The 285,844-nt window shown below is 40.1% G+C and overlaps 16 protein-coding genes and 1 long non-coding RNA gene across 54 annotated transcripts in view; 9 read left to right on the top strand and 8 right to left on the bottom strand.

The window, feature by feature from the left end:
* ltbp3 (latent transforming growth factor beta binding protein 3) overlaps positions 1 to 4,196 on the top strand; it is a 28,970-nt gene extending 24,774 nt beyond the window's left edge. For 2 of the 3 annotated variants that reach the window (XM_026328372.1, XM_026328370.1), the window contains 5 exons: positions 585 to 713; positions 2,269 to 2,430; positions 2,523 to 2,612; positions 2,715 to 2,843; positions 3,048 to 4,196. In XM_026328372.1, the coding sequence (XP_026184157.1) occupies positions 585 to 713; positions 2,269 to 2,430; positions 2,523 to 2,612; positions 2,715 to 2,843; positions 3,048 to 3,199 (662 nt within the window). In that variant the 3' untranslated portion in view covers positions 3,200 to 4,196. The remainder of the gene's footprint in view (positions 1 to 584; positions 714 to 2,268; positions 2,431 to 2,522; positions 2,613 to 2,714; positions 2,844 to 3,047) is intronic. The other variant, XM_026328371.1, reaches the window with a different exon arrangement.
* A 20,186-nt stretch (positions 4,197 to 24,382) lies between these two features.
* On the top strand, positions 24,383 to 53,857 carry sptbn2 (spectrin, beta, non-erythrocytic 2). Of its 2 annotated transcripts, XM_026329255.2 has the most exons (39): positions 24,383 to 25,034; positions 33,845 to 33,996; positions 34,284 to 34,457; positions 34,817 to 34,908; positions 35,049 to 35,129; positions 36,116 to 36,231; positions 36,915 to 37,027; positions 37,179 to 37,366; positions 37,474 to 37,591; positions 37,827 to 37,985; positions 38,073 to 38,375; positions 39,095 to 39,248; positions 39,352 to 39,746; positions 39,891 to 40,154; positions 40,232 to 40,443; positions 40,707 to 40,844; positions 40,953 to 41,172; positions 41,337 to 41,873; positions 42,043 to 42,245; positions 42,340 to 42,430; positions 42,626 to 42,772; positions 43,042 to 43,305; positions 43,541 to 43,765; positions 43,881 to 43,970; positions 44,206 to 44,484; positions 44,576 to 44,706; positions 44,823 to 45,027; positions 45,158 to 45,532; positions 45,625 to 45,869; positions 45,952 to 46,090; positions 46,228 to 46,312; positions 46,814 to 47,010; positions 47,164 to 47,288; positions 47,383 to 47,458; positions 48,289 to 48,363; positions 49,340 to 49,518; positions 49,696 to 49,869; positions 49,983 to 50,025; positions 50,130 to 53,857. In XM_026329255.2, the coding sequence occupies exons 1-39, from the start codon at positions 24,929 to 24,931 to the stop codon at positions 50,340 to 50,342; spliced, it is 7,083 nt and encodes a 2,360-aa protein (XP_026185040.1). In that variant the 5' UTR covers positions 24,383 to 24,928; the 3' UTR covers positions 50,343 to 53,857. The 2 variants fall into 2 exon arrangements, with proteins under 2 accessions (XP_026185040.1, XP_026185041.1); XM_026329256.1 differs by lacking the exon at positions 48,289 to 48,363 and having other exon boundaries at positions 24,384 to 25,034.
* Positions 53,858 to 55,609: 1,752 nt separating this feature from the next.
* Positions 55,610 to 65,122, top strand: dpf2 (double PHD fingers 2). 3 transcript variants are annotated; one of them, XM_026327792.2, is made up of 12 exons: positions 55,610 to 55,726; positions 57,447 to 57,607; positions 57,946 to 58,053; positions 58,202 to 58,380; positions 58,474 to 58,566; positions 58,661 to 58,739; positions 59,245 to 59,286; positions 60,950 to 61,087; positions 61,203 to 61,334; positions 61,460 to 61,572; positions 61,981 to 62,062; positions 62,568 to 65,122. In XM_026327792.2, the coding sequence occupies exons 1-12, from the start codon at positions 55,695 to 55,697 to the stop codon at positions 62,648 to 62,650; spliced, it is 1,242 nt and encodes a 413-aa protein (XP_026183577.1). In that variant the 5' UTR covers positions 55,610 to 55,694; the 3' UTR covers positions 62,651 to 65,122. The 3 variants fall into 3 exon arrangements, with proteins under 3 accessions (XP_026183577.1, XP_026183579.1, XP_026183578.1); XM_026327793.1 differs by lacking the exon at positions 55,610 to 55,726 and adding an exon at positions 55,779 to 55,916; XM_026327794.2 differs by lacking the exon at positions 59,245 to 59,286.
* Positions 58,374 to 86,075, bottom strand: LOC113142671 (sodium/potassium/calcium exchanger 3). Of its 4 annotated transcripts, XR_003296974.2 has the most exons (19): positions 85,840 to 86,075; positions 80,438 to 80,551; positions 73,995 to 74,071; positions 73,741 to 73,815; positions 73,561 to 73,645; positions 72,854 to 72,957; positions 72,689 to 72,763; positions 72,577 to 72,602; positions 71,496 to 71,549; positions 71,249 to 71,391; positions 70,945 to 71,111; positions 70,633 to 70,870; positions 70,197 to 70,363; positions 69,886 to 70,000; positions 69,667 to 69,779; positions 69,436 to 69,501; positions 68,565 to 68,686; positions 65,379 to 65,478; positions 58,374 to 58,537 (listed from the first exon to the last, which is right to left on the bottom strand). XR_003296974.2 is itself a non-coding variant. In XM_026327790.1 (17 exons), the coding sequence occupies exons 1-17, from the start codon at positions 85,940 to 85,942 to the stop codon at positions 68,576 to 68,578; spliced, it is 1,833 nt and encodes a 610-aa protein (XP_026183575.1). In that variant the 5' UTR covers positions 85,943 to 86,075; the 3' UTR covers positions 68,510 to 68,575. The 4 variants fall into 4 exon arrangements, 2 of the variants coding, with proteins under 2 accessions (XP_026183575.1, XP_026183576.1); XM_026327790.1 differs by lacking the exons at positions 58,374 to 58,537; positions 65,379 to 65,478 and having other exon boundaries at positions 68,510 to 68,686; XM_026327791.1 differs by lacking the exons at positions 58,374 to 58,537; positions 65,379 to 65,478 and having other exon boundaries at positions 68,510 to 68,686; positions 80,438 to 80,548.
* An 8,135-nt stretch (positions 86,076 to 94,210) lies between these two features.
* sipa1 (signal-induced proliferation-associated 1) lies at positions 94,211 to 124,035 on the bottom strand. Of its 6 annotated transcripts, XM_026327815.1 has the most exons (17): positions 123,824 to 124,035; positions 123,251 to 123,481; positions 106,337 to 107,976; positions 105,646 to 105,770; positions 105,361 to 105,549; positions 104,464 to 104,638; positions 103,941 to 104,044; positions 102,844 to 103,001; positions 101,814 to 102,420; positions 101,451 to 101,725; positions 100,298 to 100,690; positions 99,766 to 99,892; positions 99,532 to 99,664; positions 98,291 to 98,389; positions 97,408 to 97,480; positions 96,074 to 96,152; positions 94,211 to 94,837 (listed from the first exon to the last, which is right to left on the bottom strand). In XM_026327815.1, exons 3-17 carry the CDS (start codon positions 107,448 to 107,450, stop codon positions 94,694 to 94,696), a joined length of 3,795 nt encoding a protein of 1,264 aa, XP_026183600.1. In that variant the 5' UTR covers positions 107,451 to 107,976; positions 123,251 to 123,481; positions 123,824 to 124,035; the 3' UTR covers positions 94,211 to 94,693. The 6 variants fall into 6 exon arrangements, with proteins under 6 accessions (XP_026183600.1, XP_026183603.1, XP_026183599.1 ...); XM_026327818.2 differs by lacking the exons at positions 123,251 to 123,481; positions 123,824 to 124,035 and adding an exon at positions 122,271 to 122,566 and having other exon boundaries at positions 99,787 to 99,892; XM_026327814.2 differs by lacking the exons at positions 123,251 to 123,481; positions 123,824 to 124,035 and adding an exon at positions 122,271 to 122,565.
* Positions 124,036 to 125,448: 1,413 nt separating this feature from the next.
* LOC113143260 (histone acetyltransferase KAT5) lies at positions 125,449 to 134,636 on the bottom strand. Of its 3 annotated transcripts, none has more exons than XM_026328783.1 (16): positions 134,551 to 134,636; positions 134,404 to 134,470; positions 133,483 to 133,551; positions 133,226 to 133,362; positions 132,346 to 132,414; positions 131,319 to 131,489; positions 131,160 to 131,234; positions 129,797 to 129,853; positions 129,620 to 129,682; positions 129,094 to 129,342; positions 128,911 to 129,000; positions 128,684 to 128,824; positions 128,496 to 128,589; positions 128,222 to 128,381; positions 127,993 to 128,074; positions 125,449 to 126,874 (listed from the first exon to the last, which is right to left on the bottom strand). In XM_026328783.1, exons 1-16 carry the CDS (start codon positions 134,578 to 134,580, stop codon positions 126,740 to 126,742), a joined length of 1,689 nt encoding a protein of 562 aa, XP_026184568.1. In that variant the 5' UTR covers positions 134,581 to 134,636; the 3' UTR covers positions 125,449 to 126,739. The 3 variants fall into 3 exon arrangements, with proteins under 3 accessions (XP_026184568.1, XP_026184569.1, XP_026184570.1); XM_026328784.1 differs by having other exon boundaries at positions 129,797 to 129,850; XM_026328785.1 differs by lacking the exon at positions 129,797 to 129,853.
* A 6,375-nt stretch (positions 134,637 to 141,011) lies between these two features.
* On the bottom strand, positions 141,012 to 149,775 carry abcg4a (ATP-binding cassette, sub-family G (WHITE), member 4a). Its single transcript, XM_026328673.1, has 14 exons — positions 149,547 to 149,775; positions 145,165 to 145,282; positions 144,891 to 145,023; positions 144,761 to 144,811; positions 143,899 to 144,044; positions 143,656 to 143,779; positions 143,341 to 143,455; positions 143,125 to 143,264; positions 142,344 to 142,442; positions 142,028 to 142,196; positions 141,828 to 141,928; positions 141,581 to 141,739; positions 141,372 to 141,490; positions 141,012 to 141,237 (listed from the first exon to the last, which is right to left on the bottom strand). The coding sequence occupies exons 1-14, from the start codon at positions 149,773 to 149,775 to the stop codon at positions 141,012 to 141,014; spliced, it is 1,929 nt and encodes a 642-aa protein (XP_026184458.1).
* A 7,451-nt stretch (positions 149,776 to 157,226) lies between these two features.
* Positions 157,227 to 158,415, bottom strand: LOC113143065 (sushi, von Willebrand factor type A, EGF and pentraxin domain-containing protein 1). The gene is made up of 5 exons (XM_026328526.1): positions 158,403 to 158,415; positions 158,120 to 158,284; positions 157,855 to 158,022; positions 157,571 to 157,771; positions 157,227 to 157,401 (listed from the first exon to the last, which is right to left on the bottom strand). Exons 1-5 carry the CDS (start codon positions 158,413 to 158,415, stop codon positions 157,388 to 157,390), a joined length of 561 nt encoding a protein of 186 aa, XP_026184311.1. The 3' UTR covers positions 157,227 to 157,387.
* Positions 158,416 to 159,050: 635 nt separating this feature from the next.
* Positions 159,051 to 163,045, bottom strand: hinfp (histone H4 transcription factor). Of its 2 annotated transcripts, XM_026328325.1 has the most exons (10): positions 162,940 to 163,045; positions 162,560 to 162,864; positions 161,966 to 162,192; positions 161,751 to 161,862; positions 161,489 to 161,641; positions 161,317 to 161,394; positions 160,704 to 160,824; positions 160,473 to 160,611; positions 160,269 to 160,393; positions 159,051 to 160,180 (listed from the first exon to the last, which is right to left on the bottom strand). In XM_026328325.1, exons 2-10 carry the CDS (start codon positions 162,720 to 162,722, stop codon positions 159,847 to 159,849), a joined length of 1,452 nt encoding a protein of 483 aa, XP_026184110.1. In that variant the 5' UTR covers positions 162,723 to 162,864; positions 162,940 to 163,045; the 3' UTR covers positions 159,051 to 159,846. The 2 variants fall into 2 exon arrangements, with proteins under 2 accessions (XP_026184110.1, XP_026184111.1); XM_026328326.1 differs by lacking the exon at positions 162,940 to 163,045 and having other exon boundaries at positions 162,560 to 162,930.
* A 219-nt stretch (positions 163,046 to 163,264) lies between these two features.
* On the bottom strand, positions 163,265 to 168,518 carry dpagt1 (dolichyl-phosphate (UDP-N-acetylglucosamine) N-acetylglucosaminephosphotransferase 1 (GlcNAc-1-P transferase)). The gene is made up of 9 exons (XM_026329408.1): positions 168,092 to 168,518; positions 167,844 to 167,964; positions 167,562 to 167,775; positions 167,129 to 167,275; positions 166,767 to 166,851; positions 166,466 to 166,654; positions 166,260 to 166,347; positions 164,457 to 164,612; positions 163,265 to 164,354 (listed from the first exon to the last, which is right to left on the bottom strand). Exons 1-9 carry the CDS (start codon positions 168,256 to 168,258, stop codon positions 164,289 to 164,291), a joined length of 1,233 nt encoding a protein of 410 aa, XP_026185193.1. The 5' UTR covers positions 168,259 to 168,518; the 3' UTR covers positions 163,265 to 164,288.
* A 908-nt stretch (positions 168,519 to 169,426) lies between these two features.
* On the top strand, positions 169,427 to 184,211 carry c2cd2l (c2cd2 like). 3 transcript variants are annotated; one of them, XM_026328114.1, is made up of 15 exons: positions 169,427 to 169,608; positions 169,997 to 170,421; positions 177,471 to 177,566; positions 177,810 to 177,929; positions 178,468 to 178,578; positions 179,262 to 179,375; positions 179,460 to 179,559; positions 179,649 to 179,781; positions 179,931 to 179,995; positions 180,236 to 180,357; positions 180,782 to 180,953; positions 181,053 to 181,151; positions 181,584 to 181,717; positions 182,354 to 182,567; positions 183,078 to 184,211. In XM_026328114.1, the coding sequence occupies exons 2-15, from the start codon at positions 170,071 to 170,073 to the stop codon at positions 183,326 to 183,328; spliced, it is 2,082 nt and encodes a 693-aa protein (XP_026183899.1). In that variant the 5' UTR covers positions 169,427 to 169,608; positions 169,997 to 170,070; the 3' UTR covers positions 183,329 to 184,211. The 3 variants fall into 3 exon arrangements, with proteins under 3 accessions (XP_026183899.1, XP_026183902.1, XP_026183901.1); XM_026328117.1 differs by having other exon boundaries at positions 169,969 to 170,421; positions 183,078 to 183,328; XM_026328116.1 differs by having other exon boundaries at positions 169,427 to 169,715; positions 183,078 to 183,328.
* A 512-nt stretch (positions 184,212 to 184,723) lies between these two features.
* h2ax (H2A.X variant histone) lies at positions 184,724 to 185,400 on the top strand. The gene has a single exon (XM_026328118.2). It carries the CDS (start codon positions 184,829 to 184,831, stop codon positions 185,255 to 185,257), a length of 429 nt encoding a protein of 142 aa, XP_026183903.1. The 5' UTR covers positions 184,724 to 184,828; the 3' UTR covers positions 185,258 to 185,400.
* A 2,231-nt stretch (positions 185,401 to 187,631) lies between these two features.
* Positions 187,632 to 213,239, top strand: phldb1a (pleckstrin homology-like domain, family B, member 1a). Of its 14 annotated transcripts, none has more exons than XM_026329272.1 (27): positions 187,632 to 187,961; positions 188,170 to 188,218; positions 188,945 to 190,937; positions 192,656 to 192,754; positions 193,205 to 193,328; positions 194,329 to 194,499; positions 195,668 to 195,793; positions 197,049 to 198,130; positions 200,245 to 200,481; positions 200,577 to 200,708; positions 200,823 to 200,960; positions 201,537 to 201,665; positions 202,892 to 203,047; positions 203,133 to 203,243; positions 203,354 to 203,443; positions 203,543 to 203,674; positions 204,038 to 204,160; positions 204,324 to 204,482; positions 204,669 to 204,809; positions 205,703 to 205,822; positions 205,906 to 205,978; positions 206,202 to 206,346; positions 206,687 to 206,777; positions 207,945 to 208,091; positions 208,779 to 208,998; positions 211,670 to 211,755; positions 212,345 to 213,239. In XM_026329272.1, the coding sequence occupies exons 4-27, from the start codon at positions 192,695 to 192,697 to the stop codon at positions 212,483 to 212,485; spliced, it is 4,134 nt and encodes a 1,377-aa protein (XP_026185057.1). In that variant the 5' UTR covers positions 187,632 to 187,961; positions 188,170 to 188,218; positions 188,945 to 190,937; positions 192,656 to 192,694; the 3' UTR covers positions 212,486 to 213,239. The 14 variants fall into 14 exon arrangements, with proteins under 14 accessions (XP_026185057.1, XP_026185055.1, XP_026185060.1 ...); XM_026329270.1 differs by adding an exon at positions 188,695 to 188,753 and having other exon boundaries at positions 187,632 to 188,218; XM_026329275.1 differs by lacking the exon at positions 188,945 to 190,937.
* On the bottom strand, positions 209,252 to 281,164 carry stk36 (serine/threonine kinase 36 (fused homolog, Drosophila)). Of its 7 annotated transcripts, XM_026329286.2 has the most exons (21): positions 230,486 to 230,765; positions 230,261 to 230,401; positions 230,073 to 230,150; positions 229,851 to 229,981; positions 229,514 to 229,763; positions 229,144 to 229,237; positions 228,831 to 229,018; positions 228,581 to 228,747; positions 228,393 to 228,498; positions 228,128 to 228,259; positions 227,870 to 228,046; positions 227,690 to 227,781; positions 227,513 to 227,576; positions 227,273 to 227,383; positions 227,093 to 227,206; positions 226,855 to 226,966; positions 226,643 to 226,769; positions 226,354 to 226,534; positions 225,226 to 226,143; positions 224,844 to 224,930; positions 209,252 to 210,285 (listed from the first exon to the last, which is right to left on the bottom strand). In XM_026329286.2, the coding sequence occupies exons 1-20, from the start codon at positions 230,567 to 230,569 to the stop codon at positions 224,844 to 224,846; spliced, it is 3,354 nt and encodes a 1,117-aa protein (XP_026185071.1). In that variant the 5' UTR covers positions 230,570 to 230,765; the 3' UTR covers positions 209,252 to 210,285. The 7 variants fall into 7 exon arrangements, with proteins under 7 accessions (XP_026185071.1, XP_026185077.1, XP_026185076.1 ...); XM_026329292.1 differs by lacking the exons at positions 209,252 to 210,285; positions 230,486 to 230,765 and adding an exon at positions 281,127 to 281,164 and having other exon boundaries at positions 224,819 to 224,930; XM_026329291.1 differs by lacking the exons at positions 209,252 to 210,285; positions 230,486 to 230,765 and adding an exon at positions 280,832 to 280,997 and having other exon boundaries at positions 224,819 to 224,930.
* On the top strand, positions 219,100 to 222,603 carry atf5a (activating transcription factor 5a). Its single transcript, XM_026329294.1, has 4 exons — positions 219,100 to 219,307; positions 220,197 to 220,445; positions 220,756 to 221,941; positions 222,033 to 222,603. The coding sequence occupies exons 2-4, from the start codon at positions 220,304 to 220,306 to the stop codon at positions 222,217 to 222,219; spliced, it is 1,515 nt and encodes a 504-aa protein (XP_026185079.1). The 5' UTR covers positions 219,100 to 219,307; positions 220,197 to 220,303; the 3' UTR covers positions 222,220 to 222,603.
* Positions 232,167 to 242,952, top strand: LOC113143566 (A disintegrin and metalloproteinase with thrombospondin motifs 15-like). Its single transcript, XM_026329293.2, has 8 exons — positions 232,167 to 233,102; positions 236,640 to 236,772; positions 236,913 to 237,080; positions 238,962 to 239,245; positions 239,350 to 239,527; positions 239,616 to 239,788; positions 240,509 to 240,684; positions 240,825 to 242,952. Exons 1-8 carry the CDS (start codon positions 232,167 to 232,169, stop codon positions 241,615 to 241,617), a joined length of 2,841 nt encoding a protein of 946 aa, XP_026185078.1. The 3' UTR covers positions 241,618 to 242,952.
* Positions 266,163 to 267,078, top strand: LOC113143568 (uncharacterized). Its single transcript, XR_003297045.1, has 3 exons — positions 266,163 to 266,395; positions 266,587 to 266,695; positions 266,842 to 267,078. It is a non-coding gene; the product is annotated as an uncharacterized LOC113143568 (long non-coding RNA).
* Positions 281,165 to 285,844: the final 4,680 nt, after the last annotated feature.

Below are 285,844 nucleotides of genomic sequence, written 5' to 3'. Positions count from 1 at the left end.
TGCCTGCAAACATTTTGATAAATTAAAGATTCCTCATTTGACATGTTGCTGCAACCAAGCCTCCTGTTTTACCCTGCAGCCTTGTTGCAGTGTGGTTGCATGTTATCTGTCTGTCATGTTATCAGCTGCAGTACTATGCATGACTAAAGTTTCTCATTAGGTGAAGGAATTAAGTTGCATGCAGCATTTATGGTAAAATAGTAAACATTAATATTTAAATCAACACAGTATCAGTGCAGTAAATGCTGCACCTGAGGCTTAAACTGTTCACTTTGTGTTGAGACTGTGTCAGTGGTTTTCATCCAACTTTCTGCTGCTTTTTAAGACTCGCTCATTCAGTGTAAAACTACACACCACAGAATACAGCCTCAGAACTTACCACGGAGTTGAATCAACACCTCTCTGATGCAGTCTCAGCCAAAACCGAACACTGGAAACTTCACAAAGTATTTATTTCAGGGCTGTTGTACCGAACTTCACAAAATTGCACAGGTGCTTTTGTTACCTTGTCCACCACCTGTCAATACGAGCCGGCCCCAAGCAGAAGTTCATACTGTAACCAGTGTCTGTGGTGCCCTTTGCAGATGTGAATGAGTGCCAGGACCCCTCGTACTGTAAGAATGGGAGGTGTGAGAACACGCCCGGCTCCTTTCACTGTTTTTGCGACCCTCCCCTCACCTTCAGTGCAGCGCTGAAACAGTGCGTCTATGACGGTGGGTAAAATCAGCGACAGCTCCCCTGAGCCAGACTGATCAAAATGAGTTATGGCCTTACCTTCACATCTGCCACTCACGTTGCTCTTTGCAGTTCCTCCCAATTTGTATCCCAAACAATGGCCCGTACTAGCTTTATCTTACACCATTTCCCCTCTTACCGACTTTAGAGGCTGTCTCTATAGAGACAGTTGCCAATTTTTGGAGAGATACAAATTTGTGTAGTTATTTTAAATACACAAATATATCAGCAAAATTACGAGTATGTACAGTGTGAGGAAAGGTGATTACTTATAGCATTACCTCTGCATGCCTGTTGTTCCAAAATTTATTTGTGTCTCTTTTGTGTGTGTTACTGTAGATAAAACGGGTTTGTTCTGGTAGCGAATAACAGACTCAGCATTTGAAAACACTTTATTTCATTTAGAATGGCCTGAACTCAGTAGTGATAAATAAACATGCTAAGATAGATCATCCACAGTTCCTGATGCCAGTTCAAATGTCATGAAAATGTCTGGTTTCATACTGATCCACAAGCACTTGAGCTGTAACAGTAAGCTGTTTGCCTAATGAGAGAAAACTGTCAGCATGCTTTGGTCATGTGTGCAACATATGCATCCACTGTTATACTTTAATGTCAACCACACAATACTGCAAGCTGCACCTGTGTGTTATGAGTAAGCACATGAAGCAGTAAGGAAACTCAGATTTGCTTATTCTACATACATATGCTATAAAATAAACTCTAGACATGGTGGCAACTTGAAGTATAATAGCAATGTAAAATTGGTCCTCATTTGACATTGTTAGTTAAATAAGCTAACACTGAGGCTTGTAGATTCCAGGAGTTATGCATAATAGTTATAGGTAAATAACTTAGTACATTAAAGCGTATTAACTTCCATGTGCCGTGACCAGATCTCCATTGTGTACAAACCAAAAGGTTGGTTTAGTTTTTACTATATTATGTATCTCTTATTTACAAAGGGATTATACTGTATTGCCCATGTTATTATGGGCTAGACAAATTTCCACACTTTTGCTAATGCAAGCTTGGAAAGGTTCCTGATCTCTGTTAATCTAACCATGAAAATCATGTACAATACAGAGAATAAATGGGTACATCAAACCTGCTATTTGTTCTATATATTTTTCTACCGAAGCATATTCCAGTGGCTTGCGCAAACTTTACATATATTCTAACTTGTGACTAACATTCACCATCTAAAAATAGATGTTAACTGATTTCCTCTAAACCAAAACTGTGTGTTATGAGGCTTTATTATTATGATTACCAGTATGACTTTTATCCTTAAAGTTAGAAATTTACATACAGAAAAAGCTTTTGTGTGATCATCTTCTGCTGGCTTTCACTACTGCATTTGCTTAGAAAATGTGATTTTCATGTTCTGAATTGCTTCCTGTGCTATGTATTGTGATGCAAATGGAAATAACTTGACTTGAGTCTGATAGTGCTTGAATTTTTACATTTGAACTTTTTAACTAAAGTTAGCAATTCATGTTTGTTTTCCATCCTTTTTCTTTTTTAACCAAGATCGCACTGCAGCCCACAAGGATGTGTGTTTCCTGCAGGTTGATGAGGGTCTGATCTGCAGTGAGCCGAGAAACGGCATGGTGGTGACTTACTCAGAGTGCTGCTGTCACTACGGTCGTGGCTGGGGACCTGAGTGCAACACCTGTCCTTCCAGAAATTCAGGTGATCAAACTTGAAGAACCCACTGAACTACCGATTACCACTTTTGTGTTTGTTTGTTTTGAACTAAAAACATGTTTGATTCTTGTATTCAGAGATGTTCAGTCGCCTGTGTGAGATGCATCTGGAGACTGAGTCTGATGGGGAGCAGGATTTCCTTGCAGCTTTCGCCAACTACAACCCAGGTGGAACCGTACACCAATATATGCAATTCAATGTCAGAAATAATGATGTATGATTTTCTGGCTCACATTTTCACTTTTTCCTTGACTATTTGCCTATAAAAGGGGACAGTTCAGAAGAGGATTCAGACGAATGTAGCTGTACAAATGGCCGCTGTGTCCGCTCCTACCTGGGAACCATGTGTGAATGTAACACAGGCTTTAGGCTGGACCACTCCCGCACCCGCTGTATAGGTTTGTATTTGCTAGTTTTACAAAAAAGTTTTTCATTAATTACAAATTGTATTTCCAGAAATACACAGTAACCAGTAGTTACATCCACAGAATTCATTGTCTGTATATATCAACTTTGCATTTAGCATTGTTTAGGAATATTTCATATCCTGTTTTGTAGCATAGACGTTTTGATAAGTCCTTGTGTTTATTTTTTTTTTACAGACATTGATGAGTGTGCAGAACCAGGAGCTCATGCCAGTCCGTGCAAGAATTCTCGCTGTGTGAACACTGCTGGTTCATACAAGTGCTTCTGCAAACATGGCTTTGTGCCTGCACGCAGGCAAAACATATGTGTCCGTCGCAGAATGCGGTAACCTCTGTGTGTCACTCTATTTATCATTATCTACAGTATGCAGCACACACAGGCAGCCCGCACATGCTGTGCATGCACGTCCTGTACCAAATTGGCACCGTGGGTATACACAGTGAACCTAAAAACGTGTTCTCATCTGGAGACAAATCAGAGCAATGGCTGATAGAAAATGTACAAAATAGTTCATCTTTCACTCCCCGTTTCATATTTAAAGAAATAATCAATACAGACAAGGAGTATGTTTGTGCTTTTTTTTTAGGCAATTTTGTAATTGTTTTTTTTTTTAAATGTTTTCTTTAAATTTAAATTGTGCATTTTTGTGATCTTTTTTTTTTTTAATTTGATTTGTCAGTTTGAATCTCCGATCTCATGCCCCCAGTTGGTTTAATAATGAAATGTGTTTCAAAGATCTGTCTGCTATTCCTATTGTCTATTGCAGCCCATTCAGTATTTGCATACTGTAGGAGTGCCACTTGAACTTTTAAATTTTATGGCATTTCCTTTCACATTCCCACAAATCCTAAATTGACATCCTCTGAATTGTATTTTCTACCTGATTTTGTGTTATTGTACAGTTTGACTGAGGGATTACCAGTTTGTGTAAGAACTGTCCTCCTCTACCCTTTTTTCTGTTGATGTAAAATATAAGAAAAGTGAAGCCTTTCTATAATTTGACATGCACACCTACGTGGACTTTAAGCTAGAAACAAAAGGTCATGCACTTAGCTACGGATATAGTGGGAATAGTTGCTAAATGGAGCTTATTCCAGAAAACGAAGAGGAAGTTTGGCCTCTTTTGAGACTATTGCTGCATCGTATTTAGAAAGCCAAAGACGCTGTTGAGATAGAATTTAATTAAAAAAAGAAGATGTTAACCAGTCATGCATTTGTTTTTCTTGTGTTTGGGTGTATTGTGTTTTGATCAGACGTGTAAAATGAAGCTAAAAAAATTAATATATTACTCATCTGTTTTACACATATAATAAAACAGATGTGTATTCTCCTTGACTGACTGAAAACAGAAACATTTATTTTTATACAAATTACTGCTTAAAAAACAGTGGTGTCTTCTTACTCCACTCTGAACCTTGATTCTTATCATAGATAGAATTTACAATATTTGGGATCAATAAATTATCTCTAAACTCAATTTAATAAATAAATGTGTCTGTTGATAACAAGATGTATAGGGTGTCTCTCCCCCTCAGCCCTGCCCTGAACCTGAGGTGGAGGACAACGCAGGAGAAATCAGATGAGGCTGAACTCCTGCTGCCACAGACCATGAGTCAAAACACTCCCTGAGTGATCTTTTAATTTTGCTTTCGTTCTCTTTTTTATTGTCGCGCACTTTTGGATAATTGTGTAGCTCGTTGTAAGATCATCCATTTTGACGTCATTCATAAAACAAAAAAGCATGAAATGCTTAAATTGCCTGTTCTGGCAGCCTGTTAGTGCATAACTGAGATTAGAGGGACATTCTCAGTGAGGATGCTTCAGATACTTGTAGTGAGCCTGTTCACTATTTCTTAAATGCACAAGCTATGATTTAACTTAATTTTTATATTTCAAACTAGGAAAAGGTAATCGAAGGGCATTGATGAGGAAGATGACGATGATCAAAGAGGCTTTATTGCTTTGAGATGATGTTTGCTAACAGTCAAATGTCTAAATGCATCTGTTACACATAATAGTATCTGTTCATTGATTCTTTTTTACATCCACCTTGGATTTGGCATGTTAAAAACAGATAGATTAAAAAATGGGACAAAAATAAGATCTTCCACTAGAGGGAGCTGGCTGTACATATGTGCAGCACTTTGTATGCTTTCCATTAATCTAACTGGGTCTTTAATATAATCGTCTCTGCAGACTCCAGCTCTGTGGCAGAATGGAAACGGTTATATTTCTGAGGTAGATATATAAAGAGGGGTATGTGTGTTGTTATACAGAATCCCATTGTCCCTGCAAAGAAGTAAATGTAAATTTGTTTTCATTTTTCTTTCTTTGTTTATCAGCATAGTGTTTCAGGAGACGAACTGGATATGCTTTATTCATGAAAGAATAAATTAGGATTAATCTGCTTTTACAGAATGAATGTACACTGCTTATGTTCTTTTTCTCGAGAAGAGCCCTGATGGATGAAACTGTTTATGGACCATAACATTTTAACAGTTTGCCTGTAGAGTTATTTTTAAACATGTACAGACTAATCCAAATGGCCATAGTATACAAACTACACCATTATATATAAACAATTCAAACTGTGCTGTTAATCTGCAACAAAGGGAAAAAACATGGCTACTTCAATTTATTAGCACTGTTGCCTCATAGCAGAAAGGTTCTGGGTTTGAATCCCGTTTGAACCTGAAAGAAGTCAAAAGAATCTATCATTATATGAGATGAGTACTGTCTTTTACTCCTTCTTTTGTGAATATCCCAGTTGTGGGACAAATAAAGGTTCATTTTATACACCTGTTGTGTTTTCAAAACCACACAGAAATAGACCAAAGCAACATATGAATGAAACCACAACGTTATCATGTGATTCAGAAACGTTAACTCCATGTAAATCATCTCTCTTGCTGATTTGCACATCAAGTAATGGCTGTCATAACTCACAGAGCGCCTGTCTCCCTCTGAGGAAATGTTTTGCACAGACCTGTAGCTGGACCTCATCCTGTGAGCTTGGTGAGTCACGTTGCGCTATAGTGGCACCACAGCTCTTCACTGTCCTGGTTTCATTCTGTCTAATTATTATATAATTTTGAACTGGAACAGCAGGGTGACCTGCAGCAACTAGTTTAGGGAGTTAGAGAAATAGGAAAAATGATGGAAGAGATAGAGAATGAGCAGGAACCAAAACAGAAATAGAATAGCTGTCCTTGAGAGATGACTTAAAAAAAAGTAGTGTGGGAGCTATAAATATCTTTTAGTAGGTCGCATTGACCGGACTATAAGACATTAGGTACTAGTGGCTGTGGACCGCAGCTACAAAACTTTCTTTTCAGTTGGTCAAACACAGCAACAGCAGGCTTTGGAAGCTGGCGAACAAACATGACATAACACAGGAAGATAATGATGTTGTGTAATGACTTGCATGTTTTACAGCCTTCATTTAGCGAATCCAAACAAAGATAATCTGTTGTTTTATGACATTCAGAGAGCAGTCTCATAAAGGTTGAATTGAGTCTACAGTTGAAATAGTTGCTGCATCTATGAATGATTTAGACAGTCACTTCAGAACAGATCAGTCATCAATGTCAGGACGAAACAATATTGCATGCAGAAAAGTATTTTAAGATTTATCATTCATCATAACATGTCACAAATAATTTGACCTATATCGCTTTTTTCAGACAAATAAAGTCAGTGAAACTTTGCATTAGCAAAGAAAGGCCAAATTTGGAAGAAGAATTGCTATCACAGTATCAGAGATGTTGCTAATAGGGAATGAAACCCAGCAGGCAGCCTTATACGGAGGAAGTACGTGAGCTAAATGAAATAGCATTTAAGGAGGAATTATGCCCTTTGAAAAAGAGTTTAAATCTTAAATAATTTACTCAGTGTAATGAGTAAATCTTTGAGCACAGTAAACTTTTAACTAAGGAGCAGCAACTGTAAAGGGTAGAGAAGGAACTATTGTATATAGATTACTGTGATTAGTATGTGAATGTGCTTCTTCTTAGAAGCCCTTAACTTTTTGTGTTATATGGGAGAGGTTTGCATTAGGTAGGAAATATGTAATGTAATGCTGCAAACCAGTTTGACATACTGTATCTGTAGTAAACTCTGTGCTTCTTGCCTCAAACACCTTATTAAAGGGTAGCACAGAGACTCTCCTCCATGATCCAGGATTGGAGTCATATGATTCAGCTTAAAGTTTGGGAGTATCAGTCGCTCACAGGTTCTGGTGGGAAAAAAGAATAGAGATCATGTCCACTTGGCTGGCTGTGAAGCCGTACAGTCACGAACACAAGCCAGCCGACTCCACCCTGGCCACTGCACACTCTAATGATGACCCCACCTGCTACGGTCCCTGTCTATAGCGAGCAGACAGAGAGGGGTTTAGCACAAACTGCTGCAATCTGCAGAAAACACTGTGTTGGACACACTCTGGGAGCCAGTGGCAGCCTCATATCCTGCACTCAGCTTTTTCCCTTTGTCATGGTGGAATGTGGATGAGCTCCCTGCTGGGGTGTGAGGTCTGTGAGCATGGGTGAGGACTGGGGCGTAAACAGGTTGTGTGTATGTGTGTCTGTGTTTGTGCCATCAATGCTGACCTGCAAGTGTACAGCTCAGATAAGTGGGTTTATGAGGCCATGGGGCTTTTTTCAGCATTAAATACTAGAAATCATGCAGTGTTTCACACTTTAACTTCTGTGACTCTAAATTTAAATCCCAGCGAAGCTTTTCAGGCCAAATAAATCGAAGCTATTTTACACTTTTGTTTTACGTACACGTTTTCTTTACATGGCTCAGCTAACAATAACTGCAATGGCAATTTTATTTATTTATTTTTATATAACTATGCTGTAGAGGTTGACAATATTTTAAAATAACACAATGAAACTCAAAATAAAATTTGATATAAAATTAGCTTCACTAAACAGTAAATTACTTAAATACAAGATTATAATATGACTAAAATATATAAAAATCTCTAGCTTGATGAGTACCACTCATTCACTGAAATATATAGACCTAAAAGTGGATGAATTCAAATCAAAATCAGTGGGGTTCTGTGCAAATATTTTTTTACCAATTGAAAACTTTTTTTTTTATATATGGTAGCTAAAAGCTGATTTTTTTTTCATAAGATGTATATTTTTCCATTTCTTCCTTTTAAGAGTAATACTCCAATTTCCCATGGCTTCAGCTAACAGACTCTCTAAATCAGCCCCGCTGAAGTCTGTTACATCAGGTGCTTAATCTGAAACAGGTATTTGACCAGTGACAATTGTTTTTCAAATATGCTGCTACTGCAAACCAACTGTGGCCATATAGCTGCAGTTGAAAAAAGCCCACTGACCTGGAAAGCTTTAGGTACAATAACACATTCACAGCAAAAAGGCAAAGTACTGGGACCAACCTAACAACACATCAGAACTTTTTCATTACCACTAACTGCTTATAATGAGTAGTATGTTATTTTCAAAAGTGCTCAGCCCATCATCCCATAAAGCTCTCACCACTACCACTACTTGTTGGTTCAGCTACACCCATACTCACAGATACACACCCTATAGGGAGAGACGCACATGATGCAGACAGAAAACACTAAGACACAAAAATAATTTAGGTATTGGCGTATGGGTGAATTTCTAAGTGCTTGTCTTCAGCTCATCAGCAGGAATGAAAATCTCTGCCGTCTGGATTTTGAACCCAAATGCAATAACCATTAAAGTGCTGCTCATGCAGAAGGGAAAAACCTGGTCTTGGGGATCTCTTACAATAGGATCTTCCAGGGCTGAATGAATAACCCAGATCTTGATTACTTGCTTAATCTCACACACCAATCAGATACTGCCTAGTGTCTAATTTAGTGCATACATAAATAAATAAATAAATAATGTGATTCAATAAAGAGTACTGATATGGGTAAGATTTTTTTTAAAGTCACTGTACTGTAAATGTATGTGTTGTTAATGACACTAATGTAGTGAATCCAAGGAAGAGACATAATCATGTGCTGACTCCATTTTTAATAAATCAGCCCTTGAAAACTGAATCTTTGAGGACCAATGAAATACAACCTGCAACACTTTTTTCTCTCCTAGGATGTCCTCATGAAATTCACTACCTACCGATACAGATCCTTTTCAAAAAGCCGTATTGAAATAACAGAAGCAGGCTGATGTGTGAAAGCCTTTCGTTTTAGCACCAGGGACAGCACCAAACAGGCACAGAGCCGCTTCTCCTCTCAATACTGAAAATCTGCACGGCGGTTCCCATGTGACGATGAAGGGTCAGCAACCCACCCACACACCCCCGCACCCACCCACCTACCCCCGCACCCACCCCCACACCACCCATAACCACCACCACGTCCACTTTTTTTACTTCTTCTCCCAGCTGAACGGGAGCACAGGGAGCGGGAGTGAGTGAGGTGCGGGCGGCCCTTCGGATGCTCTGCCGCGGGGGAAGAAGAAGAAGAAGAAGCGGGAGAAGAAGCTGCTGCTGCTGCGGATATCCGTCTCATACCTGCCTCCACACAAAAAAGGGGGTTTCTTCTCGTCGTCAATTTTGTTTCCCCCAGCTGACCGTTTTGTATGAAAGCTAGATAAGACGAAGAAGATAAAAAGCCCGGTGCACCCTCTGGGAGGGAGAGACATTTTTCGAGGATGCAGATTTAACGGAAACACCGGGGCACCTGGGATTTTTAACCGTTAACGTTTCGGGTTAGCTTAGTCGTCGGTAGCAGAGGAAGATATTGTCCATGTCTGGTGAAATATCCCTCCTAGAGACGTGGTAGAAATAATATCGACAGCCTCCTTACCAGAAGACAAAATAAGGGGTAAGCGTGATTTATTTATTTATTTTGTGTGTGCGCCTTTTTGTTCTCCACCAGCTGCCCACTAATAACAAAGCTAATGCCTGGTATTCAGGTGACTGCTGCTAGCTTGCCTCTGCTGTTAGCTTTCCCAAACCAGCTGATAACGTTATTGTTACTGCAGCCGAAACTCTGAAAGAGATGCTGGTTAAAATAAGCCCAGATGTAATTCTGGCATGTTCGCTGCCTGGTTGAGAGATGTATGTGACCGCAGCGCTTTGGGTTGGTTACTGGAAACCATCTCTCTATATGTCTGCCTCCTCTTGTCCTGCCTTTGTTTGCATCGATGTCAAACGCAGCCACATTTTTTCCCCTGCGAGTGGATCGGGGATTTAACATCTGCTATGTTCAACCAGCCAGGCGGGTTGGTAGCTGACCGGGCTGTTATTTGTATAACACCAAGATGTGTTACGATGCTTGTGTTGTAAAGCTGCAGTTCTTGTTTTCGACATTGTGGGCTGTGTGGTTATGTTGTGATAGGACTGAGATTTATGCGGCGTGCCTGGCCTAGACTGTGAGTCATAGCAACAATACATCAGGTAGAAGTGTAGTGAGATGTGGGCTTACTTTCAAAGGGTCAGTTTAGAAGTTGTTTTGAAAAAGTGTGTGTTTGTGACATTACCGTCCAGCGTTTGAAGACAATACTTCTCATGAAGCTGATATTGAGAGCTGGGATTCACTTGCAGCCACGTGTAGAACCAGGGGCATCAGCCCATTGAAAAAAACAGTTGTTATGACAGAAACACATGGGTGTGCATAACAATGAAGTGAACTTTTAAATCATCATTCTTAATGAGCTGTACACATATTAGGTTTTTGTGTTGCACAAATGGAGGTAACATATAATAGAGAGTGGTGGTTATTGGTGATGAAGGGATATATTTTAGGGTTGATCATTTTCTTAAGTCTAGAAGTTGAAATAGAGAACAAAGGAAGACGCACTGTAGGACAGCACTGTATAGTAGTTCACAAGTTCACCCTGGCAATATTAAGGTGCAGTTTTAAACTGACAGTTTTGTGGAACCGGACTAATAGTCATGTATGGGGATGGTCATACTATCAGATGTCAGTGGCTGTCAATATAAGGTGTCACTGGTTTATGGCTTACTGTTTTTTTTAATTGACCGATTAACACACTGATTGCAAGCTGAGTGCAACAAACTGCAATTATCTGGAGAGTTGGATCGAAAGCCCTTGGTTCAGTCTATTGCATTTAAAATGCCTTGTCCTTTTCCCCCACCTCCTTCTCTTGTTTGTGGACTGAAAGATAGGTTATATTAAAGGCTTGATTTGACAATAATATATCACTTAACATTGCTACATCACAAATGATACATCACTGCCAACTGATTGTTTTTTTTTTTTTTTTTTTTTTTTTTTTGCCTAGCACTAGCAATACTGGACACATGCATTTCTGCCATGAAACGATGAACAGTTGAGCAGTTTGATACTAGCTCTTCCCACAGATACCCTTTTGCAGACTGGTAAAAGTTATGCAGTTTACATTAGGTCATTGCTTTTCCCTGCTTCACTGTCTGATGGTTTTAGTCTCAATCTAATGGAGTAACCAGCCTTAATCCTAATATTGTAGAAAATAAATTAAGCCGCTTAAAAGTCTCCTAGGAAGATTTGTCCAACTAAATGCATGAGTATCCCACAAGTAATTATTTTTTAATTTTATTCTTTCAGCATCCCAACATCCAATCAAAAGTTTAACTTTACTACTAACATCTATTTATTTATGCAACATAGCTCTCCATTGAAGGGGAGTAAGACAACATGAATAAAAAAAAAAACAAGTAAATGAGCTGCAAATTTCATATTCTTGAAAATCATTACAGTAAAAAGTAACCTACAATCTACAGGGAGATGTGTGGAAGGAGTATCAACACTGATATGAAACAGCATAGTATTTAATACTCTTTATACTTTTTTCTGGTATTAAATCCTGCATAGATAAAAAGTGACAGGGCAAGTTTGAATTAAGAAAATGACCACCTCTACCTTTGTGGTTATCATATCCATATGCTACATGTTTTCTTAGAAACTATATCCTATATACTTGTATATCTGAAGAAACGTACATTAAAATATTGTCACACCAATACAGAGTTACTGCATGCATTTATTTTGAAATACAGTAGATGGCGGGACAAAAAAAATGGCATAACAAAATTTTAAAGTATTTTATCCAATGAATAGGTCAGTTGTTAATCATGTATAAAACATATTTATGTAACTTGAAGAATACAAAGTTAACTAATGTGATTACTTTTAAGGTGACCAATAAGTCTTTTGTTAAACAAATTTGTAAAATTTGCATCAAATCACGAAGGGGCTTTGTTTTAGTAAGTTTAAAATGGCACCACTAGAGGGTGACATGAGGACCTTTTTTACTGGTCATTCTGTTGAAATTATGCTCATAATGTAAAGAAAAATAACTCATTGTGCGTTACAAGTTCGTAGTGAAATAATTTATCAGCCACTGTGCAGATCTTGTGTTTCTTCATGGTTTAACCAGGGTTCCATTTTAAACGTCAGCCACATTGGACAAAATGCCACATACACAACCATGAAAATCAATCTGCCTATAAGAAATCATATTACTAGTGCCTGTATTTTATAAACATGTAGAGAATGTTTGCAGATATATCAAACATATATACATATTAGGAGAGTATGTTCTTATCAACAGTGTTGTTATGTTAAATGTGTATGGTGATCAGTGTTGATAAATATTTTATACAAGGTGAGCATGTAATTTTAAGATGTAATACACAATACTGTGTATTGCTGTGAATACTTCTATTAGCACTGTAGTGTTCTTAGGGAAAACATACACCAAAACAAACTGGATAAAATTCAGTAATAACCTTTTACTAGATTGTATATAGTATGTTTGATACTTATTGCTTTTACTACTACCACTGCCACTAATAATAATAATAATAATTCTAATTATAAATAATGAAAATATATCTTGTTATTGTGTTCATGGCCACAGATTGAAATAATGGTAAAGACTTTTGAATGGCAAGACAGATTGGGCTGTGCTGAAAGATGGGTGAGAAGAGGCTGTTAGCTGGCTGGATGGCTGACTAGATGAACAGCATTCAACAATGGAATGACACTGTGAATGTGGGCCCCCCATAGTGCTGATTCTCAAAATCCCTCTCTGACAGCTTTTTTCAGTTCCTGTTATACACACTTTCATTGTGCTGCAGTGAACCATATCACTAACACAGCATGCTTTGTGTAACTAGTGCATTTGTGTTATAAGTAAAATATTCAAAGTTGTTGGCATGTGTGCACTGTTTTGTGAAAGCCAGAGAGTGACAAACATTTGGCAAACCTAATCCGCTGCTATGAAATAGTTGAAGCCATGGTTAACTGTGTGAAAGCTTTAGAAAAACAAAACAAATTCACATAGGTTTGTCAGCATAGGACAAGTGTTTTAACGTCCTGAAACATTAAGGTTTTTACTCACTGGAACATACAAGTTTATTTAAAAGTTTATTTATTTTAAAAGTGGGTCATCAGCATGAATATTATAGCCTCTTTAAAACAGAGCAATGTAGCATGGGAACCAGTAAAACTCTTCATAAAAACATAACTTATTTTGTGTAGTATAACATTTATGTACTCAAGCTGAGGCTAGGTAAACTGAAAATGTGTCCTGAGCAGCTGTGTCATGTGCTTAAAATATGCATTTAGTCTTTAGAAGTGCCGTGTCATTAAATGGCAAATTATCTTGGATCTATAATTAAAGAGTAGTCACACAGTAGAGTTGATCAAAAGGCATTTTATTGCTTTAGGAAATTACACAAGATAAACATAGTTGGCATACACTTCTGTCTATACTGTAGGCTTTACATCACTTATGTGTGGCTTTTTATGGTAATTTTCCTAACCTCTGTATAGGTTGTATTTTATAGACTACTGTTGAAATGGTTACCACTAACCTCAAATTGCATTTCTCTTTGTCTTTACTGACCTGAACAATATATGATAAATATATTCACATTGCTGTTAAAAACAATTCCATTGTTGTACTAGATAAAAGACATTTGTTGATGTTCCTTTGTTAATATTATCAAATAAATAGCTATATCTGGTATAGACCTGAACCCAGTAACGCTAAACCTGGAGCATTGTGGCTCAGTCTTGCAGAGTGCAGAAATATGAGAGCTATAGTATGATAACTGTAGTGCAGTGTGCAGAAGTTGGAATCACAAACACAGCTAAATGCTCAGTAGTTCAGGGAGAGAGGGCAGTCCACTCATCTCCTCTGTAATCATGCCAGAGAAGCTGAGAGGGAGAAAGAATAGGGGCTTCACAGGGCCATGCATGACAGCAGCCCTGAGCAGGACATAGCCAGACGACCATCTGGAAAGTTTGCCTGTTTTTTTTAGAACTCTTGTTTATTACATATTTTTGTATTTTTAGCACTGCATGTACTACTGAAGCTGTACTTACAGTATGTTCTTAATGAAAAAACCCATGTTTAGTGCCTCTTGTGGGGGCAGACTTTTCATGCAGAGGCAGAAATTCTGAACAGTTTTTGCACCAGTGCTTCACAGGGTTACCAAATATTGCACACCCCCTCACGAATCTAAAAGTATAATATCTCACTGCCAGTTCAAGTCAGAGCTACGTCCTGCAACATCTTGATCTTGGCAACATGTCATTATTTGGATACTTATGAAAAAGCAGTTGTTTAATTTATCTTTAGTTTCTTTGAAACACAATGAACATCATTAATTGCGTTCAGATTGTCAGTCTGTGCTCTTTTAGAGTTCACACTAACCACAGTTACTAGTTTTGTGCTGCAAGACTGCCTTTTGATAAATGTGAACATACAGTACTTTTACATAAGCTTGCAATTTGCTAAATGAAGGCTCACTATTAAAACTACTTTAATTACCAGTTGTTACGTGCAACCACTGTAGAGAATATTAAGCTAGTAACTTAAATGTGGATGAATGCTATCTTCTACTGTAGCCCGAGCTTTGTTCTGTTACCACATTAACATTTCTCATCAGATTGTCATATGATTGTCATAATCATTTAGTTAAACTGTATCGGACACTGGCACTATGAAGCTAAAGGAAAATAAAAGTATTTCACATTGAACCTTTTTAAGGTCTAGAAAAATGAAATTAAAGTGAAATTGCAAATATTAAGCACCCATGATGGCTAATGTGGACTAATGAGGTTGTACTTCAGGATTTTATGCAGGTGTCTATTCATGCTTTTATTGGATGGTCTTGTTTTTGTGAGGTATTTAAATAGTCCATGAAGTGGTAAAGTGATGGGGTTTTTTTTTCTCATGATCCAGGTTACTTCCCGAATAAATGCCATACTAAGTATAGAGACCCAAACTTTTTCTCCAGTAAAGTCAGCTGAGTGTATCTCGTTTGAATCCTATAGCCACATGTAGCAGCATTACATCACATACTCTGTGAGATGCCAGAGCAGACCTGTAGACATTCTGACACGCAGTCTTATGTTAATGTCAAGAACCAGTCCACACTGGATTACCCTGGTGTCCATTACCATTTCATTCATTGATGTTTTTTGATTTGGATTTCTGGCAGTCCTGAAGAATGATGCTGCTAGTGTGACTTCCAGCCAAATGTACTGAGGACGCAGGCCAAGGTCAGGATTCATTCAGCTACAGAAGCAGGAAAGGAGCAGTAACCGCTATAAACAAGTAAGCAATGAAAGTAGTATCAGGTGCATTATCTCAGATTCCCTTTAAAGCACTGATACATTTTCTTAAACTTGAGTAATATACATTATTCATATCAGTGGGAAAATTACAGATTATTTTTCATAAAATACTTCAGGTGTAAAACAAATTATTCATTGCTGTTTGCTCATCACCCTTATTGACAGATAAGCAACTTAAGCAGATCTCAAACACGTGTGGTTTGACAATGCCACACTGCATTGTGGGCGAGCATGACTGTGAAACTAAATGATTTAGGGGCAAAAGGCTGTATTATTTTTTAAATTATGCAGTATAGTGCTTATTTGAATATGAGATGTAAGATAGACAATGACTGTAAACCCATTAAATTTTTTCAATTCATGAAATATATGAAAAAATAAAATAAATAATTCCTTCTTAAATACAGTTTTTTTTATGTGCCATTGTGCTGTATTTAGTGTTGTTGTCTTGAACTAAAGTAACGTGTGTGCGTGCGTGTGTGTGTGTGTCTGTCATACTGACCAATTGGGCCTGTGATGAATGTGATGCTACAGGTCAACAAAGGACCTCTGCTGTCCTATTCAGCAGGGCATTCAGGCCAGGATCAGCAGTCTGTGTAAGGGCCTCTAATGCATGTGTGCCTCTGGCTGCCTCATCACTGCAAACAGGAAAGGCTGGACTCAATTCTCTGCTGACTCCTCTTTTGTAGGGGCTAGTTTGGCGGGACAGGCTTTGTGTGCTGCATTTGGGATCTGTCTACCCATCCTTCAGGCTTTTCAGGGTAGCACAAACAGGCTCATTTGGGGTAATACAGTTTTGCCACCACTTAATTCAAAGCCTAACATTTATATGTTCTCAGAAAAGTATTTAAAATTAATATTGGTATTTTGAATACCAGTATCATAATGTGGCTTTTGATGAGAGTCGTATGGCAAGGCTTATAGCTCCCTTTGTTTGTCATTACAGGGAGTGATTGTGTGTGTCTATCCTAATTCCCCTGGTGCATGGTGGTTGTGTGTCTGGCTAATGTGTACAGGCCTAATTCCCTACAGGAGACTGATTGTGGGCTCTGTTTCGTTTTTCATCTCTCACTGATTAACCGGTGCAGTGACAAACAGACCAGCTGGGTGAAAAGCAGCAGCTCTGGAAGGGGAGGAAGGATGATGGACAGTGAGACAGAAAAGAGGAGGTGGCATTGCTTATCATGCCCCTGGCTCTGCCCTGCTTTCTTAGCTGGTGTCAGTCTGCTGTGAATGCTGGTTTGATGTGTGTTTACCCGGTAAGAAGCTAGGGTTTTAGCCTTGAGGCATTCCTTGCTGACCTGATTTCACTTTTCCCTCTTTCAGAGGCATTATTCTTCCAAAACATCCATCCGCCCTGACTATTATTTTTTTTTCTAATGTGAGCAGTATTTTTGGAAGATGAATTGTAGTAGCTTGGGGGCTCACAGCTTACAGTCTTCTGAAGATTTGTACATGATAAAATGGACAAAAAAGGCTCCTTTATACATTTTAACTTTAAGAGCAATTTTACAGTTTAGGGGTTCTTTCCTGACTCTGATATAGCTTCCAAACGTAACATGATAAACTCTATGTTGATTGGGTGGATTTGTATGTGTGGCTTTTGTAAGAAATTTGTGTGTGTGTGTGTGTATATATGTCTAATGTAAGTCAATGTGAAGTCCCACACAAGAAAACAATTGTGTGTATGTAAGAGAGAGTGAGAGAAGGTTTGAGGGGGCAGGGGCTGTGGGTCAGCTCATTTTGCATCTGTGGTTTTGTGCCACATTAGTGGAAGCATAGGATGAGTACAGTAAGTTGTATCATTGTAGGTCAGGGGATTGTTTGTCTGATCCATTGAGGAGTGAGACGCTGAGCCTCTTCCAAACCTCAACATGGGGAGGATTGACCTCCATTTGCCACTGCCTCACTGGTCCTTCTCCTCCTCCAGCCCCCACCCTGGTCCAATCGCACAAACAGATTGTCATGGGTTTCATTGCTGCTAGGCCTGTCCTGGATAGTGTGCTCTCTTTGTGGCTCTTGCTTCCATGCTGTGACATTTAGGTTATTTAAGCTGCATTAAAAGGCTTACCACTTAACTCTTTGTCAGCAGCACATTGATCGGCTCGTGTTGGACTGCCTGCACCATAATTTGACATGGTTGTGTTTATGAGGACCTGGAGTGAAAAGCCGTGTGCACTTACTCTGTGATTATGTTGTGTTTTAGAGAATGTCCAACCTAGAAATGAGAGACTCAAAGACACATACTCATTGCCTTCTTGCACTCACAGACACGCATGTTTGTTTTTCCATCTTAGGACACTTATTGACATAATACATTCCTTAGCCCCTCACCCTAATCACAACTGTCACAGCTAAATATCTAGTCCTAACACCTACACTAAACCCAATTCTAACCTTAACCCTAAAAGTCTAAGCCCTTGGAAACTGTGAGGAACACAGCCCACAACTATTGTTTTCAGATATTATTTGTCCACACAACCATAGAAAGACAGAAAGACATGCACACGTACGCACACTTTGTTGAAAGCACTAACCAAGTCCTGGGGTGCCAGTGAATGGGGAGGTGACAGGTCAGGGGGCCAGTGTTGAGTCGTTGGTCTAATGGATGAACAGCATACCACATAATTATGACATCCCTAGTTCAATTGTGGCTATGGACTTTTGTTGCATCTCTTCCCCTTCTTTCTCTCATGTTGTCTGCCTCTATCTGCACTGTGAACTATCCAGCGAATGCAAAAACTGCCCAAAAATGATCAGAAAAAAGAAGAAACACCATGAAGGCTTCTGTAATAATGTGGCTCAGCTGCACATTAAGTCGCCCCCATACAGCTGCAGATAATTAGTGCGTGGACTCTCTCTCTCTTTGCACGTTTAAGACTGAACACTAACACATGGGTATAAAATGACATTTGCGTTTTTAGTGCTGAACATTTTATAATAGTGGTACAGCGGATCATAAAACTCACAGTTTGGATCACATTTTGAATCATGGATCAGACCATTTTTCGGATCAGCAAAAAAGGGGGAGACGAATGTAATTTGCTTTCCATTTGTTACAAGCACAGTATAGCAAGGAACTTTTGGTTTTAACAAAAATAGCCTATAGAACCTATGATTTTAACAAAAATAAATTCAGTGTAATTAATTATATAAAAAGCAATATCAGCAGATACTGTGATCGATTACATTTAGGATTAATCTACAAGTTTAAAAAAATGAGTTATTAATCTGCAGGTCATGTGCATGCCAAACCGTTGGACGCCTATTTTATAATAAAGTTCAGCAGTTCAGCGATTCTATTGCCTGTCCATTATATTTTTTTGCACTTGCACAGAATATATGCAGGTTTAATTTATAGGATGCATTGACTTCGCATGACCTGAGTAGTCCAAGACTGACCCTAGCAGACACATTAAAGTTAAAATGTGAGCACTGGATTTATGAAAATTAATGAACTGAACCTTGATCCAAAGGACAGGACTACCTAGGAATAGCCTGTCTCATCCTACACTCCAGTGTTTTTCGGAGTATGAATGAACTCCAGCTGCTAGACACAACAAAAGATAAACTAACAGGTATTACCAAACTGACTACTCAACCCCATTTATTAATCTGTTCAATGCTCTTAAACAAATGGCCTCAGTTAGTTAATGGCCTCTCTGGTGGGGGGTCTAATCTTTATGTTGAGACCCCGTTGGATATCTGTGCATAATACTCTGAAGGTCTGTCTAGTCATACTCAGTGTTGTATGTTGATGTGTAGCAGATCTGTTTGGATTGTATATTTTAAGCAAATTATCAGACTTCTTCATGGCTGTTAACAGCTGAACTGATTTAACGTCACATATTGGTCACATACAGGTCCCATACTATTTAAGGAGAGATTTAAAGTAGCAACTGTATGTGACATTGTTTTGTTACTAGGGAATGGGCACTAAAACATCTAATTTATGATTCTGCCACCCAGGCCTAATGCAGTATGAGTGTATTTGTGTGATTGTATAGTGGTTCTGCTTCTTGAGTTTCACATACAGTAATTTTGGTGTGTGTATTCAGTTATATACAATTGCTTAATGGCTAACTTCATGGCAGTTGCTGAATGTTTTTATCTCATTACATAATGTGGCAGTTGTACTGTTCAAGCTTCCATTTGCATATGATTATCATTTGAGAATATAAAACTGCAGTCCAACTGTGAGGATGTGTGGAGAATGTGGGTGATGTATGTTACAGTACATAAGCTGAGACCTGTTGAAATAGAATTACGTGCTCAGTTTTTAACCTGAATCTTACGAAGTATCTGATATCTTGACACTTCCTGTCCTTTTTTTGTATGAACTGATTTTGATGCTTTTGTGTTTCTTTGTCTGAATTGTAGGTTGAATGTGTTTTTCTCCAGACTAGAGACCATGAGTACCATCTCGCCGACGGACTTTGACAGCTTGGAGATCCAGCAGCAGTATAATGACATCAACAATCGCTGGGACCTAGCAGCAGAGACCGACTGGGATAATGAGAACAGTTCGGCGCGCCTCTTTGAACGCTCACGCATCAAGGCTCTCGCAGGTATGCCACACTTCAGTCCCCACTAGTATACATGTATATATGCAGCCAACATGCATGTGATGATTCATTTTTTTTGTCAGTTTGGAAGATGAGAACCTTATAGGTGCCTTACTCACCCATTTGCAATGTGCAATAATGTAATCTAACTTTACAGAAGTGTAATATTTAAAACACTGACTTACCAGTATATTTGGAGATAACCTGTAAAATTCAATGCAATAGTCAAAAAAACTACCTATTTTACTGTTTAGTTTTTAATGATGTCTTGTTAGAGAAGTGTTGACTCAGCTCAGCTCTGTGATAATTTTTGAGGCTGCAGTGTTTTTCGTTGGATTCGGCCGTCATAAAGGTGCTTCTAACATTGCAGCTTCTGATCAAGAGCCCTTTTGTAAAACACACAAGGGAAGTTATCAGTTGTGAGTCCATGAGAGGGTGATCTCAGACATTATGCAAATTCTGAGCTAGTTTATTTTCTAGTTTTTCTAATTAATATAATGACATGTGTATCAGTCTCCACAGCAAAGTTACCATGACCTGTAAAAGGGCAGGAGAGAAACAATCTAAATATCTAATCATTGGCTATAATTGATGGAAAAATTGTGCTGGATCTATTAAATCTTGTTGAGCTGAACAGTGTGATGTAAATGATGTTATGATAACTTAATACATGCAACGCTTGAAGCACAGTATCAAATGCAAGCCAATGAAACATTTTACAAAAGTCAGTAATTAACATTATTGTTGACATTAAAACAAGTTTGCATTGTGCAGTTGAATTTATTAATGATGCCTGATTAGAAAGGGTTCTGATTGAATTTTGCGGATTTTTGAAAAGTGTATAAAGCTTTGTAGATTAAAGGTTTAAAGGTGAGCAGTGTTTTTTTGGCAGACGTGGCAGTCTTTGACAGGCATTTTTTGGAGGCTTTCTCTTTCTCTGGCCCTTGTTTTTTTGTCAATCAGTCAGGAGAGGCTAGAAACAGTGCATAACATGACCTTTACACAATGACATGGTCCTTTTGTAACAGAATAGATACTATTCACATAACATAAAGAGGGCATCACTGGTTGTGGACTGTCTGGTCCCTAAAATATAATGTGGCTGATTATCAATTTTTTTTTTTTACATTACCATTTTTAAATATGTGACAGATGTTTGAAAAATAGACAATATTTAGAGATAATGTTATAGACCAAATGTAATCTGCCCAAATCTAATTAGGCTCTCTAGACTCCCAAAAGACACAGTTCTCTTTTTATAGGGCAAGACAGAAATACTTCCAAAAGGAGGACAAAGCAATTCACCAAAGAGCAATAAGCAGTGATGGAATGAGGTGGTGGGACTAGACTTTAGAGCTAGGTGTGATAAAAGTCAACGTGGCGATACTTAGAAAACAATGTTGTGATTTTTTAAAGAAATGAAAAAGATGGCTTACAGTGTGCATCCAACTAAGATGTCCCAGTTGTAAATCCTCATGGCTCTTGTTTTAGTACATCCTATTTGTGTGTGTGTGTGTGTGTGTGTGTGTGTGTGTGTGTGTGTGTGTGTGTGTGTGTGTGTGTGTGTGTGTGTGTGTGTGTGTGTGTGTGTGTGTGTGTGTGTGTGTGTGTGTGTGTGTGTCAGTGCACATTTGTGTTTATTTAACTACCGTTTACCTCCTTGGTTTTATGTTCTGCAGATAAAATCCCTATTAAGTCAAAACAAGTTGTAGTGTCATAGAGAACCCAGCAGAGGGGAGCAACATGCAGGCAGGACTAAGACAGTGAGACAGAAGCACACACGCACGCACACACGCACACACACACAGGCACACACACCACCCCATATATACACAAGCAGTAGAAACCGCATGCTCTAATGATCTGTGAGTCCTGCTGTAGTCAAAGTATTTCTGAAAGATAAACCTCATTTCACTTACAAATACGGTCCAACACATCTTCTAATGCCAGCAGAAAACACACTTGGGTTAGACCTGTATTCTAGTTGTATATACAGTGTACTATATTTAAAGATAATATATATTGCTGTCATATACTTAAGCTAATCAGTAACCAGAGTACAATGTGTGTGTATGTGTGTGCCCCCGCCAGTGTGAATACCTGATACCATCTCTGTTTGACAAGTGTGGGCTTGATGTGCACATTCTTCGACATGTTGTAGCAGCTATTTCCCCCTAAGCCCAACTCCTGCCCACCTTTTACAATCTATCCCCAGATGTCAAGACCTTCTGCACTGTGTAAGCTGCTGCTTCTCTCTTAATTAAACTCTCGCTTTGTTTCCACTTAGTATTTTTTCCTGGCTCATACATTTGAAACTCTTACAGCTTTTACAGAATCCTTTTGCTTTTTGGATATCAGCAATAGCAGCACTTATTACAGAGTAGAGGCCTTCTCCTGTGTTAAGAACATTGTAATTTGCATAAATAACCACTTACCTCTTTTCCTGTCTTGTGTGGGAAGCAAGACAAGCTGCAACACCCTGCTTCACACTTAGTTACATGTACTTACTTGTGAAAATTTCCATAGTAGGATAGAGCAAGTCTTCTGCATTTTAAAAATCATCTATACTCCTTTTTTAAACAGGGTTAGTGCCAATTAATTTATACAGTCCATATTTGATGTGACTGTACTATATATATCACAAACTAAGAACACACACAAAAGCATGAATAAGAGATTTTCCAATTCACCATCTCCCATTCAGCCACATTTGAGCTCAACCCCACTTGCTCTAGGGGGATTCCCCTTCAGATCAGGTATTTATTATGTTATAGAGTATGGCCCAGCCTTCTGACCTCCCTTGGGTCTTTTGAAAGGGTTGTGCTGTACTGTCAGTAAAATTTACATGCTCAGCAATAGATCTCTCCTTTCTTTCTTTGGGCCAGATCCTCTGGCAATATTTACTCCCCCAGTAGCTTCTATCCTATCCTCCTTCTTGGTTGGGTCCATTTAACACACCAGACCATCATAAATTACCATTAATTCCACTTTGCTAACTGCACATCCCCTTTTGGCATTAAGTAAATGACTCTTAATCCTACTAAATATGTTTATTTAAGAGTTTATCAAATGACTGAGGGGTTTTATAGGTGGGGGACACTGCCTTAATGTAATATTTTAACAGGTCAGACACACAAACTTGCCATCACATCAGCTTTAATTGGGACTGTGATAATATATGCCCAATGGGGGCAAACTCTGGTTTACCGGGTTACAAGAATGCTCTTCATTTTTCACTGTACCAACCATATCATAGCCTCTGTTCCTCAGAGGGGAGGGTGTTCTCTCATTAATCCAGTCCTCCACCATAAACACCCAGTCACTGAAGGCCTAGAGCATTTGGTCCTCTAATAAGACGCATCCAGATATCTGTAGCTCATCAGAACCAACCCAGATAAAGAACGGTCAGACCTTTTTACCAATGCCCCTGGACCAGACTAAAATCCCTTTCACTAATAAGAAAGGCTGTGACCTTAGTCCTGACTCTGTTTACAGTGTTGTGTAATTTTTTGCAATCCCACATCTGTAACTTTACTTTACTGCTTACTATTGCCTTTAAAGAGTGATACATAGCAGCTGGGATAAAGAAAAGTTATTCAACTTATAAAAATATTTTGTTTTAAATAAATGCAGCTTTTTTGATGTTCCATTGTGAAGCCCAGAAATTCAAATTCAATTCTTTTTCAACTTTTGCAGGTCCATTTTCTTCCAGTGTTTGCAAACAATCACTTGATAACTTGACAGTAGAAAAAAGCAGCATCTATTTTGTATCCTTAGCAATGGGGGTGAAGTATAATTTCTATAGATGACCTTAATCTAGCAAGGCATGAAATGTGTTAATATAGTATAGCTCCATAATTGTTTTAGACAGGTGCTGTAATGACTCACTTCCACCTCCACCCCTGCATAACCATCTGCCTGACACACACGTTTACAGTTTCAAATCTTGCTCAGGCAGGAAAGAGCTTGTCAGGTTACTGAGACTTTTTCAACAACTTCCTTCCTGCCTTACCACCTTATCCTATAGCAGAAACTGCAAATATAAAAGGGGAGATCAAATGTTGTCTTAGAGAGTGAAAGAAACAAGAAAGGAACCACACAATGAGACAACAGGATAAGATGGGGACTTTTGTGATGTACCTTCTTGTCAGGACACACCCCAGTGCTCCATGGAATTAAGGTGGAGTTTATTAAGCCGCCTCAAGCTACACTGAGCAAAGAACTCTTAATGGTTTAGTCCAACACTACACTTCCTCCTTGCCTCATTCTTCCACCATGTTCTTATTTTACGCTCCTCCCTCGAACACACCTTATGCAAATGACACAATTTCAGACGGCACAGCAGGCTTTGTTTACACAGCTATCCGACTGTGAGCAGTTAGCCATCTCGGCTGTACTCTGCTCCAGCGAGTGCTGTTCAGAGCTAGGAGAGAAAGAACAGCCTGTTTTTCTTTGCTAGGACCATGAGGGAGTGCAAACAAAAGTTTTAAGTTTGCTCAAGTGTGGTGAAATTCTTCACAGGAGGAAGAGAATAGTTTGTTCTTCAGTTTTCTTTCAAATGAGTCTTTGAAAAAAAATTCTCCACCCTTGCACTCACTGCTGGGTTTTTATTGGAGGAGGTCAGACATGTAGCAGAAGAAGAGAAGAACAAGCGGCAATTTTTTTTTTTTTAGCTTTTGCTGTGGTTTATTGAGGAGTAGTGCTGAGGAAATCTAGAAGAGGAGAACATACCAAAGCATTTTGGATATACAAAACTTTCATCTTCTTCTAAACTATTTGATACAGTTTAGTGGGAAAGGTTGGTTCTGCTGTGCTATGCAGGAGAACTCTCATCTACTCTGTACCTGAGAGGAATATTCAACAAAGATCCAGAAAAAAGGCCATGGAGTGGGAACACAGGGACAGAGAGCCCTGCTTGTCCCCAGCAGCATTTGTTAATCAAGGGCAATATTCTAACATCATGGAAGGAAGGTTTAAACAGCTGCAAGGTAAGAGTCATACTGACCTGTCCATTTGGTTGAAAGGGAAATTCTGTTCCATTCTGGAAAATAGCTTCTCTCTCAGTTTGGTACTGCTTCAAAGCATAATGTGCAGCGAATTGAGGAGAGCCGTAGACACAGTAGGCTTCATCTCAACTCTAAAGCAGGCAGGCAGCCTGGCACTTGATCACTGGGCCACCTGTCCTTTCTTATCTTATTACAATGCATGGCTCTGTCTCTGGCCAAAGCCTGTTAAGGTCTGTGAGGTCCTGCACACAGAAATCACTGTGGCCACTGATTGTGACATTGAACTTAAGAAATTAGCTGGTAGCTAAAGTGCTGATATGTACTTGATCATAGCCCTAACACCATAACACCCTTAAAACTCAGACTAAAACTTAGTTGATTAATTTTAAGGGAATCTTGTAATTTCCAAAGGTATGTTAGCTTCGTAACTAAAATGTAAGGTAAATGCTTGTGATTAAAAGAAAAAATTGTAAGAAAAGTAATTTGTGGTATTACTTGTAGATTTAAAATTTTTTTTTTAAACTGTATGAAGAGCTATTCATCATGTTGCGCACGTGTGAGAATTCTTGTATTATCATGTAGCCATTTAGTTTTTTAGATTTGACCCCTTACTCACAGGCCACAAGGTAAAATGTTTGTGGTACTTGAGTGTGTATGTGGAATGCTGTATCAAACTGTCATATTAGCAGTTCGTGAGAAGATTAGCATTTTGCTGGCTTCAAGTCCCTACTGTGTGGAATGAAGAGAGTTTACCTGAAGTACAAGTCTACTCTCTTGTTTGAGCTTCTTGTAGTGGACCGACAGTGTTTCACCTCTCGTAATAAGTAATATATTGATTGCCACTGAAGGCTGCTTTAGTCTGCTGAAGAATGTGTACATTTGTAAAGTGATGTCTGAATAAAACGAAAACGTCTTTGCCTCCACAGTAATGACAGTAAGAGACACACAAGAAATTGTATCTTTAACGTCAAAGAAAGTACAATATTCTTAACACTGTCGGTGTCAGCCTTGTAATCTTATGTACAGAGAAGCATTGGTTATATACCTATACATCTTTTCAACCTGTCAGGCATGAAACCTCTCTGTGTAATTTGGGGTGTTAAAGGTCAGTCACCAAATTTGTGCTGGCATTATTTATTCAGACTTCGTTGCAACAAGACTGCTATGACATGGGGTTTTTCAGGAACTCTGTTTATAGATACAGTATTTATGGGTAGATTGATGTATGATGCACATGTTTTACTCATTACGTTCTTTGTTTGCCATCTCTGTGAATGGATATATTCTGAACGGTGTTTGCCCTAAATATTTTTACACATAGACATACTCAGGCACATAAACACATTTTGGCAACACCCACTTGTATTTCCAGTTTGACTGCCCTTGAGGTTCATTCTTTGTCACTCCCTCCCTCCTTCCTTGTGTTGAACTATGATAGCTACTAGAGTAAGAAGTAGACATGTACATACATAGTGTATGGTTATACCATGATTTTTGACATATGAAAGCATTCACAAAATAGTCTTTTATGCATGCAGCATGGTCACACTCATTTTAAATACTACTTTAAAAATACTTCAGCTTTTTAACAAACTACATTGATTTCAAGGAGAGATTTAACAAAGAGATTTGTGGAGATATCTTTGATGCCAATATTTTATTGGCATCAAATAAATATATTAACTATATAACTGCAGCCAAAGGAGACATCATTAATGAAACACTACGGCACATGGTTAAATTAGGAGAGGGGGGAAAAAAATCATTTTGTGCCATGGCCCAGCCTTTATTAACAGATGAGAGATAAGTGAGAGTTGCTGCTTTTTTTTAATAGGTTTTATTTTTTTCCTTAACCAAACTGGCTTACTTAATATGTAATACACCAATAAAATTATTAGTTACCTCTAAAGAGAATACACAGGTTTATTTCAAGTCTGCATTTCCTTATAGCTCAAAATAAAATCACACTATGTACATGGTATTATGCAGTCTTGCTGTCTATTGCATTTAATATGCAATCGAGAGTTACTGTGTGAAAGTGCATATTGCCTTATTCTTCCTGTTTTTGCTGTTGGCGCCAAGAAAAAGACTTTGGATTGAAGTTTTACTTCATGAATAAATACAATGCGAGTTAGGTTAGTCCTGGTTCAAAGGGTCACTGTCCTAGCTACCTGCACACTGAGTCAACTGTGGTGGACTTTAGTTTGCACTGTCACTCAGAAGGCTTTAGCAGAACAGCTTTATTTAAATAGTACTGTGCTGTGGATAGAGCCCCCCCCCCCACCCTATTGAGCAAACTGAAAAAAAAGTGACTGATTTCACTGTCCAGTCTAGCTGTGCACTGCCAGTCTGCCAGGTCATTCACTGCAAACTTTTTGGAAGTGATCAAAACTTTTTTTTTTTTTTTTTTTTTTTTTTTTTAAACCAAATACTGAACTGTTTTGGTCTGAAGCTGTCCTTACACTTTATTCAAGGATTTGCATTAATACTAGAAAAGATCAATGTCATGTTTTGTGTCAACTTTTAAATCAACATGGATAATATGAATTGAATGTTGTAACTTAATATTTCTAACACTCCTAGTCAAAAGCCTGACTGTATTGGCCTTCAGCTCTAACTTATAATACCATGGTGACAGTTTGCTGCCCGCGCACACACACCCACACCCCATACACTTCTTTTTGTTTAACTAGTTTAACTAATATTGACAGTTTACTACTTGGAAGGGTAACAAAAACATGCCGTCATTGACGTTTCAAACAATTTTTTGTGTCCAGATGTTATGGCTGAGAAGTGCCTGTTTTTGTCTCTTTTCTCATGGGTTTGGCCTTGGCCAGTCCTCTCCTCTCCTATCGGCTGCAGTTACAGGTGGCACATAGAGGCATGAAGAGATCTAAAGGGCATGATCAGTACCTTCACTCCCCTCAGAAATAGAAAGAGGACAGTATTTTTAAAGAGGGTTTTATGTCAGTTTTTGTCATTGTAGAATACAGTTAGGCAAAACACACTTTGTTTCTATACTTGTGACCTCTAACTGTTAAAAGTGTAAAAATATGTCATGCCACATGTGGCAAGGCAGCGGTTTTACCACAGGCCTGCTTTCAAAGTCACTAGTAACGGAAGGGCAGTTCCGCTTTTATAGGGAAAGAAATGTCAAAGCATGTGCATTTGCTCACTTTGTTTTGCACATGCATTACTTGGGCAGAGTTTGATTTGGATATAATATCTAATAATAATTGGTCTGATGGTATGCACAAATGCCTACTACAACTATGTAAACATGTATTATTGTTGGGTAACACTAAGTATAAATGTTCAGTTTCCTGCAGAAATATATAAAGTAACCACAAAGCTTCTAAGCTGCTATTCACTTTTTTCCCCTTCTCTTTACTGTGCGAAACAAGAAGCCCATTTTATGAAGACAAACTCAATTTACAATGACTTCTTCTTTGAGATTTTTTTGTAATCTCACACCTTTAGGAATCTGATGGATATACTACTAATGGAAGTCTTCTCTGTATACAGTAGGTTCTTATGTACCATCAACCCATATTGTATTTTTTGTATTTTCTGGGCATCATTGACCAGGGATACATTAAAGGTAATTTTGAAGTCAGATTACTATTTTGTGCATTTAAAAGTATGTTTTTATTCACATTCAAACATATGATCATATTTACATTTTTATAGTCTTTGTGAGTGTCAGATGTCTGCACCAGATTTACCTTCCAGATTTGCCTAAACAGATTGTCAAAAATATATTGTTTTTAACCATTTCCTCACCTAAGTAAGCTGAGAGCTATAAGCGAGAAAGATGAGTGCCACTGGCATAATACTATAATCTTGTCTGTGTAGGAATGTCCAAGAGAAGGTCATTAAACCAGATTAAAGCCGACCAATTGATGGAAGTAGTTTTAATCATTCTTTCTGAGCACAGGTTGACCAAAAAGGCATTCATTATACAAGCCCAGAGTGGAACAGGATGTCAAAAGTATATAGAGTCAAGGGCATTTCAGCCCTGCAGCTTACATTTGTTGGTATTCTGTGAAATGCGTACAGAGGCAAGCTGTTCATGGATGGATTTATACTTTGTCTTTCTTTTCTCTTTTTTTTGTATATTATATTTTAAAGTGATGCCACAGGGAACCCAAAATGCAGCACGTCATACAGCACAGCAGAGGGATGCAGGATTTAGATGACAAACATGCCATACTTCATACTTGGCTTTCGTGAGGAGAATCAGAAAGAGCTTTCAGTCTGTGTGTTATGGTTATCTTTTCCTTTGTGGTGAACAAAAAGCCGATTTAATGTGGCAGTGCATGGCCACTAGGTAAAAGAGCAGTGGTCATATCTGTACTGGTTCAGTATCTGCTGTGCATACAAACATTTCTGCAAATGAGTCCAGTGGCGATTCAGTGAAATATGAGCATTGCAAATGCTTAACATAATGGACAAAATCTTCACTTAGTGATGATCAGTGAAGTTTAGAGTCAATGAGTCTGTGATGAGTCCTGGTCTCCATCCACCTTTTGGATTTTGACCATTCTCTGTTTTTGAGCCTTAAGAAAGTCCTAGTCCACAATGAAGACACCTGGTCCACATGTTTTGCATGCTGGTAGCAAGATAAAGAATGTGACCTGACAAATATGGGGTGATATCTTGTTGGCTGAAGGACACAACCTTGTCTTAAGTTAATTACACTTTGTGCTAGCAGGACACCTTCAGCTTAAACAGGATTCTGCCAAGGTATTTTCCATGTGTAGTGTTCTTCTTTTTAAATGTGTAAAACAGTTTACAACAGTTTCTAAGGACTGTTTAACAGTTCAGAGTTGTGATCAAAGTCACATTTATTTATGTAATTTATATTTCTATCAATGCCTGTTCAGGCATGAATGATAGATTAGGGTTGCTTAGGGTTGGAGAGTGGTCTTGTGGTGGTACCCCTCTTTAGGCCACATGATAGGTCTAGAATCTATAGATACGGAGCTTCAACAGCAGTGCTCACTGATTCTTTAGCACTTTTCAAAGTGTATACTGCTGACAGACTTTGTCTTAGACTGTACACTGTAGATGTTATCTTATTTTCCTTTAAAGACATAAGTGAGATTCATTCTGCTGCATCTGTCGCTGTGTTATCATCACACATAATCTTAGCCACTACGTGGCATACAAATGGGATTAAGTCTGACTGCATATTTGCTGAGATTACTTTTAGATAATCATCATTATCAACAGTAGCTGAGTTTGTTTAGAGGTTAAATATGAAAGCAGCAGCAAGCTATACCTGAGTACCTTAGCAGAACCGCCACCCTACTCCATGCCCTGACATATACTTGAAGCTTGCTACCAAAGACAAACATGTTCAAAGTGACTACACATGTCCAAATATGCTTTTGAAACATTCAGTAATCCCTCTAACCACTGGTTCTGATCTGCCATTAGAAAACAATAGAGAAAAACATGAGAAAAGGTTCATTGCTTGTTTTTCCACAGAGAGGCTCAAGAAGAAGAGGTAGAGTAGAGCTCTAGGATAGTCAGAGGAATTTTAAAAAAGTTTTCAATGTTTCTGTGAAACTTAAATAAGAATACCATTAAATCTAGTCCCAAGTGATGTCACACAGTACTGTAAAGTAATTTAGTTATAATCCACTTTAACATGTATTTATGTAATTATCTCTCTATGGACACTTAGTGCATACTTGCTTAGATTCATGCAATATTCAGAGAAGCTAGTATTTTTTGCTGGTATGTCAATATACCACATCTTGCAGCCCCTGGCTTCAGATTGTACTATGGATTGTGTAAAAAGTAATTTTTTGTCTTTTTTTTTTTTTTGTCAGAGGGAAACATGCAATTATACAGGGTTTAGACTAACTAGTAATTATGAGGCTTGCTTTCAAACGCTCATATTTTCTCACTCTTCTCCCCCTGTGTTGTGTAATTGTAATTGGCTGGCTTTATAGGTATTTTACATGACGTGAGATGTCTGACAGCACGGGGTAGCCATAGTTCTGGTTTCATTATCTTTTCTCACACATCTTTTCTCTTACAGCGGTCACGTTATTCTCTCCTAAAAATAAGTCTTCTCATACGGACTCTTCAGTATTCTTAACATCATATCATAACATAATAAAACATTTAGTATGTGCAAACATTATAGTTGACATATATACTCCCATGTAATAACAACATTACACAAACGGCACATTGTTGGAGGAAACAGCTGCACCCGGTTTGCCCTTGTCTACCATAAAAGCAGCTGATGAAAAGTTTGTTTGCTATAATGAGCAAACATGTCAGAGATGTCTGTGTTTGTCTGTTATTGTACTTGCTCAGTAACCTTGTTATTAGGAACACAGCACCAGCAGGATAGCAGCATTTCTTCTTTATGGCCTCTGCCCGCTACCACTCTGCTGTCTTCTCAGTACTGGGTGCTGTTACAACATGACCAAGCTTCAGGAGGAATGTAGACTCCTCCAGTGGACTCCACCTGCCACAGTAATACCTCTGCTGGCTCATCGGAGAGCTTCAAATCCATTTGTGCTTGTTTTTTAATTAAATAATAGGTTAGTGTACATGAGGAATGTAGAAAGAGAAATTTGTCAAGTTTAGTTGGAGTCAATTCATCCTAATTTAGAAGGAAGAAAAAATTGGTAGATCCCAAAGTTCAAACAACGAGCATACACCACTACATTATGTAGAGAACCAAACAGGGCTATAATAAATTAGGGCTGTTTGACCCAGAGTAGCTGTTTGAGTGCAGTGCCATATCATTCTCTTGTTTGTTTGATATCCTTGAGTTTGGGTGAACCAGGAAAAAGCACGCGTATCCAGGAGACAAGAGGACTGATAGCTGGGATAGCAGAGAAAAGACTGTTTGAGCTCCAGCCAAATGTTACATTTCTGTAATAAATACTGAAGTTATATATATATATATATAACTATATATATAACTCTCTCTCTATATATATATATCTATGTATAATCTGCATAGGTACCGTAGTCTGATCTAATCTCTAAGAAAAACATATCAGTCTTATTGTATTGTGTGTGAGTTCGACATAAAGGTTTATCAGCTTTTGAACTCTGTCTCTACTGCATGTGCCCTCTTCATTTGTTCCTAAGCCTTCAAGCGGGAACAGAGAGAGGTTAGTATGGGGTGAGATATAATCAGTAGGTAATACAGAAGCTGCACAGATTGAACAGACTTCATGCTGTTTGCACTTGGACAGATGGGGCTGTCAATGCAGTGGCAATTTATTACAGAGTTAGGCTGACAAAAAGCACTTTTTGACAGTGTCACAAAGATTTTTAGGGGGTTTCATTTCAAGGTAGTGAGATGGCCACAAAACTTTTGCATCTTTGCAAGCCTATATGTATGAACTATGTAACATTAAATGACATAATACAGAAATATGCTCTTAAAATATTAATGTATAGATTCAACAATGTAAAAAAAAAAAAAAAAAACTCAAGGAACTTAAAATTTGCTTTAATGAGAATCTTGACTTTTGTTTTAGCTAAGTAGTGCCAGTTTGCTTTATGTTGACTGTTACTTTCTGTATTACATATTTCAAAGAGACATTCTCTAGAGTATAGATACAGAGGAAGCACCTTTAGCTTGCATATCGAGTGTTATGTCCTTTGGTATTACTCCACCCAAGAGGACTCGTGTCTAATTTCAAAATCTGTTCTTTTTTGCTGTCAGTTAGTTGATTGCACAACATCTTTGGTCAATGCAAATTGATCACCTCACACTGAACCTCTTTTTTGCAACAACTAGGTATCTGTGTATTAATTAAATGTTAACTAACCAAACACAGCATTAACTAAGTCATTGGTCACTGATAGCTTTCACTTTCAGTGCAAACAAATTTTGTGTTTGTGGGCTTCTTAATGATTTTCATTCTGCAAGCACTGCTGTTACTGTACTGACCTTGTGATTTAATCTCATGGATCTCTTTTGACTATGATTATATTCACCTGACCTTCACAATATTCCACTGTTGCAAGAGCTTAGATATCTGGGCCCTGCCTTTCTGCTGGAAGTCTCAGTTTTCAGTTGTCTTGTATTTGAAACCTACAGTAGCCTTAGCTTCTGCATGAGTCTAAAGTAAATCAATGTGTACAGGTTTTAGAAACAGAAACTGTTAAGGTGTTCTGTGTGGGCTTGTGTCCGATGCAGTGCATTAAGTACACTGTTAGAACAGTGTTTTTAAAAAAGCAGGCTGAGCCTGTGTCCTAGAAATAAGGTCACCTTGTTAGGTGGTGGAGCAGGATTAGCGTCTTACTTCCTTGGTCCATATGTCTTAGCTGCTGTTACAGCTTAATTTACAGTGATTCTTTTTTTCAGTCCACATCTAGTAAAGTAATAATGCTCACTAAATGGCATTGCTTGTGCATATACTTTTGTATAGTCGTCTTTGTCTTCTACACTTGCGTATTATAGTAATTACAGTACAATGTATACATGAGAAGAGCTGTCAGTAAGCCTTTGGTCTGAAATGTGATCACTGATCTTTCAATATAGAGACTTAGTGGTATAACTTTTCTGAGGCATAAACTGCTCAGATTGAAGGCTTAAGTCCTTGTGATTTGCTATCACTTATCTGTGTTACAGGTAAACAAAGTTGTAGATTACATTGAATTTGTTTAGAACACAATGAATTACTTGTAAATCTTTGTTTTGCTGACAGTATTAATAATGAAGCCAGTGTTATCAGTCAGTAGAGTGAGTTATGACCCTGATATAATGTCACTTCAGTCGTCTCTTTTTTTTTTTTTTTTTGTAGATGAGCGTGAAGCAGTACAGAAGAAGACCTTCACCAAATGGGTGAACTCTCACTTAGGCCGAGTGACTTGTCGCATTGGTGACTTGTATACTGACTTGCGCGATGGGCGCATGCTAATCCGCCTTTTGGAAGTGCTCTCAGGAGAACAGCTGGTCAGTATCACACAGAAACCATCCTTCTCTGTCTTCTCTGTCTTCTCTGTCTTAGCCCTGACCCCGGCCCTCAGCATGATCCTCACCCTGTACCACAAGTGAGGAGAACAGAGGAATCATGCGATTCGTTTCTTCTTTCTTTTAGTGTGACTTAGTTCTCTTCCTGCTTGTGTTGTTTTTTTTTTTTTTTTAATTTTCCACCCACCTTTCTTCTTCATGTATCGTCTCATCAGTTTGTTCCTCAGTGTCAACCTAGGTCTTCATTCTTTTTCTTATGATCCTTGCAGCCAAAACCCACAAAGGGACGCATGCGTATTCACTGCCTGGAGAATGTTGATAAAGCCCTGCAGTTTCTCAAGGAGCAAAAAGTTCATCTAGAAAACATGGGCTCACATGACATTGTGGATGGGAATCACCGTCTCACCCTGGGTCTCATCTGGACTATCATCCTTCGTTTTCAGGTATCATTTAAAGTACTTGTGTAAAGCTCATTCCCTTTCCAACCCAGCTGCCACATTGCTTAATCAGCAAGTTTGCCTTTGTGACATCAGGCCTCTGCATGTAGCCTAGTCCATCCTCAGGCAAACTCACAAAAATGGTGACAGAGATTGATGCTGCTACAATTTGATCTATAAGACAGCTCTTCCTGTTATTATTTTATGAGTCACTGTCATTACTTGTGAACTTTTTCAGTGGTTTCTTAAATTTGGTATAATGTACCAACAGATAATAAACTACATCAGTAATATTAAAAGTGTACTTATCTAGAAATTGGGTAAAATAACGTGGGCACACTCTTAAATTAATGCTCTGTTGACAGATCCAGGACATCAGTGTGGAAACGGAAGACAACAAAGAGAAAAAATCAGCTAAAGATGCCCTGCTGCTGTGGTGCCAAATGAAAACTGCTGGGTGAGACAACAGGGTGCTTAATGACACAGGATAAATCCTCTTAAAATGTTGAAGATATTTGTCCATTTATGCCATTCATCACTCATTCAGCTTACTGTGTTGAGTTAATGATTTGATGACTTCTGATCTGGTGTCTGCAGATATCCCAATGTCAACATCCACAACTTCACCACCAGCTGGAGAGATGGTCTGGCGTTCAATGCCATTGTGCACAAACACAGGTCATTGACTTCTTCCTGTACTTGATGTTACTGACTACATTATCATGTGGAATGCAACTGCCCCCCTTTAGCCATAGACTTGGATATAATTGATATTAACAGGACTTTTTAAAAAATCTAGCATTTTTCCCTGGAAATCAAAATAGGCTTCCAGGTTCTTAACCCCCCCGCACCCCTTTATTTTATTTATATATATATATATATATATATATATATATATATATATAATTTATTTATTTATTTATTTATTTTTGCCTGTCACAGTGCCATCACACTGGGGTGTTTTCTATTTAGGTCTCACTCTTCTCTTGCCATACTTCAAAGTCTGCGGTATTGCTAAAAGAAAGGAAATAAAATAAGCAGCAAGATGACCTAGATCACAGAAATAATAACCCACTTACTGCATTTTCTATGAAGTCATGCATGGTAACTCACTTGTACACCCTACTGGTAATAGCTTGTGTTAAAATGAATCTGTGAATTGAAAGCCAAAGGTGTAACCTTAACTCCTGGTGAAACAGACACAAGCATTGTTCATTATAATGAATGCCCAAGGTGATACTTGATACATGTAACCTAACATTGCTTTTACTGGAGTTACTGAAACATGAGATATTCATATAAATCATGATTCTTCTATTACGCCATAATCAAACTGCAAAATAGTCACCAAATCAATGAATTACTGTAGGCACAGTGTTTATATTTTGTACATTATTGATAGTATTTGCAACATAGTTTGTCAGAGACAAACTGACTGTTGAACAGCTTGCTTAATCCACAGATGAAAAGGCTGCATGCAGATGACTTTACTGTCCAGTAGAATATTTTATGTGTCCTGGTCTGTAAACAGAGATATTTTTTTCACTATACTACTAAAAGTGAATGTTATATTTCAGCCTGACTGCTATCTCCATTTACTTGCACCCTATTCTCCTGTGCAGTCTGGTCCTATTAAAACCATAATTGTTCACTTGCCTCTGCAGACCTGACCTGATTGAGTTTGGCAACCTGAAGAGGTCCAATGCTCACTACAATCTCCAAAATGCTTTCAATGTAGCTGAGAAGGAACTGGGGCTTACCAAGCTCCTTGACCCAGAAGGTTAGTAGAATACTGTTCTCCAAAACAGGCGATGGGTGTCAGGCTATCAAGGTTTAGTGAAATCAATTTTATCTTAGATATCACTAAATCAGGGCAGCATGGTGGCTGAGTGGTTAGCACTGTTGCCTCACAGCAAGAAGGTGGGTGGGTTCGCATCCCGGCCTTTCTGTGTGGAGTTTGCATGTTCTCCCTGTGCTTGCGTGGGTTTACTCCGGGTACTCCGGTTTCCTCCCACAGTCCAAAAAACATGCATGTTAGGTTGATTGGTGACTCTAAAATTGCCCGTAGGAGTGAGTGTGAGTGTGTGAGGTTGTCTGTCTTTGTGTGTCTATATGTGGCCCTGCGACAGACTGGTGACCTGTCCAGGGTGTACCCCTGCCTTCCACCCGAGAGAGAGCTGGGATAGGCTCCAGCAGATCCCCGTGACCCTGAACCAGGAAAAAGCGGGTATAGAAGATGGATGGATGGATGGATATCACTAAATCACATGTCAGCTACACTGACATCATAAAAAGCATGTCTAAAGACAGTAACATTTAGGTAGATACTAATGTCTTATTCAGGCTCTTTTGAGAGCCAGATTTCACAATGTAGTTTGTGCATGTTGAAGTTTGTCAGTAGTTTAAACAAAGGTGCAGTTTAAACAAAGTTCAAGCGCAGATAGACCGTGATCTCTTTTTCAGATGTTAATGTCGATCAACCTGATGAAAAGTCCATCATTACCTATGTGGCGACCTACTACCATTACTTCTCTAAGATGAAAGCCCTGGCAGTTGAGGGCAAGCGAATTGGCAAGGTGAGTTTTTTGTGTGCGTGCGTGTGTGTGTGTGTGTGTGTGTGTGTGTGTACACATTTGTGTGATGTGTGTAACTAAAGCACTGAATTTATGTGGATTGAGTATTTTCCCACAGGTTACTTGGATTCTCACAGATCTCGCTTTGTTGCAGGTACTGGACTATGCCATTGAAGCTGACCAGCTGATAGAGAAGTATGAGACCCTGGCCTCAGAGCTGCTGCAATGGATTGAGCAGACCATAGTCACGCTCAATGATCGGCAGCTAGCTAACTCATTGAGTGCTGTACAGAATCAGCTCCAGGCTTTCAACTCTTACCGGACAGTGGAGAAACCCCCCAAGTGAGTAACATAAAACTTTAATATTACTAAAAGCCAGTGAATGACTCAGCACCTTTTGGCTCCCTAAGGAGCAACGCATTGAACAAAGGTGGTTTCTGTCTCGGCAGATTTACAGAGAAAGGAAACCTGGAGGTTCTCCTCTTTACTATCCAGAGTAAGATGAGAGCAAACAATCAGAAAGTCTACATGCCAAGAGAGGGCAAACTTATTTCTGACATCAATAAGGTATAGTCACTTTTGAACAGGCTAGAATATGTTGACCAGATTTCAGAATATGATGTTATTGATGTGTAAACAGCTTTTTGCTTGCTTTTGAGGATGCTGTTCAAGTTAAGATTTTCTTAGATCACAAGAGTATCATCAGTGATAGTTAACATTTATGCAGTTTTACAAAATAAGCATCATCATATTTGCAGTAGTATTTGGTGGATGATACCAACTCCGTGTGTTTTTGTGACAGGCTTGGGAACGACTGGAAAAGGCAGAGCATGAACGCGAACTGGCACTGAGAAATGAGCTAATTCGCCAGGAGAAACTGGAGATGCTTGCCGCTCGTTTTGACCGCAAAGCTGCCATGCGGGAGACATGGCTGAGCGAGAACCAGAGGCTGGTGTCTCAGGTAGATCAAGAAATGTTACAGATGCATTTTCATTTTCTGACTTGTTTATAGTTGTACTGTGATGAGCTCATTTTCCTTTGCATTTAGGACAATTTTGGAACAGACTTGGGAGCAGTTGAAGCTGCCACTCGTAAGCATGAGGCAATTGAGACAGACATTGGGGCATATTGGGAGCGTGTGGCTGCTGTGGAGGCTGTTGCCAAAGAGCTGGAAGCAGAGGCATACCATGACGTGCGGCGTATACTTGCACGAAGGGATAATGTACTTCGACTGTGGGAGTACCTGAAAGAGCTTCTGGCTGCACGCAGAGAGCGGTTGAATGCTCACCGTGACCTACAGAGACTGTTTCAAGAGATGCGCTACATTATGGACTGGATGGCAGACATGAAGGTACTGATCCAGTCAGCAAAACAAATGCTCAAACTATTTTTACACATTATTTTAACTTTCGCTGAGCTGCTTCTTCCCTTGCTGCATTCTACAGGTGCTGTTTTTAATCAACAAAAATTTGGTGTCTCTGTTTGCTGACTGAGTTAGAATGTCATAACTGCATGGTATCACTGTGAAGACTTGGCCTCTTCAGCCACCCACCATTTTTAAGCAAATATAGCACAATTTTCATATTTTTAACTTTAATCTGTTAGTATTTGATGATCTGAAGCAGTACATGTCTGTGCTTGTCTGTCTGTGATGGAATTTAAGGGAGCAATACATAATAAACCTACAAAAATTACATTTTTAGTGGTAGCTGGAATCAAGCTGTTAACATCTGAGTGATTCAGATACCTATTACCATATAATTAAAATGATCGCATGCAGTGTATTTGATTGACTTTCTTATTGTGTTATAATGCAGCAGCCTGTTGACATTTAATGGTCTTCTGCTCTAATGACTTAGATTAGAGGAATTTATCATTTGAGAATCGAGATTTTGGCTCCTGTTTTGGTGAGGTTAATGGTCTGAAGCTGTCCTGTTGTCCCTCAGCAGGACAGCTTCCCAGTTGAAAGAGCTTCCTAGGTTTCCTACCATGCGGGTGCAGTGGCAAACAAGTTTTTAAAATATGAAATAATCACATATTCTGCTGGTGTGTCTTTTCTGACTGTTTTAGGGTCGTCTGCAGTCTCCAGACAGTGGGAAACATTTGCATGATGTGTTAGACCTACTTCAGAAACATACTCTGGTAGAGGCTGACATTTCAGCTCAGGCAGAGAGGATCAAGGCAGTTCAAGGAGCTGCACAACGTTTCACTTCTTATGAACAGGGTGAGACTTGATTTTGATCATTTTCTGTATAAAGCATTCAGTTTTAGCCTGGCCTATTTGTGCTCAATATCTAAGTGCCACAAATTCCTTTTCTAATTTCCAGCCTACAAACCATGTGAGCCAGGACTAGTTAGTGAGAAAGTTGACCTTCTAGGTCAAGCCTATGAGGAGCTTGGCCAGCTTGCTGTGAATCGCAGAGAGCGCCTAGAGGACTCACGCCGCCTGTGGCAGTTTCTGTGGGATCTTGGAGAGGAAGCAGCTTGGATTCGAGAGCAGGAGCAGATCCTGGCCAGTGGGGACTGTGGCCGTGACCTCACTTCTGCCCTTCACCTGCTCAGTAAACATGAGGCTTTTAGGGATGAGATGGCAGCCCGCTATGGGCCCCTGAGCAATAGCATTGCTGCTGGGGAAGCTCTGGTCATGGAGGGACACTTCGGAGCCCCAGAGGTCACAGAGAGGATTCAAGACATCCGTGCACAGTGGACACATTTAGAGGAGGTGGGTGGCAAAAGTTTTCTTTGCCTTTTAAAATAAAATTTTTTTTTTTTTTTAGACCCTTAGTCACAGTAAAATTACTTGTTCCATAGTGTAATGCTATTTGGTTCATATGATTTCAATTTTCTTGTTTTACCTGGTCCCCAGACAACAAAACTGAGAGAGCAAAGGCTGAAGGAAGCAGTAGCCCTGCACCAGTTTCAAACAGATGCTAATGACATGGAGGCATGGATCATGGAAACATTTAGACAGGTGTCTAGTCAGGAGGTGGGCCATGATGAGTTCTCCACCCAAACTCTAGCTCGCAAGCAGAGGGAAATAGAAGAGGAGATCCAGAGCCACCGCCCCCTCATTGACTCCCTGCATGAGCAGGTCCAAGCACTGCCACAGGCATATTTACATATCCCTCAGGTATGTGTGCAGATATTTGTTCTTCTTTGGCAACAATATTCCAGTTACAGTGGTAAATAATTTATTGTTTCCTGTAGGTGGATGGCCGCCTACCTGCTATTGAGCAGCGCTATGAAGAACTGGAGTCTCTGTCGGCAGCTCGGCGTCAGGCTCTGGAAGGTGCGCTGGCTCTCTACCGCATGTTTAGTGAAGCTGATGCCTGCCAGCTCTGGGTGGAAGAAAAGGAACAGTGGTTAGATGGCATGGAGATCCCTACCAAACTGGAGGACTTGGAGGTGGTGCAGCAGAGGTGAGTGTAGGAGCACTGAAAGAATAATTATATATAATATCATGGTAATGGCAGAATTCTTATGCCATTCTAAATATTAAAGTTAGAGACAATAAAGCTAAGGCTTACAGATATGAATTCATAAAAAAATCAGTGACTGTTGCTTCAATCTTATCCTTAAAAACATACACATTGATTTATCTCACAAATAGATTTATTTATTACAGAAATATGTATTGTATTACTGGAATTGAATTGAGGCTGTTTTTCATTTGTGGTTGCAGATTTGAGACATTGGAACCTGAGATGAACAACTTAAGCACTCGTGTCACTGATGTGAACCAGGTGGCAGAACAACTGCTGATCTCTGATAATTGTAACAAAGATCAAATCCACCAGACCCGAGACCAACTGAACAACAGGTCAGAGCTATTTCATAAGCCACCTATTTTTCAGAATGTATATTTGCACTTGGTTGATTCTGTAGTTATTTTGTTTTTCCTAAATGTTGCATTTTGTGTGATTTCCAGGTGGAAGGAGTTTGAACAACTTGCTGGTCAAAAGAAACAAGCCCTGGAGTCAGCCCTTAACATCCAGAATTACCACTTGGAGTGTAATGAAATCCAATCTTGGATGAAGGAAAAGACCAAAGTGATTGAATCCACTCAGAGCCTGGGCAATGACCTGGCTGGAGTAATGGCGTTACAACGCAAACTGACTGGCATGGAGAGAGACCTGGAGGCCATTGAGGTATGGAGAGGTCACATGCTGTGACTTATGGGTTAGGCATGTGAATTGAGAAAAACTGTGCAATAAATAATAAAAATAAATAAGGTAAATTAATGGCTGGATAGTTTTGGGTTTCATGCTGATTAATATTGTCATCATTCCTGTATTTCATCATGTATTTCCAGGGTAAATTGGATGACCTGAGAAATGAAGCAGAAAAGCTGGCCAAGGAACATCCAGATCAGGCTGGGGAGATCCAAGGACGCCTAACAGAGATTCAGGAGGTGTGGGATGAGTTGAACGCCACCATGAAGCGACGTGAGGAGTCACTGGGTGAAGCCAGCAAGCTGCAGGGTTTCCTTAGGGATCTGGATGACTTCCAATCCTGGCTGTCCCGCACCCAGACAGCTGTGGCCTCAGAGGACATCCCCACGACTCTGCCTGAGGCTGAGAGTTTGCTAACCCAGCACGAGAATATCAAGAATGAGGTGGATAACTATAAGGAGGATTATGAGAAGATGCGAGCCGTTGGTGAGGAGGTGACCCAGGGTCAGACAGATGCCCAGCACATGTTCTTGGCCCAGAGGCTCCAGGCACTGGATACTGGCTGGCATGAGTTGCGTCAGATGTGGGAGAATCGCCACAGTCTCTTGGCTCAAGCCTATGACTTCCAGACTTTCTTGAGAGATGCAAAGCAGGCAGAGGCTTTCCTCAACAGCCAGGTTAGAAAAAAACACTATGGAATTTAAGCCTGTACCAAAGAGCAATGGTCCCACTGAAACAAAAACTATGTAACTAAATGCATCCCTTACATAAAGCTGCCAGACTGCAAAAACTTAGGAAGAAACAGTGGATTAAAAACAATTTAAACATTCTTTTTTCTCTGTTTAGGAGTATGTACTGTCCCACACAGAGATGCCCACGAGCCTTCAGGGAGCAGAGGAGGCCATTAAGAAACATGAGGATTTTCTCACCACCACAGAGGCCAGTGAGGAGAAGATAACTGGTGTGGTGGAGGCTGGACGGCGCCTCATTAATGACTCTAATGCAAATGCTGATAAGATCCAGGAAAAAGTAGATTCCATCCAGGAAAGGTTAAAGCAAAACTTAACACCCTGTCAAAAAATACTCTTTTCATTTAGTTGTTATAAGACCATTCTCATTAGCTTTCTCTGTAATTTTCTGCAGGCATCTTAAGAATAAAGAAGCTGCAAATGAACTTCTGACAAAGCTTAAGGATAACCGTGAACTTCAGCACTTCCTCCAAGATGGACAAGAGGTAAAAACAATGAATAAATATATAAATGCTTAACAGGTGATGTTAATTCTTATTAATACACATTTATTCTTTAATCATAAGAAACAAGCAATCAAATTTGTGTTTATCACTTCTATATCTATATACTAATATTATATTAACACTGCTCGCAATATAATAATGCCTTTTCTGTAATGTGATCCTCGGTTTCCATAGCTCACATTGTGGATCAATGAGAAGATGCTGACGGCACAGGACATGTCTTATGACGAAGCCAGAAACCTTCACAGCAAGTGGCAGAAACACCAAGCGTTCATGGCAGAGCTGGCCTCCAACAAAGACTGGCTAGACAAAATCGATAAGGTGTGACCATTTTATATGAATAGATAATAAGGGAAAGGCTAACTTCTAAAAACCAGGTTTTCTCCTGGGCCTATGGCATAAATGTGCTATATGGGCAGTTGTTATTTTTATGTAATTGTAAGAGGTAATTATTCTATTTAGCTGATTACTAAAGGTACATATCATTTCATTATTTTATTTGTATGTACAGTGGGGGCAATCTGCATATCCTGATGTTGCCCAAGCAGTCTGATTATTGTAAGTAGAAACTTGTTTCCCATCTTTAAAAGGAGGGACAGGCACTGGTGGCAGAGAAGCCCGAGCTGAAACCTGTTGTCCAGCAGACCTTGGAGGACTTACAGCGTCAGTGGGAGGAGCTGGAAAACACCACCCGCACCAAAGCCCAGTGCTTGTTTGATGCTAACAGGGCAGAGCTTTTTACCCAGAGCTGCTCTGCTCTAGATGTGTGGCTGAAAAACCTCGAGAGTCAGCTGCAGAGTGACGACTATGGAAAAGATTTGACCAGTGTCAACATCCTGCTCAAGAAGCACCAGGTAGGCCACACTGTGCAGGCATGGCACAATCTGAACAAGTTTAACTCTTGTTTTAAGTGTACTGAAAACACTGCATGATAATTACAGAATGTAATCTCTACTTATTGTTGAGCATATTTTATAGAATATAAACTTGCTGAGTTTAGCTGAGCATGTCATAGAACTGGCCAGATCTGTTAAGTGAAGATAGCCAACGTCATACTTTCTTGTCTCACATTTTTTGTGATCTGTATAGATGCTGGAGCACCAGATGGAGATCAGAGAGAAGGAAGTGCAGTCCCTTCAGGCTCAGGCTCTGGCCCTGTCCCAGGAGGATGCTGGACTGGCTGAGGTAGACGGCCAGCAAAGACGTGTCACCGACAACTTCTCCAACCTTAAGGATCCTCTCCAACAAAGGAGACAGCAGCTACTTGCCTCCAAAGAAGCACATCAGTTCAACAGAGATCTGGAGGATGAAATTGTGAGTTGGATTAGCTGACTGACCACATAAATTAGATATATGGAGTAATTAAGTTCTTCTAGTGTATCCTGTTTTGTCTGATGCTCATATTTTATTCATTCTGTTTTTCTCTCAGCTATGGGTGAAGGAGAGAATGCCCCTGGCGACCTCCACAGACCATGGAAAAGACTTACCCACTGTACAGCTACTAATCAAGAAGAACCAGGTACAGCAATGACGAAAAATATTTTTTATCATGCAATGGCAAAACGGGTAATACTAGAAATGCCTTTAAAATGCATTAAATGCTCTGTAATTTAAAAGAAGATAAACATGACTTACACTCATTGTCATCTTTAAATAATTAAACACTAAATCTTTAGTGTGTATAAACTTCTGGAAAATGTGAAGGGTGGAAATTGCCAGGCAACCAATAAAATGTTTTTTTGTTCCTGAATCAGACTCTGCAGAAAGAAATCCAGGGCCACCAGCCTCGCATCGATGACATCCACAGGCGAGGCAAAACTCAGAGCCAAGTAGATGGAGAGAGGCAGTGTGTCCTAGATGAGCGCCTTGTTGAGCTGAGGGACCTCTGGGACCAGCTGATTGCCGAGACAGACAAGCGCCATACCCGTCTAATAGAGGCTAATCGTGCGCAGCAGTTCTATGCTGATGCAGCTGAGGCAGAGGCCTGGATGGGAGAGCAGGAGCTACATATGATGTCAGAAGAAAAAGCCAAGGTAAAATACAACATAGAATTTCTTAGTGCAGCTCTTTCATAAGCTTGTGTCTTAACAAATCTTGATAATCCCTTGATTTTTTTTCTTTCAGGATGAGCAAAGCGCTGTAGTAATGGTTAAGAAGCACCAGATCCTGGAACAGGCACTAGAGGACTACGCCCAGACCATTCATCAGCTAGCTAACAGCAGCCGTCTCATGGTCACCAATGAGCATCCAGAGAGGTGAGAGAGCACATGTAGATCTGAATGTCGTGTCGCCTGTAACGCACACCGTCTTGAAAACAAAAGTTCTACACAGACACCACTGACCTTTTGTGCTGTCATTGTTAATTTAACAGCGAGAGAATCACCTTACGACAAGCCCAAGTTGACAAGCTGTATGCGGGGTTGAAGGACCTTGCCGAGGAACGCCGTGGGCGTCTCCAGGAGAGATTGCGGCTGACCCAGCTGAAACGAGAGGTGGATGACCTGGAACAGTGGATTGCTGAGAGGGAGGTGGTTGCTGGGTCCCATGAACTGGGACAGGACTATGAACATGTCACCGTGAGTTTTTTTTTTTGTTTTTGTTTTTGTTTTTTGTTTTCCACTGATATGCTTTAGAGACATTAAAGCTCAGGGAATTTTAGTTGAATAAATGATGTTCTCCACTATGCCCTGTTTTTTCTTTCAAAAGATGCTGAGGGACAAGTTCCGGGAGTTTGCGCGTGACACTAGCACCATTGGCCAAGAACGTGTAGATGGTGTAAATGGCCTGGCAGATGACCTGATTGAGTCGGGACATCCTGAGAACGCCAGCGTGGCTGAGTGGAAGGACGGATTAAACGAAGCCTGGGCTGATCTGCTAGAGCTGATTGACACACGCACCCAAATGTTAGCAGCCTCCTATGAGTTGCACCGCTTCCATCAGGATGCCATGGAGGTGCTTGGACGTGTTAAGGAGAAGAGGGAGGCATTACCTTCTGACCTTGGCCGTGATCTAAACACTGTTCAGCATCTGCACAGACAACACAATGCTTTTGAACATGACATCCAGGCCCTCAGTGGACAGGTCAGATATTGATGAAGTGATGTCATGTGTGGTTTTACGTGATCCATGTGAATAGAACACTGAATGTCTCCTCTTCCTCTTCGACCTCCTAGGTGAACCAGGTGCAAGATGATGCGGCACGGTTGCAGAAGGCTTATGCTGGAGAGAAAGCTGATGACATTCACAGGAGTGAACATGCAGTAACGTCTGCCTGGGAGGATCTGCTCGAGGCTGGTCAAGCCCGTAGGCTCCTCCTGCTGGACACTGTGGAGAAGTTTCGCTTCTTCAACATGGTGCGAGACCTCATGCTTTGGATGGATGGTGTCAACCTGCAGATTGATGCCCATGACAGCCCCAGGTAAATGTCATTTTATGCTTAATTCTGCCGTGAATCTAATGAATGTGACAGTCAGTGTTTCTCTCCTTTCTGATTTTTCCAGAGATGTGTCTTCTGCAGGATTGGTCATTGCAAATCATCAGGATATCAAAGCAGAGATTGAGACCAGGGCAGACAGCTTTACAGCCTGTATTGAGATGGGAAATACTCTAATCAATAAAAATCACTATGCAGCTGATGAGGTATTATGCATTGTGACACTTTCAATGTCATCTGCAGTCTGTCCATGCATGTATATTTACAAGAAACAGTTTTATAGTTGAAAAGGAACACTGTTATTGTTAGTTCTCTTAGTTACTAACTATTCTTCAATTCACAGATCCGTGAGAAACTGACTCAACTGCAGGAAAAGAGAGACAGGATAAACAAAAAGTGGCAAGACAAAATGGACCACTTACAAATAGGTAAGTGGCATGTTTAACCAGTTTTAGAGTCTACATAAGGGTACATTCAGTGTCATAGTGTCAGGGCAAAACAGCAAACTGAAAAAAGCCAGGGACATGCTGGTGTGGGGAGATTGCTACAGGGTACAACCAGTAGATAAGATTCAAACAGATACATGCAGGTTGAAAACCTGTTAGACACAAAGACACCACACACCACCTTATACTGCATGGAAATAAGGTTGTACAGTACAATTGGAAATGCTTATTTTGGCTGCCATATTTTTCTCTTAAAAAGATCAGCATTATAAGGTACATACTACCTAGTGTATGTATTTGATAAAGATAAGATAAATTAAGATAAGATAAAATAAACTTTATTCATCCCTGAAAGGAAATTCAGGTGTGTGACTGGTGTGGATTGTACAGCCACAACTACACATTTTTGTACCTTACTACATAATAGTTTCTATTTTTTTTTTTTTTGGTTTAGTTTTTACCTGTCTTATGTTTCCATCTCAGTCCTGGAGGTGCTGCAGTTTGGACGCGATGCCTATGTGGCAGAGTCTTGGTTAGCAGGGCAAGAACCTCTGGTGCGAGCAGCAGAACTGGGCTCAAATGTGGATGAGGTAGAGAGCCTCATCAAGCGCCATGAAGCTTTTGAGAAACTTGCTGCAGCCTGGGAAGACCGCTTTGTGCTGCTGGAGAAACTTACCACAGTAAGTTGTGAGATGATTTTTAAATTGCAAAACAAAAATGTTTGATTTATTTGAGAATGACTTTGTTTGTTCTGGGCTCATCCGATCCAGGATATAAGCCACTCATGTATGATATAGGGCTTTAGATTTTTACAATAGAGTTTCCATTTTTAGCTGGAGGAGCAGGAGATCCAGAGGAGGCGAGAGGAAGAGGAGCGGGCACGACGACCCCCTACTCCACCCCCAGCAGAAGTGGTGCAGTCTGAGACAGAAAGTCAAGTACATGACTCTGCAGCCAGGTAAACCAATGGGGTCTTCTGGTTTTGCACAGTAGTGTTTGTGTACAGTAGCAGATATTTTTTTTTTAACATGCTTTCCCTCTCTCTGAAACAGAACAAGCCTGGACCAGACTACACTCAATCAGTCGGTGTCGGTGAATGGAGTACACAGTGACAATGACACATCTCAGGTGAGACAAGTTTTATAGATTCACACACTATTACAGTGTCTCTGCTCTGCTGCACAACAGAATCATTTTACCCAGTTTTCAATATAATTGAAAATAATAATGTGCTGTAACATCTTTGCCTTGTTGTGTTTTCACACAATCTGTAATATGACATCGATTTGTACAGATTATTTCCACTGTATCTGTATTTTAAAAGTGAGAGGAAAGAATAGACATAGATATTGGTAATTGACGTGTTGCTATCATGTGCTAACATGCAAGTTTAGAACACGGTTGTTATAAAAGGTGTCCAAACATGTAAGTATGTCATACATATAAAACATAGTGTAACTGTACGTGAGTGTGTGTCCCTGTCTTTGTGTGTTGAAGTCAAAACAACAGTGTTGTTTCATTGCCTGTCATGTCAAAGATAACATTAATTGTTGTTATCCAGTTAGGTTTTATTATTTGAAATGGAACTGTTGTGAAAGCGAAAGAGCACATCAATCAATAAATTTTGATTTATTGTTGAAGCAAAATACACTCACTCATCACCTGAGGGACCCTAGTTCAATTGGACAGGGCACCGGTGGGGAGAGGGGGTTGGCATCAGGGTAGGATAAAGTAAACTGTTATGCAAAAATTACAATGGAGAATATAACGGTCTACACTGGCTGTTTATGGAGAGCACTGTAAGTCTACTGAAGCTGATTCTGCAGCGAAGGATCAGTCAACGGGAGTCATTTCTGTATGAACAACAAAGTTCTGGACATGAAAGCCATATCCATATAATAAGTGTTTCTACCATCAAAAATCTTCTTAACAATTTCTTATTGCGTTTTTACCAGCAGTCATTATCGCTATCGTTGTCAGTGGGAAAGAAATCAGAGGCTAAACGTGTGTGTAAGCCAAAGCAGCAGGAGCGTGTGAGTACCAAGCCATGGTCAGCTTTGTAGCTTCCCCTCGCCCCCTTCACAACCTCCGCTCTGCTCCTGGTCAACTGCAGCGCCTCTTTTCTATTATTATGAAGCCATTGTTTTCCATCCCAGATGCAACCATTGCTTTATTTATTCATGAAATTTCATCAATAAACCCCATTATTCTTTAAGGGCATGATGCAGATTCATGAACACATTGTTTTCATGGAGCAAATATTTTGCACCGTTTTATGTGCTCATATTGACCAGGACAGGAGTGACTTTAAATGTGAAGCCCAGAGTTGTAAACATGGTGTTACTTGTAGATGTTCAAAGATAATTTATATGTAACTTGTTTAAGTCTTTCCCTCCATGTGTAAACTTGTTGTGGTGAGTGTGAAAGTCATTTGATGGAGTCATTGAACAGAAAAGGGGGAAACCCAGACATGTCCTTAGCTGGTAATGTTTTCTGCTACTCTCAGAATTTGTTAGAAATGTGTGTTCATGCTTGTTTTTGTCTGTTTGCATATCACAGTGGAGAGTTATTACTTATTAATTTACAGTTTGCCAATAAATTACTTGACTCAAGAGGCAAAGGTTATTCCGCATTGCAAATTTGTATCTGCCTCTGTAGCAGATAAATCTGACACAAGGTTCCCTTGGTGCATCTCAATTAAAAAAGACATCTCTGTTTAGTATAGCATGTGTCTCTCCCATATGTATGGTTATTTTTTTAATAGTTTGTCTTACTCATATGAGCGATTCGAAGCTGTTAATATCAGTGTCCTGTGTTATTATGTGGATCTTTCTAACTCACGCTCTGTTGTTACCTCAGGTAATCATACAGTCTCATCTGGCAACCGTCATCATAGCTTTTCATGTTTGGCTGTGAATGGCTGCTTTGTTATTCACTGCTTCCATCCAGTCATGATTTTTTTTTTTACACTTTCTTACTACCAATATTCCTGTCTGCTTTGAACCACAGGGCTCCGAATCTGAGTCTGTGAACGGACCAGGTAGGGACAGTGGGATGGCATCTTCTTGCCTTGAGGCGTCTGCCACGTTACCAAGCAGGGGCGGAGCCGAGTCCGAGCCAGAAGCCATGGAAGGGATGCTCTGTCGAAAACAGGAGATGGAGTCTCACAGCAAAAAGGCAGCTACCAGGTGAGTGTTGCTACAAGGTGAGTTGATTGAATTCTCTACAAGTGACTCCGGAGAGACAGTCAATCCAGACTTTTTAGGTCAAGTAATCACAGTGGAACATAAATTTTAAAGATATATGTATTTTCTATTTTTAAGTGCAACAAATGCTGCTCCTAATCTAATTTCTTTGCTCCATAGGTCCTGGCAGAATGTGTACTGTGTCCTAAGAAAAGGAAGTCTTGGTTTCTATAAAGACAGCAAGAGTGCTAGCAATGGCATTCCATACCACGGAGAGGTACCTATCAGCCTCGGAGAAGCTGTGTGTGAAGTGGCCCACGACTATAAGAAGAGGAAACATGTATTCAAGCTCAGGTGAGATGAACGATGGCCACTGAAAACCTCAGGACAAAGATTGATGATACATTACAGTGAAACTTTTTATCTTATCCCTGACTAATGGTTTATATCTTCAACCATGTCTGCAGGCTAGGGGATGGAAAAGAGTATCTGTTCCAAGCAAAGGATGAGGTGAGCTGCACAGAATGAAGTTACCCTACTAAAATACGTAATTAGACATAGATTATGTTTGAGGAAAAAAAATGAACCATAAAATAATTTCTTTCTGTCTACAGGCAGAAATGAGCTCCTGGATCCAGTCCATCCTCATCTCCATTCCAACAGGATCTAGTGACTCGCCTGGCGCTCCACGGGCCCTCAGCCGTGCCATGACGATGCCTCCCATCTCGCCCAGTGCAGGTGATGCTGGTGGTGTCACTATGCGCAACAAGGAGGGAAAAGAGAAGGATCGTGAGAAGAGGTTCAGCTTCTTTGGCAAGAAGAAGTAGAACACTTACAAAACGATGTTTTAAAACTTCAAAGAACTGCAGCAGGTAGAAAGGAAAGTCCAAACAGGTCACACAGGTCAGCGCAGGCCCCAAGGAATTTGTCGACAGCCACTATATGTGGCATACAAAGAACTTTATTGCTTTTTATTCTCTCTTGGCATTTTTCTTCTATCATTTACTCTTTCGTTCACCCAATCCATATGTCACATTTAGCTGCACCCAACGCTGAAAGCCATCATCCAACATCTCAGCCCACAGGGATCCAGGTTCAGTTCAGTTCCAATCCAGGAAATTGGCTCCTCTGCAGCATGAATTTCTCTTCAGTGAGTCTTAGGTGGCAGAGCCGTTTTGATGTGGTGTCACTAATAAAAGGATGGATGGTGGCTTTCCACTGTGGAGCACTCGGCTTTTATTTCACCACTTACAAATGTTCATTCTTTGTGAATGATCACATCAGTCTTTTTCTGTTCTTAATATTGATGTTATTAACTGATATTATTGCTATAATTATAATTATTATTTATCTTTTGTTATTTCTGGTTTGAAAAACAGTAGATAATCTGTGGAGAGAAACAAGTGGTTAAACTAGTGGAGAATATTGGGCTTGAACTTGTATGTATTATTTTTGTTTTGTTTTTTTTAGCAATGACAGTTTATGGGGTGTTTTAAAGAAAAAAAATAAAGTTCATTCAGTTTTAATAGTGTGCAGTAAGTGATCAAATGTTTCATTGGGAAATTGATATATATATTTAATAAGTGGTTTCATTTTTTATTTTAATTTTGCCTGTGATTAATTATTTTCAGTGATCTTGTGCTTGATTTTCAACTTTCTTTTTCTGTACAAAGCAGAGAAGATTAGTTTTCTAGTGTGTGTGTGTGTGTGTGTGTGTGTGTGTGTGTGTGTGTGTGTGTGTGTGTGTGTGTGTGTGTGTGTGTGTGTGTGTGTGTGTGAGTGAGTGAGTGAGTGAGTGAGAGTTGTGGTGCTGTGGATTTTGCACGTTTATGTTGTTCCTGATCAAACGTGGCCAGGTGGACGCTGCTTTTCAGTATGCAGACGAAAACCAGATTCAACCACAAAGTAACATTGCTGGACTGAATTTGTTAAATGATTTTTTTTTTTTTTTTTTCTTTGCTTTTGGTTTTTATTACATGTAAGCTGACATTACCAATGAAGTTCCTCGAGACAGTTTCGTTAATTCTATTTCAGTCTTCTAGCAACTACTTCTGTTCTCTTTCTATCTCCCGGTGTGAGGGCATGGGGGCAGTTTGTAGATAAAAAGCTGAAGCACATTTTCTGTGGCAGACTGCACGGATGTGAACAGGCCAGATGCATAGTTGATTTCAGTTCATTTCAGATCATGTGAGAGGTGTGGAAGTGAAAAGAATATGCCGTATGTGCTACGTGACGGAGAGAAGTGTACTGAGCCTTACTTGAACCCGCTACAGATATACTGAACCTCTTTTTACAAACCCAGCCTCCATTCCAACAGTCCTAAAGGAAGTTTTCCTACTATGAAGCTAAGAATGTTAAAGCTGTGCCCTGTGGCAATGATCTAATGTATGTCAGTGGATCATGCTGGTTTAATATAAATTATTATTTGCTCTGCTCACTAGTGGTAGAGAGGAGAAAGTCCTAAATTCTCTTAAATTAACTTTGTGCTCTTGCATATCTGGCATGACTTCATGTAGGTTAATACATGTCTGTGTGTCATCACTGCCATCTATTCTTTTCTGTGTTGATGTACTCATCGATACAACATGATAATATCTAATTCACGGTTGGAGAGCAGCCGATTGCATATAATTGGCATTTACAATAATCCAAAACAGCATAATGGCAATCCAGCGTAACTATCACAAAAGCAGATGGATGTAGCTGTGTCCTAAAAGTACTGTTCTTGTTGAAATGAGAGGCATATGAAGTGTATTGTAAGACTGGAGACAGTAGTGTAATTTTATATATATTACTGTGAACCATCAACTGCCAGTATAGTCAGTTACTGAAAGACAAGTATTCATTTGAGTTTTCTGATTTCCAAAATGCAACAAAAGGTTACTGCATAACAATCCTGAATTTAAGGTATCTGTGTATTAGTTTACAGTTATTTGCATATGTTCAAAGTCCCCCTTTAAAGCTGATAATTGCCAGGATGTGTATATCATCCTTTGAGAGCTGATTGATTCACAGGAATGTTACACCAAACTGTTGCACTGAGACAAACGACTGGAAAGTTGCATTTGGTTGCAGTTTAAACAGGTTGGCCTTATATTCTAGCCCCAAATGAATGTGAAACCAAATGTCAAATCAAAGAAGAGAAATATCTGAACATCCACTATGAGACTATCGTCCTGGCTTGAGATAACGGTACCTGATCCAGAGTTTGTCACACTTGTCTCCTGTCTATCAGTGGACCTTTGTATCCCAGGTGTGTGGCAGAGCTCCTAGTTTCAGTCGAATTTAAATAGCCTTTAGATAAAGGCTAACCAGGTTAATAGGGTCATTGCATACATAAGTGAGCCAAAGCAGTTAGCATACATTGTGCACAATTTTGAATAGAGGTGTTGTTCTTCCTCAGTGGATGAGCTGTTTTAGTGACTATTGCTACATTTTCTCCGCTCTGGATGTCAGGCACAGCCTCCAGATGACGTTAGGGAGTTCAAGTTTAAAGCTCACACGGTGTATTTTCTTATCCGCTCATTTGAATGTGTGATGATTCAAATTAGTTTGGCCAAATTGGTCATGTGAAGCAAAAACATTTCTCATACTTGACCTACTGTACACAGGCTCTCTTTCACATAAACACACTCTGTACTGTACATTTACTGCAGAATGAACCTGGCAACCCAGTCTTGTGGAAACTGTCCTGAGCTGGCCGTGATTCAATGTTGCATATGGCATCCTTTTTTTTAAAAAAAAAACACCTTTGTGCTTCTGGTGAGCTTCGACCAGAACGTTATGTATTATAGATGTCAAAGAGATGAGTTTTTGGTTGTGAGAGTACTTGTACCAATGGAGTACTTAATGAAGAAAAAAAAAAAAAAAAAACTTGTTGAGTATTAGATATGAGTGAAAACAGACTGGTGACAATTTGAGCTTCCTTTTTTTAGAAGAAGGCAGGGTATTTGCTGTCTAGTGGGAGCTTGTATTTTTTCATCCAGTGGTCTGTCTTGCAGCAGTTAAGCCTGTCCAACTACCTTCATTTCTCATTACTTTTTGACGAATGTCTGTTCTCTCCTCTGTGATTCAGAGTTAATACCACTACTATTATTACTTGCTATTGTTATCATTATTGCTACTGTTGTTACTATTACTACTACTGTTACTAATGCAACTTATTGCAAAAATTATAACTGCTGTCCATTTTCAGGTACGTGTCTGTAATATCAGACCCTTCCACACGATGTCAGTGTGCTGTGGAGCATTTTCATTACAAATTGGAAAAAAAAAATGTTTGTTGACTTGTGTATCTACATCTAATATTAGGAATAATAAAACATGGTTTAATCAAAAACAAGATGTTTTCTAGGGGTTTTATTTAAAGAATTTAGCTGCTGTAAAAGACTGAACCCCTTGAATCTTTGAATTAGGGTCAGTTGACACATAAAATCCTGATTTTATTTATTGTTTCATTTTTCATTTAAACTGTTGATTTAAATTGAATTATTTGTCGCAATATTTGAGTTCCATTTCACAGTAAAACATTTTGTCAAGAACTTTTCCCAGTAAATGTTATGGTGTCACTAAGACTTATTTTAAAGTGACATCTCATAATAAAATTATGAGTGGTCCCATAAAGTTAGGGGACTCACAAAGGTCAGATCAAAACAAAAACTCAGATGTCCTGAATTTTTAGTCCTCATTGTGGATCACAATCTAAAAATGCCTGAGTCTACATTTCCCATAATGCAAGTAAGAAGCATCATTAAGCCTGGTGGCATCCCCTGATATGTTTTCATGCTTTGCATAAAAAGGCTTTCATAAAAAACGCAAAGAAACTACTAGGAGCACTGAAGCTGCTCTTGCAGTGTGAGTTGAAAAGATGGCCACTGCAGTGCTGTCATTAAGAACGAATTAATGATGCAGCTGCAGCAAATGAGGTCAAGGATGATCGACTAATGACTAACATACTTTAGGTTTATGATGACTTGGGGGATGCTGGAAAAGATGCCGTCATCTATGAGCAGTGCAAGCCTTCAATGAGAGTTTTTCAGAAAAAAACAAACAAACTGTGCTTTGTTTTCATCAGTGTTCATAACTGCTGTGCTGCAGGGTGAAAAATGGGAGAGCATGAGGATGTGCAGTCAAAGAAGATGATATGTCAGTAAGATAACATTATCAGTGTATATTGAGAAAAGGCAGCGGGGGATGAGTGAACATCTCCACATATTTCAAGCAGTTAAACTCTGCAGCTTCAATGATGGATCTCCTTGGATTTCAATTTTACATTTTTCTTATTGTGATACAATATTTTATTATATTTTACTCATGGGTTCATAATTATTTAAATTTAAAGACTGAAATTTGAGGTAGGGGAGAGGGGTTGGTTGTAATAAGACCTATTCCTCCAATCATCTGACATTTGACTAAGTTTAAATTGTCCTAGCATTGTCCTGCATGCGTACATATTACAGCAGTGTGGGTGGGTAGCTGATGGATGTGGGTTTAATGTATTAAGATTTTATCTTTCTCATAAGATGAGAAACTAGGAAATGCAAACAGTGTCACAACCATCCCCACCTTCCCCTAAACGTTTACGATTCACTTCTCGCCTAATGTGATGCTTTTCAAAACAGTTTAATGGTTAAGGGTCAGAAATCTGTGCTCACAAAAGTGCTTTCTGTTGTTCAAGAGAAGTGAATGTAAATTTTAAATCAACATTGTTCTGATTAACTAGACCTCCTGTCAAGTGGAAGTTACATTAAACTCTCAACTCAGCTAAAAAAGAAAATATGAGCATTTTTCACAGCAGACAACTTAATAATAGGAAAAGCACAATAATGATGGCTGATCTAGCAACTAATTATTAATAAATAATTAACTGGCCTTCATACATGCCTGCACAGAGGTCTGAACAGGTAGCCAAGGTGAATCTTTCCTGTCTTTTGTTTTCTCACACACTCACATACATATTCCAATATTGTAATATTGCATATTACTGTCATTTTTTAAGGGCCCATCGATGAAGGATAATATATCCTGTATGAAGATGAGCTGTTGTTGTCTCAATCTGTCCATTGCACGACGCCACCAGCAGGCGGCGCCAGGCGTCACGTTCCCGCTCCGTCTGCCTACAAGTCCGGACAGAGGGCACATATTTCCCGGCAGGCACTTTCCCCGTGTATTAAAGCAAGATGGCAGCTGTTGTTGAGAATGTTGTCAAACTGTAAGTGTTGGACTTTTCTCCGGGTCTTACATCTGGCTCCTTGACACACACCGCGGTCCCCACACAGCGGCTGTTCGCTCCCACGTCCGCCGACCGCGTCGCTAGCTAGCTCAGCAACATTTCCCCTGACTTAGTCCGGTTAGCCAGCGCCGTCGCACCGTCGTGTGTGTTCACATCCTGGAATGGAAGTGTAAGTTAGCAGGCACACGGACAACGAAACCAGAAAAGCGGGTCTGTGTGTGTGTACGTGTGTCGAGTTGATTTTTAAGCGTATTTACAGGGATATTCTCGTCACTTGTGGTGTCTTTGTAGCGAAACAGCTAACCGCGGAGCTAACCGTCAGTTAAGTGCAGCAGCTAGGTGGCTAACAAGCTAAAGAGTGTAATTGAATGAAAGACTGGCCTCCAACATCGCTCGTTTCACGACGAGACCCCATGGTTAGACCTGCTGTAGCGGCCACAGTTCAGGTCCACATATAACAACTCCTCGGAAGTGTAAAGTTAAAGTTTTAAGTGACCTGTCTTTTCCATTTCCGTTGTCTTTTATTTTGCGTAGGCGTCAAGGTGGTTGGTGTTAGACATTTTACGGCAATTACAATCAACTGACGAAGACCACGGTAGCCATGGTAACATGTAAAAATAAGAAACTTACCTGGCACATTTTTGATGTTCAAGTTTCTCCTGAACTTTATTTTAACTTCTGCAATTGTTATTTATGAGTTTGTGCCAGTTCATTAGCTAAATGAAAACTATTCTGATAACACAAGCAAAAATCCATACAAGAAAAATAAATAATACAAAATTTGTTACTAGGATATAAAAGATACTTTATGTAATTTTTGGCAGCTAAATGGCTTTAAAAACAATAGGGATGTTTTACTTTTTTTAGATTTGTTAATTGTTTGTTTTTGTTTTTTTTAAATGTTGGTCAGATAAGACAGCTGAAGATGTGACCGTGGGCTCTAAGAAGCTTGAATGAATAATTTGAATTATCTTCTAACATTTTATAGACAAAGCAGTTAAGAAAAAACTTAATAAAAAATGTAATTGATATTAAAATGAACTAAGTCGATGTATGGAACATATTAAATATAACAAATTATTGTCTTTTCAAGTTATTGTAATTTCAAGTGTGTATAAAATAGCTTTTCAACATCTTATGCAAACTCCATAGTTTAAGATAAACTCTCAAATGTCTCACTGTAGCTAATGTTATTGTAGCGTCATTGGAAATGCCTTGCCCCAGGGCACCCTGCAGCCCTCAGCAACTGTACTGATGACAAGACTGTTTTCATTGTCTCTTTTCCATGTAATCCAGTGATTTGAAGAACCACTACAGAGGTCTATGTCATAAGCCTGCTTGTCACACTTAAGAGGCAATGCAGCCCATAGCTGTCCTGAAAGGGAATGCGTAAATACCACCATCTATTTGAGTATACTTCTGTTGACAACATAGCACACTCGTGACTGCTCACTGCCAAGCTGTTTGTTGTAGATGTACCAACAAAACAGCACCTGCACTCTCCCTCCTGATTTAGTCTGGAGTATGAAGACACTGAGTGAACTATTTTATTGAGATGGCAGCACAGTGGAGAAATACAGTGGTCATAGAGGTTCAAAAGTAATACTGTAAAGGTTTTGGATTTGTCATACCTGCTATGCTGTATTTTAACCATTTTAGAGCTAATAATCAGTATCTGGCCCTGGTTTTGTTCCATCAGGCTGGGAGAGCAGTACTACAGAGATGCCATGGAGCAGTGTCACAACTACAATGCCAGACTTTGTGCTGAGAGGAGTGTTCGAATGCCATTCCTCGACTCTCAGACCGGAGTGGCTCAGAGCAACTGCTATATTTGGATGGAGAAGAGACACAGGGGTCCAGGTGAGAATGTTTGCTAAGGCCAGAGTTTGCCAGAGGGGATTATTAGTCTTGAAAAGCATCTTAAAATTTGGAAAATTGTAAGACGTGGGAGGGAAGTGTTTATATCTTTAGCTGAAAGCAGAGTAAATTTCATGGTGTGAACATTGCCCATATCCCACTTTGAGAAATATTGGCCATTTTTGGAAAATATAACTTAACATGCAGAACATGTCTGCTTTTTTAAAAAAATCAAGACAACTGCGGTTACTAAAGATACTGTCTGACCACTTTCCATAAAAAGAATAGTTTGCATTTAAATATTCAGTGTTATGTAGATGGCGTTGTTCTGCTGTCCTCAGGCATGGCTCCAGGACAGCTTTACACCTACCCATCCAGGAGGTGGAGAAAGAAACGGCGAGCTCATCCTCCAGAGGACCCCCGGCTTATCTTCCCTCCTGTCAAGTCAGGTACCCTGGCAGTTTATTGTTTTGCAGTAATAGATAATAGAGAAACCTAATTAATCCCTGAAGGGAAATTCAGGAGATTCTACTGTGAAGTTTTGGTATTTGAGTTTGTTCTGCTTTTGTGCTTGTCTTATTTGTGTTATATTCACAGAGCTAGATTTAGGACTGAAGAAGGACACACTGTTGTCATCGGATGGCAGCAGCCTGGAGGCTCTGCTGAAGGGTGAGTCCTTGGACAAGCGGACGACCACAGAGCTCCGAGGGTCTGAGGAAGATTCAAACCTTAGCGACTACACCGGAGGCGTGAACCCTGCTGCCCGGATTAGAAAGGTTCTTGTTCTCAGCATAAGATGTTGCTTGTAAATCTTCTTTTCCAATAATTTGCCTCGTTTTCTCATTGTTCTTTTTATTGCCTCGACATAGAGAATCCTCGAGCCAGATGACTTCCTAGATGACCTGGATGATGAGGACTATGAGGAAGACACGCCTAAAAGAAGAGGCAAAGGGAAGGGAAAGGTAAATAACTGCCCTGGACATGAATACACTTTCTCTCAAGTCTGCATGTGTGTCCCAGGATGTCTGTTGACTGTAATAATGTCTCTGTCCTCAGGGTCGAGGAGTGGGCAGCAGCAGGAAGAAGCTGGATACAGCAGCACTGGAGGACAGAGACAAGCCGTACGCATGTGACAGTGAGTCCTGACGGGGGAGAGCACAACATGTGAACTCGGGACAGTAGAGGGTCACTGCAGATCTCAATAGCTGTAATGTTTGTAATCAAGTCAAGCGGGAATTCGCCACAGTCCTCATTCTTTTATCACCTTCCTGTGCATCTCTCCCCTTTCTCGTAATGTCCTCTTGTATTCCACCTTCTCTGTGTTAGACTTTCTAAATCTGTTTTATGAAGCTAGTCTAGGTTCAGCTGTATTTTTTTCTTTGTCATTATGATAGCAAACATTTCTTATACTTGCATTTCATGTCTTTTCATGGGGTGGGGGGTGTTTCTTCCACTTCTTTGGTGTTGTCAGATTGGGTATCTGTATTGCTTGATGTGTTTTTTTTCCTCTTTTGTGAAGCATTTTCACTTAGAGCTGCAGTCCTGCAGCACTGACTGACTGACTTATCCTCCGTCAGTCTGAGCCTGTTTCTCTGAGTCTCTGTCTGTGCTCTCTCTTCTCCTTCTCTTGTCTCTTTCAGACACTATCAAACAAAAGCATATTTCAAAACCTTCTGAAAGAGGTATATTTCTCTCATTCCTTTTTACTCCAGTCAGCCTTGTCTGTTGTCTTCACTGCCTGTTTTTATTTTATGTCTGTGTTACCAAATAGATTGGCTGTTTGTGTAGTTCACTTCATTGGGTACATGCGTTGTTCTACACCATTTAGTTAAACTTAAGTCACTTGATTTAGAAAAGGTCATGGACATGTTATTGTAGATCCCGATTAAGCTGTAGTCTGTAATCAGATATGAGCTGTCTTGGCCCATGAAGGATAAGCTATGGCCCCTGAAAGTAATTTTTTCCCCTCAATCTGGCCTTGAACTCCCCACAGATTTAGATAAGATAGGACCTGGATCCCACTGCTGTTTTTTCTTTTTTTTTTTTCCTCTCTGTGCTTTTGTCTTTTGTCTCGCTACAGTTTGCATTACAGTTTTTTCTTCTGCTTTTTCCCCCCCTTTATTCCTCCTCACCACCTCTGCATCCCATAAAGTCTCATTCCACAATCCACGTTTTAGAGTGAACCGTTGCCTCTGCTTGGCTTTTGAATCGGTTTGATGCCTGTTTGACCCTTGAAGAATACTTTTCATATCTCATATCGTCTGCAGCAGCGCTAAGATGCTCTGACAGAAAGCTCTATATGACTGATTTTGATGACAGCTGGAGAGCAGTAAACTAACTGTCTGAGGAAGTGAAAATGAGAGAAAGTATGGAAGTGAAAGAAGTACTTTTGTCTCTGGGTGTTATGACAGCGTTAACACACCCCTATAAAACCAGCAGCACAGTGGCATCTTTGTCCTCCCTAAAGACAGTAATTCCTCACACAATCCTGTGTAATTTTGAGACAGATGAAGATAGGAAACAGTAATGATTTTTATAGTTTTATTTTTGAGTAGTGTATTTAGTAATCGAAACTGCTGAGGCTGTGTGTTAGCCACTTGTACCTAACAGCCTAACCTGAAGATGTTAAAACTAGTGTCGTAATAATCGCACACCTCTGCAGTTATCTAGCGCATCACTTGCTAAGTGTAGATGTGTGGCGGTAACATTTCCTGAGATGTTTTCTTGCTGTAAATACATTACTCCCATAGAGCTCCAAGAGGATGTGATGATGCATGTCTCAAAACCTCAGAGCATGTTCCTCATATTCCTGAACTTTTTCATTATTATTCTTTTCCTCTAATTTCATTGCCAGTACATCATGTCATTGTGCCCATCTTGATATAAAAAAAAAAGGATACTACAGGAACACGTTGGGTTGTTATCTGATTTCCCCCCAGTCTCACGCATTATCACTACAGCAAAAACAGCTGGGGTGTATTTAATCGTGAAGTGAAAGTAGCTATGTTGTTTCAGAGATTGTTAAGGACATCTTAGCTTCTGCTGCCACTAAAAATACTAATATATAAGTTATGCTGCTAATTAGAATGTGACTGTTTTCCAACTATTTCCTTAAAGTATTGGTATCATTATACAACCAATCTAGATGACAAAAATTTTACAGTCATAGCAAGTGTTTCTGTTACTCTCAGTAGTAGTAATTGTATATTTTGGCAAGAAGTGAAACATACCATAATAGCACTGTAAAATAGTAGTCATCACTCCCCTCCAGTCACTTTGTAGCATAGACTTTTCTTGTGATTTCATTGTTTTCACACATGCTGTATTTTCTGGTTTTGGTGGCAGTCTGTGGGAAGCGGTACAAAAACCGTCCTGGCCTAAGCTACCATTACGCCCACTCCCACCTGGCTGAGGAGGAGGGTGAGGAGAAGGATGAGATGGAGATCAATGAGCCCGCCCTGCCGCTGCCTGAGGAGCCTAAAAGTAAGAGATTATTCACTGACGTCACAAATGGCATCATGTAGATGTTCTATGCAAGTCTGGACTTTTCAGTAACTACACTCTGATGTTCTCTTGGTGTTTTTGTTTTGTTGCTCAGCTCCCAAAAAAGGCCCAGATGGTCTTGCGTTGCCTAATAATTACTGTGATTTCTGCCTTGGAGACTCTAAAACCAATCACAAGACTGGCCAGTCAGAGGAGCTGGTGTCCTGTTCTGACTGTGGGCGCTCGGGTATGTTTCAGATGTTGGCTTAGCAACAGAAAAAAAAAACATTGTGCTTATGTAGGAATGGAAAGTTTGACATTTGAAATGCAAAGTGATGAAAAGTTATAAAACTTTTTTTTTTTGTTACACAGGCCACCCCTCCTGCCTGCAGTTCACTCCTGTAATGATGGCTGCTGTGAAGACGTACCGCTGGCAGTGCATAGAATGCAAGTGCTGCAACATGTGTGGCACCTCAGAGAATGATGTGAGTGTACCTGCATTCAGATATTACACAGTGCCTTCAGAAAGTGTTCAAACCACATCAGTTTTTGCACAATTTACTGGGATAGATTTATCTATTACGTGATAAAATTGACATTTCTGCCCACTGGCTGACACTCCAGTAACCCATGACAAAGTGAAAACATGTTTTTAGACATTCTTGCAACTTTATTAAAAGTAAACAGAAAAAAGTGAAGCCTTTCATTTATAAAGGTATCCATAGCCTTGATTCAGCTCTTTGGAGAAGCTGCTTTTGCATCTTCTTGGATTCTAAAAGACAAAGTGTGGAAAAAGTGAAGTGGCTTAACACTTTCTGAAGCCATTATATGTTAATCACTGGATTAAACAGGATTTTTGGACTGAGGTGTTTTTGTTGTCTCGTTTCTTCCAGGATCAGCTTCTGTTCTGTGACGACTGTGATAGAGGTTATCACATGTACTGTCTCAACCCACCCATGTCTGAACCTCCAGAGGGTGAGTTCACCACATGAAAGGAGGAGTAGAAAATGGTTAAATCCAAGACTGTGTAGTATGAAAAGCCAGTAATATAACAGATTTTCATTTCAGCTAAAGGAGAAAAAAATATCAGTCTTGCCCCAGTTAGCCAAGCCTGAACATATGATAAAAGCGTCGGGGCAAGCAACACTTAATCTTGTCTGTTGTGTTTTTACACAAGTTGGGTATTGTGTAAAAAGTTTGGATACTGGTGCCAATATGATCCTCAATTTTGCTACTTTTTTTTTTCATTGTAGAAATATAAACATATTTTTCTATGGGGTCCAATAGAAAATAATATTAAAGAGTAATTGATCAAAAGATGGCAAAACTCTCAAATGTTGTTTTGCCTCAACACAACCTGATTTTCAAGAACTTAAAATAAAATAGTCTTAAAGGCAGCCCTACAGGGTAAAAATCAGCCAAAGTCAGTGTTAACAGCTTCAAACATTTGCACTAATACTTGTGTTATTTTGGCACTCAGGGAGCTGGAGCTGTCATCTGTGTCTGGACCTTTTGAAAGACAAGGCCTCCATATACCAGAACCAGAACGCTCCACCATCGTGATGGCCGCCCCCATCTGCACACGCGCGCGCGCGCGCCCACACACACACACACACACAAACACTCAGCCGTCCCGCAGCAGTTTACCCTTAAAGACAGATGAACCCCTAACGAGCTGACCTCGGAGGGTGTGTGTTCAGCACACAGATATAGAGAAAAGGGAAGTATATCTTACCAGACTGGCCTCAGTTTCAGATATGACTGTTACACAGTTTCAAGCTCTGATTCAGCCCCGTAGAGTTTTATTTTTGCCACAAAGCCAATTCGAACAGTGCTGAATTTCCACAGACCTCTACAGCATAGCCAAATTATGACTTCCTGTTCAGGTTTTATACACACATATCTACACAAAATTGCTAAAACCTTGTCTCTTTCCTGCAATGTACTGATTTTATGAGCAGAAATAGAACTTGTTGGAATAAAGTAGCATGCCAATGCTTCCTCATCGTAAAAAAGAGACATTTTATAGTATTTATATATTTCTATGGTCTATAATAGTGTTAAGTATGTACAAATTGGAAAAAGAATGGTCATGTATTGGTCTCTTTATTAGTGCCCATCTCATCACCATGGAGAAATCCACAACCATGTGTTCTGCTTAAATTTGGTGAGTCATTTGGTAGAGTCAAAGGTACAGAAGAGGATTAGGGCCACTACAGAAAATTTGACTTCTGACCTATTTCTCACTAGTCTCACGTTTCATACTTCTGAGTTTAAAATCAGACGTCTGAGAAAAAGTCAGACTTCAAATAAATAATTTATAGTATCCCTATTTCTCTTCCATGAAAAAGGATCTGCACTGGTGTGCACAGAAACAGGAACTACAAATAGATACTGACATTTTTGTCAATGTGGCTCCAAATGCTGAAGGACTTCAGGGATGGCAGGTCAGACCTGAGTTTAGTTAACTCCTGTGTGCTGCTGACCCCCTGAGCTGCACAGAGCTCAGTGAACACAGGCACGAGGACGTACCTGTGGACGTTTCATTCCCACTTTGGAGCCTTTTTGACAAATCTGTCAGCTTCTCGCTCTGGCCACTATATGTGCAGATGCACAAAGCAGACTTGCTGCTGATACTTCACTGAAAAACTGTCTTCAGTCTACACCCTGACCCTCCTTTTTCACAGATGTGTTAATGTTATGATTCCAGTCACTTAAACGAATCCTACTTGCACTATCTGCCAGGTAAAGGGATAAAAAGCCTTCATTGCTGTGTTGTAGCAGTTTGCTGATCATGCATATCTGATATCTGTTGATGCTGTGACACCACTAGATTTTAATGGAATTGAGAACTGTGTGACCTTTGGAGATGGTCACTTGCTGACAGTAAAAGCAATATAAGAGCTTCTGTTGGATGCTGGGACGACAGGGACTCGTAGCAGAGTTGCTTTAGGCTCTGTTGGTAGATAATGTGCGATACTGTAAATTTTCTCAGAAAATGTTATTACAGACTAGGGACTGTGGCACCAAATATGGATGGCTCCATACTGTAGAAAAGAGATTATGTGTATATGTATAGTCCTATGGAGAGATGGCTCTTTTTGTCACTGCTATCATAGTTTTATTATGCAATGGTTTCCTTCTGTGGCAAGACTAAAAGAACAAAGTCTGGGTGAACTGCTAAAGCAGTTACTTTACCTCAAACAGAATCAGTATTTAATGGGTTAAAACATGCCGTAGATAGACGGGACAAAGGCAGAGGAATAAATAGTAATCTCAGCTGCAGTGTCTGCTTCAATAACTGCATATTCTACAGTTAAACAAGTGCATGCTCAGTAATTGTCTGCACACTCTTATGCTACGTAGTTGTCTCAGCGTTAGATCGGCAAAGGTGTTTGGGAAGTGGTGTAATATAAATTAGCCCTGCTATCATGTCATTTCAATAGCCAACTAACAATTACTAAAGCATTACACAAGTATAACTTGGTTTCTTTTCTCATCACGTTTTAACCTTACTGTTATTTAGAGACAGAAATTACTAGAATATTTTGCTGGTTGTTTTTGTATTCACCAATGACGTTTGTGTACCTGACGTGTGGAATATTTGGGACTTAAGTGGAAGTTGCTTTCTAGTTAATCCTGTGATCAAGCTCTCAACAGAGATGTTCTCTATCAAAGCTTGAAACAACAGGCAAAAACCATAATGTGATTCAGAAGCTAATTCCCAAGCTGCGCCTTCAGCACTGAATGGTTAAATAATGATGGACCAAGTATCCAACCTCAAGGCTGCTGTCAGAGGGAAGGCCATAAACATGAAGCCCTGTAGTTTTTCTATTAATATTTTTTTTAATATCAGATTATGGTTTTCTGTTTTCTAGCTTTGACAGAGAATTGTTTATAATAAATGCTTAAACCAAGATCACAGGTTTACACAGTAGGTGAATTCTCTTAGGGTGGATTTTCATTTGGTTTGTGATAAAAATGTTTTATTGTACGATGTTTGTCTTCAGGAAAATAAAATACTAGGCACTATAATCTGATGTATGTTTGTGTTTTTTTTCCTCTCTCCCTTACAAAAGTATTGCCACGATCCATTTCACTTGTTTGTAATCAAATAGGTTGAAAATGTCCAATAACTCCAAACCAGTTTGCTTTATAGACATAGAATGAGACATCTAATGGAGATGATTTGAACTGGGAAAGGTACAGCCATTAATGTACATGATAAGCAGTTAGAAAGGCTACAGTAGGAAAAACACTATTAAAGGTCTGTGTATTTTTTCTGGCTTACTCCATTAGATGGCAGTCATGGACTAAATCTCCTCTTTCTACTCATTCAGCTGCACTGAATTCCTGGAGCTGCACCCCCATCCATTCACTATCACTGCCACCTACAGAAAATGACAGGTGAAACATAAATTGTTATTGCACTTTTTTTTTTATTGCACTCATGATACAACAGTCTTCTATAATCCAATATGACCTCTAATACATTTTAATTCTAAAATATCTTCTACCTCAAAACTTCACAGCAGGATAAACAGAACATTCATTGAGTGCTGTGAAAACATGACAAGTACTGGAGTTCAACTGTTTGGTTTGGTGCTGTTGTGTCTCTGGCCGTGCCTGGCGTCATGAGATTAACTGGAATACAACAGTTTATAGCAGAGACTCCCAGAAGCTGAGTGGAACAACTTGTTACCATCTCAAACTACTGCAAGTCCCCTGAAAACACAATGAGTACTGATGGTTGAGGATGTTTAATAAGGGCTGAAAAACAGAAAATGAGCACAGAAAAGCCAATTCTGCCTCTGGAAATTAAAAAAATGAAAAAAAAAAAACAAAGTAGGAGACTAATAATTATTTCAATGAATATTCATCTAAACCAAATTTTTATTGAGCGACCAAATTTAGTCAGCAATCGTTTCAGCACTAAGAATTTTCTGTTTAATGGTGAGTTACCTGCGAGATTATTTCCCAAACCTTAAGTGCAGTTTACAGAGCGAGAGAAACGGCTTCCGACAGAAATTTATAGGATAATTATCAATTTTCTTTTTGCTCTGACATTTTAAAAGGCCATCCATCATCCTAAAACTCCATTCAGACACACTCATCTGGTATCAAGGTTCCTGACATTACATTGATGAGACAAAATGTGTTTAAATGCAACTACATTTTTACACTGTGGCTAAAAGATAAAAGTATGAATAGTGGATAAAGACATGTTTTAGATGACTAGTGGGAAAATGGATCAAGTGGTATTTCCTGTTTTAATAAGAGACAGCACTTGGTCTACACTGTACACAAATATTTTTGCATTTGAATATTCTCATATTCTAACTGTGCTTTAAATCAGTTTTTTTTTTTTAAACTAACATAACCCTGTAAACCTTTGTTATAATAAGGTTGTGCGTCAATGAATCAATACTGAAAACAAAAGTCTTAGTGCTGAAAAGATGTTACCACACAACTGCAACTGATTTCATAACAAACTGGGTGCTAGTCTAATGTTACATCCTTCATAATCCTCAAAAACTGAAAATATGCATTCATTCTGGTACAGTAATTCACATGTAGGCTGACTATGTATTTTTTTTAAAAAATATATATAAAAAAAAAAAAAAACACCACAAAACTAGCCTCTGTCAGACAGTCATCATTGTAAAACTATGTAATATATTTAACATTTACAAACAGTAAAAAGTATTCTCAAGTAGACTATGATAATTATATAGCCATTTGATAAAAAGAAAATAATTGTCCTCATCCCTTTGGTGCAACATTTAGTCTTGAACTCACAGGTTAAATAACAGTAAATACCAAAAACGGACATCATGTTGTTCTGAACAGCCTAAAAACCCTTGTATTTTAGGAATGAGTCTGGATTGTTTTGTTTTCCATAAAGACAGAAGGGCAGCTGGTATATACGAATATGGAATATGCAGCATTATTTGCAATAACACACACAAGCAGCATATGTATGTGTGATGACACAAGTACATTAGTCTGCGTCTGTCCTGATACGAGTTTGTGCTAAATGTAAAAATGTTTCACCAAAGTGAAATAATCTCAAATGATTGTCGCACCTAAACGTGAAAGCATTACAACTAACCTGCACTCGAAGTCACCGAAGTGTGAGACACTAAGAAGTACATCATATATTAGATTTCTCTAAGAATACTGTTACACCATTAATCTCTTTACGTACATTAAGCTGTACCAATACTTCCTTATTTATACGTAGTGAGGCAAAATCATCAATATTGTCACAATAATGAGCATTTTCATATCAATGTTTCTATTCTAATGGTCTGAGACATACGGGGTGTCCTTTGTAGTAGGACTGAAGTACCAGTGGCGCCTGCTACATTTGAATGCATGTAAATATTTCCACACTAATGGTAAAGTCAACTAAGGGGTACATTCAAAACATACAAAGGAATTCAAACCTATGGCCAACAATAACTCGGTTAATCTGAGGCATGACATGGCAGATTAAAGCACCATTTGTTTCATTTGTTCTTCTTTTGCCTATGGTTTAGTTTAAATGGTCACTAAATGCTTAAGGTTATTTTATTCATCTGATTAATTTGCTTCTTGATTGAATTCTGGCTTCTTGTCATACAACCTGAGGACAATTTATTGTGCAGCCCAGTCTCAATGAAACGCCTCATTTCACTTAGTAAAATCACAACTGCAGCCGTTTGCTGCCTGTGTTTATCCTGTTCATCCTGCTTATCCTGTTTAGTAGTGCTGCCATAATCTCACGAGACAATATGCAGATCTGACTTTGCTGTGTTAGTGAAATCAAGTAGCTAGTGATCCTGTAATGAACTGACTGCTTTATAAATATAAATAAATAAATTCATGAGTAGACTCAAGAAAAGAGCTGCAGCAGCAGCCCCTGGAGGGACGAGATGGTTCCTAATTATTCTGACTACATGTGATATGATCTGGTGCTGTAATGAGTATAGGATCTGGTTTTGTGAAGTAAAAGCCTAATGCCAACGTTAAAGAATGGAAACTGAAATGTTTACAGTACAGCTGTGCTACAGTCTATAATGTTAATCAACATATTTGTCTTCCACAAAACTGTGCAGCAACCTCCTGTAGCTAACAGGGACAGAACAGTTTACTAAAGTCATATTTCTTTTTTTTGGTAGAATTCACTCTCTGTTTCACATTGCTACTGAAGGCCTAGCAATCCTGCTGCTTCCATCTGCCATGTCACTCAGTTTTTTGGTATCATATTTGATACTTTAAACGACCATTTTCCAACACAGAACTGTACAATTAAGAGAAGAGAAAAGACTGTGCTATTTTTGTGTTTGTGTAGTTGCATGTGTACAGTATCACCCACACTTCTACTGAGGTGCAGAGAAACTCACAGGGAACACAACAACGCTGTCACTTTTTTTTGTTTTTTGTTTTTTTGGCTTCAGGAAGGAGGACGTGTGGTAGAAAGGTAGGTACTCAACTTTCAGGGTCTCACATGTGCCCGAAGAGGATGGAGCAGAGCAGGAAGATGGCATAGAGGAACATCAGACCCAATCCCAACCGGCGATCCAGCTTCCAGTGGTTCAGATGGACACTCATCACCTGCAAGCAGAGTGTGTGGTGAGGAAGAGCCAAAAAGACTCACCTGAAATACAAACTGTACTATTAATTATAAACCCTGCTGTGTTTAGTAAAGCATGCAGAGTTAGACCACTAACTGTTTTAGACAAACCTGGGAGTGGATTTGTCGTGGACACACTAAAGATGACACTGTTTCTGAAGTACCACACTGGAATTTCTCCATTTTAACTAAAACTTGCTGATAAAAGTGACTCCGAAATACCAGTCAGCCTCTAACATGTAAAAATATAAAACTTCTAACGGTGTACTAAGGGGTGGATTGTACAAACAGCCTAGACCCAGTTCACATTTACTGTAGTGCACACACCCCGACCCCTGCTGACCACATCTGCATATTATTTTTCATTCATGTTACACTGTTTGCGAGGCCTTTTTCATGTAGTAATTTATGCATAAAAAAAGATTACATTACTACAACCCAGCCTTGCTATTGGCAGTATCCTACAACATGACTGGCGTTCTGCTGTACCTCAGCCAAAAGTTAAGAGCAGCTGCTGAACAGGAGCAGACACACTGTTTGTGGTACTGATGCGTGGCCACGCGATACTATGTTTGCTTTAGCTGAGGTACAGCAGAACGCCACACTCACATTTCACGTCTGTTTTGATGACGTTCATATGAAGACAGAAATAGCAAAAATTAGAATGGGCACATCAGTCAACATTAAAACAACAGTGAAATGTTCCATAATGCATGAGGTGTTTACTTACCGTCAGAAAGACAGACGCCAGCAGCAGGATGACAGAATACACCAGTCCTTTATTATTTATGGAGACCTGTGGAGGAAGAAAACAGGTGTCACAATTTTATGGCCAGAAGCAAGAACCCAGAATCTTTGCTTTGACAGCTCTCACACACATGCAGACATCTGAAAACTAGGGAAATCACAGACAGTAGAAGAAAATAGACTGAAATTGTAGTGAGATAAATCATGCGCATACTGATGATCCATGGTCCACCACAAGGGTACGTAAAGCCCAGGGGAAACCCAAACCCAGTAGGATGTCAAAGATATTGCTACCTATGGAGTTGGACACTGCCATGTCCCCCATGCCTGAAAGAGATAGGAAAATGATGGAGAAATACTCAAGGACAAGCAAGAGATTTAGAGTTCGATTTTTTTTTTGAGCTTGAAGTTTTTTGTTGTTTTAATTTTTTACCTTGTCGAGCTACAATCAAACTGGCCATGCAGTCTGGCACACTGGTCCCTGCGGCCAGGAAGGTTATGCCCATGATGTAGTCTGGGATGTCTAGAGTGAAGCTGATGATGGTGACCTGAGAGTAACATGAGGACACATCAGGGACTAGAATACAACTGTAAACAGGACCGTAACATTCCCACCTTTTATTGTTATTATTGTAGTAGTGTATACTGTGGACCAACAGCAACCTCACATATCTGTGATTAATTTTTATTTTCATCACTTTATTAGCAGGAGCTCATTGTCCATCTGCACTGCTGCCTCCTTACCATCCACACCATGAGGTAGGAGAAGACAGCGATCCACAGGGTGGAGGCCACAAAGGTGACCATGAACCAGCGATGCCAGCGTGGCAGAATACAGTTAGGCACAGTGCAGTAGAGCAGGAGGCCCAGAGGCCACGTGATCACCCATTTTACACGTGCACAGCAGCCACCTACAAAGAGCAGGAAGTTAGACTCGTCAGAGGAAAACATGGTGGTTTTTACTTAAGTCAAAGTAAAGATGTTTATCAACAACATCAAAATATCTGGCACTGACATAATGTCAGAAATTATGTCAATGATTGGGGATTTAGATACCATTTACCAAAAAGAAGTCTGGTTTGAGGATGTCTAATAAGGTTTAACAAGAAATTTAACAGTACTGATCAAATCACTGCAAGGTTAATTTGACAATTTGCGGCTGTTTAAGGATCTTCCTGACCTGGTATGCGGATGGGACTGAAAATCCCATCGTCATCCTCTTCCTCCTCCTCTGGCTGGCAAACCTCGACCCCTGTCTTGTCTCCAGACTCTGTGTCTTCTATCCCAGGTTTCCCTCCTCCGTTCTCCAGACTGCAGGAGCCTGTCCTCTTCAGACTGTTGCTGGTTGAGCCCCTTCTTGACCCGGGACCAGCCTCACCATCCCGCTGCATCTTTGAAATCTGGATCAGCCTCTGTCTCTGTGAGAGAAGAGCAGGAAGTTTTGTTTGTGCAGTTTGCAGCCAGCTGTATGTCTGATTTGTGTCTCACACACCTCACTGATGAGCATGCGTCCTGCCATTGAGAGCCTGGTGCGGGGGGAGAAGTGAGGGGTGATCATGATACGCAGGCCAGCCTCAGAGAAAGAAAGTTTGTGGGGATTGAGGATGAGGAGTTCATCCACCATGATGGCTGGAGGAGACTCCTCAACATGGGCTTGGCCTGCAAAAAGTCGTGTTGGCAATCAAACACATGCCACATTTTTTTAGATCAGCTTAAGATTATGCTGAATATGCTGAGATTAAGATCATTTATGATCAAATTCCCACAGATCAGTTTGAGCAGTAAGGCCTCCTGACCTTTGTTGAGAAGCACCATGGAGGTGTTGCAAGCAGAGGCGTCCTCCCCCACCTTGTCCTCTCTGTGATCCTCTGATCCAAGGCAGCACAGCCCAATGTTCCTGAACTGATGCGTCACAAACGCCATGATTTGGGAGTTAAACCTGCAACCAAAGAGGTACTGTGTGTTTACATGCATGTATACAATAAACAGGCTGTCATCTGTCATGGTACAGGCCAGGAAAGGTGTGAATACTGATGAACTTACTTCATGATTATGATGTAGATTACATACATGGTCATGAGGAGCAAGGACTCCCACCTGCACAGCACAAAGATCACACATACATAGATAAGGTAACCTTGCTTTAACCCTGCTGTAAAACATGAGCTGATTTCTTAGTGTTAAACCTCTTAGTAAATTCTACATGTTACTTAGTGTTTCCTATATGAACTCTAACCTTTCTGGAAAAACCCAGGTGTGTTTGTGATGAACCCGTAAGCCTGAAAACCTTGGCACCGAACACCCACAACTGAACCAGGACAGAACCTACTGTAGATGAGCACTGCTGTACATGTGCAGACTCTTATCTCAGATATTCTGGGCGTGCAGTGATTTGGCAAAGTCAGCTAAAACACAAATCTGCCAAAGTGTGAGGTGTTGGGGTGAAATACTGCAGGACAGCCCTGGCTTGGCACACTGTGACTCAATAACAGTCTGCCATACATCACTGATGATCCCACTGCCACAACCAACATCAGGATCATGAATAAATCTAGTATTTCATTAAAACTACTGACACACACAAAGGCTATCAGGGTGTCGGAACAGAAAACTGAGAAGGGCCTCACAGCATTAAATGAGCCTGTTCAGAAGGAAACGCTACAGTACCTCGACCACAAAGATAAAACAAAAGTTTACAGCTGATTAGAAATTGAACTTCCCTTCCTGATTCTCCAACGAGCTGCGGCTGACTGGAAATGCATATTCAGATGTTGTGTTGTTTGTAGAGGGCAAGTCAGGAACCAAATTGATTTACACTGTTCCGCAATCAGTGATCGTCAAACTTGTTGACACCCTCATCATTATACAGCGATTTGGGGAAGAGATTGTAGCGTCAATCAGAGTCTGAGCGGACGGAGACAAATTTGTCGGGTCAAATACAGATACCTAGTGTAGGACTGCTTCTATCAGATCTGATTACATGATGAGCTCTGCTCGCTCTGTCAACAGTGAATGATATACAGAGGTGCAGTGTTGTCTCATGTTCAACAAAGAAATCAAGCAGCTGCTAGAACATTTATTTAAGACAGTATAGGACAGACATAATTTAAAACTGTGGACTCACCAGACAACCCTGGCATCGTAGATAACCTAGACAAGGAACAAAACACATGGAAGCACTGTGAAAGAGTAAAAGCTTAACAGAGAGATTACTGAGATGAAAAAGCACATCTCACCATGATGAGAGTCAGTACAGAGAGGATGTAATAAGTGGAATCTCTAAACAGGGACCACCATGTCAAAGCCACTGTCTGCAGAGAAAAGGTGTTAATGTTAGTGTTGGTTCACAGTGACGACTACATATAAGACGTTGGCAAAGGTTTCAGACGTTGTTCTTCTACCTGGCCTGCAAAGATTCCACTCAGGCCAATGATGACCAGGATGTTGAAGACAGCAGAGCCCACGATGGTGCCAACTCCAACGTCTCCTTTAGTGATGAACACACCTGAGATGCAGAGAAACAGGGGGGAGGAGAGGATGTCAGACGTGTCCATTCATTATCTGGATTTGCTTGGTTTCAGATTAAATAAAAATCCCCACAGTCTGTCGTAGTCTATTGTATCAGCTTTTCAGGATTGTTGTAAAGCCGCCTGGCACTCTTACACACACACACACATTTGTTTTCATCCCTTGTAGGGACTTTATGTTGATTTCCATTTATTTTGGAGATTTAAGTACACACATACCAATATTTTTTTCTGTCTTCATTTCCTACAAGTTTGATTTGTTTTTCTTCAGTGGCTTGAGCATTATGAAATCCGTATACAGAATATTTAGACAGAAAAACAAGTCGGAATTTTTCAATCATGTATCAACAGGAAGGGGGAATATTCTTGCACTTATAAAACATTTGAGCGTAATTGGGGCTGCAGAAGATCATTAAAATTAGATTCTGCTGACATCTCCTGGATGATTGTGGCACTGTAGAGACAAAGACAAGTTTGAATTTCTAGCATGTTTCTATGTGTAAATGTAGACAGTAGGTGAAAAGTCATTTTGACATTTTCTCAACAGCTGTTACTTGGTCTTGACTGGCTCAGCTACTGACCAATGAGAGAGGTGAAAAGCTCTGGAGCAGAGCTTCCTGCAGCCATAAACGTCGCTCCAGCCACATCCTCACTGAGCTGCAGGTTCTGAAAGATTAAAAACAATGGACCAGAATAAAATAATCTAACTCTATCACGTAATGACCTCTTACTTTAGGAAACTGACGTCTCTTATTCCTCACCTCAGATATTTTCTCTAGAGAGGGAACAAAGTAGTCGTCACAGACTATGGCCAGAGCGTAGAACATGTAGATGGCCTGGAAAATAAAGATGAGCACAAATAAGAGAATGAAGACAAAAATACTCCCTTTAAATTAATTTATTTTATAAGCTATGGTTTGGAACATATTTTGACTCCAGCTTATAATTATATCATTATGATATTCACGGGCGTACAGAAAGAGAAATCCATGTTGATACTGCGGGAAATACTTACACAGAGAGCATGCAGCGACACAGCTCCCTTCTTCCTCTGCTCCTTGGTAAAGATGTCCTCTGGAAACTCGTGGATGGCTGTGGGGTGGAGGCAGACATGGTGATCAGTGGACATCCAGCTAAACATTTCAAACTCTGTGAGCTTTTAAATGTCTGTTGCTGTGTTTTACAACCTGCAAGCAAAATGACTAAAAACAGCTAAATCAAATTTACTGAAACAATTGCGCAGTAAATAAAGAAATTAATCTACAAGTCTAAGACTAAAATCCCACAGTCTGAGATATTTGATGACAATAAATCCAGAGAATAAATTTTTGAATTCAAAGCATCATCTCTCATTATATCTAATCCCTGTAAAATGAACTCAAGGATATAAAACAGAAGATCATTTTTGCTCTCATGCTGTATGACACAGACATGATACAACCCACAACGCCCAGAAGACACTGTTTGTCTTGCACTGAAGAGTGAGACAGGAAGTGAGGTGGAAGTGAAAGTGGCAGCTGCTTCCTGTCATTCCTTGAGTGTAAACGAAAAAAAAAACTGTTAATGACAGCTTTGGCGTCCCTCTGTTCCCTAAGAGAGGCTCAGGAGTGTGGTACAGCTCCAATTTACCACTCCGGGCCAAGCTGGATGTATTTAAAGGACTGTGCAGCATGGAGCTATTTATAGCTTCGCTGCTGTGTGAGACAACAGTGGGTCCACAAGCACAATAAGCATGGTGAGACTGTCACAATGCACACTGCACCATGGCTGCAAGGCAACTGCACAGCAGACTGCATGGATTAAGCGAGGGTCCCTCCGAGTATGGAAGATAAGAGATTTGGTTTTTGGAGGCGGCCATATGGTCCTGGGGAGGGGACAGTAATTTGGCCATGTTCAGTTAGAAAATGTAAATGTTTGTGCAATACTGTTTACACATTTGTGACTACCAGAGAGCAGCGCTGCTTTCCTGCATGCTTATTGTGCCATAAACCGCTTCTTGTGCATCATTAACAAGGCCTAGAGTTGAAGTGAGTTTCTGAAGGTTGGCAGGGCTCTTTGTCTCTGGTCCACGCTCTCTTAGACCACTGATGAAAACCGCTATTTTCTGTGTGCCAGCTGTTATTGCAGGGCAGGGCTCATGTACTAAATCATCAAGGCTTAGCATGTGAACTTTCTGTTATCTTATTACACAAAAGAGGGATTCTGAGTGTGAAGCTGCATTGTATGTATCTTCTCAAGCAGCCTGTCAAGCTGATCAGCTGCTGGACATCTGTGCACTTTCTGTGCCTTTGTTCCCTTCACCTTCTTTTCTTTTTTTTTTTTTTTTACTCTCTCTGTCCTATCTAAGAGCCCTGGAAGCCTTCCAGTCTCCTTTCTGCCCCTAAACATAAACTCTCAGGTTAGGCTGTCGGTGGAAACACTGGGCTGCAACATGTAGCTCAGATGGACGCTTTGAGGAGTTGCTCTGGTGAAGGCAGTTGCTATGGCGACCCTCTCCCTGGGGGCACCTTTTTTTTTTTTTTGTTTTTGATGGGTGGCACTAGGGAGCCAAAGGCAAGTCAATTGCATGAACAGTGAGAAAGGGGGAGGTGAATATATGCTTCCCATGGTTAGAGTGTACAAGAAATAAAAAAAAACAAAAACGAGAGAGAGAAGTGACAGCAGCTCTGGACTGTAATGTCTAAAAATATTTATTTTTCCTTACAAACCCTCAGGAGAGGTCTGAGAGAGTGAGGGAGGGGGAAGAACAGCACAGAGATACACAGAGACAGAAACAGTGCACTGGTTTACTGAAAGCCGCTGGACAGGAATGTGCTTTGCCAGGACATTTATGCTGTGGTTTCACAACACAAGCCCACGAAGGGAAACACCACGATAAAGATGATGGCACATCTGCAGCTTCCCACATCAGGGATTTGAGCCAGATGTGCCATCAGCTCGATAAAGTTAGTAGTTTTGTAATAACAGATTGAGCGGTGAGTTTGAGGACGATGATTTGGGCTGCAGAGCTGATGTATGATTATCTGACAGTACAAATGCTTCTGGACTCAGACGTACTATCACTTCTCTCTGCTTGGTGTCTTTTTATTGCCAGAATAAAAAATTGCTCCCACAACTCCTTCACCTCTGATCTAGTTCGGTTTGCACAGCAGCTCACATATCTACACAGGCTGAAATACTGGGAAGTGGAAATCACTTCATGTATTTCCTCAACCTTCTCACATTTACCCCACTCAAAGCCAGAGTTTCTGTTAAAGCATAAAGGACATGATTTCCATGAAAATGTGAACTCAATCAATAATTATCTTTCATTCAGACAGTAGGTGAGTCAAAGAAGATCTAACCTTTTGGCTTTAATGTGAGTTATTAGTGCTGTGTTACGATCCTAAGTGTCATCTAGTCAGCTCTGAGGCTTCATTTCAGTGACAAACAGTGTCAGTGCAGATTGAGGAAGCCCTAAACCAAAGGATAACCATACAACAACAATACAACAGTTTTGGGAATTTAAATGTTTCTAGCATCTTTTAAATCATATTTTTAAAATCAGTTTTGGTGTCCTATTAAAAGATGGAGCCACAAGCTGAGGGAGTGTAATCGCATCAGAAAGATTAGCTAATAAAACCCAGTAGCAATTAATCTTGAAAAAGCAATAATGGTGAGCTAGATGTGATTAACAAACTAGAGTTTCACTGCAACAAGGTATTAACCAGTTGCCTGTTTATTTTGATACCTATAACAATGACAGGCAATATTTTAAGTTGAAAATGTACTTTACCAAAAGGGCAGTTTTGTACATTTATACATGGTTATGGTTGCTGGGTGTTGCACAGAACACAAAAGCCAGATTCTTTCTTATAAATGCATTTTATGTGGGTCCAGATCAATAAAGCCTATACAGAATATTGGTCAATCCCAATCAGAGCACATGAGAAGTGAAATCTCCAGCCAGAGCTGATGCGAGGAGCCGAGCTCTCTCTGAGCCGCTGTGCTGCAGGAGGCTTCAGTGCTGCCCGATGACAGGCAGCAGGCGGCACTGAATAACGTCAGCAAGCTGACAGTCTACAGGGCGTCCTGGAGTCAAGCTACGGTATCGACTGGCACATCGAGTAAAGTCTTATCATGTACTAACCAAACTGGTACACACACACACACACACACACACACACACACACACACACACACACACACACACAGACCAGGTGTGTGATATAAATTCAATTATGCACTTGCTCTTTGATGTGCTTTCCTTTGAGGCAGTTTGAATAAAAGGTTGATGAAATGGCAGCGGGGCTTCAAACTACACCAACCACCTCGCCCATCAATAAAAACACTAAAAATCATGTTACACTATTGTGGCAGAACAAAACAAAAACTGCTGGGGGTGTGTAGCTTTACATCACTGCCTGATCAGACAACACCAACCATCATCAGCGTGGTGGGTGAGGAAATAAAACGTAAAGTCAGAGGAAATTACAAAACATCCTCTCTTTAATGACAACAAAAAAATGACAACAACTATGCTACAACCATATCTGCCTCGAATTTCCCCAAACTTCACTCCACTACAAGTAAAAGTCACATTAATTTAAATTTTTTTATTTTTTTTGTGTGGCATCCATAATGTGACTGCTCTGATAAAAAGTCCAAGACCATTTAAAGACAATTTGCCTTAGATTATCTGCCAGCTTCTTTCTCAACGCTTTCCCCCATCAAAAAGATGAAAAAAAAAAAAATGAAAACACGGCTGTGGAAAAATACTATTCTCAGCTGACTGTCGCTTGCCAAAATAAACAACATAACAATCCTCAGCAACACACGCAGTATGAGCAATTTACTTCATTTACATTATTTGGATTCATTTGCCCCCACCTTCATCTCCTCATGGCCTATTTTTAGTTCTTAGCTTTGCACTTTTAGTGCTTGAAAGACAGAATTGTCTGGGCTTCAAAATTTAGCATTCAGTTGCTTAGCAACAGTGGTCTCCGAGGCTTGTCAGCTGAAGGCGGATCACGCCGTCTCCATCTTGTTAAGCAGTGGAGAGATAAAAAGAGAGAAGGAGAGTCTGGGGCTGGACGTTACTGTGCAATCCCCAAGATAATATCCCTGGAGGTCCAGGGCAGGCTTTTTAATCACACTCCAGATTATGCAATCACAGTCAGATGGGCTGCTGAGTAGCAACCTGAGTCTGGAGCTGCACTCACTACTGTGTCATGCTACCTGTCCAGCCTTTTGTTCGCCAGGTTGGACCCAGTGCATTACCACAGCGAAGCATCTACTCGCGGTACACTTGTGTCTGTGTAAGTGATAATGAGGGAGAGCTGTTTGCAATCAGGATCTCAATAAAAGTTAAGTGTGTTATAGCAAAACACAAATGGCTGCAGAGGGCAGATGGAGCACTGGTGGAGAGATACACGGAGTCTTGTTATTTTTGCTCTCCAATGTGGAAAAAAAAGGGACACTGGTAATATCTCAGACAGAGAGCGGGACAGTGGGTGCCAGGAAGGTGTGAGTTTACTGCAAGTGCCAGATCACTTATCCCTGATGAGTCCGTGTTCACACACCTTTCAAAAATAACCTCTCCAAAAATACAACCAAGAATTATTTGTAATAACGCTACAATATTAATAGTAATAACTAGAATGGTTATTTAAGTTAAAAATAGCTTAAAGGTTCAAGCAGAGAAGCCGGGGATGGATGCACATTATGTAAACCTTATACCAGTACATTAGGATGCACTGACATAATCTTCATCTTTACTGTGAAGTAAAGATACATTTGGGAAGTGTTGGGAAGGATTTAAGACTGGCTGATGTTTTGCTGCCTCATGCAAACATCCTTGTATGCAGGAGATGCCTGAACAACATGTTTCAGTCAATTATATAAAAAAACATTCCATTTTTGGTTGTATACACACACACACACACACACACACACACACACACACACACACACACACACACACACACACACACACACACACACACACACACACACACACACACACACACACACACACACACACACACACACACACACACACACACACACACACTTCCCTCAGCAGGCAGAGGATAATTTAGGTAGTATTTGGGAGTGTGGCCTGAACAGTCTATTTGCACAGTGTATTATTAGCATAAGATGATTTAAATACACTTCTGTAAGAATAACCCTCAAATTTTATATTGAGGCTTCAACAACAACCCTGCAATTTGCATACAATACAGCAGTATGAGTGGCAGCCTAATATTAGCGCAGTCAGAATAAATGCAAATGATCCGAAGACCCAGAATCATATTCTGTCAGAAAAGCTAAAGGTTTTCATTGTGTGGCTGTGTTAAGTTATCGACACTGTGCTATTCTCTGCACACAACAGTAAAGAGATTTCTCCTCAGATCTCAATTTTTTATAATAAAACTGTCAGCTGTGATGAATGAAGCTCATGTCAGCCAGCCAGCTAATCAGCCTGGGAACCAGAGACACAGAGCTCTGATTATGGCTGTCGATTGGCTGCACGTCTCAGTGAAAATTTCATCAAGAGCAGTTTGACTCTGTCCAAACTACTCAGGATGCACCCAGGACACAAAGTACCCTGGTTTCTGTTGCTTTTTTTTTTTTTTTTTTTAAAAAAAGACTACCTTAGAAAATCTAATCTGACTTTCACTCCACCAGTCTCCTCTTAGGTGCCTGTCTGTCTTTTCAAGCATTTCAGTGCACAAGCTTGACACTGAGCACACACTCCTGACAACACTGTGCTTTGTCCGCATGACCTTTCAGCTCACCTGCGGAGGAGAGGTGGAAATCTGTGGTACATCCTGCCTTCACTGTTCACCTGCACATGCCGCACACATACACATATAAACACAAGGCACTATACCACTCCTGACTCCTTACATCTTCTATATACTCACAATGCCACATGAGCCGCACACCGATAATATGACAATATACAATAAATTGCTAATCTGATTTTTAAAACAGAGAAAATCCTGTAATGTGCTGGTTTAACAGCGTGACCATGTAGTCTGTGCTGCTGTTGAACTGTTTCTGTTACTGAACCCTAGCCTCACTGATATAATCGAGATGAACAAAACATTAAGTGCACCTATTAAACCTGCAACTGAGACACGATGGCTGTAACATCTGGTTGTATTAGAGTGAATTAACATCATTGTTGTTATTTAAGTCATCCAATAAATAAATTTTTTAAAAAAACTTGGCATTTATATCTGGTTTTCACTGTTTCAAAAATTGCAAAACATCACAATCTATGTTGACATGTAATATTACAGATTATAAAATGATATTATAGTTTAGTACATTATAGGTTTATACGAGATGTCCATATCTACCACTCCTACACTGAATGATTAAAACAGTGTTGCAGACAGTCTAAGAAGGATTTCAGGTCTGACCTGGACCGACAGACGGTATTTATTCTGAGGAAGCACAGTGACTCACCTGCTCGGGGCTGATCCAGGCTCTGGTTGTCTGACTTCTCCTGCATCAGTCTGCGAGTCCATCGCAGCATCCCATCGTTCACGCCTGGCCAGAACCCTGAAGACTCAGCCTCTGCTACAAAACAGCAACAGAGAATAAAGTTAAGAGAATAAGAATCATTTTTGTTTCCTTACACAAGGATTATTTTTCTGTTTAAAACTGTGATTCATTGATTAGTGGATCAATGTCAACTATTGTAAGAATTATTTCAGTCATTATTCAAACAGAAGTGATGCCTTCAAATGGCTTGTTTTATTTTATGACCAACTGAGTCAAACCCAGACATTCACCTGAGAAAAAAAAAAAAACAAGAAGAAGTAGAAAATGTGACCATGTGTGGACAGACAGCTTTATTAGCATCTTTGACAAAGTCATCTCTGTGTGGGTTCCAGTATTTACAGCTGTACTAGGGTGACTGAGGAACTCCTCCACAGATAGATCTGTCTCATCGTCTCTCTCTTTCGGGGAATAAAAATACAGATACGTTCACCGCCACCCACAGAGATCTTTCCACCGAGGGTTGGGAAGATAGCGAGGCAGTTAATACGCTCTTCACTACACACTGTCCTTTTTGTTTACTATGCAGACTGGTTGTCTGTGTCTAATGCATTTCGTGATTGCCAGGCACTGTAGTGTCCCTTTGTACCTTACAGCTCAATGAGCTGATTTCACGAGGGTCGTGGCTGAGAGGAGACGTGAAGGCTTTCATGTTGAGGCATCAAGAGGAGCTCGACTTGTATGAAATTCAAATGGGTTTCTGCCACAGATGGCTCTGCACCGATTTCACACTTCTAACTGGGAGAAGTCTCCAACACCAAACACGCCTTGCCTCATTAGAAAACAGAGACAAACACAAAAAATGTGGTGCTTATTCTATTTTCGCCGATTTAGATTAAATCAACTCAGGACAGCATGTGGATAACACTGCCTTGTGCTGAAACCACTCATAGAAAACGAATCTAAACTTGCTGAATCGCACTACATATTTTTCTTTCTGCTTCAGATTCTAAACAACTCGCTGTTTATTTTCTTTCCTATTCTGTTTCACTGTAAATGAAATGAACAATTAGCTTCTAATTTTGGACTACTGGTTGGACAACAGAAAATCTACACATAGAGCTCTAGGAACTCAAGCAGTTTTACTACTTTCTTGCAATAAATGTATTCAACCTAAAATAAATAAAATATTCACCTTAAGTTTAAACAATCCTTGGTTGCATTCCTAGTAGTAAAAAGCCTCAGGAATAAATTGCAACATAAATTACTCACACAAAAGTAAAACACTGTTCAAGAGGGCAATTAATTTACACATAACCCTAGGCTTATCTGATAGTAATGACAAGAATTCATTTAAATATAAACACAGTACTTAAATAATACTTTGGAAAGTCGGCTACATGGAATAAATGTCTTCCAGCAGTTGTTTTCCTTCCAGGCCATTTTATCTTCCGGTAACTTCGAGGGTTCTGGCGTTGCTGACACTAAACAGTGTTTCGCTTCAAGGAAGAAACCACCCAGATCTTGGCGCCTCTCGAGATAACAACCTAAACAACAGCCACACTCACTACGTACATGGCATCTGCCCTGTCGAATAGCCCGTTTGCCATTTCCTTCACGTTCAGCTTCATAAAAGTGTAATGATCTTTATGTGAGGCAGGGCCGCCCACCTCCCTCGTAAAAAGAAAAGTTCCAAAAAGCTACTTCAAAGTGGGCATAAAAGGTCACGACCTCCTGTCCTTTCCATGCACTTCAATAACACCCCTACCCTGACCTTTGACCCTAAAGGTTGCTTATAATTTTACTGATCCACTGAGTGTTCTTCTACATCACACTGTCGACTAAAGGTCTGAAATTTAAATATAAAGAGGTTAAAGAACGATCAGTCATGAAAGCTGTAAAATGTGGTGTTTTCATGGAAATATCCTAATCCTGTTGCCACATTCCTCAACATAAATGAATGCGAAAGGTTAACTGTAAATACCATAATGTTAGGTGTTATTAATGCAAATCATAATTCATCTCACCTTTATACACAGTAGCAAGAACGATATAGACTGGTGGGAACCTCTAAGCTGATGCTGAGTTTCCCAGACAGCCAGATGCTTAGGGTGGGACATGTTCTCATGACATTTTAAGTCAAGAACTCCCAATAATTAATCTTAAAGTACTTCATACAGAAGATAGACTGCAGCATATCATTACACTGCTCCAAGGCCTTAAAGAAAAAAATGATTAAAAAACAATTAATTTTAATTTTAAACACAAAAGTCTAAAGCCACACACACGATCCTCTGTTCCCTTCTAAAAAGACAAACCACTATTGGCTCCTTCTGTAGAAGTAACAAGACATTTGATCCCATCAATCACATCAAGTGCACAGAGCAGCTTCCTCTGGTTTTATATCAAACAGGTTCACTGCCTCCACGTATTCAAGCGCAACAGTCTGAGATCCATTGTACTCCAGAAATCCAGTGCTCAGACTCAGACATTCACACTGAACATTTACTAAGTCATGTTGCAGTAAAAGTTCTGCCGCTTTAAGTGACTCCTGCTGCCATTTCTTAGCTTGAACGGCTCAACTGCAACAATTTTCCATTTTGGGAATTGTTATGTTTTATTTTCCCATATACAAACAATAACACCACAACATTCAGTGCCAGTCAAAAGAGATACATTTTTTTTTTTTCCTCTCCAAAGCCAAACTTTGTGCAAAACCTTGATGTGCTGGCAACGTTTTTCCACTTATTGAGATGGCATGATACGGTGCCATCTCCCCGGGTGGATCCCCCGCTGGAGGGCACCAAACTCGGAAATGCACAAATTTTACAATAGTGACTTTAAGGCATTTCTTATGTTAACAATGGGTCACATGACTTGATGTTTGTGAAAAGCCTTACTTCCAGGGATTAGCCCACAGAGGATTATTAGCAACTCTTCAGCTCCCCTTAGCTCTGACAGAGATTTTCAGTATAGCAGCTTGTTTACACTGTCCCTGCATGGCCAAAATATCTATCTTATGAAAAACTAGTGGTACAAACGTATGTATTCCCAATTTGCTGTTGTCTTGTCAGTGTTGTCCAGTAAAATGCCAAACCATATCTTCTCAATGTTCAGTCTGTAAACACTGTGCTGTTAGACATAATGGCACTGGACTCTCTCACACACACACACACGCAAGACCTTTACGTGTCGGCTGCTGGACTAACTGCTGCTGTTTTAAATCCATGGGACAGCCATCTTGGAGAGTCAGTATTGGTTAGTGATGTTTGCAGTGTTCAGTTAAGCACTGGAAGTCTGTGGTAAAAAAAATCATGGAAACAGCTGGTTCTCCAGCAAAATGAATTCAACAGATTTCTTCATTATCAGCTTTGCCTCATCGCTGATGGGAGGGAGTTTTCTCATATTTACTTTGCTTCAGAGGTCGTTTCTTCTCAGCGGCCCTCCTGCAAGGTTTTCGTAAAGAATGTGATTTTCAAGTGTGCTCGTCTAAAGTTTGGATTGTCACTTATTTTTCTAGTGTCTAAAACAATTTTATTTTTGCCAGAATCACACCAATACTGATACCAAGCACGGGATCAGCATAGCCATAAATGGTAACAACAAGCAGTGGTACTCACGGATGCTACAGTTTGTGTAATATTTTCCAAGTACTGTGAGAGTAACCTGCCTGTCATCACTACAAAGAGCACAGCACATGCTTTGCCCTGTGCTTTTATAAGGTTTAAGTTGAGCGGCCTTGGTCTAAGTATTATAACAATAATAACAAAAAAACATATATTCTGGTTCTAAATGTTAATGACACGGCTCATTTGCCAAGGGACACTTCAGCAAAGGGCGGCGTGCGACGCTACGATCAATCCTGAATATAAATCAAACACTCCTGACAGAACAAAAAGTTCAAATCTTTAGAAAGTGCACAGGATTACAAAGGAAATGCTGTCGGTGCTTAAGCAGCTGAAGGGTGTGTGTGACAGTGTGTGACCACATCAGCGAAGGTGACGAGAAGATAATAAGCTGGAGGGAAGGAAACTGGGCGGTGGGGGGTGTGTGTTGCCTTTAGGTACAGTACACTGGTGCTAGATGAGACTGGGACTAGTGTGTAATGTTATAGAGGTTGTTGATTTTGAAGCAAAGGGAGGGTACTAAAGGAGAGGTGGGGTTATACACATGGATTGTAATGAAACCCAATGATTTATATGAGATCCACTACACTACATGTCCTTTTATAGATGTACCATAGTCACTGTGTCAAAATGATTTTACCCTGGGGACTGATGAGGAATCAGTGGGGAAATCAGGATTATGTCAATCACATGTTGTGTATGTGACCGTGTCATATTGTATCATGAATGGAATGACAGTTACTGTAAACAATGCAGGATAAATGTAATTATTTATCTACATTTAACAAATTTTTAGTCAAATGGAAAAACGCAGTCTTAGCTACAGTGGCAGTCTGGGAAAAGGCAGAAAATAAAAAGGCACAGTCTATTTGGGGACAATGCAAATCCATCCACAAACATGCCCGGGCATATTCAGCGTTTCTTCTCAGATGAAGATTGAATATCCAGGCAAAAGCCTGGTGAATCTGCACTAACCTATAACTGAACTTATCCCCACTGATTGGATTTAGACATGACACAATTTGTCTGCTTTATGTAATCGACAAACGGACACGTTACTGCAGTATGAACAGGACAACACAATCTGAGATTTGCTGTCATGTTTTTGGGGTTTTAATATTTAAACTGTGCTTCAGCTGCTTAACGTGCTGACAGCAAAGCTTTTCTTAAAATAATGGCACACTGCTGGAGATAATTAGACTTAATTCATTTCAATTCTATCATTACATTTAATTGGAGAACGTGTGTATATATATATATATATATATATATGTGTGTATATATGAAGACAAGACACTAAATGTTCTTCTCTTCATACATACAATATGTAGTTTAACATGTTTTTTTAAAGAAAGACTCTTTGTAACACAGTGTACTGGTGAAGTATTTCTGTTGCTTTTTTTTTTTTTTTTTAACAATGTCCTTTTCCATAATTCTTCTTTCTTTTCTTGGCACCACACACTGATAATTAATGATCATGGCCTGGATATTCTTATTCTTCTTATCATGATTATTATTATTATTATTATTCTTATTAATAAAAATTATAGTTATTGGATCCAATCACCTGCATTTCTCCTTCTGCAGGGCAAACACACGTCAAATGTCTATAAATCCATGTCAATTCTAATAGTGATTCGTGCACATGATGTGCAAGTGTGTCCAGTTTGGGACGTTCATTTTCCTGTGGATGTACGCAGGCAGGTAGGCGCAGCATGGATGTCTATACTAAGGTCTCACCTGGAGCCTGGATGACCTGTGTGAGCCAAATGACGGCGACCAGTCCGACTCCACAGCAGCAGAACCGCTGGAAGGGCCGCCGGTGCCTCGCCGCTGCCTTCATGCCTCAGCCGGCCGCATATCCACCAAAAACATCTGTTGCTCTCTCCCTCACACTTGTTTCACACTTTACTGGCGAACAGCTCCGAGCGGACCAGCTCCAGCAGAAGCAAAACAGCAGCGAGCGACTTCACCAAGTTGTGTCCTAAAAAAAAAAAAAAACAATTCCCGCAGACAAGCCTGGTTTCTTTCCCTCACCCTCCCACCCCCCCTTTCGGACTCAGAACCGACGCCGTGCCGCTTCTCTCCGCCAAACCTCCGGGTCGCACATAGCGAGCAAACGCGTGAAAAAGCTTTCCACGTTCATGAGTAGAGTCTGAAAGGTCGAGAGCGGATCCCACAGTGAGGCGCAGCAACAGGAGGCGACATGCTCTGAGATCTGTGCGTCCTGGCTCTCTCTATTTCTCCCCCTCCGCTTCCTCCTGTGCGGCCACCAGGCGGCGACAAACCCGGGACTCCCTGTTCGGAAGAAAAGGACATATGTGTGTGACACCTCCACTTTCCCAGGCCTGTGGGCTCCCTGCTGCTCCGCTTTCAGCGTATTGGCTCCCAGCCTTTACAACATGCAGCACAAAAGACAGCCACGTTAAAAACAGCCCCTCGTCTCTGGCGTCTCCTGCAGGGCCCCAAACACAGCACCATGTTTCCCTCCACCCTGCACACACACACCTGCTCAGGTCCTGATTGGCTGAACACACCTGGTCCAGCTAATTAAGCATGATTACAGCGGGAAAACAGCCAGTTACATTATTACAAATACCCAGAAGTCCTTAAAGTGGCACTCCCCTGGTTTTGTATGTGCCTTGAATATAAGTATCTTCTACAAGAAGCCAAGATGTCTGACTTTTAATCCCTACAAGTTAATTGTTGAAAACATTTTCTACAACACTACACATAAATCACAGCCTTTAGATACTGAACTGATGATAACAAGCTGCCACAAGAGATGCTGGTCTGACCCTGTGAGCCATAAAGGAGCATCTCCCTTAAAGATACTTAGGCATGTGGAGAACCACCAGCTCTACAACTGGTTCTCATCTTTAGACCTTTGATGACAACCCAGATTACAAAACAAGGACTATAATAATCTCACAGACTGAATATAATGCTGCTCATTGAGTAAATGTTTACATTTAATGTTTCTTGGCAGATTGCATTTTCAAAAAAAAAAAAAACTTGGCTGCATGTCTTTCTACATGAAACATGTGCAACGTAGTTTTTTCTATTTTAAATAGCTTTCATCTATGTTTATTTGCTTTGCTGTTAACTGCTCATCAGTGGAATAACACATGTATCCCGCTGCCTGAATGCTCACACATCCTTGTGTGCAGGCACAATACAAACAAACATATGGCTGACATACATTCCTGCTTCTGAGTGCTGTCAGGCGTGCAGCTGCTCCAGCTCCACCATCACTATCATTTGCTGAACCCTCTTTTTTGGCAGCCACTCATCTTCACTTGGACTCAGGGAATTTCCTCCACTGTCTTAGAGGCCTCACTTTCCTGTTCTGCACAGTGCTCTACAGTGTTAAAGATGCACAAACATTGTTTCAGCAGCAATTTCTGCAAGGATAGCATACCAAAAAAGGTTACTAGAAACAAAGAATTTTCAAGACAATAGCAACGGACAAGAGTCTTAGATAAAACATGCATCGTGACCAATTTAGTCAACACATAGTTGAAATCCACTCCTTATATGAAGTCGAGCCTTGATAAGAAAAAAAAAACCTAATATATCATTCCTCAGATATTACTTTATCTAAGGACGTTATGATAAGGGGAGGAGCTACAGGGAGTCAAGGGGGGTCAGCTGTGCCAAAAAAAAAAAAAATTACTAGATCTGCATCTGGTTATCGTGTTTCTTTTACCTGCTGGAATCGTCGAGAATAGAAGCGATAATATATTCTTGTCCTGCAAACTTGTGTCCGTCGACCGTCTTGAAAGGCCGGTTGAAAGGAATTCTGGCTGTAGTTGCAGCAGCTGGCCACAGGGTTACAGCCTATGGAGCAAATTGTAGGTGGTTATGCACAGTCATATAATTGGAACCTGCATATGTATGAGAAAATGTCTATAATAGCTGTCCACTGTAGTGACTATCACCTGTGAAAGGGTTAAATCTCAGATAAAACATGAAAACATCATAACATAAAACACCTAAAGTGTATGCAGGTCCATAAAAATGTGTTGAGTTTGTCCTACTACAACAAACATACTTTTACACACATGTAGAAAATAGCAATATATAATATTGCAAAGTTCCCATGCATATGTGAGAGCTGGGAGAGTGTAAGGTGTTCAGCAGCCCAGCAGCCTGGGGAAGACACTGCTGTTCATTCTGCTGTTGTTTATTGACTATGGCATCTCCATCAACATGGCGGAGGGTCAAAGAGTCAGTGAGAGGGGTAGAAATAGTCCTTTTTGATGTTGGAGGCCTTTTGCAAATGTACTCACTAGATGTCCTGGGGACGGGGACCCCAATGATTCTCCCAGCTGTCCTTGCTGTAATATCTTAATAGTCTGATTCAGTTTTCTTTCCAGATAATGTTACAACTGGCCACGACATTTCCACACTGCCTAGATATATGGCAACGAGGGTGATAAGTAAGAGCCATACAAATTATATATTTTAGAGAATGTGTAGAAATGATTTTTTTTTTACCTCTCCATTATGTTTTTTGTTTGTTTGTGGTCGCATTAGCTGTTATTTAATGCTTTAAATTTCATTCTATTGTGCAGGTGTTGCTTTTCTTGTGTCCACCCTCTGCAGGCTGCACCCAGCAGGAGGAGATTTTGAAGCTTCCCTACCCCTGTGAGCTCCCACTCACAGAAAAGGTCCTGACAACTCACTGAATTCACTATTAACGTAAACAAGTGAACAATCTGCCCGGCAAAATAACTTGAACGCAAGTGACATTCAGTAACGTTATTAACTTCAAACTTTGGATTAATTATTTACTTGTACTGAGTTAAGGAAAAGGAGATTTGAAGCAATGGGGGGAATAAAAGGACAAAATGTACATGCTTGGCCACTGACGCGCTACATGCTAGTTTTTCTCGTTCCCAAGCTTTGCATTAATACTAAATAAAAATGCTAAAAGTGAGGGGGCTGCCCTGTGTCTGTTTAGGGAAACAAAGACTACTTGTCACATGGAGACCTTCCAGAAACAGGGTGAAGATTAAGTAACAGGGCTGTAGTGCTGTCTGCCAATAATCCACCCTGCCAGTTTCCAAGAAAGTATGAAAGTACACAAACCCTTTTTGCGTAAAAGTGCATGTACTGCACAGTAGAAGTTGTCTGGTTAATGTCTTATATTAAATATTCAGGCTTTTAGACCCATTTTTACTTTGGTAAGATGAAATGAGAAGAGGTGAAAGTGGCTTCATGCAGCACCAATACTCCTGTAGAGTCCTGGTGTTTTTCATTCTTTAATGTTTAACTCTAAAGTTTATGACATGGGGCCAGGACGCTCTGGTTCGTTTATCATTGACTTTCATGGCCCGTTGTATGAGGTGCACCACTCAACAGGTCGGATGCTTCAGAAAACAGTTATATTTTTCAGAGAAAAAGTTAAAGGTGCATTAGTTTACTGTAGAACAATAGAAGCCTTCTCGTTTAAAGGTTTAAGCGTTTCAACAGTTTGCTTAAAGGTCTGTCAGTACTGATTTTCTTCAAAATGCACTGAAACAAAACTTCTAGTATTATCCCAAACTTTGAAATCCCCAATGCAAATCCATGTTAGGCTAGATAAAACAAATGGCTGGGCGTATTTCTAACCTTTAAAAGACCTCATGGATAATAAAAAATATCAGGTTTTTGTCTCTGTAGCTGTGTAAAATATCACAAATCTATGAAACCTCATATCAGCCATCAGTCTCATTTATGGCAGGAACACAGCAATGATGTTGCAGACAAACTTGCATTAGGCCTCATCCACCTATATATGGGAGAACATAAGCCTGGTGATTTAAAATAAAACATACACCTCCATTCCTTTGACTTACACCATAACCACTGCTTGGCTAACCCTAACGCTTACACTAACCTTAACCTAACCCCAACCTTTCACTAACATTACATCAAGTCATCACCATAAAACTGTGATTTACATAGAGGACACCAGCACCTGGTCCCCATGAGGAAGGCTGAGCCCCACAGTGTGAGTGTGTAAGCAGGTTTTGGTTCCCACAATGTGAGTAATACCAGGTGCGTGCACACACACACACACACACCATCACCAGCACACAGCCTCTGTATTTACAGAACAGGGATGAGTCAAACTGGCGTTAAGCCCTTGAGCTGTGTGTGACACATAGCCCCTAGTGAAGACTCCGTCCTGTGCTTCAACCCCAAATAAAGACATAGGCCAGCGCATTGTTGTCATCAGTTCTCCTCCTGGTGTCAGGGCGGGGAAGATAAAGTGTTTTTCGGGGGCCGGTGTTTAGGAAATCCTTCCAGAGGACAGAGTCCTGGGAAATGTTTGTATGATGTTGTCGTGCTATATTATGACCATGGAACACGCTTTGGAAAGTGTATTTGTCTTAGCTCATGCTGTATCATTTCAGGGAGATAGGAATGTGTATCCAGTCAGGATTTCAAACTGTGTTATCTAACTCTAAATCTCCACATGGGGTTATGTGAAGGCAGGATGGTTTTATTTTTATATTTTGGCAAGTAATCGTAATAAAATATGTTGCATTTGATTGAAGACGTGTTTGGCATATGTAGCTGACAAAGTTGAGCATGACACTGAAGTAGCTGAAGAAGCAGGTGAAATTAAGGAGCATATGTTAGCAGCACGGCTCTTTTAGGGTTGGCAATAGCATTTTAGACCTAACTAAAATATCTTTACAATTAGGGTCCAGTTACATTTTGACATAAAAATAATACATTTGAATAACAAGATGAATAAGGACTAATGAAAATACCAACCACTGTATTTTCTTAAATTTGGAATGAGCCTTTTAAATCTACATAGGGTGGTGGGTCCCTTTTAACTGAGGCAGCCATGTTGCACCAGCATGTTTGTACAGTAGCTCAGAACGGACAAGCCAAACACTGGCTCTAAACAAGGAATCACATTTTGCTTTAAAGGTGACAGTCACCTTACCCTCCCTCCCTCTAAGAATCAGAGCAGTGGGGTATGAGGAGCACTTAGAAGATTGCATTCTGCAATCTCACCACTAGTTGCCGCTAAATCTTTCACATTTTACACACTGCACCTTTAGGCAACATTTACATCTTATACTGCGCAGCATCTATACTGCTTTGCAGGTCAGTGGAGTTAACAGAGCTGTATTTCCCTCAAGAACCAATTTAAACAGTTCTAGTTTCTTTTCAAACAAAGATCCTGTTTTGTGGACCCCCAGGCCTTTATTGGTGCTGTTATGTTGGTGAGTAAATGCTAAAAGATTTCAGCTTTTTTTCTTTTCTCCAAACTAAAAAAAGAATATTCCATCAGATCCTGAAAACAGCTGCACAAATAGCTCAGCACTATTTGCCTCTGAGCTATTTGTCACTGTGTTGGCAAAGCCTTTGTATCATTTTTGCTTAGGAGCACATAAGGTTTAGATTGCTGCTTCGTTACATGTGGTGGCCAAATTACTGCAGTTTTTTCAGCCTGTCATGTCTCTTTGAGGTCATTCAGCAACATCCAGCTTTTTGGATACTCTTGGCTTTTCTGAGACAGTTTTATTTTTTTTTAAATATTTAAATACCAAAATAATCCTCCCTTCGGGGAAGCATACACGATTCAACACATTCATTTCAATTTAAACGTGATTTCAGTGCATCATCAGTCATTTTAAGCACCTTTTTCCTTTTAATTCATTTTTAAAAATCATATATTTGTTGGTTCTTTTAACAATCGGTGGTACTCATAGAGCTGTAAACCTTCAGTGATGCTTCACACAAACAACACACATCTATTATTATCTGTTCTTGAGGGTCGTGTGTCACCCAGTGACGTTTCCGCGCACAGCGGATGAAAGACCAGATGTTGTGACGGTCTCTTAGAAAATCCTTCATCTGCCACAAAACAAAAAAAACCCTCCGCAAGTGCAACCAAAGACAAAGAAATTAGATCAGTAAATTGGGTTAACATACATTACATTTTCAGGTAGGCACAAAGTCAGAGAAATAAGCCTTCACATAACACCAGTATGACCGCTTTCCACCACCCACTGTGAAAGAGTTTCACTCGTTAAGGCGTACCTAATGGTGTTTTAAGACCTTATTAAATGTGTAATAACTATAGCTGAAAAAGCTCAATGCTAGAATGATAATAAGAATCACAGTCCCATTAAGCAAGAGTTGCAGATAGTATTTTGTCATGTTGTATCATGGTTGTTGGCTTTCTACAAAAGAAACTAAAATGTATACCCCATCCCACCTTTCCTTTCTGCCCTGTTTCACTTTTTTTTTTTTTCACGACTTCCCTCCAGTTTAAACAGCTACAAGAGAATCCACATTTGCATGATTAATAAGTTACATTTTATACATACACACATACAGATGGGAGCTTGGAAGTTGCTTGGCACATTCTCATGCTAGACCAACCTCCTACAATCTAAATAACTATACAAGACACAGTAAAACAGGTCTTCTCACACTGACCTCTCCCTGTTCAATCATGAGGCTTCAGCATGTACAGGAGAAGAAACAGGAGCCCGCATGGCCACAATTAACACTTGTCTGCATAATCATCCTGCAAAAGGAGGGCATACACAACCCAATGCACTAAGTAACATGGAACATTTCAGCTGTACATACAGTATTTTCACATATTGATAAAGTTTAGATTCATAATTTAATCTGTATATACTGTATCTTATTATGCTGGTACCAGGTATTCACAGTGACTCTAAAATAAAATTACAAGAGGAAGTTTGTACAAGAAACAAGAGTCTGAGTGACTGGCGAGAGTTTGGCATCCCTTTATGTCGCAGGTCAGAGTTTGCAGTGGGAGTTTAGTTTGTGGTTGAGTCAGTTCTGTTTGATTTTGGTGGGATTCAGGAGAGCTGCCTGGGCTTTTCGTTGGCACTGAGGAGAAGCAGTCCTACTCCTCTGAACGCGCGTTTAATAATGGCGCCGTCAGCAGCGAATACATACATACATACATACATACACACGTACACACACACACACACACACACACAAAAAAGGTGAGGTAAGGTGGTGTCAGGGATGATGAGATCTTATCCACCTTCTTTTATGTTGAACAAGATACCCGGGCAGGATAAATAAAGTACAGTATGTGCCCTGTCCAGTGCTGATTTTACAAAAAAAAGTGCAAGAACGACACAGAAACACACACAAACACACATCAGGGTGGAATGGTAAGATTTCACCTATTGTCCTTACCGCTACCACTCAATAGCCATACTAAGGAATTACCCTAAATAGTCACTGTAGACATCTGCCAAACACAAAACACATTTAGATACAATATTCTGTATTTAACTATCAGTTCAAGGTGTTTTATTCAGACACCTAAAGCTATTTTGCCAGCTGAAAGAAAAGCTGCCTTTTGGCATTTTGTGGTTCAGGCCAGCAGGCGATCTTCTACAGTATGGCTGCTACAATAGTGAGGTTAGAAGAAAACAGCTACAGGCAATCGTGGAAGGAAGCCGAAGCAGTTCTTTCCTGCCATCATCTGTGTCTTCAGGAGCGGTATAACCCTTTCCAGTATCCCCTTAATACTGTTTTCATATACACGTCCAGAAGGAACAAGCATGCTCAGTTGATTTTTTTTTTTTTTTTTTTTTTTGACATTTCCAGTTTATGTCCCCTCAATTTATGGGTCTAATCGTCTCTCTCTAAAAACTCTAGGATTTTATAAATACAGTACTACGGAGAAGTGAAGAGGGCAGAGAATGATGTCCTTATGTAACAGACCTTGCTCTGAGGCGAGTCACTTAGCATCATTACATCTCTGAAGTAGAAGGCTGCCTACAGGCGTGTCATTGTCATCTTCCCTTTTTTTTTTGTTTTACTTCAAGGCCTTCCACACTAGCAGCGCCACACTCAAACATTGCAACTACACATCTGGCAGAGAGAATAGCAATACTACTGTTCACATATATTATTGGTTTTATGTGTATACACATATATATATATATATATATAAATATATATATATACACACACACACTACCAGTCAAAAGTTTGGACACACTTAACCATTGAATTGAATGAGAAAGTGTGTCCAAAATTTATATATATATATATATATATATATATATATATATAAATATACATATATATTTATATTACACACACTTTTGGTCATTTCAGATAAGACACCACCAAACATGCTATACAGTGTCTGTCTGTCTTAATTGCCACTTCTATGCAAGTGCTATTCAGCCCAGCATGTCAAGTATTTGAAGCAAGGTACAGTAAGAGATGCACACACACACACACATACACATGTGTGCCACACATCCACACCCATATTGAGTCATACACACACTCTGGCATATCATACCAACACGTTGGTCAGTCCATGAAGGTCATGGGATGTTGAAAATGTCTTTTTGTTTTCTTTTTTATGAGTTGATTTGCATACTCTCTCACCAAGAGGCAGGTCCAGGAGTCAGGACGGAGACTGTGGTAATACACAGGTTGAAGAGGATAGGTGTGTGTATTTGCTTTTGCAAATATGCATGAACAAAGGACTGTGCTGAGTGTAAAAGGACGTTGTACAGTTTGCACCTTTCTGTTGATTTGTGTTTTTGTACATGGTGTGGTGAAGTTAGCAGGGCTTGTTGACATTGCACAGCAACTCTGTGACTTTGATGAGGCGGGCCACTGTGCTCTGCGACTCCTCCTGCAGCCGCTGGTTGTTCTGCCTGAGGCTCTGCACCTCGGCCTGCAGCACTGCCTTGTCCTCTTTCTCCTAAAAGACACAGGCACACAAGAAAACAAAATCCCTCGCTCAGATCGCTGTGGCAGGAACGGGAGGAGAGCGACAGGTACAGCAGTGGCGTTAAGGAAACTAGTGGGCACACAAACACAGAGCTTGAAAATAAAACTCCAGCAGTGTAGATAAGCACATCACACCGCAGTGAGGAAGAACAAACCCACAATCATAAACGATGCAGAAACAATTAGTCACTGAAGTGATCATTTGTTTGACAGTTTGATTTTTCTTTTATTTTACTCACTTAAAAACACTGAACATTTGCTCACTTTTCACTGTTTCATCTAATTGATCAAAATCAGTGCCTTAAGGGCTGCTGGTCAGACTAAGTAGGCAACTAATTACTTACAGTAGGTAAAGGGCTTCAACTAATGGTTATTTTCATGATTGAATAATCTGATAATTATTTTTCTTCAGTGAATTGTCACTAATAAAATCTCAAGCGAAGTGGAAAATCTCATTTACAACGACCAAGGCTTTTTTCATCCAACAATCAAAAGGCATTCAGTTTACAGGCATATAAAAAAGAGAAAAGCAGCAAATCCGCACATCTGACAAGTATCAAAACTGTTGTTGATGGAACTACAACTTGGTAAGCAACTAATCAGGTAGCTGCTTCAGCAAAAAATCTGTTGTCGATATTCATGAGAGTTCATAGACTAGATAATTGACTGATTAGAAAATATCCATTATGTAAATCAACAATAAAAATAAATACAGTCCTGATCAAGGACTAAAAAATAGAAAAACACATGGTATTGGGAGGAATATTACTCTTTGTACAAACGTACATACAAAAAAAAAAAAAAACACTCAGCATAAGGTCCACTTAGGTCTGTATTTTACTGAGGAGTTGCATCCACCAAGGAAGACCATGACATGTAATTGGCAGCTTTGGAAGTAAAAGTGGACTTTGTGCTAAGAATAATTATTGAGAATAAGAATGGAAAAATAAACATAATGTTCAGTAGTGCTGAGGTATTAAAAATATGAATTGATAACAGCATTAAAGGAGCTGTAAATAAATAAAAATATTAAAAATATTCCAAACATCAGAAAATATCGCTGTTAAAACAGAAGTCTGAATAAATAAATGGCTCATAAATGGCAGAAACTACAACAAATCAAATGTGTTTTCCTACCTGCTGACTTTCCAGTGAAGCTCACTGAAAATATTATTACAGGGATAAACATTTAAGAAAGTCAAAGCACCTTTTGCAGGTCATCCTGCAGCTTCTTCAGCATGGCCTCCAGCTGAGATACCTTCTCTTCTAGGTGGCCTGGGGAGTCACTGCAACAAAGAGAAGCAGTGACACTTCGTCAAAACAATTACAGCATTTGAAGGTTTTGTAACTGGAAAACACATGAAAGGAAACCGAAGTGTCAATATGTTTCCAAACCACCAAAGTGCATGTCTTCAATAGAATAAGGTGAAGTTTAAAGTTTTGTTTTTTTTTGTTTGTTTTTTTTTTGTTGCACTTCTTTTGTAAGCAAGAGTCTCATCTAATAAACCTTCATCTCATAAACTGTGAACTTTTCAATTTGCTTGATGGGCTGTGGAGCAGTCTGTCACTCTCAGAGGCATCGTCTCTGTTATCTTTGATGAAACCAATAATAATCAGGATCAAATTACAATCATCGCTCTGGCTGACAAGCAGAGCCGTTCTGAGTGAGGATAGTCATCCCATGGTACATTTCATACAGCTGCAGTTATACATAATGACTCTGCAAACCGTTTGCAGTTTTAAAAGCAGAAAAATGTTTTTTAAAAGAAAGAAATTCATTGGACACATCTAGGACTGTTTTCTATTTACTTTATGGCAAATGATATAACTACATAGTTAGCTTTCTGGTTGGATCAAAACTAATTTGTGCAAGTTAGCTGTATTTGAGGACAACATTTCCTTGAAAGAGGGTGGCAGTTCGCTTTTTCATGAAAAAAAAAATCTGAATTTCTTGCTGCAAAATCTGGAAAAAAAGGAATATGTTTTGCTATATATTAAAATTTGCAGGTGGTTCAAGTTCTCAAAAAGAAGTGGTGATGAAATATCATAATCACCAATGCTGACCTCTACTGTAAGTTGATATACATAAACTGGGCCTGTAAATACTAGAAGCTAGGAGTGGACAAAAGGTTTATGTTGGTGTTTTACTGTTGAACAGCACTTCTGTGGACTGAGAAAAGTATGAAAACACAATCAAATAGATTGTGGTAGGAGTTATAATAAAGGATGACGACTGTGTGAGTCATGCATGCTCTGAGTCTGTGTGCATCACTGAGTCAGCAAGTGGCCTCTCTTTATTGGAGAGAGATCCCATCACATTGACTCAGACTGGTATCTGGGTATATATATATATATATATATATATATATATACAGTATATATGTCCATGAGTTAAAAATTGTCGAAGACAATAGGCTGTTTTCATCCAGTGACCCATAAGTAGATTGGTGTTATATAAACATGCTCATTAGCACTAGGTAAAGTTATTCTACTATTTTGTCAGTGCTATTCATTTCTAATCCAGTGAATTTAGCAACCCACCTCTCCTTTGAGTCTTTCAGCTTGCCTTCAGCCTGATCAGCTCCTGCTTGGGAGGGGTCCCCAGCTTTGCGATCTGTCGCAGGGAACATTACGCTCATTATTTAAAACAACCATTTATAAAAGTGAAATCAAAGATAAAGATGAGGGAAGATGATGGGATAGAAATCAGAACCATGTATGCATTTCTTAAAGTTCTCTTCATGAAGACTGTATATCTATTTTACTCATATAGAAAATAATTAGATGGCCAAAAGTATGTGGACATATGTGATTGCTGAACATCTTATTCAAAGGAAGCTAATCTGCTGTCTTCTGGGATAACCTTGGATAGGATTTTAGAACCAGCCTCCAGGGTTTTGTTCCCATTCAGTCACAAGAGCGTGAGTGAGTTGTGTGATAAGGCCTGGCTCACAGCCGTAATCCCAAAGGTTTTGGACGAGACTAAAAGTCTGGGTTGTGCAGGCCCACACCAAACTGGAAAAACCATCTCTTTACATAGAACAATTGGATTTTGCACAATGGTACATGCTGAATCAAATGAGGGTCTTCCGTAAACCTGGATGAGTATAACTGTGAAATGTCACTGCATATTTCAAATTAAGGCACCCAAACCATGAAAAGCATCCTCAGATAGACAGCGGGAGCTGTCTCCATACTTTTGGCCATACTGTATAATGATCATACAGTTAATTACATTGTACAAATTTAGAGTCTAACTAGTAACTAGAATCTTTAAACTGTAGAAGAAAACTCATGATGAGATAAGCACAGGGAGAACCCAAAATCCACGTTTCTCTTTACAGCCTTATGACTAATCACCAGCAGAGTTTGCTGCATTATTTTCTATAGTTACTATTGTCTACGTTTATTAATAGTTCCCCACCCTCTCGTGACAAAGCGTCCAGGATGTTTCGGCAGGCTGTGGCCAGGTCGGCGATGGACTGCCACTCCTCTTCAGTTGAATCAGTTGTCTCTGAGAGAACTGAGAGAATGAAAGTGAGACGTGTCATGACTTTAATTGTGAAAGTACCTCAGTATAAATAATGAGTGCAAAGCAGCTGGGAAAATACAGCAGATCAGTTAGACTGTAACATTTCTAGGCAGCTGGATTGACTTTGTTTCTACAGTAAATTAAAGTCACCACTGGAGGGTGCTGCTGTGTTAACGCTGGTCAGATTCATGGGCAGGTGTCAAAAAGGAAGAAACATTATGACGTATATAATGCACCTGCAGGTTTTACTGAAATATGTTATAACTTTCTAAAAATATAAGACTGAGTTCAATATCATGCTGAAAACAAGGTCTTTGTAAATCTTTATATGGAAATTGCCATTCACAATGCTCTACTTGTACCTTTCTAAGTCGTATTAACTTGCTCAAACACACCAAAAAATGTATCGAGTTTAAAAAGCTGTGATGTTTTTTTTAATGACTTGCAGACTTCCTGTGAAAAAACCTAACATAAAGCAATCAGAGGCTTCAGAAGTGACGACACCCCCCCCCCCCCCTCCTCCAACAATCAGAAGAATTTGATGAGAGGATGCACAAGTGTGCTCTTGTGGCAGTAAAACGCAGTCTTATATTCTCGGTGGAGGCAGAACAGATGGTGTAAGAGGGGATCCTTGATATGGGGCTGCCTAAAACTCCACCCCTCCCACTCCCCATCTGTCCCCCTTTTATCCCAGCCCTGGCAGGGGGTGGCAGCGGAGCAGGGGTGATATTAGATTAGCGGAACAGGGGGCAGCGTGGATGAAAGAGGAGGGACAAAGGGGCTGCAGAGGGGAGCAGAGAGAGGATAATGAAGAGAGGGGTTTAAGGCAGAAAAAATGTGGAAAAAAGGAATTTGAGACTCAAATCAGGCAGAGATGATTTGGAAACATGTGTAATTGTTCCATTTTGGCATCAGTGGAGCAGTTGTGTCAGCTGTTTGAGAAAGGGGCGTTGTTTTGAGTCCAGGATCAGGACTCTGTATGGTCTTTGTCTCCTACATCATTTTCACACACTTATGTTTTCGTTTTTAATGCTGCTAACAGTCTAGTGGTTAACAAACGCAACATATGCATTAGTACTGATACTCACGTGAATATACGTGTATGTATAATTTACCACGTCGTCAGTACTTACTCTTTGTGATGGAGTTATGAAGACTCAGTGCCCGTGAATTTCTTTCAGCTCTGTCTACAGACGACAACCGGGAAGACGAGAGAAAGGAGTCACTCGCCGAAGCTTTGTCACCGTCAAACTCGGCCCCCATGAGCTGAAGACAAGATAAAGATGAAAGGGGAAATGCCACTGTCAGAGAGGAGATGGAGCATCGGAGAGAAACCGCTCAGATATCCTTTCGTCTCAGCCTGTCACCTGTTCATCCTCCGGGGGTACCTTAGGTTTGACAGCCAGGATCAGATCAGGTGTGGCGTCTCTCAGCTCCCCGATGTTTTCGTAGATGTGTCGTTCCATCTTCAGCCCCATGTTGTCGTACACGTGTCTGTCCGCCGGGCAGGGAGGGAGAGGTGTGATGATGTAGGGGGGAGAAACACAAAGCAAATCTGCTGTTGATGTTTTGTGACAATTTTTTAAAAACCAAATCTAATCCAGAGGTCAAAACAGAAACTGGAGCACGCAGACAAATAATCACTAAGGAAGTGTGAATTTAGGCCTGACTGACACTAACCATTCTGCAGTCAAATCTAACTATTAAAAACATCATGATTCAGTCAAATAAATATTAGTGATACTATTACTAATATCATTCTCATTAATATTTCATGTTGCTGCAAGATTTCCTGCTTAAGTTGAAGTGTTTTTATGGAGATTTCTTTTCCTCTGTGCTTCTCTAACACTCACATGCACACCTTGAATCATTAGTGACACTGGCTTTAGTAACACTCACTCATCACATGTATCCTTGCAGGACAGCTGTCTCTCCAAAGAGTAGCTACGTGTGAGCTGTGAAGTGCTGCCCTCCAGGCTTTGAGTGGCTGGTTGGTCCTGCAGAGAAGTGGCCCGTAACAGAGGCAGGCTGGGCGGCATGAGGAGCAAGCCATGACTTCTCTCATTTTGCCCTTTATCACACGACTGCTCTCCGCCTTGATCGGCCTCCACCTGCACCTCCATTACGTCGGCTTCACCGACCCCACCCGCCTTCAGCTCGTCCTCTTTCGCCTCCTCCTCTTCCTCCTCGTCTTCTTCCCTCTCGTCGAGCACCCAGGCCTCTCCAGACTGATCCTCGCCAGGCTTACACTCCACATCTTTGATGGCCTTCTGGTACAGCTCAGAGAAACTTCTGCAAAACACACAACAGCAGCGTCGTCAAAAAGAACAAACCCATCACGCCTCTCTTTTCCATTCAGCTGCTCGCTGCATCACTGAGTCATAAATTAATGCAGAAGACAAAAAGAAAATAGAAAAAAAGCTCTATATTTATCTGAGCTTCTATTATATTCCTTTGAAAAAACAGAGGACATCTAATTCCTATCATGAATTATGACATCCTTATGACAATTCGTGCTTTGTTGTCACAGAACAAGCATTTCAGTGTTGAAATATAAATAAACCGGGGTGGGGGGGTTCTCTGAGGATATTTCTGCTGCCAGCTTTCAAACAGTGTTTAAGATAACTGTGAGCTGCAGCAGTGTCCAATTTAATATTGGATTTATTTACTGTAACAATTCTGTCCACAGTTGTTTCTGCTCTCTCTGTGACTTCAGCTGAAAGGAGTGTGTGCTTTGTGATGGTGGGACATCCTGGGCAAGGTGATTAAAGTCATTAGAAGGACTGATTGGTTGTTAGTCAGATGACACTGCCTGCAGGCTTAACTCAGAACAGCAGAGTGACCCCAAAGTGACACATCTTTTGTTTTTCTTTCTAAAATAACCACTAACTTGTTGTTAACCTCCCTCTCACCACTCTGGGATTATTCTTCAATGTCTGCAGCTTCCTTTATACCCATTAGCCCTTTCTCCACTCTCACTCTGAGTCTTTTGACCCAAACGTGCCCTCGTTAGTGTTCTGACCCTCTAACTCCTGTCTGCAGCCTCACCCACCTGCGAGGCTTTCCGTTCTCATCCGGTGGGATGACAGTGATGTGGATCTTGTGCGCGGTGCGGAGCAGCCTGGTTCTCTCCTCAGGGCTAAGGTGAACCAGCGAGTGTCCGCACAGCCGCACCACACGAGCTGACAGCTGCAGGCCTCCGCTCTCAGCATAGCAGAACCGCTGCAGCTCTGTCACAAAACCCTCCTCGTTCATCAGGAAGCCGGGCTGCCCAACACCGTCACGCAAGGGGGTGACCTCCAGAGCCTCACAGCCCCGTGTAACCAGCTGGAAATGAGCAGAAAAGGATAAACAAAATTGCTGAATGAAAAGTACAAACCCACTGTAAAATTTCAAATCTGGCCACATCACTCACCTCGAGCCTCTGCACCACCTCTCGTATGTCCTCTGCCTGGTTCTCCATCATACTGATTGACACAGATTCCCCACGCTCATAGAAGATATCCAAGCAGGGACCCCCCTCCTTAGTCTCTGTCACCGCCTTCCAGCCAATGACGTCCCGGCAGGAGCAGTTAAACACCACCCTGCGTGTGCACCTCTCAATGAGCACCACTGATTCGGCCGACACCCCGAGCAGACAGGGCAGCTTGTGCTCTCCAGCCTCACCCTCATTTCCACTGTTGACCATCACTGCCCACACCAGTGCCCCGGCACTGTGCAGCTCGGCCCCTTTGGCCCCTTTCAGTTTGTCTTTGCGCTTACCTCCCAGAGAGAGCAGGGGGAACTTGGTGGAGGAGTCGATGGGTGTTGTTGTCACATAGTTTTCAGCTAGGTCCTTCAGGTATTCCTGCCGTGTGCGGGTGGCCATGGAGCGGAACTTCTCGGACTTCTCCGCAGCGTTTTCGGCATTCACTGCCTTAGCCAGAAGGAAGTCTCTGAAGGCAGGTGAGCGAGGGAATCGTGCACCCTTAGGGAACAGTGGGCCAAATAATGGGATATCTTTAGAGCGTGTCACAGCCACCCTAAGGGAGAGAGAGAAAAACAGGAGCTACAGCATTAGAGAGAGGATACAGTGGCAATATTTGATCGATGTCTTTTCAGTTCTGTGTTGAGTTTTGTGTGATACTCTCCAGAATTACAAGCATTTACACTGACTCTGCTGCACAGACCTGTTTTCCCTGAGATGCTCCAATATTACTATGAAGATATACATGTGCACATAGAAAAGCTGCTCTTAACATTGATTCGCATGTATATTATAAATGAAATGTTAAGCAAAATCTATTTTGGTCTGAGAATCTGAGATTTGCTCATGAATTTTTTTAGGTCACAAGGTCACAAAGACTTATCCTGACTTCAATAGCTCAACAGATTTCAGTCTGTGTATAAGAAAGTAATTCCTGACTATCAGTACTGGTATTGTAACAAATAGGTTAAAATCCCACCTGTAATAGGTGTTGTCAGTACAGGGCTCGTGAACCTGAACGATAATGAAGACATGCTGGAAATGGGAGCGAATGGACTTTGGAGTGAAGGGCAGTGCGCCTGGCTCCTGGAACACGATCGTCACGATGTCGTTACCGATGTGCCGCTTCCTCAGCAACTAACGGGGCAAAACAAACGAAATTCATTATACGAACAGACCAGAGTCATCATGGTTTAATCAAAGGAAGAGAACGAGCCTCATCTCACTGAAACAGTTTGACAGGCCTGCAAGATAAATAAACCACAATCGTTTTTCTTTCATTTCTTATAATTTGGATGTTTAAAAGGACTGAGATTATTTTCTTTTAATGTTAAGAGTAAAGTGATTACATGTATTTTCTATTGACATAGACCCAAGGTGATGGTAAATATATGTATATATATATATATATATATATATAATATAATATATATAAAGGTAGATAAAAATATTTTTAAAAAGCTGTAATCTCCCAAAATGTGCCAACATCTGTTTGGGAGATTACAGATTACTGTAACCTCATGATGACTGAGAAAACAGAAAACTTTTTATGAGTTATAAATATTCTTTGAAGATCAATAAATGTAGAACTGAAAGTAGATAAAACAGAAATCTGACTATACAATATGCAAATAAAAATCCAAACACAACAAATCAGACAGGTTAAAGAGGAACCTAAGACTTTGACACTAAGGATTTTTTAAATCTATATTTTTATGTCACATCCAGTTTCGTTTTGAAAAATAAAAGTAACAGGATTAAATCATGGACTGCACAAAAATAAATGACATTCAGCTGAACAGGAAGGCTGCCTGTGGGAGAACAGTGAATGCAGCACATTTGTGGTGGGACTGAACACTGGGGGGCAGGATTTTTAAGTCACCCTTATTCCAGAGTACAAGAAGTTTAAAGCATTTACTGAGGCATGACAGTCTGAACAGACTGATTTATTTTTTTTTTTTATTTGTTTGTTTTTTTTTTTAGAATAGAGGTGAAATAACTCCAGCTTGGTTTTGGAAAAAAATACTTTTACAAATACTACAATAATACAAATACTAATCTTTGCATGTATTTTACCTGTTGTGTGTTGTTGGCTGTGTAGGGCAGCATAGTAGACACGTGAAACATAATCTCATAGTCTTGGTAGCGGGTGTAGAGGGAATGTGTCCCAGTTGAGTCCGCTGCACAAGCACACACAGAAACACACACACACACATACATACACACACACACACACACACACACATGCATGCACGCACACACACACACACACACACACACACACACACACACACACACACACACACAAAGAGACAGACAGGTAGAGATTTTTCAGTCAACGTCTCTGAATGAAAGCTCAAAGTGTCAGTCAGGGTGAAATCTCCCCCATTTGCTGTTCTCTGAACACTGAGGGGAAAACTGCTCGCAGATAATCAGCAATGACTATGCCATTTTGCAGGCATTACTCAGATTACATGTGGCTAGATAGGAGTTATCAGGCTTTCAGTGGTGCACTGATGCCCTTTGGATAATGGAGCCGTGACAAGGTGAGAGGCAGCCGATAGATCTGGATGAGGTGTGGTGCATGTTTTCAGCTTACTCTTGTTGTCCAGCTGAGCTCGGTATTTCTCCCAGCCCTTCAGCCGCACTCGCTCCCCGAGCAGATCCAGAAACTCCTCGAACGCCGGCCCAGAGCTCTCGTTGTTGTACATGTCTTCCTCAGAGCTCTGCCCGGCGCGGCAGTACATCACCCCAACCTTTCGCTGGAAATTCAGCTGCATCAGAAAGAAGAGGCAAAAAGATTTTTTTGCATTATTCTCAACACACTGTCAAATGTGTATATTTAAAGACTCTACAGTATTTGTTAGACCTTTCAGCCAAAGGTATATTACACACCTACACAATACATATCGCATCATCGATTCTTTCAATCATATTCTGCATTTATGTCAGAGACAAAACAACAAGTGGGTAAGTGAGTTTAAATGTTCTGCAGTCTCTGCAGCACAATCTAAAGTGTCATGAAATAAAACTAAAACAATTAGGCAAAAGCATCAAAAAAAGAAAAAATAATTCAGCGTGATTTTGCTCAGTTTCTCAAGATTTACTTTTTTTTGTTGTTGTTTTGTTGTTTATAGTTTTTGAGAGTTCTAGAGACTAAATGAACCACTTGAGGATAGCACTTACTTTGAGCTTTGAAAGCATTTGACAGGCAATTTAAGAGTATTAGCTGAAAAAGTTATTTCAGTCTGTAAAATCTAAATCACTCCTAACAACACAGTACAGTAGAAAACAACAAAGCTTAAAGGTTTCCTGCAGACAGAAAGTGTAGGCTGAGGCCCTTCCGACAGCGCACAAACAATATGAAGCAAAAAAGTAAAAGGTCTTAAGAATCTAAATACTATATCTGACTTCTGAAAAACTATTTTCTGATGCTTATCTGTCTGTCCTGAAAAGCTTCGTGTTGGACACATGCAGCAGGCACAACCCAACTCACCCCCTGTTCGTCCAGCTTCAGCAGGGTGTCCCGGACCTTAGGGGAGTTTGAGGCCAAGCGGAGGCAGTGCAGGTTCAGTTCAGGGATGATGAACTCCAGCAACTTCTTGGGAGACAAGCCTCTAGGGGTCGTGTGACGAGCGGCAGATGGTACTGACTCCTCGAAGATGGACCCTCGCAGCGTCTTCATCTGTGGACAGCGTTCAGATTCAATGCACCCGGTCAGATTAAGTCTAGGCACAGGGAGCAAGAGGACAGCTTTGAGGAGAAAGAAGTGCTGGTTTACCTCTGTGGTGCGGAAGATGATTCTGTAGTTGTACTGAGCTCCGCTGGACCCTTCCTTCTCCTCTCGACGGAAACTGATGGCTACTGGCCCGAGGCGATCATCCATGCCGAAAAAATTCTGGTGTTCTGTGACGACAGCATAATTACATAAACACATTTGTGAAGAAGTCCTGAACAGGGTCAAAAAAACAACGCTATTTATATTAAATAATATACTGACAATAAACCACTTTACAAAAATGATCTGAGGTGGTAATATTGGCGACAATATTGTATTTAATTTCATAAAAAGTCTACATGATGTTATATTTTCAGCAAATGGTTGGACTGGGAACAAGATGCTGATTCTGATAAGAAAACAAAGCTCTAGTACAGAGACAGAACTATTGTCCTGTGCATATGGCCATAAAGCAACTTTATTATCTGTGGTGCACATTAAGGCTTCTCTGCTCTACCAAAAAAATCAGACTACCATCCCTTCAGTAGAAAGAAATGTTTCCAGACCTTCTCCTCTTAAATAATAATTTTATAATAATTTAGTCATTTTTACACCATCCCTAATTGATGAGATAAAGCATGTGACAAACTTTACCCTGAAGAGTTGACCAAAAAAAAAGCGTCCCTGCGTAGTAAGTTGGACGTTAACGGATTTTTATCATTGCAATAGTAAAGTTGATGTCTACTACACTTACCTTTCATGTAGAAATATTTGCGATAGTAATGGGCTCCCAGATCTGCATGTTCTATAAAGTAGTTGCTCTTGCCCTGTTGTTGGATGTGACTCTCTCTGGGCTCCTCCAGGACCGACACTGCGTCATTGGGGGTCCGCAGGCTCGACCCGAGTCCCCGTCTGCCCTGGGATTGACCCAGACCCACCTGCTCTTCTCCTCCTGTCTCGTTGCGGAAGTGGGGGCAGCTGAGCAGGAGTTCATTATCGTTGCCGTCCCCTTCGTCGAGCAGCAGCGACTGCTCGGGGTCATCAGCATTCCCGCTGTTGCCTCCCCCACCCTGTGCAGGTGAGGATGGGGTGGCCTGGGAGACAGGGCGCAGCTGGGAGGCAGCTGAAGCCCCTGAGGTGATATTCTTTTTCCTCCCGATGCTGTCTCTGTTAGTGGCCGCCTCGGTGAGGTCAAACAAGATGCTCTGAACATCGTAGTGGGCAAAGTTCCTTACCCAAGCTCCACCACCAATGTTGTCGTTTGGACCTGGTTGAGGGATGTGAGGGGGCACAGGTTTGGTCTTCTTACTTAGACCCTCAGGCTTCGGTGGCTTTGCAGGCTTTGGGGAGTCTCCTGTGGAAAGAGACAGACCCTGAAAGAAGCCATCAGGCTCTGGAGGATTGCCATGAAGTCCTAAAAGCAGGAAAGGGTCTTTGAAGCGGAGGGCATTCGGACTCAGGGGCCCCTGGTCATCGGCGCCCCGTTCCTGGACTTGAGTCTGTCTTTCCAGTGAGGACAGGCTGCCATATTCCCTGTGTAGCAACAACCCTGAGTCCCCCTGAGCCCCCGCACCAACCTTCTCACCAACTGCCCGAGCTGCTTTCCCCCCTGCTTTCCCAGAGGAGTCCAGGTCCCCTAAGGTCACATCACTATTACTTCTCTGCATGATGTGGCCCCGACCCACAGACCTCAGGTTTAGCCCCACAAGACTTGGTGTTAGGCTGTCGCCATCAACTCCCTCACTGTCTCTCCTGGGGGGCCACTCCACTACACCTGCTTCCCGTTTGGGGTCAAAGTTGACAGTGGCGACAGGTGGCCGCATGTTCTGACGGCGAAACTTGCGGATGAAGAGGTCATCTGACTGCATGGTGCCTAAGAAACTGACTCCAGCACAACAATCTTTTTTCCCCTTTGCTTCAGGGCTTTCTGCTCTCCCAGTCAAATACGTGTCCCAGTCTCTGTGGTGCTGGTGTGAGACAGGAGCGATGTGTACGAAGAAGAAAACTCCCTGTGAGTGAAAGTCACAAATACAGTCCTCATTCACACCAATTAGGTTGGTTGAACCTTCTCAACCTTTGGGTTCTCATATATGTCTCTGTGAGGTGCCACACTTTGTTTTCACATGTCAACAAGTCCTTAAGTGTAAATAATGAAGACTGAGGGGAATATTCAGCTGGTTTTTGTTGCTGGTGTCCTTCCAGGGGTGCAGATGTGTGTTGAGGTGGTACTCCAGTTGCGGGGTGCTCCTTCCTGTGGAGTGAGGATGAGAGGATCATCACTGGAGCCCGACTCTGCGTCCTCTTTGTAGAAGAGGCTCGGTCTGTATCAACCCTTCTAACATGGCGTCCATTTGTCTGCACCTTTCAGTGCCTGCAGTCTCATCCACTGGCCACCTGTAGAAAAACAGAAAGAAATGGCTTTTTCTAAATCTTTACTATCATTCACTCACTCACACTGACACACACACACACGTATTTAGCTTAATCGACAGCTTCAAATTCAACCCAGAGCAGCTCATCATTGTGTACACACACACGAATGACTTTGATCAACAAGCACTGAAGTTCAACAATAAAGCAGCAAGCAGGTCTGACGTGTTTTACTGTATAGTGATGCATTGTATCTATGTTTTCTTTCATTATTATTCTTTCCTTTACACACTTTCCGCTTCAGAGTTTCCCTAAATAGTTTCATAGCAGACGTAAAGCTGACAATAGACAGTACTAACACAGAGGGAGGGGGCCTTCCTGGCTTACCGACCGTGTGCCAACATGCAAGATGGAGAAGTATCAACTGTCTCTCACCCTCGCACATATTACACACAGACACAGTTTTGTGGTGTGCAAAGATTATTTTCAATATCATATAACTAACAATGAAAAACATCATTCATGACTATCAGTATAGTGTTTTGAAGCAGCAAATAAGACTGTTGCATGTATTTTAAAAGCAAGAGTTTTGTGCTAAAGAGCATGAACCAGTGTGCTTCCCTTTTTTAAGTCCAAATACAGTTCAATCATTTTCAAGTTCTGAAGTGAAACTTACCATTAACGTAGATTTTGCGTAAGTGTTGGATCAGATTTCTGTCATCGTTTCTCACTGAGACCCTGTTTTTGACCAAACTGACCTCAGTCAAATCAGACTGAAGACTTCTGTCGCTCTCAATAAGGTATGAGGCTTCTTCCTGTCTAGCTTTTTTTTTTATGCATCTCCTCTCTCATGAGTGCAGCCTAAAGAGCAGGTGCAGTGGTGCACAGCTGCTACCAGAAAAGCCAGTAGCACACACACAGTGCACTTCCTAGACACCTACCCTAACCTTTACCATTACTATTAAACACCTACAGAACCCTAATCCTGATCTGTACTCCAAATTTGTGGTTACATTTCCTTTTAGCAATCGGCATAAGCAAAATTTTGTACACACAAACAGAGAAAGACGTGCACACATACATACGATACAAAGAAAATGGTAATGAGTAAAGTGAGGAAGTGACGGAAAAAAAAAATCTTTGTTTCCCTTTCTCAGCTGCTCTCACACACTCTGAACGCTGTATATCAGGACACGTTTGTGTTTTTTTTTTTTTTTACAGGTAAAAGCCTTTAAACAGCTGGAAACAAAATATGAAAGTGGTGTAAGTGTTTCACAATCAGAGGTTATCAGGAGTTTCAATGGAGTGTCCCAATATGCTAATGTGTTACATGCATTTACATTATCTGGAAGACCTTTTGGTGCCACTCGGAGGTGCACTCTGTTAGCAGGAAATGTTGTTGAATGCAGATTTAACCCATTTCTCTCAAAGGGCTTTGTTAATACTGAAGTGAATTATGTCTGCTCTTCAAAAAGAAAACATGGCTCAGGCTTGGTAACACCCCTTTTATATTGTTTAATGCAGCGTTTGATCACTTTTGGCATTGTCTTCCACACTGGTTTTCTGGTTATAGTCAATAAGAGTGTTGCTGGACACATGGTAGATGGCACATTTTAGTTCTGGGGAAAAAACAAAGTTATTATATTTGATCTGAAGCCCTAACATTTGACTTTTTTTTTTGCCTGAGCAGTGTGCCACAGTAATTACACAAAACAGCAGCGAATATCCAGAAAACAGACAAACATGACACGGTGCTGATTTACTTCCTAACATCCAGTGCTCTCTTTCCACAGTCATGATGTGTTTACCATCAAACCATCAACAATGATATGTATTCAAGTTGGTGGTGTAATGCACCAAAACAATCTACAACAAATCATCCCTGAGCTGCAAAAAGCCTGAGTATATTGAGCATGTCTGATTATATATGAAATACTAACTATTAAGTTATATTTTTTGTAATGTAGCCTTAACACTTTCTCTACAGTGCCAGTAACTCTGGACCTCTATAACTATTTTATTATTTTATTATATCATCCAAGAAAAATTCAAGAATTCTGACAATGGATTAGTGAATACAGACCAAATGAGTGCCAGCTGTTGACTGTACTGTATATAGGTGGCTAGTATTGAATATAGGTCATATACAACTTAATATGTGAAACATCAAGCTATAAATAAACATGCATGTCTGCATGAGCTCCTGTGAGGCTCAACAGTAGGCTATGCTATGTAGATATAGGGAAGCTGCAGAAGTGGACAGTTGAACACATTTCCACCCATGTGCGTTTTCCCACTGGTCCACACAGAGCAGCCTCTGTGCACCATCTATATGTCTATTGTGAGCTGACATTAAAACTCTGCTCATGTTACTTTCTGGGAACTCTCAAACAATCCTAAACATCGGTACAAATGTGAGCACAGCTGATGCTCAGTCCATGCATATCTGCAATTATTAGGTACAGCATCATTTCACAGTGCTTTAAAAAATTATGAGCAATCAGTTTTCTCTGCTGTCTCAAAGTGGGAGGGTAGATCATTGGCAGCAGGTTCCTTTAAAAAAAAGAAATAAATAAAAATCACAGATTGCCTTCATGTTGTTCCAACAACAAACTGAACTTCCAGGGTCAGCCAGAAACATTCTTGCTCTCCACCAACACAGCGAGAGCTGAACTTCCACTTGCTGCCTTTGTACAAATCACATATTCCTGATCTTCCCAATACCCCCCAACCCATGAATCAGTCCCTGTTTCCATAGCAACCTGCCCTCTACCACCCACTCTTGATGTGGCTTCCAGTCCACCAGTGCTTTACAATAACCCTGTTTGCTCTAATCGGACGATGAAATGGTTCCACTTTTGTCAATTTAGCCCAAGACTGATGATGTTTGCGTCACTGACCTTGGGTGCTCCCTAGTCTTCAGCAAATTACTATAAACAACAAGGACAAAAATATCCTGACATAACTTTACTGCTTGTTTTTAAAACACGGCCTAGTGATAGCTGACTGAATCATTTTAAGTTGATTCATATTTCAGATCTTGAATACCGAATACAGATTCTATAAAAAAAAAAAAAAAATGTTGTAAGCACAGATATAAAAATATCTAATGCTTACAGGAAGAAGGTGGTTAGCAACTCTAGCAACTCAATCTGTTCAGGGTGAGAATACAATGGTACTTCCCACAAACTGGATTGGTGACGTTAGCAAGTGGCTGTGCCAAAGTACAGAGCGGAGCTACCAGTAAACTTTGAAATATGAACACACACCAAATTCATCTTTTCAATTTAATGCACTATCTTGACTTAGGCCAGTTAATTGACTGCCTTAAAATCTCATATTTAATTTGAAATTTGTAATGTGCTAAAGATATTTTTAGCTCCTTGTCAATGAGACATATTACGCTTCAGTGCTAATCAAAATATAAAGCCAAAATGTTCTTAATTAGTCAGGACTGAATTTTTCACCGACTTTGAAGAGGAATCGCACAGAACCTGGATCACCAAGTGCTTTGCATGATTCACATCTACATAATCTGTCTGATGATTTAGCGTCTATTCAGTGCTATTCATTTATTTTTCATCTGTGTTTACCACTGTGTGATGGCAATAAACACATCCCCTATAAATCAGACTCAAGGACAGGAACACAAAATGATACTAAAAGCAAGACGATTATTTTCTTACCATTTCTGATGGTGTGTGATGTCTCTGATTACATTTTCTCATGCTGGTGTGAAGGAGCACCAAAGTGACCTCCCTGTAAATTGAAATTGTCCAATGTGTGTTACCACTATAGAGAAGTGTGTGATATACTTACGTAGAAGTACAACCTGAAGAGGAACTGAATGCCACCCCCCGCCCCCCAAGTTTCTGCTCTATTTATTTGAATACCAATTGTATATTTTGTGCTGCACGCATGAGCCTGACAATTTAAATGTTGTTGTACATCCTCTCAGCACAGGATCAATGAAGCTTATTCATCTAAAAAAAAAAAAAAAAAAAACTATCCCTTTATCCAAAAAATGCCTCCCTGTGAAATAAAAAAAATAACAAAAAAAACACATGAATTACTGATAACCAGTTCAATATTTTCCCAGGATATTTCTAGCTGAGCAATCCTACAAGCATAAACCAAACCCTAATACAACTGTAAATGGATCATACTGTAACAGCAGGACTGACTGAGTGGCAATAAAAAAGAAATGAAGGATATTATGAAGGCTTGAGACAATAAACAGCAATGGGAAGCTGTTTCTTTTTTAAAAAGCTTTCACTACAGCTTACTGTAAACGTGCATGGTTTTGGTCTGATGCTATAGCTTGCCAGTTAAAAAGCTATTTTCAGAACAGGACCAAAAAAATAAAATAAAGAAAAACTTTTCCATTCTCAATCTTGAATTTTGTGTCATGAACACGCTCACAATCATGCACTAAAAATAAAGCCGCAGACTAAAGGAGATTAGCACTGAGATGGTACCGACACTGTGCATGGTTCCATCGCTTTCTAACATAAATACATAAAGCCAAAGCACAAAACAGCAGATCTCTGTCTACACAGACATCGCTGCCACTGAAAGTCTTTAAAGCCGATAATAAGTGGCAGCACCCATCAATTATTCTTCCTCTCTTTACAAGGAGCAAATTCTCCATACAGTTTCAGTTGCAGGCGCTCGCCCACATTCATTCTGCTCCATGTCAGTTGATGGAAACCATGCATGACCCCTGATGCTCCCTGAGCCACATCTCCACCACCACATCAACAGAAACTTGACCCCTCACTGGGCTGGTTAGCAGAACCACTTTAATACTTTGTATTAAATGGTTTTGAGGAGGAAGTGCACAGAATTTGATTTGCTGCAGTTTGGGGGTGATTTATACCTCCATGACATATGGCTGTATATGTGCCATATAGGCCTCACTCATATTTCCATACGTTATCTGTGTATAAACACTCTAAAACCCTAGGCACTCTCCTGCTAGTCACCCAAATTGACTATAATTGATTCACCACATGAATCCAATGATCACAACTTCAGTGTGTACTCAGACGGTCAGACTATTTTTTTAATAAGAACAGCTATATGCTCAATAGTTTGCACTGTCCTCTGTGCAGCGCTATTCAAGTATTGCAGCAATTAAAAATAATGAGCAGAATAAAAGTTTCTCTGTTCCTCTCTTGCACCACAGGATCAGTCTAGCTGATAATCTTTTTAGAAATTTGGATCATCTACTAAAACCACTGGGAGGATGGTGCCCTCCGCAGAGCCGCACATGGTAACAGAGCCTGTCTCATTCCAGAGAAACTCAATAATGCATGCAGACAGCAGTGTTTAATCCGGCATCTCAGAGCAAAACTCAGTCAGTGGACAGTAATGGTCCCAGCACTGTGCCCATATTCACAGATAAACTAGATTTTATTTTGGCTCATCTTTGTGTGCCGAACTCTTGTGCACAGTATATCAGAAGTAACTGACACTGTCGGGTTCTTAATGTTGCCTCATCAACAAAAGTTAAAACTCTGCTTGAAACAGAGCACAAGAGGAAATGATCAAATTTGACCATCAGCATAATTTTATCTGCTAGTAAAGGTTATATATATTTCTTTATTCTTCTTGAATCAGATTCACTTTGATGTGATGCTTGGTTTTAGTGACATCAATAAATAAGGTGCACTTCCATGTTTAATGTGAGACAAGGTTAATGGGCCTCTGGTGTACTATGTGAGAACACAGACTGAAGTCAGAGGAGAGATGAATTAGCCATACGCTGTTTTTGGGGAAGTCATGGCCGCTTGATTTCTTTTACACCCACTCATGCAAGTGTGCGTCCTGTGAAACAGGAAGAGATGAATGACTTTTGAACCCTGAGAGGATGGGTGTCGTCATCGTTTCGACTCAACACTTCCACACCGATATCAGACCGCCACATTGCAGCAAGAATGAGTAGCTTTTGTTTTCTGCCAATAACATAAGTCAATTTAATTTGAATTTAACTGTAGTTTTAATGTTAAAGAAAGACGGCGTCCCGCTATAGATGACTGAGATTTGATCTGTGCTGCCTTCAGGTGAAGCTGCAGAAATCAGCTTAACAGCTTAGCAGCAATTAGATGTGATCTTCCAGCAGCCTTATCAACTCTATCACATCAAGCTGCAGCGACTGTTTCAACCTGCGGCTCTGTGTCCTGTTTATTGTCTTCATGTGAAAACTGAAGATGAAGGTTGTGAAATACACTGCATCCCTCAACATATTAGGAAAGCAGTGTTTCAAAGCAGCAGTTTTGTAATGACACTTTAAAATTATACATTAAGATGGAGAAAGCAGCATATACACCAAGATCTGGCAACATGCATGTTCCCGCACTTAGATGTGTATGTAACAAGGCAAGTAAATGTGTTTTCAGCTCAGATACACACTTTGAAATCTTGCTTAAGTCCAGCTTTACAGTGTGGAGGTCAGTTGCTCGAGTGTCAGTGTCTATCCTCATAGGTTAGTTAAAAGCTGCCTTGCTGCTTCTTACCCACAAGGTCTAAATCAAGTCCTAATAGTGATTGATTTAGGGAAATTTAAAGCCAAATTCAGTCTCACTCATTATTGATCCAAAGTGAGCCTGCTACATGTGAGATCAGGTTTCATGCTTTCCTGCTGAATATGTGACCCTGAACTGACCTGGTTACAGTGCTTTTAAGTAAGTAAATGTATATTAATGTGGCTGGATCAGATTCAGAAAATGAGTTCATTCTAAAGGCCAACACTTGCTCTAGGCATCCTCAATCCCCCCCCCCAAAAAAAAAAACACACATACACACACACACACACACACACACACAATCAAAACCCCCTGCACTTTACCACACTGCGGACTGTGAACTGGGCCACGTCCAGAGGCTGCTAAGTGGATGGCACTGCAGCACTCTCTTTTTTGGTAATGTGTTTTATCTCTCTTTCTCATTGAAACAGTTTGCAAACATCAATCTGAGCTATTGGTCCCCAAAGACACAAAACCCTGAATCCCAGGCACCTTGTGCTCAATGGGCCGTTTTAAACAAAAGAGCACAGCTGCCAAGGTGTCAGGAAGAAGAGCAGGTTTTTCAATAATCTCAGAAAAAAAAATCCTACTTTCAAATGTTTTCAATGACAGAGAACAGCAACATCCTGTTATTGATAATCATTCATTTATGTGCTATGCAAGACATCCTCCATACATTTTTATGGCTAATGATGTTTTCACAGCACTTCAAGGAGATGCTGACAGATAACAGAGGAGCAGTTACATAATTTTAAGAAGGTGCTGGTTATTATTTCCTTCATATACTGTATTATTACTGAAGCAACACAACATAGAAAAAGTAAGCAATCGCTAGACCCGTCTTCTTTCATTTGTCTTGTGTCAGTTATGTCACAGCATATTGATGGTAATTCGATCTTCTAGGGATACAGTAACAACAGGTTCCCCCCTTTACACTGTCAGAAAAAACGTCACATTGGTATTTAGTTATTAGTTTAAAAAAAAAAAGGCATCATAGGCTCAAAAAAGTCTGGTGGGGAACAAATTCAGCTATTAGAAATGTTAAATGTAGGACCAATCAACAAAAAGCTAGTAAAACGCTGTCTTTGTCTGCACCAGCTCTGCTGTATGGCACAGTTGTTATGGATGTATGTGGAGGTCAAACCCCCCTCTGGGCTCTAAAACTCTCACATCAAATACCTTTAATTACAAGGAGGTCTGGCCTTTTTTAAATGTGCCTACCAAAAATTAAAACTAACTTTTCTGCCTGTTAGACTATTAATGAAGCAGAGGAGCGAGGGTTAACGGGGATGTTAATTATTCATTGGTTCGTTCCTCCATTGTCCACTCTTGAACCATCGGCAACGTGCAGACGCAGACATTGATTTGTTATGATTTATACCTCATTCTATGCCTGAGTTCTGGACACACATATGTCTCATGTCTTACAGTGAACAAGCATGGTTACAGTCATGTAACACGTGACCTCAGTGGTGGCTGGTCCAGTTTCAGTTCTTTCTTCGTCAACTGCTGTCAGTGGGGATCAGAGCTGCAAATCAGTATATGTGGACGTGTATGTTGATTAATAAGTGAACCCCCACCTTCTGTAAATGCAATGAGGAAGTATGCTCAGAAAAGTTTCTTCTATATTATTTTCCACATTTAAGTCTAACTTCCTCTTATAATATAATACAACTAAAAACCAATGCACTCGTAAATACAATTTCAAGAGCTTTTGTTTCCGACACAACCTAAAGTACATGTTGTTGTGCAACAGCAAACGAAAGTCCCGAGCTCACACTATTGTTTCACATGTTTTTTGCCATGGCATCAACACTGAATGCTGGCAGAGCACTGCCACTTCCTGTGTATCTGAAAATACACCTTGTAGAAAGCCACGTGTGTGATGGGGGGACGAGCTGAGAAATTTGAGAGAGGGGGTTGCAAATGCACGCACGTCTTTGTGCACCTTTGCAGACTCAAGAAAACAGTTTCCGAGCCTTAAAGATGTGTCACTCTGTCCACGCGGTGACAGGAAGAGCAGCTGTCTCTCTGCGACTGCCCTGTATGTGTGTGGGCGTGTGTGACAGGGAGAGGAACTGACCCTCAGCTTGATGACTGTATCTATTATGTGGAGCTCAACAGTTCACTGTTACCCCCTCCGTCATCTGCGCAAGCAGCTCTGAGGCAGAGGAAAAGAGACTGCCCAATATTGCTTTAATAGCACTGTGAATTGTTACCCTACCTTGTCTACTTTCAGAGGAAGAGACACTGACCTTCTCTGCTTCCTCAACTGTCCCTATTGTCCTCTGAAATGTAGCCAAATACCAGTGAAATGGCTGCGGTGTCAACAATCCCAGAACATATCTCCCATTTCTCAGCTGAAAATCTTTGTTTATGGGCGTATATCACCAAAAGGTGTCTACAGTTACTCTCTGCTTACGACCTGAGGATAAAACAGTGGGAAAAGGCCACCTCTAAATGGTTGCCATCAAATTTACAAGCTACACTTGTTCCATCTGTGTCCATTATGTTCCTAGTGGACACAAATTGCTATCGTTATTTGCAGAAAAAGACTATCGTCTCTTGCAGACTTCCACAGCGCAGACATCAGTACAGTCAGCAATCAAGTTTTTCTATTTTCTGCAAGTCCACACACCTTTGACACAGAAACCGAGGTCAGTCCCAGTCGAAGAAGGAATTACAGTGACTTCTTACATAAGAGGGGGAGTGTCTGTATGTGGTGACTGTTTTGTCATTTTTCTCTTCCCTGACAATTAATAACTTTGTTCACAGTAAGTTTGCTCAAATTATGAAGATCATTACATGTAAACAAGCAGATGGGCAGCAATAGTGAAGTGTTTTGATCTAATGAAACTCACAGTTTTGCATGGAAGCCTGCCTCTACCTCAAAGTTAGTGTGGCTTTCCATACACCTGCACATTGCAGGCAAGCACTTTCTGCATTTTGCATCCTCCCTCCTGCCAGGCAGCCTCGTGACATTTACACCAGCAGCTCTGCACCTTCTGACCTACATAATAAACAACAGCAACTCATGCACGAATATGCTAACTAAGGTGACGCAGATAGCAGCTGATTTACTGTATCTTTTCCATCATCTTATGCCCGTATGTTACAGCCGGCTTTACATGTCACAGTCTGTCACCAGGAAACTGCTTTGTATTCTGTGAATTAACGGTGTGATGATTCTGAGATATTACAGAGCAAACCTCCACATTTGTAAAGTTTATCAAGTTATGCCTGGAACCAACATTATTTCTGCTGTTATTTTATTTTTTTGTCACTGAGGTATAAAATTGTCACATATTTATGTCACATTAATAAAAATGACCATGAATAAAGGGAGAGTGTGGTAGAAGTTCATTTCGAAGCAAACGTCAGACACCCCCCTCTCTCCTCACCCCTCTGGCCTTCTTCATATTTCAGTCACATCTCTCAGTCAGCTTCCTGTGTGAGGTCGCTGTTTGCCCCCGTAGGGCTACAGGCAGCGCAGCACTGAAAGGTACATTGTAAAACCTCATTCTCCTCTAACTTCTTCATTAGCTGTCCTTTTTACATGTAAATGAAACAGTTGAGGTTGCAACTTCCTCCTCATAGTTTAGTCAGAACAAAGCGGCCCTTCTGACCAAAATAAATACGTCCATATCTTCTTATATTTCGTGCATCAGCCTGAGAATAGAATATGCCTCACAAAGGTATTTTTACTGTTCTCTCGGTGTAGGATTTTTTTTTTTGATGTCTATCTCCAAAGTATGGCAGCAAAGTGATGTGATTGGTTTTGGTCTGCTTTCAGTGGCTCTAAATACCCTAGAGTGCACTTGCCCTGTAAAAGCAATGAGAACAATGAGATGGAGCCAGTGCAGCGATTAATGCTTTAATGTATGTATGACATAACTGGGAGGGCCACTGTGATTAAGGACAATAAGCTTCAACATTTGTCTAAAAGAGGGCATTTTACATCATGTGAACATGGTATAACTACAGGGATTTTTATTGTCTGAATACAGTGGAGGTACTCACAGCAGATGCTTACATAAATATGTCTCATGAAGAAAGCAGCATCCACAAATTTTAGGACTATTACATCAGGGTTTTGTTGTTAGATATGCCTCGCTCAATATTTTATTCTGTCTTTTTCTCTCCATAGAAGGTACAGTGATTATCAAAACTACTAACTTCTATTTATCTAAATAGGTCTAAAACATCATTCACTAAGAGTGATTATGGCTTTTCTCCTTGAAGAACCTATTTCTTCCTTCATCCTTGACTCCGCACTTGAACACTCAATTTTGTGAGGGGTTTCATATGGGATATTAATGACTGCTATTCTCTTGTGTAATTTGGAAACTCTAACAAAACAGTTTTGTGCAGAAAGTGGGTGTTGTAAATTATGCAGGAACATTACAAAAGCCGGACTTTAAAGACAACAGAGACTCAGTAGCTAGTAAGAAGCGAATCTCACTGAATATTTGTCATACTAACTCAGCTCAACTGTGCAGTCCTGCTTTGTCCAAACACTCTGAATGACTCATTCTTTTACATTTTAAAAAAAATTCTACTCCTGCTTAATTGTGCAAAGCACTACTGGACAGTGAAGCCTGATCTTCCACCACCTTCTAACAGCAGCCAGGTGACAACAAAGCATGAACTAAGAGGATCCACCCAGCGGCTTACGCTGCCGGCATTCTGCCATCCGATGAGGGGAAGGCTCCGCCTGTCCAACTGCCTTCCTTGCTGAGCCCCCACAGGGAGCCTGCTGGGGTGTAGCCATGCAAAATGGCTCCAAATGAGAGGAATGATATGATGCTGACTCAGAGCAGAACAAAATCTGCCTGGTAACCTCACAACATGTTCATGTAAAGCTCAATGACTGAGTGCAAACAGATCAAACTCACTTTGCCCATATCTCTGCAAGACCTCTGACAGCTTGTATACAAGAAGACGGGCCTGCTTGTATTGTGCAGCACAAACTAATGTCAGAAATGACATTTTCCTAACCTGCATTTTCTTTTTTTTTATCAGATGAGACAGCTGATCGTGGACTGTTGTCAGCTATTTTCTGACCTCTGTGAATGTGGAGTCATTTTAAGAGTCACGGCATCATTTTGTGCCGAAACAGGACAAACAACAGAACTGAAGTTTGAAGCCTGGCAGCTTGAGAAGACATTTGCCTGATTCTACTGCCCCTGACAATGACTCAGACTCGTGATGCTGCTAACAAACTATCACCATCATTATTCAGGCTAAAACACACAGAGGTTAATCACTTCCCCACCTGCATCCACAGAGGGCAAACAATGACACCATAGCTCTCCTCTGTACAGATGTTTGTATCTCTTTTTGTTCACACAGTGATGATGCTGATTATTTCTGATGTCAGAGTTCGGCATAAACAGGGGCAGAGATGGTCTATAGGAATATTTTAATGCCACTGCCCACCAGATGAGAAGACAACTAAATCTGGACCGACAACATGACACACACATGTATACAGTCAAGCTCTCTCTGCTCTTGTTTGGTGCAGGAAATAAAAGTAGGCCGATCGATTCAAGTCTCCTCTGACTCTGCTCCCCTCCTACTCAACCTGGATCAGTACGAGCCCCACAGAGGAGGCCGCTCGCAAGAAAAGATACCCAGAGGTTGCAAATGACTGCACTAAACAAACAGAACCCTTATGCATACCATCTTTTTTTGGGGGGGGTTGTGGACATGTTTTATTTAATTTACACAAATATCTTTAGAGTCACACATATAAACGTGGAATAAGTGTTTGAAAATTTCATCTTGTTAACTTTCCAGTACTCGACATGCTACATAATCAATCCATTAACACATTAATCAATAATGAAAATAACTGTTAGTTGCGGCCCCAATTCCAAACTTCTCTCGTCATCGCTCACATACAAAGCTGTAACTGTTTTGTAAAAACAGGCAGATATTTAATTTGCAAACACGTGTTTATGGAAAATATGAAAACCAAAAAGCACTAATTACTGAACCACTACCAACTCTACCAAATAAAATATATTTAATAAGAAGTTGGGTTTTTTTTTTTTTGCCTTTTGTTAGCTCTAGTCATGACCATAGACTAGATAATAGATTTCACTGTTTGAATGTGCGGTGCAGTGGATGCCAGCAGAACAAAAGTCGACAGCAGCTGGGCTGAGGATGAAAAGGTTGCTTACTGTTATCGCTGTTATGTTAGTGCACTTCATGCAGACATATCATTTTCCACAAAGAAGAACTGCGGGTAGGAGCGAAACAAGGTAGACTGTCACACACACATGCATTTGGCTTTCTATAGTTGTGAGGACCCAAACTGACGGTACTCATTAGCCCCTTCCCCTAACCAAGACCACCCCATCTAAATGCCCAACCTTTACTCTAACCTAATTCTGACCTCAACCCTGGAACCTCTGAAGTTGTGAAAATGACCTCATGAAGTAAAAATGTCCTCACATCAGTTAAAATTTGTCCACACAAACACAGAAATTTACACACACCTAACAACCCTGCATTCAAAGCTGACCCCGATGAAAAACATCACACCCTCCTGCCAGTCTAGCCAGGAATACAAACACAATACCATCAAGTCACATGACATTTTCACACATCCTTCCTTCCATCATGTCAGATCGAACTGCATTTTAGCATTCAAAATGCTAATGTCAACCACAGAGAACGTTGCATGAGGAAACATGCAGCTCATTGTAAATTAAATGGCCCATCTTTTGAGGCACTGGCTTATGTAAGCTGCTGCTGTTTGTCAACCCCCACCCCCCCAACTCTCCATCCCTGCCTTTCTTTCCCCTCAGCAGCCTCATCTAGTCCCTGAAACCCAAACGTCTCGTGAAGGGCCATCCCAAATTAGAGAGTGCAGAAGGTGGTGAGGAGGATGAGGAGGGGAGGGGAGTCTGACTCCCGCATCCCTCATTTTCTCTGCCACCTTGAAAACAACACCCCAGTTCTGGTTGTGGTTCTCCATTCCATCATTGTCTGTGCACATCACATGCAGTAGTGCTACAATCCTCTTTATCCACACAAATCCCCTGCACACCCCTGGCTGAATGCTTTTTTTGTCTTTGAAAATATGTACCAGGAATATTTCCTGCTCCTCTTTTTGTTCTAGTATCTTTTTTTTCCTCCCTCTGCCTCTTTCATTCTCTCAGTGTCCCTCCATCCATCCATCCATCCATCCCTTCCCCTCCTCCCTCCACCTTACCCTCATCTCTGAGTCCTGCAGCCACCAGAGCTCTACATCAAGGTTTCGCAGTGGCTTCTTTGCAATGTCATAACACTGTTCTTAAGACAAACCTGCCTCATTGGAGAGTGCACAATGGAGAGAGACAGGAAAGATGATGGGGGGGGGGGGGGGGGGGGGGTTAGTGTCGGGAGAGAAGGAGGGGAGGCCGGGGATGAAATGCGACAAAGGTTGAGCTGGATTCAAACCTACAATGTCGTGTGTGAACGTTATGTACAGGGCACCTTAGCTCACAGACTAAAATGCCTTTTTAAAGAGCTGACAACAACACACTGGTCAGGGAGGCATAAGGACGGCAGGCTGGATGATGATATGTTATGCTAAGCCATTATTTCACATCCTCTATGGCTCTCATACATTGTCTCTGGTTGGATTGTGTGAGTATACGAGCATATGCATGCCTATACAGGGGTTTGTGCCATACACGGTGTGCAGATCAATCCTTCTGAATTGATTATAATGAGAAAGAAAACACGAGGAGGCTGGAATGCGATTTCTCTGTAATCTTAACACAGAAAGAAAAAGCTTACCTCCACATTTCAGCCCTGCACGACCCTGCCTTGTTTCATCCTGTTCCTCTCTGCCGACAGCCTCCCCTTCTCTCCCCATGACAGCATTTTTCTGCTATCTATCTCCACGGTGAGGCTCTTTCTCCTCCTCCTTCAGTTCCTCCTGTCTGCTGTTCTCTTCCTCTCTCCAAAAATAAAATAAACCAACACAACACACACACACACACACACTTCCCAGTCTCTGTCTACCAGCTCCTCTATGCTGTTGTTAAAGTCAAGAGGCAGGTTGATTTCTGCTGTCCTCCTCCCTCTTTCTCTCCCTTGCGCTGATTCTATTCCATTCACATCACACTAAAGCCAACCCCTTCTTTCTCCTCCTCCCCTCTTTCTCTCTCACAGACACACACACACACACACACACACAGTTTAACCAAGCCTCTCTCTCCTCCCCCCTCCTCATCTCCTTGTCAGAGAGGCTGAGGCAGCGGCAGAGAGCAGCGGCCAAGCTCTGTGTCTTAAACTGAAATTTAAAAGTCTTTGCTGGCAAAAGTGTGAATTTCAAAAATGTGTTGAAATCAAATACTTAATATCCTGATATAACACTATGAATCGCACTACAAGAAATGTGGAGGATTGGACACTGCAGCAACACCGTATCAAGATAATCACCTCCAATTACTTCTAGTTTTATCTATTTCTAGTTTTTACTAACAAACTGACAGAAAGAGGTATTCATAGTATCAAAAATAAATTCTGTGCCAAAACTTTAATTTCTGCACAAGAGCGGTAAAGGTTCAAAAAGCAAACTAAGGGGCAAAGGTGAAAATGGTGTTTGTGTTTGCATGTGACTGTGTGTTTATTTGTAGAGGCATCTGTGTACTCCCCAAACGTAGTCAAGTGTGGGTTGAGACCCTAACCCAAAAATCAACCATTTCAAAGAACAATGTGAGTGTAGGAGGATAACTACCAGCACGCCTTACCCTTGCTTTAAAAACACATACCTGTGAATCTGGATAAACCATTTATCGATGCTTGGGAGAGGAGGAGGAGGTGAGCCATGCTGCTGAACCTCCACTGCAGCAGAGCCAAGTGTCCGGCACCATCCCCCTAATTACTGCATGGAGTCTCGTCCTGGCACCATATGGCTGTGTGTGTGTTACCAGGTCAGCAGCTCCGGTCAGCGGTTGGGGGCGGGGAGGAGGAGACGCCTGCGTTGCTACTGGTGTGTGTGTCTTCAAGAGATAAGAAATATAAAAACAGAGGTGCTACGTGATAGTGGTTAAACAGTTTTCCTAAAAACAGGCATAATTTGGTCTTAAGGTGTTTTTAGAGGTTTAGTTTGGGAAACAATTACAAGAATACAAAAACAAGTCAATACAAATACTTAGCTATTGATTACTTCCTTTATAAGGGAGCTAGAAAGTTCAGATATTAAAACCAAGTGAGATATCACCTAAAAGTTCCATGTGACAACGTGACCTAGATAATTAAAATGCAAAGCAAATATTAATATTATGGATTTTCAGATTGATCCAGTGTGATACCACTAAAACAACAACCTGCCTTTTTCTTACCTGTATGTAAAGTCATGTATGTATAGTTTTCAGCACTGGAACATGATTTGTGATGGTGTTGAATGGTGCTTTCCAAACGGTTAGTGACACTCGAGGTCATTTCAGACAGGAAGCAGCCCGACAATGATCAGTGCCACAGTGACCCCATGTGGGAAGTTTCACTATGACCACAGAGACTGCTGCAGGTCCCACAGATTTGTTTTCCTAAATATCTATGGCATTTTACATATCCTGAGAGCTATAACAGGTTACCTGGTTACCTGCAGTTTGAAACAGTGACAGAAAATGAACCAAGATTTAGAAAGTGAAATATAAACAGATTGTTTTTTAGTTGTTATTCCTTCATTTTTACTAAGTTATAGAATAGACCATGTTTTATCCTTTGCGACAGCTATTAATGTCTAAGCCAATATAGTGTACAATGACAACAAAATAACTACGCTGAACGTTAAGGTTACAGATAACATCATTTTCTTCACTAATCAATAAACTGTGTGCTAGATAGATCTCTAGATGAGACCTTTCCCAGGTCCAGTGATATGTGATATGAAAAACCACATTATTATTTGAGTCAGGAGAAAATCATCACAGAAGAATTTTTCTAAAAATTTATCAAAATACTTGCTAAACGGTTTTTTCCCCCATTTATCTGTTTGTAGCTGTAGGCCCTAATACAAAAAACAGAAATACAACATGGGATCTGAGAAATCTACATGACACAGAATCTGCCAGCAGTCAGGAATCAGGATGAGGCAAGACTTCCCTGATGAGCAATGAGGCGAGGATATTAGATTAGTGTGAAATCCTGTGTCCTCATGGGGAACTTGTGTGGCTCTGCCAGGTGGCTAAAGAAAAATAGATGTTATGTGCTGTTGAGGAGGCTTTGCCAGTACCTCAGCAAGAGCTGGGACTTTCAAAAATAAAATTGCATCAGGCCTGGGCACTTCCAACCCTCAGACTTGTTTTAAACAGGTCAGAGTTATATGGTGCAACAAATTTAAAAACTGTAAAAAATAGTTTCTAGATGCTGACAGATTTTATGCCTCAAACTATAACTCATGTGACAGTGTCCACAGACTGCTTGCCCAGTTCCTTTGGCAGCTTGAGTTACCAAATTTGATCTGCTGCAGGTGTCCATTTGTTCAGATTTACTCAGTCCTGTAACTCAATCACAATGGCCCGGTTGCACTATTGTGTTTTGCTTTAAACAAGCCTCTCATGTCTAATTTTAGCCTGTGGTTTGAACTTTGATAATGCAATTTTGCAGTGCAGGAAATTCAAAGTCCGCCCCCTGGTGGACAAACATTGCACAAATCTAATGACATAAGTGTTTCAAATTCAGCATTTATGACTGGCTACATTTGGTTTGGAACTGGAATGGACTGAGCTGAACATAAACACATTTCAGACACTAAGCTGTCTCTGCACATTTGTCAATTACTAATCCCAGAGAATGAATTCAGTAGCTTGTGAGTAACCCCAGGCTACTGTCAGTGACACCCATCAAGGTTCACCAGTGCTTGAACAACAGTTGGTGTAAACAGCTGAACCTGGTCCTCAGGCCTCTTAAACTGACGTCGACTGCAGGGTGAAAGTCTCATGTTTAAAGTCACACACTGGACACGTTTAAGATTTCTAAGATGCCTTTTTTGTAACCAATTCACAAGTTTTCCATATCAAACAGCTCAACCTATATGCTCAAGTGTGGTTCACATAGATATACTAAATATAAATAGGGTAAATTCACCATTATTTGTGACATGTAAACATAAAACACGAGCTGAAAGATATCACTTTAACACCTTTTCTGGTTAATATTGTGCAGCCTGATAGTTTATATTAAGTACAAAAAAAAAAAAGACAACTGTACATAAAATTTACATTCCTCTAACAGTTCAACATGGCTTCTGCCTTCAGAGCAGATTTTACAATCAGGTTCAGTATGTACAATTACAGGCAACATATGTTTAACTTGGGGATGATATAAAACACTGTGCGCAGATGATGAAGACACTGGATTATTTAAAAAAAAAAATTATTCACCTGAATGATCACACTGAGCATAAATACTCCCAACTAATTCAAATATAGGGAAATGAAAAGCAGTGTTGGTAATGATCCTGAATGGAAAATGTTTGGTCTAGATGTCAGTCTTGATTGTTTTTCTATCCACATCAAAACTGCTGTCTATTTGACCATATATATATTTTAACAAGTCAGTCTTATTTAATTTCTTAGTTGACACCCAAAAAAACAGTAGTCACAACAAAATTAAAATGATGCGTTGAAATGAGAATTTCAACACGTATTTCCTTCCGTAAAGATAAATAGATTTTTTTTGTGCTTTTTCTCCACATACACATCCAGAATACACACGATTGAGCCACAAAAATTGGTGTCAGTCTAAGTGTAACTAGTCTGTTCATCAGTGGTTATATTTGTACCTATTTTTAACCTTAACTAAGGTTTGTATGGAAAAGCTAAGATAACTTTTCTGGGGTCCCACAAGGAATTCTGCTGGGATTTCTGGGATACATAAATCTGACAATACTTTAATTTCCTTGTGTGGTAGATACAAAAAATGTAGACAAAAACACGGCGATGAACTCACTTTACCTCGCTATTTCAGTCATAAACAGGATCTTTTACACAGTAACGTGAGTGTTGTATTTTATGGCGTGTTACTGTCAACCAGTCTGTCTTTTGTTCCAAATCTATAATAACTATTCACAATAAAAGCTTACAGGTCTTAGCTGACAGTTGATGTTGCTGACTGTTTCTTATCTGAAGAAGAATCCTGTGTTCAAAAAGGACAGGTTCTTGATGAGACAGCTTGATGAAATCTTTATTTGATCCACTGTTTGGCTCAAGTCTGATCTGGTGGTTGGGGAGGGTTTTCAGTGAACCAGAGTGTGACTACCATTTGCCTCTCTTGCTCCAGTCCTTAGGCGTGAAGTGAAGGCATTTGGGATCTATGCGCAAGTGTCTCTTCTGCATGGCTCTTTCATGTCCATCCACAATGTCCTCTGAAAGAGTCAGGATGTACTGACCCTGGATTCCAATGACAAGACAAAGTCATTTCACATTTCCTACAGAGCGCTGCATATACTTTAGTGAGTTATTCACTGATGACAGTTTTGAAATGGCATTTTCATCATCAGTTTTCACACTACCATCAGCCAAACATCAAAGTATCCTCCTCATTGGGAAGTCTAAATCTTCACTTTGACAGAAATATTGTCTCTTATAACCAGGACCTGGATCATATTTTGAAATGTAATGTATTCAAAACAGTATGTTTTGTAAACCAGCTACATTTTACAGTGGATGGCACTGTAGAATCAAAAAACTGTCTTTAGTAAAAATTCTTGAGTTTGTCTACTTGATAATGATAATATGAAATTCAGTTAAACTCCAGGTACTCTTGTTTCCTCCCACAGTCCAAAAACATGTATGTCAGGTTGATTGGTGACTCTAAATTGCCCATAGGAGTGAGTGTGAGTGTATGAGGTTGTTTGTCTCTATGTGGCCCTGAGATGGACTGGTGACCTGTCCAGGGTGGACCCCTGCCTTTCACCCAAAGAGAGCTGGGATAGGCTCCAGCAGATCAGTCCAGTTAGGGATGGAGTTGATAAGATTTTATTGAAACCATTACCGATTCCGTAATTGTTCGATTATTTATCGATTCCTGATCAGTGTTCTAGACCTACACAGGTTTTAACCTTCAATACAGCTTATACATCATCTCTGATTCTGAACACACAATTCCACAGAATTTGACTAAAATAGATAAATACATGAAGTAAATACAATTAAAACACAATCGATCATTTGTTGTATCAGTCCAAATGAACTTACACTTCTTTTAAAGTGTGTATTTTTTATTTGTTCATTAGTTTTACCATAGATTTCATGATGCAATACTGCACAAGAAAAAAAACAACTTTTCAGTCATTTCAAGCTTAACAGCCATCCCCTCACCTATTCCTATTTATGTAGTGTATAATCAGAGTTCAGAGTAAGGCTGGGAGTTAGTTAATTCTGTTTTCTGTAGCAACCACCTTTTGTTATCTGTTTATCCAGTTTCGATTTAAGATACTTGGAAGATCAGCTCAGACATTTTGAGTCAGAGAAGGACTGGTAAACAGTCAATTTGCACAGTCTCTCACCTTGTAATAGTTGATTAGGTTGAGGTACTGAAGTGTTGAAATGACGTCTTCTTTCTTTACACTTGTGATCTCGCTGATCTCACTGTGGGTACAAGAAAAAAAAAATTTAAAAATGAAGATGCAAAAAAAAAACAAAAAAAAAAACGGTAAGAACAAATGATTAAACTGCTGTTCTTAAAATGACTGTTAGGAGACAATTAAAGGTTGAGACAAAATGTCAGTCACATACTTGATGGTGATCTGCGGCCTCTCTCCATTGTCAGGTTTAAGGTCCATGAGAATTTCCAAGATAGTCTGGGACCAGTAGGAGCGATAGGACAAGAGGCCGAGGTCAGAAAGTGGCTTCTCAGGAGTCCCTGTCTTGCCTTCTACTTTTGATAGCTCATAACCTGATGGATACATACAGAGCAGAGTGTAGCATTGGTGAGGCCAGCACCTGAAATAATTTGAATGTACCAGTATTTTAGTGAACATGCCACCACTGCTTCAGACACTAGACTTACTGAACTCAATGAGCAGTTTGCCGTAGCCTCTCCGCTGGTAGGGAGGCAAAGTCAAGATGCAGGCAACGTTATAATCTTCAGTCGACTCTTTTTCCTGCACACAGAAATTTAAAATTTCATATAGCGCCGTGAATCCCTGATGAGAGAGAGAGGTCTGTAGTTCAAAATTCTTTTCATAAATCCCATACCTTTGAGAAGTAGCCCACTATGTGGAAGCCTTTGGAGTCATACTCCGTCATTACGTAAAAAAGGAAGGGGTCTGTGTCATAATACAGGGTTTTGTGGTCCAGGAAACATTTAGCAAGTAAACACAGGTTCTGGGAATAAGTCTGAAAAAACACACCAGACAGAATATCAATCAAAAGCAAACCAGGAAGTGCTGGAAGCAGTATTGAGGATAAAGAGAGACACCAACTTTGTTCTTCCTGCCGTCAATCTCAAAGAATGAGATGGTGCCTTTGCGGTAGATCTCGTTGCCTGGAGGATGTCTCAGATTACATTTTGTCTGTCAACAATGACAAGAAAATGACAGCAATGCTCAACACTCTCAACAGAAAGACATGGAACAGCCTAAGATGGTGACACTGATTATTCTTACCAAATGCCTCTGGAGACACTTGAGACTTTTGAGGTACTTGAGGCAGAATTCACAGAGGTAGAGGATGGGCAACGCGGTGAGTTCTTGCGGGTAAGGTGAGAAGTACCAGGGCTTCAGTCTGTGACGTCCTAGCTCTATACATTCTATGTTTTTCATCCGGGTGACAATGTCGTCATGGCTGCGGTCGGACACCAGACTTCCTGTCATGCGTGGTGCAGTCGGGATGCCATCCGAACTGTCCTGGGAATCCTGGTGATAAACAACGTGGACATTAGACTGCTGTTCACATTAAATAGTGAAAAACTGTGTTCCAACAAAAATATGCTTGATCAGAGTGCGCTTATGTATTAAGAGTTTTACACAATCAGATTTCTTCAAGTATAATCACAGTGTTTGAACGTTTTATTGAAAGGACTAAACTGGGTCAGAGGTAAGTAGCACCTCTGTTTTATTGGACCCACTAAGGCACAGCTGAATTTGGACAGCAACACACAATCAACGGGCAATAAGAGAAAATAAAACAGACCTCTGGTGGTGGTAGAAAGACACTGGCACTTTGAGGGTTGTTATACTGCAAAACCTTTATCATCTAGCAGAAAAAGACACAAAAACACGGGCTTTGGAAACTAAAGAGGGGAATAAAATGATTTTTAAATTGCACTGAACAGTTTGGTTAGGGGTCAGATTGAAAGGAATACTGAACTTCATTTGTAGTTTTACATTCAGGGATGGGTTCATCAGCAGCCAGGCAGCAATACTGCTAATTACAGGTAATGACAGAGGTTAGACAATTAATGAAGAGTAGGGAAAAGAGTAAACATAAATATTAGACCAATTACATACTACTCTATAGATTACTTTGGTAACTCAACAGAGATGATGTGAGAACATAAGATGCCAGCCGCATCATTTTCTACAGGTGAGTCACTCATGTATGAGCAGCTTAACAGAGTATGAAGAAACTCCTCTCTGCAAGATTTGGCCATTTTCGACCTCTTTTACTGACATTAGCTCATTTGTCGGCATGTTAATATGCCTTGTTATTGGCATATAATAAAAAAAAACAAAAACAAAAAACTGGTTACATTCAGCTCTTATGCTTTATGCCCACAAACTCTTAAAAAGAAAGAACACACATTTTAAATTATTTAGATAAAAGACTTGACCTGACCGATGTAAACAAGCTCTCCTCATTCTACTGGTGTAACAATGACTTTGAATGTCAACATGCAGCAAAATAAACAGCCTATATAAAAATCAATAAAACCTCACATGGTAATTAAACACATTAGACTGAAAGTCTTCAGGGAGTAAACATTTAAAAATGAAAATGTATTAAAGCACAATATTGACCCTTCAATAATTTGCTGGCATATTTCATCATGTTTATTCATGTTAATTTGAAACTCATGATTCATTGATCAAACAACAATAAAACTAAGGCTAGTTATAAAGAAACAGAGGCTGAGCTCAGAAACACAGAACCAAACAAAGGTTAGAACCTGTAACATCCTGCTTTATGTGCCTTTACAAAGTTAGCCTACAAACACACTTATAAAATAAAGACTTTAAAAGAATTGCAAAATATTTGTGTCAACACACATTCACAAACTTGTGGCTTCTATGATAATTATGTAAATATGAGCATGGTGGAAAATGTAAGGGAAAACCTCTCTTTTAAGTGATTAAAGAAAGTAAAGAAGTGATGCCATTTACATGAAAACATACTTTTTAATTTTCTTATTTGATTTTTGTTTTCTCACAAATACTTCTGCAAAACCATGTATTAAACTTCAGGACTACCAACATTCATTAGGCAGTATTTCTTTTTGCCTTTTAATACTGATACAAGTGAAGATAAATAAAACTAGTGAAGCATCTATGCACCACTTTAGAATGATCGTCACCGGCTGAATTGGTGAACTCAACCATAAATCCATATATGTGTATGCTGATATGAGAATAAAATCAGGCAACTGCGACACTAGAATGATCAAGACAAAGTGTACATGTGAACTGTGGAAATTAAGTTGAGTGTGAAGATGAAATAAACTGAAGTTACATACTTCGTCAGTTCCTCCGCAGTTAGCCTTCCTCTTCCTTCCAGGCTGTGAGGGGATGAGTCGTCGAGCGGTGCCGTTCTATTGCCGTACAGAAATCACAAGTTACGCTTCAGCCACGGACAAAAGATGTCAACTAAAATATTTAGGAAAGAAGGTATTTACTGTTGTGAGCGAGGAGAGCTGTTCGTGGTCTTCACGGGACTTGAAGGTGTTGGTCTCCCTTACAGCAGGAAAAACAGATGCCTGAGAGGCTTCAGCTGAACTTGGCAGGGAGGGCACAGGGGTGGCCGGAGACACCTGAGTTGCCAAGGGGACGGTCTCTACTTTCCTCTTCTGCAGCAAACAAATGTTGTTAGACACTGAGCTTAACATGAGCATAGACAGACCAAAAACTGAACTGCATTAACATTTTACAAACATTTTTTTTAAAATCCAGGCACATATTCAGGTTCTCAAAATACAGACCAGTGTAACATTTAAAAGCTTGTTACTCCATTTTTATTTCATGAAGGAGTGCCATGCTAATATCAGTGGTGTATTAGCATGTGTTCAGACAGATTTAAGACTGTCAGTGTGTGTTTAATAGCCACAGCATGTCAAATTAAGCAGGATTACCAATGTCTGCTAATGTCCAGGTTAAACTAGTCCAATGTAAATTACACCCTATTTAAACCTGGTATTAAGATGCAACAGACACAGTTCTTTACCTGTACTGGGTTGCACCACAGCTAAAATGGAGAAGTGTTTTCCCCCTCGCCTATTGGCACAGATCAACAACTTTTTTCTCTTTTCTTTGCTCTTTGATGTTAGCTGTTTCAATACAAACTGTTTTTGTATGATTTAATGTCTGCAGATAATTAATCCTCATGGAATAATTGATCTTCAGCACTATTAAAAGAAATTACAACACATAAAAGCAAAGCATAAAAAGCATACAAAGCATTAACAGATTTATAACAGACAAGTCCACTGAGTACATCTGACAAATATTTTTGGGTTCACTCTGTGTTAAACCACATTCAGATTTGGCTGATTCATCAACTCCCTTTAATGTGTCATGGCTGTTTGTTTCTGGATTTCCATGCAGTTCAGCATGACCCAACAGCTGTATGGTCACACAAGATGCATGTAAACACCAGGTTTAGACAAGGTCTCAGGCATTTCTAGAATGGGTAAATTCAAGTTGTACCGGTGTGGGGAGTGTTTTGCCTCTGGAAGGAGCTGTGGCAGATTGTAGGTTGAGCTCTAGACTCTTCCTCTGAATTGAACAGAAAGGAAGAGAAGGAAATGGGTTAACTCACATTCATGTTAACCCTCGGGTTGATAACCAGGTATTCAATGTAAACAAATTAAGACATAATTCAACAGTTTCTGTAGGAGTCATTTGAATCAAAATGAGATCCAATTAAGTTTGAATAGAAAAATAAAATCTGTGGATATTAAAAAAAGAAATGAAGATTTTTCAGCGACATGCACTCCTTGAATGTTTTGCAGAGATTCATTTTAAGTCTCAAGGCTGAGCTGAATGTAAAAAACACTGCATATTTCTGCACCCACACACCTAGCACACACCTCATCCTCTAGATTTTAACACTGGTGTTCAAGCAACCTGCAACATATTGTAGATTATTAGTAAAGTGGCCATGAAAACGTCTGTTGGAATCTTACACTTTTAAGTTTTCTGCTGAGCAAGACAACCACCAGTGAAAACTCTTTAGGTTTAGTTATCAAGTTATTACAGATTCTAATCTACACCATATAGGTTACATCTCCTTAGTAATATCTTTAACCAATAATTGAGACTGACAAAAACTAACTTGCGTATCCTGAGGCAGTACAAAAGGCCTCTTACTCTGAAACAAGACTAGTCTCACTTGTCTTCATCCAATGGAAATACTTTTGGTTACATTTTTTTTAAACCACTCACTCACTGTTACAACTGGAAAACACACTCTAAACTCATATCTTATAAACTAGTTTTCAATAGTAAAATGATGCCACCAAAACTGGGTGTGCTGTGGAATATTGAGGGTATGAGATAAACAACAGCTAGTGCAGTACAAGTTTACCACTTCTCTCTCCGGAGAACTGGGTCGGGAGCCCGGAAGACCATTCTTGGTTGGTGTTTTAGCTTCTTTCTTGGGAAACTGAAGTTTCTTCATGTCAAGCCTGTCCGCTGTGACCCATTCATCCAGACGCTTGTTGACTTGTAATACAAACAACAACACATTAGCTCTGATGATTTGACGCAATTTAATGAAGCCTACAAAATTTACACAGTTTATCTGCCAAAGAAAAACATAAGGGGGACACAAATTACACTCACAGTCGATGTAGTGAACATAGTAGAGCTTTCTCCCAGAGACCTCCTTCACACTTAGAATTTCTGCCAAAGCTGTAAAAAAAACAAAAAAAACAGACAAGTCAAATTAAAATCCATGAAAGGGCTGCAAAGTCAGTGCCATTTGAATCAATTTATGAAATAAAATATTTATAAATACTGTCTGCAAGGCTTGTCACAAGATTATTCTTAGGTGTTATAAAACAACAACAAAAACATTCCAACTCTACATAATTATGTTCTTTTATGTGTCTTTAGAGTTAATAAAGCACAAGAGTTAATAGTTGTACCTGCTCAAACAACTACAGGTGAATTAAATAAGAAAACTTTGGTGCCCTACTAGGCATGTGAGGAGCACTAAACCATTACGGCTTTGATTTACAAGCACAAAAATAAAGGAAAAGGTTTGGGAATCACCTCCCAAAAAAACTCACTTGGATGTGGGTTTAAAATAAATGTGTGCATTCACGCTGACACATCGTTGTGATATCTGTGAAACGTTACAGTAACATTTTAACAGAGGAAGTGTCACAGAGCTCTGTAGTTTACTGGGGCTCTTACTTTTTTCATCCACCAACCTGCCAAGCGAAACAGTCTACATGGCATGTAAATTAGTTTGCATTCACACAAATGACCAATGTAAACAAACAATTGTATCTGGTGTGAACAGGCGTCCTTTCCACTAATGTGTATCTTAACCGTAAACGTTGACTACACAGCCTGTTGTGGAGGGTAACAGTGGCGATATTAACATTCAAACTAGACTCACTCGGTAGATTTAAGTGAGTGTAACGTTAGTGTTGACGGTGCTTTAACGGGAGGCCGTGGCGACAACGGCTTCGCTGGTTAGCATTAGCATTAGCGTTAGCTAGCTTAGCACTGGAAACACAACCGTAAAATACTTACGCCATTCGTCCTCGTGTTCTTGGTTTTTACGAAGAACGGGGAGGCGACAGCCCTCTGTAATCTCAACCTGCCGAAAACAATGCGTTAATTTCCACTCTCCAATGGATCAGTGTCTCTAAAATAAAATTATAGCTTTCGTCCACTTACCGAAGATCCACTGTCCGCCATTTTCGTCATCTGCGAGAGCAAGAGCAGGGAGTTGTGGGAAAATGCCGGTCCACATCAAAGATGAAATAAACAGCAAGATATGCATCTACAGACGTCGGAAGTCGTCAAATCAACCCGGAAAATTTCCAGGAAGGACACAACAAAGCAACTGTACACTTTGAATTTTGCTGAACGTATTAATTCGTGTCCAGGACGCATGTTTATTGTGTGGATAACAACATATATCCAGTTACTCTTAGATCTTAGGGAATATTTAGATTTTAGGTAATAGAAAAATATTTAAAAAACATTTATTCCTCAACAAAGTCTAAAATGATTATTAAAAAGTCTTACTATGGTCTAAGTCCCTACTACTGTTGTTAAAGATGTTTGATGTAACATAAAAAGTAGTTACAATTTGTATTCTTAATTGATTAGTCCATTAACCAATTCTCTGCTTCTTACCCAGGTCTAGGTTTAGTTTCATTTATTATATTATCAGGAATCATTGTTAGATACTGCTGGGAAGTACTGACAAATTATATACCCTAAATATTATCCTATTAAATTCATGCACTTGTTGATTTTAATTACATAAATTTATCAAAACCACTAGTGGTTTTCAGTGATATTTCACTCAATTTAGGTCAATTTCAATTATTTATTTAGATTTACTGTATGTCTTTGCACTATGGTAGGAAACCTGTAGCTTGGCCAGCCATACCCACTCCTTTCTTAGTGAAAGAATATATAGAATAGAGAAAGGCCTACTCTGGGTGGTCAGGCTAGGAAACGGGGGCACTCGGACCAATGACTCAGACCCATGGCCCATGCAGGCACAGGGAGAACATGCAAACTCCACAAAGAAAAGCTCTAGGTTTGAACGTGATTCAACTTTCTGCAACTTTCTATCTGTGAAGCAACAGTGCTAACCACCGTGCCACCCTAGTTATTCAGATAGACACATATTATAGAGAAAAAATACATGGAGGAGTGAAGAGAAGAAAAAAGACCGGACAGCTTTCAACCTAAACCGCTGAGATGTGATGCCAACATATCACTTTCAGCTTCCCAGGGCTCTAAGTAAAACGGTTAATCTCTTGCATAGCTCTGTCTAGGTCTTGATTTTCTCATCTGATTTCATGTTCTTCCTTCTCCATCGCCCCACACCTCTTCTTCAAATGGTTTTGCTGGTCCAGTTTTTTGTGAAGTTTCTGAATTTCTTTTAGAAGAGCAGCATTCTGCTATCTGAAGGCTTTTTTTCTCTTCTTTCAGGGGATCAAGTGGGGCTTTCCGAGTCTTTTCATCTTGCATGGTATCATAAAGTGCCTCAATCCCATCATGGCAAGTACATTCATTCACACTTAGGACTTTAATCTCTTCACTTAAAGCAGTATTCTTCTCTTTCCTACTTAGTGATTTTGATCAGGAAGTGTCTTTTTCTCTTGCTCAAACAATTTATGTTGTCCCAATCGTCAAGATTTAAAAGCTTCTGTTTCAAAATCTGAATTCTCTGCTGCAGAATGTAATTTTTATTTTTCAGCTCAGCTCATGATTTTTGAGTTTGACTGTATTTTGAGCGATACTACATCTCTCTCTTGTATTCATCTCTTCAGTTTTTTTCTTAATCTTTTCCTGAAGCTTAAGCATTTTGAGGTGCACACCACAAATTTCTTTGTTGATGGCCTTCATGTCCTCCATCATGGTACTTAGGTCAGATGTTTCAGTTAGTTCATTCGAGGACTGTGGCCTGGAGAGAACCAGAGGCTCTTGGGGTCAGGCCATTCTGTAGTCGGTAAAAACACTTTATCATAGAAAAACACTACCAAGGCACAGTCGTGGAACTACTGGTGTGAAGGAAACACATTGTATATATGCATAAGTGCATGGTGCCATTATATATGGCAGTGACATCTCACCATAAGGCAGTAGCTGATCCATAGCTTTCAATCATATCACCCAGACTGGGCACAGGCAGTATTTCACCATGCATTGTATGATGCAATCTATATCAGGCAAGCACATAGCTCCACTATACAGCAGACCTGTTAGGATCTGATTAAAAATAAACTAATATTAACAAATTCAGAAATCTAAGTTCAATGGGATTTTTTTAAATACCTAAAGCAGCAAATCTACATTCATGGTTTACCACGTTTTCTGAGGCACTAACCCTGAGACCTGAGCTCATCCTTGACCCTGCTGCTCAGCTGTGAGACCTGGTTTTGTTTTAGGTCTAACTAACATAGCCTGAACATGTAGGAAAAGGTTGGTTGTGTTCCTGTGGAGGAGCTCAGACTGTATCAGGGCTAATGTAACAGTAGCTGCATGTGTTGGTGCAGAGAGCTTTGTCCTCCTCCACCTCTACCTTATTAGGGTTTAACCAGCCCCTCTGATGCTTTTGCAGTACTCATAAACAGCCAGAACAGCGAGTACCCACATTTAAAAATGTTCCTCGAACAAATTAGCATAATTTAGTATCACACATTGTCAGTGTGTAGGAGCCATTTTTGTGTGTTCCCAAACAGATACAGACTGTATTAACAGTGGTATCAATGAAGAAAACAATGTTTGGCTATGACACGATATTGAAGTTTCATTTTCATACACAGTACTGCAAAGACACTGCATTATATGGAGGGACCTGCCATGCTACTGCATTCTTTCATAAGAAGTGGTATAAATGTCTTGCCAGAAGGGGTCCCTGTTGTCTGCAAACATATCTAACTTCATGGGAGAAAAATAAACAGCTTTTTCACAGAATGTGTCCACTGTCTTAATACACAGAAACATGGAGATTTAGATATTAGACCACATGGAATTAAAGTCAGAATAGCGACCATGAAGCTGTTACAAGTTGAACAGGCAAATAAGTAATATATTTGCTGATTGTTCTTTGCATTTTAAAAATAATACATTCTCCACTTACACTTAAAGCATCTCACTGAGTATGGGCAGTGGTTATAAATGATCTTTATTATAATCCTTGGAACAGCGTTCAGTATACAGAACTTGCATTTTTTTTTTGAGGTGATAAACCATAAATTAAACTAAAATGAAAGTGTAAATGATAAATTATATTTAGCAAAAAAAAAAAAAAATAAACAATCTGTGTTAAATAGCCTTTCCATTCCACTACTGAACAGACAACCACTGTTTTCTGTACAGGGATAGGCTGCATATTATTACATATCATGCATGAGTGTAATGAAGTCAGGTGGATTATTATGTCAGACCAGTGAAATAGTGACATGATAAATAAAAGTGGCGAAGTGATTTGAACATATGCTGCATCCTGCACACTCACTTCCCTGAGCCTCTTAATACTGTTACGTTTGATTAAAATTAAATCACTTAATGTCTGGAGCCATATAAAGTTTGTCAGCAGTGATTAGTTTTCTGACCTGGGGATAATGGGAAACAAATCCTATAAAAATATGACAGTTTTTGGCGGAATGAAACGTTAGAAATCAAGAAAATCAGCAGGATCTGCATGTTTTTCAGAGCACTTTCTTTGGTCAGAAAATGAATGAGATTGTTGGACTCACTGAGAAATATACCCTCTAAACATTTTGCAGCAGAGAAATGATGATTAGTTTTGTTCTTTGGTGCTACAGGTCTTTAGACCTAAGGCCAACACTCTACCAGACTGGTTAATGACTTCACCATTGCTAATTATCCTCGTTTTGTTTCTGGGTTGGAGCCATTTTCGTTATCTTTCTTCTTCTTTCTCAGTTTCTGTTTTACTATAATGAAGCCATACGCACATACAGTATCTGCTTCCAACTCGTGGCTTTCGATATTATTTAGGGACGGTTACAACACATATCTGCTGTAATGGCAGGGAAACTGACTTTATGCTTTTTTACTTGAGAACCTGTTATCTTGACCGGGTCAGACACTGAAACAAGATCTGCCCAGTGGCACTAATGTATCCAGCACTCTTCTACAGTAGAGTTTACTATTGTTATTATTCTGCCTCTGTCTCTCTAATTACATCATTACAAGGACCACCCAGTAAACCTGTGCACCAAATTAGCCTCTTTTACCAAACAGAAGCAACAAAGACACAACTAAATCGTAAAAGATGAAAAAAAATAATAATCTAATTGCAGTGTCACATTTTTCCTTCATGAAATCGTCTCATAGAGTTGAAATACCTTTGAGTGATTATTGCACATAACAAACGTAGTAACAACAAAAACACTCAAAAGAAGTTCTTAATATAAAACATATAAACAGACTGATGCCACAGCAGTGGGAGGTATAACAATTACATGTCACAATGCTGACTATTGCTATTAATGACAGAATCCACACCTCAGGTGCTGTGACTGTCGCTATGCCGTCTCCACCTGCTGACCAGTGATTGCTGATCTGCTCTCTGATCCAGCTGCTTCCTAAAGAGCCAACCAATCTTTACAGCTACATAATGATGTTGGTCGACTGTTGTTTGTCCTTTCCTTCATCCATCTGGCACATTTCTCACAATTACACATCACCTTCATACCCTCAATTATTTCTTTTTTTATCTACACCAGGGATGCGCACTTGATTCCAGGTATTCTAAAAATGTTGAGCAGAAAGCAGCATCTCCTCACACATGGCAGGGTACATACATTTGGATGAGGAAATTATAAATCATTATGTTACACTTGGAAATGTAATATTTCATAAATTTCATTCCTAAATTGAACATGCAACATTCAGTTGCTGTTTTCCCAATATACTTTCAAGCAGCGCTCATCACATAGATATATAAAAATAAAATTAAATACAAATAAATAAAAAAAGAATAACCATACATTGAAAAGTGCAAATGTACATTTGTTTACAGCATGACATATTCACTGTACAATCATTGATTATATGCTCACATTATTTTATGCATTATAATAAGGATTACTAAGAAGCATAGTTTAAGTTAAGAAATATTTCATAGCAAGTCTATTGGAAAATATTTGCATTGTCTTGTGACAAGGAGAGGCTCTTTTAAACATCGGCAAGGGTGAATGTGTCTTTGCTTGTGTTTGTGTGCAAATGTAGTCATGTATGTGTATGTATGTGTGTGTGTGTGTGTGTGCGTGCATGTGTGTGTGAGTGAACCAGCATGTATACTGATTTAAGGTGTAGTTACAAACAATTTTAGCAAACTCAAATCATTCTAGCTCAGAGGCACAAAAGAAACCGCCCAGCCTGCATTTCAAGTATCTAGCATCGATTTGGACAACACACATCGGTCAGACATCAGCAAAGCAGAGAGGAAGGGGAGCGAAAAGGATATTTCTGTTCGAAGCTCAGGGATGAGGGAGGTTAAAGAATTATACAATGATTTGATAACAAGCAGTTCAAAGGATTGTGTCAAAAGTGCGACACCAATTAGACAAAACATCACTTTTTTTTTAACCATAGAATAGGCTATTGCACGTCACCTATAACACCGTTCAGTCAACAGGCAACAGTCCACGCTTGTTTTCACATTTTGCTCCCAGTTCACAGAATGCTTCATCAGTTATAGCAGAAACAAACGTGTTATAATAAAGAGCATGTAAGGAATCAAAGGCCTGGCTGCAGGTTGAACGTAAAACACACTTGGACATCTTCACAAATATTTGTCTCAACATCCTACCAACATTCTTGGCAGGGCAGAAGGCTTGTGAAAATGATCCACACTGGATATGGAAAGTGAGGACAGTCATCCACTGGCAGTCGGCTTTTTAAGGTTGTATTCCTTAAAGAAAAGCCATCAAGTTCAGCGTCTTGGTAAGAATACCTGATAAGATGATCTCACAGGTGAGAGAGTAGTTGCACAAATGTTTACTGGCATGGAAAGTGTCCACTTTTCCTGATGGTAGCTGAAAAGTATCCATCTTAAAATCTTGTTGCTGTCCAATAAAGTATCAATAAACTGGGTCCTAATGTGGACAGTGGATTACCTTCTTAGGCATTGGACTGAAACACTACAAGTTATTGTAACACTCCAAAACCAAGATAGTTACTGTGGCCCATATGCCTTGAGCTTTACCCCATAATTTATGTGGTGCTTTCCTGGTGTGGCCAAATATGTATAAATTCAAACTTCTCAGTTTAAAGAAACATGCTTTCTGCTACTTTGTTGGGTATTCTCTTTATGCATGGTGCAGACACAATATTTTCATTTTCAGGTAATATTGATCTGAGAAATACTATTCCCTGGATGACAACTTATGGTGCACAAAGGGTAGAACAACCAGTCAGTCCCTTGTTCCTCAATAACAAACTGTTTCAAAGACAATATTGTACAGTTTGGGTGATGGTGCAGTACAGCTTTCTGATGACTTTACTGGATTTGTGTATGTCTTTGTATATATACAGTATGCAAATTAGAGACAAAGAAAGAGAGCCTATATGATTGTTTACTATCTCACACTGCCAGGATTTGTTTGAGTGTCTGAATCCATCAGTGATCACCTCTGAATGGGTTAACGCTCTGACTTCACTTTGTAGCGCAGGACCAGATAGGTAGCCAGTCTGAGGACCAGGAAGAACACCCCCAGCACCATGAAGTCCACATAGAGCTTTGCATCCTCCACATCCAGCAGCTGCAGGACCTCCTCTGGTTTTTGGAACTTACACACCAGGCCCGGGCACTCCAGTTCTGAACGGTTCATCCCATAGATAGAAAGTATCACCCCTTCAAAGCCATACCTGAGAGTGGACAAAACACAGGCTCACTTAAAGAGAATCATTCCAAGTCAGAGAAAACTTGAACACAAAGAGCAGTGGCCAAAAATCAAATAAAGGAGGTAGATATTTAACCTGTACAAAACAGCTGACTGTACCTGACATAGGAGACATAAGAGCTCCACTGTAGATATTTGGGAATGGTGTCAAAATTGACAAAGAAGCCAGAAAAGAGAAGCACAGGTATAGCTGTGACTGGTCCCACAAAGGTTGCCACCTGTGGATCAAATAAGCAGCATTCATCAAAAATGACTGGCTCAATGAAATTTCTTTTAAACCAATACTTTATGTATGCCAGTGCACATACCTGTAGAGACGTTGATGCAGCCCCTATAAGCAGACCCAGGGATTGGGCTACTAGAGCCGTGGATGTAGACAAGGCCATGAAAAGCAGATAGCGACCTGCTTCTGGAGGCTGTTCAGTCATCCAGTACACTATACTGCAGTACATGATGGGACAAAGAACCTATGAAGGAGATTTTTTTTAGTGTCATTAATTTCAATTGTACTCTATGCATGGCCAAACAACTGTGTGTCAAATAAGGAAGTATTACCTGGAATGGTACATCAGCCATGGTTTTAGCCAAGTAATAGGCCTTCAGACTATACCAATAGTTGAGATGTTCCCTTATAAAAACTGACATTTCCAGAGGAACTGTGGAACAACAGCAGCGTTAAAACACTTTCCACTTTAACTTTAAAAATATCACATGAAATCAATGTTTCCAATCTTTTGCCAGGCTTAGCATCTTACAGGTTAGGACAGTGGGCATCAGGGCAGCAAACATGAGGAAAAGCATGGAGAAAAAGAGGAAACCGGTGTTGTTGAAAACCTTGCTGGCATCATTTCCAATTTTGAGATAAAGCAATCCAATCAGTACTCCAATTGACAGATGGGACATCACCCTGAGGTGAGTCAGCACCTTGAATAAAACAAAACATACAGCATCAACACAACTGAAACACCCTTAACTGATATTAAGAATCGATGTAATCTTGTTTTTATTGTTTCTTTCTTGTCACAGCCATAAAATGTGAGCAGGAATAATTAGGTAAAATTATTATTTTACCGTGTCTCTGCATATTGTGACGAAGGTCCTTTTAAAAAGGATGCAGAACTGTGTGAATGTACTGGTGGCAAAGCTATGTTTCTCAAGGGTACCTGTGTCCTGTGGAAAAAGACATTGACAGCATGTACACACCAAATGCAAGAATACAGAACATCACAATCTCTTTGTCGGTGGTAAATTTTACTGGCTGTCGCCTACACACAAAAACCCAAAAGTAGTTTGGAATGGACAGACAATGATCAATAAAGTGATTAAATATTTAAAGGAGCAGAAGAGCAAAACTGCATCCTACATAGCATAGGAGTAAGAGACCTCTTGGCAGTTTACATAGCATTAACATTTAGCTGATTCTCTTATGGAAAGCAACGTATGGATTTAGGAAAGAGAGAGACAGGAAGCTGAGAGAGTCTGAGGAGACAGACTGATCGAGCGGAGAGGTGCAATGGTTTGGAAAAAAAAAACAGGAATAATGTGGACAGAAAAGGGTTAACAGGCTATTTTGTTTCAATGAAAGTCATTTCATGGGTATTGATTTTTTTACTGGCTGTGATAACTTCATTTTTGATGAATCTTTCATGTCAATGAGTAGATCACTTATTGCTTAATGAATGCACTTAATCCTTCAAAAGGAAACTGAGAAAGCCTTACGCGGTTTCCTGTAATTGAACAATTCCCTGGTATTACTATTTCAGTTATCTGTGGCTGTAGGGCTTACATGTTTTGTTATTGTGAGATGTGAAGTAAGTGTGTGGTGCCAGGTTAAAGGACAGGTGTAACTTACACTGTAGCACTGAGAGGGGCAGGAAGAGTCACTCTTATCTCGGGAGTTCTTCTTGCCTTCCTCAGAGCACAGGCCTCCCTGAACCGCCTCAAACAGCACTGGATTCAGGTCTCCATACTCCCCTGATGCCACCTCAATGACTTGGAACAGACAGGACATGCTAGTAAGACAAAATGTACTGATACACACACACACACAAGGAGATGTTCAACTTACTGAAATCAGCAGGATTGTGATATGTCGGGCAGTGGAGCCCCAGGTTCTTCAGATAAGGGATGAGATAAGGGACCGTGCCCTTGTATATGCACTGACCCTGACTGAGGATGTACAGCTGATGGAGGAGGAACGCACATAGAGAGTAATCAACTTAGTTTCCAACACAATGACTCCTTGAATAATATATGAACAACTGGCAAAACAACAGGCCGTGATACTGACTGCTGCGCTGCTTGTCAGCTGGAAATGAATCGTGCTAACTTGTAGTGTCCTGGTCTGAGCAGCAGCTAGACAAGACGTGTCCAGCACTGTTACCTTATCAAACATCTCAAAGAGTTTGGCACTGGGCTGATGAATGGTGCAGATAATTGTCCTGCCTCCTTGAGCCAGTGACTTCATGAGGGAAACAACCTGGAAGCAGGATGCACTGTCCAGACCACTGGGAGAGGAAACAAGGCCAGACAGAAAACCCGAGACCATACGCAGCATTTAGCTTAGATTTTATTTTATTTTTTATATCAGATTAAACAGATTCAAGCTAGATGAGTGATCCTCTACCTGGTGGGTTCATCAAAGAACATGACAGGAGGATTGTTGACCAGCTCAAGGGCGATAGCCAGTCTTTTACATTGCCCCCCAGAAAGACAGTTGGTCCGTGTCTGAGCACACTCCTGAAGACCCAGGGCAGTGAGGATCTCGTCCACCTTAGACAGAGGCACAGATGAGTGTGGGTACATGATGCATATGTGACAAAAGTTACAAAAACCTGGCACAATACATTTTTCCTTGTTTTACCAAAGGTTAATGTTTTGACATAAAGCAATCCAATCAGTACTCCAATTGACAGATGGGACATCACCCCGTCCCTGTTTAAATCAATAAATTACAATAACAATATGATTGTGATACATCGATAAAATCTGTTAATGTACATGTACAATATTGAGAGCAATATTAGGTAGAGCGACCTGGCTGCAGACACGAATGCAGACATCAACCCTGATTGCTTTTTCTTTTACTGCAGTGTGTGCTTTTTCTTAGCTGCAAGTGCAGTGATAGGCTATATTTAGAACAGGTAAAACTAAGTTCATAAAACTGCCATTCTTTGCTTTGTTCATCTGTTAATCAATATGCTCTTGTGTAAAACTGTAGCTTTGGTTACCCGGAATACTTTTGGCTCTTTACGTCATGTGACTTCCTGTATATGCACAACTATTGTACTTGATGTCCAGTATCTTGTCTGCAGCCAGACTCTCCTGTGGGGTTTGGGGAATTCTGGTTATTTGAATATAATCTATTAAATTGAATTCCTGAAAAAATAAATAGAAATGTTAGTGATATTCTATTGGCATTTAGAAGTTTCCTGCCAACTAATCCTGTATGTAGAAATGTAATATAATGTCAATATATCCAGACTTACCAGTTCTTTTTTGACCTGCATACTCTCATTTAGTTTCAGATTGGCAGAGACCTGACAGACAGAATTGAGCACGATATTATCAAAAAGTAGGATTACATTACGTGATGGGCGTGTTTTTTAATGGCCTCACCATCATGGCCTCCCTCGCAGTGAGGTGTGGTAGCAGCATGTCATCCTGCATGATGTAGCAGGACATCTTCCTAAAGGTCCTTAGGTCCCTTGGTCGGCCATTCACCAGAATCTGGCCCTTCATGCCCGTCTCCCTGTTTACGAACAAAAAACAAAATAATATTGAAGCCATTACATAAACTCTGAATTAAATGAAAAGTTTTATTTTATACAAATACATTAGAACTGTTCAGGGATCGCTACAAACTCCCATAACAAATCTCATGCTATCTCACCTGTACCCTGCCAGTATATTCATTAGCGTAGATTTTCCGGCTCCAGATGGCCCCATGATACCAATCAGCTCTCTGCTGTTGAATCTCCCCGACAGACACTTGAGGAGTGCTTTATAACCTGACAGAGGAAAAAGCTCAGTTATTTTTATTGCTGTAATCGATATGAAATTGCCTTCCAAAATTCACATAGATGTTTTTAAGCCATATATTTAGGAGTGGAAATGGTCATTAAGTTGAAACATTTTTTTATGTTTACCATTTTATCCCATTTACAGGGCATACATCTATCTATTAAAAAACGTTTCAACATTTATTTTGAAAATCCACAGGTTATCACATCCATCAACACAAATTTACGGCATTAAGTAGGCTAATAGTAATCAGACAAGAGAAAGTAAGCATTAAAGAAAACAAGATAATTAAGGTAATGTTGGAAATACAAAAAGTTTTAAAGTCAGATTTTAGAAGGTTATATTCCAGAAACCAGGATCTGTGAATGGTGGGTCTGGTTTAGGCTAATGACCTGTTTCCATGGTAGGAACCTGCTGATCTTTGCTTCACTGATTCTTCAAGTGTCTTCATGGTTGGTTGAACAAATAGAGAGCCTAATTTAACTTTAGTATGGGAGGTCGCAGACTACTAAATCTGAATACCAGGAGCCCGCCCGCTGGAGGAGCTACAGCAGCAGTACTGTCCATCATAACTGGTCAAGCAAATGTATTGTCACACATATTACTATTATCATTATTAACAAGTTACACTGACAACAGCCACAATTTAAAAATACTAGAGATACCACGGGATGTCAGAAAAAGACGTACAGGCAATCAGCAGAATTGCAGTTATGTTGGCTGTAAAGACTGAAAAAACAAAAACCAGAAGATTTCATTTACTTACAGGAGAGCTAGGCACCAGATAAGCACCACAACAGTACTGTACAAAAAATACAACAACACTACTGGGACCATGACGACACCTTCAGTGGCGACACTAGAAAAACCACTAGCATTACTTCTTTGCAGTGGCTTTAAAAATGGTTTGCGGTGTGGCCTGCTAATGAAGATGGCTCAGGTTTTTTATGACCTATTTTCTAACCTTTGCCGTTCTTAAAGCTCAGTGGAAACAGTAAAAGATCCTGTTTCAGAACTGACTTCCAGATACAGAAAATTAAAACGCGTAATAGGTATCCTGTGTTATTGTCACCCCAGTCTCCCTCACCTCACCCATCTCTTTCCTGCCTCTTCCTGTCTCGAGCTGTGTAATTAGGGTCTCAGCACAGCTTCCAGCTCCCTTAAACCATCACTCTCTGAGGAAAATAGCCTAATAGCAATACGCCCTCCTCCTTCACAGTTTTACAATATCAGACAGCTTCCACTCAGACAGCAGAGTAGTCTGCTGTCAATGAAGCAGTCAGGCTCTGGCATGTGGTGCATACTGATGATCTAACCCGGCGCTGTAGGTCGAGTATAGTAATGATCTTATCTGTGCGAGGATGCAGACACATCCTGACTGCCCAGTGTCCTGAGAGCCACAGAGTGTGTCCACTCCTGACACCACAAGGGCACACAGAGTTAACAGACAGTTATTTTCATCTGCTCTCACAGTTAATCTCAAAATAATTGTCGGACAAATTATTGTCACCAGGGTCTGTCCAGGGTGTGTCTCACCCGATGTCAGCTGGGATTGACTCCAGCCCACCCTGACCCTGAATGGATGGATTAATGAATATGAGTCATTACTGAGGTGGGGTCATCAGATGTCTCACATTGGAGCATATACAGATGACAATTCAATTCTCACCAGGAATTTGTTGTTCCCATTAACTAACATCATCAAGAAAATTAGTTTCCTCTTCTTTAGTTCCTTAAAATTAGTTTCCTCTTAATCAATGTTTGCTTCTTTAAAACAAATGTATGTAAATTCCTTAATGTCATTCTGAAAGGCAAAAGGCCTTTTAAACATATAAAATAATATGCTCCAAAACTGACTGTTATGTGTGTTACTCTCTATGAAGTTTCCCTTTATTTTATGTAAGTGGATCAATTAACTTAGTTTTGACAAATTTGGCAAGTAATGGAGAATGATAAACCACGTTAAAGAAAAACACAATTCTATTAACCTGCTGGGGACATTATTAAATTATTTTTCCAAGCTGTAACAAATTGTGTGCACAGACAATAAAGGCATGAAAGAACTAAAATTGGGCAAAGGCTCTGTTTAATATCCTTGAGTATTCTGTGGTATTTCCCCTGCCAATGGGAAATTTAGTACACAGATACACAGATACTACATAAACTGCTAAAATTATTCCCATGACAAATGCGCAGTCCATTGACTTGAGTATTATTTTACCTACGCCAGTCGACAAGACAAATAAAAAGCTCAAATACAAGTCTTTCATACATTACTGTGTGTAGCATGTACACACTTATTTTCATACTTTCCTGATTGGATTCAACCTAATTACACATTTTTCTAACCTTTCTGAAAAAAAAAGTGTTAGTAGTGAAGTAGCATTGATTACTTTGTATCACAGTAAATTTGATATATTATGTGAATGGTGATAAGTTCGGCTAGAAGCAAAGAGTATGCTAAGAATAAACTGTGATTTCATCTCTGTGAAATGACAACACTCCTTTTTCTCCTGACAAACTCAAAGCATCAGCATAGGTGCAGAGGAACAATCGCAGTAAATAAAATGCTGGGCTATAATTACCTAGAAGCACATAAACATTTTCCTGCTCTCCCTGCACTCCTGTCCTTCCCCCTTCATAGCCGGGCTAGTGTTTCACCAGTTATCTCCCTCAGGAGGAGAATACCCTCAACAGGAAAGCAGGTCACGGCAGCTTCATCCTAACATGGATAAATGGCTGCAAATGCAGACAAAGGGTAGCCCATACAATACCTATCCACCCAAAGCCCCTTTACAATAAAAGATACCACTCTACATTTACCGAAATTACAGTATCTTTCTGTGAATTCATGGAATCAAGAGTGAAATCATACCAAGCCCGCGCTTAGTAAGCTCTTTCTGTTCGTCACATGCATTTTAAGAAATGACTCATGAGTAGTGCATCAGTGACTCAAACACATTAAATTACAAATGATATCACAGATTTAAGGCTCATGGTTCATGTTGCACATCATCCTTTTATCCTCTTTATTTTCTACTCAATGTATAATTACATAAAGTATACTTCAACAGGAACAGCATAAAATAATATGTTTTTTTCTAAGCAGAAATAAATAGCCTGCAGCAACATGCTTCAGAAAAACAGCTCAGCGTGATTACACCTGCTTTGCAGCCTTGATCAGGCAGCCAGGGATCGCGGAGAATCAGCTCTGAGTGTAGCTTTTTAAATTACACACAAACACTGACAAGCCCCTCGAACCGAACTGCAGCACATGTTAAATAAAAGCCATATACTGACTACAAGGTGAGGTGTGGCTTGTTATTTTTTTATGTGCGGTGGATAAGAGTACATGGCAGGAGGTTCAGTGAGATAGGATAGAGAGTTAAAAGTCAAACAAGCTTCTTTATGAAATGCACTGGTTTAATTAGTAAAAGCTGAGACATGTGCATCAGTGTAATGCAACATGCAGCTGATTTATGGACCACAGCACCAGAATCCCTCGCTCTGCCTCCTTCTAGCCATGATCCTCCTCGTGTATACTCTACATACACTCAAGTCTCAGAGCAGAACAACAAACACTCTTCCAGGCTTTCATATCATAAGGCAAATTAATATTATGAAAGACTGAAAATGACACAAGACGATCGGCAATGCATCATGTATAGAGCCTCCCATGTGAAGAATGTAAACAAAGGATTCCTGCCCATTCTCATCCTATTAAAAAACAAGAGCAGCTAGATATAAACGTTTACAGAGGGTGGTTTAGTTGACAACAATGACCAGTGGTTGGTAACTGGTCATTAATCAGGATGGTGTGTTTAAATTCTGTCCATATTTCATGAGTGGATCAAACCGTTGGCCTGACTCACTGCCACCTCCTATCGTCAGGGCAAAGACAGGCAAGCAGTGCGCCAGCCTGCGAGCGTAAATTATTTACTATGTCTAAACTCTGCTGAGTGTAGCACAGTTTGCAGGGGCACCGGCTGCTACACCATGGTGGAAGTCTGTAAGTGTGTGTGTGTGTGTGTGTGTGTGTGTGTGTGTGTGTGTGTGTGTGAAGGCTGGGTACAACAGAGCAAGGCCAGAGAGAGAAAAACAGCCTAACACTGAAAAAAGATGTGTTTTCTAAATGTCAAGAAGGCTTTTAAATGCATCCTTTGAAGTTTCTGTGCTCCAGATATTGATCGCCATGGGTGGCGCTTGCTTGCTCATCCATCATGGTTACTGTGTAAACTGAGCTTGCAGTACCTCTCCTCCTCCACCAGGGACCCTCGCGGATGGTGTAGGAGAGCTCATTGAACTCCAGGTCCACAGCAGAGCGTCGTGGGAGGTGGGAGAAGCGCTGGGCCTCAGTGATGTGGTTTTCCACTTTCTTCAGATGGGTGAGCAGTGGTGCCTCCTGAGGTGCTCCTCCATGGAGTTTGGTCTCCTCCATAGGGATGCTGACCGAGCCCTGCTCCAGCGTCTTCTCGGCCATGCTGACGTGCTGCAAGACAGAGAGATGGGTCAGATTTTAAACAGTTCAAGTCCTTTTTAGAACCCTATATTTTCATATAGGAAGAACCTCAGGTACTCTCACCTGAAAATGTCATTAAAGAAAGGTAAATAATATTTAGAGGGATATGAAACATAATGCATATAAGATATAAGAATCAGGAGAGACACTCCAGTAATCTGAGAAAAGTTATACAAAATCCAACTAAACACTGACAAATTATAAAGAGAAACACTTCACTGACAGTGTTTGATTCAGCTGAATTGTTATTCGGCTACCTAACCCGTGGCCTCAGCAGGTGTATGGATGCAAAGACATGATTTTAGGATGATTGCAGACATCATCTTAAAAACCAGGTGCTGGCCATGATCTGATTATAGTTTATTTTATGGACTGACTTGAAGGGAATGAGAGTCTAAGTGTGAGGTGCTGGGATCTGGTTTCAGCCCTGCAGCACACTTAGACTGCTGATTCACATAAATTTCCGACTAGACAAAGAGGCCTGTCCGAAGTGCTGGTTAAACCATGCATTGCCTGCTCAGCCATTAGCTTCCCAATAATCACAAACTGAAACAATACATTGTCTTCCTGTCATCAGTATACTGAAGAGGCCTGGATGTTTGACTCCTCTTACCTTTTTTTATCCATCCATCCATCATCTATACCTGCTTATTCCTAACTAGAATCACAGGGATCTGCTGGAACCTATCCCAGCTCTCTTTGGGTGAAAGGCAGGGGTACACCCTGGACAGGTCACCTGTCCACCTTTATTTTATGGATCAGGTTAAAGATAACTATTTTTTGAAAAAATACTCCAGCACTAAATTAATAAATGCAATAAATTGAGAGCCGTGGATGTGATTCAAATTAGTTTCAAAGTGATTCAAAGGGTAATCAATTGGTCAACCTTAGATTAGTGCTCTGGCTATAAATAAAGAGCCGTATAATTATCAGTTAAAGGTTTATGGATGCTGAGTGTGTTTTACTGTGTATTGTACTCATTCCACCATCGACACAGCGAAACATAGTTAAATTGAAGGTATACTTGAAGAATATTGAACTACTGAAATGGTATCCATCCATCTATCCATCCATCCATCATCTATTCCCACTTATTCCTATTTAGGTTCACAGGGATCTGCTGGAGCCTATCCCAGCTCTCTTTGGGTGAAAGGCAGGGGTACACCCTGGACAGGTCACCAGTCCATCACAGGGCCACATAGAGACACACAACCTCACACACTCACACTCACTCCGATGGACTAATCCACTGTGCTGCCCAATTCACATGGTTTATAATATAAAATATTGAGTATTTACACATCTCATAGCAATATATTCCACAAAATTTGTTTTTCATTTTAAGAATTGGGACCAGAATATGTATAGTGTGTATATTTTACAATTCAAACATTAAACTTGTCAGTGCTTTCTGGTGAAAAAATTAATAACACATATCTTTGTTATTTCTATACTGCAAGTCTGTGTTACTTATCCATTAACTCACTTGCTAGAACTTATAAGCCAATTTCAGCCAATCTTACCGACAAAACTGCCTGTGGTACTAGTAACAAAACAACAGTTAAATATACAAAGCCTTCTGATTCTGTCTGAATAGTTAAGTCTTCATGCTCATCTGTATGTTACTACCCAAAGTACAATTTTAGGACTGTTTTGAACATTGTTAGATATTAAAAAACAGATATATGCACATAAACAGTGTCTTTTGCATCAGAAATGAATTTCTCAAGCTTCCACTTGTCCTTCAGATGACGTGTTTACTGCTCACCAGCCAACTTGAAAATAATGAATGAATGAATGGCTTATTTTTGGTTGTTCACATCCCAAGTACACATTCTCCTTCTCACATACCTTGAAAACATCAACCAAAAAAAAAGGATCAGGCTGAAGCATCTCAGCCCATCCTTTGTGACACCTGTTTTTAGAAATTTTTCAGAAACCAAGATTCTTTAGTAAACGCTGACAAATATGAAGCAGTCATTGTTGTCATCAGTGACAAGGAGATGAGACAGAGCGAAATAAACCTGAACAGCACACTTTAAATATTAAAAATCTGAACCCACAAATTTTGTAATAGGATGCATGTACACACAATCACTGTATACAAACATCCACTGTTGTCATGCAAAGCAGCACAGACTTGTAGTACTCTCTGTCTACTATCCATGACCTACTGTATATGTAATAAAATATCCTCATGTGAAGAGGACGAGTGAATAGACCATAGCTTCTATTGATCATCCTGCCATTAGTGAATTTCCATTACCAGGCTGCATATCAACGCTGTACAACACTGACAGGCTTTAATGGCCTCTCAGTCACATGAAGGCCTCCATGGTCTGTCATGTAAAGCACCAAAGTCAAGGCACACAGCCATTATAAAAGCCTCCAAAGGGATGAAATATGGTTATTGTATCTATCTGTAGACATAGGTGGAGTTTACAGGGAGGCATATGTTTCTTGTACATATAAATATTTTAAGTAATGCAATAAAATAAAAGTATTTTTATAAACAAACCTAAACTGTGTTTGATTCTGTAGCCTAATAAATTCATTTTTGTGCACGCATGTCATGTGACACTGCATGTTGTGATGTGCCTCATTAGATAAGAGGTCCGTCTCTTGTGATTCAACTAGCTCTTTCTGTTTTGAGCTATTATTGGCATTCAGCATTTTGAAACATCCAGTTTCAGGTGAAGTTGCACCAACAGTTAAACAGGCGTCACCTGAGCCCGCAGCAACAGACACAGTCTAAACACACAGACATGCAAACAACCAGGATCAGCTCCAGACTGGCCCGATATTGATTCTGATTGATCTGTGCTGCTTGGCACCGTTGTGCTACGGTATGCGCAACACGCAATGTAATAGTTGGACCCCCACCATCCCCAGCACAAACGCCAAACTCCGCCTATTTCTGAATAGCTTTGCCGTCAGTCTGTGCTCTGCGCTTATTGTCAGTGTTGATGCTCCTAGTCCTCCAAAGAGCAAAAAGCACCTGTTACCAACAAACTGATGCGGATGAAAAACGAACCGTCCTTTGAAGGATCGCGGTCAAGCTAGTCGCCGTGCAAGTGTGGTTGCGCCTTTTTCCTGCAACTACGGTACCGCCTCGGACAAAACAAATTAAAGGCTCAGGACTTGTTGCACACAGGAAAATGCAATAAATAGTCACTACTGAAATATGAGGAACATGTGTTTTATTAAAGCAGAGAATCATCAAAACATCCTGAAATGTTTCTTTAGCTACCTGTAATTCGTGATATAAAAAAACACGATTTCTCTTCCATTATGCTTGGCAGACTGATAGCATTTATTAGTTCTACAGATAAAAAAAAGGTTTAGCTAAACTTTCAGTGGACTCTTGTTCGTTGTGATGGTGACTATAACCATATCAAATTTAAAGTTATTTTTCGGTAGAGTTTTTAAGATAGCCTAATTAAAGCGAAAGTCAGTATCCTGAAGTCGGGTCTCTGATAAAAAGCTTTAGAGGTGAATTGAAACTTTTAGTGGACTCAGTGATGATGACTATAACTTTCCCTTTAATTGTCTTACAGGCTGCACAGTAAAAAGAATTGAACACTGGGATGGTAAAAGGCTTCATATCTGAACAAGCATCACTGCCAGCGCCTACAGTACCGTAGATGCAAGAAAAAATGCGCAACAAAACCTGAACGGCGACCAGTCTGACCGGGCTCTGGCGAAGGACGCGGTGAATGAAAACATGAGACACTTGGTGAAGGAGAAAGAGAACTGAGGAGACTTTTTATGAGGTAGACGAGTCATAAACGAGCCTGTACTGAGGATGTCTTTACTCTAACCTTGGCTGTACCACTCACACCTAGTGTTGCATTGTACACGCACGCACACGCACGCACGCAGGCATTGAACATACTTATTATTGTGCGTCGAAATGACCAGGTGAGCAGCTCAGCCCTGGTTCTCCTCTGTGGGTGAGAGCAATAGCGCTCAGTTGATCCCTCCAGACAAGACAACACAATCCCTCCACATCAGCAGGTCCCTCCAAGCGGTCCCTGCCAACCAAAAGCAGCAAGATGCTCACTGTGAGCCACAGTCCAGGAAAAATCAGGGTCGGTTTTGAGGCATTAAATAACCGAATTGTGTTCCCCTTATCAATATCTCCCGGGGTGCGGCGCACATCATCCCGCATCCACTACAGCAACTCCTGACATTAAAATCATGTCCGGCCTCAAACTATGACTGCATCCCAGAGAATCGTCAGGGGAGCAGGATGCCTCTCATGTTTTTCCTCGGTTGGATTATTCCCTTCGTTAAATCCATCCGTCCCCAACCCGCATCGCGATATTCACACACATACGCAGCAGTGGTGTAGATGACGGTATTCAGACCCCGGACATGTGGAAGGAAACAAAAACAGCCAAACAGTGCAGCAGATGCTTCAGCAGCATCAGCAGCAGCAGCTCGATGTAGCAGCCGCTTAACCGGTTAGTGCGTCTGTGCTGTACGCACACCGGTCTGGGATACAGGGCGTTGCTGACAGGATGATACTGGAGGGAAAAACCCAGTTTAGACTGTTTCCTCCTAATCCTCACCCTGACATCACATTTTAGGCTCAATAAAGTCTCACAGATTAAAAAAAAAAAGGGGGGGGGGGAATAAGACCATAATACATTTATTCATAACAGACACATTCTGACTCCCTTTGAGGACGTGTTAGAATATTGTGGTGGTTTAAGGCAGAAGCTATAAGATAAAAGTTTCTTTACAGTTAATTAAATGCATTCAGCTCAAACTGACCCAGGAGCTTGTGATCCATACGGTTATACAAACCTCTATTTTCTATTCTCAGCCTAATCTGGTTTCTTATCTCTGGGGAAGTGAGAGAAATGGGAATAACCCAATTAAATTAGGATAAAGTTTTTTTTTTCTTTTAATTAGCCGCACACTATTGAAACAGTCGATCTGCGTGGGCTGCAGCTGCGTGGGCCCGACGTTATGTTGCTGGTGACAGTCGATATAAACATGAGGAGGGGTTGTTTTTTATTTTTTTATTTTTGGTGAAATTTAAGTCCTTCTGTCTCTTTAAAGGCCGCACCTGCGCAGCTGCCTGGTGCTGATGCTGCAGTGCCCGGGTTATTTTCGGTAAAACAACCGGGGTTACTCGCGTTCAAGTGGAGCCTACATGCTTTACATCACTCCTGAGAGGAAATCAAATCATTTTTAGCCAGCCGCACCTGCCTCTTAATTAGACCAATTTAAAACGAGCTCTCACCTCGCCACATGAGCAACCAGTTCTGTGTGTGTGTGTCTGTGTGTGATTTTTCTATTTGCAAGTGCTATAGCCATGACCATATTCTTAGATACAGACACTGTAACTCAGGTACATCTGAATTCATTAAAGCGATGGCAGAGCAAAGAGTTAAAAATCATCACAGGTTTGCACCCTGTTTTTTCTTTTTTTTTACAACCCAGTTTTGGTCTCAGAGAAAAGTCATCATCCAAAACGCAGGCGAATGCTTTGTTTTCAGACTCTAGTAAATATGTTGCATGGCCATTTTCAAATATGAATGGACAAGACTGCTGCTACTTTAATCTACTATCTACTTCACTGGCCAGCTCCTAATAGCATGACATATTACTTGTCTTGAAAAAGAGGAAGAAGGAAAAAAAAAACGACCTCACTTAAACAATCAGCTTTTCTCATTCATACATCCTCATTAAAAAAAAAAAAAAACACAATAAATCGGATTATTCATTGGCTCAAATGTCAATAAGTCACCTCAGAGATAAGCGTTTCCCAATTCAAAACACACATTAACAAGTGAGAGTAAACACCTGATTGTGGGCATTTCAGGCCCTTACAGGGATAAATAAAAAATGACTGGGACTGGAGTGTGCTCACAAAAGAGGGTTAGGCACAGCATAAATACTACATCACCTCTGCTGGTAGACGCATCTGAGAGAGAAGATGTAACAGGATGGCGCTAAGAACAACTGCTCTACTTTCTGCTGTTAACAAGAGCACCTCTCACAAATAAGGGCGGATATATACCAGAATCCACATAACATTAAATGAGACATGTAAGTGTGAATGTAAAGTATGCATGGTCTCACTACAACCAAATATATATTATAGTGTGCAGATCCAGCAATTCTTCCTATCAGACTGTCTGTGGAGGATAACCTAACATGACTCCTGAGTCCTATTTCAGCTCTGTGGTAGATGGAGGTGTACTGCTGGGTGCCCCGAGAAGACGGCAGGAAACACAACAGGACTTCAAGTAACACCGCCCATGACATCCCTTTAATATCTCTGCATATTATCCTTTGTTCCTAAAGTGATTTCATTTGGGTGCTCTACATATTTCAAGTTATGATGAACAATTCTTCTGCTCTTAAGAAAATCCTGTAGATGTCGTTGTGTCTTTGTGTGTGGCCAGGTTCACAGTGAAGGAAGACCCAAACTTAGGTGTGGAAGGAAGTGAGCTCGGGCAAATATACTGGTAGACCAATCCTGTCAGAAAGCTCAGCGTGTGAGAGAATAAACAAAATAGCAACACCTAGTGGCTTTCAGGAGTAATGTCATTTAACAAATGCACACAAGTAAAAAGTGTGTGAGCATTTAGTTTTACAAACTCCACTCATCTGGCTTGCAAAGTGTCGAACTTACAAAAAAATAATCCCATAGTGACACTGACTTAAAAAAAAAGTAAACTTATTTATATTTTGTGAAGATTTGACCAATAGTTTGTCCTGGGGTCACATTCATAGTTAAATATAGCTGGGTGTAGTATAGCTGAGGTTTAGTTGAGATATGTGTGTGGATGCTCTGACATGTTGTGAGCTGTAGAAGATATTAAGAGATCATGTTCCATAATAAACAATTTAAATTGCATAGTACACTCCCTGCAAAACAATCACTTAGTAAGGTCTACTACACTTTTTGTGGTCACTCTGACCTCCGAGCTCCTGAAACAAAGCTCCTCCTTTTGTAACAAGATTAAGGTTTCAGCTCCTTCCAGGACAGATGGACAGAGAGGAGGAGCAAATAAGACAGAAATGCTAATCTCTGTGCTTTCACTTCCTTCTTCCTTTCTATTAGAAACCCAAACATGTTTACAGACATAAGAAAACCACAGATTGCCATGATACATAATACTGTCACATCTATAACAAGATGCCTACCCAAGAAGAGCCTCATGTTAAACACAGACATCACCATCTGGCACTTTAAGTAAAATGTTTTATTATAAGTATTTAAAACAATTATTTGACCTAACTCTGACATAATATTTTAGGCTGTTTTAAATGAGTAAAAAATTCAACTCACTTTTATCTTCTGACCCTTTTGCCATGTGTATCACACAGACTGACTAAACTTAGAGGTATAGAAATCAGGAAGAAATGGTTATTTCACTGAGCCAGAGAGATTAGATCAATGTCCTAGAACATCCAGATTCTGGGGCTCTGATTTGTCCAGAGAGTTGGATGAAGAAGCAAAACCATAGTGTAGCTCTGGGGTGAACAAGCTGTGTATTTCTTCATCATCTGATCTCTCAGTGTATGGTCAACATAGTGTTGTCTTCATGTTTTAGCCCGCAGATGCTAAAAATAAACAGACAAAAGTCTTCTTTGCATAGAATTCTTCAAGAAAAGACAGTAAATTCATGTTTAAAGCAATAATGCTCCACATTCAGAGACAACACAGCAGCATGTTCACCTTACATCAGCTCTACAGCTGGTCATTTATACCTGTAGTAAGGAAACTACTCACCGCATGATAAAGCACAATCACAAATGCAAGGGACACACTGTGCGAAGAATCGCTTCCAGCCAGTCTCCTTCTTCTTACAGTTGTCTATCCGAGTGCAGCCTTGCTTGGGTGGGCCGAAGTAGCTTTTAAATGTGCAGCTAGAGTTGCAGGTCCCGTTTAGTTCCTTCTCACTGATTTCAATGCGTCCCCGCTGACACATTCCTACAAGATGTGTGGAGTAGATCATACGATGAGCTAAAAAGGATCATAAAACCTTGGTGTCACTGTGGTCAGTCTTTACTCACTGAGGCAGGTTGGTTTCGGGGTCCAGAGGCCATTAGGCTGGCAATATCTGGTAGGATTCCCCACCAGCATGAAGCCAGAGCGACAGGTGTACCTCACCACAGAGCCCACCCACCAGTCATTACCATACACTACTCCGTTATAGTCCACATCTGGTCTCCCACAATTTACTGCCATACAAAGAAAATGCAAACAGGTTTACCAGACAGGGTGACTTCAGTTTCTAAGTGTCCGAATGTTTTACCAAATGTCAACAGAACCTCTTACCACGGCACAGGGACTTGTAGCCGAACCAGCAGCAGCTTGAGTCCCCACAGCGATCTCTCCTCAGCTCCTGGTGTTGTGCCTTACAGCCTCCCAAACAAAGTGGCGCTGACCCAGACCAGTATGTGTCATCTATGAAATCTGGCTGGGAAATCCATTCACTCTCACCTACAGTAAAACAAGTTTATCAGCTTTAAACAAAGACAGATATAAAAAATAAAAATGAATGGAATGACTTTAGAAACATGATTAAAAAATAACATTATACTGGCATTATAGGTCTTACCACTACCTTCCATTTGTTCAATCCATCCAGGCAACTGAGATATGACTCTCTGGAGGGACAATAACAATTGCAGCAGCAGCAGCAATGCATGAAGCCTCATGATACCCATCTTCTCATCAGAGTTTAAGAAAAATCTGCAGATGTAAACTGAGCAGCGACATTATACTATACATCATTATAATCCTTGCAAAGTCAACAGACATGGAGCCATTAAAAGTGGTCCCAAGAGAACAGAGTTCACTAATTGCAGACTCTGAGAGCACAGAGCAGTAACACTTAAACTAAGCTGTGTGCTGCCTAATCTCCTACACATAGCTAATGCCACCACGTACTGCAAATCACATGTGAGTCCAGCCATTGACACTATGGCATTATTGTGGCACCCTACAAAGGCAATCCCAGCTCTAGCTTGTGTCTATCTTTGACTAGTAGAATTAAATTATATAAAGTATATACAGGGCTTTCAGACAAAAAGATGTTATTTTAGGATAACAGTGGACACTGAGTAGAATAACTTGTATTTTTAAGCACATGTGTTTTGCCATTTGGGAACAAAGATTTTAAATCACATGCGTGAAAACATTTGACTACAGACATGCACTTGAGTGAATTCTACAATGGCTAATTTGAGTTTACAGTCACTTTATATCCGTTTATCAAGTTGTCAACTCACTACATATTAGATTAATAACGTGTAGAGCTCCATTTAATCACAAAGTCGAGGTGCAGTATAAGTTATGTTCAGCAGGGGGCGACATAATGCTGGTAGACGTTCCTCTCTAAATGAAAGTAATTCCACAATATAACACGCAACATTAAAGAACACATTCCACACAGTAAAATTAAAACATTTAAATTACAAAAAAATAGTTCAAACATGATTTTATCAAACATATTATGTCAATTTTATTCAAATGATAGAATTGCAAAATACAGACCCCAGAGAGCTAATGAACCCAAACCCTCTGGTGGAATCTATGCATTTTAGCCAACAATAATAATACTACTCAGGGTTGTGACTGATGTATTTCTGAATTTTGGACAGATTTCCCATTTAAAAAGAGAACTACCATCCACTGAGCAGTCCAGCATTAATGTTAATGTTCGAAAATGTTTTAGAACAAGACACACTGAATGAGTGAATATCATTTTAAATCATATTAGCATATAAGTGAACAAAACACCTAAAACTGGTTTATTACCTAATATAGGCTGATAGTCAAGATGGATCATCGAGTATGTGTTCCTTCACTTAAGAGTGCCTCACCTTCTTTTTAAAACCTACATCTCTGCATCAGCCTCCATTAATGGGTCAGTAATTTCCTAAGATTACTCATATTTACTACACATTTGTGAAACAGCACAGCTGATTACAGAATATCCTGTCATGTAAAGGTCTTGTCTGCAGTTAAACCACCTGCATTCCTTGATGTTGAGGAGCATCCTAGAGTTGCAGCATGTCTGAGTCCTCTCCTGCTTGTGACAAAGCTTCACTGAGAACATACAACATGCCCTCTTCCTGGCCAGCCTCCTCAGCACTGACTGTTGGCTTCTCAGTCCTCCGCTCTTCCAGCAGCACCCCTCTCAGTTCTACCTGCAACTCTGAAGGTGCTGCCCCCGGAGGCTCTTCTTCCATGGCTTGACCTTCAGTCTGACCACTGCTCTCAGCGTCCTCCAATTGCCTATTTTGTCTTTCCCTCATCAACTGCTCGGTTAGTTCGACACTCTCGTAGCGAATTAGCTGCAGCCGCAAGAAGCCATCCTCATGCTCTTTGTACCTGACAAAGTGATAAACAGTCCATCAGTGCTGCGATACTGCATACATCCTGAGCTCATAACAACTGCTGGATCAATGCAAAGACTTACCTGAATCTGGGGTGTCCAGAGGGCCATTTGAATTGATGCTTTTTGTGCAGATGGACAGTTAGGTTGTTGCCCCTGGTGAAGCACTGACCACACACATGGCACTTATAGCGAGCTGCAAAACCCCCCTGATAAAGAAAGCAGAGAATAATATATAAACCTGCCTAAGCACAAGTTAACAATTATTTAAAAGATTCCTTCTCTTACATCATGCTCTCTTTTGTTGTGAATTTTCATGGTGCCAAGTGTACGACAGGTGAAACAACAGCCAGGAACGTCACAGTGAAACGCCGGCTCACTGCTGTGGGTATCCAAGTGCTTGCGCAAGTCAATCAGATTCTTACAGCTACGAGCACAAAAAGACGACGACGTCACTGCAAGTGTGTGTTAACAGGTTAGTGTTGATTTGCATGGCTGCAGCTTCAGGGGATATAATACCTGTATTCGCAGTAATCGCAGCTGTATGGCTTCTCGTTACTGTGCCGGAACTTGATATGGTTGCGCAGAGAAGAGGGTGATGGGCAAGTCATGTCACACAGTGGACATTTGTAGTGGCTCACTGCACAGACAAGTAAGAGATAAACCAATGTTGACATGAAATCTGATCATACTGCAGCAATGTTTATTTTCAACAGGACATACTCCACCAAAGTGCATGGACATGGTCAACTGAAATCCTGGCGGCACTGCGTTTAGGTGGGAGATAGGTAAGGATTTATGGCAACATTGTTGGGGGTTAAAAAACATGCAAAAAATTTAACTGATGAAATAGCTAGGCCAATCGATGTTGCTTTGTTCTCGAGGTTGTTTTATTTTGTGTGGGAAAGTAGACGAGAATCTAAAACTGTAAAGCATGTTTGGGAAAAATGGTCATTCATGGCAATAAATGTGCATAATTTTTATTATTATTTCCCCTTTTTATTCTTTTTTTGCTCAAACAAAAGCACAAAACAGCAAAGGACCATTTCCTTTTTTTTAACATTTTTCAAACCAATAGAATATCTGAGATGACAGATGACCCTACTGAGTGACTAATAAAAGTGGAACTGACCGTGAGTACGCATGTGGTCTCTGAGAAGTCTCTCTGTTGCAAAACGTTTGGAACAGTGGGAACACTGGAACCTCTGACCTACCATTAATAGAGAAAGGATGTTAAACCAGAACCTAAATAAGCTGCAAATACAGTTATTAATGACTCTGTCATAATCTGGACAAGTTTCTACCTTCCATGGCGCTCTGTCGTATGATGTGGTCAAACAACTTGGTGTTGCTGGCGTACATGCCCCCACAGCCTGGACATGCCACTACCTTCTCCTGGGTGTGGCTCCGCAGATGCTCCCTCAGCTTAGGACGGCCCTTAGCGGTGGCTTCGCAGTCTGTGGAGAGAGAGACAAGTGCAGAATTTTGGTTCCCATATTCTTAGTATTAAGCAAAAAATGTATTCACCATAAATGTGTCACATGTATTGTGTGTTAAATTATTTACCTTTCCATCCACAGCGTACTGGGAATTCACAGTCTCCTGTCGGTATATCTATGCACAAGCTATGCATCTCCACATGACGGTAGAACCACTCAGGGTTTTCATATGGTGGTTGCTATGACAAAGAGAACATATAAATTCAAACGTTGAAATACATAGGATTTCAGTAAAAAAAAAAAAAAAATTCTACTTTACAATGTAAACTCGTAAGACTTTACCTCACACTCCTCCCAAAGGCAGATAAAGTTGTCTGGGATTTCAGGGATAATGTTGCGGTTGTGGTAGCCGATGGAGCAGCTGCCAATTTCTGGTTGGGCATTGAGCATCTGCTGACCCAACTGTTTCAGCTTAGTGTGGTAACAGTGAAAGAACAAGTGTCGTCGCAACTCTTCAGGACCCTCCACAGAGCAGAAACCACAGTCTCTCCAGAGACAGTTTCTCTCCTCTTGGCGCAGAAAGAATAGATTTAGCGTTAGTCAGCAACACCTTTCAGAGCCTCGCTTGTGATCTTTCATAACAGCACAGGATCACACTGTGTCACGGTGGCAAATTTGAGATATAATTTAGCAGAATTTAGTATTAATATTAGTATAGGTACACATAACGAAAAGTAATTGCAGTACTTTTATACTCTGATTTATGGCTAAACTGACACAATTACAAAGATAAATAAAGTGACTGTCTGGGTAAATATTTTTATTTCATTTCAAACCAATGTGCTGCAGCACAAGGCCTAACGTTAATATATGAGAAATGCGTCCAGGCTGTATTTGATATTATATGGTTGAGTTACACTAAAAAATACCTCCCACCTTCTGTGTCCTCTACGTCCTCTACGTCCTCGGTGCTCAGGGCCCTGAGGTGACCCTCCACATGCTGGCAGAAGTTTTCCATCAGACTGAACGACTCCTGACACGAAGCCCATTCACACTCCAGCTGAAGAGTCCTCTTCTGTGTCCGCTTGTTGGAGGGCATCTCTCTGGCTCCTCGGGGTCTAAATGTGTTGTGCTGTGTTGAAGACTGGCCGTTTCCCCGGCCTGACCATCAGCCCTCACCTGCCAGGTGTTAGCTAACGTCACCGCCGCCTCTCGCACATTCAGCAGCTCTGGCACAGCTTCTAAAACACCGCCCGGAAACACTATTATAATAAAAACATTATAAAAACGTACAATTTCTTACTTACAGTACTTACAGTAAAGTCAGCACGACAACCCGCTGTTTAAACGCATTAACGTGATGTAAATATCGAAATTGTTCAGGCCAGTCCAAAGAAATATAGGGTGTGTTCAGCGTAAATGCCTCCCGGAAACACAGTAGAGCTCAATGGTTCCGCCTCAAATCCCCCCTTTTGATTCCAGGTTTTGCGATTTATATTTGGAATAATCAGGACCGCGATGTAATTAAATGCATTTGCTCTGGGACTTTACCTAATAACATAAGTAAGCAGTTAAATAAACGCAATATATTGCATTCAGAATCATATTTACTACAGTATTGTCAACAAAATGAACAATGTGTTTATTTTTCTCAGCTTTTATTTAATAATTTGAGCTTTTCATTTCAACAGTAAACAGTTTGTTATTTAGTTACATTCCTAAACAAAATCATCCAGTGCCAGCTGACTTCACATTTATGTTTGCTGAATGAACCCTTGGGGGAACAAATGCATAGCATAAAAATACATCTCTGTATCCAATAATACCAAAAAGGTGCAAACAATCAATTCTCATTGTTTTAGTCAGGACACTCCTCACTTTTTACAGACCTTCAGTAACCTTTACAATGATTCAGACACTATAATCTCACCTCGCCTCTTCTGCTATCCACACATGCCTACACCTGTGAGATTCTTCAGACTGATGATGACTTCCTTATCCTCACACTTTTATTTCAGTCACCTTCATAAGAGCAAGTTTACAGGTAAAAATCAAACAAAAAAAATATACTAACCTTCCCACCTATGTTGCATGGATTGATAGTCATGCAGAATTAAGTGTGAGTGGATACTTTAGCCAGTTGTGCTTCAACAGCAGATTCAGGCAATGGACCATTATGTGAACATTTGTTTCATTTTGGAGCACCTACAGATCCACAGATCTGTTATCAAATGGTAACAATTAGGAGCAAGCAACCAGCCACTGCTTTTGACTGCCCCAATGACAGAGTCATCCCTACTTATTGTAATTTCCTTTAAAAAAAACTGGTACAAAAATATACTTTCAGGGTGGGCACATTAGATAATTAAGGTCCAATTACTTTTTCCTGCTTGTAATTACTGAAACCCATAGTGGAAGAAGAATAACTGACAGTACTGACGTTTAAATCAGGCCCTTAGCCTTTAATGATTATATGTGGAAATTGTCTAATATAGTTTTAAATGCTGCACTGGGTCTTTACTGTAGGTAGAATTTGGGGCAGAAATAAAATTGTGAGGTAATAAAATCTAGGAAAAGACAGATGAACCATGAGCCTGTAAAATAGTTCGAAAACAAAATCATATGTTTCAGTCATCATTCTCTCCCATGTTTTCATTAGAGTTGTCTAGACGTCGTAGAAGAGACGCACCAGATGGTAACGGATTCCAAAAGCCACTGCACTGCCCATTACCTGAGTGAGAAATGAAAATGAGCATAATGTCAAACAGCCACCTACTCCTCAGTGACTAACGATGTTTGAGTGTATGTAGACACAGCAGGTGCTTTGTTGTACCTGTATGATGAGCATGATGATTGTCAGATCCCTCTCATGGATGGGCCCAAATAATTTCAAAACTAGATTTATTATGGTCATATTGTTGCACTCAATAAAATCATCATCTTTCTCCTGGCCTCTTTGCACCTCGAGCAGCTTCAGTAACTCTGCCACCTGTTGAGGGTCAAAGACATTATTGTAATAAAACAATAAACACGTGGGAGTCTCCTGGTGGCCTTCCTCACCAGTGTGTTTATCCACGTGGACCACATCTTGCTGAATGTTGTATAGCGCACTGAGACTTATATGGTAAAATGCACTAAAATAAACTTGAAATTTAACTTCTTGTAGAAAACAGGTTTATGAAGGTACTGCATCTATAATATACTGAGAATTAGACAAATTTACTTATATAGCGTTTTATATGCACCTAAACAAACTCAGTGCACATGTTACACTATTCGCTGATTCACACACTCAGATTGATGGCGTACAACACCATCACCCACCTACTCAAACAGCGATGGCACATTTACTGGGAGTGACATCATCGGGTTCACTGACTTACCCAAGGACAATACGACAGCTGTGCGGAAGCTGCCGTATAAGAAGATGTCAAACTAGGAATATGCAGCAGCACACAGATGTTTGTGCTAATTTAAAATTTAATGCTGAGGACGTAGATGTTAGTCAAAACGCAAATGAATCCAGCTGCAGATTCACTGGCTGCCAGACTATTCCCCTCACTCTACCTTTGTCTTCTGTCTGTTACTGGGAATTCACACTGAAAACAAGGTGTAAGCAACGTGTAAAAAAGTGCTAATAAAATAACTCATTCACACTGAAGTGTTTTTAGAGCTCTGTTCAGTGTCTCTTTGGCCAGAACAGTGTCTGTCTGCCAGCCACTCCTGATGAGCGGTCTTCACCATGGTCTTCACCAGGCTGACCAACAGCATGAATGTACAGAGCAATGTAGGCTTCATGTAGGCTCATCAGGAACAAATCAGCTACATTTTTATGTAAGGATTTTGGTCATAATAGACACCAGTACAAAGTTAATTAACAGGAAAGAGCTTGTGACTCGTGTGTAATGTGTTTTGTGTGAAATGACAAATTTGATAGAATGGAGCTCAGTATATTGCATGAGATTTGTTAAGCGTGTCTAAACACATTCAGCGTGAATTGGCCTACATGTTTCAGTCACACTGAACGCTCTTCTCCCCTGCCTCTCAGGTCAAAAACAAACCTGAGAAGCAGGAGCACCTGGCAGCACATCTTCCAATATTGATAAATGACAAACAGTGCCATCTTTGTACACAGCACAGACTGTTTACTCTGATTTTTTTACTTTTACTGTCTTATCTTTCCATGTAGGTAGATGCAGGGGAAGTCTGGAGGGTTGGATCTATAACACATAGTGTATAAAAATAATAGAAATAGCCAGTAAATCCAAATATTGGGTTAAAGGTCACATGTATTTGCTGTTTGTAATTACATAACAGACCACAGTTAATGCCAAACTGTTCTGCCAACTACCGCCATGATTATATTCCAGACCTGTGGAAAACACTAAAATCCCACTGCATTTTGTTACTATACACTGACATTATGAGTGAAATAGAGCAGAAAGACTTTGAGAAAATTACAAGGCTAAAGACAGAAAATGAATAGGCAATTCTGTGCTAATTGCTTGCTCGTTCAAAGATATACGTGTTACTCTTAAATGATTAAGTTATTAATAAGAAAACATGCATAGTTTAGAAACAATGAATAAGTGAATTATAAGTAAAACAAAATAATGCACCAAAACAAGAGCTTTACCTTTAGAATAAGGTGTCCTAATTTAGAGAGGTCCTTTCTTTTGAATTTAGAATAGCTCATTTCCAGTTTACCAGTGTCTGGATTCAGTCTTCCAGTAGCAGAATAATTGGGAGAAAGAAAAATACAAACAAACAATAAGAGTAAATAATCAACATCAGTGATATTTGAAAATATATCACAGACAAATTGCATAAGCAGCAGGTTACCTGGGGAGCCGGTGTCTGGGGCAGGGGATGATGTGAAAAAGCTGAGGTAAGGAGTAGACAAAGTTCACTACTTGGGGAATGAAGAAAAGCAGCATTGTTTTGCTGAAGTGCCCCAGGATGCCAACTACAGCAAATGTCATCCCAGCAAAGTAGCAGAAAGTGTCTCCCACAAACACAGATGACGGATACCTGTGACAAAACAGGTTAAAAGTAAAGAGATTATACATTAAGGGCCCAAACATACAAAATATTCCTCTGCACTTTCAAATTTAGACAGCTGAATGCAATAGTTTTAACTTACCAGTTGTGGTAAAAAAGTGCCAATGTTGTGAAGAAAAACGGTATCATGAAGTAAAGGGAGAAAACATGGTCATCACGGTAATCTCCTGATCAATAAGATATCCAAAACACAACAAACCAAACGTCAGATTAAAAGTGTTCAGCATTTTTGCATGTCATAAGCAATTTTTTATGTTGATTAAAAAGGTGCACTGCTAAATGTCCTCAATTCTAAATTCTGCCTATGTGGTGGGATAATTTCACACTTTGACAGGGGAATTTAACTTGTTTCAGACATTTACATGTAAAAATATCCAGTAAACTCATGACTTGCAGTGCAGACACTGATCTGTAACGCTGATGAGAAAAGAAACAACCACACACCACTGAGCTCTAGCAGGTTGAAGACGATGATGGAGCCGGAAATAAAAAGGGCTTGACCAGATTCAATTCCGTTGATGCCTGCTAGGATGTTGATGGCATTTGTGCAGAATACTGCAAGCATTCCCATGTAGACATAGTAGAGAATACCTGCAAGATATTCAAATTATTACAGAGGTCACTTCCACCAGCAACTGCCACATGTGTATGGGTCAAATTCACAGTATCAGACAACATACAATGAATTTCCCTAAACCATTTGAGTAAACGATGTCTCATTTCCTAACCTTCCTGAAACTAAACCATATTTCAAAATGACACCAGTCAAAGAACAATGGCTTGGTAAAATCTTGGGATCCCTAAGGAAGAAATGGAGGATATCTAGGAAAAATATCTGGAATACCCAAATAATTCTGCTAACAATCGCACAACCCACCAAGATCCAAGTGTAGCCCAAGAAGGGCTCTGAAGGGTTTGGGCACCACTATGACCGTGTTGCCGAAGTTGGTGAAATAGACCATGAGCAGCGGCAGGGAAGCCATCGTGGGGAGCAGAAGCTTGTGTCTCCATCGTAGGTTCAGCACGTCGTCAGCAAAGCCCAGGAAGATCATGCAGCAGATGGCCAGAAGAGCACCGATCAGCTGTACAAACTGAGCAAACACAGATACATGAGCTGGGGACAGAAACAGACTGACTGACTATACGTCAATCAACACACCTCATCATGTGGGAAGCCCATGCACTGATCTCCTACAAAGCAGCTGAGGAAAGGCACTGGGATGAAGCAGAAGAGGATGATTAGGAAGACTGTCCCACTGATGACTCCTTGAGACTCTGGACTGTCGAGACCAAAAACAGAGACAAAGTGAGAATGTGGGTGGGAAAAGCCCACAGCTGACCTGCAACCTGCACACACTAATAAACACAAACTAAGGTTAAAGGTTAAGACACTGAATAGACACGTACACTTCCTTTTTGGACGTCTTGTTTAGGTCGATTCCGTACAGTCTTGCGGAGATGAAATGCTCTTTGAAAGCAGGGATGAGTTTCATCGTAGCCAAGCAGCCGAGCACAGACAGGGAGCAGCTGATCACCAGCGGCAGGACGGGCACTGGGGACATGGTTTCAGGCATTTCGGTGAGTCTGGGTCTGACGGATATAACCAGGTTTGTGGCCAACGTGACGATGAACGAGATTTAGCTGCCTCTTCACTGAGGTAAAAACATGTCAGGCCGTTATTATTTACAACAAAACTCATATCCGTAAAAATTAGTCCATGAGTCGCAGTGGTGACAAAAGAACCATCCCCACAGCGGCTTTTATTACGGCTTGTTGATGCTTTTACCTGCACACCACACCAGTCTGACCGTGAAGTCACGGCCTTTTACGAGAACATGGCATTTCCGGTCAAACTCTTCGAAATAAAGGTCAGCTTTATTATCTGGAAAGATAGACTACATGACTGTAAAAGGGTTGCATTACGGGGAAATCATATATGTTAAAATAATGTATAATATTTGTTGTTGTTTTAACGGAATATTACTGCAATTGCTCTATTTTAAGTTAACAACTTGTTTTTATTTTTGTTGCCTCGCGCAGCTGTCAACTTCCTGCCACTACACAACGGTGATGACACGGAAGTGGTCTCTTCTTCTTTGGTCCACATGTCATTAATATTTTGAACTTCTGCCATCTATTGTCGATAAACATTTCAGAGATAACATTTTGCATAAAAAATAAAAGTAGTTTACAGAATTAAACCATTTAGAAATGACCCTACTGACTTAGTATGATGCGTAAACTTCTACACATGGCGCAGTAACTTTTATTTACTTTTTTAATTCACTAAAAGCAGTCTAAATATAGGAATAAAAATATAACGTAGGCTTATAATGAGTATTCAAAATACTTCTAAAATAAAATCAGCACAATGTAGCCTCCTTAAAGTGTCAAAATACAAGTAGTGAAGTAAAAACGTTTTGCCTCTGAAATGTGGTATAGTTGGGTAATCATAACATCACTGGTACAATGATGACTAGAATACAATTGTTGGGGTAGGGCTGGGTGCAAATCTTGCTATTTGACCTTTGCATCTATAGGGGCCCAACATATTCTCATGAATATAAATCACACAGCAAACTATCGATGGCAACTTCATTATAGTTTGCTCAACTACCCCAGTTTTCTGTGTGGAAGTTAGCCTATTTATTTATTTTAATCTCTTATATTTTCTCCTTTTATTTTGAAGGCTCTTCGTTCACTTCCTTTCGCTGTCTGTTCCCTGCAGCGCCGCCTGCAGACCAATGACGCCCTGAAATCAGCGTAGTAGAGAGTCGAGAGGTTACGGAGGCAGGAGGGTGCGATCAGCGGAGACTGTAAACCCACCGGGCCCTGAAATCCGGTTCCAGAGAGGGGAGGGCTTGTTTCTGAATCGATAGATGACAGCAGAGAGACATCAGACCCGCTGCTGACTCGGACATGGGGTAAACACATTTGGTGCTTGCAGAGCTGCACATCGCCATGAAGGCAGATTCATGTTACTGATGCTTTGCTTTCGATCGCCTGCAGCTGGGACAGTCTAAGTTAGACGGTAGGCTGCAGCTACAACCCATTATCTGAGTTTATTCCGTTTACCTGCGCTGCGTCGACCTCTTTGCTAATGCATAATTCATTTTTTATAGATATCTACGCACCGTTAACACAGTTTGTAGTGCATGGTCTTCTGCTTCACACAGGCGGGTGTTTTAACGTGAAATGAAAGAAACAGGAAAAATAAAGTTGGGATATATACTCTGTTCTGAGGTGTACCACAGTTATAACCTGTAAGTACCTCTTCAGTCTAAATGACTGTCTGTCTGCTGCCTCTCACAGGCTGATCTGCTCTGACTGACAGTCCTGATATTTCCATCCGAACCCGATGATATGAGAGGCTCCAGGAGGCGGTGATGGAGGTCCAGGACTTGGGTTGGCTCTGCCTGGTGGGTCTCTTTCTAGCCTCATTGCTCATTGTGCTGCGATGGCTGTTCCAGTACTGGCAGACTGTACTGCGGGTGTGGAGAGCCAGGAAGAAAGCCAAGCAGGACAGGAGAGAAACAGCCTGGCAGCAGCCCCACCAGAGCCACGTTGGAGCTGTGTGGGGCTTCCTGATGAAGCTCCGCTCGGGCCGGGATGGAGCATCTGCATCTGAGGCTGGAGTTAAAAGCCTGTTGACTTCTCTTTTCACCTTCAAGTCCTTCAGCGAGCACTGGCAGAGAACGTGGGTCAGAGCTCTGAATGAGCAAGCATGCAGACAGGGGGTGAGTTGTGAATCTGACACCTTAATAAACAGGGGGAGGTGTAGCACAAATCATTTTGCAAAGGAACATAAACATAAGCATGACAGCAGTGTGTAAAAGACCTCTGGTTACTTCTCTAAGCAGGGGCATAAATAGTTAAGCAAGGCTGCTGTGCCCATGTGCGCTGGAAGTGTGTGTAGGCAGAGAGATGGTGTGGGAGTTGGAGTGTCTCTAATCGGTTAAGAGGATGGGGGGCAGAGCCTTGTGTAACAGCTCTGATTCAATGCACAAAGGACCAGAGAGGCAAAACCAGTCAGCGTAGTGACAGCATGAACACCCACAGCTCATAAAAATAGTCTGATACCCCTGCCTGTGTGTGTGTGGGGGGGGGGGTATGGATGTGTGCAAGCACTGAGAGAAGAGGCAATATCAGTGTTTTCAAGAGAGTTGGTTGTCTCACCTACCCTGCAGCTCATAACCCTTTTCTGATAATATTAAAGTAAAACACAACTCTGATTCACACAGCAATGGATTTACTGTGGTCAGCAGAGCGGACAGTTGGCAGTCTGGCACGTGTTAGTGGCATATCATAAGTTTCTAAAGGTCTTTCTCCTTTTAAACTGTTCCTTTGATCCATGGGAATCAAAGTCTGTCACACAGTCGGATGCCCATTTAGAAACTGTGTGAGCCGAGTGAGAGATGAGCTGGCGAGGACTTTAAAGGGGTCAGATCAATCCACACAGTGAACGGCTCCATCCAGATTCATAAGGGTCACATCACCTCAGAGGATTCAAAAGCCTCCCCGTAGATGTTGATGTTAACGCTTTGGAGAACTAGTCATTGAGTGATTGTGATTGTATTGGAAAAAATACGCTATGGGCTTAGCCTAATGATGCAATTAGTAGGTCATCCAGATTAGAGAGATGTCCAACTTGCTCACCAGTACTCAATCTCTTCACGCTGAAAACTCAAACCTTTTTGTCAAACAACTGAAACTCCATAATCTAGTCCACTAATTTAGCCGAGTGCTGTCTAGACCGATTTATGTTCACGTGGCTTCGTGTGAATTGCTTCTTGTGCCGAGGTTCTGTTTTGGTATGCAGCATTACGCCAGCAGAGCGTATATCTGATTTTAAGTGTTAAGTAGTCTTGTTTTTGTACTGGTGACCAGAGGTCTCAGTGCCTCTGCTCTCCTTTTATATGGGGTGGTAAATGGGCGTGTTCCTGCTGAGTTATCTTTGTTCCTGTCAGTTACCAAGAAACTCCACAACACTGGCATGAACCTTGACTGAACTTTTAGACTGTTTAGTGACATTTAGACTGTACTTCCTTGAAAGTAAATCACAGTACAACCTAGCTGTTTTTTCACAGCTACTCTGTTTGAGCTGGAATTAGTATTTACCTTTAAGCAGTTCTTTGGTAGCCCTAAAAACACCACTGAGCTGTGGAAATTAAATGGACTGCTTTTAATGAGATTGTTTAAGTTGCTATGAATATTTTTTGTATGTAAAAAAAACACTTATGGTTGATCTGTGTTGACTGTATCATCCTTAAGTGTATAAATTGCTTTACAAACTAAGGAGAGGAACTTCAAAGAAGTCTTTCAGCAGGTACATGGTGTTTACTCTTTAATTTAATTCATCAGACTGGATAAACACCGAGACACAGACGTCTTGTCTGTCCGTCCACGTAGTGTTTAGTTTGTGAACGGAGAGCGTGAGCCAGAGCTTCCCGAGCTCGCTCATCATAAAATATCTGCCAGTCATCCCGTCTGATCGCAGACCAATCTGTTATTCTAAATGTGTCTCGGGAATATGCAAATAACTTGTCAGTTTGTTAATGAAAGTTTTACCACAGACACAGAAATAATAAATCACAAACATGTCTTGTTAAATAGATATACACAGAGGACTTCATCTAAGAGCCAGTGTGGTCTAGTGATTGATGACACTTGTCCTTGTCACTTAAGAGTCATATACTGTATAGTGTTTTTTAAAGTCTGTCAGATGTATGTGAAAGAAAACATCTATTCATATAGTGTGCTGCAACAGCCAGTTTGCCCTGTCATTTTATTTGTACTGTTTTGACTCAGAGCTGTATTTTGGTTCTGGTTTTCTATCCCTCCTGGCTGGAAAAACCTGCTGTGGAGGTTTGAGGAGATAAGGCATTAATTGGTAAAGTACAGTAAAGTAAGCACCTACCACCTGTTAGACACGTTGCTGTGGCCACTTTGAAAACAGACACTGGAGCAACCGCCTGAACTATGGTCACCAAGACTCACATTCTCCTCTAACTTGCATTTCATTATTATGTTTCTGCATCAGGCAAACATGAGCTTCACTGTCGGAACACAGTACGATGAACATACGCCTTCAGTGTCATCAAGTGGGGATTAGTACGCAAATCCTGCATAGCATTAACCCAAGTACTTCTCCGGAATTCAAGATTGATGCTGACAGAGGTCTTTAAATAATTATGTTGAAATTTATCCAAACAAAGGCAAGTTGAATGGGCCTAACTGGAATGTCGGAGAAAAACCTTTTTCTCTGCGGGCCCCATTGTGTTTGGTCAACTGATGGAAAAACACCTTGTGAAATCTACTGTTATAAGTGTAGCAGGAAATTTGATTCCAACTGCATCCTTGTGAAATCATTTTATGTAGATAGCCGAATCAATGAGTCAGTCTACAGAAAATGAATTGGCAACTATTTTGCTATCCAATTAATTGTTGAGTAATTGACTCATTACCATTTATACTGTGAAGAGATACAAATGTCTACTTTCAGAAATGTTACCGTGCAGAGCCTGGAGCATTTCAGAAGTCTGGTTTGGCTGTGCTCATTGAGATTCTGTTCAGTACAACAGAGTGACCTAAGGCAGAAGCCCTCTAACACTCACGTGGGACAATGTAAACACTGCGAGCTTACAGAGCAGCACATGCAGTCTCACTAATTTTGAGTCAGAATGATACGTCTTTGAAGCAAAACACTGTGTCCCAAGGGACAACCTGACCCTGACGCCCAGTATTCAAAATAAGATGACACTTAAAAAATATTCAGAAGGCTGAAAACTGCCAGAAAGGCTGGGAGTTATCACAAAGATACAGTGAGCAGTAGCCACAGAATCACTGTTTGGGTTTGCAGACCTAGTGTGTACTGGGCATACTTAATAACGCTGATATAGGAAAAGAAAACAGTACAACACATGTGAAGGTAGCATGTGAGGTTAGTGGCTTTAAAGCTACTTCACTGCTGCACAGATGTCCAGCCAAGTGTGTATGAGCTCACCAAACAGAGTGTTACGTGAATGCATAAGGTTGATTCTCTGATGATTGGTTAGGGAAGACGACCGCAGCCTCTGGGTGAGAGTGGTTGAACACTGGCCATATGTGGTTGCTGGGTTCTTCACAAAGATATGTCAGGTTTACTTCTGCTCAGACACTAGTGACTCTATTGCAGCAGTGTCCTCAGAAGGGCATCCTATTTGCCGATTTCAACTTTTTCATTTTATCATGAGCATGAGAAATAAAAGACACAGGAATCTGTCTTTTTGGTCCTTCCTGCACCTTTAGACAGTAATCCTGTGATGCAGCTTTTTCATGACTCATTTGTTTATTCAAGGAAAATGTCTTGTCTGCTTAAGTATTACTGTGGATAATACTGGCTATAGTCTTACACTGGCAGAATAGACGCATATGGAGTTATTCAGATGTCTCTGGCTGGATTAGTTTTTGGAGGAGGCTTGAAAGCCTGGACGGGTTGGCCTCTCCAGACCAGCGGATCATAATGCCATCATCAGACTGCATGTGCATCTGCAGCTGACACATGATGTCAAGCTATCGTCACTGGGTTCAGTGGGTGGAAAGAGAGGACTAATAGAGCATAGGAGTGTGCATCTGCAGGAAAGGAAGCACCCCGTCCATTCAAGATCTGCAATTATAAAGAGCCTGGTGATTATGTTGAAGCCCCAGTTCACTTCTTTTCCTCTCTGACTGTGAGCTGCCAGTGGATGATTAATGCTCTATGATTATGCTCAAGTAGGCGACAGGGGGCATTAAGCACTCAGGGCTCATTTATTTTGATAGGGCAGCCTTTTTATCCCTCAGTCACAGATTTAAATTCACCAGCCACTTTTATGTTCACAGCAAAATTACTATATGCAATTTTTTAAGGATGCTCCTTTGACTCAGCATTTGAAATACAGACACACATGACTTGACATGCAAATGTTTATATACTTTATAATAATATATTATTAAGGGAAACTAGAGCAGAAATGTGGGGGTCCTTGCAGTCTTGTTTTATCAATTTTAATTTTATCAATATTATATTTTTTTTATTTTAAACTTGACAATACATTTAGCAGTTCTCAGAGCACTATAATAAATGTCAAAAAGGAGATATAAAAGCCACTTTCACCATCTTAGTTTAGTGTGTCAAGATGCTGGGAATATTAGCATGTTAATCTGTTCCCGATGGCTGAAACAACAATATATAATACGGTTTGTTTTGGCATTTCAAGTTATCAAACTAGAGTTCTGTGTATATAGATTAAAACAGCAATGATAGAGATTTTATTTTCTCCTACTAAAAACGAAAAAGAAACTGCTTTTGCTCTCTGGTGTAGCTGAAATCGCAGATACATGTGACTAATAGAAAGGAAAGGAGAGAGAGATGAGGGTCAACGAAAGCCACGGGGGTGAGTGTATTTCAAGTTAACCCACATGCTTTACAGAAGCGTTCAGTCAGTAAAACCTGGAGGGGGGGTGAAGCTGACAAACCTGAAGTGACACCATGGATGTCCTCAGGAACTGTCTCTTTCCAGAAATACCCTCCACATACACACTTTCATTTGATCAGCGGTCGCTCACAAGGACAAATCTGTAGTTATGCTGCTAGCGTTTCCCTCTTCATGGCAAAATGCACTCTGTAGCCTCTGCCAGGAGGACACACAACACCACAGTGCACCAGATGGTTACTCATGAAGCCAATGGATGTGAAATGTTTATGTAAACTACATTTGAAGGAACAGGAATCTAAAATTAGAAATTCCAGGTTTTGTCTAAAATAATAGTAAATGAACTTAGGATATTTTCTAAATGTATTTATTCAGGGACAGATCTAAAAGTGTATTGGGTATTGACAGTACCATTCTGGCCAAAACTCATGTGCATTTTCAAATATGAAACTTTTTTACAAATAATAATATAAGCACCCACTGGCAGAAAAAACAGACTAACAACATGACTGCCCAGCCCTTTCTCAGGCATGTAAGATTTTGACTGAAGCATCTTGGCAAGCCTGTTCTGCTATGTCCTAAAATAATAAAGTCAGTTTCGTTTTTAAACAGATGCATTTTTGACACTGCAAAAAAACAAAAAACAAATCTGTGCTGTTAATGCACTATGACCTGTCATAGATTGAGGGTTGGATTTAAGGGTTGATAGAACTGATACTAGGAGGTGCCTGCTGAGGTTAATTAAGTTAAGACAAGTTATCATATGAAGTTAAGACACTTATCATATAATTGCTGTTTTAGTGGTTTGATTCTGGGACCAAGGGCCTTTAATGCATGTCCAACCCCAGTCTCTGTCTCGCCTCGTATTTCATTTCTATATCTACACTCTCAGCTCACAACATTGTACTCTACTGAGCCTCATTGCAAAAATACCAGTCGTGTTTGAATGCAGTGACACGGACCTTTAGTGACACGACGAGAACCCTGTGATTAATGGGTTTTTCTAAGTCCTTACAATCTGAAACACATCACATCATATTTGTTCCACGCTTTGAATGTAATGAACGATTTGGTGACCGAGCAATTTCAGAGGCTCCAGCCAACCGAAGTAAACACAACCGATTTTACACTGAAGTCATGTGACTAAAGTGTTGGTCCAGGGAACGTACAAAAGCTTGAAGCATTGTACTTGGCTTCCTGCCCTTCAGCCTGGAATACCAACACACACACGCACCTACACACACACCACCAATGTTGTGATATTATTCTCCTACCTCTGCTCTGCCGCTACTGTTTTGCTTGATAGAAACAGAGGAGCATATGCCCTAACAATAGGGGATTTGTTTTCTTTCACTTGCATCTCCTGTGCCAGTTAAAGCCGTCCAGTGACACAAATCCTCTGGCACACACCCACAGTGATAGTAGGCCACTGGTGTTTCTATGGTTCTGCTGATTGTTTTCTTACAACTGAGATGGCACTTCCTCTTGTTGGGGGTGTATTCCAAGTCCAAGGCTCCCGCAGTAAAGGCTGTCTTGCTGTAAGCATGACTAAGCACTGACTGATGCAGTCTTGCTAATGGATGCTGCTGTGAGGTCTGAGCAGCCTGAACCACTTATAGTTTAATGAGAGGGATTCCACAACTTCTGTAGTATTACAAAAGCTCCTGTTAACTTGAATATACTCCTTGCCACCCTTTGGTCAAACATGCTGGATGTTGCGATTTCTCTTCTTTCAAGTGTCACACACAAGTGTCAGTGTCATCATGCAGATTTCCCTCGGCTTAAAATCACATTTGTGATTTGCCTTGCATTTAAAATATATAAAAAAAGGAGTCTGCTTATCCATTCATATAAACTTCAGGCTTTCTAATTTTTAAAAGTGAATCTTTGGCATGTGGAAATAATCACGCATTAATATTCCTGACTACTACAATATTTGCTTAAGGTTAACGTCTCAGTTTCTGTAAAGGTGGTGAGCATAGAAGCATAGAGACTGATGTTGTACATTTAGTGATAAGAATGTAAGTATGCCATCATTACTGCGTGCAAGTGATCATCCAGTCACAGCTAAGATCAGTTAAGTGTTTTGATGTCTGATACCCGACATGCCTAAAATTCTTCAAATGCCCCAGTTAATTTGAGTTCCAGCTTGAATGCTACAGCAGCACTAATTCACTAAGGCCCATGCAGACTATGACTAGCTGCTAACAAGCTGCATTAAAGGCAGTATCAACACAGTGCGAAACCTTTTATGGCAACCCCAAATCTCTCTTCCTCCCTCTTTCTCTTATGTAATATTTAGGATGTTTTTTCTCTCCCTCTGTCTCTCCCAGAGCTCCATCCAGATTACTTTTGACAGCAGTCTCCAGCTTACTGCTGCCTCTGCAATAGATAGTGTGACCTGCACTGACCAATCGGCACGCCAAATGGTAAGTAATTTTTGTGGTCCATGTTTATTACAGTTGTAATAAACTGCTAAAGCAGGCATCTTAAGCCAGTCACTTTTAAGTGGAGCAATACATACGGACAAGAATCACCACATTTCTGTGTCAAATCAAGTGAGACACCTTGATTTTAATGAGCAGAGAGAACTTATACTGAGTCAATCTAACATTCATGTTTTCTCCCATCCCAGCATTTCTATCCTTTGTCAACCTCTTCTTGTTTTACAGGTTTTACACTGTAAATGTTGGGTGGACACAGTGACTTTTCCTGTGACGGTCACCCAGCAGTCACCCGCTGCTGTTTCCATGGACACCTATCAGATCACAATAGCGCCTATGATGGCAAAGGTACATTGGATTTTTGCAGTTTGCACATTTGAGGGCAAGCTTTAAAAAAAAAAGAGAGAAATAGGTCAAATATGCACGTTACCCTCTGTCTTATTCCAGTTTAACGAAATTAAGAGCCTCTTTCTAATAAATCCTGCAGGTTCTTGTGTCCGTTTTTTGTTTTTGGTTACTTCACTCAAAAAAACATTCATGTTAGAAATGATTTTTCATGGGCCAGTCACTCCTTTCACCATCTAGCACTTAGTACAAAACTTATCTTTTTGCATTGGAATCAAGCATCTTAATAAAATACCATACACTTTTTCTGCTAAATGTTGCCTGGTGTTTAATAATGCAAATATGTCTTCTAGGAAAAAGACTTCGCTGTTGTTTAGGTCTTAATCAATGAGTGTAGTAGTTACAAATGAGAAAATGCTACACATAGAGTCCTTTTTATATTACTCTAGTAATCTACCACACTCTAAATGCAAGTCTCTTAATTAGATTCTTGCTTCTAATGTGTTTTCCCAACCTTGCTGCTTCTGTCTGTCTCCATCAGGTGCTGGTGTGTTTGCAGGAGGTGGAGGACGAGGGTTTGCTGGTGTCCTGGACTCTCTCCAAACAGCCATCATTTTCTCTAACCGCCTCCCCGTGCAAGCTGCAGAGACAGGTGAGAACATCTGATACTGATACCAGTAGTACAATATGTCTGCGACGTGTACTCAGCGGAGGCTACATTTCTAAAACAGTTGGGAGTTTACAAGCTAGAAGGTTGCACACATGCAAAAAAAGAAACTGCACATGATGCCATTTCTTTTCTGAGACTGTGCTCATGCTTTCTGTCAGATGTCTTCATAAATCTCAGTGAACGCGTAATGTTGAGTATGTGACTCACTTTATACCCTATTAAACGCAATATGAGTCATGAAAGAAATGCCTTTCTTAAAATGCCATTAGAAAATATAGGTTTTGTCTGAGACAGCACTGAAGAAAATAAAGTAAGGAAAAAACAGATTGTGAGCATAAGAAATTGTTTTCACTACCGAAGGCAGCTCACATAGGAACTGACTAAATCTGACAACAAGAATATTACAGTCCAGCTTTGATATTTTGTTGCCATATGTAAATATGAAATAGCTCAATCCCCCAGCAGTGCAATGCTTTTTGAACAAACAAAATGGTTTTAGATTAAAGCAACGTTAAAGAATTGCTTGTTTCTTTTGGCTATTGTTAGATGAAAGATATCAGGCATAAAACTGTACTTAAAACCCCAGTTTGTCTATACTTCTGTTTACTGACCAACAACACACATCGTATCATTAGAGAGAGTCAGCTGCTTCTTTTTCTTTGTAGGGTACTGAGGTTGAGGCAGACCTGGACACGATCAAAGGACTGGTAGAGGACACTCTGTTCAGCACTCAGCCAGCCATGGTCCTCAACCTGAAGACTTGTGCATCCAGTCCATTGGTGAGAAACTAACTAGGACCTGTTTTTGTAGAAAAAGATGATAGGTCCTGTACTTAAACTGGTTATGTTTATAAATGATCCCAGGCCCCTATGGACCATCTATCTGTGGGATTAAACTCTGTACCCCAGAGTGTCTTGGTGCGACAACTACTGCTCCGACAGCTCAGGGTGACCTTAAGTAAAGGTCAGGTATTTTTCCTCAGCATCAGATCATTTCTGTCTGGCTTCCTGCCGATTGTCGGAGGCCTCACCATTGTGGTTGCATGTTTGCAGGTCAGTGGTCTAGATCAGGGGAGCTGTGCTGTGTCCTGAGCCTGGACCAACCTCCCACAGAAAGGACAACCCGCTTCCTGCCTGTGCCCACCAACCCCAGCACCTCACTGGAATGGAGCGAAGAAATTACTCTGTAAGACGACATCTGTGGTGTCAGACTGCTGATAATGTGCTGCCATCCTGTAGATTTATGTCAGCAGTAATGGAAAATTTGTGAGAAAAGAGTCATGTTTTTGCATATCTGCTTTTCAAATTAACACTGCTGCTGTCTTTGTGTCAAAGGGAGATGGGCCCAGAAACCAAAGAGCTGAGAATAAGACTTCTGGAGCGGAACGGCAAAAGGGAACGTAAGGCATTGCTTTATAGCTATTTACTGCTGGCTGCTGTTCAGAAACAGGATCAGCAGGAATGTTTAGACTGCTTAAGCAAAATCATTGATGCACTGCTGGCTGTCCCACTGTAATGGACTTTGTTAGCATTTTGGGTTGTATAAAATGTCAGGAGATGCTCTCAGAATTACAGTATATTGTAACAGCTTATATGCTGTACATACAATTGTGTTAGACTTACTTTTTGATTCTGGGTAGAATTCCTGCCTGGTCATGCCGCCATCACATTGGACCCACGGTGCAAAGTTCCTGCTGGACAACATATACTGTCAGTAAGCCCTGGCTGTGGCCTGGCACCAAACGCCACCATCACAGCAGAGGTGAGTGACGGGACGTGGTGGGTTTCTGTAAAATTATCAACAGTTACATCGGCTTTATTATCTAATATCAAGTAAGCTGAAGGAAACTCAGATTAACCACAGTATAAGAGCTGACACATAGTCCATGCATGTAGTAGTCTCAGATCTGCAGACAACTTGTTGCATTTTTCTGTCTCATAATCTTGAGCCTGATTATCTGCTTTATGTCTGCAAAGATAAGCTGCAGGACACAACATCTCTTGTATTCTTCCTGCAACCAATTGATTAGTTAACTCAAAATGCCCAAATGTCAGTTTAGTTAGAGTCTCGAACTAATAACCTTGAACCTCTTTAATAAAGTATCATCTTTTTATTTGGAAAAATCCAACCCTCTATTAAATATGTGAGTGTTCCCCAATTTCTTTTCTTTTTTTGACTCCTCCAGCTGCTGCATGTTGAAACAGAGGAGCCACGCAGCACCCACAATGCTTTGCCACTCCGTTCCTCACTTACGCCCACCAAGAAAGTCGACGTGGACCGAACCATCATGCCAGATGGAACCATAGTCACCACTGTGACGACCGTCCAGTCTCGACTTAGACTGGACTGCAGTCCAGGTTAATTTGAATATTACATTGCGCTCGTGTTTAGTGTGGGATAAAATGTTGTGGCAGTATCAACAAGCAATCACATGAAATAATTGCAATGCCTTTCAGGTGACTCTCCTTTGTGCTCACCATCCAAAGTGGAGGTGACAGAGAAGAAACCTATCATCATATCAGATGACAGAGGCAGCAGCAGCCCCAACCCCAGCAGTGAGTACCAGACCGAAAGGCCAGGCATTGTTTTACATAACAGATGCAAAGTAGGATAAGCAGCAAGGAGCAATGTAACATGAGATAAGAGCACTGTACTTTCATGTCCTGATCGTGCACTCTCTGTGTAGGTGTGCCTGGTCAAAAACATCAAACCTTAACAATAGGGTTACATATGGGAACTAAAAGAAAGTCCAAGAAACACATCAGAAAATCTTAGACAAACTTAACAAAACATACGATTTCACATCAATATTATTTTCTAGTTTAGTAGAATTTCTGTATATATTTCCAATAAACTATCCAATTTAAAATAGACTTGCACTCCAATAAAAGCAAATCAATTCAATAATATGTTTTTTTTTTTTTAAACAGTATGTCGCAGTTTACTAGTATAGTGGTGATTTACATACTTGTGTTTTTGTTGCTCAGAGAGCAGCCGCCTCTCTAATGGCCTGGATCCTGTTGCAGAGACAGCCATTCGGCAGCTGACCGAGTCCGCCTCCAAAGTGGCACGGAAGACACCAACAAAAAGGAGCACGCTGATCATCTCGGGCGTGTCAAAGGTCAGAAGATGGAAACTGTGTCAGATGTCATGGCTTGTAGAAGTTGTGCCACCCCGACCAAAACACAAATAATGAGCCAGTCTTTCCTACTTTTTTTATTTATATAAAACAACTGTGCAAATGCAAAAATTTCAGCTTGTTTTGTAAATAAAAATAATATTTCAACTAGGTTTTGTTTGTTGGTGATTTGCCAAACTTCATTCTAAGGACATTAGCCATTAACAAAGCTACAACACTTACAGTACTTTTATGGAATCTAAAATCCAATGATATAGAGACAGGCAAAATGAGTTTGATCTAAATTTAGTCCACAGTCCCCCACTGGACAATGTAATAGCAGAATGAGAGCCTTCTGACCTGATTTTTTCCTGAAAGCCTGTAGAGATGTATTTAGTGCAGGATGATACAGTGATAGAAAATTCACTGCAATGTACAGATGCCTGATGTTGAAAGTGTAAGAATGTTTGAAAATAATAGCCTTAGTATAAATTGTTCTTAAATAGCATTTTAAGGTGGGGATTCCAGTAAGTAGCTGCACAGATCCATCACCTCTCCTGTGTCCTTTGCACCGCATCTGTAATCGTGATAACATTTTTAAAAGGACACGTTCATGATTCCCTATTTAACATTCATCAGGTTCCACTCTCAGAGGATGACTGTGCGTTATCGAGTGGCTACGCTGCAGCCATGGACGCAGCTATGCATGGAAACCATTTCGGATTGGGGCATCACAAGGACCCTGATGAAACCACACCCTCGGATGTGTCGGAGCGTCCATCTGTGGACGACGTGGAATCAGATACTGGTTCTGCTGGTGCCTTGGAAACCCGCAGCCTCAAGGATCATAAAGGTAATGCTGTCCTCACAGTGGTGTTGGTTGGTATGTGCATTCATCAGAGGTAGAGGTTCAATCTCTGTTCAGTAGTCTAATGCTAATTGTAAAGATAAAATTCAGTAATTCAAATATACTTTTTTATCATTAAGGCACATATTGTTAAACATTTTGTCAATATTAAACAACTTTTTTATTTTCATAACTCACTGTATAGTATATTACTGTTACAAATCTTAGTCTTACATAACATCAAAGCTTGAACTGAGCAGTCACTGATTTACAGGCCATGAACGTTAATGAGTGGGCCTGCTGCCCCCTGGAGGCTATACTGCAATTTACATCTAACCATAATAAAGTAGTTTTGAATGGATCAGTGTTAAAGTAAAAAAAAAGTCAAATTGAATATTAATTTGGTGAAGGAACTGTGTCATAGAATGTGTAGATTCATTAATAAAACTAGTAGTTGTGTCCCAGTGCCGTGCTTGGGGGTGTAATAAAGTGATGCGTTCTGTCTGCTTTCTGCAGTGGGCTTTCTGCAGAGTGGGACAAAGCTGTTGTTCCGCAGAAGACATCGAGAGAAGGATTCCTGCCTCAGCCAATCCCACGAAGACATCTCCAACATGGGAATTAACTTCGCTGCTGCCCCAAATAACAGTCGTAAAAAGTCTGGCAGCTTCTCTCAGCGTCTCATCAAACGCTTCTCTTTCCGCTCATCAGGCAAATCAAAAAGCAAAGGCAGTGCAACTAACGGAGGTGCGAGCTCATTCGATAACTGATTGTCAATGCTAGGGTGTTTGTTCTAAGGCCTCTAATACGATTGGAAGGACAACTAAGTCTGACAAGCTGAGCAGCCCAGGTCACCTGACTGCAGCTCATACCTGCATTTCAGTTTGCTTTTGAAGATTTCAGCCAACCAGGATCTCTAGCAGACTCTCCAAGCTGGGTGATGATTTCTGTCAATTTAACAAATATTGTGTTTCTGTGTCTCTTGTTGACTCCACTAAGACTGTGCAGCAAGATTGCTGACATATAAGCTCATAATCATAATATAATAAAACCTAAAACTTGTAATATTTATGAGAATATTTACAATGTACTGATTTTTTTATTCTCACATGAATGACAATACTAATTTAGGGGCTCTGCTGAGGCACTTGCAAGCAACAAGATTGTCAAAGTTTACGACAAGATGACGGGTGGAGTGGACATACTCAGGGCCTGAAATTAAATCATTGATGATATGAGGAAACCTAGTGTATCCTTCAAAGGCAGAACAGAACCAGTATGTAAAAAATGTACATAGATTTTTGGCCATTTGTGTTTTGTCAGAGAAAATGAAAAATCTTTTACCTTACTGCATAACTTATGAGACTTTAGAACAACCAAATTAAATTATTTTGATTTCATGTTTGTTTGCATCAATAAGAGGACTACTATTAAAAAAAGAGATCGTAGACATGGAGCCAATGCTGTGGGAAGGACACTAATGGACGTGCACAGTGTGTTTGTACTATCATCAAATCAAAATGCTGAAGAAATGAACAAAGGCATTTTATTGTCTAAAGGCACATTAATTGAAGATATATATATATGTATGTATTTCTGTTGTTATATATTTAAAGTTTAATTTATTTCAAATAAATTATTTTTGAAGCGTCACTTTTTCTGTACCTGTCTCTGAATTATATTTAGTTATTTTATTGTAGGAGGTATCATGTAGTTGTTTTAAAACCATACATGCAAAATCTAAAATCTAAGTTACTTTTACCAATTCAGTATCTGCTATTAATCTGCTCATGAGAATATCCTTTTAGTATGGCTCTTTGCAGGCTTTTATTATCTCTAAAGTCGGTCGCTCTACAACTAAACTTATCTGCACTTTAGAAATCCTGCATTTGCTTCCTTTTCCTCTCACAATTTACAAACGCGCCAAAACTTTGAAGCTGGAGGGAAGATCCCGGATTGGTTCTCTTTGTGCACGTCTCTTTACGTGTGAGCCAATCACAACGAGCCCACACAACAACAGCCAATCGCCTTTGTTTCTTCTGTAGGGTCCGTCGTGATTGGGTTGAAGGCGGAACAGTTTACACCAATAATCATTCACTTCCTGTTGTCTTTGCCAATTATAGTTGGGTGTTTTCACCCCAGGCGCCAATCGGATCTTAGGGCGGGACAAAGCGAGGGGTTTATATCCAGGTTGTGTGGTTGTTTCTCTCTCATTTTTTACAAACCTACCTTCGTGGTGTTGTGAACGAACAGCGTCTCGACAACCGACCATGTCTGGAAGAGGCAAAACCGGAGCAAAAGCCCGCGCTAAGGCAAAGACCCGCAGCTCCCGCGCCGGGTTGCAGTTCCCAGTCGGCCGTGTCCACCGTCTCCTCCGCAAGGGTAACTACGCTGAGAGAGTGGGCGCCGGGGCCCCGGTGTACCTGGCCGCCGTGCTGGAGTACCTCACCGCTGAGATCCTGGAGTTGGCCGGCAACGCCGCCAGGGACAACAAGAAGACCCGCATCATCCCCCGCCACTTGCAGCTGGCTGTCCGCAATGACGAGGAGCTGAACAAACTGCTCGGCGGGGTCACCATCGCTCAGGGCGGTGTCCTGCCCAACATCCAGGCCGTCCTGCTGCCCAAGAAGACCGGCCAGTCTGCACCGAGCTCCGGCAAGGCGGGCAAGAAGGCCTCCTCTCAGTCTCAGGAGTATTAGCCTTCCGGCTAACAACACTCTCCCCAAAGGCCCTTTTAAGGGCCACCAATTCCTCATTGAAAGAGCAACTTTTCCTGTTCACCACTGTCTTGTTTTCCCTTGGGCATGTTTATTTTTATTTAATAAACGCTTGATTTGTAAAAGTAGTGGTTACCGTTCGTTGTCACGACAGGCTAGCTGAAGCTACATGCTAATTTCCTAAAGTTTGACCACTAGCCTGTGAGTTTGTCTGCTGCTGACTGCTTTCAATGAAGAGCAGTCTGAAGCTCGTAGTACGGCTGGGTAGCTTCATACCAACATATTACGGGCTGCACTAAATTCAGCAGGTCATTACAGGGCGTTAGGAAAGAAAGATCTTAGCTTTCTACTCGCCGACGTGCACGCCTGGTTGACAGGCCAGGTCCTGCAACACACCCTGCAGACTATTTACTGTGCTGTGGTTGGCTCTAGCGTGACTATGCAGCTTTTGTGCACGCTCCTTTCTTCAGTTTGCGTTCACTACAGATCAGCCAGCACATGGCCTCTAAAATACAAACTCAAAAGAGCATGGTGAGTTTAAGGTCATCAGTTTAAAAGTGGGTTTTAATTGCATCCAGCTTAATCTAATCAAACTAAGACATCTATTGTGTGTTGCTTTTGGTAACCATTAAATGCATTTCATTCTTTAGTGGTTTTGGTTCCAACAAGACTAGGAGCTAACCCTTTATTCCTGGGCTGTATTGTAACTTAGCTGCTTCTATGAAAATAGTTTGAGTTAGGTCATGTGTGTTTGTCAGAACTGGTGTTTTCAGGTGAAAGTGTCCTGAATGTGTTTGCATGGTTAAATCCTGCATAACACCATAACGGTCTTTCTGCTCAAGGATCCAGGTGTTTCCTTCTTACATGTGAATGAGCAGCTGCACACAGTTTAGCAGCATGAGCATGGTGACATGTGATTAAATGCACCTGGCATTAAGTAGAGCAGGCTCCTTAAAGATACAAATTCCATCATCCAAATGTGTATGTGCTAAAAATGAGGCAGCAAAGAATTTCTTTGAACAATGAAACAAAGGCCTTTAGTCTACAGTAACATTTGGATAAAAAGCTTGGTTTACATCACTAGTGTCATTTCTGGTAGTTTAGTATAAATACCAAACATAACCTAGTTATCTCCTATAAATGCAAATTAATGTTTGCAGGTTACAGTATTTTGTCCAGTCTAAGAGGGATGTAGTCTGACTATAGGATCAAGACAAAGCCCAAACCTAAACTGGTTAAATAAAACCTATGCTAAAAAAAAAAAAACAATCCAACATAAACGCCACTTGTCAGTAATCCATACTAGTTTGCATAAAAGAAGGTGATGATGGAGAGAGTGCACATGACTAACTTTGCCACCAGGGGTCAACTGTTTCACATCTGAAAATCAGGGGAATGCATGATATGTGTTTATGCCGATGTTTCCATTTAATAACAACTGAACATAGTTTAACTGAGAACAGCTCACTGAGTATTTTTCCAACAGATGTCCAACTCATGCATCCTCTCCATAATCTTCACAAAAATGTTTCCTGCTTGGATTGACAAACTTGGAGTAAACAGTAAAATATTTGAAAACCCTCTTGGGGATCCACTTGTCCTTCCAAGGGTCGTAATAATTCTATTTGTGGGATCCTTAAGTGATATAGTTATGTCACCTGTGGCGCTGGTTACTTGGTTTCTCATCCCACCCCTGGGCATGTGCAACTAAAATCACCCATAACCTTTTCCACAGGGGCAGAACATTCAGATATTTCTGTCTGCTTTGTCGCTTTCATTAGTGACTAAAAAACAGCTTGACGCCCCAAGTTTGAACTGAGCCCAGGACAGGCTGAACCAATTACTTGGGCCTTGACAACGTGTCCAACGCCAACAGCCAGGCTAAAAATTCCAGCCTGAGAGGAAAAACTTGCGCGTCAATGGGCTGTGATAACTATAATTTCCTGATTGGCACCCCGTCAAAGGCTCTAAATTTACTGGCGCTGCTTTTCTCAGCTGTTTGAGACACAGCAAAGCAAACACAGATTTTCTCTGTTTACTTCTGCGTTTTCTATCTGTGGTTGGATTATTTCTGTAATTATATGCATGAAACAGGGACACAGATATTGATAAAATGTCACTTGCATAAAAATGTTGGCTAACAAATAAGTTTGTAGTGACTCATTCAGAAGAAACTCGTTCCATGTTGTGTTAGTTACAGCTTGGGGAGTGGAACAAAAAGGTATTAAAGTTAAAAGAGGGAGAGAAAAAATTCAAGACACTAGGTACTCACTGGGTATGTTCTGTACTTCTGAGAAAATCTGAAGAATCTAGAAATCTAAAAAAAAAAAAAAAAAATCCTGCCTGGTGAGGAACAGAGAGCAACGTTAAGGACAGAGAGATGATTTTAGTCAGCAAAGATGGGGAGGTGGACCCAGCAGAAAGATGTGTCTTAGATACACTTAGAGTGTTTGAGTTTCAGCAGCAGTGAAGCACTGACAGAGCATATTTCCAAATTGGAGAAGAAAGCTGGGAAGCTTTTCTCATGAAGAGTTGGGAAAAATGCCTCGTCTCTGGTGGCTTCAATCTCTACACTGACAGACAATAAGATGTTCCCAGCCAGCTCGGGTAATTAGAAACAAAAATATTTGCTTCATGATGCTGCATGGAGAGAAAAACTGACTGGGAGAGAGAAGGAGATAATAAGGTAGTTTACTTTTTGCTTTCACCTTTTATAGTGTTTGGTCACATCCATTTATAACATAAATATTACAAAGCAATAGGAGCTGGGAGGGAGAGAGAAGAGGCAAACCCAACTCCTATTCTGTGAACAGACACTATTATGTGTGTGTGAGAGAGAGATCGGGCTGCCTCTGGGGCTCGTGCGTCCAGTAATGTAGGCTTTGGAATTACAGGCTGATGAAGTATTTGCCTGGCCGAAGTGTGATGTGGACAAGTGCCTGAGTGAGTATATTTTTAACTTTTAAATACTAAAAAAAACCATTTGGTTTGATGTGACAGAAACAGATCAAATATACCTCATGTCCTCCTCTTCCTTCTTATGTGCATTTTCTTGAACATATTTCTATGAGAGACAAATGGACAGATGTTAGAAGGGGAACAAGGACATGTATTTGGTGGGAAGCTAAAGGGAAATGTTCTGGGAATTCCAGTATCTCCCTGTTTTTTTGATTTGTTCTGGTTTGTCTGGGGTCATGTCTTATCGGAGTGGCATTTGACTGATCACATGTTGTGAGTGGGTGCTACCTGTACTGTCGCAATAAATACTATGAGAATTTGAGTGTAATGTGAAGCAAAACATGTGTTGCTGGGTTTCTCATGCAGCTTCACTCTTAGCGTCCGTACCTCCACATCGTTATGTTTAAGTTTAGGTCAAAAGTTGTGCCAAAGGTCACGTTTTGGTCTGTCATTGTTAGCAGAAGAGACACGATTTGTGCACAGCCTGAGAGGAAGTGCATCCTGAGAGGCTCAATACAAGGTAATTCCTATTTTGTGAATTAGTAAGAGGAGAACGGTGATAAAAACAGTCTCCATCAGCCTTCAGGTGCATGGATGTTACCTGTTTCTAATATTGTCTCCTTATACTGATCCCTGACTGAGTCACCACGTGCACAGTTGTTACTATCCTCGCTTCTTTCAGCTTTCTTTCTCCTCTCACATCATGTTCAGGCACCCTACAGAGACCTGCAGAGAACTGCTCCACACTTTTGACAGTGCATAACAGCCTGTAACTTTATAGCACAGAAGCTGACCAATCCAAACTTCCCACTGGACACGTATTTCAGGACTTGGAAGAATCTTCACACCAGTGCGATCAGTAAATACACAGATCTGCCAGTAGTGATGAACTTTTATCATCCTCCCACAGCGGATTTTAACCTGTCTGAATGCTGAGGCATCACTACAGTCAGTCCAGGACTACAATCAAGACCACGTAGAAGGAAAATAAAGTTGCATTAGGTCATAATATTGGCTAACATTTAAAATGTGAAGGCAAACAGATGTAAATATTGATTGTTAATCCATCTGGATCATTTTGTGCATTTTAGCAGTGAAAACTATCCAGACCAACATGTTTATATTCCAATGCATCATTTTTTTTAAACTCACTGTTATTAAATTGTTGCTTTTAACAGATTTATTTTATTTGAGTAACAAAGAGCATCACTGAGAAAAGTAATAAGAATATTAGATGAAGCTCTTCTGTTGCACTGCATCTTACTTTATTGGATGGAGGTTTGAAAATATCTAGTTTGTTGTATTTTTTATAGACGAACACCGAAGACTCTATGGCACAAACCCCTAAAACTGATAAAATGTAGTTAAAAAAAATAAGATTTATGTTGTTGTTTCAAAGTAGATATTTGGTCCTAAAAAAGCAACATCCTTACTTTTTTTAATGGCTATGCTGATGCAAGTGTTCCAGTTTAATAAAATGAGATGTCACACGAGAAGATGTTGACGTGCACAAAAATAAACGAGATACGGGTGAGGAAACTACAGTCTATTTGATGACGCGTCAAAGTCAACGAGCGACATCAGCTTTTTTGCCGCAGACAGACAAGTAATGTGACTAAACTTCACTCCAAACAGCAATTTAAAGAGCACCAGGCAACGTTTCATCCCCTCAGCTGTAACCTCCACATCATCACTGAGGGAAACTGACTCACAGCATCAAACTTCTCTGCAGACTTTGCTTCATGTGCATCTGGTTTCTTAGCTGCCTCCGTTTGTTTGTGTTGTGTTTTCCTTAGTGACTCATTTGTTTCATTTCCTCCATCTCTCCACTCTGGCCCAAGACCATGGGAAAAGCCTTCAGAGATCAATAGTGGAGACTTTCTCCCACTTTCCTTCACTCTCTCTCTCTCTCATAGCCAGATAGTTCCTGTGGGACGTCTGAAAAAATGGCTCACATGTGTTCCCTTCCTGTGGAACTTAGTATTTTTCTATCCCATAATCACTGCTATAACAACAAGTGGGTGCTTTATAATCCACTGTGCTGTGTCGTATAATCATAAATTGTTATTCAACAGTTTTCCAGAGATGGAAATGCACCCTCATTCCAGCCTGTTACATCAGTGGCACAGAGCTTGGATCAGGAAGTCAGAGGACACGCGTCCTTTTCTGTCTCCTACTCACGTGTTAAATCCTGTCTATATCAGGCTGCTAACACCTGTTTTACTCACAGACAATGCTCCTCAGATCATCAACTGATCTTTCGCTCAGTGGAAATGCATTAGGAGTGAATACATCTCAGAGGAGGATATGAACTTTGACCCAACGCCTCTCTTATGTTATGTTTTGTAACTGGAGTTCAAAGTTAGAGTGAAGCTCTTTACTTGTGTAGTTTATTTGCCAAAAAGAGAAAAAAGGGGATAAAATCGGGGCTTTCAGTGAGAAATGAGAGCATGTTTTGGTGGGCAATGGGCTGGGTGTCCCTCTGCTGTGTGTCTGGGATGTAACTCTGCACCGGGATGGGGAGGAGAAGGGGTTGGGAGGAGGGAAATAGCAGAGGAACTCAGAGAGTGAATGAAAAAAGCTAGGAGCAAGACATAAACAATAATGTGGACACTTCTCAATGGAATAACAACTTTCAGACGAACTCATGGATCTAGCTGTTGTCTGGACTCTGTAAAAGACAAATGAGAAGCCTGTCAGGGGGGTAAGTAAACTCTCAACTCTAGTTGCCAACATTATTGTGTTCTTAAAGTGTTTTCTGCCTTTATATTTTTTAGATCATCCTTTATAAAATCCTGCTCTCTTTTCTTTTAAATGACCATGTTAAATGTAAAATTCAAAGTGTCATTTGTGTTTTGCCAGTGTAACAGACAGGAGTCATTTCTCTTTAAAAGTAGCAGCCCAGACTGTGCGGCTGGTGGTATCTATTTTCAGAGGCTCATGGCAACTCTGAAGGGCATAACTACCCCCATAATGACAGGTTACAGTGGCAGGGCCTGCATTTTCAGGCATTAAAACTATTCTCCAGCCTGGGTGTGTACGTTAAATCACTAAGGCTTGTGGGAGCAGGAGCATGTGTGTGAGACGCGTTACCCTGCCCACTCTATCCTGTCCTGTGTCTGAGTGCGTGGCTCAAAGAGGGCCAGTGTTGACGGCCGGTGGGCTGACAGCGGAGGCGTGAGCGGGCCAGTGTCAGAGCTAAACAGAAAGAACAGTCTGTTCTCTGTGTCACTAGGTTCCCTGAGACTCACACACTGGACGTGATTGTCAGATGTGTGTGGTTTCACCCGGCAGCCTCATCTGGAGTGACATCAGATGCAGCTTGAAGCGCCCAGTTGTCTCAAACAGCCCAAGTTAAACTTGGAGCATCTCAGCTGTGGATGGTTTTGGGGTATTTTTTTCATGAATTTTAATAATAAAAGAGGTGTCAGCACAAAGAAACAAAGAGCTCAAGCATTTCATTTGAAGCCGTAGTCATGTGTTGGTGAGTGAATGGGCTGATGTGGTCATTTCCTGACATACACGGTGAGAAACTAAAGGGAAACCCAGAATAATTTACATGCAGGACAAAAGGTAATTGAACAGTTTGATGACAATAACATGAATCATGTTACTGCCTCCATAGTCCCAATATCTTCAGTCCAAGTTCAGGACTTTTCTGTTATTTTTCTTGTCACTAACCTGCCAGATCATCAGAGGCTAGATCTCTTCCACATCTCCTGTATATGTGAGGAGTAAAACATTACATAATTGAAGCCTCCTATTCAGACAACACAGACGCTAGACTGTTGTGTCTATATCTGTTTAGTTAGGAATGCTGAGCTGATACTAAATTGTTTCCAGGAAACTCATAAGGGTGATGGAGAAAGACGTGGATAAGAGCTTTAAAGAGGAAAAATATGGTGTGTCATCTGGACTGCTTATGTCTCCGTGTGCGCCTGTGAGAGACTTGTCTGGTCCTCGTGGGTTGTTGTTCCCGTTTCGTTTGATGCGAGTGCGATGAGCAGACAGCTGGATCTTATCTGCAGCAAACGTCTGCAAACAAGTGTGAGAGTAGTTGTGTCTGAGTCACAGTGACTCATCTTGTGCAGAGGAAGCCGGAATCCGAACCCTGAAGTGTAACTTCACCTGCAGAGCTGGTTCATACCTAACTGAAAAGCACAGCTGTGCTGACATACAGCGAGCCCTGTAAAACTGAGGCACAGATCATTGCCAGGTTTTGTGATGAATTGTTTTGTCTAGTTAGTTCTGAAGAAACAATTGCCCAGTATAATGGTTTGGTCACATGGGCTTACAACTAGGGCATGAGGCTTTCTAAGGAAAGCACTGTTCCTATTGTAGTACAACTGTAGTAGTAGTATTCCCAGTACTCTCATTCATCGTGTGCTGGCCTTTCTCTCTCTATGTGCGTGTTTGCATCAGGATCTTCATGTGTCCGATAATTCTGACAGTCCAGCTGACATGGAGCGCATGAACAGGAGTAAAGTGGAACATGGGCGACAGACGCACCAGGTCTTACAGGTGAGTCGTTTCATACAAAATATTCTCTCTGATATTGGCTGTAACTGCTGTACTGGTCTTTATGTTTAGCAGATGAGTCTGACTTTAAATGGAAGACATTTTCACTACAATCTGTTCAGTCTTCAGAGACATTTAAAACATGTCTAGGGAATATTAATTAGCTGGTATATAAAATCTACTGTATTTACTAATGTGGCACTTAACATACTTTTATACTATAATGGTCTAGTCTTGATATATTCAGAAGTCATAGTACTGTGTCATACTGTTTGAATCAAGGACATATGATACATACTTAGGTTCTGCTGTTTGAATGTTCATGCACTTTAAAGATTTGCTACAAATCTGATGTCCGCTCCAGTTTAAAAAAAAAAATTAATAAGCTAGTGTGTGTAGAACATAGTTTTAGGATCATGTAATGATGTTTTTCAATTGATTTGGTTTTGACAGAGCACTCCTTTAGACCTGATCGAGACAGGCAAGTCTCTAAAAGTCCAGGCAGAGCGCCCCCATCTGGTCAGTTTGGGAAGTGGACGACTGAGCACAGCCATCACTTTGCTTCCACTGCCAGAAGGTGAGGACCAGTGTGTGCGTGTGTGTGGTTTTAAGAGTATGTACTGGGGTTAGTATTTATTAAAATGTAAGTATACTGTATATTATGCTCATCATGAGATTATGCTAATTTAAAATATTGGTTTGCACTAAAAGTTATGCACTACATTTTTTTCGTGGATATCTTCATGTCCTTGGGTAAAGGGACCTTTCAAAACTAACTAACAGGTTGTTAAATACACAGTCTTGCCTCGTCTTGCTGCACCATTACTTCTACACAGTATGTGTTTGTATCAGCCTAGACATGTTGGTTCCGACTACAGGATGTGGAATCTGTTATTGGTAGAGCCATAAAAAGCAGAGACACCTCCATAAGTGTTATTCAAAATAAGTCAATTGTTCTTTAATAAGTAAGCAGCACAACCTGTCACGAGTGATGAATTGGTGAGAACTGATGGCACACTACCTTCTAACCATCTTGTTGCTACTCGTACTTTGCCACAGTTGCAGTCACACCCTTGTTGGTGATTGTCTCACACCATTTGTCTCGCACTGAGCCCAGACACCACAGAGAAAAAGAGAGAGGCGAGGGTGTGACGGTAGTGCCCCAGAATATAGCCTTGTGGGATTTTCTTTGTGCTGAACCTCCTGTGTGCTACGAAATAAGAACACATTATGCATGTGTTTGTGTTTGGTTATATCTCATACACTTGGACAATGACTGACTGGAAATGATAATCAAATTACCACATGATACATAGTAAATAGTTATATTATTCCCGACGTTAGGTCGCCTGTAATCTGCCAGACTAAACACATCTCTGGTCTAACACCTGCTGTCCAACATTCAATCACATGCTGACTCCATTTGCGACTCCACCCCTGTGGCCTTGACCTCTGACATGAGCACCAGTCGGCTCTGGCTTTGAACTGCAACCTAAGAATAGTTCACAAAAGTATTCACAGTGTTCCACGTGGATCTCCAGTAACCGGCGCTCAGAAAATGTTTCTTCTCGTTGCAGGGAGAACTACGCTGGGCAGTGAGGGGACCGACATCCCCCTGCAGGGCCCCGGCATCGCACCTCAGCACTGCTACATTGAAAACCAAGCAGGCAGCATCACCTTGTACCCATGTGGAAACCAGTGCTCCATGGATGGCCTTGCCATCACCAAACCCTGTCGCCTCACACAAGGTAGAACAGCCACAGGCTTAAATGGCCACAGTGATAGCTTTAATCTTGTATCCATTACATCATAATTAACATGTAACTAAAGGACTAGCAGTGAAAGTCAAATGAATGCAAATAAATGACTGCAGTATTTTGATAAAGAAGATCCTGAGTTTTGCTGAGCAATACATATTTGAACTGGAGGTAAAGCAAACAAAAAAAAAAAAACCACATAAGTTGCTTCACGATAGCAAAACAATCCCATGCCCTTTCAGTAATAAGCATACATGCCATAAAAAAAAAGCATAACAGGCCCACCCCTCTCAGTCCCCTCTCCATGGGATCCAGGCCAGCAGCTACACCAGAATGTCATTTGAAGCCGGGTTATCAGCCGGCGTGTGTGGAGGCTGCAGCTGCCGAACAAGAATACTTTCAGGCTTCGCTTCATTCAAAGGACAGACATGAAGTGCTGACTAAAACAACTCAAGGAACAGAGGGAAGTGCTCTTTTTACAGCATAAAGAACAACGTTGACTTTGCTTTGAAGGAGGAAACAAACACTAAACTCCCTGTGGAATATCCATAACTGGAAACAAAACTTCAGCGTGTCAGTCTGAGGAAATACATCAGGCACTCCTGAAAACTGCTGGAAATGCAGGGATAGGAAAAGCTGTTGATTTCACTTACTGGTCAATTACACGTGAGTTTAATGACTCCATGATTAACATCGGCTAACGAGTCAATACGCTTAGGGAGATGTTGCCATCACAAATAATTAAATTAGGAGATGTCCTTTAAAGGCTGTAATTGAGCAAGTTCTCTAATTGACTACCTATTGAACAACAGCAGTAGATATAGGTTTTCTGCCTTGTCTGTTTCACATTTACAACTGGATCCTCTTATTTCAGTGTAATATTTAATGTTAGCAGCTATTTAAAGAAATTTGACCCAATAATCCATCTGTATACTTACATTTTTGATTGTGTTTACTGAATGCAGTTCAACAGCATCATCAACTTGTTTGCATACACACACAACTTAAACGAAAAATGCGAACTGACTTCTGCCATTATAGATGATTATATTGGAATTAGTGGCATTTACATTTACAGCGGTGTGAATACTTTGCCTCTCTGAAAATAACTAATGCATCACTGACACCTTTCTTTCCATGTGGTCTTCTCTCCTGGCAGGGTGCATGCTGTGTTTTGGTCAGTCTGCTTTTTTTCGCTTCAACCATCCAGAGGAGGCCCTGAGGATGAAGAGCATGTTGCCTGGAGGAAGCCAGGGACCGAGCAACACAATAACTATTCCTACTGGTAAAGAGCTTGCTTTGATATTTATACAGTATGGTCCAGAAATAAGCCGGTCACTGACAACTGCGTGCATGAGGGTTGCACGGTTTTCTCTGCGGCTATTCTGGGCAGAGCAAATGCTCCGGGCTCCTCACACAAGTCGCTCCAGCCACATTCTGCCTTACTGTACAAGACAACTACATGATGTCTCCCTAATACTAAACAGGAATCATACAATTTAATGTAGCTCAGTTGAGGAAAATTGAATATTTGTCTGGGCAGGATGACATACTGGGATCAAATTATATATAATTAGTTGTTCAGTATGTCCATGTATCAGGGCTTACATCCTCACAAACAGTTAGAGACTGCATACAGTACACATTATGAAAGTAAACACTTGATTGTTTAGATGATTTGTAACTTTCAAAACTGAATAGATTGACTCAAATCACTGTTTACTAGCTGTTTTGCATTTCTCCAGCCCAGTTGGTGTTGGAGCTTGACTGAAATATTAATTATTATTATCCACGAAAGGATCTAGAAATAGCTTGTTCAGAACTAATTATCTATGGCCTACATTATGATCTGGTTCATTTAAATGTGTGGTTTTAACTCAAGATGTGACCCCATTGTGACAAATGGCTGTTGTAATCTTTTCCACCAGTTTTTAGACCATATTTTTCTTCCTACACTTATATTTACATGTTACATTATTCTGGAAACCGTTTCTTTGTGCTATTGATGATATTTAGGCTCCATTCTCCTCTGACCTTACTGACTTGGCTGTTAGCGCCTGAACGTTTTCAGTAAGAACCACCACACCCTCCTCAGTGTGTATGGCCCACTCTTTCCTGACCAGCCCTGATTTCATCTGCTCTGAATGAGGTATAAGGCTGCGGCTTTTAAATTTAGAAGCTCCAGATCCCTGTAGGATTACAACACAACTGAGGGGCATAACATCCCGACCACCACGTTTGATTCGTACAGGAGAACATGAGCATCTATCACCAGAACAACTCCTGTGTGTAAACGTCTGTGGGAAACAATATGTTAAGGCATGTGTAGTTCTCCTTTTATGGGCTGCCCCCTTTGTCCGACAGCACTGACCTGAGGTGTGGTAGATGTCAAAAGCATAAAGATGAGACAGGACAGATTCCTCCCATTGTGTGTTTGCTCATGTGTGTTTTTACAACTGTTTTTCTTTTAAGCGTGCACGGCCTGCTTATTTGTTTAACAGGAATGTTTATGCACAAGTGTTACTGTCTGCCTTCTGCAGGCCCCCACGGTGTCCTGAACGGCAACCACCAGTCTTTTTCAAGCAACGGCGACTCCAAAATCAGCAGGATAGCAGAAAACCTCCAGGACTCTTTGATGCTGAAGACTTTGTCATCATCAGACTCTAGTACACAGCCTTTTCCTCCAAACACGCTTAACGGGAGAAACACCTCCACCACAGAGGGCTCTATTAGTGGAACAAGCAGCTCTCGGAGCCAGAACCTTGGCAACAAAACCCCTCCGGTACCTGCCAGGTCCACTCATACCAACCCCAGTCCTGTCCCCTTTCCACGGACCTCATTTTCTGTCACCTCAGGCGGTACTAGTGGTGGTCTGAGGGCTCAGGAAAGCCCAAAACTTCTGAGGAATGTAAGGGCAGAGGTCACGTCAAGCCCCGCACTCCCTAGCAGGGGGCCAGGACAGGGCACAGAAAACTCCAAATCATCCTCTGTCAAATTTTCCCAAACAGCTCCATCCAGCCCACGAGCAAAAGGTTCCTCTCTACAGAAGAGACCCCCCAGTCCCATGCGAGAACAGGGCCAGTATCTCTGTCATGTAGATGTCCCTCAAAGGCTCAGGACTGCAGAGCCAACCGGATCCACCAGCCTGAGAGAACTTCCTCCTCCCAGCCCTCACACATCCCGCCGAGGAACTCCAGGATTGCAGGGCTCAGCGTCTGGCTTCATTGCTATACCTGCCTCTGAGAGTCCACAGGGTCAACACAAACTCACAACAAAAGCAGAAGCCATGAGAGCAATGTATGCCCAGAGTCCATCCCCACTCTGTGGGCTGGAGAAGGAGCCTGGAAACAGGCAGTCAAAGCAGGGCCCGGGAGGCTCCATCATGTCAGGCCTGGGATCTTTTTCTGGTTTGTCTCCTCTCGCTAGCCCGTGTAACCAAAGAAAAACCTCTGGCATGACTGTGACAGGATCATGCTCCAACCAGGAGCACAGTCTTGTGAAACCATATACCCGGGAACGAAAAAACAGCATCTCTGAGATCAGTGACAACGAGGATGAGTTGCTGGAATACCACCGCTGGCAGAGAGAGGAGAGACTGCGTGAGCAGGAAATGGAGAAACTGGTAAGTGATCAAACTACTTCACAGGAGATGAGAGTAAGAAATAACTTCAGTGTGATAAGTCCAGTCCATATCTGCATGCTGATGTAGACCTTGATCAGAAAGGTAGAAAGATATTTGCTGCTCTGGTGTAGTGGTATATTTTATATACATTTTAAATTTGCAATAATCAACTCGTTGGACATTGAGAGTAAACTATCAAAACTAGTGGACAGGACTGTGTGTTAGCTATCAGCCTCTGCTCAAAGGAGCACCAGGAAAGAAAAAATCCACCTACCAACACCTCTAACCTCCATTAATTGCACAACTTTTGCCAGTGTTCACTGTTTTTGCTTTTCTGTAAATTTTTGACTAATTGGCTCAATTAGTTAGTTATTTAAGAACCATGACCACAATGATGAGTTCAGACAAACACAACAGTTTTAAAGGATATGAATATACAGTTAAGTGGAGGTGGAGCTGTGGCTGGTGACATAGCAGACACCATGTCTGCATTCAGATATCTTGTCTAAATCTCCTGGCACACAGCCACCAGCTCATCTCCCCTGAACATTACTGGAATCGGCAGCGCATGTGGCCCGAGTGGCACGGGGTGAACATTCTTCAACAAGTCTTAAAGTCCAGAGGGGAGGGTGTGGTGGTTATTGCACAACCCTATCTTTACCAAAAGGACCAGTGGCATTTATTTTCAAAGCTGCCCCTGATGAGCGAAGGCTCTTTCTTATTCAGACCCACACTAGATCATAGGCATACTTGTTATCCATCCTCAAGTCACACAGACCAAGTCCCCCATCATTCTTCAGCACACAGCCCAGTCAGGCTCTGCTGACAGCTGAAAGAACCACAGACACAGGGGGGTCATTACTAGCCCTGTATGTCCACAGACTATTTCTGGCACCAAAAGGTTTCTGGTGACAAATAAGAGTTAGGCTGAATATGTACTTGTTTGTGTCAAAGTTACTCTACCCTTGTGTTGAGTCATGTGGTTTGTCCATGTGTGGACAATGTAAGACATTACTGCTGCAGATACAGAGAGAAAAAAAGCAGATATTTCTTAGCCAAAGGATGTTTTAATTTGTGATGATATGATTAATGTTTAATATTTGGTGTTTCCTTGATTACATGATTTCAATTGTGATGGCATTATTATTTTTTTTTTTTGCCGCATTCAAGTTTTGACTTCCACCACTGGCCAACAGCCAACACATGCAAATACTATTTTATCCAACAACCACCCATTTTACTAGGGTGGATTAATTGCCACCCTATTTAATAAGCACAGACCAATGTACTATTATCTAGCTGTAAGATGAAAATCCATCCATTGTTGTTTGGTGTTACAGGCTTTCAGTGATTTCTGGCTATGATCTGACGATAGTAGGGTTTTTTGAGGTGCTGGACAAACTGTTTCTCATTGTTTTCAATCCAAGCTATGCTAATATCTCCTTACTTTCATATTGAGCATGCAGACATGACAGTGCTACCTAACTTCTCATTTAACTTTCTGCAAGCAAGCACATAATAATATGACCTAAAATGACAAACTTTCCTTTATTATTAGTCTTTAGACTCATTTTCCCAGGGCACCTTGCAGCAGATAAATAGCAGACCTACAGATGAGAGAGACAAAGGGAGGATTTCCTCTTAGTGAAAACGAATGCCCTATATTTGACACACTGGTCTCTTGGCACAGTTGGCACAGTTATACAGGCTTTTATCTTACTTTACTGAACCCAGCCTACCCACATTGGTAGTGCTGCACTTTAGAAACTAGTGCTGCACTTTATCCCACAGTAAAAGTAAAGGGCATATAAGGGCAGAGAATGAAATGCAACATAAAAGTTAATTTAGCACCAGGTCTGAAAAGAGGCAAAGCTGTTGGTTTGAGATTCCAAATATTTCCAGTTTTGAGAGGACTGTGGTTAATTAAGGGTGTTTCTTTGACTATTTCTACTACATCGGCCTCAGACCTCCTGCTATAAGGGCTATAGTTGTCCAGTCCCGGTGTCTGCAGGACAGCTGCCTAAATGGGACATTGTCACACAAGCAGAGTTAAATCTAATCCCCAATGTGATCTGTAAAATAGGACAGCATGCTTATGTCTCACACATCTATAGGAGCGACAGAGGCTGGAGACCATCCTGAATCTGTGTGCAGAGTATAATCATGACGACGGTGCTGTGGACCTGGCAGAGGTGGTGAGGAGCGGGCTGCTGGGGAGTGTTAAAGGAAACTGCTCAGACACAGGAGGGGGGATGGCCTTTCAGGGAGTAGACAGACCGCAGGGGGAGAGAGAGAATGATGAAGAAACCCAGAGAGAGGAATCTAGCAGCACAGAGAGCACACATCAAGAGGTAATAAACACATTCATGCTGGCAGGCAAATGTGGAGGTAATTACAGTATTTGTGTTTTTCCACTGAGGAAGTTTTTACCTAACTCTGCCCTCAGTGTGATGAGCTCCTAGCCAGTCAGGATCAGGTCTCTCTGGAGGAGGAGAGGAACAGGATCATGGCCAGGGTGGATGACTTAAAGCACAGAGCTGGCGAACTGGAACAGCTGCTACGAGAGACCAAACAGGAGGTCAGCAGACACGTATACAAAAATATAGCCCACCTCCCCTTTATTTTGAGTGGTACTTATTTAGCATGGCAGCACTTCGTGGTTTGCGGGCTCTGACTCCATACCTGTCTGTAGGTGGAGATGGAGCAAGCCCTGCTGCAGGCAGAAAGACGGGCAGAGCAGGAACAGGTGGAGGCTGAAAATGAAATCATCTCTCAGCTGCAGCTCAAACTCAGCCAGCTGGACAAGACCACCCAGAAAGCAAAGGAAAAGGTGGGCATCCAGAGCTAACCCTTGTGATACAGGAAATACCGTCAGTTTGCTCAAATCCTTTCCTCTTATATACACAGTGTGCACGTGAATGCTCTTGAACTTGTTTGAATATATAAGCACTCACTCCTTCCCAGATGTGCAAATCTAAATCTAAAGTATCTGTAGACTGTTTTCTGACATCTCAGCTGACCTGCACTGTTTATTTAGTGCGTCCTTAAACACAAACTGTGTACAACAGTTTTTGGGTTAAAAAAAAAAAACAGCACAGATCTTGCTAACATATGTCAAGCTTTCTCTCTGGAAATGACCAGCACTTAAAGGTTGATTCAGACATGCACATACTTTTTTTTGTTTGCAGCATTTAACACGTAACACTTCTGTCAACCCCACCTCCGCTGCAACAGGCTAATACCTCTACTAATACTATTTGCCTTAACTTTAAAGCTTGGCTGCATGGATTTGAGTTGTCCGTGAATTTTTTTTTCTGTTTCCCCTTTCGGTGATGTGTGTGTGTGTGTGTGTGTGTGTGAATGTGGACCCAATTGTACGCATGTGTGTGTTTCTGTGTGTTTTTAGGGCAGGGCTAATGTGTCGGCTGAGCGGAAGGTCCTGGAAAAGCAGAGGAATGAGTACAATGAGCTGAAGAGGCAGTTTGATAAATGCCCCTTGTCTCTAAGGGAACAGTTACAGGAGCAGCTCAGCAGGGTCAGTGTTCTCACGCAGCCCACTGGCTGGCAACAGTGAGTTATAATATATCAAATCCCACAGTACTGTATGATCTTCACAGAAACAGCCACAGACTTAACCCTGAATGCTGTTTTGAAGCACCCAGAGCTACTCATAAATTTCCAGCCTTTCTTTTTCTGCTGTAGCTCTTCATGACTTGGGGATTTTTCAAACTGGTATTAAAAGAATTTTGAAAAATCTTTATGGATGTGAGAATAGGTCTTAGTAGTCGTGGTCACTTCTCCTACTCTCCAAAGTAACCCTGAACCTTACCACTGGGAACCTCACTAGGATGTCTTAAATATACAACTGCAGAAGAGACTAACTAGAATTACTGTAGCAGAGCGAGTGAGTTTTTGCATTCAGGATCAGTGTGAAGAACACGAGAAATGACCACAACTAAGATCTACTCTCACATCCATAAAAGTACCTCAATATTGTTTTAACACCAACTTGAAAAGTACTACACTATCCCTATAAATGTAAAATAATTCTATATGCCATGCCATTTATAAGTATGACTGTACAATGGACATCGCTTTTGCTACTCCAGTAGAAATTTTAGACTGCTGTTTAATCACTTCCATTCCCTCATTGTGGATGCTCGACTGTGACAATTATAAATAATCAATAATGTTATTAACAGCTTTGCTCTGAAAGTTTGCATGCCTTTTGCATTTGAAAATTTACTATGAATGACTCAAACGACCTACAACCACTTAATGCTTTTATGCAGAGCCTTGTCAGATGTGATAGGATGAAATGTTTGTTACTTCATCATGAATTTTAAAGTATCGGGTGATTATTTTCGTGCCTTTTTCTTATTGTGAACAAATTCAACACTAAAACCAATGTTTTAGTCCAGCGGTCATCACTTGCAGACCTCACCGGGCTTTTTTCAGTTTGATTTCCAACCGTGGATTATTAATCGCTAGCGAGTATGTGAGATAGAGGCAAAGTATATTTAAATGCCCAAGTTCATTATAGTGAATGAACACGTCACCCTGGGTACAGTGGTGGCTTCTTGCATAATGTATTTTAATATAGTATTTAGTTTGTGGATAACAAACGGCAACACAATTCATTGTTGGTTTTGATCTTTTCATTGGCTTTTTTGACAATAAGAAAGATGTAGAATATTGAAAGCCTTATCCTGTAACAGCTCTGTTTCAGTGATTTTAAACAGTCTGTCTGTATGTGGACAGAAAGCTGAAGCTCTGGAGTCTGGGACCAAGCAGTTTGAGGAGCTAGAGTTCTGCCAGCTGGAGGAGGAGAGCAGTCTGGACGAGAAGAAGGAGACACAGAGCTCGCAGCTTCTCCAAGAGCGAGCTGAGTATCACTGTAGTGTGGCCAAGAGGAAGGTAATAGATGATCATGATGATATAATAGATGATCAACCAGCATGAGATTACATGACGGTTGTGACATGGACTTGTTGATTCTCAGGAGAGGATGGCTGCTCTGGAAGCTCAGGTGAAGGAGTTGGGGTTACAGGCAGCTCAGGACTGTGAGAGGATGGCTAAAGACAGGACAGTGACTCTGCAGCTGTTACACAAGGTTAGCCTCTACAATGACACTAGTCTTAGCTGCGTTTCATATAGTGACACACTGGTAGTCGTGACTAATGCTGAACACATCTGTATGTCCATGCTGGTTCTGCCTCCTAGGAGCAAGACAGGTTGTGTGCCCTGGAAAAGAGATATTACACCTTGACAGGAGGGAGAAACTTTCCAAAGCCCAACAGCAGCATGAAAGAGGTGAGCAGAAATGTTGAGACATGATATCACAACCAGCTGAAGGAAATCTACTGCAAAAATAGATTTTTTTAAAAAAACACAGATTAACTTTTTAAACAGGAATTGCTTCACATCAGCGAACCTGACCTTCTTTATGTGGATGGTCACCCTCATAGCCCCTGTCCTTCCTCTGCCTCCTTCTCCTCTTCTCACATCCCCTCCCCTGAACTCTGCCCTGTTAGGCTGCAAGAGGTAAATCTCAACACCACAACCCCCAAACCTAACAAATCCCAAAAGTCTGTGCTGTGGTTTCTACAATAAAAAAATGGCTATGGTGTTATACTGACAAACTACAGCCAGCTTGCAGACTCCTGTGAGATTCCTGCTGTTCTGGACATAGCATGTTAAATTAAAGCAATTTAGGAGAGTTGTAGTCTTTAACCCAAACTAACACCAACCTTTAAACTGTAAATTGAATGCCATCTATATTTCAAATTTAGAGGACAGTTGAGTTGTGTTGTCATGTTCGCTTTATGTATCTTTGCATGACTTTTCTAAGTGCTGACCATTGCCATGTTAAGCCTTCTTATCCCAGTGTCTTGGCTGCTGATGTAGGAGTACCTCAGGCTGGCTGACGTCTATAAGATGTATGGAAATGCTTCTGCACAGCCTCACTCTTCTTCTCCTGCTGCTCTCCACTGCATCTCCCTCTCTGTAGCACCAGCTCTGCCACGCGAGGTAGACACCCTGCCTGCTCTCTGCAATACTCTCTCATATATTACAGATGTGGCTTCTTAACGTTCTTTTCGACTTTCCACTCTCTCCCTGTTCTGTAAATGTATATGTGTGTGTGTGTGTGTGTGTGTGTGTGTGTGTGTATGGGGTGGTTGTTTGTGTGAAGGAGTACATCACACTCAGCCAGTTGAGTCAGATCTTTGGGCTGCAGAGAGTTGATCCCGCCTCTGCCTCCTCTGTTCCATCATTCCAACTTGCCTCCTCTGAGTCCACCTTCTCATGCCACTCAGCTGCATGTGGTCCTTCCTCCTTTCTTTCTACACAGGTTTGTTTTTCCTAATTGATGAAGACACCCATTGACAGAATTCTTCACTGTCACAACTTGAGATCAGACTGATTCATGTCTCTCTTCCCTTCCTGCCTACCTGGTGCTTGTTGTTAGTGATGCTATTGCTTTACTGCTTCCCTTTCCCCCCCCCCCCCATTGGCTTGATGCTTGTCATCACCTCAGAGCCAGCCTGATCTGAGCAGGAATGCAATGCCTCCTATTAATCTCGAGCTCTGGTACCAGGAAATCATGGCTGCTGGAGAGCCACAGCCATGTCCTCCACCGCTCCCTGCAAAGTCTTTTTCCACACGCAGACACGGGCAGGTAAATTCTCCAGCCTTTCTTGCTCACTGCTTTATCATCACAGCTGCTTTTCACTGCATTATTTCAGTGCCCGGAAAAAGGGCCCTAATAACAGGCCAGAACTCCTCGATTGAAGTAATTCTCAGTAGCAAGTGTCCACATTTGTATGACTAGGAGGGCCTCTAGTGGTCAAAACAAGACAGAAACCTCTCCTGTTCCTGTAACTGTGTAATGGTCATTGAGACATCTAACATTTTATGAAGAAATGTGTTAAGATTTGTCAAAGAGAGATGCTGAGATAAGTGTAATCTTCAATTGGTAACTGCTGGAAAAAGTAGGTAAAAGTGTGACCACTGACACAAAGTCCTTCTGCCAGCTGAGATAACATTTCTAACATACAGCATCAGTACTGACAAATCAATGTTAGGCTCAGCTGCAGAGGTGAGAATCAGTAAAAGGCCAGTAATAATATGGAGCTAAAGACAGACTGAAGGAGTTAGGACAAAGGTCAGATCAGTGAGCTTCAAGTCTTAGAGACAAAGCTGACATCCAAGATTTAATCTTTCTTTCTTCTGACGAGGGCATGGCAGGATAAAAGTCAAAATGTTTAAGTCAAACTCAAGTAAAACTGCTACTGCAAATGAGAACCAAAGATGTAGGCTTTACCAAATTACCGATTTTACAGAAGAAGTTTGAGGCCACTACAACAACCCTAACCCTGTTCATTTGTTCTGTTTTCTGCATTCAGACCTCATATTTTCCCCCAGACATGTACATTTGGGTACAGTAGGTGATAAGTCACAACACCAAAATCGAGTCCACATTTTTTTCAGTCCTTGTTTTTTTTTTTATGCAAAAGCATATCTACTTCAGTTTTTTTTAAATGATACCCTGATCTCCCTTCCTTTCCTCAGCTACTGAAGTCCAAATCAGATGATGAGGTTGGTCGAGCAACATCGTGCGCTCATGTCAGCAGTGCTGCAGCCCTGCCACACTCCAGTGGTGTTGCTCATGACAAAAATGCATCCACCAGGGTGAGCACATCAGCTTTTACACATAAACTGTGATCAAATCATCTGAGTAGTTCACTGTTCAATGCTTGCTGTGTGTTTTTCAGGGGTTAGTAGTGAGAGAGATGTCAAACCCTTTAGACATGGAATCCAGGAGGCAGTTGGCTCTGCAGAGTAAAGGTACAGTGGAGGACTTCATCCGACATGCTCACATGACGTTTAGACAGATAAACATCTAGAGAGGAGAACTGTGGTCATTTAGTCTGGAACATGGAGGGAGGGTATAGTCTGTTGTGCAGGGACAGAATATCACCAGGGTGTCAGGTCTGCTCTGATGAACATGCTCCTGACACTGTCAGCAGAGGGCACTGTGAGTCTGTGACAGCTCTCTCTGCTTGCACAGATGTGTCTCCCACAGTCCATCACTCCATCCTGCATCATCAGTCGCCACCGAGTGGAAACCAAGCGTATGACACCCTGAGCCTGGAGAGCTCAGACAGCATGGAGACCAGCGTCTCCACCGGCAACTCCGCATGTACCCCAGAAAGGTGAGAGACTGGAAAAAGAGCAATTGGCTCTGTTTCCATGGGAACACTCAAGTCTGCCCCGGCTCCCAGGAGAAGGGTCACTGCGCTTTGTTCCCGTGACAACATGCTTTGTTACATGTCTGCTCCCATGACTACTAGTACACTGGCTGTTGCCATGCCAACCTCTTCAAGTTTTCAGTGTTTCCATGAAGTTAAATTCGAAGACGTGGCTGATGATGTTTATGAAGAAACCTTTGTCTTCCTCCCCTGCTGCTTTCAGTGTTTGGTTTCCAGGCATGTCTGTTTACTTTTTTCATGTCGAGCCATGTCATCAGACGCTCCTTCATTCTCTGTGTCGTAGCGCCTGTGGGTCAGAGGCCCAGAGGATAGAAGAGATGGAGAAGATGCTGAAGGAAGCGCAGCAGGAGAAAGCCAGGCTCATTGAAAACCGAGTGAGTTTCCAACTTTAGAGTCCTGGAGTGACCTTTGTCACCATCCTAACACGACTGGACATCAGTTTCCCATCACTTCCAGAACCTCATCTCCTTTGAAAAGTTCTGCTAGAGTTGCAATGACTAGTTGATCCAACATTTAACAGTAAATTATTTTGTAACCATTTGATAATTATGTTGGTCATTTTCAAAAACAAAATTTCTTCCCATGTGACAAGTTCCTGCTTCTTTGTGTCAGCATCTTTGGATTTTGGACTGTTGGTTGAATAAAACAAGCTGAAATTAAGGAGAATTAATCTCTGCAGGCTGAAGGAAATTCAGCATGTTCATATTTTTTTCACTAGTTTCTAATATTTTATAAAGAAAATAGATCCATGATAAAAGAAAAGAAATGGCAGATTGAGTAATAAAACAATCATCAGTTTCAGCCCAAAGGAATAGTGTGCACTGTGTACTAATATTTAATATTTACACTAATATATTTATAGTAGTGAGCATTGATGGATAAGTTCCCTTAATTGATAATATTTATATTTCACATTTCAGCCAAAAACAACCATAAGAATTTAGGAGTTAGGGGTAAGTAAATTGGGGCCGTGGCAAGTGTATGCACATATGAAATTATCAAAATGATGTTGAGTGCAATAAACTTTAAAATGTTTCAATATTTCATCATTTTACTAAGACATTCAATAATAAAATCACTTGGATAACTACATGATGTGTCCACATAATCCCCAAACATTGCAGTTCTGCTGAAAGTTGATCAACCGTAACGTTGAATTATTGCAGAAGTCTCAGGTTACTTTAAAAACGCAGCATATAATACTCAAAGCTTAGGGTGTGGTGAAATAAAGTTGTAAGCACTTAACCTTAACTTTTGTATTATTTCTTCATATTGAAACAAAATAGACCTGTGTGTAAGGCTCTGAAAGCTGCAAAGGATCATTTTACATCAGCAAAGCTTATACTTCTATATACAGACTTAAGGGATATATTTTACAAAACCCTGAGTTGGGACTTGAATTCTCATGTGCCACTTCTGACACTCATCCACTTTGTATTGCAATATTTGCCTACCATTAACATATTCTCCCTGTTCCCCCTGTTGTTTTTTTATGCTCTTCTCCCCATCTGTTCCTCTGTCTCCTTTCCCGATGCTCCCAGGAGAGGGAGGTGCAGGCTCGGCGGCAGATGTTGGAGGAGGAGCGGAGGAGGCGAGAGGAGGCCGAGCGGAGGCTTCAGGATGAGACGGCCCACAGGCAGAGGCTGGTGGAGGAGGAGGTGAAGATGAGAGAGAAACACTTCTCCCAGGTCAGTGGAACAGCGAGAGGAGACGGTGGCGGGAAGAAGAGAGGGGAGGGTTGGAGGGGAGGATGAGAGACACCAAAGAGAGGCTGGGTTTATGAGAAGATCAAAGATTGTCAGGGAGTGGAGAAAATGGAGAGGTGGGGTGGTGGGGTGGGGGCTGAGAGAAAGAACAGAGAGAGAAATGGGTGGGAGGGAGGACAATAATATAATTCACACAAAATTCAAGCTTTAATCTTAGTTGATTGTGTTTAATTATCAACTGCTGTCATGTGAGTGAGAGTAAATACTTATGCTCACATACAAATTCAAGAGGTAAATGTAACCAAAGAGCTGGATATTTCCCACAGGAGACTGAACAGGAGCTAAAGCTGGAATGAAAATTGGATTTACATTCATCAGGTGGCCAGAAAGCACAACCCCAGATTAATGTTAATGTTGTTAATCTATTGTTGTACACTGTTACAACTTGTTTCTGCTGCTTCTAAGTGGCGTAAATAAAACTGTCAATGTGGGTTTCAGTTACAAAACATCTAACTTGAGACTTGACCCTCTGAAGTCCTAAATCCTAAGAGACTTGATTTGATTTGACCGATAGAGTACCAGAAAAATAAAGCAGTCAGGCCTGACACATCCTAACACTTTCAGACCGTGAATTTTCTCAGGAAGGCTTATGAAACGCTGTCTTCACAGGCCCGACCAATGACGCGCTACCTGCCCAACCGCAAGGAGGAGTTTGACCTGCGTGCCCATGTGGAGTCATCCGGCCACAGTATAGATACCTGCCCCTACGTCATCCTCACAGAGAAGATGTGCAAGGGTCACCTGGTGAAGATGGGTGGCAAAATTAAATCCTGGAAGAAACGCTGGTTCGTTTTTGATCGTCTCAAGAGGAACTTCTGTTATTACGTGGGTGAGGATGACATTACATCTACCTTACTGAGGGTATATTTGTTTCATTATTATGGCTAATTTGTTACATGGGCTTAATTTACAAAGGGAGATAACTGTGATGCATCAGTACATACAGTATGTAGTAGAACTTGTTTTGTTTTTTTTAAGCTTTGTGGAGCAGTTGACTGCTCTCTGTAGACTTTGCTTTGTTGTTTCTCAAAGTCAATTTCGGTAGCTGCCAAAAAAAGAAAAAAAAAAACAAAACAAAAACTTCCTTCCTCCTCCCTCTTGCCCTTGAGGCCTAAATGTTGCAGCCTCTGGTTTATACTTCTCAGTGGCCTCTGCACCAGCAGGATAAAGAATTAATAACATTATTACACACATCCCCGTCAAGTTTTCATTTACAGAACGGCCTTCAGATTATTAATGTGGACAAACCTATTTGGACACAGAAGAATCCACTCGTGTCTAGTATGTATAAACATTGCGTTGAAAAGTTTTCAGGTGGGTCGAGACCTGTGTTATTCAGTCAGTGCACATTTGTCAGAAGAGCTGAGACTTTTCTGTTCTTCAGTAGTAAACCCAACATCTGTCCCAACCAGCTTTTACTCATCATCAACCAAAGCCAAATTAAAGTGGAGTTTTTCTGCCTTGTTCTTGTCTGTTAAAACTGTAATCCGTTTGTCGTTCCAGTCTGTCCCCTGAATTTGGGACGAGAAGAGTTAGTTTTCTTAATAATTCACAAGTATGTTTTGAGACATTACTTTACAATCAAGTTCAAAAATGAATCCAAGTATATTTTCATTACTGTCGCCCCTGTTCTCTTTGCTGCTCTCTCCACTCACTTGCCTAGCCTTTTCACCCCCTCACTCCTGACGAAGATGATGGTGATGATGGTGATGAAATAAGATGCAATACTTTCTCAAGATGTGTTTTTCTTAGGGAGGAGGCTAGCTCCTGGCTTGTTCGTGACTAATAAAACGAAACTCACATTTCAAAAACATTTATCTCATTACTAAGCAGATTTGACTTAGGGAAAGCAGGAGAGTGTCGGACGTATTTCAAAAGAATTCCCTTAATTGTTGTTGGGTGTTTGTTTCTTAGCTTGGTGCTCCAGCGTGCATGGAAGAGACAAAAAGAAAAGACCACTGTTTATTTGAACAAGACCAAAATTCAGAACACTTGAAGGAGATTTTAAGAAAATGAATCTAAGATGAGAGAAAAGTCTGAAATACCTACAAGCAAGCCCCAGTCCTGGAAAAAACCCATCAGTCCAGTGACTGCGTCTGATGATCCACAGGTTCCCCTATAACATGCATACAAAACTCTTTAGTATGGAGTGATTTGCCTGAAGTCAGTAGAAAACATCAATCCTATAGACTGGACCCAAGGTCTGACCTGCTTAAGGGGAAATGTTGAACTGAAAGATCAAATCTTATATTCAAAGGAGACGTTTCTTTTAAAGATTTACAAAAAAACCTCAACCTTGCCAGCAGGAGAAAGGCTAAAAAAAAACAGAGACAATCCAAAAAGTACGAATGAGGAAAACAAGTCAGATTAATAGGATGGTAAAGACTTCAGGCATAGCTTGAAATAGACTTGCACTTTTTAATTAACTTTTACTCTGATACAGCAGTGCTCATGTCTATTCATGGGTTATGTGTTTCTGGGGAAAAGAGTTAACACCTTTCCCCTTTAAAGTGGTTTTTTATGTATTCTGCTTCACTTACACTACACCTGATTTTATGGAAGGATTCAGATGTAAACTAACAAGATTAAGGGAAATTGTACATTTCAAAAGCTATAAGAAACTGTCTTAAATACAATCCAATTAGGCTACAGTAAACAATCCTTATCCATTTATATGTATCTGCTATTCATCACTGAATTGCTCAGACCCTCTAGCAATTTTAGGCTTATTGAGACATGTTCAGTGAAGTCATCACTAATAGGAAAGGCAAAGGAAAAGTTGTCCCAAAGGAAGAACGCTGGACTTAATAGCAAAGTGTAAAAAAAAAAGAGTTATGTTCAATCGCACATTTTCGTTTTAAGAGCAAATGAGTCGTTTGTGGTTCGAAATTATTAGATTCTATTAAAATGCCCTACTAAATTCAGTTTTATTCATCTTCCTGTATTTTGCGTTGTTTTAATTTTATGTCCCCTGATCCTTTAATTACCTGTGTTTCCGCTGGGATTAACCAGTGAAATGAAGTTCCCGACTCACTACATAGAACTTTATATACTTGGGAAGGGTTTGCTTTTTCTATAAGACCCGTCAACAAAACATATGTTTTATTTCTTCTTCTTCTTATATATGTATACCTAATCAAGGAAATGTACAACTTATTCTTTTTGTTAGACATTTTTCTATGTTGGCCCCTATTTTAGGGTAATGTGTCAGGAATGTTATTAAACATATGAGGCTGGATCTTTTGAGAGAGCACCGTCATATGAAATATTAGATGTGACCATATATTTACCATTTATAGAGACGTGATCCTGGGTCCAAAAATAGTAATACATTTTTAATTAAAGCAGTGCATTGTTATTTGACCAAAAAACAAATATGAAATGCATCCCTACATCACTAGCTGGTTGTACTGCCTGATGGTTGCGCTCGTACAGGTCTTGCATCAGTACGAGACGTAATGTATCTTAATATTTTTTTTTTTTTCTTCTTCTCCTCTCAGACAAGCATGAGACCAAGTTGAAAGGGCTCATTTACTTTCAGGCGATTGAAGAGGTTTATTATGATCATCTGCGCAGTGCCACCAAGGTAAATACGCCTTTCTTTGCTTACAGTTCAGACCAGTATCATCTGGTATTATACAATGTTTGCATGAATGTTTAGCATTTTTCAGTTTATTAATACATGTCACTGGTTTAACTCTGAAGGCTTTTAATTCTAAATGCTTATTAATTCATACTGAGAAGAAAATATTCAGTATTTTATTATTTACTCAAGACCATCATTTATTAATGGAGGTCTTGAAACAACTAATTTTAACATTTACCAATAATAAACTTTGCTTTAACAACATGAATAATTTAGTTTTCTATTAAAATAGCAGACAGACTCATTTTAGAATAAAACTATGTTTCTACAGTCATTCATAATTTAAGTGTGAAAGTATTGTCAGAAATTCAGCTGCTGAAACATGAAACTGTAAAAAAAAAAAAAAAAGTCCTGCTACCAAATTAGCAATATTTTTAATTTGGAGATATTTTTAGAACCATGGAAAGGATCATTAGACTGCTAAAGACTATATATTGTTGTTCTAACAAATGTCTCAGGAAAAGATGCAACAGGTGCAGCTTGCAGTCCCTGATCTAAAATGTCTCCCTTTCTCCCTGTGAACCTCCAGAGCCCTAACCCGTCTTTGACCTTCTGTGTGAAAACCCACGACCGGCTCTACTACATGGTGGCCCCGTCCCCGGAGGCCATGAGGATCTGGATGGATGTCATAGTAACAGGTGCCGAGGGATACACACAGTTCATGAGCTGAGGGACCACTGGGTGACATTTTGAAATTTGACATGGACTGAGCGAGCACCCAGACACCTACAAGCCAACCAGAGCTGCTCACTACTGGAGCCGGAGCTGAAATCATGACACACGGCCTCATGGTGTGTAACGGCTGGACGTTTGAGAAGATGAATAAACTGGTGCTCTCATTAAAAGGCTGACATCTTGGAGCAACCGAGGGCTCAGTAATGAGAGAGGTGAATTTATGAACGACTTCATGAGTTGTATTGATCTTTCATCCAGTATGAGATGGAAAATATTTTGAACAATGTGTCAGTGGCTCTCCGCAGGGAGCTCCGTATAGACAAAGCTACACCAATCACATTCTGTTACCAAAATATAATGTTAATAACTACAGTATCATTTTTAAGAAACAAGATTTCTTACTTCTTATAAGCTCAAACTGTTTACACATCTCAAGCTGATCTCTGCATGCCGTGTTAGCGCTCTAACCAATAACTTTTCCCCCTTTTTTATAAATTTGTATTTCTCCTGTGAGTTTTACTTTTCTCCGACAATAAAAGCATCTCTTAATATGTCAAAAAACATAAAAAGTGAACAAATTTTAGTAGCCAATATTTTAAAAGATTCATACGTTACTTACTCTATGAAATATTACTTGGAGCCAAATACTTTATGTAAAGTTTTGTCAGATTTTTACAATATAAATGTTAATATTACTTTATACTGTATATTATATATATAAAAAAAAAGCATTTGATTCAGACAAATAACACAGCATTAATGTGTCTGTATTTTACATAAATATGTCAAATAAAACATATTAGCCTTTTAACTAAAGTCATAAATTATATTCCTATAATGGTATTGTAAAACCACATGTACATCTAATAAATAAAAATATATGACAATATTCATCTGTTGGTTTGTTTGTCTCATCACCTGGTTTGATGCAGCTTGTACAAACTGGCTAAACTGAACACAATCAGTTACAGACTGTGTCTTCCTTCCTTAATTAGTGCCTCTCATAAACAAGTCATTAATTCCCAGCCTTTTTTAAAAAAAAAAACCCTCATAAAGGCTAATGAGCTGCTGTACATTTAATTGAGAGCACACAATAGGTGTTCCCTTTAAGACGGCACAGCTTTGATTACTTAACTGACTCGTTAACTCCAATTATCTACAGAAGTTGTTCAGGAAGTAGTGAAATTGCCTTGTGTATGTACTATATGTATTTCTGGCTCAATGTTTTTAATTACATGGCTCGCCCTGCACGAGGGAGGCCACATAAAAGCAAAAAATAAAAAAAAAATAAAAAGTGAAGTGAAATTACATGCAATTTAACATGCATGATTCAACATGGAGAAATTTGACTTCATGTTAAAAAAAAAAGAACAAAAAAATCTCATGTAGAGGATTCCTCTCAAAAAGTTCCCACAAACAAGTTCTTATGTGAATTCTTTGGTAAATTGCTCTCGTCTCAAATCGGTTAAAGAGACGAGCAGTGCATGTGCAGAAAGATAATATATGACAGGGCTGATTGATTCATTACTTGCAGGGAATCACTGGAAGGTAATAAACATGTAGGTAATCACAAAAAAACCCCACCTTGCTCTTGACAGGAACTAATTGAAATGTTAATTTTCCATCCCTGGTTTTGAAGTTTTTGACTTTAAACTTTATTAGAATAAACATCCATTTCAGGTCTATATAGCTTTGCAGCTTCACTGATAATTTTCACAGTGCTTCACAGCACTTCTCTGACCTTGGTAGAGATTTTCACGCATCATGCCATTCAGTAACTTTAAGGCTCGGGTGTGCCCTGCTGAATAGTAAATAGTTCTTTAGTAGAGCAGTGTGGGCTCATTTTCATGATGATGAGCATGAGTGGCACCCAGTCCTATTGTTGGTGAAATATTAATGAGCCAAGGGTGATCTCTCCTCACTTTCACAATCGCAGACCGGGCCTTTCTCTCAAGGCCTTTAGAAGACAAATAAGACAGTCAGGCTGCGAATTAGAAAAGGTCTCACATGATTTTGTCAGCATTAACAGCAGATATTAATCTCGTCTGAAATCAACCTCAAAAAATTCTGATGAAATGGAAACATCTCTTTATAGCATCACCTGTCAAAAGCTTCCACTCCCACACCCTTCACAACATTTTTACTACAGACAGTAGTAATTTATACGTTTTCATATCCGCATGCGAGTTCAGAGTAATTTAGGAGATTAAAGAGAAAAATCTCCTGCCCAACCCTGAACACATGCAAACACACACACACACACTGAGATACAGCAGATGAAAGCATCTTTCACTAAATGCATGTGATACGCCAATGAAAGTTCCACTTTTAATGTTTACCGCTATGAACAAATCATCCTCACTCACTTTGAAGGGAGTGTAAAATGATAGTCATTAAGTAAAAATGGGGTACATGGTATGCAAATCATTAAATTACAATAAAAGAAACATGTTTCTGGGTTTCATGTGAGGAATAACAATGGTATCTGAAAAATATCCAGAGGGGGGAAAGGACCAGCATTGACCTAATGAGGCCAACAAAAACACAGACTGAATACACGGGCACAACTGGAGTGGGGGATATTATTTAATGGCCATAAAAAGCGATGTACTTTCCAATATCACTGCAGTGTAAAAACCTGACTTACTGTAGTGTATTTCTACTGTCTCAATTTTTAGATGGTAAATTACTATTTAAAATGTATAAGTTCTTATACACAATGCATAAAAAAAGAAAGTGCCTATACCAGAAAAGGGTTATTCATTTCTTTGTATCTGTGTTAGCTAATTTGAAATTTCTATTTTGCTATTTGGACATTCTGGGAAATGTTGGTGTACCACAAGCTTGACCTCTGACCTCAGTAAATTTGTTTGCTTGTTTGGTGATTTATGATTTGAATTCAAGGATGAGCTCCTATAAATATACAGTGAATGAAAGAATCACTCACACGACTATAATACAACATGAGGATTGACCAACTGATGTTTTTGTACAGGAAGTCCAGCTGTTATGAGGTAGCAGACTCAAACTGATTAATATCTGGATTTGAAAGGTCAGTGTCAATGTAAAACATAGTTGAAAGACGTATGTTGTATATGTTATGTTATGAGCATGTGGTCTGAATGAGTATGTGTTGAGCTCACAGGTGACAGACGCTGAGTGTGTGTGGTTTAAATGGTTCTGCAAAGCATGAGGGCTGTGAATGACACTAGGGAACCATTTGGGACGTTTAAAAACCTCAAGCGAGGCAAGAACAGTTAATCTGTACAAAAAAAAAAATCTTTGATTCTAGATTCGTATTTTACACTGATTATTCTTTCACTGTTGTTTTATTGATCTTCCCTTTATCTGTGATGTCTAAAAAAATACATGACTTTTTTCCTACAAGATGTTTTTTATAAGGCCTCGTGTTCCATGCTCAGTATGTGTCAATCTATCTATTGTTGATATTGACATAACTTTATACAGTATGGGGTTTAATTTTATCATATCAGGTCAATACAGGCTGAGCATGTGTGCCATGCGAGACTTCATTCAGATGCTTTTACCAAGATGCCTTTAGGAGTTAACACTAGTTAGAAGTGATCTCCTAAAAGCTGTTATATCCCAAAGGAGGACAAAACACACGCTGTAGTGCTTTACATCAAACACCTCTAATTTACCATGAAGTCCTTGAGGAATAGCAAACAAACATAACCGCTGGTTCAGATCTGTCACAGCTGGATGCAAATGACATTAGTCTAGTTTAAACATTCATGAATGAAAAATTATATTGTGCTTGCCACTTTTTTTGAAACTGCATTAACGCTTTTCATGCCAAACATCGAAGCAAATGAGTAATTTGTAGGCTGAACACACACACAAAAACATCTACAAATCCCCTCTGAGAGGTTTTCCATTCACAAGTTGTAACTGAATTCCATGTTTTCTTCATGTGTTCAAAGAGGGGCAAAAGTTGAGGACAATAAATTCTGAGAGAGATGATGATGAAATGATGGTGTAACCCTTACTAACATGCCATACATGCACTTGGCATGCAGCATCGACTTTTCTGACTTCTCGGCTTACACACAACCTTCAGACAATGAATTTGGGTATCAATTGATGGATGGTCTTGTCTCACTATTGAAAACTGATACACACTCAAAAAGATCTGATGTCCAGTTTCTTCCAAAATTGTTTACGCTGTCCTTAATTCAGCACTAACTTCAGCATTAAGTTAGGTTGCACTGTTTCAACAATTTTGATTACTCACATTTTACAATGGGACACTAAGCCTGTTGGATTATCAAAAGAAAGAGAGTAAATTAAAGGCATTTTGCTGTGTAATTAACTGCTTTTATATCTTTTCCTAAATGATGATAAAGGAAATTGTACTTAATAGTGGAGACAACAAACAGCAGCGCGGTCATGAACACCACCTTGGATTTTTCTCATGATGCACAAACAGGAAGCTCTCAGTGGACCAATTAATACACAGATAGAACAGTCAGCGATTTCCTGGGAGACCCTCCAACTTCAGCAGCTACCATCTCAATTTGATCTCCATTACGACCACATTTATCTCGATTGCATCAGGTTGCTTTCCTACAAAGCTGCACCCATACAGTAGCTACCATACAGTGGGCATTTTGCTGAATAGCTCCACTGTAAAAGGGCTGTCACTTTCAATTACTCAGATTGACAAAGATGGACCTATGTGATCCTTACACCGGACATTTCACTCAAATTCAATATACATATACGGAGTTTCTCTCTTAACCATGTTCAAAGGACATATTTCATTTTGTCCAGGAACAATTCCTCAGAAGTCTGAATAATGTGATTATATGCAATCCTGTCAGGTTAGATGTTTTCCAACTTTCAGACAGCACACAAACATGCTGCTCAGTGGATAAATCTCTTAAAGGCTAGATGCTAGTGCCCCATCAATATGCAAATTCAGCACAACTGGAAATAAGCCTGTTGGTTTTGGCAAAATGATATTGTCACAGAGATGCAACTCAGCAAATGAGATGGAATGGCTGAACAGGGAGGGGTACAGGAACAGAAGTGAGGTGGAAGGAAAACAGTAGGTAAGGAGGAAGAGAGAGGGGGAGAAAAAGAGAGAGATGCAAATCCCATGGCAACAGCAACCAGACAACAAGTCTAAAATAGGGGGCAGTGTCCGCTATTACTATAGCAACAGGAGAACATCACATTCACTCAGCTCCAGGATTTGCTGAAAGGAAAAAACAAAGCTTTATTCCTCATATAATAGCTACTGACAATCATTATCAGCAAATTAATTTGGTTCTGCCAGCTGTCTCACTAAATTAGCCATGAAAAAAAGGATTTTCAAATTGTATCAAGATAAAACCGAACAAATAATGTATGAACTGACACACAGCCATTTCATCAAACAATGCCCTGCTGAAGTTTGTAGACACATGCACTGATAGCTGATTAAAACAGTAAAACAAACAATGAAATTATGATTATGAATTACTTAAATATCATAGACTGTATGCCCATGATGACAACTTGTATTGCTATTATAAAACAGGTTATCGCATAACTCTAGTAATAAGTGCCCTAAAGCTACTATAATGAGTCAGAAAGACTTTTTTCTGAAGACTTGATAACCACAAGTTGTTGTTTATTTTGACATTATATGAATAAGCTTTAGGAACAGCCTGGCTGATCTACACTCTCGGTTTGTTTACCTGAAACATGTGCACAGGCTGCACTGCAGGAAAAAAAAAAAAAAAACATAACCACACCGGGATGCTTCCCTTGCCTACCATCGACCAATCAACTCTCACATGTGGCCGCTTCCAGCCAATGACAGGAGGACAATATGAGCACGCGCAGCCAATCGCTCTGAGCGTGGACCACTGATGCAACGGAGAGGCAACAGACCCCTACTGAACAACAAAGTGCGTTGTGAATCAAATAGTCCCCCCTCTGAAACAGTATCATGTCTCATAGTGAAGTACAGTCTCTGGCCCTGTGCTGGTGTTCATTTAAGTGCCGTGTCCACGTTAATCAAGGCTCTCAGCAGGTTATGGACGCAGGTTATGAATTTTAAGGAGCGGGGTACGTCCTGTGGAGCTCTGAAACAAACGGCACTGCTCCGTCTCTATGGCAACAGCGGGCAATAAGAAAAGCGATGACGGAGTAACGAGTTACAGTAACGTGATTACTTTCCGGATTAATGATACAGATATCAACACCAACACTAGTCAAAACCACGTGTTAGCCCCACTACCCCTACGAAGTTTCACTCTTCTGTTGAATTACTGACACTGCTCTTTGTCACAGGTTGACTACTACACAATGACGTATATAGAGGCTATACGTTTAACTGTCATATTGCCTAATTTTGTAAATAACATTTACTTTTTCCTTCTTACTCAATACAAGCAATGTTGTTTTAATTGGGCACTTTGTATACCAAAAACAATGAGTTACGGTGAACCGGTAAACAAAGACATAACTAGTTCCATACCGGAGCCGAGCGGCGAGTCTGAGGGATGTCCTTCGGTGAGCCGCGGAGGGTGTGGGCGGAGGGATCTGCGCTGAGCTGCACTGCTGGTCCCGGTGACGCAGTTGGTTGCTAGGTGTGAATGGACTGATGCTTTCTCACAATTAAGCTGCTGCTCAGTTTACAGCTCGCCCACAGCAAAGCAACAACTCGTACCTTTGCGCTGTCCCGGATATTCCGAGCTAAAATATGGCTCTTTAAACTCGTGAAGTTGTTGGACCCGAAAAGAAGTCGTGCTTTGCTTTAGCAACGCACCCCCAAGTGCTCTACATATTTTTCTGCAAGAATGGAGTAAGTCAAACTACTACTCGCCGTCCATACACCTGCCTCAAGTTTGTTACTGTGCTGTTGGACTGCTTTGTTGTTTCTGCTTCTTTAGCTCAGGTGGTTTCAGTGGTGCAGTGCTCCGTTGTTTGGCTGTTTCTGTTTACACAATTTCTTATATTTTAATTTCTTTAAATGAACTGTTTCAGTCCTTATTTTATGCAAACCTCCAGGACTTATAGTCTTTGTTTTCAGTGCAGGGCATAACGTTATATCATACTTGTGTTAACAGCCAATTGTGTAACTTAATGTAAGTGTAGTAGACTATAGCGTGAAGTCTATATATCGTATTTCTGTCATTTTGGCAGGTTTTCATTATTGTCACATAAACTGCTGAAACTGCTTAAACGATCAGAGGCGATTAAGTTAAAAGGAACATGTGTTTAGATTCAGCTCATCTGTGTTAATCCGATTTAACTACGTCGCTTAGAGAGGGTTAATCTGGTGCCTCTTGTCAGCAGTTGGGCCCTTGACAGCGTCACTAGGTCCCACGTGTTTTGAGGACATAAAGTGCTATTTGCTTTGGGACAGCTGAAACCCCAAAGGACGCAGCTGTCACATCTGTATCACTCAAAGTATCATTAATTCTGAGTTGTTTTGTTGAAATCATCTATTTTTTAAAAGCTATCTGCTAAGGTGCATACTTGGAGGAGATGACTGCCTATTGTTTAGAAGACCCTGGTCTGTAGGTGAGGATTCAGGGGATTTCTTCATTTTAGCTTCTCTAACAAAACAAACTGAACCATGCTGAGAGACTTGGCGAAGGCAGCAAGTAATATTCCTGATTCCCTCAGTCGACTAAAGTTGGATCTTTTTAGTTACACACATCTGATCCCTGTTTCTGTTCACCCTCCAGGTTTCATTATGCTCACCCAGCCCTGCTCTCTGTGGCCCATCTATCAGACCGTGCTTGCTCTCAGCATATGCTTGGACTTGGACTGAATCAAAGCACCAACAGACAAAATGATGGCAACATCAGCTTCTGTTTGGAAGACGCTTCATGTCTGCCCAGCAGACCTCCTCGCTCTCTCTCACCCACAGGCTAACCACAGCCAATCACAGGGATGCAGGGGGGAGGTGTCAGAGGAGAGTCAGCACTTAATTGGTGAGTAGCAGCGAGTACGCTTTTTTATATTTTTCCCCATTTCAGGTGGGCTCGGCACTGCAGCACATTCGTCCTTCTTGAACAGTAAGTAATAAACTAGCTATGTGTAGTATATTGATGCTACAACTTTTATTTTAGTCAAACATTGTTTCCCATTTACCAATGTTGTTTTGTCTGTGCTTTTAGAAAATTGTTACATGCACTGTTGCATTAGAAATAGTGTTTCATTTACATCAACACTTTTTTTAGCCTTATATTTTCCTCCATTAGACAGCTTGTAAGAATTTCAATTTTTTACCCTCCTCAATAGGTGATGGTCTTACTGACTGGATGACGGAAGAAGTGGACTTCTCCTCGTACCTCCCAAACCCTCCTTCCCCTCCCTCCTCCACCAATGCCTCCCTTCCCCCTTCACCCCTACAGAATGATATCCAGGTGCCCTCTGACTTGGAGGTCATGACCTCTCTGCTGCAAGAGGAACTTGCCCAACTAGAGGACTACTTCCTGTCTGAACCACTGCCAGAGAAAGGGCCGAGGCTGGGAAGATGTGACAGGGGTCCACTGCCAGCGGGTCCTCAGCCGTATAGTCAGCTGCCATATGCATCATACTCTACATCCAACCAATCAGAATCCAGCCCACTTCTTGTTACCCTGGCAACCGGTGAACTGGACCTGCTGAGTATCTGTGGCGGGCCCATTGGGCGATCCAAATTTCCAAGACACACCCCGTACAGCTGCAGTCGCCCCAGTGGGTGTGGTAGGAAAAGAGTTCCTGATGGTGTGAGGTTCAGTGAAGGTTATGATAACAGTTTGTTGAGTTCCAAAGGAAGCAACTCAGGTAACTCAGCAGTGACCCTTAATGGTAATTATGGCTGTGTAGAGAACGAGCAGCTGGTAGGAAAAAGCTACTGTCTGGGTAGCGCAGTGGAGGTCAGAAGATGTTCCGTGTTACCCAAAGAAGAGAAAAATTGCTGTTTCAGTCAAGATGTGATAGGTGGTGTGAAGGTTGTTGGTGGAGGATTTGGTTTTGGTGGATCACTTGATGTCCCACATAAAAAAGAGGATTTGCTGATGTATAGCATGAGGGAGGTCAGTGGAGGCACTGGTAACAATGAGGCGCTGAATAGTATCAAAGCTAGTGTGGAGGTGACAAAAGCTACTGTCTCTTGGAAAACTGAGAACAGCGAAGGTTATCTTCCAACAACACCACAGTCTGAGGCCTATCACAGCTTCATAGGTAACATCAATGAACAGGTCAAAACAGAGAGTCTCCAGATAGGGCAACATGATTTACACAGTAATTTCCTTGAGGATCAGAGTCCAGAGTGTCTTTTAATGGCTAGGGAGAGCCTGAACTTGGAGTCCTCAGGGCACAGACAAGCATGCCGGCTGAAGGAAGACCACTGTTCTCTGAAATATGAAGTGGACATCATTCCAGCGGAAGGCGGAGAGCGCAAACAGAAAAAGAGAGATCAGAATAAAACTGCTGCTCACAGGCAAGTTTTAGTTTCTGCTTCATGAGAAGTAACTTTTGACATGACTTCACAGGTAGAAATCTTCACTGAATCTCTCTTCTGCTTAACACAGGTATCGCCAGCGAAAACGGGCAGAGCTAGATTCTTTGGAGGAACAGTTGCACTGTCTTGAAGGGAGGAACCGCGAGCTTCGTGACAAGGCAGAGTCTGTAGAACGTGAAATCCAGTATGTCAAAGACCTGCTGATTGAGGTTTACAAGGCCCGTAGCCAAAGGCTTAAGCAGGACACAACAGCGTAACACCAAGCTCCTGCAAGTACATATAAAGAGGGCAACACAGGGAAAATGCAGAGCTTTCTTTGTCTTTAAGATTGTCAAGAATTGAATGTTTTTTGTTTTTCATGACTGGCGAAGTAGATGCATGCTTTAATGTGAATTATTTTTTACATTTTAAATCAACACTCTATCCAATGCTTCCATTGCTTTTGCACTCTAATCACTTGAACCTGCACTGTGGCATTGCATTAAATGACAATCATCTTTAATAGATCTCGCACTGCGTGAATCTACTAATAGGGTTATTTCTGAAAAGATGTTATTCATTACGCAGGTTTAATATTTTTAATAGCCTTACATTGGAATTGATGTCAGCAATAGAAAATGTTTTGTTTTTTTTTGACTGCATTACCCTTTTTATTACTAGTTTGTCAAATTTGTTGGTGTCAACACTTTATTTAATTTTGAGCATTTTCAAACCAAATACTTTTCTAGAAAAATGTCTAGCCACCTTAGAACAGGAAATCACTATCATGATTATTTTAAAAAATTGAATTAGGCCTATTTGAAAATATTCAAACTGTTAATGAAGACACTGACGTTTATGATTGCAGAAACTGAAGACATACAGAAGAGGAACCTTAGTGAGAACATACAATTTTTTATCATTTCGAATTTTTTTCCACAATGCATTAGATTGACTTGGTTTAGAGTGGACCAAAATCTTGATCAATAATGTGATTTTGATGTTGGTTTTGTAGAAGCTCAAACATCTTTGCTATATTTACATTTGTTTCACTTTTCTGATATTTGCATTACATTATTTTTAGAAGTGCAAATATTGTTGAAATAGTAGACTCAGTTGGTAAGAAAGAACTGATTTAATATTTTTACTGTTTTGAAGGTGGAAAGTGACATTTTGTGTTTAGGGCAGTTTGTAAAATATTCTTTTCTTGCAAATTATACAATCAGTTTTGCAGCTCAGGACATAGTTTATCTTACAGTCCTACAAACATCATAGATAACTCATGGCTGTCCTTCAATTTAGATGGTAATATTTCCCCCATATATAGATTTCCCTAATGTAATAAATTGGTTTTCTTATGTACAAATACTTTAACTAGTGGAGTTTTAGCAGCCTCCATCTGCATGTTTTTTCATAAATTCTACTCTCTCTCTCTCCAGAACATGTAGGATTTCAGACTTGGCTCGGAGATTCTTTCTCTACACTGCTTGTTAAGGCAATAAGTTTTATAGGCCTCAGGCTGATCTGCACTAATTTGTAACAACTTTTGTATATTCAGGGAGTGGAGTGTGTTCGCCTTTTCTTTGTAGAAAATTAACTTTAAAAAAGTCTCATTAGATCATTTGTTAAGGCTGTTGCCGTGTTAGCTTTGGTGTAAGAGGAAAGTGAATTTGTTCTCGGTTTATTCTTTCTTTTCTTAGCAAATAATCTGTTATAGCCTACTGAGCATTGATTTTTTTTCTATGCCTATTTATTTTAAGACGGTCTTGAATAAAAAAAAAACATGGTATTTATTTATTTGACTTATTTTGCTTTTGGCTCGAGGTTCACATCGTTCATTTGTGTATCAAAACCTCTAATTGATAAAACCAAAAAATGTGTAATGAAGGGGAGTTTTAACAATTGTAACAGTACGTTATAAAGCTTTGTAATGCCAAGTGGATTTAATCATATTTGCCTTTGTGTGTCACCAAACTTTTTCCTTTCAAAATAAACTCATCAACCAGCCGTTTCTTCAGAGATTTTCTCTCGGTGTTTTGCTTGCGCCGTTTATTAAAATGTGTAACAATCAGGACGTACAGCCTTCTGCCTACATGAGTTTGAAACATAACCTTGCCCTTTTCGATGTCATAATACGGCCGGTAAAGCAAAGCGCAAACCTGCAGGTCCTGATGGATGTCGACAAACGCCCCTCTTTCCTCCGACGCCGCGGCCCTGGACACTTCCCGTTACCGACAGCAGTGAAATTAGTTTTTTATAACCGTGCGACGTGATTTAATCGACGTTTCGTTGCAAACTGAAGCCTTTAAAACGGACGTCAAGTCAAGGTGCGACCTCCCAACAACGCTTAGTCTGTTTGCTGTTTTCAGTGCAGTGTCCCGGCTGCTCATCCCCACACCCTCGATTCGTTTAGGAAAAAACTGACATGCAAACAAAATGTACAAAACCTTTGCTGCTGTGAGAGAAATATTATTAATGCAAACGTTAATTAACACATTTGTTGCTCTACTATTGGACTGTTCATAATTAGCCCATTTTTATTTCAGAGTAAGAAATAAAATTGAAAACCCTTAAATCGGTGTAGTAGTTGGGCCTAAGCTAAGTGTTTCATTGAAATAAACAATCTTCATTTTTTTAAAAGAAAATTTACCAGCGTTTCTGTGCGATTTTTATTACAACTGCATTTTTATTCCTATGAAACTGCAACAGCCTGTTTAACAGCAGTTCCAAATCTAAAGCTTCCTGTAGAAAAAAACACACTTAAAAAACAAAAAAAAAACAAATAGTGGACAATTACTGCCTGTAGTCTCAGAGATGTGAGGATGCAGTAAAGAAACTACAGTAAATCTTTTCACATGGATGTTTTTTGCTCTGTGATTCCTGGTGAATTGTCTGGACTCACTCAGAGCTGCCCAATGAGCTGAAGAGGTGGAGGTGCATGTTGAGAAGCCTGAAGAAGTTTCTTACTAGCATGAAGGGATGTCAGTACCTTCAAATAAACACAAAAGAAATTGACTAATGTGAAAACATTGTGTTTAAAGTGCCAATATATGCACAGAATTATCTAAAAATGAAATGAACAGAAGAATGTTTAATGATCCATAACCAGCAAAAAATTGACTAAAATTTATTTTGTGTGCATAAACTAATTGCACTCTTGCAGCTAATGTGTTGTAATGTTTGTAATTAAAATCTAACAATTAGAAAAAGGTGCTTCTATTCTGAAAACAGAAATGGACTCATTTCAATGTCAACACCTGCCCTCCTGCAACTTGTTTCATTACCTGACGTATTGTGTCCTGCTGGCTGCAGAGGGTTAGGGTTGCTATGGCAGCTTGTCTCACTGCATTATGGGAATCCGTGCAAGCAGCTCTTAGTAGTAAACCGGACACATCCTCCTCCAGAAACACGGATACAGTGCCATCAACATTTAGCAGGTTTCCCAGAGCTGCGCAACAGTGACGACGCGTGTGGGCGTCAGGGTCAGTGATCAGAGATGTCAGCATGGCCGCCGTCCTCCTGGCTTCCTCTATCCACCTGCTCCCTACGTCATCGTGCACTCCCTGTTCTACTACAGCAGCCAAATGTCCTCCTGCTTCACTGTGTGTACGCTGTGTGTGGTTATTTTGTTCCTTCCCCTTGACCCACCCTATCGTGGACCTATCCATTTTAAACCCTACCCTTGTTGCAATATATCCCAGCCAGTTCCCAACTGCCCTGCAAGCCATTCGCCGGACAGACAGGCTGGAATCATGAAGATGGCTTATCATGCTTTTGAAAACATCTGGTTGGAGGACAGGAGGCCTAAATGGATCCACATTTCCCAAAAGTCTGCATGTGGCAGCCCTGATGTGGTCATACTGGTGAGACAGTGCCTGGTGCAGAACCGAAGCTTCCAGGTGAAGGTAAAAATGGTCAGGAAGAGCTGAACAACGGGCTACTTGGGACAACAGAGTTAGGAGCTCCACTGCAGAGTCCCACAGCACTTCCAGCTGCAGCAAGTCAGAGAGCAGAGAGCTCGCTGTTCTGGTTACTGGGGTCTGGTGTTTGGAGGCAGCGAGCTGGCTGTCTCTGGGTGGCATGAAAAAACCACATGCAGATTTTTTGAGGCGGGAAACAAAGAGCTCGGGGTCACACAGGAACAATCGGCTCAGCAGGGAAAGAGGCAGCTCTAGTAGTGAAGGGTGAAGAGTTTCAATTACCTGCCAAAGCATGAAAAACACAATCATCCAGACGGCTTGTCACAGATCAAACAGCTGACAACAAACAGGATGCTCTCACAAAAGTATGAAGACATTAAGATGTACAGTACAATCTGCTTGATGTGAGCCTGTTGCAAGAATTATCCTGCATTGCATCAGCATATTATTTTTCCCAGCGAGGCCTTTACTGAACCACGGGAAGGCCCTAACCTGCATGAGGCTTGGGACAATACCACAGCTGTCATACAACTGGAGAAGTGTGGACATGGTGTGTGACGGCAGGTCCAGGGCAAATGGAAAGCACAACAAGTGGCAGCTCAACATGGACAGGCTGTCGTGACTCAGATCCACCTCAACTCTCCCAGGGCTGCCTTCAGCAAACAAATGAAGACTGCAGGGTATAGAAGGAGTTATTGTTAGCTCCAGGTGCAGCAGCTGTGCTGTTCTAAGATTTGTGCTACAATTCAAACAGGGTTCATTAAGACATCTGTATACCAACCAGTCAGTGCCCAGCAGCCAGCCAAGAGTGTATACACATTTCGATCCACTCTCAGAAAATAGAGGGATGCATGAAAACGGATCCTTGGTGAAGACATGCAGTGCAATAGACAGAAAGGAATACAGCCCTGACATAAAAAGAAAATAGGTCATTTTTTTTTCAACCTAAGGTGTTTTCAAAAAGGACGTGTTTTATAAGATGCACATATTTACCATTTCCTGAACAGAAATCTGTGTCTGCTGTTGCTAGTGAAGTACCAATTCTTTTCCATACATCCAGAAATGTATCTGGATCTAAACATGATGATCCAGAGCTATTTTCATACTGTTAAAAAAAAAAACAAACAACAAAAAAAAAAAAAAACAGCAAAAGCACAGAGAAAAAAATGAAGTTCTCTTTCTGGTATCCACCCAGTCACATTTTATAAATACACCACAGGCACTGCCTCACCTTAGACAGTATGTATAAAAGTAAAGCCAGGAAACCATCACAGCGTCCCCAGCCAGATGGAAGAGAAAGTTGGGGCTTATGAGGCAGAGGAAGACATTGGTGAATCACTTTAAACTGGCATAAAAAAAAAAGTGTCACACTATTGCAGAATATGCAAATGACTTCTTGCAGTTTCACTACCTCATAAGAGTACAGCAATAGGTTTTTCATCAAGGAGGTCAGATTGTCTATATCAAGTTTGACATCAACCTCGTGGTGTGTGAAAAGAGACAAAACACAGGCAGCCAGAGGCTAAAGAAGAGAGAACAAGATTAAGTCGAAGAACTGTTCAGCTCACCTTATAACCAAAACCATCCAGAATAAAAAAAAATATATATATGACGTAGATCATTGTGATGATTAACCTAAATGGCTACTTACTGCCAATGATATGAGGTCTGGCTGTCTAAGGATTGTGCTGAAGGGCTTGGTGAACTCTTCCAGGCTACAGTAAGAGTACAGATGATGAGCAGTATTTGTTTGAATGACTGTACACATACAGGATTCTGCAAATAAAGAAAAACCAGTGAAGAAGCAAAAAAATAAACATAAGCAAACCTCTGTTCGTGTTCCACCCAGTCACAGTGCTTCTCCCAATAGATCAAGAGCACTACAATAACTTCTCCAAGTGCTGGTATACTCTGTGGTTCCTGAGCAGGAAACAAGTAGAAAAAATGTCAGGAAAGTTGTTGCATGAATGATGCCATGTTCAATATGGTTTTATTCCTAAGCATTTACCTTGAGGAAAGTTTGGTTTTCTATAGTATCATTGACTAGGTCAAAGAGGATGTGGGGTAGTCCGAGTTCCTGACCGATGTGGTACGACCTCTCAGGTTTAGAGGTCATGATAAGATTGTGCAAGATCTTCATTGGTTGGTGAATGTGCCACGCTTCTTCAGCAACACTACCTGTTATCTGACCCCACAAAAAATAAACACAAAATGTGTAAACATTTTATTGTAGAAACAATTTGTGTTGAAAATGCCACTTGATTACCTGAGGTCTGAAACCTAGTATTTTAGATTTAAGTTGAGGCATAATGACACTGTAGTTTAGTAGTTCTTTCTGCTGCCTGCTTGGATCTGACTCTTGGACCAGTTTCTGCCAATACTCCTCCGTGTCAACATCCTGAAAGAGACCACTGATAAATGACTTTCTTCTTTCTAGCAGAAGGGCAGAGTTGCTCCAGGAAGACAATATATACTATACAGTATATTATAGCCATCTGTGTATTTCACTAGAAAAAGCAGTCAACACTGACCTGCCTGTGCAGTGTGGCTTGACTGTCCTCATTGCACCTCCGCGCTAGTCGTGGACCGACTTCCACAGAAGGGAATTCCTGTTCATAGTCTCTGCTGATCTGACCCCTGCAGAGAAAATAACCATGAACACACATATTCTGTCTACTTTGGTAGTTGCTGCATCTTTATTCAGAACTTTGAGAAACACCTGTGATTTGATCTGACAGACCCCAGATTTTTTGGTTTGAGGATTTGATTGGCAGCTCCTATGACCGAGTGACCTGGGGTAACAGACACACTATTGGAGGGTGGCATGGGTCTGGAGGATGCTGTCACAGAGTTGGCCCTTTCGTTTCCCACTCCATTCTTCTTCTTCTGTTAATGTACACAGTATAGCTTAAAGATTCATGGATTTCCATGGGACTAATTTAAGAAAGAAAAATACATTTGGGATTTACTTTTGCATTGTCATTTTCTTCTGGTTTCCTTCTGTGACTGTTGTCCCTCTGTTCCCTGGCCTTTCTCAGTAACCTGCTTTCTCCAGAGGTTGGTACCGTCTTCGCTGCCACTTGCTGAAGCTTCAGCGCCAGCATGTCTGGGCTGGGTGCCTCTGTCAGAGGACTGAAAACACTTGTGTCTGACAGCACTGCACATAACAAATCAGTAAGAGAATAATATATTTTAAATCACACATTGAAATAACATCTAAAACAGATCAGTATCTGGTTTATTTAGAAGTTTTCCATTAAAATGAAGCATTTTAAGCATCACCTAGAACACCATCAGCAACAAACGGGTGGTATAACAGGTCTGGCCATGACAACCGTTTCTGAGGGTCTTTAGTCAACAAACCTTTCAGGAAATTCTGTAAGAGACATATTACATAAAAAAATCATGAAAACCCCAAAATATTAAAGAAACGTGACCTGTCCAACATTATTTGCACACAGGGAGCCCAAGTACTCAGACTCAAAACCAAAGTCCAAGTAAGCCAATGGAACTTAAAACCATAATAATTCTAATAAGCTTACAATAGTCCTACACCTATGCACAACTCTGGCTATGAAATGGAAAATCACATTTTCCTTCAGAGTAGATGTTGGATTTTATATAGCACGAATAGACAGCAGCTGTACTGTACCGTGCAGGTGTCGCTCATAGTGTCTGGCCATTTTACTTGGTCTCTCACAATGAGTTGCACCAGGTGGAAGATGGAGTTTGTGTAGAACGGAGGCACCCCCGTGTGGAGCTCATAAAGAATGCAGCCTAAAGACCACAGATCAGCAGTGTGGTCGTAGGGCTTCTCCTCCACCAGCTCAGGAGACATGTACAGTGGTGTTCCCTTGATAGAAGTTAGCACCAGTGTGGAAACACTCATGGCCCTGGCAAACCTAAAATGAGATTACACACATTTTATTCTTTCTGGTGGAAATTATCATTATAGTTATTTTTTCTATTTAAAAAAATTAATTACGTACCCAAAGTCACACAGCTTCACCACTCCACTTTTCCCCAACAGTATATTTTGTGGTTTCATGTCACGATGCAGAATGCGATGGGAGTGTAAATAATACAGAGCTGAGACCAACTGGCAGGCGATCTCACGGACCTTAGAAAAACAGGGAAAATGAGCAAAGATCATCCATGTGGAAGCATGATTAGTTTAGTGTTTGTAATAGCTGTGTACTGACAGTAAATACCTGGCTTTCTGGTAGCTTCCCATCATCCTCAAGAACCTGGAACAGCTGACCCTCTGCGTACTCTGTTACAACCACAACCTATTACCAAACATATTGGTCATGTCATTGTGATGTCAAATGTTAAGATCATTCATGTGGCAGATGGAAGAATGGGATATTTTTGTAGTGCTTTAACCAGATAGGCATGCCTCTGTATCAGTCTCAAAGCTGTCGAAGAGTTGGACAATGTTTGGGTGTTGAAGATCCCTCATGATCTCAATCTCCCTCTTCAGATTTCGTAGCTCCTTTTCTGAGCGACCAACCTTTGGCATGAACTTCAGGGCCACCACCTAAAGACGACACACATGGAAAGACGGTGAAACAAACCAACTTAATCAGTGACCAAACTATACCCCTACAAACAGGCTACTTACCTGGCCGGTAAATCTTCTCCTACCCTTGTAAACTCGACCAAATGAACCCTCGCCCACCAGCTCCAAAACGTGATAGGAGTTCATGTCGACGGCAAGAAACAAACGCTAACGAACTTCTTAACTTAACCAAGTTAATTAGCTGTTGTTTCGTTCTTCTTTTTCAGACAGAGCTTATATGTATAGTTGGATTTGAAAATTAAATATATAACTAACTAATTAAGCCTCATAACCTTTTGTAGACGCCAGTGTTAATTTAGAGCGACAACGTTACAGCTTCATGTTGAGATCAACTACTTTTTGGGTTGTACCAATAACCGCCGTTTGACAAAAGCACCAAAAACCGTGGGAAATTTCGACATGACACATATACATAAACTTGGTATATATATGAGTGCGTGTTCAGTAGCTTCATTTAATAACGAACACCTATTTGTTATTAATTTATTTACGTTGTAATGAAAAAGAAAAATCTGGCTTTTCTGTGGACACCATGTAAGCAGGGGTCCTTAGCCTAGCAACCACTGTTGCGTTCCTAGCAACGGACTGAAAACAGAAAACAAAGCTGGAGAAAAATATTCAGAGCCATGTGCGCCACACCCTGGATGATCTATTATTTATATAAACCTATATTAAAAAATATACACGTACTTCATTCTGTGCTGTTTTAAGTGATAAGTATCAGGCAAATTCAGAGTTAACTTTCTTCAGATGGTCAGATTACATGAAACGAAATGAATTACTTCATTTGACAATTTCCAGATTAAAGTTGTTATAGCCATAGTGAATTAAAACAAATTCAGCTACCTTCCACTTTTGTTTGTTTGTTTCACTGCAGAACAGACAGACTAGTCTGTATTATTATTTTTAAACCTATAGTCTTTAAATTGCGGCTCTGTTGTCCGCCAGATGTCGCTCGCGATTTACGCAGACACATCTGTCCATGGTGAGATCTGATAAAAGAATCACAGTACACTAGTCTAAGGGACTGTAGCTGCAAAATTGCAGTGACTTCTGTCACGCTCACATTACAGTAATATCTCTGTAATTCTCCTGCAGCCCACTGATATTCCTTCTAAGATACCATATCCTAATTATGTTAAGTGTTTTATCATATATCAAAACTGGGGATAGAGGACAAATTTCTTTTGATTTCTATTTACATACATTTTAATTTAACTTCACAATAACAATCTGCGCAAAACGTCGTGATGACTTCATGGTGTGGAGATTATGTGGAGTCAGCCAGAGTCTCGGCGCACAGAGCTCTGAGAGTGAGAGATCTATTTATTCATGACAGTGTGTTGGGACCTGATGATAGGCCTGTTTGCTGGGTTTCAAGTGGACACAGACAAGTCTTCAGCCGAGCCGTGCATCCAATGAGCGCCTCCAAAGACTGCCCCCCTCCAAAAGAGAGATTGAGTTTCCAAACTTTTACACATGACGAAAATGTATAAAGTCCACAGAAGACAGCAGTCGACTCAGCTCACACAGGTGGAGGATGGGAATGGGTCATGACCAGGAGGAGTTTGCTCTGCTACTTCACTCTTTCAGAACTCTTCGCGTTGGATTATGCGCTTCGTCCTGATCTGTGGGTGCCACCGCTTCCACTGAGCTTGCAGATTTAATATCTTGCCGTTTTCCCTATTGGTCATTGCATTCTTTACTGAATGCAAACATCGTCATGTTTATCAAATCAACTTTACTCCTCTACTTTGTGGTCTCACTCTCAAAACTTGTGCGTTGCATGGAAAGTGAACTTTGCTTTCCAGTTATATTGGATAACCACAAACATGACAGAAGGGATTTTGACAACGACGTGGATATCCTCAGTGGGAAATGTCTCATAAAAATACGAGCTTTCCAACAGGAATTAGTGATCGATTTACAGCAAGACTCTAATTTCATTGCTCATTCAATCTCTAACCAAGACGCGCCCTGGTTTCCCAACACCGATGTCACCACTGACCTGAGCCGGTGTTTTTACGCCGGTTATGTGAATGGTGACCGCTATTCCTACGCTGCTTTGAGCCTCTGCAAAGGTCTACGAGGTGCATTTGGCTTCCAAGAATGGGAATATTTTATCAGTCCGGTGCAAAATGACAGCAGAAGCGCAGAAAGTGCGCACATCATACGGCGCAGGACCAACAAAAACCTGAAGCTCAATTCAACCTCTAGGTGCGCAGTGGACAGCAGCGTAAGTCTCCAGGTTGCGCAATCGCTGGAGAAATACAAGCCCTTAAAAGATTACAGTAATGTGACCGAAACGATGCTGAAGAGGATGGGGAGAGCCAAAAGGTTCGCTTCAGTCCCCAGATACGTGGAGACGCTCGTAGTGGCGGACGAGTCCATGGTTGAGTTCCATAAAGATGACCTTAAACACTACCTCCTGACACTGATGTCGGTGGCAGCGCGGCTCTACAAACACCCCAGTATCCTCAATTCCATCAACATCGTAGTTGTGAAGATCGTGATTATAGCCGAAGAGGACAAAGGACCTAAGGTGTCCGGGAACGCAGCCATGACCCTGCGGAACTTTTGTACGTGGCAAAAAAAGATGAACAAAAACAACGACAAGCATCCAGATTACTGGGACACAGCCATCCTTTTCACTAGACAGGTAAAATGCTTCATTTCAATTCACATTACAGGATCTGAGGGGACAGCAAAATGTGTTGAATTAGTGCACAATTACTGCACGGAACTGCGTAAGATCTGCAATTGTTTTTAGTAAGTCACATACACCAAAACAATGAGATTATGATGATGGTTATGAAAAAATACTCTTAGTATCCTTTGTATGTTTACATTTGACAGAGACCTAGTTATTACTGGAGACTTTACATGACAGGCTTCCCCTGCTGCCCTGTCATCTAATTGGTGTGCTCTCAAAACACACACTCCACCTCTGGTGAACTCTGGGAGCAAGCAGTCAGCGAAAATCCTGCGCACCAATAGCATCACAGCTTTTACACTGAGGCTGGGTCACAAAGAAAATGACTTGAGCTGAATAGAGAAAATCTTGATTACTTGTTATAGCTCCTCGGGGGGTAGTTTTATAGTCTTGGACCCCACCTCGGTGCTCTCTCTGCACTCCCAGATATTCGAGAAATGCTGTGAGGGTCACAGTTACTGCTAACCCAATAATCTATGATGAACTGTCTGCTCTGCTCTGCCAGTTGAATTTTGACAATGAAGACTTGGAATAAAGTTGACAAATGAATATGGCACATACATATTTCATTACTGATAATGCTTGGATCTTGTTCAGTCTACAGTCAAAGGGTCAAATGCAGATGTGCAGATGCAGCACTATAATGAACAGTCTAATGTAACATAATAAAGTGGTGAATTATTTTTGATCATTGTCAGTAACATGAGGCATATATATATATATATATATCACAAATGTTGACTGTCACAAATGTTATACCTATAGCTTTACTAAATATTATCAGCATCAATGCCCTGAGGGACTAACTAGTCAGAAGAGTCTTGTTTCTCCCAGACGTTCCAATTCTTCTTCCAGCTGTGAGTTTTCCAGCCCTACCCACCACCTTTGCTGCTCCTCATTAAACAAGCCCCAGAAGGGAAACCACGTTTAATGCCCCACCTGTTCATCTGAACTAAGCTGCTCCAGAGGGGCAGTTCCGTACAGCTGCAATCAGCCTGCACAGTTGTATCTTTTACAACACATTGTCCATGCTATTGTGCACTTCCTCTCATTCACTGTTTTTGCACTATGCACAAACAATATGCTCATCATGTTTAGGCCATGACATCTCAGAGATTAGCTGTATTCTCCAGACAAGTTCAGATACAAAAGCTTTGGTGTCACCAGAATCCATTACTATAAGCTCCATGTGCAGAGTTGATGTTAAAAACTATGTAGCTAGTTTAGGTGACCCCATTCAACTGGGCTGGACCTGCCTACAGACAATGAGTCATGTGGCTGTAATTTGCTAAATAAAGCAGAACTACAGGCATCCAAGGACTCAGTCACTGTTTGAGTGAACTTTATAGTGGACTAAAAGAGTGACCTAAGCTACTTCGATCAGGGGTTTGATCAACTGTAATCAGTACTGTATTTCAAAAGCAGTAGTATTTACCAGGATTGGTCAAATGGAGACAGTTCATTGTCAGTGAGAGTAACATAAGTATGAGTGAAAAACAGATTAGCTTTGATTGCATTTCCTGCATAAAGTGTACAGGAAAAACATGAGCATGAATAGGTAAACATCTGGATTGGCTATGTCCCAGTTCAGGGGCAACATCACAGTGTAAGTGCACATAGTATTTACAGTGTACACCAAACTAAAAATGTAAATGTTTAGGTTGGTTCTGTTTAGGTAGAAAGGGCATTATATATATAATGATATGGCAGTTCAGATTTATTTATGTACACCAATAAGCAAATCGGCTAAGGTCAAAAATTGGTAAGCTATTGTTTTGGTTGATCGTGGCTTTTATTAGCCATATAAGGTACGTGCAGTGTCTGCTGTTTACCAGCCCACAGTGTAATTGATAGGTTTTATGAAGACCAACTCGATGTTGTCCAGAGGCAACTGCAGCTGTCTTTAAACTCTACAGCCAGCATGATTGTTGTGTGAAGAATGCTGACAGATTACTCAGTTCATTAAGTTACATAGAAAACTATGTGAATGAGATTAAATACCACGTTAAATCCCCTGGAGACTGGGGTGGTAGTGCTTAAACTCACAGTGCTTTTGCCTTTACTTACATGACAGATAATTGGTCGAGAAAGAAAAGAGTACGGCCAAACATGTCTGGATGTCATAAACCCTGCCTGTGATACTGCTGTATCAGACCTACTTTTCTATTCCTTTCAACTTCACTAGTTTAAAAAGTAGTCATGGAAACTCTTACAGTTTTCAATCTTGCACCCAAACAGTGAGCTGTAACAGACAAGATGATAGTTACAAGCATGGAAATCGGTTTACTAAATAAAATGGAAAGATTTCTGTGCTGCGATAAGTATCATAGCGTTTTTAAATGGTGGAAAACACAAAAATGCAAGGATAGATGACAGATGTGGGAAGTAGGTCATAGCAAAGAATAAACTCATTGACACTACTTCTTTTTCTCCTCTTTTTGTCTTGTAGTTTTTTTTTTTTTTTTGCGCATAAATGGCCCAAACTTTCAGATGCTCTCTGCACACACAGACACATCTGGATTAGATTTGCACTGGCCAACAGTTGTGGTTTATTCTAGGAACGATCTGTCACCGTGCTCGAGGTCTTCAGTTGGCACTGCATTTTAATGTGTACATTCAGGGCAGTAGAGGATTGTACGGGCTGTGCTACATTAAACCAGCCCTGTGCCTAATTTGTAACAGCTCACCGCTACTGGTTTTCTGTATTTTTGCGTATGTCGAGACAGTACTGTTTAGGGACCAGGCAGATGGGTGGTTCGGTGTAGCAGTTACTGCTTCAAATGGATGCTCACTAAGATTGAATTTTAAAACCTTGTGGTGGAGAAATAGGTCATCTGGAAACTGTTGGGCATAGAAATGTTATGATTGGGGACATACATTACCTCATAGAAGAAGGTGTGTTCTAAACACTGCTGCCCACTCAAAACACTTAAAAAAAACAAAAAACAAAAAAAAAAACACTGCATGGTGGAAAGCCTTGCTTAACGCTACCAAATCTGTCCCAGATCTCTACAAAGCAAATCTTATGGTCATGACAACTTAAGAGTCCTGAAGACATATTTAATCTCTTAGCTTTAAGAGAGGGGCTCCTACGTAAACATACAATTTTCAGTCTTAACATCTTAAGTTATTTTGCATTGAAGAATTTGGTTTTTCTTTTGTTGGTTTTCTTGGTTTAAACTGTTCTGGGTTCTGTTGGAAACAGGCAAGTTCACAATGGCCTACTGCACTAACTGGGATTTGGCTATATTTGAATTCAAATCACATAAATTGTCGTGTTGTTTGCTTGTGTTACTTGTTCATCACATCTGGTAAAACCCTATTTTTTGATTGATTGGAACCCCGTGTTTTTAGGTTGAGTTTTCTATCTGATGGAAGGACATTTCAGACTCAAATTGGAACAAACTGGAGTTTTTTAACTATGTTCTGCTAGCTTCGTTTTTGGCTTCGACTCAACTCAGATCCACTGATATAAAATTTCAGGACCTGTGTGGAGCCTCCACCTGTGACACTCTTGGTATGGCAGATGTTGGTACCATGTGTGATCCCAAGAGGAGCTGTTCTGTGATTGAAGATGATGGCCTACCTTCAGCCTTCACCACTGCCCATGAGCTTGGTAAGCCCTGCCAACACCATCCCCTGCTTAATTCATATTAGTACTACAATGTTTCCTGTATTGTGAGATGAGTGCATATGCAAAGTCATGGATGAAATTATTGTACCCAACAAGACACACATTTGACCCCCTGTCTACAGGACACGTGTTTAACATGCTGCATGACAATGTGAAAGCCTGTGAGGACGTTTTTGGGAAACTGCAGGACAACCACATGATGTCTCCTACGCTTATTCAGATCAACCGTACCAGCCCCTGGTCCCCCTGCAGTGCTGCCATCATTACTGAATTTCTGGACAGTGGACATGGTGAGCCTCAGTAACCGCTGACACCTGTGTTTAGACAATTATTATAGGAACTAGAGGCCTGCCTGGTTAACAATGGGGAGCTAGGTGTTGATCACATTAGGAGAACACATCCTCATTGTGTTAGTGGCATAATTAGATCCTTGCCTGTTCATGGTTGTTTGTCATAGCCCCAGATTACTTTATGACTTCCATGCTGTTAAAGAGAAACAGATTTTGACATTTTCTGGTTTTGACCACATTTTTCTGAGTTAACAGTCTCCCGACTTGGAAAGCAACTGCAATAATTTAAGTGTAAATGTAATGAGTGTAAATGTAAGAGCATGGTTGAATTTCAGTCAGTCTCTGCTTTAAATGTGACATCTGCCTGATTTCCTATACTAATACTTTCATAAAATAAACTAAGAAAAGCCAGAAAGAAATTCATTTGCAGACGCAGGTTGTTTGCCAAGCAGGCCAGACCACAGGACTTGGCCTTGAAGCAATGTTAAACTTTTATTTTAAAACTGCCCCCACATCTGTCCCAAATTAGAGGGCTTGTTGTGGGGAGAGTCACCACATTGGTTTGGACGGCGAGGTATATCTGCCCAGTGTTTCCCATGCAGGTTTACTCCTAGCAGACAGTCTTGCTTCTTTCTGTGTTCATTTTAGAGATGGTCTGAGAACAAAATGGCCCAGAGGGAACACAGTTGGACTTGACAGACTGATTTTTATCACATAGTGTTGTAACTTGGTTTCTCTTGGCCATCTGTCATAAATCTAAGCTTCAAAAAGCAGTGGAGAAAAAAAAAAAAACATGCTGCCACATGTTTGAGTCAATTTTCATACAGTGCTGAGCCCAAAATTATTTGTAACTTGTTTATCCATTTCATCAACACACAGAGAGAATGTAATGTATTGGTTTAAATGATTACTCTTTAGGGAGAGTGTAAGAAGGAAGAAGTGAGGTTTACCCTTTTCAATTTGGAGTGACTTGTTTATATTGTATCGTTAATCTGTGTTATTTTTTCTGCCAAATTTGTGGTGAAATGTACGGAAACAAATTTGACACCAATTCAAGCTCATTCATTCACTGCTCTATTGTATGTTGTGAATTCCCTACCACACAAATGGGTTAACAAACAGTCCTTCCCAGTCCAAATTTTACATGTGTAAATTCCACATGTGGGTGAGAAGATGTGTCTGTTTCTGGGGCATGAAAACCTTGTCCTAAAAACCTCATCCAGTGACGTTGATCTTTCATGCTTCCAAGTACCTCCTTGTCAGACTTTTCCTATTATTAGTCTGTTCCTGGAAAAGTTTCTGTGCTATTTTTTGTAACTGGAGCCCACACTTTTGACTTTTGCACTGCTTGGTAGCTGCATATCATCTTGGAAAAGAGGTGAAGCTAAGACCACAAACACAAATCTAAAAGTTTAAGATCAGTCTAGTGTGACTTTATCCCTGTCAAACTACAAGGGTGGGATGAAACATTAAAGGATGAAGTTGTGGATTTCCAGGGAGATTTTGAGGATGGGATAAGGGTGGAGATGGTTGTTTGTGTGGTGCTCATGCATGTTAGTGTTTATGTATATGTGCGCAGTATGCGGCATACACTGCATCAAGCTGCATTTTCACTTCAAAGAACCCCAATCACAAGGTCCCAAGGGCAATGCCTGCTCACCCCCAACCCACCAGACTACCCACCCACAACACACTTAAACACATTTAATTAACAACACATTTAATAAAAAGGATAATGTAAATATTTTTGTCTAAATATAGAATGCACTGTTTTCATAACTTTTGTAATAAGTGGGTGTAGATGCAGTAGGTAAAGAAGGGTAACACAACTGAAAATGACCAAGGGTATTGCTTCATTGTGTTGCTTACTCCCTCTTCTAGGCGAATGTTTGCTTGACCAGCCTCAGAAACCGCTGGCCCTCCCTGATGTGCTGCCAGGAGCATCTTATAACCTGGACCGCCAATGCGAGCTCGCGTTTGGAGAAGGCTCTAAGCCCTGTCCCTTCATGCAACCACCATGTGGTCGTCTCTGGTGCACAGGAAAATCCAACGGCCATCTGGTGTGTATGACTCGGCACTTCCCGTGGGCGGATGGCACCCACTGTGGGGACGGACAGGTCTGCGACCGAGGTGTATGCTCTGACAAAGAGCCCAAATATGTGAAGGTAAGATTTACACTTGGATTCACATCTTCATATCACCATACAGCTTGACAGGAATATGATTAGGAAAGTATTTGCTACCTTGCCTTCTACTTCTGTATTTACAGGTGGATGGCCGCTGGGGTAAATGGGACACATTTGGTTCCTGCTCACGCACATGTGGAGGTGGCGTCCAACTTTCTAAAAGGGAATGCAACAACCCGGTTCCAGCGCATGGGGGTAAATACTGCCAAGGAGTTCGGGTGAAATACCGCTCCTGCAACCTGAATCCCTGCCCTGACACAGGTAGGAGATGTTCAAAATGGACAACACTGTTCAATGGCACCTTTCCCCATAGTATGCTCCCCTCTCACCTTCTGTACCCTCCATGTAGGTAAAACTTTCCGTGAAGAGCAGTGTGAGACCAGTGGCCGCAGTTTCAACAGTAACCGCATCGCCTCCTCTGTGGTGTGGGTACCCAAATACTCTGGAGTGTCCCCTAATGACAGGTGCAAACTCATCTGTAGAGCAAATGGCACCGGCTACTTCTACGTCCTAGCACCCAAGGTAAACAGCTACACTTTGTGTACTCTGTTTTGCCTAAATATATGTAAAGATAATTTGATTAGGGAAAAGGAAAATCTGAATAAATGAAGGTTAGATTTTAAGATATGAAGCCAAGATAACAATGAGTCTATATGTGGGAATGTAAATAAGTTTATCAACCAGCTGTCTCTGGTCTTAGAGGAAGAAATAAAGGAGAGGAGTTCATATGTTTCACATCACAGGGTGCGGGGTGAGCTTTAGCAGCAGTGAAGCAGAATTCACACTTCACTCCATAATGAGGAGGAGGAGATAAGAGCACTCAGGGGACACGTAACTTGAATCACAGTGCAGCTGGATGTTATAACCACAATTGTGACTTTGAACCAAAAATGAGTTTACAGTATTTTCTGTATATGTACATTTTGTGTACACTTTCATTTAAAACTTAAGCTGCACTTTAGTTTGTTTGGTGTCAGCGTTAAGGTTCAATACATTACTTCTCAGGACGAAAAGAGAACCAAAACTGTCAAAGAACACATTATGAAATATAAGCAACCGTGGTAACAGTGATATAGTTACACAGTACTTAAGCCTTTTAGTTGGAAAAAGCTATAAAGCAAAGTGAACTCATAAACTGTTATATTAGAGAGGAAAGTCTTGTTTTTTCAATGCAGGCTACAGTATGTTTTGGATGATAGTGTATATGAAAAACTAACCTTAAAGTGTGTTTGCACACTCCAGGTTGTCGATGGGACTCCATGCTCCCCAGACTCCACAGGAGTGTGCGTACAAGGAAAGTGCATTAAGGCTGGCTGTGACGGAAAAATTGGCTCAACCAAGAAGTTTGATAAGTGTGGAATCTGCGGAGGTGATAACAAGGGCTGCAAGAAGGTGTCAGGACTCTTCACAAAGCCTGTGTGAGTAAAACCATGTCATGGGATAATTTAACGATTATTGTTTGTCATTCTTCTTCCTGCCTTATGTCAACATAATAGCAATATCAGCTCCACTCTAATATTATAGGCTCTCATTGACTGTAATATGTTTTGGCATGCAGGCATGGCTACAACTTTGTGGTCTTGCTGCCAGTGGGTGCAGCCAACATAGACATTCGTCAGCGAGGCTACAAGGGAATGATGAGTGACGACAACTATTTGGCGGTAAAGAACAGCGAGGGTTATTACCTGCTCAATGGGAACTATGTCGTATCCACAGGGGAGAGGGACATCATTGTAAAGAACAGTCTGCTGCGTTACAGCGGCACAGCTGGCCTCTCCGAGATCCTTCAGGCTGTGAAGCCGTTGGGAGAAGCCCTTACTGTGGAGGTGCTATGTGCAGGCAAGATGACGCCTCCTCGAATCCGATATTCCTTCTACCTCGCCCGTCAGGTCAAGGAGGACAAGACTCTAAAGAAGGAGGAGCGCTTAAATTCACACAACAGTGTCCTGGCTGAGGATACTGTCAAAGATAAAGGAGGAGAAACTTTGAAGAAGGCTTACAACAAGGAGGATCCTGCTCTTGGGAAATGGATATCCACGGCCTGGGACAAGTGCTCAGTCACTTGTGGCAGCGGGATTCAAAGGAGAATGGTGCAATGTCTGAAACCAGATGGGAAGCCAGGGTTGGACTGCAGTTCTTCACAAAGACCTGCAGCCACCAGGGTTTGTGGAGACCCATGTCCTGAATGGCATACTGGTGAGTGGTCGCCTTGCTCCAGAACCTGTGGGAAGGGCTTCAAAAGACGACCATTGCACTGCAAAACCCAAAATGGGCTTCTGCTCCCAAGAGACCACTGCACTGGCTTACGCAAGCCACAGGAGCTGGACTTCTGTAGTCTAGTGCCTTGCTAGTAACTAAAACTTATAAACTATAACTTGTCATGTTTTCAATAGACAAAACCACCTGCAACTATCACACACGCTGCATGTGTCAGGTGCAGAATTTTCCACCTGTATCTTTGGACACCTGCTGGAAAGAACAATGAGAATTTTGGAAGGAGAGTGAAAGTTGTAGGAATTAATGCTGGAAGAAACAACAGTTTTAATTCTGATGTCAAAAAACATTAACTAGGTCTTACTCAAATGAAAATAGAAGTGAAATAAAATTTATTTAAATTCCTTGTACTGTCAGCTGATATGCAATGTCCATTTTCAAACAATCTGGAGAGTCTGGAGTCCGTTTTATGTTATAATCAATGCAAGGTATTAGTTCGCTTTTGCCAGTGAAACCTGCTGCCTGACTAAACAATCACTATTTTTCAATAAACAAGTGTACCATGTATACTTTCTGCCAACTGGACCATGTAATGTAATGCCTATGTGCTGCACAACATTTTATACAGTGAATATTTTGGGCTTCACTGGCCATCTTTTACATGTTTTTTTCAGGGAGTGTATTCTTTTGCTGCATCCAAATGCGATCCAAAAGTTATATCTTTCAATAACAGCTGTATCAATGTCAGTCAATGAAGGCAACCATAGATGGCCCTCTGCAATAACTGTATGATTGTTAACGTTTTACTCCAAGAACTTATATGAAATCATGAGTACAGTTTAAAATAGACTTTAAAGCCACACTCCTGACAGATCAAACTAAACAACAAAGACCATAAAACAATGACCAGTGGTTTGCTCGCCGTCAGCTTGTGTGGCCACCAGCTCCTTCAGTTTTTGACAGGTTTAATTACTTCCTTCATTTACCCACAATTGTCTTCGTAGTTCACAGTGTTCAGCCAGTTGTAAGGCCTGTTTGGCACAGTTACCACAGATAATTTATTATCAATAAAACGACAAAGCAGAGAGGGAAGAAAACTGGCAAGCTCATTGTTATCCTGTACAGAATATGTTTTTTCTTGGATCTCCTTTTTCATGGCCCACAACCTGAGCCAAGCTGTTCTTTCTCCACACTAGATGAAATTCTGTAATCCATTATATTCTTATATTGTTTCTTAAAGGGCCCACATTGTCCAGTTCAACATCCAACTACAAGATGGATTCTGTGTAAGTTGGATTACTATTATTACATTTTTTTTTTTTTTTAATATCAGCTTTTGCACTTTGTACGGCAAAAGAAACCAATGACCTGCATGGGCTGTACTGTATACTATGTATACATTTATTCAGCTCTGTTCAAAAATTTTTGTAAATATGTTTTTTTAATCTTTTGTACACAGCCATTTGTAATTGTCTTTTACATCAGTGTATTTATTCCAAAAATAAAGTTACAAATGATACTGCATTTTTCCCTGTTCTGCAATGACTTAATTTCAATAATGAAGCCTGGTCATACCAACATTTAAAACATTTTACTACAAATTCAGTTCATTCCTATTCAAATGCTACAATTAATACTTTCACCTGGGGGGAGGCAAAGTCATGCAGATAATCGACCTGGAAATCCAAGGGCAAACCATCAGAGCCAGAGTCCAAAAGAGGTGGGGCCAATGTAGATCTCTTATTGTGTTGCCCTCATCAGTTTGGATTAAATACTGCTGAGAAATGTCAAGGTCTGTTTCAAAAATATATTTTCTGAAAAGATGCTCTCATCTTTAAAATTGTGAAATTAAATGAATGAAACTCATATTTCTGAGCCTTATAAGAAAGATCTAATTGTTCATATGCTACTCAAGCAATTTTGAGCATTTGTGTGGCTTCACTTTATCTAAAAAACATCTGAAACATTTTTTTGTCAACATATTGCAAGGGTGAACTTTAAAACAACTTTAAAACAAGAGAGGAAGCAGATGAAGGGTGGACTTTAAAATCAGTGCACATGGGCAGGTTCTCTGCTTCCTTTCTGTGAAATATCCAAATGAATAACCAGCTCTCACATCTGCAGCTACAGTGAGTGCACAGGTGACCTGCCTCGTAGCAGGATACAGTAGTCTATAAGGTCTACATTTGCTGTGTGATTGTTTCACAGTCAACATTTCACACATGCAACTACAGATATTTTCCACTGGCTGAGGTGGACCCATTCTCCCTTGTCTGCGTCTATGACCAGTCCAAGAACACAGCTGTGTGTGAGAAGGTGGAAATTCTGATTTTTGCATTTTGACAAGATGACTTATGCATGTCTGAGGACTTTAAGAAAAAGGTTAGAGTCTAGTATGTGAGGTCTAGTATCAGACATTTTTTAAACTTTTGGTGAAGGAAACAATATGTCAGGAAAGGCAGACTAGTCTGACCTATTTAAGAGCTGATAGAGGAAAACCTGGAAGCCAGCCAATGGAAATATTTATTTGTTCCCTTAGTTGATTCTTGCCTGGGTTTATAGTCATATCTAGTTGCAGGTTTGATGGATTTAATTGAGTCAGACTCCTTATCAGTAAGAATGCTTAGTTATAACAGCTTCTCTCAAGTGAAGTTTTGGATTTGGAAAAAAAATAATATAGTAGGAGCACCATGCACCAAGAACAAGGATTTAAGAACAAGGATTAATGATCTGAGTCAGTGTGCTGATTTTATAATGCAAATTTCCATTACAGTAATTTAAACTTTTATAGTAGAACAGAAGCAGACAAGAATGAGAGCTCTGGCAAGTCCTTGAACACAAATGCAAACGTGGCTGAACTGTAGCAAGCAAAAGAACAGAAGATAGAAATGACAGGACAATTGAGGTATTATGGGAAATATGAGGGACGGAAAGGGAGATTTGTCAGAAAGGTTGGACAAAATTGGGGACTACCTGAAGTGTCTGAAGCAACAACACAAACTGAACGCTTCACTTACACAATACATACAAGCAAGTTAAAAGCACACTAGAAAGAAATAAAAAATGTGCAAGGCTATCCAGCTCATAGTACAGAAACCAAAGGCATGGGACCAATGCTTGAATTTACAGCGAAACTACCCATAATTGCCCTCAGCATTGAATGTGAAACCTTGGTCACTGGCATCAAAACCAACAAACCCCAACCTCTAATTCTTGTGGTCAATATCCTACACTTCGAAACAAAACAACAGATTATTTACCAAGCAGGGGCATAGAAGCTTTGTTAGTAGAAAAAAATATAAATTAACTGAAGAAATGCAATGTGATTCAGCTTATCTTATCCTCCAGGAAACACATTTATCTGATTACGAAGTTATCATGACTAAAAACAAGGACCAGGTTTTAATAATGTCTATCAGCAAAACACTGGCTCAATATCTGGTCCAACAGTATGTGCAGAGCAACTCTTTAACATTAAAAGGCTTTGTGTGCAAGTATTTTATTCCGTTTTTATTTTATTAAAGTCCTGCTTCACTCACAAGGCACTGACACAGAGCCACAGTCAGTCAGCGATGGGTCATCGCATGTATTGTTTAAAACAAATAACCCATAACTGTACAGTCTTTTGCTCCATTTTTTTGTTTCTCCTAACAAGGAAAGGTTCACCTCTAATTACTGAAACTATTATAAACAAGTGAAGAGCTGAGCGTGTCAGGAAGCAATTAAAGTGAAGAGCCTAGTGACAAATGTTCTCCACTCAAGAGCCATGTGGCGTCTTATGTCTGATCAGCAGCAGATTTTAATTTCTGTAGCTATTGCTGAGTCAGACGGACTGCACTCCACAGACCATTTTAAAGATAAACCACTCTCAAAGAAGTGCTTTGTGCACAGGCGATGTGATTCTGAATGGGTACCCAGAACGGTCCAATGAGTAGTCTCATTAATGCGCCTCTCTGAGGAGGTCTGCTGACTATGGCACTATCGGCATCTGTCTGCAAAAAAAACAAAACAAAAAAAAGTGATGACAGATCCACAGCTGACCTCTGCTAATGGAAAACTACTCTATGATTCAGCTTAGTGTGGCTGAGTTAAACTGCATGCCAACTTTTTGACACATTCAATTTTATTGTGTGGTTGTGGCTTCGTAAGCCACCAAACATTATCAACAAGCCAAAAGCAGTTCACTGAACACAACATCATTTAAAGCTCTGCTGCGCTCTGGAACTGAGAATCTCCCAAAAAGAAATTTAAGGAAAAGCTGAACATTTTTGGAAAATATTCTTATCCCCTTCAGATGAAAAGACTGATGCCACTCAGCACTCTGTCCACAAGTAACAATCTGTCTCTCGCACATTACAGCAACTTTTGTATGATTAAACAAAGAAGATACAACGTTCAAATTACTGAGCTTAGAGGTGTGGGTTTTTTCCTTTGCACAGTGTGCTAAGCTAGTCTGCTGCTGCCAGTAGCTACAGACATGACAGACTCCATGATTTTTCCCATCTCACTCTGGCAAAGTTAGATGACTAATAACCCAAGAATTAATGTCCCAATCGCAATATGTGTCTTCAAAAGGTATGATGAATATATTCATACTGTAGTAATGTGGAAACTCTGCGGGAAAGCTTTCTAATACCCCTGATCAAGAACTACAGCCAAAGTTCACTAAGGTGGCTCAGTTCCAAGTCTAACAAAGATGCTTTGGTCATTTACCTTTGACCTGACCTGAGGGGATGAGGATAAATGATAAGCTAACATAAATTCCAAAATCTGCTCTACTTTACTCACTGCCATCTGCACTGTGTATTTAAAAAATTTAAAAGTGAATATTTTTGGTCCAACTTAATGTCTGGTTTATAATAATGACATGAAGAAAACCCCTAAAGCAAAAATAACAAATTCAGAAAAACAGCCAGCTCCAGTGAGTATTTTATAGATCTGACAAGAAGTAAACCTCTGATTTTAGTTAGAGCTTATTTGTGCAGCTTCTGTGTGTTTGTGTGTGTGTGTGTGTGTGTGTGTGTGCGTGTGTGTGATAGAGTCACTGAGGACATTCCTCTGGCCAGAAGGGAATATTTACTAAATCTCAGATGATTTAAGAGGAGTAAGGACCATTTTCTGAACACCAGCATTTAGTGTCAGTGCTCTGAATGCAAACCAGACATTTTACACTTTGTCCGTGACGTCGATGAGATTAGGTCAATGCAGGCAGGGACATTAGACAGCACAGAAAGCATCAGCCTTTTACCTATTTCAAATGGGAATGAACAGACATGTTCCCCTTTGATGTGTAGTATGGTATCATAAAGAAAGCTGACTAGGACACTTACACTAAAGCCAAAGGATTGCAATGTAACCTGTATTTTTCGTTAGAGTTGTGTTACAGGGGCATTAATGCATTGAAACTTGTGTGTTTAATGCTTTTCTGCTGCACTGGGAGGTGATATGTGACTTCTGTTGAGGTTTGTTCAGTCTGTAGTAGTCACTGTGTCTTTGGGTGGAGTAAACATTTTTTTGTTTGAGTATAAAGTTGTTGATATTCAAACGAGCAAAAGCATGAGAGTGCAGCATGCAAAAGCACATATGTTGATGTTCAAATGTAGCATTAAAGTCTCGTAATGCAGCCAGTTAAACACTACTTCAGTGAAGCTGTATGAAAAATAATTTGTTTCGTTTGAGTTGCTCATCCAAAGGCATACCATGAAGTTTTATATTCCATTTACCCCAATCAAGAGGTTTTTAAGGTCCCACAATGAAGAGAGAGATTAAGTAGAACCATGTGTGTCTTTATGAGAGGGGATATGGTAAGTACCCAAAAGTGGGGGGCTTGTTTTAGAGGTCTGACGTTTATTCTTCACACTATAATTTGGATCACAAAGACAAACCCAGGCAAATTAAAAATATGGCATCAATTATGGAGCTGTGATCAAAGTCACAGAGTATATACAGAACACTGAAAGAGCAGGACACGAGCTGGCTTCTTTGGCCGCTCATAATGTTACTCATGAATGTTTTGGGTGGTCTGGCTGCTTTGGATCCTTTGTTTAACCTGAACTCAGAGCAAGTTGGACTTGCCTGTAATGTGACCAGAAATAGTCCAGTGTTAGCCTGCCAGAAAAATTACCAAGAGCTAGAGTTTTTGCAAATGAATCCAATCTGTAATTCATTTTCTCAAGTTTTAGGAATATTAACTGGATTAGATCTAGGGAGAAAAAAGTATTACATATGGCATAATGTATTCAGGTTTCAAATGTAGAGCAATATTGCTGTGAGTTTCTGACTGGCCTCCTGATTTCAACACAAAATTCTAATGATGCTAGTGAGGCATTTTAGGGAAACAAAAAACTAAGCTTTTCCTATAATGTGACAGGTTTCTGGCAGAGACAGATAATCTGCTGAGTTTCAAAACATCAGGTTATGCCTTTAACCTTGGGAGAGAAGTAAAGCCCTATTGCCTACAGCAAGTATTTGTTTGGACTTCTGCCACATGTCTAGTCCTGCCAGTTCCCAAAAACGGAGTTCGTTTCTCATTGGCTAAGCATCTTCAAGAAAGAAGTGAGAGGATGAAGTCATATAGTGATGCTATGAACCTATAAAACTACAAGTGTTTAACGGGAGTGGGGACATTTTATTCTACAACACCTCTATCTAAATTAAAATGTAGACTATGGTGTACAACAGACAACATTATAAAAGTTGCTTACCCAAACCTGAAGCCTGTAATCCCTACTAACTGGTTGTGAACTCTAATTATAATTCATGATTTATGAACAAGAGCAATCAATGCCAGGGTCACAAAGATAATCCAAACCTGCTGTGTGCATGACACTGTAAAACATGCCTGGAAAAAAAGCATCAGAGCTGTTCAAGAGACAGACAGTAAGCCCATACGCTACACCAAGGATAACACTTGTATGTTAAGCGAGTGCAGATGCAAAATCAGGTTCTGTTTAGTGAGATAATGTGCAGAAAGGATGCATGCTTGTTCTAAATTGATTCATCTCTCTAAGGTTCTCAAGAGGGACAAATGTATTTTTTGCACTTCACACATATATTAAAATAGAATGAGATTCCCCTGAACTGACTTAACACTGTGACCAACAGAAGTTCAGACCAAGATGATATACAGATGTGAAAGTGGACCCTGTGGAAACAACAGAACAAAGAAAATAAAAATGAAGCACAGAGAAAACTGGGACAAATACTACCAGCAGGATAACAGAGCTAATGCTTCCTTTTTATTTCTAAATGTCAGGATGGGGTGAACTGGAATTCATATCTGAAAAGCACCACAAGTAAAGTCATTAATCATCAGAGGGGGTAAAGAGAAAATGTCCCTACTGGTCTCTCTCATGTTCTGCCAAAGAGTATGGCAAGCATCATCATGGTCCCAATCTCATTCATTTAGTTTTGATTGTGATCTAGCTTCAGTCAAAAATTACATCAATAAAAAATTACAAATCTCAAACCTCTTCATGCATCAAACAGTAGCAAAATTTTTAAGGTAAAAAGTATATTTTAAAAATGTGCAATGATACACAGTGCAGACCAGGCACCGGACTTGATTATTTTCAGGTATAATCCTATTTTTTTGTTCTTCTGTCCCTATGAGTAATTAATCTTGTAAGTTACCAAACCAGCATCACATTATGTCTCTCCAGCTGCTAAAATTCAATGATCAACATTAGTAGTAATGCAGATGATTATGTATTATGTATAAGGTCTGTTTTCATTTCGAAGGATCCTACTGAAATTAAAGGGCCAATAACTGCCTCATAACCAAGAGAGCAGATTACAAATAACCAAACCAAAAGTTTTACAAGACACAGTATTTAAAGCATGCATTTTTAAAAAAATCGATAATGCAACTATGAAAGGTGCAATGTGTAATATTTAGAGCAGTCTATTATCAGATATGGAATGCAATATTCATTTATATGCTGTCATTAATGTGTAAATGCCAGAGCATACCAACTGATGCATTTTCTTAATCCCACGAGAAGCCTTTTAAATCTACATAGGGAACGGGTCTCCTTTCACCGAGGCAGCCATTTTGTGCCACCACGTTTATACAGTAGCCTAGAAAGGCTAAACCAAACACTGGCTGTAGACAGGGAATGTTGTTTTGTTTTAAAAATGACGGCCAGAGGGAGGGAGTACTAGAAGGTTTCATTCTGCAATCTCACTGCTAGATGCTGAAAAACCTTTCCCATTTTACACACTGCACCTCTAACTCTTCAAATATAAAACTGCAGAACCAAGCTCAGTAAAAATGTGATTAAAACACAAAATATATTGTTTTTACTTAAGGAGCAAATATTTCTCAAAAGGTAAAAGTATGACCTCCATTTGTTTATGCAAAAAATCTGGGCCTTAGAATCAGAAAAACATCACTACAATTTAGAAAATCACTGTGTAATATGAATTTTAATTGTATAACTCTTAGATCATTATAAATTGTTGTATTCCCTAAAAACAGATTACTGCAAGTAATCTTGGCAGACCTTGAGAGATGATCATGGCAATGGATGAAAAGTCAGGAATCACCAAAGATATTTGAAATCGTCCTGAGGGGAAAACTTATTATTTGTAACAAATTTAACCACAATCCTTTCAGTAGTTGCTGAGAGGTTTCACTCAAAACCACAAATGTGAACCTCATGGTGGATTAGAGGAAACGCCAAGGAATCACTAATGTCATTAAGATTCATCGTGAGCCATTACTGCATGCACAAAATTGTATACCCAACAATTACAGAGTTCAGTCTGGACCAACGTGGTGGACCCACTCTGACAGATAGCACGCATGACTAAAAGCCCATCAAAGAAATCCAGCCCCACCCAGACTGTGAATGGTACAGTCCTATCTGAGACTAATAAAGGATTATGATCATTGAACTAAACACTTCTTCTTTTCCTTTCGGCTGCTCCCTTCAGGGGTCGGCCACAGCTAATCATCTGCCTCCATTTAACCCTTTCCTCCGTATCCTCCACACCCACACCAACTATCCTCATGTCTTCCTTCACTACATCCGAGAACCTCCTCTTTGGTCCTCTTCTAGGTGTCCTTCCTGGCAGCTCTAACCTCAGCATCCTTTTACCAATGTATTCACACAGCATTCATAAAGTCAGAATTCCTCAACTGAGTATGTACTGCAAAATGAATGTTTTTTTTTTTTTTTTTTAAAGGTACTGAACTGTTCCAGGGAAAAACCCCAAGAACACTCTGCCCTATTCCTGGTAGGCATCAATACATTTATGGATAATGAAAAGTAATAGATGAACATGAGATGAATGAAAAACAAATTGCTCATTTAATAAACAGTCCAACCGTCACTTGCAAAGCTTGTGGATTTTAAAGACAAACATGGCTTTAAGTAACTGAAGCAGGGAAAACAGACAAATCCAAACGCTGTTTTGCAAGGTATGTCATTTTCAGCCAGTCTTATATTAAAAAGTAAAAATAAACAAAGCTTAGATAATAATTATAGAAAGGGATTCGATTTTGTAAAAAGAGTGTGACTTACAGTTCGAAAAATATGGTAACTTTATATATTTACATGTCACTTAAGAGTAAAAAGAAACCTTTAAACTTGACTGAAACAGTGCTTTGGTTTATATCGTGATATATACTGATATCGACCTGATATGGGGAAAAAAGAAAAAAAAAAAAAGATTTTCTTTTCCATAACGCCCAGCCCTAATAAAAGCAATCCAGAACAGTTTCACTGCAGTTAGGAAGTAACAATGGTAACCAGAACAGAAAAAAAAATAACAAAACATAGCCCTGTAATGTCAATATATAGTACTAACATCGACTTAAACCATTTAAAGCAAAATACAAGATGTTTACAAATGCTAAATACATTTCAAATACAGATATTCACAAATCATCATTAAACAATGCCATAAAATGTGGACTTCTGAACATACATGGAACAGCATTTGACGAAGACATGGGTGACTTGTACTCAGTAATTCTCAAACCAAGACTATCATTACATTATCTCACTGCTGGCAGCCAAAGTCATTCTCAGACATGTGTTGTACTTCCTGTATTTTCCCTGTGGCCCCTGACCTCTCAGCAACACACCACTCCTCAAAACTACACCCATGCTGTCCGAAGTTGACCCCAAAAGTAGAACTGCTGCAACACATAATTTTATTGTCAGTTATTATAATTATTAGTTTAATTAGCGACTTATGTTTGTTTTCCCGTTCAACAAGGCTGCTTTTGCTATTGTCATTTCTTCTTTCGAGCATGTGTGTGCGTTTCACGACCTTGTTACAAAATTTTATGTGATACTTTTACAAGAGCACAGGTGCTCAAGAGCCACCTGACTGTTGCTTTTGCACATTTGTTAAAGTAATTTAATCCAGGGTTGAAACATTAACCCTTTATAATCAGTGGTCAACCTGCAGGATGCTAGCAAGTATGTAGAACACTGACAGACACTGATACCACTGTATTACACATTCAACCTTTAAGCACTGAGCACCTGAAACTTTAATGCTCTGGGGTCTAACGGTGTTTTAGGGCCCTGGACATGCCCTGACATTTGTGCTTTTTTCAGTTGCTTTTAAACATATTAATGGCTAAAGTCTGAAAACACTGTAATCAGCATAAACTGGACTACAATAATATGTGAGCAGCAAGTTTATACAGGATTGTGTTTTTGAGAAAACAGTGTTCATGCATGGTTAGTGAAAAACTAAAATTTTTAAGTCACTGAAGTAAGACCATAAAACACATACAGGACATGGGTTCACAAGACTTTGGAGAACTGCACCTTGTGGCCAAAAGTGTTTGCCTCAAAATGATGTGAAAGTCATCTTGTTCACTCATTCACAGAAAACAATACACTGATTTAAATTTTCTAAGACACTTTGTGTTTAGAAAAGACATATGCAGGAAGCTGTGTGATCATGAATAGTCATGTGATTTACCTGAGAATACAAAGACCCGCACAAAGAACCGCATAATGAGCCTTTCAGTCAGGAATGTGGCTGAGAGGGAATTACTGCAATGCAATGCAGATGCAAATGTTCGTCATCTGAGTCGTGTTTTTCCTCTGAGGACAAAGGAAACTCTTCGTCGCTGCCTGGAACATACAAAGCGCTTCTTCACCGGCCTACTGTGTCATCATCCAAATGCGCAGAAAAAGTGAGTTTTATGCCATTTCTCGGGGGCGTGTACATAATTACCTGGTTCGCCTCAGATTATTTCCAAATGAACAGTGCGCTCAGTGCGAGGTGGGATCACATTAGCTATAATGAGGTGAGACAGGAGGTTTTTAAATAAAAAGTGATGATTTGTTTTCGATTTGAATTGTTTCATTTAAACGAAGACATTTGAAGCTTCCTAGTCCTATATTTCATATTTTTATGGAGCAAGTATTCGCTGAGATTCTGGTTGTTTTATTTACATGTCTGAAGAGAGATGACAGAGACAGAAGACAGAGATCGCACCCTGTCTGCTTTTTTTATTTACAAAAGCACAGCGGTTTATTGTTATGAGTGTATACAAATAAAACAAGATCCTTTACAGATTCTAATGATATAGATGATATATATATTGCTCTTATCTGTACGATCAAAACTGACAGAGTAATTTAAGTTTGTTTCGGCATTATCAGGATAAAATGCCACAAAATGCGCCAGTGCGTTCGTCAACCCCTGAGGGTTAAAAACATGGCATCTCCAGGAGTGTGTGTGGGTAAAAGAAGCAAAATTTGCAGCGTTACACTGGTTTTTGTTACTGAGAGCACAGGACACACCCTTCAAAGACTCAAAGATCAGGATTTTGTAAAGTTAAGTCTTTAACAGATACATTTCTGGACTTTCCTCCTCTTACACAATGGATTACTAACCTGTTGCCAACTGATAAAAATTAAAATCATACAAACGTTATGGTTCTACATTTTAAGCTAGAAGGCTTAAAATGATGAACAGATTTAGCAGACATATAATTCAAACAACAAAAAATGTAATATTCACATCTGAGCATTGATTTCATCCAAAACAAAACACAAAACGATGCAGAATAAAAAAAGCAAGCACCAAAAAGAAAAAAAGCTTAACACTGACATGATTATCAGATGGAATCCAATACATAGCTGGGTAATTTACGGGAACTGAAATTGAATAAAATCAAAAGATGATCGACCTTTAAATGTGAAGGACTAAAACTTGGAGAGCTGAGAGTGGTGGACTAATGCGAAAAATCAATCATAAACCTAAATTTTCCTAAGATGGTCACAGGACGATAATCTTCCCATTATTCTGTTACTTTATAGCCAAAACTACACAAAGCTATGTTCATACAAGCACGTCAGACACACCCACATGTTGATGAAGTTGTGCTGTGCAGTCGAGGTCCAAAAGAAAAACACCAACTAAACACATGCCCAAACATTATACATTATGAACCTATTGCTCAAGAGGCTGTCTGCGTGGACTGCCAAGTACTTCACCAAACAGAGCACAAAAGAATGAAACTGTATAACTGAGCTTTACTTCATGTTTCACAACTAGTACACACACTTATAATTGGAAGGTCCCAAGGACTTTGTGGTTTCCCACATTTAGGACAAAGGTAAATCTACAGGATGATGTATGTTTCACTTAATATGTTAAAATGAGGGAGCTGGATCTTGTTGAATATCCCATATAACATTTTGAGAGACACTCTGCAGAGATCTGCAAGTTTTTACATATCTTATTTTCCGAACTACAGGTCGCACCTTTTTTCTCCTCTGGCTTTTCCTGTGACTTATACAGCAAAGCGATTTACATGTGTATATGTACAGTAATTTTGTCAAGCAGTCAATGTTAGATGGCACTCTTGGCACTCCTGACTCAATTGAAGATACTATTATACAGCTGAAGAAGTAAAAAGGTTTATGTTCACACTAGACTACAACTCTGAGGGTAACAAGTTAAAAACGCCATCCAAAAGAAAGAGCTGTACTGCAGATTTTGAACTGCAGGTAATAAATTATGCAGCTGAAACAAAGTTTGGAGTGTCAACATTCAGGCAACCTGACAGAAGATACAAGGACACACTGTTTCATCTGACTGGTTTAAGAAATTAAAACATCCCAAAATGTTTTTCCAAAATAGCACATTGTGTAATTGCACAGTATCATCCTCGTGTTGTAAATCAGTCAATGCGTGACAATGGATGGTTGATTTTAGAGATAGTCCTTTTTGAGAACACTTTAATTGATCTTTGGGACACTCTGATCTATGATATGAAGCAGATGAAGTGCTCAAAGCATTTAATTCTAAGATTCTGATCACAGAAATGAAATGAACAGTGCAGATAGCCAGGTTTTTGCAACATAGTAGTGTGAGACAGTTCTAACTACACTTTCAAAAGCTGTTGTACATTTTTTGCAGAGCCTTCTGTTGACCATGTGAGACAATAGATGGTTGATTTTAGACACAGTCCTTTTTGGGGACATTATGATCTATCATATTAAGCACATGAAGTGCTCAAAACATTTCATTTATACTGCCATCTCATTCAATATCTCATATAGCAACATTTTGAGAGGCAGTCTACAAAGACCAGCAAGTTTTTATGTAATGTAAACTGGAATACTAAAAACACATCACAGTCATACATTTGTAGCAGGATAAAATATGATAAATGCAAAAGAGAATCTATTCAAGCAGCAGAATGTGATCATAGAGAAAAAGGGAATGTAACAGACAGACCTCACTACACCTTGAAAACCTAAAGCAACTCTTTTTTTTTTTTCTTTTTTTTTTCAAGCCTTCTGTCGGCTGATTGCTGCCTTTTCTCTTTTTGCTTTTAGAATGACCAGCTTCCATGTCAATGATGGGAAACATTCAAAGAGCTGATGTGTGTATCAGGCCATATACCAAAAAAAGAAAAAAACTTGTTAGAAGCTCTGTAAGATTGTACCTAGCTGTGTTTGCAAGTAAATGTTGCTGTGTTTGCACGCTAACATGCTCACAGTGACAATGGTGACGTTTGGTAGGAGTAATGTTTGATGTTCCCCAACTTAGTTTAGTGTGTCAGCATGCTAACATGGCTAGTGGAAAGGTTAAGGTATCTTCAGGTATTAAGATCCATCCTCAGGGGACCTTGAATGTATGCACAAAATTTCATGACAATCCAACCAATGTTTCCATATGGACACACACAAACGCACACATACATTTCCACTTCTATCTTTGTAAGGACACCCGAACACTGGGGTTAGGGTTAACAATAACCCTAACCTAAACCTAATTCTAAGTATTGACTTTATGTGGTACATCAGTCAATGTGTGACAATAGATGGTTGATTTTATACATAGTGCTTTTAGAAGACAATTTTATCCATGAAGTTAAGTACATAAAGTGCTCACAACATTTAATTTATACCACTAAAACAAAAATGCTTCTGTTAGAAACAAAGAAGAGCTTACAAATGTTTAGTGGTTACAGCTTTTTTTTTTTTAAACCAAAATTCATTGCTTTTATTTTGTCATCAACACAGTGGTTTTGGTGTGGTGGGCATTTGTTGTATCCCTGAGGATGCATTAGTTGGATATTTACTGATTTAAAAAACAAAACAAAACAAACAAAAAAAAACACTGTCATTTTTGGTCTCTCACAACATAGAATTCCCTTGTTGTATGCTCCAACAAATCTTCTCTTGAGAAAGTGTTCACATTTGTGCATACAACATCAGTGGAAAAAACCCCAGTTCAAACTGGGTCAAATCTGAATTTCTGTATATATGGTATTGTTTTTCCATTCTGTTTTAATCTCTCATGAGATTCATAAACATTAAAGACATTTGTGACCTAACCCTCCATAAATGTCTGACCTCTGCTTGGAGACAGAGTGTCTGAGAGGAAGTTGTTGCTGATATTTAAGAGTTTTCAGGCTCAACAGAAGTAGACTCTTGATATTTTCACCACAAAAATCAACAATTTAAGTGGTGTGTTGTAAAGATGTGCCACACTGCAGATTCTTCTGCAGTTTAACAAATCTGTTAAAAATAAAAGCACCTTTAAAATGCAGAAAAGGCATTTGTACAAAAGGCTGTGCAGAACAATCTTAAATCTGGACCAGTCAGAGATAAGGAGCTGAATTTAATAAGTTAGTCTAACATCTGCATTACAGTGTCTAATTTCTGATCATTTAATTCAGTTATTTCCCCACCTTGATCATACTGACAACAAAAATAGTAGTAATCAGTTGATGGGTCATCAGTATCCATACATCTAATTGTACAATTCTTATTAGTACTTAGCCTCTAGCAAATAACGGGTGAAATGACAATACTATGCTCTTTCTTGACATCCAAAATAACATATCAAATTTGAAAATTTGCTCGAAATGGCCTGTCATCTTCAAGGACATGTTTGTAATTTTTCTAGCTGTAGCTGTGCAAAAGAAAAACCCTTAACTCAGCCCAGAAAAACATTTAGATTCAGTACAACTGCATTTCTCAGGCTGTACAGTTTTGACATCACTGATGCAGATGACACAAAACAGAGCTCAGCTCTAGTGTCTCTATCTGTTTTGGGTGGATAAAATGGAGATAAAGCTCCATGAGAAAGTGAGCAGACATTTCTTGGACAGACTTTTATCCCTACAACCCAAAGCCAACTCTTAAGTGATACAGTGCAATGCTGTCGTGCAGAGTTTGAAAGTGATCTGCTATAGGACTCTCATATCAGACATATGTTTTGTATTAACCTAAAGAAATCTCCTGACTCATCAATCTCGTAACATTTGTCTTCCTCCCTCTCTAAAGAAAGGACTGAAAACATGGTCCAGAATCAGCTGCTTTAGTTTCACAGGAGAGGATGATATCTGTTTAATATTGTGTTTTATTCCAGGAGGTCTAATAATGACAAGATTAAGGAGTTTAACTTATCTCTTGCTTACTGCATAAACACCTATCTGCGATGTCAGCAGCAAAAAAACATCCATTATACACAGAGTTAAATCTGAAGCCAAATGGACATTGCAAATTGTAAAATATGAGTTGAGAAGTGATAAATATTACTAACTAATGTAATTTTTTGTGTGTTCATGTTGATGGGACCTTCCCAGCCACATTAAAAATTACTTTGGCCACATTATGGTTTGGCGCATTGCCTCAGCTGGCGGGCCTCCATGTGTGACTGTACTGCATTTCTGGTTGATGAATGTCCCACGAGAGGTAGATCTAGTGGTCAAAAAACCCACAACTATAGCCAGAGGTCTCTCACTCCATGGTGCTTTCTTTCGAAGTATAAACTGTGATTGATGTTCATGTTTTAGCTGAGGACCTGGGAATGGTCCCTGGAATCAAGGTCATGACACACTGGGCTGGGAAACAGTTTCAAGGAATGAATTTGCTTGAAGACAATAAACAACATTCCAGCTACATGGTCTGGCTTGCCACAAAGACCAGCATGCTCTTTGTAGACCCAAGTATACATGAGTTTATCTTTCTATATCAGGAAAGCTGCCAGTGTCTGCTCTGCCACATAATAATACAAACACAAATTTGTATTTATTTGAATAATTTATTTCATTTTTCAAGACAGCATATGTAACATAAATTTGGCCAATTATTTAAAAGGTACCTAGATTATGACCGTTTACTTTCTCTCTTTTAGGATACTTTAGCTTTTCATGGGGTTTCTTGTCTCACCTTTGTACAAAGTACTATAATTTATCATCAGTTTCATTATGTTTTCAAAAGCATGTAAATTGGGATTAGATTTATGACAATTAAAACAGACATTGAATTCACTACTGTATATATATTGCTATTTTTTAACAATCATGGATTTTATATACAACTGCCCATTCAAAGAAATCATCCAGTGCCTGAATGATTTCTGTGTTGAATTTATTCATCACAGACATGATTCACTTCCAGTGATAACAATCTGCTTTGTTTCCTCTCAGAGCAAGTCGACCTACTCAAGTGGGGGAAAGGTCCTTAAATTGTATAGTTGTGGGTGAATAGTTCACATTCCAGCCTGATACCAAGTCTGAAACCCATAAGTATCATTTCACCATATTAATATTAATGTTTGGTACATTAGTTTATTTTGTTATATCAATGCACACTTCTTATTTGTGTCATAAAATCTGCTATGCATTGGCTTTTAAGGCATATATGCTGTAATAACTATTACTATTACCACTTTTTCTTCTTTATTCTGCTTAACAATGCAAGATGCAAGGCAAATGTTTGTTCAAGAAAGGATACAAAAATATTTCTGCTGAACTATGTAAATATAATTAAATTTAGCTAGTCTGCTTAATTAGGCTAACATGAAGAGAAACGCAATAGAGTTATATAATTATATTTTAACAAAAAATGTTTAATTGACCACCCTGAACATTTCTACCATTTTTAATTTTAGTAATGCTAAAGTTAGACCTTTTATTTAGAAATGAATGGTCTTGGCTGGCATCAAATTGATTAAAGTAACTGTCCTGGCAAGCAGTCAACAAATGACTAGTAATTGTTCATAACTATTGAATAATTGTGTAAATAAAACAAGAGTGACATCTCAAAATCAAAAGATGTAACTAAGTTGAACAACTCATAAGCCTGTAGCTGTTTGCCAGTGCAGGTTTGCTTATTTCTAGGTTACAGACAACATTTAAGTTTGACCAAACATTATGAAAGTTATTGAGAGAAAGAAGTTTCTGTGGGGCACACATGATTACTGAATAAAGGTCAGTCACACAAAATCTAAATCTGATCTACCATTTATGCCACTTCTACCCTGTATACTCATTAACACAAACAAGAGGCTCAAGAATGCAAAGAAGTAGTGTCAAAATAAATTAGGACTCCCTTTTGGATCTGTGCGTGGGGGGGGGTTCATGGATCTGGTTTTCATCAAAGTCTAAGAAATAAATGCTGACTTGTGGAGCTCTGGGACACTGACTCATGGTGATCAATGATCAGCATCTTCCTCCTCCTACTCCTCTCCCCTGATGTATACAGGAATATAACTTGAGTAATATAAATTCTTGTTAAATGGCCAGAGAGGTAAGTAGTAAAAAAAGAGTAGTAGTCCCCTGGGAAGGAACACTGTACAATGTTGGAATAACAGTCTGCATTACCTGTAAAGAAGACACACTATTAGTGATTTCGGAACATCAGCTACTTAGGACTTTTAATTTAAAACAACCATAAAGATTTTTACTGGGCTATCAGGAGAATTTCTCGCAGGGCTTTATTTGTATGACAGCACAAAAGGTTCTTCCTTAAGTCCCCTACAAGCATGTGTGTGAAGTAAATTTTAAACCTACACCAGTGATAACAGAAACCGCTGTGTTATTCCTTGGATTACAGAAATTTCCACACGCCTGTCACACATCTACTGATAGATATAGCCAAAGACGATGCTGTGTGGGGGGAAAAAAAAAAAAAAAAAAAAAGTGTTATGTTTGAACTCTGTTTAGCTACTTTAGCTCATTCATTGTTTCAGCTCTGTGTCAATGATTGTAGTAACCTCACTTTAAAAATGATGCGGTTACTTTAAGATGTCTGTCTAACAAGGACTATCTGTCTCCCTCAGTCACATGGGAATAAGCAGCATTGGAATTAGGAAGCGGCAGTGGAAAAAACAGGTTATACAGGAAACCATGAGAATGTTATGTTATGAATCCACTGTTAGCTGTGTATTAATTAGCAGCTGTTTATATCACACTATCAAACAATGAAGCTGAGTCTGACTTTTGTATGTCTAGGATACTAAGGAGTACTTTATGTACAACACAACACATACACTGGAGCTGCTAGAAAGGTTCTCTGTTCATAACATGCACTGGATTAAATGACTCCTGAATGTAAACATGAAATAAGACTATTGATTCTCTACCAGCAAACACTATAGTTCTTTTAAAAGTTCCCCTTCTTTTCCCTGCTACAATTGACCATATTCAATTATTGAGTTAGATTTTTCCCATGTCTGCCATGATGAATTAGGAACTATAGAAAAAAAAAAACCTAAGACAAATGATGAAATCAGTTAAAGTGTTTTCTTATTGAGCACATAAACTCCTCAGTTCAGGCCAGTTCAAACAGCTTATCAAGTGCACACACGTCTGGCAGGAAATTCATTTCTTTTGTGTCCTTCACTCGACACCCCTGCAGTGCTCTGACTGGCTGGCTGCCAAAGGCATCAGTCAGAGAAAGACTCAAGTTCATCCAGAACGGATGTGGATGTCTTCATTATGGCTGTCACAGCGGCTCAGGGCCCTTTCAGCATGCAGACATTTTTGGCTGCCCTTAATGCAGGTGTGGTTTTGGGCCAGTGTGTCAGCTAAAGGAATGACATCAGTGCAGTGTTCATGTCAACATAGTGCAGAGCAGTAAATCTGTGTCCTTTGTGACGTCCTACAAACCCTGGTATCCTGGCTGATACCCTAAAATTACTCTACTGGGTCTTCTCCAATCACATCTTTGATCTCAGCTTTATTTCTTTTGTCAAATATGCTAAGTATAAATCAAGTTTTCAACTGCTGCACATGGTGGAGGCCGTAGACAGAAAGGCCAAAGGGTCTTTGTTTAGCAGCTTATGAAATTATGCCTCCAAAATACACCAATAGAAGGACGTGGTTAACACAGAAAAGTGCAACAAACATTCTAGATGATAAGGGAAACAACGGTGGACTGTAGAAATAATGCGTATTTGTTTGAGGGCAGGAGTCAGCTGCATCAGCAACCTGTAAGTTTGAACTAAGTCACGTTACATTATATAAAAGCTTTTTTTTTTTTAAAGTTATTACTAAATATTTACACACAACAATCAAACACATTTAGAGGGAAGAGTTAGACACATCTGACCCAAAATCTTATGTGCACTAGGGATATTTTAATTTCACAAAAGAGCAGAATATACTACAAACTACAATAATGTCATACATGTTTCCCAATAATGGTAAACGGCAACCACAAACTAAATCACATATTTCTACTTTGCATGAGTACATTTACAAAAGACCAGCAGTGATGTTTAATATATTGTTTACTGCACCAAAGATTACAGAAATTATGCTACAGCTAATAATCCTAGGGTGACACAATACTATTCACTTTCATTAGACAGCACTACAGATGTTTCTAAGAAACTGATTTCCTACATCTATACTGGGTAAAACATCTTTTACATTTTATTGATGGAGTCAGTAGTTTAAAGTTGTTAAACAGCTGGAAAGCAACTATAAACTAAGCAAGGACTAACTGCACACATTTAGTAATGGATTTAGGAATACACAACATTATATTATTATTATATGAGAAAGAACAGATGAATAGTTGGCATGTCTTCAGTGCAAAAATGTATGTTAATAATACAGATTCAAAAACTGAAATTTCTTTGATTATCTGTGAAACAAGCTTGGTACCTTAGTGATTTCTTGTGCTCTTACTAAGTTTAGTCAAGAAACTGTATCGCAGCCTCATGACTGTCTCATGACTGACTACAAACCATGCACCACCTATTTTTTGGGGGCAGTTTGAACATCATTCCCTCAGAGGGAATGGGAGACTGCAATCAAAAGAACATGAGGGATTTTTGCTCAATTAATGCAAACTTTGCCTCAGCTGGTTAAACACCGATTGTGACAGTTCAGCTCAAATACAAAGTTTAAGACGTAGCTAATTAGTTACATATTGTACATTTGCTTTTAGCTTGTTTGTAAGTATATATTTTAGCCTTACAACTAAGGAATGGTTATTTAAAACTGATCTGTATAACAGAAGCCGAAGATATTGCATTTTTTGCAAACTGGCAGCAGACATATCGGAGTATGTCTGGCTAAAACACCAGAGAAGATTTAAGAGTATGTTGTAGGGGGCACATTTCATTTCAATGTTTTTCTGTTTAGCAAACATTCAATTGTAAGTGGTGAGCAGAGAGTTGTGGAAAGGAGACTTTTTACTCCAGTGCTGCAAAAGGGCAACCAGTTATAAAAGAGAAAGGTAAATACAACTGTTGAAATAAGAGCCATTAGTAACACAGCAGCAGTGGAATTTAAATGTAATGGCAGGACAGAGATGTCATCGTGCTTCCTCCTAAAGACGACAAGAGGATTTAGCTTAATAGAGAGCCAAGGAAAGTGTTTAAATGAGGTTATGTTGTTAAAAAAAAAAAACTTTTGCTGGTTGCTTTACAGAGTTCCTTACCACACTAAAAAAGAAGTGGGTCACTTGGGAAGTGACTCACTAACTGCAGTTGCAGTGGGACCTCAAGATGAATTATCCATTCAAACCCACAATAGCAAAAAACTGGTTATATCTCAAGCTGTTTTGTTTTGGCAGTTGCCTCTATGCCTCTAGCATGCAATTATCCTGCTTTTAAGGTCTTCCTTTTAGTTGCTGATAGCTTGAAAGGAGACAGATAAATGGAAAAATCTTCTACTTCACTAGTACGTGATATTAGGCTGTATTTAAAGTTCAGTGTTCAGTTCGCAGATTGATCATCAATCCTAATCGTGTTAACTGATTTCTACAGAACTCCCCTTATTTACTGTAGAAATTCAGAGGGAAGTCAGTGCACTGCCATAAAATAAGATTATGAAATGCAACTGTCTGAGCTGATTCCACAGGAATTAAGTACAACAGCTGAATTCTGTTGCAAGTAATGTCCCATATGTAGCAGCTTTAAGATGTACAATAACAAGGGATAGGGGTAAAGCTCTGCAGCTATAAGGCTTGTAGCCTTTTTTGCCCATTATTTAGGTCCAATATCAGCACACTGATCAACCACATTTCCAGCTGAACTATAAAACAGTAAACTGACTGTCCCCCTTCTGTCCAACGCCGAATGACAAATAGTCAGCAACTTGCTGGAGTTGGTAAATATGAACCAGGGGTCAGGATTACATAAACACAGATCTAAACAAATGCTGCTCCACATCTCTAAATAGGCATTTGTTTGCTAACACATTTTTGCAGTTCATTCAATGCAGTGGTAGCCTTCATGAGGTGTCTGTCCTATACCTTTGCTATACCCGTGCTTTTCCAGTATGACTTTATTTCGATGATACAGTATCACACGCCTGTGACCACTTTCTGACTGTATGTCCCCTAAATGTGTCAGTATCATAAGCTTAATGAGGACGCTCTGTTTTGTTCCAGTTATGTAATGGACATTCTCCGTTCATATAAACAAAAACATCAAATGCACTTTGTTTAAGGGTAAATAGTCAAAACTTCAGAATACTGCACATGCACGTGACACTCCTCAGAGCTATAAAAACCTATCAAGCATCTGGTTAACCAGCACCTCAGCAAGCTGACTCTGGGCCTCAATCTTAACATGAATTTCATTCAAATAAAGTCAAATTTTCAGACAAACACTTTCCCCCAGTAATTTAATACAGTATACATTCTAAAGTGGTTTCTTAAATAATACACATTTTGACAGTTTTGTTTAATCTGGCAATGTAGAGGTATATCCGATTTATTGTGGTCTTTTGACAAACATTTACCTCAATAGTTAGTGGAATGACATCACTTCATATAACATGTAGTATATAATAATTATATATTACATTAAATCACATACTAGAGTAACTACTGTAGTGAAGCTACTGTTTCAGACCTAAAGAACTGGCCACAAAACCACTTTTAATCATATTTCCAGTTCATTTACTGCAACGCTTATTCATGAGCAGGTGGCTAATATTAGGCAGTTGTTCCATGGAAAAGCACACAGGTCATGAAATATTTTCCTGCTCAGTTGCTACAGTCTGAGCCTGACGTGAGAATAGCTGTGTCAGAAATGACCTCAGTGTGAGGACAGCATAAGCTGTGCTACAGACTGTCCACTATGCGGTCACGAAAGACAAGCGAACGGAAGTTCAGGTTATTTCATTTCATCCTACCATATGTGGTTGTATGTTTCAGTCCGTGCTCAGGACAACAGCTTGGGTCCTGAAGGCCCCAGTGATCCTCATGGTGCCCCCCGCCCCCTCCACACCCCAAAAAACACACACACAAACACTCAGCTGTGAACACTGGGCCGACATCTCTCCACCCTTGACACTGACTCATTCACAGAATATTCTGTTTCCCTTCTCATTGGCCTTCAAACAGCTGTGGTGTAACACACATTACTTCAGCAGAAAAATCACATCAGCAGCATCTCATCTCTTCTGTGCATGTAAAACAAGCTGATGTTACCATATATTATAACTGTAGTCAGCTGCTGTATTATTTACACTTGCACCAAAGCATTATTTCTGTTCAAAAGCAGAATTCCTGTCAAAAGTCTTGAATATTTCATTTTCAGCTGAAATTCAGATAAAAGTTTCATAAAAAAAAATGTTTCTGTAAATCTACACTTAATAGTTAATAGACGAAAAGCATCTGATTAATTAATATAAAACATAACCAAGGGTAAATATGGATTCTAATAGATCTGTGCCCGGAGTAACATGCAGGCAACAGTAACTTCACTGCACTCTAGCACGCAACGACTCCAACCACCTGTGAAACTCATTAGCTTACAAAAAATTAGTTCCACATGTAGAGATGCACTTACACAAATGGTGTGATATGTAAAATGGAACTCTTGTCATAAAATTGGAAAAATTTGGTAAAACCCCAAGAGAAATGTCAGAATGGTAGCTTGCTGAAAGAAGCTGGTTTGGGCGCTGTACTTTCTCCTTTTATTATTATATTTCCTGAAAGTAGATAGAAAACAGAGTAAAACACATCATCTTCAACAGCCTGGAGCACTAAATTTCATTCATAGGATTCGTGGCTCAACATAGTAGCCCTCTTTGGGGAAAAAAAAGAGCTGGAAGTTGAGTGTTTCTGTTTATCTGCACACACTGTACAGGGATAGTAGCAATGCTATGTTCTACTTATACCAGTTGTCCTGTAATTTTTCCTGTACAGAAACCCTCAATTACCTAAATAAAGATATTCTATAGACCTGTCTTAAACCTTTAATCTTTCGCTACATGGAAGATTTACTCTGTTCAACATGAGACCTAAGTTATAGGCTTCCAAGTTGCTGAGTGGTTTGTGGAGGTTTTGCCTCCACCATCTATTTATCTGCAGGTGTGAATGTGCCATCAGGACCAATGAGTTATTGCTACTGGGTGTTCGGTGCGAACAGCCTCACGTTAAAAAACACAAGAGGTTGCACTGGTGATGGCATGTTGCTTCAGGTATTGGTGAGAGACCTAAAATACAATTCAGGACCCCAATCTATTCACATACTGAACACATATAAATTGTACAGATAATCAGAGAGGCATTTGCAGCCCTCTGCACGGTCACACTAATGCACACTTTCTGTGAAAGATGCCAGCTATAAATGTAAAATTGTGATGAGAGAAAGAAAAAAAAGACCAAATTCACAAAAAAGCAATTAGGGTTCCTCATCAAATCCCAAGCTTTTAACAACTGATATAAAGTTACAGCTCTGAATTTTTGGTACTACACTGTTAACCCAAAAGTTATTTCTATGCAAACAGTTTGAGTAAATGTCACTTACAAAAAGTAGTTTTTATCGCATGACTTAAACAATATAAGTATATGAGACAATCACTAGGTGTACTCATTTTTGTAAGTTTAACAAACTTAAACTATCAAGTTTTACCTACGGCCACACCCCTGTTTTCAGCACTGCAGCACTTTTCTAGGTTGCAATTGGTTCAAGACTAGTCTGGGCTTGCTTCTTGGTGGATTCTGAGAAAATTGCGCCTTTTTCTTATTTTCAAGAAGTAAATTGGGTCTTTTCTGCAATTTACCTTCTCCTTTGATGAACATGTTTTCTGCCTGGGAGTTATCTGCAGTAACATGCTGTTGAAAAAAATGTAATTTGCATTTTTCAGTTTTTCATGAGTTTGGACTATTGTAATCAGCAGTTGACTGCACTTAAGAAGACGCCATTTTCTTGGTGAACTTGGTGAGTTGTTTTCTATGTTCAAGTATTACAAATTAGAAACCACTGAAATGTTTCTAGTTAGACGTGTGCATTTTAATATGTAAATTTGAGGTTGACTCCAAAGCATACAAACAGTAGCTCTCAACTTATGTTGTTCCACATAAGATTTAGCAACAATATTTAAAAAATAAACCAAATGATTCTTTTTTTAGAAAGAACATGGACATCACATTTGCCCTTAGAAGAGATGAGGATGTAAAGGATGAGCCTGACATTAGCCAGATGGTCCGACACTGGCCAGCCCTTTTCACAGAAAGCCAGGTTTGTGGAAGTTTCCTTTGAATATGTGTTTTTTCTTACTTGTCTTACATACAATACATACTTGGACAACATGTTCAGAGAGGTTCATTTGTGTTATAAGTAACTTTGCCTGTATGACAAAATCTGGCTTGTTTTGCATATTTCAGGTTTACTTGGAGTTTAACAGGGTTGTTGGAAGAAACCTTAAAGAGGAATTCTTTGGTGTGCTTGATGGCTTGTGTCCAAGCTTGATGGAAATTTTCAAGATGAAGACATGTCAGATAGGACCTACTACTAGTTGGGTATTTCAAAGTGATTGTGAGAGAAAATGTCTGCAGCAAAAAGGAAGAATATACTGTAGTAACTGGTGGAAAAAAACACACAAAACATTTTGATAATTTGATAACCAGTTCTTACTGTTTTTGGTTTAAAGCTTGTGTTTGAAAACTGGTTTTAGATCTCAGAGTTTATGAAGAGCATCATTATCAGTGATATTTGTTGCTTTGTTGTGTTTCAATAAAATTGAAAAAAAAATGTACTGTGTTGTGTGGTCAATGAATTGGAAGTTTCCTATCCCAGTTATTTTAATGCAAATATAGTTTTAAGTGTATTTGACTTAAAATATTAAGTTTTCACTATTTTGCATTAAATTTCACTCTACTTAAACAAATTAATTTTTGACTGTCGATTACTTAAACCATTGAAGTGTATATGACTTAAAAATATTACGTTCTGACTGTTTTGCATTTATGTTGACTATACTTAAACAAATTAACATTTTTGACTGCCGATTACTTAAACCATTTGAGGCAATCACTTGCCTCAAATGGTTTAAGTACAATCAACTTATCTGGGTTTACAGTGTAGGCACTTGGTTAAGGTTAGAGAAAGACTGGAGTCTGGTTTACTGCAAAAGAAGTCAACTCTGCTGTACTTAAAGTATTCCCTCCCAGCTGAAAGAGTATTGCTTCATTACAAACAAGTAAGGATGGGTCAAAGGGTCCTGCTGATCTTAAACTATCTTTTCTAAACATGTCTTATAATTGCGCCAATAAGAACTCAACATCCATATTTAAGCAGACTTCCTGTTCTGTTGTTTCTACTGAATAGGCCTAAAGACAGGTGTATTTCAGGTTAAAGAATTTAAACAGAGTGACTTTAATAACAGGATCAAAATCTGTAACACATGAGCAAATAAATGTTTCCATATCCATATGTTTTTGTGAGAGGTGAGATCTATGTGTCTATTGAATTACAGTATATTATGTAACTGAGTGTGAGGGCAGAAACCTCAAACCATATGGAAACAACTGTTAGCAACAGGGGTGGTTTTGCTAAATGTAGCACAGCAGGGCTTTTAAAACGTAAATTGCAATGAGTTTATTTAAAAGATTAACTTTCCTCACCTGGGAACCTGCAAATGTTTGTGTCTTTTTGCTTTAAGGCCTGTGAAGTTCAGCTTGAGAATGTCTGCAAACCATTAAAAGAAAGCTAACGGCCCTCCTTAGTTTTGGCTTTATTCCATAATGTGGCACTCAAAACCATTAGGATCTTTTTCTACAGACACTAAAAATTTAACAGTGTAAAAATAAACGCAAGCACAATACACTGCATCATTCCTAGGAGGATCACAGGGACATTCAACAATTCAATCACATCTCCAATAACCAGCAAATATAACTATTTTAGGAAATGAGCAAGGACAGCAAGATGGATGTTGCTCTTCACCCCCCTAAGGAGACATTATTGTCTCTTTCAAAGTTTCTGAAAGGCACATGCTCTGGTCTCAGAGAGCAGAGCTCAGAGGGTAACTGAACCAACTCCTTCCTATTAATCTCAGCTCCAACATCTGAATGCATCTCTGAATGGTGGTGACAATGACCACAGCTGTAATGAAAACAGCTGTACTGAACAAATTCTCTCAGAAATGGATTCTTCTTTTAAAGTAAAACCACATCTAGAGATGATGTGGAGATGAGTATTGTGCCAAATGGAAAGAAGGCCTGAAATCATTGTCATCAGCAATCAGTGAGAGTTGACTGCTGGTTGCTTCCTTGCAGGTTGAAGATATTTTTCCTGAATTTGAACATGTATGGAACTATGTTTTCCTTTTGCCATATGCCAATTCTATCACTGTTTATAATCACTTTTTTAGTCAGCAAAGATCATTACTGTGGTGGTTCGGCCAAAGAACCAAAGAATTCTTACTTCTTCTTTTCCTTTCGGCTGCTCCCTTCAGGGGTCGCCAGAGCGAATCATCTGCCTCCTTTTAACCCTATCCTCTGTATCCTCCTCACACAACTATCCTCACGACCTCCTTCACTACATCCAAGAACCTCCTTTTACTAGTTCCACAAAATAAGGTCTTATTAAAATGGCTATCATTATATGATATGTATATAATATATGATTATATAATATGAGTTTTAGACTATGAGTTACGAACCAGTAAACAAAGTATTCAGTATTCAAATAGAAGTAACACAGCATCACCTGCAAACAGAACAAAGCAAAAGATCTATTAACCAGCAGCACTAAAGCTCAGATTGTTTCTTGGTCAGGAGAAGTGACTTCCTGAGGTTTCTTCTGGTTGCCAATTAAATGGTAAATTGAATACAGGAGGTGTTTGTTCATACTGTACGCTCAGAATCAAAACTCAGCAGCCAAAATGTTGGCAGGAGCAGCTACAAAAGGTAAGCAGCTAAAAGTTAAAATTCTTTAGTCTCTTGTATCAATAATAAATATATGGTACATAATATGTACCTCAAACAAACAAACAAACAAAAGCAAATTCATTAATAAACAAACAAAATTGAAGTCAAAGTCATTTTAATGACACCAAATTAAATGTGTCTTTGTAGACTGCTTCATGATTTGGATAGTTGAAAATTTGTGTGCATCCACAGAATATTCCCTTTTTTCCATGTGAATGGTTTTACGGTTAAAAAAACAGATTTGCTGTTAAAACTGTTTTATGGTCTTTATTTGTTTTCTTGTAGATGTGGTTGTTGTATGTACCCAAGGAGATATTTTTGGCAGTGGTAGGATTTATAGTTTTTAAAAATGTCTGTATGGGAGGGCATAAAAAACAGTTATGTTCAGAGTGAATATTCACACTTGGAACACAGAAGAAACAAACTACATGTGTTGAGGCTATTGGCACAATGTTCAAGTTATAGTACAGATAAGGAAGCCAGATAAGTTGGAGGCATGTAAACAAAGTTAAGAATGACAGGCATGAGCATTATTTGGCTCAATCGCCAACACCAATGTTCAAAACAATCAGTTTTAAACTAGATAGAGCATATTCAGTTTCTACATAATCTACAGCGCCTGTGTAAACAGCCTTTTGAGTTGACAGACTAATAGCACCTGCAATCAGTGAAGTTCAACAGTTTAGTTTACTCAAGATAGAGTAAAACTGCTGAAGGATATGGAGCCTCATGTGGTCAAAATGTTGACTGTCCCCATCCGGCTAATGAAATCTGTGAAGGAGGAGTGTCACAGGATGGAGAACACTACCAGCATCATTGGAAGCTCCTATGGGCCAACAGAGTACACTAAAGCTGCCTTTGAGCTCTGGAACATTAAAGTGTAAATCAGATTTTGAAAAAAAAAAAAACAAACAAACAAAACAAAAAAAAAAAAACAGTGCTTGGACATTAAATACAGAAATATATGTAGTTATTTTTTAAATTCAGCATCGAGTTAGTCAAACCAAATGACTAAAGGGAAGTTTGCCAAGTCTTCCTAATGGCTTTATGGTGCTCTTAAGAGGGACTAGTTTATATCCCTCGGGGGCATCAAGTCTATGAAGTTGGTTTCACATAATGTCAACAAAACTTCAATAATGAATGACAGCAGTTTAACAGGTGATCGTGTTTTTGATGTCTCATTTTGAGTTTGCAGACAACTTTATAAACTTTATTATGTGTAACTTTTTGATTAGACATTTAATTTTAATTACAGACTTTAAAAGGTTGAGTGTAACAAAATGTTCTTCACTTTTTGCTCTTAGGCTCACTTATAAACTGAATTGCATAACCCACTCACATTTAACAGCACAGACTCACTCACGTAAGAGTGAGTTGTTTTCTATTTCTGAGATATTAAGTCTGATATGAAAACATCATACAAAAGCATATCACACAGTCATCGTGACGTAGATGCATAACTAAATTCTCTTACGTCACTTTTGTCACGTTTGATGAAGATAAGCAGAATTATGATTACTTTCAACACAGTGTGCTGGAAACTACGAACATGGAGCGTACGTGATGCCTTAAGTAAAAACATCTGATGCTATGTGCTCAGTTAAGAAGAACATCTTGAATTTTGAAACTTGAAACACTGAAGTGGGGGCAATGGGGGATGTGATGAAAGAGGAAGGGAAGGAAAAGCGGTAAACAGACATGGTGAACATCTTGAGTTGCTGCAATATTGTTCAGTCAGACCAAATGATAAAGTGTGGCAACATTTATTCATACATTCATCGTGGGTTGAAAATACAGCACAACAAAACCATCCATTGCCTCCTACTGAATTTGGAGATGCCAAAATAATGTTGACATTTTTCCACTTACTCCAATGTGATTTTCTGGTTTATTGTACACCTACAATCTTACACATGTATTTAAGAAACACAGTATAAAGATATCAAGGCCTGAATGATTTAACATCTCCAAAAATCTTTTGAAATAAATCAATGTGATGTCCATCTTGTAAAAAAGAGAGTGGCTGTAATTAGAACCAAAAGGCTTGACAGCTGCCAGTGTTATAAAGCTCTGCCTCACCAAACCTTGGCGCCTGTGAACTCAGCACAGCCAGCAATTTGTGTTTCATCTGCACCATCAGAGCAAAATCAGAAACATCAGCCCAGGCATGTCACATGAATAAAATATAAAAGCTGTCTCACAAAAAAAGCTCTAGTTTTCCTCTGTGATACCATACTGGTTTTTAACAAGTGTAAAGTGAATTTTAAAAATTAGTCTTTCTAGTCACTGATCTTTAAATGCTATTTCCCCAAACTGCCAGAGAATATACTGCATTTAGCATAGCGAGAAAATACATAGAGCCTCTAGAATTACCCGGTTTTGCATTAATTGGTCATAAAGTGCGATGTGATCTTCTAATCAAACACTAAGGTCCACAAAACACAATACTATGACCTGGGTGAGAATAACAGTGCAACTTAGATGAAGCTTGGACCATATTTTAAGAAACCGGTTACCTGAGGACTCCAAACCTCAGCATAATTGATTTTTGTTAGTCATGCAAGAGGCTACAGAAGTTTTTTATGGCAAGCATTGCAAAACAAACTTGTCCGTAAGCATAATTACAATCAATCATCAACTTTGACTGTTCACTTATTACTACCATAACAAATGCAAGGGATTTCCCTATTGAATCTTTGCTGTAGCACGTCGTCTGATTCACGAAATATGTTCTGGAGCGACTGACCCCTTGCTGGCTTGTGCATAGCTTCCTGCTCTATAAAGGGCTAACCCAAAGTTGTCCAAGTCAGATTTAATGGTTATGACAGGAAGCCCCTCAGGTGATGCTCAGTAGGTGACCTGATGAAGCCAGTGGAAACTTATAGTGCCGACTCATTTCTCCATTGACTCATTATTTATACTGTTAATCTGCCATTCAGTTAATGAACCAAAATGTTTGTAAAAGCTTTTTCAGACAGCAATGGACATGCTGAGTGATTTGGAAGCAGTCTGAGTTATTTTTAATCACAGAAAAAGTAAAAAAAAAAAAAAAAAAAAAACTGCAAAATGGAATCTATATTCTATATTGGAATCTAATCTATGAATCTATATGTACATGGTGTGACTACAAAAACAAATTCTTATTTATTACAACCTGGGTCTAATTTTCCTGGTTTTCTATTAGTCTATTATATTTTGGGACACTTAAGTTTTCTCAGCACAGAGAAAGCAGCTTCTACAGGTGTTCCTCTTGTCTCTAGCATTGTTGTTGTTAGGCTATTCATTTCCCTGTAGTCTATTTAAAGTGTGTCTTTTAGAGTGAGCCAGGAGTAAGAGAGTTTAGGAAGTCATATTTAGTGCAAAGGAGCTTCCAGCTACGCATCTAATGTTCTTCACCGGCAAAGAAGATCTTTGTTGCACATACTATCCAATCATCTGCCAAGAAGACCAGAATTAACTGGTGTCACAAAATGTTAAGATGAGGAACTCACAAAGATAAAAATCAGTCCAGGCCACTTCAGACAGGAGAATATATGACTGACAAACAAGCTACAAATGTGGGATTTAAATAGATAGCTTATAATCAAGGTCATTGTGTTTTCAGGCCAACACTGAGTGACTAGGGCTGTTTCTTGCAAAAATCCAAGGTCAAATTCAATTGAACTAGCAAACTGTAAATCTGTGCAAATGATTATAACGTAACAACATAAGGTTAAACATTAGGCTGAGATTCGGTAAAATGTGGCATAAAACCATGAGAGACCAGTAATGCCCATCTATCAGTCTTAATAAGTCTCAAACCTCTATGATTTCCTGTTTGGTCAAAGAATTGCACTGTGCATCTTGAGTATTCAGTCAGATATGTAAACGTCCTTTTCTTGTGCCTCCACTGCCACCAGCACAGTATAATAAAAAGTGACAGTCCTAATTAGTGTGATATTACCACTAGCTAGGAGAGTGACTGCCAAAGCTACAAAAAAATCAAACCCACGTTTTTATGAAACAAAAACAATGTTTAAACACAAATTTAATACCATATACTCTATGTGTGAATACTGTCATTCTAAAAAACATGTAAAATCTTTAAAACCAAGTTAGATTCCACATAATGTACTTTATTTATAATGTACCTGTTTCCAGAAATAAACTATAAAACTGTACTCCCATATTCAGCAATAACACGACATACAGTAGCAGGAAGGCGCTCAAACTAACAGACTAGCATGTATTCCAGTTTTTATCCCAAATATAGCCACCACCCTGTGTGCCATTTCATGTATTACATTCGTAAACAAGTGGTGTAAAATTTGTTGTCAAACTCTGGCACTAATTGATCAATTGCAGCCAGGAAGACATGAAAGCCAACAGCTCGACTGCCAGGCCCTACAAACTTGGGAACCCGCACTCCCATTACTCCACAGCAACAAGTGGGCCAGTTCAGGACACAGTTTCAAAGTCATTTAACAGCCACCATGTGGCAAATCAATACAGCCCAGGCCTCTTTAACCACAGCTGATCCACTGAGATTGATATAACTTGAGCAATTGAAAATACACAGTGGTACGCCCTGACCCACATCTTTTTCCCCCTGCGCATCTTGTAAGAGAAGAAGATGTAGGAGTCACACACAGCTGCGGGAGGGAAGTAAACACACTCACAGGTGTTGGCAGAACTTTATGTGAAGATTACATTACACAGGAAAAAAAAACACAAAGGACATGATCCAACTTTTAAAGCCAGATATTTGAGATTAGGTAAAATATGCAAAGAGGAGGAGAAAGAAAGAATAGTCACCATATGTATTTGCAGAAGATCCCTATAAAAGGAAAAACTCCCTGCTGATAGATTTAGCACCAAAAATGGACAAAATAATTAAGTTTACAGTTTATCATTTTGATTAAAATGGAGCAAGAATGTGTTAGCTAGATGTTTTTGAACAAACAACTGGAAACTGCAAGCTTGAAGTCTAAAGACAAAATTCACAAACATTTTCTTATGTCCTCTATGTGGGCTTCTTGGTTTCGGAAAGAAAAAAGAAAAATAAAATCATCTTTGTATACTTTCAGAGAGATAATTTCTCTTCTATTCTTTAACACCAGGGTTTGTGAAACTGCTAGACTGCATGGAGCTCACAGTCTTCAGCCCATTACTGGTCATTGACCTCTAAGGCGAGCCGTGACCACTTAAATGAGCATCCACTTAGTGTGATACCGCTGTTATGTTCTCACCTTGTTAGGCACAGTTACAATTTGTGTCTAATATTAACTTGGCTAGCCAACATTAGTGAATCATGTACAAACACTCCAAGGTGGATTTTTCAGCTAGTAGACTAGCAGCAAATTTCATTGTGGCCATTTCAACCAAACGTTTGTGTATTCTATTGTTTATTTTTTCTGGGCTTTCTTACAGTGGTTGAATCTACATTGTCTAAAATGTGATAAGTTTTCATTTGTTTAAGTGAAAAGTAAACTCCAGAACTACTGAAAGTCTTATAAAGTCACTACTTGGGTAGAGTTTCATTATTTTTCCCCTTTCAGCACAAAGTACAGGGAAGTGAGAGAGAATTATATTGTAGTCTAATATTTTGTGGTTTGATCGGCCCATTAAACAAGTGAGCTAGGTCCCCATAAATTACAAAGACTGGCGAGTAAAAAGCAATGTGCATGTTTTTTTGTTACACTGGAAGAAAAGCAACAGTACAATAGTAATTTCTGGATTCACGAGAGCACCATGTAAGGACATCTCAGTCTGAGGGAAACTGATTGAAAGCACCTGGTAGTGAGAGCAGCAGACAGACAGGTTGTCAGACTGCTCTCGGGGATGGAGAGGTCTCTCTAAATGTTGGCAAGACTTCTGCTGTTAATGCTGCCTTGTCAGAGCCTGAACTGGACAGAAAAACCCCTACATGTGTCTCATCCCTAATTTAATTAATCTCATGTGTCTTTTAACAAACATGCCATTAAATGATTTAAAGAAGGTCATCACACAAACATATTTAAAGATTAAATTACAGAGTTGCTGATTTAATCTTGATATGATGGAGAATTATTTCTCTCAAGTAAACACATCAAAGCCATTTCATTGTCAATAGAAACCAAACTTGGATTATTTTAAACAAATATATAATAAGCAAGTAAACCTCACTTAAAAGTACAGTATGCTGAACACACCAAACTTCAGAAAATGGGTAAATTCATGATGGTCAGACAATGGCCAAGAACAATGTTAACTGAAACAGACATTTATTATAATTTAGTGTGTAAACTTAATGCAACGTTTAAATGCCAACAGGTTTTTTGGGTGTAGTTCAAAGTTTATCATGTGTCTCTGTGTTAGATGTGATCCAGTTTATCCGTGGCACAGTATGTTTTCGTGCACATATACAAAAACATACTGCAGTACATTCATGCATAGTACCTTTGTTAAATGTGTTCTTTAGTGCTGCCAGTTTTGTCTTGTCATTGCAAGTTGTGTTGAAAGTGCTGCACCCATGGTGAATATAAGCTGGCTAAGGTTTATACTATGGCATCTGAAACCACATCACAAACTTCCACTGTCTCATGCCATGACTCCAGAAGAACTGCGACAGAAACAGGGTCCCACCCACTCTCAGTCCACCTAGTTTCTTACTGTATTTAAGGCATAGCTGTCTTACGCAGAAAAATAATATGCACGTAGGACACACGGAGTAAACAGATCTGATGTGTGTGTACTTGAAAGGTAAAACCCATTTTCCTTGCTTTGCAAATCCTTAATGTCACGATTTCCCTCCTAGAGCCTTCAGCCATGCAGGCAGCTCTGTGAGACTAAACTCTGCTTGATGGTACATGGTGGTGCCAGCACGCTAACATGCTAATATGCTGATGTTTAGCAGGTATTAATTACCATATCTAGGATCACCTTATAGTAGTAGTCTATCATTTGCTAATTAGCACAAAGTACAGGTGAGGCTGACAGGAAAATCTGGGCATCATCAATATGTTGTAGAAGTCTGTGTGGTGATCATGACTCAATTTACCAAAGAAATTCAAAGGAATGCCTCCAGTAATTGTTTATACCATATTTTTTGTCAACAGCCTTGTTGTTATAAGTCGCATTCCTAATTGTACTAATTACAGTCTAAATTAGCCTATGAAGAATGTAGGCCAGGCATAACAACAAGCAGAAGCGCATTACGAAATTCATTCTTCTGTTTAACTCAGCCAACATCGGGGAGAAGGTGAAGCGGCATGTCCTCCTCTCTCAGGTTGTCTGAATGACAACACTCACTCCGAACCTTGTTTCAGCCGCAGACTTCATTAACTGAAGTATAGCTCTTTCTTTTAGGTGGCATTTTCACCTGTGTTACACTAGGAGTTATAGTTTACTGCAAAGATAAACATTTATTTTTTCTGTGGTACAGCATTATCTTCATTGAGTCTGTATAAGTTGCACTACAAGCCGGTGGAGTAAAAAAAAAAAAAAATGCGACTTATAGTCCAGAAAAAACAGTAAATAAAAACCAAACATGTCAACATCCTGGTCACACTAGAGGTCAAAAGATCACCAAAGTCATAAAGATTTATTGTCTTGAGAGCCACAGATGTCAATAGCAACATCATGCCAACCCAATAAACAGTGTGTTTCACAGGATAACTGAGCAATTTCATGCTCTGGTGGCTCTACATGAAAACTCCAGGATATCTGTATCCCTATCAAATTTCATGGCACTCCATGCAATAGTTGCTGTGCACGATTCAAAGTGGTGGACAAACAAACAGTACCATTCCTAGAGGAGAAAAGGAAGAAGCATTTGATGTTAACTTGTCCCTCAACGTTGTAAAACTGCAGCTGTAGCTTTTAAAAATTTTATTCATCATCATTCTCAAAGGGATCACTGCGCATGTCTATGCGTGTTTGTTTACATGCACATATGAGCAGCAGATTCCTGGAAGACAACGCAGACAGGATGACCAGAATTCCCTCCTGCAGTTCAAAGCACTGAGGACAAATTGTTTTGTCTAATACTGAAGGGAGTACTTTTAAACCACAGCACCCTGCGTGTGTTACTCAAGCCGCTCTGCAGGTTTACTTCATAACGCAGTGTAGTCTGGCTGCAAACACTAATGCATCACAAAGTGAAAGTTCATCGTAAGTTCAGTTTTCTTTCAAATACTATACTTTGTGAATTGTAACCTTACATGTAAATATAAGGATATGTCCTGTCACAGGTAAAGATTCTTAGTGATCTGTCATAAAAACCGATCTCTGAAGTCTGCCTGATCTCAGCAGAATATAAACAGGTCATATGTCATCTCAAGAAGATGTTTATCACATCCACCATACTAAAAAACATCTGACATATACAATCATGTGTACTATGATCACATGAAATGCTGACATAATATATGAGACACCGTAAACCCAAAGGTTGTGCATTATCTAACTATTATCAACCTCACAGAAGAGGACAGCTGTTCAATAAATCGCATAAAATACAGCACTGACCACCTATTGAAGCTGTTCAGTGTTTGAGCCTGAGAGAGTGTTTTGAACCTGCTGATGTAATGCAAGCATTACTTTGAATTTTTACATACACCAGCTAATGATAACGATTTAGCATAAATGAAACAGCATAATACATCTTTACAGGGATACATAATGTAAAAATTAGAGATCGACCGATATATCGGGCCGACTTGTGCGGGCAGCCAATTTCTATAGACCACATGACTGACGCACCCCAGTAGCACAAAGCTGTGAGCCAGGCGACTCAAAGACGGCTCATCTTTCAAAGGAAAATCTGCCATGCATATCGGCCTCAAATAATCGGCATTGCTTATCGGCCATCAGCTAAACTGGATTTTGAAAATCGGCATCAGCCATAGAAAAACCCATATAGGTCAACCTCTAGTAAAAATTGTAAATCCTAATTCACTTTTTTACAGTATAATTTAGCCACTGAAAACTGTAACATACAAAAAAAGCACACACATATCTAGAGTCAAATCACTGTGATGACATCCATATTTCATTTTACTCTTCACTTGTATCCACCAATATCTACAGATTCTGATCTCATCAACATTTCCACTAACATCTCTAAATGGAAAATAAGAGCAGAAGTGAATTAATCCATTGAATCATATAGTGTGTTACTGTACACAGCCATCGGCATGTTGTTACAGCCTAGTAGAGCCCAACACTTCAACCCAAGGGTTTCTGAAGATTGACTCACAGCCACGTTGTAATGGAGTCAGCATCGCATCACAGGATCCCCACAACTACAGCACTTTTCCATGGCTTGGCAGAAAAACAGCCATCTAAGCAGGAAAACCACATTTGCTCTCTTAAGTGTTCCAATATCTCTGAAAAACCCCAACAGGAGGATCCCTTCCAAAGTACACCCATGGAAAGCAAGGGAGTTGAGAGCATGAATAAAATACAGGAGGTGAAAGATCATGACTGGGCAGTCATCTGGTCTTTTAGTTGGGCTGTTTTGGCAGCGGTAATCTAAAGATATGGTCCTCAAGTGGTTATTTCCCATGTGTTAAAGTCATTTAACTACTTTTTCAGTAACAAGTAGTCTAAGGTAAGATAAGATAAGTTTTTTTTTTTTTTTTTTTAAATCCCAGAGGGTAAATTCAGGGACTACACTTTTACATTTCAGTCAGTACTCCAAAAGTTTGTGGTTCATGTTTTGCTGTCTTACTGAGACTTTGGTGGAAGCAGCTGAAAACACAGTTTTTTTAAATGAAGTTTTGTTGCCTTCAGACAGTGCCAGAAAGCCATCTCACCCAGTTTCCAGTGTTTGCACTAAGCTCAGCAAACCGGCTGGTTGCTCTTTATACTGGACGGACAGTCAACAGAGTGGAATTTATCTTTTCATCTAATTTTATGCGAGATGTGTGCTGCCCAAAACATCAAACTATTCCTTTAGGAGTGCCAACTTAGCCAACTATGAAAAAGCTAAAGTCTACATTAGTGATTTCCTAATGGCTCATACTGATACAGGAATATGACATTCAGGTTGTGCACTTTTGGTATGGAGGGTGATCTGGAAGAACTACAAAACATTGTCAGAAATTTTACCATGGCGTGCCTGGGAAATATTGTTACTTGCATTTTTCTTACCAGAATAATGACAAGGTACCACTTTCTCTCACTTTACTCTGCAAATAGTCTCAAAATAAATCACAGGTCTCAAACATCACAACCCACAGTACAGCCTGTACTGTAATAGTCTTATCATAGGAAATTTCTGTTTGATCTACCATTTCTAATAATTTTGATTGAAGGTAGCACCTTCAAATAGTTTGTGGACCCTGATGAACAGTGTGCTCAGTTTACACATGGAGCCACTAAAGTAGCATTTATTGGTCCCATGTGCACTTTTCTGTCATCCGGCAGACCCTCTTGTTCATAAGCATTATTCTGGCAGACTTTGAAGTTTCACATGATCTTGGAAACCTCTAGACTATAACCACAGACACTTGCCTGAGGCACTAAGTACAGACATAAATCTACACATCACACTGGGCTATATTTAGAGCAGTAATCAGGGTTTCTACAATAAGAAAGTCACCTACAGTCATATGGATATGTGTTGTATATAAAGCCATGAGTCTGCAGCAAAGAAAACGGACAGATCAAACACAAACATCAGCTGTGCTCTGCTTTGTAAGATGTTAGGCAGTCTATGTTTTGCAAGGTTAGACATGTAAGTCAAATTACACATGATTTACCAGGCCAGCCAGACTAAGTCTTTTTCAGTTCTATACAAAGAATTAGTCTGGAATCTCATGGGTTGAGATCGAATTCCAGGGGGCGGGCCAATGGATACAGAATAAATCAGAGAAACAAATGATATGGCGCATGCGGTAGGGACACTAGTGAATAGCTGTTGTCGTTTTTGTTGTAAAAACATGAGAATACCAGGCGGTATCACCAGTTGTGTGCATACTTTTGAAAGGAGTAAACAGTAAAAGCCAGTGGGGACTAGCACTGAGAAATGTTACAAACAAGTCGGTGTGTATGTGCAAGGTTGGTTTAAATCTGGTTGGACGACTGGAGCGTAAAGCCTGACCCCGTTGCAAATAAACAGCTGTGATTGGCTAAGCGCCTTTGAAGCCAGAGGAAAAGACTCTCTATGGCTGGAGGCCCAGACCCACTATCTTTCACTAAGAAAGGAGTGGGTCTGGCTGGCCAAGCTACAGGAATATGACTTTCTGGTTGTAGTTCCCAATGACAACTATTTTCATTTTAAATATCCTGTTTCAACAACTTTCCCTTATTCTGGACAAACTCAAATCAACTTCAATGAAATGTAAATAAACACAAAGATGGAACGATATTTAGTTACATCAAACAAATCCATATATATATATGTATAAAAACTATACACAAGAAGAAAGGAAACTTACCCAAAGTTGACTTAAAAATCATTGAGCATGTCAGTACTCACAGGCCAGGCGACTGTTCAAAGCTGAGCAGACTGGCGGCAACAAACCACAGGAAGCTGGGCCAACTACTTCCCCAACAAAGTCAAAGGACACTTTCCTCTTCCTCTCCGTTAATGAACAAACATGACAGTTTCGCTTTTATTCTTCCCTTAGACCTCTTAATGAGCTCACGCTGCGTTAACTTTGGCTTTACATTAGCTAGCTAACAACATATAACGTTATACTGCTATCACAATAACATGCATGCTAACTTTGCTAATACGCTAATAGCATTGCACAATATACAAACTTTCATACCTTTTACATGTTTTAAAATATGTCCGTTAGTGATGGACTCAGTATTGGTGGACTCGGTCTGATAGTAAAAGTCATATAATCAGGCCCAGCTGTTGTTTCAAACTTCACAGCTCTCTGCTCTTCTGTCAAACTGCGGCTTCACGCTGCAACGTTCGCCTTTACGCCCCGCCCCTTCACCTTGGTAACCATAAGTAACTGGGCCGACGGGTCAATAACAACCAATCAAACACGCAGAAGCCATGACTGGCAGCCTGATGTCTTTGGGGGTAAGTTGTCAGTGTAGATGCTGCTTTTTGTATGCGCAGTATATTTGAATTAACTTTATTAACTAATTTTTTTTTTATCAAACATGTTATTAACCTTTTAAATTCACTGCGAATTGGATTTAAAATTTTAGGTGAACCGATTTAATCAACCACTTTTAATACTGATTTTAAAAATCTATTTATTTTTCTTGCTTTTTTTTGTTCCGTCTATAAGTAAGTTTTGAGACTATATTTATCAGATGTTTAACCTTCACCTTGACCTGACCAGAAGGTCTATTAGTAGGACATTTGTAGATGTGTATGGCTGCAGCTGAGAAAAACCTATATATTGTTGCAGCAGAGAGTTGTAAAAGACAACAATACCAATAAAAAAATGTTTTTAAAAATCTCAAGATCTATCACTGTCAGCAGACGTTCATCCTGAAGGGATTTATCTGACTTGCCAAAGTCAGGCTTGGACAGAAAGGAAATTCATTCCCCTTTCCCAAGTAAAAAGGATTAGCATCTTTTGAACTAGAAAAAAAAAAGTCAAGCTCAAAGAACTGGCACCAAATGTAAAATGAAGTTAAAAATTTATGTGAAACAAAGCTTATCCTTCTAAAAGACTGGGGGTTAAAAGAGGGATACAAGAGCTTTTCATTGTCAAGACCTGAAGGAGAAATGACAGCATTAACATCCACATCAGCCCATATACCCAAAGTATTTCTCTTTTTACATCACCCAGAGCTCTACTCTTCTTCATATCCCCAGTATGGCCTCCCTCAAATCCCTTTTAGCTTCAAACCACAGCGTTTCCAACATTTTCATGTCAACATTTAGGATTCCAGGATGAAGATTTAGCCAAGGTTAGAACATATTTGTACAATTGCACAATATTTTGCACAGCCCCACGTGCAAATTGAGAAAATATGTTACTCAAGAAAGAACCCTAAATTATATGTGAAAATAAACACTCCAGAGCTGATTATTTAAATCCTAATGAAGGATTTGTGGACCTATAAAACTGGTTGAGAATTCCAGCAATACTCTTATCCTCTGCTTTACTTCCATTTCTGGATATTTTTCATATTACTGGGAATAGTGATACTGAGTAGAGCAAAATATGTCCACCTTCCCCTGACATATGTGTGGCTCTACAGCAGAACATATATATTCATAATAAAGGGTTCTTTGAGTGCATAGAAAAGCACTATATAAGTACAAGTCCTTTAACAAAGTCCATTTAAGGAGAGCCATCTGCCCAAGAAGACACTTATTCACTTTGATGTCTTAGCAGACCAAGTCTTTGTTGAGTTGGCAAGTTTGATCAAAAGCCTTTACGTTCCCCCTTAAAGATCAAGACTTTTTGTCACCCTAAAAAAAACCTGGAAAACATTTGACTCTTCTCAGAGACAAGGATCCCTCCTTCACCTGGTTCCCACCATATAAATTTTCCATGCTTAAACTGTGGCTCTGTGACTAAAGAAAAGAGATCATATATCTTCATAGCCACAAAATTGCAGCTGAATGATAGATTGTTTTAAGATCTTGAGGTAACAGTAGATTCACGATTTGTGATGAACTTATGTTTTATAAATTCACACTGAGGTGATGGCATGCAGTGACATCTTCACAGCAACAGCTGATCCTAAGCATTTTCAAGATGAAACATATTTGTATTTTGAATGTTACTATGTACTTTACTGCTATGCATGGAAAGTATGTGTGTGTACACAGAAATGTGGGAAATGTCACAATGAAGCACCGCTTCAAACTGAGTGGACACCTTCCCTCCCATCTCGCCGTTAAAAGTCTGAATGATCTGTAAATTTTTGTTATATAATATTGAAAATGACTAGAAACCAAAATATTTTCATTTTTCATTTTTCATACTTTGACTTCACTGCATTTCAGTGGTAAATATTATACTTTTTACTGCAATTTTGATACTAATAATTTTATGAGTACATTTTTTGGTGCTGCCCTTTTACATGTAAAAGAGTATTTTATTTATTACACTGTGGTATTTCTACTTTAACTGAAGGATCTGAGGATTGACTACTGCTTGGCACTATTGTTTCATTGTTGAGAGGTTAGATTTGTGAAAAACAATGTTGAGAAGCTACAGGTCTCCAGTGTCTGTCGTTAAATGTATACAAACGCACATAAACACACACCTTCATATCAGCACAACAGAAAAGGAGAAAACCACAGACGCTCAACCTCATGTCCTTGGTGTAATTGTCTATAAATGCCATGTACATGTATCTAATACACTATCAGGTCTGAATGCAAAAACTTAAATCTGCATGCAAATGAAGGCTAATGTGTTTTTCCACCTGTCCACATGCTGTGTGTTTCGACCTTGCTCATCAGCGAACATGCCCCTAGTCCTGTTTTATGACTGGAGCTCCACCAGCTCTGAGCCTCTTAACAACATAGATACAATAAATCACCAGCCCAGTCCTGTAGGAGTTACATAACCCAGCAGGGATTTACTGACAGAGCTGCTTTGGGTGGAGGCCTGACAAGGGAAGTAGGGGTCGACTTATTTTCTACAGTATATGATTAGGTGGTGCTGTGGCACACAGGTGGAGTACAGCTGCTTTTTATAGGTTGAAAAAGTAAAACTAAAAAAATAAATAAAAAAGTGTCACCACAAAAGTCTAAAAGTGAAGACTACTGTTCAAAAGTGTGCAAAGGTAAAACACAATAAGAGAAACTTCTAGAGGGGCTGGAAAAATTACCTTTAACCTGCCAGTGGTGAGTGTTTAATGTAGCAAAAGCAGCCAAAAGCACAGTAATGCTCACCTTGTGTAATCTGTCGTTCACAGTGACAGGTAGAGTTATTACCCCAACCCTTCAGATCCTTCAGATCCTCATCAGCTTTATTTCCAGCACTTTTCAGAGAGAAAAGCTCACTGTATACTTCCTCCACGGCACCTAAGAGTAATCAAAGTTCATGAATCGCTGGGGAATTTTGCCAAACATCTACTCTAGTTAACTAAAATGATATTTTCTTAGGGGTTTGTGAAAATTGAGCAGGAGAGTAAATGTTGCATTAGTCAGGGGCCAAGAAACATGAGTCCTAATTCATGAATATGTTGCTGTATAACTGCTGAGTATTCAATCAATTAAAGTGCATCTTTAACAATAAAACAGTTCAGAGCTTAAAATCTGAAAAGAAAATTGAGTTGTTGCATTTGCAGTTTGTTCATTCACATGAACAAGACATCATCAGAACAAACTGGTTTCTGGTGTTGGGCCACTATATGATTTTTCATTGTTGGATATGGAATTCATCTGACTGTGATTACAGCTCCACAGCTAGGATGTAAACCAGCTGTATTTTCCATATGAGCAAAATAAATACAGTATGTGACATGCCAAGGGAAAAAGTGAACACTAAGTTAAATAAATAAGTCACAAGTGGTGATATGAGCTGATGAAATCCATTATCAGGGCAATCACAGTGAGATGCCTCAGTGTCAGAAACACTTACAGAGTGAAGAACAGCTGACATCTGTTTGATAACAGGGGGAAGCAGTGCTGCACATTGCGCTCAGTGTTTGTGCCTTGTTTGTGCAGATCCCGTTTCTTTCTGGAAAGGCTGTTGTGAGTCGTGGCAAAGAGAGAACTTCCAAGAACAAGTTTCAAAAAGTCCCTTTCTATGAAGCCAAGTGTTAATTTAAACCCTTTGACTCTACGGGAGGGAGAGTAGAAGAGGCGAAATCAGCTCTGACTCAACAGCAGCACAGACAAGTGATACTTCTCTCTTCATTATCCCTGCATGTGATGTTTGTGATCATAATGTAAAGCAAAACTAAGTGAATCATTTTCTCTCAGATGAACTGGGTGTCTCATGTCTGTGAATTTGGTTCTCAGTTCACCTAATTGCAAAAGGATGAGAACAAACTCTCAAACTCAAATGTTTGAAAACACATTAAAATGAACTTCACATCAACCCTTCCATGCTCCACGTGTAAGTTTGCAGAACTCAGCTTCCTGGTCCATATGTAGGTACCAAATATGTAAACGGGATGAGCTCTTGTGTGAACGTCCAAAATGCAATACAACATCTCTGCAATTTGATTTTTCCTAATTCTGAAGTTTTATTTTGCTAAATTCACAGCATCTGACAAAGACCAACCTATAACACCATGTTTTGACATATCACATGGGACACAGTAGGTCATATTATACAGGTTCAAAATTCACAAGTAACTAATTTTCTATTTGAACATTTTCCATTGTCAAAGCCAACTGAATCTGATGCAGAATGTATATTTCTATTTTAATATGCAAAAAAATTATTATTCTGTATATACTGGTAAAAACAAAGTTTAGAGGACTTTACTGTTCAGTCTCCACCCAGGACCTTTCAGCCAAGGCTTTAGTTTGCTGGCACTTAGCCCCACAAACAGCTCACCTAAATTTGGTTGTTGTGTTACGTTGGTGTCGATCAAACAAATG

This window comes from Mastacembelus armatus, chromosome 14, assembly GCF_900324485.2.
Source record: "Mastacembelus armatus chromosome 14, fMasArm1.2, whole genome shotgun sequence".
NCBI classification, from domain to species: Eukaryota; Metazoa; Chordata; class Actinopteri; order Synbranchiformes; family Mastacembelidae; genus Mastacembelus; species Mastacembelus armatus.
This window is presented reverse-complemented; position numbering and strand designations above follow the sequence as displayed.

Excerpts from the sequence above, each read along its gene's own strand:
- dpagt1 (XM_026329408.1), bottom strand. The coding sequence starts at position 168,258 with ATGCCTGAAACCATGTCCCCAGTGCCCGTCCTGCCGCTGGTGATCAGC. Across the intron at positions 167,965-168,091 it reads AAGACGTCCAAAAAGGAAGT|TCCAGAGTCTCAAGGAGTCA; the intron begins GTACGTGTCTAT and ends TGGTCTCGACAG. Across the intron at positions 164,613-166,259 it reads TAGGACACCTTATTCTAAAG|GTGGCAGAGTTACTGAAGCT; the intron begins GTAAAGCTCTTG and ends GACCCTCAACAG.
- dpf2 (XM_026327792.2), top strand. The coding sequence starts at position 55,695 with ATGGCAGCTGTTGTTGAGAATGTTGTCAAACT. Across the intron at positions 58,567-58,660 it reads GAGGCAAAGGGAAGGGAAAG|GGTCGAGGAGTGGGCAGCAG; the intron begins GTAAATAACTGC and ends CTCTGTCCTCAG. Across the intron at positions 59,287-60,949 it reads TTCAAAACCTTCTGAAAGAG|TCTGTGGGAAGCGGTACAAA; the intron begins GTATATTTCTCT and ends TTTTGGTGGCAG.
- sipa1 (XM_026327815.1), bottom strand. The coding sequence starts at position 107,450 with ATGCAGTCAGATGACCTCTTCATCCGCAAGTTTCGCCGTCAGAACATG. Across the intron at positions 101,726-101,813 it reads AGGTGGTGCAGAGGCTCGAG|CTGGTTACACGGGGCTGTGA; the intron begins GTGAGTGATGTG and ends GCTCATTTCCAG. Across the intron at positions 96,153-97,407 it reads CTGAAAGACTCAAAGGAGAG|TGACTCCCCAGGCCACCTAG; the intron begins GTGGGTTGCTAA and ends TCTTTGTTGCAG.
- h2ax (XM_026328118.2), top strand. The coding sequence starts at position 184,829 with ATGTCTGGAAGAGGCAAAACCGGAGCAAAAGCCCGCGCTAAGGCAAAG.
- phldb1a (XM_026329276.1), top strand. The coding sequence starts at position 192,695 with ATGGAGCGCATGAACAGGAGTAAAGTGGAACATGGGCGACAGACGCAC. Across the intron at positions 194,500-195,667 it reads ACCCTGTCGCCTCACACAAG|GGTGCATGCTGTGTTTTGGT; the intron begins GTAGAACAGCCA and ends CTCTCCTGGCAG. Across the intron at positions 205,979-206,201 it reads GTTGGCTCTGCAGAGTAAAG|ATGTGTCTCCCACAGTCCAT; the intron begins GTACAGTGGAGG and ends CTGCTTGCACAG.
- sptbn2 (XM_026329255.2), top strand. The coding sequence starts at position 24,929 with ATGGAGTGGGAACACAGGGACAGAGAGCCCTGCTTGTCCCCAGCAGCA. Across the intron at positions 38,376-39,094 it reads ACTGGATGGCAGACATGAAG|GGTCGTCTGCAGTCTCCAGA; the intron begins GTACTGATCCAG and ends TGACTGTTTTAG. Across the intron at positions 47,289-47,382 it reads GTACATGACTCTGCAGCCAG|AACAAGCCTGGACCAGACTA; the intron begins GTAAACCAATGG and ends TCTCTGAAACAG.
- c2cd2l (XM_026328114.1), top strand. The coding sequence starts at position 170,071 with ATGGAGGTCCAGGACTTGGGTTGGCTCTGCCTGGTGGGTCTCTTTCTA. Across the intron at positions 179,782-179,930 it reads TGGAGCGAAGAAATTACTCT|GGAGATGGGCCCAGAAACCA; the intron begins GTAAGACGACAT and ends TTTGTGTCAAAG. Across the intron at positions 180,954-181,052 it reads TAGACTGGACTGCAGTCCAG|GTGACTCTCCTTTGTGCTCA; the intron begins GTTAATTTGAAT and ends AATGCCTTTCAG.
- atf5a (XM_026329294.1), top strand. The coding sequence starts at position 220,304 with ATGATGGCAACATCAGCTTCTGTTTGGAAGACGCTTCATGTCTGCCCA. Across the intron at positions 220,446-220,755 it reads GGAGAGTCAGCACTTAATTG|GTGATGGTCTTACTGACTGG; the intron begins GTGAGTAGCAGC and ends CCTCCTCAATAG. Across the intron at positions 221,942-222,032 it reads AATAAAACTGCTGCTCACAG|GTATCGCCAGCGAAAACGGG; the intron begins GCAAGTTTTAGT and ends TGCTTAACACAG.
- LOC113143065 (XM_026328526.1), bottom strand. Across the intron at positions 158,023-158,119 it reads CTACAAGTCCCTGTGCCGTG|TAAATTGTGGGAGACCAGAT; the intron begins GTAAGAGGTTCT and ends TTTGTATGGCAG. Across the intron at positions 157,772-157,854 it reads CCCGAAACCAACCTGCCTCA|GAATGTGTCAGCGGGGACGC; the intron begins GTGAGTAAAGAC and ends CACATCTTGTAG.
- abcg4a (XM_026328673.1), bottom strand. The coding sequence starts at position 149,775 with ATGGCCGAGAAGACGCTGGAGCAGGGCTCGGTCAGCATCCCTATGGAG. Across the intron at positions 144,045-144,760 it reads TGCAGGTCAAAAAAGAACTG|GTGGACGAGATCCTCACTGC; the intron begins GTAAGTCTGGAT and ends CCTCTGTCTAAG. Across the intron at positions 142,197-142,343 it reads TCACAATATGCAGAGACACG|GTGCTGACTCACCTCAGGGT; the intron begins GTAAAATAATAA and ends GTTTTATTCAAG.
- stk36 (XM_026329286.2), bottom strand. The coding sequence starts at position 230,569 with ATGAACTCCTATCACGTTTTGGAGCTGGTGGGCGAGGGTTCATTTGGT. Across the intron at positions 229,982-230,072 it reads GGAAGCTACCAGAAAGCCAG|GTCCGTGAGATCGCCTGCCA; the intron begins GTATTTACTGTC and ends TGTTTTTCTAAG. Across the intron at positions 224,931-225,225 it reads AGCAGGACACAATACGTCAG|GTACTGACATCCCTTCATGC; the intron begins GTAATGAAACAA and ends GTTTATTTGAAG.
- LOC113143260 (XM_026328783.1), bottom strand. The coding sequence starts at position 134,580 with ATGACGAAAATGGCGGACAGTGGATCTTCG. Across the intron at positions 129,683-129,796 it reads AATGTAAAACTACAAATGAA|ATGATAAAGGTTTTGCAGTA; the intron begins GTTCAGTATTCC and ends TTTTTCTGCTAG. Across the intron at positions 129,001-129,093 it reads AGTGTCTCCAGAGGCATTTG|ACAAAATGTAATCTGAGACA; the intron begins GTAAGAATAATC and ends CATTGTTGACAG.
- LOC113142671 (XM_026327790.1), bottom strand. The coding sequence starts at position 85,942 with ATGAAGGCAGCGGCGAGGCACCGGCGGCCCTTCCAGCGGTTCTGCTGC. Across the intron at positions 74,072-80,437 it reads CCTGGATCAGCCCCGAGCAG|CCATCCACGAGTTTCCAGAG; the intron begins GTGAGTCACTGT and ends TCCACCCCACAG. Across the intron at positions 70,001-70,196 it reads CCTACCTCATGGTGTGGATG|GTCACCATCATCAGCTTCAC; the intron begins GTAAGGAGGCAG and ends TGTTACTCTCAG.
- hinfp (XM_026328325.1), bottom strand. The coding sequence starts at position 162,722 with ATGCCCTCCAACAAGCGGACACAGAAGAGGACTCTTCAGCTGGAGTGT. Across the intron at positions 160,394-160,472 it reads ACAACAAAAGAGAGCATGAT|GGGGGTTTTGCAGCTCGCTA; the intron begins GTAAGAGAAGGA and ends TTTCTTTATCAG. Across the intron at positions 160,181-160,268 it reads TCTGGACACCCCAGATTCAG|GTACAAAGAGCATGAGGATG; the intron begins GTAAGTCTTTGC and ends TCACTTTGTCAG.
- LOC113143566 (XM_026329293.2), top strand. The coding sequence starts at position 232,167 with ATGTTTATCAAATCAACTTTACTCCTCTACTTTGTGGTCTCACTCTCA. Across the intron at positions 237,081-238,961 it reads ATTTCTGGACAGTGGACATG|GCGAATGTTTGCTTGACCAG; the intron begins GTGAGCCTCAGT and ends TCCCTCTTCTAG. Across the intron at positions 239,528-239,615 it reads GAATCCCTGCCCTGACACAG|GTAAAACTTTCCGTGAAGAG; the intron begins GTAGGAGATGTT and ends CCCTCCATGTAG.